The 288,358-nt window shown below is 41.2% G+C and overlaps 1 protein-coding gene and 1 long non-coding RNA gene across 7 annotated transcripts; one reads left to right on the forward strand and one right to left on the reverse strand.

Annotated features, from left to right (window-relative positions):
- Positions 1-58,339: 58,339 nt before the first annotated feature.
- KLF12 (KLF transcription factor 12) lies at positions 58,340-227,856 on the reverse strand. Of its 6 annotated transcripts, XM_072135338.1 has the most exons (8): positions 227,811-227,855; positions 226,266-226,334; positions 149,705-149,861; positions 120,678-120,760; positions 99,326-99,866; positions 92,263-92,398; positions 86,049-86,206; positions 58,340-69,483 (listed from the first exon to the last, which is right to left on the reverse strand). In XM_072135338.1, exons 4-8 carry the CDS (start codon positions 120,741-120,743, stop codon positions 69,302-69,304), a joined length of 1,083 nt encoding a protein of 360 aa, XP_071991439.1. In that variant the 5' UTR covers positions 120,744-120,760; positions 149,705-149,861; positions 226,266-226,334; positions 227,811-227,855; the 3' UTR covers positions 58,340-69,301. The 6 variants fall into 6 exon arrangements, with proteins under 6 accessions (XP_071991439.1, XP_071991441.1, XP_071991440.1 ...); XM_072135340.1 differs by lacking the exon at positions 149,705-149,861 and having other exon boundaries at positions 227,811-227,856; XM_072135339.1 differs by lacking the exons at positions 149,705-149,861; positions 226,266-226,334; positions 227,811-227,855 and adding an exon at positions 194,958-195,071.
- LOC140118014 (uncharacterized) lies at positions 114,226-137,530 on the forward strand. Its single transcript, XR_011853119.1, has 3 exons — positions 114,226-114,332; positions 115,385-115,521; positions 137,426-137,530. It is a non-coding gene; the product is annotated as an uncharacterized lncRNA (long non-coding RNA).
- Positions 227,857-288,358: the final 60,502 nt, after the last annotated feature.

The following is a 288,358-nucleotide window of genomic DNA, read 5'->3' on the forward strand; positions in this document are numbered from 1 at the left end:
TGTTGCAATCTGCTTTCATAGGGAAAAAACATACTAATGAAGCAAGAAGAAAAACACAAGATATGGTGTCAATACAAAAGAATGAAAAAAGAATGAATACAATTTACATTTCATTTACAAAAAATGTACAGAGAGATAATTTTGCCTATGATCTGTTTCAGTGCGACGTAATGTGGCCGTAATTTAACATCTATTTCTTCAACGACTTTATCTTGCTGTTTTGCTTCAACATAGTATTGCATTGTATTCTATTTTTTAGAAGTCAGTCAAGATTTAAGTTCGGTTCAGTAGCTTCATGGGAGGTTCAGAAGCGAGAGAGAAATGAATAGATTGATTTCCTTATGTAAGTTCTCTGGCAACATTCAATTCCTTGCAAAGCTTCATTATTTTGCCTGAACACAGAGGTCCATATATATTAGAATTGGTGCTCTGTACATATGCTTTCTTTGCACTAGCATTGTGCAAGTTGTGCCATGTTAATTTATAGTGTCACATGTTCTATATTAATCTGGACATTTTTCAGGATGTGCAAAGAGTTGCACCTGTTGTTTTTGGTGCACTTGCCTGAATGATGTTGCAACAGAATTGTGTGGCAAATCAGTTATAACTGTGATGCCAACTAAGAACGCACACTGCCACACTCCTTCAAGTTCACAGTATTAAAAAGTGACAAAATGCAACTGCAACACAACTGTGTCACAAGGACGAAAAATAATACATGTGAAAGAACCATAGACACTTAGGCCCCTTCCACAATTGCGTTGCAGATCATGTCAGAGTTTGATCAGGGTGCGATCAGGGTTTGGTCACTGAAAAACTGATATTTTGCTTCAGAGTTCAATCAGTTTTCATGCAGAGTTTGTTCAGTGTCTCAGTTTTTCATGCGCATTTTCAATGCAATTTCAATGCAATTTCCATGCGTTTTTCACGCGCGTGTAAGGACTCAGGACTGAGCTTGATCTTTTCTATGGCAATTGATGGGTGAAAAACGCATTGCACTTGCATTGCACTTGCGTGTTTCTCAGAGTGCAATGCGTTCTTGATGCATCTCCATAGACTCCATAGATGTGTGCAAGTCTGAAAAGTGCTGAAGAGTGCAATGCAAGTTCTGCGCGCCAAAAGCATGTGCAGAAAACGCGCGTGAAAAACGCAAATGTGAAAGGGGCCTTATATAAAGGCAAAAACGTTGTGCAAATGCAATATTTTATCTGCCCCAGAGTGTGAGAAATACAAAAGTTGCACACAAACTTGCTTTATCTTTGAAATATGATGCAAGGAGCCCCTGTCTGCCAGCAACTACAGCACTTCACGTAACAGTGAATTATTGTACAGAAGATTAATTTTAAGGTATTTAAAGATGTTTAAACCTATATAAATTTCGTATCTGCATAATCATACAATCCCAAAAAATGAATGGTATGTGTCATTTGGACTGTACAATGAAAATTGTTAAAACAGAGCCCCAAAAAATGCCATTTTTTTCAGCAATTTCACTGAATTAAGAAATCCAGCTTTGCAGTACATTGCATGGAATATTAAATCGTACTACTAGGAAGTCCTAATTGCTACACATTTCTGTATACAGAAAAATAAAAAAGTTCTGGCATTTGGAAGGAGGGAAGTAAAAATAATGAAAACAAGAAAAGAGAACCGTTGTGTTTGCAAGAGGTAAAATGATCTGATGTTTAGTAAATAAAACAGTATTAAAACACAAATTGTTGCATAGAAACAATAACAAAACTCGAGTATAAGCCGACCCGAGTATTAGCCTATAGCAGTGGTGGCAAACCTATGGCAGCGCAGAGTTTGCCAGACAGGACTCAAGGCCTTGCAGTCGCAGACAGCCCAGAACCCTAGAAGGAAGCAGCAATAATAATCCAAACTTCTTTTCCTTCTTTCTACTGTATGTGTGTCCTCAGGTGCATATACAATTTAAACATGTGACAGAGCTGGGAGTAATAAGTAAGTGCTTAAAATGTCGCATTGGCATTTTGCAAAAAATAAGTGGGTTTTGACTGTAGATTGGGCCCTCAGTGTCTAAAAGGTTAGCCATCACTGGCCTATACCCTAAATTTTAATACAAAAAAGTGAAAAAACCTATTGACTCGAGTATAAGCCGAGGGTGGAAAATGCATTGGACACAACTAGAGATGGGCGAATTTGATTCGATCCGAATCGAAGCAAACCGAATCACGTTAAAAAACAGGCATTTCCTGGATGCAGAGAGCCTGTAGGGTGTTGTAGAACGTTGTGCCATGCTTAAATATGCATAGGGAGCGTGGTTTGGTCTTCAAACAATGCTGTGTTTTAGTATGACACGCACATGACAGCCACGGCTCTAAGAATCGCTTTACTCTTCACTTCCATGTGCACTTATATAGGCCAACTTCCCCAAATAAGCGAAGCCGGAACGCAGCCTGACAAGACAACGTCTGTGCCAGCTCGAAAGGACCGAGCTGAGGGCCAAGATCCCACTATAACATCAAAGAGTGCACTCTTTTTACACTGACATCAGATGATTCCATAGATTACGACAGAACTTGTTCTGTTAAACGCGGAAAGCCCCTAAAGAGTGCAGAGGATGTCGGCATTAATTTTGCATTGACGTCACTGATCATTTTGCCCTTCTTTTCACGCGTCAGTGTTTCAATCGGTCAATAATCCATCAGTATTGCTAAAGCCAAAAAAAAAGGGGTGGATCCAGAATAGAGATGAGCATCAAATGGGATACTTGCATGTCCTCTGTGTTCTGTATCCACTCCTGCTTTTGGCTATCAATCCTGAAGCTTTTCATCCTTCTGACAGATGAAATGAAGGGGAAAACCAAACATAGTGGCAATGTCATAGAGTGATGGAGGGTGAATACAGCATTATGGAAATCACAGGATGTTCCAGGGAGACAGCGGTCAGTTGGCAGCAGCATGAGTAGGCTGCAGAGTGGCACAATGACAAATTATGGAGGTGGCGGAAACATGGTACGCCACAAAGGGGCACAATGATAAGAGTGTGGAGGTGGCGGCAGCAGAAGCAGCAGCAGGAGCCCACAGGTGGCAGCAACATGCTGGCAGCAACAGGGATAGCCACAGAGTGGCAAAATGATTTAGTGTGGAGGTGGCATCAGCAGCAGGATCCCACAGGTGGCAGCAACATGGTGGCAGTAACAGGGAAAGCCACAGAGTGGCACAATTATATAGTGTGGAGGTGGCATCAGCAGCAGCAACAGGAGTCCACAAAGTGGCACAATGATAAGAGTGTGGAGGTGGCGACTGAAGAAGCAGCAGCAGGAGTCCACAGGTGTCAGCAACATGATGGCAGCAACAGGGAAAGCCACAGAGTGGCACAATGATATAGTGTGAAGGTGGCATCAGAAGCAGCAGGAGCCCGCAGAGTGGCACAATGATATAGCGTGAAGGTGGCATCAGAAGCAGCAAGAGCGGCAGAGTAGCACAATGATATAGTGTGTTGGTGGCATCAGAAGCAGCAGCAGGAGCCCCGCAGAGTGGCTCAATGACATAGTGTGAAGGCGGCATCAGAAGCAGCAGCAGCAGGAGCCCGCAGAGTGGCACAATCATATAGTGTGAAGGCGACATCAAAAGCAGCAGCAGCAGGAGCCCACAGAGTGGCACAATGATATAGTGTGAAGGCGGCATCAGAAGCAGCAGGAGCCCGCAGAGTGGCACAATGAAATAGTGTGAAGGTGGCATCAGAAGCAGCAGCAGGAGCCCACAGAGTGGCACACTGATATAATGTGAAGGTGGCATCAGAAGCAGCAGGAGCCTGCAGAGTGGCACCATGATATGGTGTGGAGGTGGCGGACAATTCCAGTCCCTGGTAAAGATGTTAGGAGGCAGATGGTGCAACTAGCAGCAGATGTGTGGCATCAGGGGGGTGGCAGCATCAGAATAGTAGCTGAGGCAGGTAGTTAGAACGGACTCATTTCACTGTATAAACTACGTGGATTTGACACGTGAATCTGGCTGTAAACTAGAGCCCCCAAAAGGTATTGCAATGTGCGTTATACAGATACCCCACAACTCACAGTGTAATTTCAGCGAAAATAACTGTATATACTACGTGGATTTGACACGTAAATCTGGCTGTAAACTAGAGCCCCCAAAAGGTATTGCAATGTGTGTTATACAGATACCCCACAACTGACAGTGTAATTTCAGCAAAAATCACTGTATAAACTATGTGGATTTCACACGTAAATCTGGCTGTAAACTAAAGCCACTTTAAGGTATGGCAATGTGCGTTATACAGATACCCCACAACTGACAGTGTAATTTCAGCGAAAATCACTGTATAAACTATGTGGATTTCACACGTAAATATGGCTGTAAACTAGAGCCACAATAAGGTATGGCAATGTGCGTTATACAGAAACCCCACAAATGACAGTGCAATTTCAGCGAAACTCACTGTATAAACTATGTGGATTTCACACGTAAATCTGGCTGTAAACTAGAGCCCCCAAAAGGTATGGCAATGTGCGTTATACAGATAACCCACAACTGACAGCTCACAACTGCAGATGCATGAATGTCAAACAGGTTTCTTCCTATTCAATTTTGTCACTAAATAGAACTGCTATTTGGGGTATACGGCTCCCCCGTAAATAACAACCAGGGATTGGTCCACCAATCGCTACTGCAGATGCATGAAAGTCAAACAGATTTCTTCCTATTCGTTTTTGTCACTAAATAGAACTGCTATTTGGGGTATACAGTTCCCCCTTAAAGAACAACCAGGGATTTGTCCACCAATCGCTACTGCAGATGCATGAAAGTCAAACAGATTTCTTCCTATTCGATTTTGTCACTAAATAGAACTTATATTTGGGGTATATGGAACCCCCCTTAGAGAACAGCGAGGGATTGCAGCAAGAATCGCACAGTACAATAGCAGCAGCCGGAGGCTACAATATGAAGTGTGAAGTGCTGAGATAGAATATGGCTGGATTTTATAGGGCTGTGTGACATCACATAAGCCTGCCGGTCGCTGATTGGCTTACAGGTCTGCAGATGTCATCGGGGGTGTTCCTTTCTCCTTCCCAGAGTTCTCTCCCCCATGTAACACGTTGTTCTCACGCCCATTTAGCAGAAACATGAGGGGAAAAAAAACAACTTTGTTCCCGCGAATCAGCATAAACTTCGGCTTTGTGACGAATCAAATTTTTCCTGAAATTCTAACCGAAGTTAGAATCATTAGAATCGATTGGCCCATCTCTAGTCACAACCCCAGTATATAGCCTGCCCCTTGTACTATATTGCCTGCCAGCCTCCTGTAGTATACAGCCTGACAGTCCCCTGTAGTATTTAGTATGCCGGTCCCCTGTAGTATATAGCCTGCCATCCCTGTAGTATATATCTTGCCAGCCCCCCTGTAGTATATAGCCTTCCAGCCCCTGTAGTATAAAGCCTGCCAGCCCCCTGTAGTATATAGCCACCAGCCCCTTTATTATATAGCCTGTTAGCCCCCTGTAGTATATAGTAAGCCTGCCCCCTGTAATATATAGCCTGCCAGCCCCCTGTAGTATTAGCCTGCCAGCCCCCTGTAGTATATAGCCAGCCCGTAAAAAAAAAATTCAGAACTCACCATTCTGACGGCCCAGGCAGCTCCTCTTCTATCTTCATGTGCATTGCAGGGCCTGCGACAGCTCCGTGGGCAGTGCCTCTTCTTTCTTCACATGCGCCGGCACCAGGTCCGAGACAGCTCCGTGTGCAGGGCCCGGCCGGCCCACAACTGTGAAGTTGAATTTGTATGTAAGTCAGAACTGTATATTTTATCATTGTAACCCCAGCCAGCACTTTTTTGGTCTCTGTGACAATTGGATTTTAAAAATGTTGGGTTGTCATAAGAATCAATATTAACATTAAAGCTTCATTACAGACACATTTGATAACTGCTATAGCTGATCACTGTAGCCTAGGACTAAAGTAGAATAAATTACCAATATCCAGAGGTCCGTTTGTAACTAGGGGTCATATGTAAGTCGAGTGTTCTTAAGTAGGGGACCGCCTGTATATACCCGAGTATAACCTGAGTGGGGAATTTTCAGCACAAAAATTGTGCTGAAAAACTCGGCTTATACTTAACTATATACGGTAAGCATATTACATGTGGACAGTACCAATAGAATCTTATTCAATCAAGCTTACTACATAAAAACAGCCCTAGAATCCACCAGATTACATAGGAACAGAATTAAAAAAAAGATTACTACATATATACAGGACCACAACCAAGCTAAATACATAGATACATAGAACCAAGCTTAACCTCTTCCCTTATCATGAAATATCTGTAAGTGATGATTCAGTTAGAAAAGTGTGGAGTGAGCTCACTTGCTGAGCCCCCTCAATATACAGTGGGTTTCTGCTGCATTATGTAGCCGACACCCACTGCCAACACCTGGGATTAGTGCACATACATATAAGCACACACACATGCACACATAGATTTACACTTGAGATCAAAATTAGAGAACAACAAACAACTTCCTAAATGTTCAGGTCCTTGTGTGGTCCTACGTAAATATATGCTAACATGAGTAAAATATATGCTAATATGGGTAACCCTATTAGGGTCTTATACTTGAATTTAAAACTTTATGCTTGAATTTTAAAACTCATTGCAAACACATTGTGAAAAACTCAACTCAAAACATATGTGCATTTTGGGATTCCTTTTTCCTGATGCATTTGCAATGTGCTTTAAAATGCAATGCAAATGCATTATGTGAACAGGGCCTAAAATGTACATCTAATATTCCAATGAAGTAGTAGATTTTCCCCCAGAATTAATTTTACTGGTGGACCCTAGGCATCACTGCATTCCGATTAGTCAAACTCTTGCACTGTGTAAATTCTAGTGCAATGCCAGAAGATGTTGTACATAACACAAACGATGCAAGTTAAAAAAGGAAAGTGTACTGTACACTCAAGCTCTCTAGGAGCCGTACATTTTTCCAAAGTTCTACGTTCGAGGATTAACCTTAAGAGGAGAGATCTTTACTAGTTGGGTTTTACAGAGGAAACAATACTAAGTTTCAAAGGTCTTAAATGAGTACAGTAAAGCACTTGACCCTGTGAGTGAACTGAAGCAAATAATTTGTTATCACTTTTACATTCATACTATTCCATAAAATTTAGAAAGCCATTTGCTCTAGAACATACAATGGGGCTCATTTACTTACGGTATATTCGCGATCCAGCTGCACGTTCTCCGACGTTGATTCGGAGCTTGCCAGGATTTACTAAGCTCGTGCGCCCGATGTCCACTAGGTGTCGCTGCTGCACTGAAGTCCGCCGGAGTTCACCTTCTTCATCCCGGTGTATGTGATTGCTATTCCTGCGACACACATTTTTTGTAAAATTCCGCATTTTTTCTGAATCCGTCTGGTTTTCCGATGGCCACGCCCCTCGATTTATGTCGTGTGAAAGCCAGCTCCGATGCGCCACAATCCGATCGTGTGCGCCAAAATCCCGGGGCAATTCGCTGCAAATTGGAAATATTCGGGAAACCTTTTATAAGGGATAAAAATTATCTTGTTCATGTAAGTGTTTCTTTGCCAATACATGGAATCTAACACTTATTATCTGGTGCCAGACTTTAACACAAAGGGCATCTGTGTGTGGCAAACAGAAAGGATCCCGTCACTTACCAAACAATAACAAAGAAAAGGTAACAGAGACATAATAAAATACATCAAAGGAAGACTCAAGGACATTAGGTAACTAGCACAACCATCACTATTTATAGGGATTTACTTTGCAAAATTATGGATATGTTTACAAAGATTGAAGAATATGGAATAAATACATTTTATGATAAAGTAAAAACCATAAGCTATGCATCTACTAGTAAAGGTCTAAACAATGTTTAAAGGAAATCTTCCATCAAAATCCATCATGATAAACCAGGGACACTTACTTATAGATCCAGGCACAGAGACTGTGATCATTTTCCTATATTTGTTATTTTTGGCCTCCTTCCTTCTAAAAGCAACTTTTAATATAATGTTAATAACTCAGAAGGGCAGTGGACCTATTACAGAGGTCCTCTGTGCTCTGGCTTCACAGACTGTTGTTACACTTCAGCAGCACATCTGAGTCTCACCCTCCCCCTGCTCCTTTGGCACTTCCTATAATCTTGGCAACAATAAGCACGCAGTGGTAGAGGGGAAGTGCTCCTTCCAAATAAAACATCTTGTGCAGCTACAGCACGGAGGGGCTCTGCTAAAACAGCCATAGCCCTTCTGATTCATTAGCATATTTGTATAAGTTTATTTAAGAAGGAATAAGGCCATGGATAACAAATATAATAAGATCACCACAGTCACTGTGCCTGGGTCTATCAACCCATGGTTTATCACGATGGAATTTTTAAATGGAAAAACTTTTTTAACCCCTTCCCGCACCCTGACTTAACTGTACGTCATCAGGTGCGGGTAGTTACCACACCATGATGTACAGTAACATCATGGTGAACGCAACTATCCTCATCCCAGCTGTTTAACCCTATAGATGCCACGGTCATGGTGACCGCTGCAGTTATTGAGCATTACCAAGATGATCGACACCCTTTGATGAAGGACCCCAGGACTGCCAGCAGTAAGTGCCTGTTAGATTGTGCTTTCAGCATTATGCAGAACTCATAATATGCTGCAATAAAATAATATGTAATATGCTGTAATACAATAAAATTGTCTCCATCCCGAGGATGACATAAAAGATAAAAAGTAGGAGGATGTCATAAAAGATAAAAAGTGATCAGAAAGTAACATATACCCTGATATAATACCAATTAAAAGTACAGCTTGTCCCACAAAAAGCAAGCCCTAAAACTCTGTAAACAAAAAAATAAAAATGTTATGCCCATCAATACATGATGATTAAAATTTTTCACAAAATGAGTGCTAAATCCTTCAAAACAAGCCAACCATAAAAAAAGCTATATAAATGGGTATCACCATAATCATGGTGACCTGTGCAATAAAGATATTATTTTTAGGTTATGGTGAACGGACAAAAAAAGATAAAAACCCTAATCCAGAATTACAAATTTTTAACTACCACCAAGAAAGAGTTGATAAAATCTCTTCAATTACCAATTGAATCCCCCTAAATGAAGTGTCAGGATTCGGGATGTATGAATCCACTGGACCACTGCGGGAGGTGGTACTAGCCGACACCATTGACCGGAGCAGGGGCGTAACTAGGAGAGGCTGGGCCCCATAGCAGATTTCTGCATGGGGCCCCCCTTCCCCTTAAAATATATATATGGCAGGCACATGTCTGGCGCGCTGGAGAGGAGGTGAGGTGAGCGCAGCTCACCCCTCCCATCTCCATAGAGAATAGAGCCGCATGGTCGTTCTTACGGCCATAGATTGAGCACGCTCTCTCTCTTTTGCTCAAAACAGTGAGTACTCGTTGTGCTCACCGTACCGAGCCGAGGCGGTATAGAAGCCTATGGGGAAGTATATCCGGCAGCAAATCTGCGGCCAGATATACATCCCCAATATGTTCTTGGGAAGGTACCCCTATACAGTCATGTTTATACAATTACACACATTTATACACTGATATATACACACCTTTATATACACACATAAAGTTCTACACTCGTATACTCACACCCTTATACATACAAGCATTCACTTATACACACACATTTATGCACTTATATACATTTATACACTAATACACAGAGTATATACAAACTCATACAGTATACACATTATATACATATAATACATTTACAATACACATATATATATATATATATATATATATATATATATATATATATCAACTGTGCCGCCCTGCAGGCTGATGAGCGGGCAGGTCAGGGAGATGAGGGGGGCGGGTCAGAGAGGTGGCTGGGGGGCGGGTCAAGGATATGAGCTAGCAGGGATCCCGGAAAGAGGTGCGTGGGCGGGCTCAGAAGACGTGTAGATGCATAGAGAGGGAGGGGCCCGGGGGCACGATCCGGCACTGCAGCCCCGGACCACTTACCCCAGGCCGTGGCAAAGCACTGCAGGGAGCATGCATCCCCGGGCCCCTGAACCTCACGGGTAGTTACGCCACTGGACCGGAGTCTAAGTGGCACCTGGTCTTTAACAGAGCCCGCCGCAAAGCGGGTTGGACTTGCTGCAGCAGGGTACCACCAGGTCGTTCCACAGGTGCGACTCGTCCGCGGTGGCAATCGAGGTCGAGTTACCTTAACAGGAGATAGTCTCGTGGTCCGGTCCAGGCACAGGGTCGAGGCAGGTGGCAGAGATGCAGGGTTAAGTCCAATCCGGGGTCAGCACGGGTGGTCCGAGCAAATGGGAATGGGAACACAGCTACAATGGAGGAACACTGGTAACATTGCAACACAGGACTCAGGAGCAGGAACACACAGGAATGCAGGAATACACAGGAACGCAGGAATAATCGTTAGGAAGCTTTCTCTCAGACTATGTGGGACAAAGATCCGGCAGTGAGTGAAGGGAGGTGCCAGATTATAAGGGCTAGCCGGATTAGCCAGTGCCAATAAGGGGAAAGCTGGCCCTTTAAATACAGAAGAGACGGCCTCGCGCACGCCCTAGAGAACGGCGGGTGCGAGTGGCCGGAAGCACTGGGAAGCATGTTTGTAGACAGAGTCCGGGGACAGGATAGGCACATGGCTGAATACGGGTGCACCCGCGATCTGCGACATGGATCGCAGGGGCACCCTTGACATAGATCCAGGCACCGCATGGCACAGCACAGCATGTGACAGTAGCCCCTTTTTAGGGCCCCTCTTCTCTTTTCCTTTCACCTCCTCCAATTTCACCTCGGAGGCAGGGTTGGCCTTTGGGAGGCGGAGACTGGGTTGGCCCTTGGGAGGCCGCAGGCTGGAGCGACACTTGGGAGGCCACAGGCTGGAGCGACTCTTGGGAGGCCGCAGGCTCGAGCGACTCTTGGAAGGCCGCAGGCTGCAGCGACTCTTGGGAGGCTGCAGTCTGTAGCCACTCTTGGAGAGGCTCTTGGCACACCAAAGACTGGAGCGGCTCTTGACACATCGGAGCAGCCTCTGGGAAGGCCGGAGACTCTGGAATGGCCACTGGGATGGTCAGAGACTCTGGAGTGGCCTCTGGGAAGGCTGGAGACTCTGCAGTGGCCTCTGGGAAGGCCGGAGACTCTGGAGCAGCCTCTGGGAATGATAGAAACTCTGGAGCGGCCTCTGGAGTTACCTCTGGGAAGTCAGGAGATTCTGGAGCAGCCACTTGGAAGGCCAGAAACTCTGGAGCGGACTTTGGAGCTGCCGGAGACTCTGTAGTGGCCGGAGACTCTGGACTCTTGGTCCTAAAGCCCCATAATGGCTTAGTCTTGAAGAGGTTAAGAGACCATTAAAACCTATTAAACATTTTATCTATTGTAAAAGTCTAGGATCATTCCTCAGCATTGTTTAAAGAATTTTCAGTTTTTTTCCATTTAAAAAAAAATGGAAATTGATTAACAGGTTTTTATGCAAAAAAATCAAATATTGGTGTTCAGAAATTCATATATAGAAAGATGATCAGTTATTATGTAGTTAAAGGAAACCTACCATTTGATTTCATGCATTTTGAGGCAAACATACCTTGAGAATGTTGTACCTACAGGATCGTATCTTGGTGAATCCCTGTGGTGAGTGGTTTTACTGAACAAACAATTAAGCATTCAGGACCTTTGGTAAGCTAGGACAGGCTGGCTGACACATTACACAGAGCTTGGAATTACAAATGGCGTGACTAATCAACCTGAGCTGTATGACTGATACACAGCAGCTGGAGGATGGTGCAGCCATTGATTATTCTGTCTGGCAGGCAGAAAAGTGATTGCATAATCTCCAGCAGAGAAAAAACTCACACTTTAGTAAGCAGCTCCTTCTGCGGTTTTTATAGGTGACAGGTCCTCTTTAACAAATCTTTTCTCTAGACCAAACCAGTGCCTTGTTCTCTGTTTTTGAACAACATCGGTATTTCTCACGATGGAATCATATCATAATCCATACCACAGAATGTAGTGCCAAGCATTCATATTTTTATATCTGATTTTTATATCATATTTTATATTTTGCTATCTGTTAGTATAGTGTCTAATAGGTAGCAAGAATGTCACGTACTGTGTTCCAAACAACATCCTGCCCCCTACATATAATACACTGTTACCCCTTAATATATAAAATTATATAATATCTTCTATTATATACACTTGTACTCCTTGCATATATTTTATCCACTAAAAAATATTTATAGAGTAGCCCCTAATATATATACAACACCCACACAGTTTAAGGCCCCTTTCACATGGACATTGGAGGGACTTATATCCGCACATATATGTTCCTGGGGAAAAGATAGAGCATGCTCTATCTTTTCCCACACTTGTGGCCGGGCTTATGCAGTGCTATGGAAAGGGCAGCCAGCCTCTTCCCCCCGAACAGACCGCACTAGGTATGGTTATATGGCTTAACTATTTATGTACTGAATGTTACCCTATATCATGTTTGGTATTACCTGTGGGTCATCCAGATTGTCTGCACTTTGACTTAAGGGGGGACAGAGCATACCAGTTAGCCCACATTGGAGGCATCTGGTCGTTTCCATCTGAATGATGGGGATTTGTTGCATTTTAATTGTTTTTAATGTATACCAATAAAGACTAAATTTTATATCAAAAATTATTTCCAGGCTCTATAATACCAGGACCCAGTCGGGTTTATGTGTGCTATGGAAAGGGGAGGTGTGAGCAACGATCATCCCTCCGCCTCTACAGCAAGCGACTGTACAGCGACACGAGCATACATCCATGTGAAAAGGCCATACACTTCATGAGTGCCCTGTTCATTAATCTTTATGCTGTGCCAGCATCCCTAATTGAAAAGTACCACAGCATATAAGTATATTTAATTCCAACAACCCTCATTAGTGACCAGTAAAATTTAAAAATAAAATAAAATTATTACTTACCTCCAAGCTGTTGGTGATCCTGCGGCTTCATCCTCTTCCCAGACTTATAAAGAGATGTCATCCTCATGCATGGTTGGATCATAGGGAGGCCACAAGCCGAGATATCTCTGCCGCCTCTTTCATATTGATTATCTTTTGAGGCGGCCAACTCTGTTACAGTGCCTAAATCTTCTTAAGTGTTGGAGGGGGCCTGCACCTGCAGGTATATGCAGGTCCCTTCTACCTCCACACCCCTGAGAAATAAGCCCCCTCAGATGAATGTGTCCATGGAAATGGATCCATGTGCTATCACATCCTAGAGATAGAGCACGGTGCAGTGAAAAGGAGTCTGGGGATCATAGAGAAATTCGATGAAAGAAGTTCCAGTCTGCCAGGCCGAACAGCAACACTGACACTGTGAAAACAGGGGTGGGGTCTAAGGCTCTTCTTTGAAACAGACAAAGTAATGTCAAACTTGAGCACACACAAATCCATGGGTATGGATGGTAAATGGAAGGGTTTCTGCTTACCATTCATATTAGGTGTCCGTTGTTAACTACCATAGTGTAATAAACTAAACTTATTGTTTGTATGATAAAAAATATTACAATTTGCAATATACCGTACTTTCTATGTCAATTCCTCTTGGTTTTCTGGATCTCTGCTTGCTGTCATGCTATAGAAAGATGTTAACTTCTAGAGGACAGAAATGGTCATGGTCACACAGGTGCACAGCTCGTTACTATCACAGAGAATAATCAGAGCGGTGCGATATAACGAGACGTGCACCTGTGTGACCATGGTCAGATTTCTGTCCACTGGAAATTAACAATGAAGCTTCCTATAAATGGACAGCAAGCAGAGATTCAGAAAACCATGAGGAAGTGATACAGAAGGTATATTAGAAAATTGTATTATTTTTCATCATACAAATATTAACAATAATTTGCCAAAATAGGAAAACCCCTTAAATCTAGAGATAAAAATGTATCTCCCATTTCCATGTGCACTGCATGCACCTGTCTTCACCGAAAGCTGCCCTTAAAGGAAAAACAGAAACCTGAATATTGGTTATAGCAGCATGATTGTTAAAAAATTGATTTATACAGTATTTGAAAACTGTAGCTTCACCAAGAGCACTGGGGTACTGTCCTTACAGTATTTGACTCCCAGCTTTCTGCATTGAACTGATTCAATCTGAATCTGTAGGCGCTATATAAATAAAGAATTATTATTATTATTAATATTATTATAAGGGCAGAGATTTGAATTTTTTTTCCATTTTTATTATTTTTTTTACTATTTTTAGACCCTCTACGGTACTTTAACCTAAAATCTACTACATTCTAACTTTACGTTCCTACCACATACTGCAATACTACGGTCTTTTAAATGTCGTCAGTGGCATCAGAAGGGTTCCTTGTACCTGGTGGTAGATGTTCTTTAAATGCTTAGTAAAAAAAATGTATTTACCGTATTTTAAAAATAATTTACTCCACCTCTGTTTTTTCATCTATAGAATGTCACAGAGATACATAGCTGTCACAGCAGATGTCACTCTAGTGACACCTCAACAGTGTTTGGTTGTAGCTTTCAAGAGATGCAAAAAGCCTCTAATGTCATTGTTATGGGAATGACTTGTTGGCTGGCGTGGATCCAAAGATCTGCAGAAAATCACATTTCTTTAGCTTATTATGCTTCTTCAATGCGGCTCTTTGCTATACAGTTTTATTTCTTTTATTGTGAAGGTCCACATTATGTCAATTTTACTGTAATTCTGTCCTTTATGCTGCACTCGCATGATACAAAGAGCTCCATTAACAATAGTCAGCAATAGCCCGCTTGTTTACTTTGATCTAAAAGTAAATCCATTATAGATGGCCAGTAGTGATGTCATCCCACCAAACACGTAAAAGATTTCTCAGCATTGTTCCCACAGTAGAAACATTCACTCACAAGACTTACAAAGGATGGCAATTTATTTCATTACTAATCAGCTCAATAAAGAGCGAATTGTTTTCTCGTCTCCCCTAATAATAATGGAAATACAACCGTTACAGAGTGAAGTGGTTGATCTTCACCTGGTTTCAGGAATTCCTTCCTTGAAATTACTTCTTAATAAGTTTGTGAAGGTTAAGTGGTTTCCATTTTTTAAGTGATGTGGTTACAAATATTTACAACTCTGACGATAGCTGCTTCAACTACAAAGGTACCTGTCTTTCAAAGAATATTTATGCTGGAGCTAATACAAGTCTCCAGAGTTACACAGTGTAGAGACAGTGGTGGCGAGGATGCTTTTCGGAGCATTCGGATACCTGTGTCAGTACATCTTCTTAAGGATATTTCTTTCTGAAAGTGAATTGGTCTGAAAATTAATATCTTTTAACCAAGTTTTTACATTTTTACAACTTTTTTCATGTTGCTATATATGCATCAGTTTTCATTTGTATACAAGTATAATAATATACTTATACTACATCCACTACTGACAATGGATGATGTCAGAGATTATCTATCTTTATGCGCAAAGCATGGTTGGTCCCATTATATAAACCTCCTATAAACCTCAATGAGTCATCCATAGACTCTTGCTGCCTATGGCCACTAGGTTACAGTAAAGCATATCTCTAACTGTTGCTAATTGAGCACAGAAGTGAAATATGAAGCATGAAAGTGAAAAGTCTGGACAAGGAGATTGTGAATATATATACCTGGGTTGGGGGCCCAGTTGGGTGGGTTTTGCTATTAAATTGATACCCCAAATTTGTCTTATCTAGACAAAATTAAACATTTTTTACCTTTGACCATAATTTTCATATTTGGACTACACTTAAATTAGTTGGACAACCCCTCTACCATTCAGCAAAACGGTAATGTTCTTCAATGATTTTACACAATCAGTGGCACATGTGGCTGTAGGTGATAGTGTCATCAATAGTAATTAGTACAAATTCCCCCCACTCTTTAAAGGACATCTACGACCAGGATCAAGGATTGTAAACCAAACACACTTACAAGCTGGTGTGTGCCCCTTATGGCAGGATCTGCTGTTTTCTTAGCTTCTTATGCCCTGGTTTTTACAAAAAAGGCTTTTAAATTATGTAAATGAGTCTGAGGGGCAACGGGCTCCAAAAGTGTTAATGGAGCCTGGAGCCCCTCAGGCTCATTACCATAATGTTTAATGCCTTTTTTTCTTAAAAACAAGAGAATATGAAGCTAAGAGAAGAGTCAATCCTCCCAGAAGGGACACATACCAGTATGTCAGTGTGCTTGGCTTACAATCCTTCATCCTGGTGGTTGATGCCCTTTAATGATGAAATAAACTGCAGTTAAAAGTCAGTCTGTTATGTGTTCTTCAGTGTGAAAACTAGAACTCTTCATTTTTTATAATGGCTGGTCAGAACAAAAATAATTTAGACTAATTTTCCTAAATCCATTCCTGTTTCTCAATGTTTCAACTGTATGTTTCCTAACTCTTACAAATTATTATGTTTCTCCATAGTCAACAGTCGTCTAAATGTATAACGTTCTTCATGTAGAGACATGCAAATAAGAAATTGAACATGTTTTCTGTCTAGTCTCTTCCAGTTAATAAGGAACCCCTAGGCAAGCAAGAGCGCAGCTACCTCTATTACTCAATTCATTGGAATTCTAATGAAAGAGATTATTCTACATCCCACTATTTATCAGTGGGATGTAGAGATTCTGAGAAGAATTAGTGCAAACACACTAAACATACAGTCACATACAGTAAGTGACCGTCATTCAGTTGCAGTTTGCAACTCTGGTAACTCTGGGATTGCTTCAGTGTTTACTAATCTGACCATAGACAAAGATATTTGTCAATGAATCATTTCAATGGCAGCTATAAACCTCAGTTATTTCACCACCAACCTGCTCGATTGAGAACATCTGACAATATCGAATTTTTATTTCATGTTATGAGTTCATAGATATCCAAAAGCAAAGAACGTCACAGAAAAATAAATAGAGATCACTGATACTGTATCTAAAGACAGTATGGAAAAAACCTTCTATTTCCCATTTATCGGGAATACTGCATAACCTTGCCCATCCTTGTTCATTTCTCTAACCTAAATAGATCCACATTTGTGCTGCACGTTATGTGATTTATAAAACATAATAAGGTTCTCAAAAATATTTTTGAGACTTGTTAAAGAATATGTCATGTTATCACCAATTATACTACATTTTTTTCATTACCTTAAAAACCTATACAATTCCAAGGTTACAGTCTACAGATAAACCTAGTGTGTGGTCTAGTCCAGTAGTCGCTGGCCCTTCCGCTCTCTGTAAGAAGAAGCCAAGGAAGAGAAAAAATGCACAACACAGAATCAATAACCATGTAAAATGTGCATAGGAACTGGAGATACATGACAAAATGGCTTAATTATAATTTTTTACATTGAAGCAATACAAGTAGCTGTAAAAGTATTAACAAGTTCACGCTGTACATGTATGACGCAGGTGCTGCATGAAGAGGGCTCACAGGCTGAGCTCTCTTCTTAAAGAAATGGGGTTTGCTGCATATTGCAGCGAACCCCCACCGTTTATACAACGCTATCTGTGCTAGCCATAATCCCAGGTATTAACCCTTTTAATGCCATAGTAGTATTGCATTATATGGTAGGAATGATTAGACCATCTAGGGTAAAAGTACCATAGAGGATCTAAAAAATATTTTTTTTAAAAGTTCAAAAATAATAAAAGATAAAAAAACAAAAAAATTCAAATCACCCCCCTTTTCCTTGTATTGATACAAAATATAATGAACACTAAAATCACAAACATGTTAGTTATCGCCGTGTGTCAAAATAGCTGATCTATCAAAATATAAAAGCGTTATTGCTGGCAGTAAACCCCATAAAGGAAAATAGCGCCCAAATATCCAAAACGCTACTTTTACACCATTTTACTTCACATAAAAATCTATCCTCAAATTAGCTGCAATGAAAACGTCAGCTCATTTACTAAAAAATTACACCTCACACAGCTCACACCTCACACCATTAGTGTCATATTTGCTCAATTTTTGAAAATGTATTAAAACACAATATAAACCATAAACAAGCAGTCCCATGGTTACGTACAAGAGGTTTGGAGGTTTGTTCTTAAGTTTGTATGTGAGTCAAAACTGTATATAATATATTTATTATATAATTGTAGATCCAGACAAAAAATTTTTTGCCCCAGTGACAATTGGAGTTTAAACATTTTTTGCTGTAATGGGACCAAGGATTATCAATAAAACTTCATTACAGACACTTTATAGCTGATCATTGCAGTCTGGGACTATAGTAAAGCATCCAGAGAGCTTCACCAGAGGTCACAGTGGGCAGAGGGGCCCTTCTGTTACTAGGGATCGTCTGTAAGTCGGGTGTTCTTAAGAAGGGGACTGCCTGTACATGTGGTATCACTGTGATCATACCGAACCAAAGGATAAAGTAGATGTATCACTTGGCCCGCACAGTGAATGATGTAAAAACTAAACTTAAGAAAGTGATGCAAATGCATTTTTTTGCCAATTTCACCACATTTGGAATTTTTTTACAACTTCCTAGTACACTGCATGGAATAATAAATAATGTCACTGAAAATTAAAATTTGTTACACAGAAAATAAGCTTTCACACAGCTCTGTACATGGAAAACTGAAAAAGTTCTGGATCTTTGAAGGTGAAGAGCAAAAAATTAATGAAAAAATGCTGTGTCCTTAAGGGGTTAATATAACTTAATATATCATAGAAACCTTTCTAAAGCAAAGAACATTAATACAACATGCAGCTGCATTTGATCAAATAAAGTAAACTTCTTGAGATTGTGATACCTTTTAATGGCTAACTGTTACAAGCGAGATTCCAACAAAGGTCACAGAATGGGCCTGGGACTGAGAGGATGAAACTGAAACCTGGGACTGGAAAAAGCACCTCAGAGCTATACCCACAGTGGGTACTTAAAGGGAACCTGTCACCAGGAGACCCATTTTTAGCACTACCCCAGTCCCCACAGAGCATGGCACATACACTGCCAAAGTGTTTTGGTATAAAAAATTGGTTTTACAGAAAAAAAGGTATGTTATATTGTACCTTTCATTAGCATCTGCTGTGTGACTAGGCAGTTGCCTAATGGGAGGGGCTTGAAAGGAGCAGTTCCCCCCCACCCTTGGGAAACATGTGATCTTTTCAAATATATGAATAACTCCCCTTGCTCGGAATTGGCTGTAGAGGAGTAGGGGGCGTTGCTAAGGCGCATAGTATGCGCATGCTAGAAGAAAACATGGCAGCGTCCATGCCGGAAGAGAGAAGAGGAACCGTGGAGAAGAAAGAAGACTGGGCACGCTGACATTGGGGACATTGGTAAGCCGCGCTGACATCGGGGAGCCGCGCTGACATCGGAGGGTGAGTATTTAAGTTTATTTTTTTAAGGTCCGTGGGGGCAGGCTGCTGTATACTTCTAGGGGCTGCTGTATACTACTAGGGGCTTGTTGTATACTACTAGGGGCTGCTGTAAACTACTAGGGGCTTGCTGTATACTACTAGGGGCTTGCTGTATACTACTAGGGGCTTGCTGTATACTACTAGGGGCTGCTGTATACTACTAGGGGCTGCTGTATACTACTAGGGGCTTTCTGTATACTACTAGGGGCTGCTGTATACTACTAGGGGCTTGCTGCATACTACTAGGGGCTGCTGTATACTACTAGGGACTGCTGTATACTACTAGGGGCTTGCTGCATACTACTAGGGGCTTGCTGTATACTACTAGGGGCTGCTGTATATTACTAGGGGCTTGCTGTATACTATTAGGGGCTGCTGTATACTACTAGGGGCTTGCTGTATACTACTAGAAGCTTGCTGTATACTACTAGGGACTGCTGTATACTACAAGGGGCTTGCTGCATACTACTAGGGGCTTGCTATATACTACAAGGGGCTGCTGTATATTACTAGGGGCTTGCTGTATACTATTAGGGGCTGCTGTATACTACTAGGGGCTTGCTGTATACTACTGGGGGCAAGCTGTATACTACTGGGGGCAGGCTGTATACTACTGGGGGCAAGCTGTATACTACTGGGGGCAGGCTGTATACTACTAGGGGCTGCTATATACTACTTTGGGCAGGCTGTATACTACTAGGGGCTGCTGTATACTACTAGGGGCTTTCTGTATACTACTAGGGGCTTTCTGTATGCTACTAGGGGCTGCTGTATAGTACTAGGGGCTGCTGTATACTACTGGTGGCTGCTGTATAGTACTAGGGGCTTGCTGTATACTACTAAGGGCTTTTTGTATACTACTGGGGGCTTGCTGTATACTACTAGGGGCTGCTGTATACTACTAGGGGCTGCTAAATACTACATGGGGGCTGGCAGGCTGTATACTACTGGGGGCTGACAGGCTGTATACTACTGGGGGCTGGCAGCCTGTATACTATTGGGGGGGGGGGTTGACCAATGCATTTCCCACCCTCGACTTAAACCAGTTTTTGTTGGTAAAAATAGGGGTCTCGGCTTATACTCGGGTCGGCTTATACTCGAGTATATATTTAGAAATTGCATCCAATTTTGTTTTAACTCCTATAAAACAATTAAAGGGTTAACAAACTTTATAAAAGTTGTTTTACATACGTTGAGGGGTGTTGTTTCTATAATGGGGTAATTTATGGGGTTTTGCTTTTATTTAGGCCTCTCAAAGTGACTTGAAACCTGAGCAGGTCCCTCAATAGCAGGATTTTACTTTTTTTATGAAAATGTGAAAAATTGCACCTGACGTTTAAAGCCCCATAACATCCTACAAAAATGAAAGTATGTATAAAAAACCACAGAGGTATAAAGTAGACATTCGGTGAATGTTAGTTATTATGTTTTTTGCTGTTATGACAACAAAAAAAAACATTTTGAATATCGAAAATTGAGAATTTTTCCAAATTTTCACCAAATATCTGATTTTCTCATAAATAAATGCAAAACATACCACCAAAATTTTTTAACTAACATGAAGTACAATGTGTCATGAGAAAACAATTTAAAAATCACTTGGATATGTTAAAGCGTTCCAAAGTTATAATCATTTATGGTGACACAGGGCAGATTTGAAAAAATGGGCCATGTCAGGAAGGTGAAAAGTGGTTTCGGCGTTAAGGGGTTAAAATACATAAGGCAGAAGATACTGAAAAAGCTTTAAACTCCACCTGGGATCACAGAACTGACCACTGCAAGGTCATTCAACAACATACTGAGCAGATCACTTCTGTACTGTGACACATGGAGGACATAGGATAAACATAAGATTTGGATTCGGCAGCGCTTTTCATGTTTGTCACTATCCTGGTCTATTTGCCCCTATCTATCCAGATCATATTTATAGGGTTCTGGGCCTAAACTGTCTGACTAAGGAAGGCTGCAGGAAGTTACCTACACAATATATTATGTTTTGGTATTTATACTGTCCTATGAGCTATTTCATTAAAAAACAAGTGGAAATAGGAAAGGCATTTTAATTATGCTATGTTTTTCCTAAAAATCGGGCCATACAACTCTTACCACAAAAAATACTTTAAAGGAAGCATGTTGCTCCCCAAACTGAACACAAGTACATGACCTACTATTCTGCCTGCAATAGCCTACAGTTTTCCCTAAGGTGGTGCCTTATTTTGCTTAACATCAACAGTTGTCATGCCAAAATCCCACCCCTTCCATATTTATTTATGTACCTGAGGACAAAGAAATCCGTGGATTTCATTACTTCTGGACCCTAGTCATAATGGATGAGGCGGATGTTGAGCTTGAGCTCTTTACCTTCTTGACTTTAAACAGCTCATGTACATATGACATAACTTAGATTACATTTTATACTAAACAATATGGGGCATTTTCAGAAGCAAAAAAGGACAAGGCTGGATACTTGAAATTTTAAAGTACTGGTGTTAGTTTAGCCTTGTTGTCCCTGACATAGGTTCTCCGTGACATTTAGTTTGGACAAAAGATTTTGTGGGAATGTGGACCAAGTAGAAAGTAATCTCATTAGTCTTACTGACAGCTTTAGACAGTGTTGGCTTTTTGCCGGTTTTGGCTTATTGCCATATATAGTTGTAAAGGGGCTAAGAACTATACAGGCATATTTTTGGTTAAACATTTACTTTTGATTTATTATGAAATGAATTATAGCCAGGCAGAAAACTGCAGGAGCAGAGAAAATACTACTGGGCATAAGAAAGTTTCTCTTTTGAGAAGCATCACCTGGACTAAATTAAAATGCTGTTATTTTGATAGAAGAAACATAGATTCAGGATAAATAATCTGATCAAATTCCTGGATGACTGCCCAATAAACGCAAGAAGAATTCTGAGCCTACAAGACCCTTATCACATTTTTTTTCATCACAAGGAACTTCTCTGGAGGTCTGTTTATTGTTAAGGATGTAGCATGGAAAAAATCCCTGCAGGTGTAGACTACATGGAGGTGTGTTTCCAAGGAATATGTTTGTTGTGTTGAGACACATGCCAAATTAGGCTTAGTTTCTCTTTTAGTTTTAAGAAGAGAATAACAAGATCTAATACTTAAATTATACATCCAAATAAAAAAAATGTTCCAATTTCTTTCTAAGAAGGAAAGATCACATAAGGACAAATAACCAAACTTGTTGTGATCAACATCCAGGACTAGCCCTCTGGAGAATTATTAAATCAGAATAGTAGCCTCTAAATACCTCTACAAACTGAAATTACTTGCCACTATTGGTTTAATAACAGGGTGAACAAAATACACATTGTCAATGGCCAAATTAGCCCACAATCTACTGTATATTAGGGTGTCCCAACTTTCTGCTGACAAGTGAAGGTTTAGGCATAACTAGTTGCTCTGTGTATGGGGCAGTTGTTTTGAGACACCTTTAGAACTTATTTTCTTATGTGTTCTAGGTTTAAAATGTTAGCAACAAAGTTACATAAGCATTAAAAAGTGAACATGTACAGTATATTTTAAAAAAACATTGGGCGGACCCTAGGAGGATTTCCACTTATGAGCCCAAGAAACCCTTCTTCAATTTGGTCAACAAAAACTGTCAGGAATCTAGTTTAAAGGGGAAAATAGAGTAAAATATTATTGTTCTAAGAAACTAAAGGATGTGTCTACTTTAATGAGTAATCTGATTAAGCTCACAAATTTTAAAAAGCATCTACAACCTGGTCAAAAAACTCTGACAACTTTACTGACAATTGATAACACCCCCATACCCCTGAGCTAGATGAGTACATGTGTCCCTTCCCAACTCCCTGTTAATCACCTTAACCCCTTAACGACGTGTGATATATTACTACGTCACACATCGGCTGCGGGTGTTCGGAGAGGTCTCATAGGCTGAGCCCTTTCCATAGTTGGTGAAGCTGGAGTGAAGCATCCTGAGGAGGAGCTGGTGGTCCGCAGTATCGAACGCTGAGTAGATCCAGAAGAATGAGGAGTGAATAGTCACCTTTGGATTTAGCAGTGAGGAGATCATTAGAGACTTTAGAAAGAATAGTTTGAGTGGAGTGAATAGAGCGGAAACCAGATTTTAGGGGGTCAAGGAGAGAGGATAATGTAATGTAAAATGGTAAATGGTAATGTAAAAAGCTTGGCTACCCCGCACTACCATCTGTATGCTTCTATGAATCATTGAATTGACAGTGTGATGAGCTGCCCGGGGCATAACTTTCAAGCTTATTTCTGCCTCAACGTGTACCAGCACCATTGACCGGATGGAGAGGCGTCTGGTAATGTAAAATGCTTTGCTACCCGGTATTGCCATGTGTAAGCGTCTATGAAACATTGACTTGTTCGTGCTGGTCGGTGTGATGAACTGTCCAGGGCATAATCTTTATGTGTACACCTGTCTGTTCAGCTTTTCTCTCTACTTATAAAGAATTATATTCCTTTTTTTCCCTACCTGGGTCGGTGGTGGGGCTTCGTTCACACAAAAGAAGCTACAGCAACAAGTGTCTGGTCCCCTAGGATCCTTTTAGCCCTTATATTGTTGCATTTTGAGAGCTTTTTGGGAGGAGTCCTTTCTAGTGGACTACTTGGTTTCTTTTGCACATGTGGTCATATGTTCGAACTTGTTATAGCGTGCAGCCATTACCTTGGAATTGTAGCTAGAAGAACTTTGGGCCTTTGTATGAACTTCTTTGAATCTGTCAATTCCTATTAGGCTGGCCAAAGGAGTCCAGCCATACGAAAAGGGTTTATTGTCTGGACAATTTCTATGATTTTTATTTGGCCTGCTGAAAGCTTCTCTTCCCCTCTTTTTCTGTATAACAGTCATGCGCTGCTTATTTGTTTTACCGTAACGGTATGTAACATCAAAGCAATGTAATGTTATTATAAGGGGAATATAGATAATCGATCTGGAAGCTTGGTCTAGGAGAGGTAATGTTTGATTGGTGGGATTCCCCGAGGGAGTAGAGCAAATGGACACAGGGCAGTTTGTACAAAAGTGGTTTATAGAAGTACTGGGCAAGGAATGTACCTCCCCAACCTTTGCAGTTGAACTGGCCCATCAGGTCCCTGGCTGTAAACCCATCCCGGGTGCATACCCATGCCCAATTCTGGTAAAACTTTTATGCTCCAGACACAGAGATATGGTACTTAGAAATCTATGCAAAAGGGGGGGAAATCCTCTATAATGGCTCTAAAATTTCTGTTTACCCTGATTTTTCTAGGGATTCTTTGATGAAAAGAAAATAATTCAAAGAGCTTAAAAAAAAATACCTGAAAAGGATTTGTCCTATGCATTACTATACTCTGCTAAGTTGCGGGTGATATTTCAGGGGACCACACATTTTTTTTGCCTCCCCGGAGGAAGGTTTCAAATGGGCAGAATCAAGGAGTATATATATTTTGTGGGGCACTGATGGGGGCTTAGGTATGTTTCAGTGGGATTGCTAGGGGAGAAGAGTATTACAGACTATGCTGTACACATGAAGGGGTTTGGAGGGGGGGTGGGAGGATGGTTTTCTGCCTGGGGTTTTCCTTCCCTTTAGTCCCTTCAAGTATAAAACATGATACCTATAATAACATGGAACGTTAGAGGACTGAGGGAGAGGATTAAATGACGTATTGTTTTTGATATCATTCAAAGATACCTCCCGGCAATAATATGCTTATTGGAGACTCACCTTACCAAAGATACAGTGATGAGAGTTAGAAGAAACTGGGCAATTAAGGAATTTCACTCTGTGTTCTCCACTTATTTCTGGGGGGGGGGGGGTTAGAGTTTTCATACACAACTCAGTGAACTATCAAGTGGGGTATTGGAACCCCACTTGTCTAAGGACTATTTGGGGGTTCGGATCTCTGTTGATATAAAGCGATATGTAAAGCTTAATATTCTGCCAACGATTGCAAAAATCAGATTGAAAATTTCTACATGGGTGAAATTGCCCCTTAATACGGCAGACAGAATAGGCCTTTTAAAAATGGGGGTTTTGCCATAGTTATTATATGTGTTTTCTGCATCTCCGGTGTGGGCGAAAGAAAAACTCTTGAGTGAGGCTGTGCAATGAGCTCCTATTGGGGAAAAAGCATGCACTAATTAAAATCACCCATTTATACAAGGGACACAGAGAAGGAGGCCTAATTATCCCTAATTTTAGACTTTACTTGTTGGCCACCAAAGTGTGTTTTTGTCAAAATGGTGTAATTCAGAGGCATTTGCCCAGGTAGAATCTAAAACCAAAGGCAACGGGGCATATTTATTATATGCTGGCGCTCATGCACCAGCATATGATAGCCCCACCGCTGCATTTTCGCAGCGGCATACATCAAGAGGCTTCCGCCCATCACCCATCATCATATGTCAAAGTCATAATCTCCCTGTCTACCACCTGTCTCCATGTCTAGATCCACAGTGGTTTCTACGGGAGGGGGCTTCTTTTTAGTTGGAGGATCCCCTGTGTCCACCTCACACTCATTATCAATGTGCTGTAACTCACGGTCATAATCACCATCTGACAGAACATCATATCTGTAAGATAGGACCATGACCCCAGCATCACCACTGGCTTTTCTCCTGGTTTTTGCACTCTTCCTCAGGCTTACTTTCTTTTGTTTTTTTTTTTGGCCGCCGCATATTCACCAGGTGCTACAGAGGTGGCTGCCTGAGGCTGATCCTGGATTATTACCTCCATACTCCCCTGAGCACTGTCCGACGTCTGAGGTGTTGGTACTGTATCTCCTGACCCCTGTACCTTCCGCCGTGTGAGAATTTGCTCTGACACCATGGCCTCGTTCTCTAAGGCGTCTGCCTCCTGCACCATCTCATCATCTGTAAAGTCCCTGGCCATGTTGTACCAGGCCTCCAGGCAATCCTTGTGTGGGTGGCCCATTTCCCCGCAAAGGTTACATTTGACTGTCCCACAGTGCTGAGATGGCCGACCTCCCCACACAAGCTATACTTCTCCACTGTGCATATTTTGGCCATGTGATTGATCTTACCACAACTGAAGCTCTTACATGGTTGCCCAGGATAGAAACAGATGCTTTTCTCTCTCCCTATAAAGAAGCTGTTGGGGAGATGTAGGGTGATGTTGCTATACTGCCTCAGCTTCACCAGCACCTTCCACCCACCAGTCAAGATACAGTAAGTGTCCCTATTCTTGGTGAGGTCAGACACCAGATCACAATGGCCACCATTAACCACCACGGTATCTGGCTTGGATGTGGGGACAAACATGAATTTATTCCAGCCATCCTTGTCCCTGAACCGGGGAAATTTATCCCAGAACCTATCCAGACTAGACACATGCTTAAAGCTAACATCATAGCCCTGTCTGTCAGGTAGGTTGATGACTGCCAGGATGTCATCTGGTGTGAACCCCATTTGGTGGCAGAGGAGATCCTGCACCACAAACCTCCTATCTGGGAGATCTTCCTTGGCGCTTCGGTTTTTAAAGTGCACCACAATCCTCCTCTTAAAGGCCTGCCCGGAGTAGTGTGTGCCGGAGCTCCAGGCGTTTTTAGGAGGCTTCTGACGGGACTCACTCTGGGTATTGGGGGGAGGGTCTGATCTAGAGGGACTTGACACAATTAGGGGGCTTGATGTTAGATGGGGGAAGTCACAAACATCATTCTGCACAATTCCCTGCCCCCCATCCACCTCTATGTTATCCTCCGGTGGCTGAACATCCCAGACAGACTGGGGGACCCCTCCATCTCCCAACCCCTCAGGTACAGAAGAATGTCCAACAATGTCTCCAGTCTCAAGAACAACATTAGAGTTCTCCTGGGACCCTGACCCGTAGAAAAAAGTTCACAAACCTGCTACTGCACAGTCATTGCGGGGACTTGTGGTAGTACAGGTTCATGCACCTGCTTAGGGACTGCTGCAGAGGTCTGCGGCTGATCTTGTGTCTGTCCCTTCTGGATGAGAAGCTTGCAGGCTTGATAATCTGAGTTACACGTTGGGGGACATCTGGGGGGACAAATCCTGTTTTTGCTGTAGGGGCCCAGGGTCCAGAGTCACAGCTCTGCCTCTGCTGGGAGAAGCGCTCTTGGTTTTTGTAATACTCGGCCAGGGGTCCCATCCTCTCCAGGACACAGTCCATATCCCTGATGACCTGTGCCAGCTCTATGCTTAGTCCCTGCAGCTTGGTGTTATACAGTGCATTGCTTTCAGGGTGCGCAGTTTTAAGTGAATATATACAGTCTATTTGCATTTGCAGCATTTTCTTACGCTTACTCAGCTCCCCCATCCTCCTTACCAGTGGAGGTATCTCCTCCGCCAGCTGCAGCTAAGGTGCCCATGCGGTCTTCTTCCCCTGCTGTGCTGGTCGGGAAACAGCTCCAGATGGTTCTGGTGCACCTGTCACCCTTCAGTGTTGCCTTCCCAGGCTTGTACTGGCAGGTGCTGGAACACACTTAGCAGGGTTCGTAATGACAGTCTGTGGCTTTACTGCTGACCTGGTGCGTCCTGTACAGGCCATGCTGGACACCACGTCCCTCTGCTGCAGGTTTTCTTGCAGGGTTTGTCTTTCCAGAGATGTCTGGTTGCAGCAGTGGGGGGATGTGCACCTGCTGCTGGTCTCACAATCTGCTGCATCACCTGTGCTCCTCCACGCTGGCTGGACTTGGAACTTGCTTCTTTAAACTGTTGTATTCACTTTCATGCCTTGCTCCTTCTTCAATAAATCAGCATTCTGTACATAATCTTCACTGTTAGTCTCATTGGGATTTGCATCCCTAGTAGGAAGTTTTTGAGAGTTCACTCCCGGTGTAGGCCTGGAAGCCTGGGCCTTGCCTAGGGAATCTCCACCCTGGGCTAGCTCCAGACATGAGGAGGGTCAAGAGCTCACACCACACACAACCTCAATCTAGGAGGCAGTATTATAGTAGTTATGTTCTTGTACATAGGTGGCATTAATATAGTAGTTATATTCTTGTACATAGGGGCAGTATTATAGTAGTTATATTCTTGTACATAGGGAGCAGTATTATAGTGCTTATATTCTTGTACACAGGGGGCAGTATTATAATACTTCTAATCTTGTACATAGGGGGCAGTATTATAGTAGTTATATTCTTGTACATAGGGAGCAGTATTATAGTAGTTATATTCCTGTACATAGTGGGCAGTATTATAGTAGTTATATTCTTGTACATAGGTGGCAGTATTATAGTAGTTATATTCTTGTACATAGGGAGCAGTATTATAGTAGTTCTATTCTTGTACATAGGGGGCAGTATTATATTAGTTATATTCTTGTACATAGGGGGCAGTATTATAGTAGTTATATTCTTGTACATAGGGGGTAGAAATATAGTAGTTATATTCTTGTACATAGGGAGCAGTGTTATAGTAGTTATATTCTTGTACATAGGGAGCAGTATTATAGTGCTTATATTCTTGTACACAGGGGGCAGTATTATAATACTTCTAATCTTGTACATAGGGGGCAATTTTTATTAGTAAAAACAAACAAAATACATTATACATTCTTATCAGAATTTACAATAAATCATATATCAAAATTACATTTGTAATAACTTAAATGTCCATTACTGGTTTAAGGGAAAAAAAGTCAGAAATAAACAGAATTACATGATGCATCAGTATAGACTTATGTTCCTCCATAAATTCCTATTCCCATCTCTTTTCCTAATCTCTATGTATCTGATCCATCTGAGCTCAGACATGATTAGTGTGACTGCGGTCATGTGCTGGAAGGTCTCGCTGTGGATGGAGACTCGGGTCCTGTTATGCCAGTGGTAATACTTTATGATGGTGATAATGAGGTACATAGTCCCCCGGTCAATGTCCATTATATGTGGTGCTACCCCATAGATTATATCTGGGTATCTAAGAGACTGTAGACGTGGTATATTCAACATGCGCGACATCTCCTGCCATATCCGCCTCCCTCCCTGGCACTCGGTAGTAAAGTGCTGCATAGTCTCCTCCTGCTGACATCCTAGGGGGCACATACGGTCAGAGACGCTCAGGAATTTTAAATTTCCTCTGACGAAAAGCCTCCCATGCAGAGACAACCAGGCGATATCAAAGAATTTGGCTGGAAGCCTCGGTCCATTAAGGAACTTCAGACTCTCCTGCAGGGTGGCCGTTGTGCAGTCCCTCAGAGCTGGCTGTAACGAATAAAAGTTCCTACAGACACTGGTATAGAGGTCCTTCCTGGTCTTATTCTCCAGATAGGTCTTATCTATTCTCCACTTTTTCAAACACCTGAGACCAAACTCCAGATACTGGGGGAGGAAGCCAGGAGTCCATCGGCCCCTCTTGAGACTGCCGCCTCGCACCCAGGACTCTGCAAAAGGCAATATCCAGTCCCTGACACTACTTACCCACAGGAGACTGTTATTTGAGTCCAGGCAGCCAAAATTAACTTTCAGAAACATGGAGTCAAAAAAGACCCTTGGATTTAACATATCCAGCCCACCCTCTCTCCTCTGCAGGTAGGTGATCCCTCTTTTCACTGGGTTCAACCTGTTCCCCCATAAAAGCTGGAAGAACAGGCTAAAAAGCCTAGCGGAGAAAGATTCTGGCAAAGGAAAGACGACAGAGATGTAGAGGAAGACAGGGACCAGGTAAGTCTTCATCAGAGTAACCCTTTCTCTATAGGTCAGCCTCCAGTTCTTCCATCGCTGAACCTTTGCATTTCCGGTATCCAACTTCTCTTCCCAATTTAGCTTGGCATTATCTTCCCTCCCAAATTTAACCCCAAGGATCTTGATATGGGTGGAGGCCTTGGCGAACTGTGGCAGATCAAAGCCAGGAGCAGTGTCCAATGTCCAGAAAGCTTGACTCTTCTCAAGGTTGACCAGAGACCCGGAGGCCTCTGAGTAACTTCTGATGGCTGCAGACAACATCTCCACCTCACGAGGTTCAGATATCACCACAGTCACATCATCCGCGTAGGCGACTACCTTCAAAGGCAAGCAATGGGGGACCGGCACCCCCCGAAAATCACACCACTGCAGTGATCGCAGAAACAAGTCTATGGCAAACACATACAGCAGTGGACTCAGGGGGCAGCCCTGTCGCACCCCCGCCTCTACTTCAAAAGTGTCCCCCTGCCAACCATTGATCAGAGGAAAGCTCTTCGCCTCTCTGTACAAAGTTCTCAGCCAATCTATAAATTGTCCCGGAATACCGTACTTTGACAAAGTGGCCCATAGATAATCGTGATCAACCCTGTCAAAGGCTTTAGCCTGGTCCAGACCTACAACATATCTCCCACACCTCAGAGCTTTACATCTCTCAAACATCTCCCTTATCGAGATAACTGCTCCAGAGATGTTCCGCCCTTTTACTGTGCCGTACTGAGAGCCTGCCAACAGTGCCGGGGACAAACAGACTAATCTAGAGAATAGAATTTTTGCCAGAATTTTCCTATCAACATTCAAGAGGGCGATCGGCCTCCAGTTCTTGATGTCACTAGGCTCTTTACCTTTGGACAGCAGAATAAGGGAGGACACTCTCATGGATGGAGGCATCAGGTGATTTTCTAAACAATTAGTAAATACATCCACAAGGATTGGAGCCAAGAGGTCCCTGAACTTCTTATAGAATTCTGCTGTAATACCGTCAGGACCTGGTGCCTTCTTCAGATGTAACTTATCAATGGCCTCTTTAACCTCCTCCTCTGTTATTTCTGCTGTCAAAGGAGAAAAGTCCAAATCTTTAGTGTCAGGGCCTGGAGTTGCCTCCAAGAATTGAGCCATTTTCTCTTTATCCAAAACCTTCTTCTGAAATAACTCAGCATAGTAGGATCTCACCACCCCCAGGATACCCTCCCGAGATTCCTGTAAAACTCCCTGGGAGTCAGTGAGACCTGTGATCAATTTCTTGGCCACACGTTCCCGGCAATTTTCATACGGATCAGGAACGCCCAGTTTTCCGTAATCTCTTTCTATTACCAGGGACGTGTAGCGGCTGTACTGATACTGCTTTATTTCAGATTTCAGTCGGTCAATATTTTGTTTGTCATCCCCGCCCGCCGAATACAGTGACTCCAATTCTTTCCGCAGCTTGAGATACTGGCTGTACTTATTCTTACCCTTCTTCACTGACAGTCTCTTCAAGAGGGACCTGATCTCCTCCTTGACGTTCTCCCACCAGTCAGATATGTTGTCATAGAAGTCTACTCTCTGGAGCTGGTCCTGAAAAAGGGAGTGGATACAATTCTGGACATAGATATCATCCAGGATGCTGGAATTGAGCCTCCATAACCCCCGACCAATATCAGAGCGGTTAGTGGCTCCTAGGTGAAACAATAAGACAAGATGGTCAGAATATGGGACGACCTTCTCGCTCATCCCACTAACATTCTCTGAGGGACTCACAAATACCATATCGATCCTGCTGTGCCTGTCAGCACACGTATAGGTGTACCGAGGCTTCCTCCCGTCCAAGGTAAATACATCACATAGATGGGCCTGTGATATTATGCTCTGTAGGACCTTGGAGTCTCTAAGCACTGCTCTGCCCGAGGACCGGTCACCTGAAGTCATTACAACATTAAAGTCGCCCGCCATTACTACAGGGATAGAGGTAAATAAATGCTGCTTCACCTCATTGAACAGCTGGATTCTCTCTGTCACTGTCTGTGGGCCATAGATGTTGATCAGCCGGAGCCGCCTACCATGGATGGTCACTTCCAGCACCAGGCACCTCCCCATAGCGACCTCCGTCAGCCTGTGCACCGTCACGTCTGTGGTGTTAAACAGTATGGCGACCCCGGCGTACGGCTCCACAGCCAGTGACCAGTAAGAAGGACCAGACCGCCACTCACGCTCAGCCTCACGGAGATGCCCTAAGGTGGTCAGACGGGTCTCCTGCAGGAAGATGACATCAGCGTCCAAATATCTTAGGTGGTCATATACAGCGTGTCTGGTCCTTCTTACTTTAATGCTGTTGACGTTGCTAGAAGCAACTTTTAGAGAGAACCCAGCCATTATAACCAAAATAAGCAAAGCAGCGACCCCCATCATCATGAGTCAGAGTCATCCTCCCCCTGTACACCACCAGTCTCCATGTCTGACTCCTCAGCAGCCTCTACAGGAGGGGGCTTCTTTTTAGTTGGAGGATCCCCTGTGTCCACCTCACACTCATTTTGAATGCGCTGTAACTCTCTCTCATAATCCCCATCCGACTCTGACAGAGCATCATATCTGTTAGATAGGACCATGACCCCAGCATCACCACTGGCTTTTCTCCTGGTTTTTGGGCCTAAATTACAATCTTCCTCAGGTTTACGAGAGGATTTATCTTTTTTTTTCCTCTTGTTCTTCTTTGACTCCTCAAATTCAGATAGTGTTACAGAGGTGGCTGCCTGAGGCTGGCCCCGAGTGACCATCTCCATACTCCCCTGATTGCTGTCTGACTGCTGGGGTTCTAGTACTGTCTCACCTGACCCCTGCTGTACCTCCCGCCTGGTCAGAATTTGCCCTGACACCAAGGCCTCCTCCTCTAAGGCATCTGCCTCCAGCACCATCTCATCATCTGACAAGTCCCTGGCGATGTTGTGCCAGGCCTCCGGGCAATCCTTGTGTGGGTGGCCCATCTCTCCGCAGAGGTTACATCTGACTGTCTCACAGGTGGCACTGAGATGGCCGACCTCCCCACACAGGTTGCATTTTGCCACTGTGCATATTTTGGCCACGTGACCGATCTTACCACACCTAAAGCACTTTCGTGGTTGTCCGGGATAGAAGCAGACGCCCTTTTCTCTACCTATATAGAAGGAGTTGGGGAGGTGCAGGGTGATATTGTTATATTGGCGCAGTTTTACCAGCACCTTCCACCCTCCAGTCCAGATACCGTCAGTGTCCCTGTTCTTAGTGAGGTCAGACAGCAGATCACAATGGCGCCTAAGCCACACCAGAATATCCTGGGGAGGAACAGACTCGTTCCAGAATATTATATTAACTACCACGGTATCTAGCCTGGATATGGGGACAAAAATAAACTTATTCCAGCCGTCTGTGTCCCTAAGCCGGGGGAATTTATCCCAGAACCTATCCAGACTAGACATGAGCTTAAAGCTGACATCGTAGCCCTGTCTGTCTGGCAGGTTAATGACCGCCAGGATATCATCAGGCGTGAACCCCATCTGGCTGCACAGGAGATCCCGCACCACAAACCTCCTATCTGGTAGATCATCCTTGGTGCCTCGGGTCTTAAAGCGCACCACGTTCCTCCTCTTAAACGCCTGCCCGGAGTAGTGCGCGCCGGAGGTGAAGGAGGGAGCGCCGCGGCTCCAGGCGTTTTTAGGAGGTTCCTGACGGGGCTCACTACGGGAATTGGGGGGAGGGTCTGATCTAGAGGGACCTGACTCTACTAAGGGGCTTGATGTTAAAGGGGGGAAGTCACACACATTATCTTGTATAACCCTCTGCCCCCCATCCATGTTTTCCTGCGGAGGCTGCACATCCCAGATAGACTGAGGGTCCCCTCCATCCCCCGACCCCTCAGGTATAGCAACAGTGTCCCCAGTCCCAAGCACAACAGAGTTTTCCTGGGTCACCGCATCACCCTGACCCATAGATGCAAGTTCACCATTAACAGACACTGCTGGGACTTGTGGTACTTCGGGTCCATGCACCTGCTCTGGGACCGCTGCAGAGGTCTGCGGCTGATCTTGTCTCTGTCCTTTCTGGAACGAGAAGCTCGCAGGCCTGAGAACCTGTGTAACACGCGGAGAGACATCTGGGGGAACGGAACCAGCTTGTGCTGTAGGGGCCCGGGGCCCAGAGTCACAGCTTTGCCTCTGCTGGGAGAAGCGCTCCTGGTTCCTGTATGACTCGGCCAGGGGTCCCATCCTCTCCAGGACACAGTCCATATCCCTGACCACCTGTGCCAGTTCTATGCCTAGTCCCTGCAGCTTGGTGTTATACAGGGTGCTGCTTTCAGGGTGTGCAGTTCTAAGTGAATACATACAGTCTATTTGCATCTGCAGCATTTTCTTGTGATTAGTCAGCTCCCCCATCCTCCTTACCAGAGTCGGTATCTCCTCCGCCATCTGCAGCTCCGGTGCCCGTGCGGTCTCCTTCCCCTGCTGTGCTGGTCGGGGTGCAGCTCCATATGGTTTGGGTGCACCCGTCTCCTTCCCAGGCTTGTGGCTTGCACTTGCAGGGGCCTGTTCACACTTAGCAGCGCTCATAGTAACAGTCTGCGGCTTTACTGCTGACCTGGTGCGGCCTGTGCAGGCCATGCTGGACACCACATCCCTCTGCTGCAGGTTTTCTTGCAGGGTCTGTCTCTCCAGAGACGTTCTCCTCTGTCTGGGTGCAGGAGTGGGGGGCTGTGCACCTGCTGCTGGTCTCACACTCTGCTGCTTCACCTGTGCTCCTCCACGCTGGCTGCTCATAGAACTTGCTGCTTTCACTGCAGTATTCATGTTCAACTCTTTCTCTTTCTCCAATACAGCGACATCACGTCCACAATCTTCACTCTTCATGACTTTGGGATTTGCATCCCTAACAGAAAGTTTTTGGGAGTTCACTCCCGGTGTAGGCCTGGAAGCCTGGGCCTTGCTTGGGGAATCTCCCCACCCAGGGTGGCCCCGCCCTGGGCTAGCTCCAGACATGAGGAGGGTCAAGAGCTCACACCACACACAACCTCAATCTAGGAGGCAGTATTATAGTAGTTATGTTCTTGTACATAGGTGGCATTAATATAGTAGTTATATTCTTGTACATAGGGGCAGTATTATAGTAGTTATATTCTTGTACATAGGGAGCAGTATTATAGTGCTTATATTCTTGTACACAGGGGGCAGTATTATAATACTTCTAATCTTGTACATAGGGGGCAGTATTATAGTAGTTATATTCTTGTACATAGGGAGCAGTATTATAGTAGTTATATTCCTGTACATAGTGGGCAGTATTATAGTAGTTATATTCTTGTACATAGGTGGCAGTATTATAGTAGTTATATTCTTGTACATAGGGAGCAGTATTATAGTAGTTCTATTCTTGTACATAGGGGGCAGTATTATATTAGTTATATTCTTGTACATAGGGGGCAGTATTATAGTAGTTATATTCTTGTACATAGGGGGTAGAAATATAGTAGTTATATTCTTGTACATAGGGAGCAGTGTTATAGTAGTTATATTCTTGTACATAGGGAGCAGTATTATAGTGCTTATATTCTTGTACACAGGGGGCAGTATTATAATACTTCTAATCTTGTACATAGGGGGCAGTATTATAGTAGTTATATTCTTGTACATAGGGAGCAGTATTATAGTAGTTATATTCCTGTACATAGTGGGCAGTATTATAGTAGTTATATTCTTGTACATAGGTGGCAGTATTATAGTAGTTATATTCTTGTACATAGGGAGCAGTATTATAGTAGTTCTATTCTTGTACATAGGGGGCAGTATTATATTAGTTATATTCTTGTACATAGGGGGCAGTATTATATTAGTTATATTCTTGTACGTAGGGGGAGTATTATAGTGGTTATATTCTTTTACACAGGGGGCAGTATTATAGTAGTTATATTCCTGTACATAGGGGGGCAGTATTATAGTAGTTATATTCTTTTACATAGGGGGCAGTATTATAGTAGTTATATTCTTGTACATAGGTGGCAGTATTATAGTAGTTATATTCTTGTACATAGGGAGCAGTATTATAGTAGTTATATTCTTGTACATAGGGGGCAGTATTATAGTAGTTATATTCTTGTACATAGGTGGCAGTATTATAGTAGTTATATTCTTGTACATAGGGGGCAGTATTATAGTAGTTATAATCTTGTACATAGGGGGCAGTATTATAGTAGTTATATTCTTGTACATAGGGGGCAGTATTATAGTAGTTATATTCTTGTACATAGGGAGCAGTATTATAGTAGTTATATTCTTGTACATAGGAGGCAGTATTATAGTAGTTACATTCTTGTACATAGGAGGCAGTATTATAGTAGTTACATTCTTGTTTATCAGATAACGTATTGTAGTGCAAAAAAACAAAGAAAAAAAAATCCCTTGACAAAGACCTGCTGCGATTGAAACGCATGTCGGGGTGCACACCAGTTAATATCATGTCCTCTGTTTGGTCACATTAGCTTCCACTTAGTTTGTACTATTTATATGTGTTTATCACTGATTATGATTTAGCTTCTGTGACCCCTGATATTTCTACAGGTTACTTGTCAGTTACATAAGGGCTCTACACTAGAGATGAGCGAACATGCTCGTCCGAGCTTGATGCTCGGTCGAGCATTAGGGTACTCGAAACTGCTCGTTACTCGGACGAATACTTCGCCCGCTCGAGAAAATGGCAGCTCCCGCCGTTTTGCTTTTTGGCGGCCAGAAACAGAGCCAATCACAAGCCAGGAGACTCTGCACTCCACCCAGCATGACATGGTACCCTTACACGTCGATAGCAGTGGTTGGCTGGCCAGATCAGGTGACCCTGGGATAGACTAGCCGCTGGCCGCGCTGCTCGGATCATTCTGTCTCTGGATGCCGCTAGGGAGAGAGCTGCTGCTGCTCAGGGAAAGCGTTAGGGTGTTCTATTAGCTTACTGTTAGGCAGGAGTGATTCTCAAAGAACCCAACAGCCCTTCTTAGGGCTACAATAACGTTCTACTTTTTTTATTTTAATTTGCATCTTTTACCATTTTGTGAGGAATTAGCAGGGGGACTTGCTACCGTTGTGTTTAGCTCTTAGTGGCACACATATCCATAGCAAAGACCGAAGTGGGAAAATTCAGTAGGGGTTGGATTTCTATTAGGCAATAACTCAGTGTCATCTCATCTGGCATAGTACTGTGCTTCCTTTGATACTTGGCTAGAAAATAGCCATAGGAGAATACAAACAGCTTCTTGAAGCCTACAGTAGCGTTCTATATATTTGATTTCTGGTTGATCTGCTGGTGACTGTAGTTTCTGCAGTGCATGTACTTGCCAATTCTGAGCAATTTGTAGTGGGACTTGCGACCGCTGTGTTCTGCGCTTAGTGGCGCACATATCCATAGCAAAGGCTGAAGTGGCAAAATTCAGTAGGGGTTGGATTTCTATTAGGCAATAACTCAGTGTCATCTCATCTGGCATAGTACTGTGCTTCCTTTGATACTTGGCTAGAAAATAGCCATAGGAGAATACAAACAGCTTCTTGAAGCCTACAGTAGCGTTCTATATATTTGATTTCTGGTTGATCTGCTGGTGACTGTAGTTTCTGCAGTGCATGTACTTGCCAATTCTGAGCAATTTGTAGTGAGACTTGCGACCGCTGTGTTCTGCGCTTAGTGGCGCACATATCCATAGCAAAGGCTGAAGTGGCAAAATTCAGTAGGGGTTGGATTTCTATTAGGCAATAACTCAGTGTCATCTCATCTGGCATAGTACTGTGCTTCCTTTGATACTTGGCTAGAAAATAGCCATAGGAGAATACAAACAGCTTCTTGAAGCCTACAGTAGCGTTCTATATATTTGATTTCTGGTTGATCTGCTGGTGACTGTAGTTTCTGCAGTGCATGTACTTGCCAATTCTGAGCAATTTGTAGTGGGACTTGCGACCGCTGTGTTCTGCGCTTAGTGGCGCACATATCCATAGCAAAGGCTGAAGTGGCAAAATTCAGTAGGGGTTGGATTTCTATTAGGCAATAACTCAGTGTCATCTCATCTGGCATAGTACTGTGCTTCCTTTGATACTTGGCTAGAAAATAGCCATAGGAGAATACAAACAGCTTCTTGAAGCCTACAGTAGCGTTCTATATATTTGATTTCTGGTTGATCTGCTGGTGACTGTAGTTTCTGCAGTGCATGTACTTGCCAATTCTGAGCAATTTGTAGTGAGACTTGCGACCGCTGTGTTCTGCGCTTAGTGGCGCACATATCCATAGCAAAGGCTGAAGTGGCAAAATTCAGTAGGGGTTGGATTTCTATTAGGCAATAACTCAGTGTCATCTCATCTGGCATAGTACTGTGCTTCCTTTGATACTTGGCTAGAAAATAGCCATAGGAGAATACAAACAGCTTCTTGAAGCCTACAGTAGCGTTCTATATATTTGATTTCTGGTTGATCTGCTGGTGACTGTAGTTTCTGCAGTGCATGTACTTGCCAATTCTGAGCAATTTGTAGTGGGACTTGCGACCGCTGTGTTCTGCGCTTAGTGGCGCACATATCCATAGCAAAGGCTGAAGTGGCAAAATTCAGTAGGGGTTGGATTTCTATTAGGCAATAACTCAGTGTCATCTCATCTGGCATAGTACTGTGCTTCCTTTGATACTTGGCTAGAAAATAGCCATAGGAGAATACAAACAGCTTCTTGAAGCCTACAGTAGCGTTCTATATATTTGATTTCTGGTTGATCTGCTGGTGACTGTAGTTTCTGCAGTGCATGTACTTGCCAATTCTGAGCAATTTGTAGTGAGACTTGCGACCGCTGTGTTCTGCGCTTAGTGGCGCACATATCCATAGCAAAGGCTGAAGTGGCAAAATTCAGTAGGGGTTGGATTTCTATTAGGCAATAACTCAGTGTCATCTCATCTGGCATAGTACTGTGCTTCCTTTGATACTTGGCTAGAAAATAGCCATAGGAGAATACAAACAGCTTCTTGAAGCCTACAGTAGCGTTCTATATATTTGATTTCTGGTTGATCTGCTGGTGACTGTAGTTTCTGCAGTGCATGTACTTGCCAATTCTGAGCAATTTGTAGTGGGACTTGCGACCGCTGTGTTCTGCGCTTAGTGGCGCACATATCCATAGCAAAGGCTGAAGTGGCAAAATTCAGTAGGGGTTGGATTTCTATTAGGCAATAACTCAGTGTCATCTCATCTGGCATAGTACTGTGCTTCCTTTGATACTTGGCTAGAAAATAGCCATAGGAGAATACAAACAGCTTCTTGAAGCCTACAGTAGCGTTCTATATATTTGATTTCTGGTTGATCTGCTGGTGACTGTAGTTTCTGCAGTGCATGTACTTGCCAATTCTGAGCAATTTGTAGTGGGACTTGCGACCGCTGTGTTCTGCGCTTAGTGGCGCACATATCCATAGCAAAGGCTGAAGTGGCAAAATTCAGTAGGGGTTGGATTTCTATTAGGCAATAACTCAGTGTCATCTCATCTGGCATAGTACTGTGCTTCCTTTGATACTTGGCTAGAAAATAGCCATAGGAGAATACAAACAGCTTCTTGAAGCCTACAGTAGCGTTCTATATATTTGATTTCTGGTTGATCTGCTGGTGACTGTAGTTTCTGCAGTGCATGTACTTGCCAATTCTGAGCAATTTGTAGTGGGACTTGCGACCGCTGTGTTCTGCGCTTAGTGGCGCACATATCCATAGCAAAGGCCGAAGTGGCAAAATTCAGTAGGGGTTGGATTTCTATTAGGCAATAACTCAGTGTCATCTCATCTGGCATAGTACTGTGCTTCCTTTGATACTTGGCTAGAAAATAGCCATAGCAATAGGATAGCATTGTTTGGTTTTAAAAACTCAAAAAAAAACAAAAAACACAAAAAAAAAAAAAAAAACACAAAAAAAAACAAAAAAAAGTAAAAAAAAAAATAAAGTTATAACTCTCATTTTAAAAATGTTTAACCCGAGGGCTAGGGGTAGAGGACGAGGGCGGGGACGTGGGCGTCCAACTACTGCAGGGGTCAGAGGCCGTGGTCCTGGGCGGGGTGAGACACCACCTGCTGATGAGGGAGCAGGGGAACGCCGCAGAGCTACACTCCCTAGGTTCATGTCTGAAGTTACTGGGACTCGTGGTAGAGCACTGTTGAGGCCAGAACAGTGCGAACAGGTGATGTCGTGGATTGCTGACAATGCTTCGAGCAATTTGTCCACCACCAGTCAGTCTTCCACGCAGTCCACCCATGTCACCGAAATCGCCACTCCTCCAGCTCCTGCACCTCAGCCTCCTCCCCCCCAGTCTGCCCCCTCCCAGGAAAATTTGGCATTTGAACCGGCATACTCTGAGGAACTGTTTTCTGGACCCTTCCCACAGTCACAAACCACTTGTCCGGTTGCTGCTGAGCAATTTTCCGATGCCCAGGTTTTCCACCAGTCACAGTCTGTGGGTGATGATGACCTTCTTGACGTAGTGGAAGTGTGTAAAGAGGTGTCCGACGATGAGGAGACACGGTTGTCAGACAGTGGGGAAGTTGTTGTCAGGGCAGGAAGTCCGAGGGGGGAGCAGACTGAGGGATCGGAGGATGATGAGGTGACAGACCCAAGCTGGGTTGAGAGGCCGGGTGAACACAGTGCTTCTGAGACGGAGGAGAGTCCTCGACCTGAACAGGTTGGAAGAGGCAGTGGTGGGGCCAGACGGAGAGGCAGGGCCAGAGCTGGTGCATCAGCGCCACTGTCAACTAGTGAAGCTCCCGTGGTGAGGGCTCTTGCGGCGAGGGCTAGATCTTCAGAAGTGTGGAGGTTCTTTAAGGAAACACCGGATGACCGACGGACTGTGGTGTGCAACATTTGCCAAACCAGGCTCAGCAGGGGTTCCACCACTACTAGCTTAACTACCACCAGTATGCGCAGGCATATGAATGCTAAGCACCCCACTCAGTGGCAACAAGCCCGTTCACCTCCGGCCGTGCACACCACTGCTCCTTCCCCTGTGTCAGCTGCTAGTCAGCCCCCTGCCCAGGACCCTGCCACAAAAACCCCATCGTCGCCTCCACGATCCTCCACAGCATCCACCAGCGTTCAGCTCTCCATACCCCAGACGCTGGAGCGGAAACGCAAATATAGTGCAACCCACCCGCACGCCCAAGCCCTTAATGTGCACATCTCCAGATTGCTTAGCCTGGAGATGCTGCCCTATAGGCTAGTAGAGACCGAGGCCTTTCGCAACCTCATGGCGGCGGCCGCCCCTCGGTATTCGGTCCCCAGCCGCCACTACTTTTCCCGATGTGCCGTCCCAGCCCTGCACCAGCACGTGTCAGACAACATCATCCGTGCCCTGACCAACGCCGTTTCTGACAAGGTCCACCTGACCACGGACACGTGGACGAGTGCTGCCGGGCAGGGCCACTATATATCGCTGACGGCACATTGGGTTAACTTGGTGGAGGCTGGGACCGAGTCTGACCCTGGGGCTGCTCATATACTGCCGACGCCGAGGATTGCGGGGCCTACCTCGGTCCAGGTGTTTCAGGCCTACTATGCCTCCTCCTCCTCCCACCCCTCCTCCACCTCCTCCTCCGAACTACCATCCGTGGGCACGGCGCCATCAGTCGGTAGCTCTAGGCACAGCAGCAGTGCCGTCGCTAAGCGACAGCAGGCGGTGCTCAAACTGCTGAGCCTAGGCGACAAAAGGCACACCGCCCAAGAGCTATTACAGGGCATCACGGCGCAGACTGATCTGTGGCTGGCACCGCTGAACCTCAAGCCGGGAATGGTTGTGTGTGACAACGGCCGTAACCTGGTGGCGGCTCTGCAACTCGGCAGACTGACACATGTGCCATGCCTGGCCCATGTGTTAAATCTGATAGTGCAGCGTTTCCTCAAGACATACCCCAATCTGTCTGATTTGCTCACGAAGGTGCGCCGCATCTGTGCGCATTTCAGGAAGTCCAGCCCAGATGCTGCCACTCTCAGGGCAGCGCAGCGCCGCCTCCAACTGCCCGCTCACCGACTGTTGTGCGACGTGCCCACGAGGTGGAATTCAACACTGACCATGTTATCCAGAGTTTACCAGCAGCGCAGAGCGATTGTAGACTGCCAGATGTCAACTTCCACCAGAACTGGTAGTCAGGTCAGTCAGCTTCCTCAAGTCTACAATGAGGAGTGGACGTGGATGTCTGATATCTGTCAGGTGCTGAGTAACTTTGAGGAGTCAACACAGATGGTCAGTGGCGATGCCGCCATCATCAGCCTCACCATCCCGCTGCTTGGCCTGTTGAAAAACTCTCTGGTCAGCATGAAGTCGGAAGCTTTGCGCTTGTCACAAGAGACGGGGGAAGAATATTCCCTTGTTGATAGCCAAAGCACCCTGAGGTCTGTTTCTCAGCGCATATCGGAGGAGGTGGAGGTGGAGGAGGATGAGGAGGAGAATGTTGGCGAGACACAAGAGGGGACCATTGTTGAGTCCTTCACTGTTCAGCGTGTATGGGCAGAAGAAGAGGAGTTGGAGGAGTTGGAGGAGGAGGAAATGGACAGTCAGGCCAGTGAGGGGAGTGAATTCTTACGCGTTGGTACTCTGGCGCATATGGCAGATTTCATGCTAGGCTGCCTATCCCGTGACCCTCGCGTTCAAAGAATTTATTCCAGCACCGATTACTGGGTGTTCACTCTCCTGGACCCACGGTACAAGCAAAATCTTCCCACTCTCATCCCTGGAGAGGAAAGGAGTGTGAGAATGCATGAATACCAGCAGGCCCTGGTGCACAAGCTGAAACAGTATTTCCCTTCTGACAGCGCTAGCGGCAGAGTGCGTAGTTCTGCGGGACAAGTAGCGAGGGAGAGTAGGCGAGCAGGCAGCTTGTCCAGCACTGGCAAGGGTACGCTTTACAAGGCTTTTGCCAGCTTTATGTCACCCCAGCAAGACACTGTCACCTGTCCCCAGTCTCGGCAGAGTAGGGCTGATCTTTACAGAAAGATGGTGAGGGAGTACGTAGCTGACCATACCATCGTCCTAAATGATCACACAGCTCCCTACAACTACTGGGTTTCAAAGCTGGACATGTGGCACGAACTGGCGCTGTACGCCTTGGAGGTTCTTGCCTGCCCTGCCGCTAGCGTCTTGTCCGAGCGGGTTTTCAGTGCAGCTGGTGGCATCATCACCGATAAGCGTACACGCCTGTCGACTGACAGCGCTGACAGGCTGACGCTTATTAAAATGAATAAAGGCTGGATTTCTCAGAATTTCCAATCTCCACCAGGTGAAGGAAGCTCAACCTGAATAATTGATCCACTCCTCCTCCTCCTCCTCATTTTCCTCCTTCTCCTCCTCTTTGTACAGTAAAGCAGAGGAAAATGGCTATTTTTTGACAGGGCCCACTGGCTCTTGCTATAGTACTTCATGCATTTAATTTTTCTGGAGGGCCACCTACCCGGTCCTCTGTTTGAAACAATTTTTGTGAGTGCCACATACAGGCACTCAATCTATTCCATTTTTCTGGAGGGCCACCTACCCGGTCCTCTGTTTTAAAAAATTTTTGGGACTGCCACATACAGGCACTCAATCTATTCCATTTTACTGCAGGGCCACCTACCTGCTCCTCTGGTTTGAACAATTTTTGGGACTGCCACATACAGGCACTCAATCTATTCCATTTTACTGGAGGGCCACCTACCTGCTCCTCTGGTTTGAAACATTTTTGGGACTGCCACATACAGGCACTCAATCTATTCCATTTTACTGCAGGGCCACCTACCTGCTCCTCTGGTTTGAAACATTTTTGGGACTGCCACATACAGGCACTCAATCTATTCCATTTTACTGGAGGGCCACCTACCTGCTCCTCTGGTTTGAAACATTTTTGGGACTGCCACATACAGGCACTCAATCTATTCCATTTTACTGCAGGGCCACCTACCTGCTCCTCTGGTTTGAACAATTTTTGGGACTGCCACATACAGGCACTCAATCTATTCCATTTTACTGCAGGGCCACCTACCTGCTCCTCTGGTTTGAACAATTTTTGGGACTGCCACATACAGGCACTCAATCTATTCCATTTTACTGGAGGGCCACCTACCTGCTCCTCTGGTTTGAAACATTTTTGGGACTGCCACATACAGGCACTCAATCTATTCCATTTTACTGCAGGGCCACCTACCTGCTCCTCTGGTTTGAAACATTTTTGGGACTGCCACATACAGGCACTCAATCTATTCCATTTTACTGGAGGGCCACCTACCTGCTCCTCTGGTTTGAAACATTTTTGGGACTGCCACATACAGGCACTCAATCTATTCCATTTTACTGCAGGGCCACCTACCTGCTCCTCTGGTTTGAACAATTTTTGGGACTGCCACATACAGGCACTCAATCTATTCCATTTTACTGCAGGGCCACCTACCTGCTCCTCTGGTTTGAACAATTTTTGGGACTGCCACATACAGGCACTCAATCTATTCCATTTTACTGGAGGGCCACCTACCTGCTCCTCTGGTTTGAAACATTTTTGGGACTGCCACATACAGGCACTCAATCTATTCCATTTTACTGCAGGGCCACCTACCTGCTCCTCTGGTTTGAAACATTTTTGGGACTGCCACATACAGGCACTCAATCTATTCCATTTTACTGGAGGGCCACCTACCTGCTCCTCTGGTTTGAAACATTTTTGGGACTGCCACATACAGGCACTCAATCTATTCCATTTTACTGCAGGGCCACCTACCTGCTCCTCTGGTTTGAACAATTTTTGGGACTGCCACATACAGGCACTCAATCTATTCCATTTTACTGCAGGGCCACCTACCTGCTCCTCTGGTTTGAACAATTTTTGGGACTGCCACATACAGGCACTCAATCTATTCCATTTTACTGGAGGGCCACCTACCTGCTCCTCTGGTTTGAAACATTTTTGGGACTGCCACATACAGGCACTCAATCTATCCCATTTTACTGGAGGGCCACCTACCTGCTCCTCTGGTTTGAAAAATGTTTGGGACTGCCACATACAGGCACTATCCAAATTAAATTGTCTCCATAGCAGCCTCCACACGTTGTCTCCATTGCTACCTCCAAAAGTCGTCCATATAGCTGCCTCCATACATCGTCCCTTTATCAAACGAGGTGTCTCAGGCAGAAATTTGGGTTGTTTTCATGGATTCCACATCAAAGTTGTTAACTTTGTCGCCACCCTGCTGTGTAATCCCCAAAATATACTGGCAAACTTTTACCATTTAGGGATATTATTTCAGCGCTTCTTGCGCATCTGTTTACATTCCCCTCACCCGGCATATCCTAAACTTATAAGAACGCTACTACACTTGATCTTATACAAAAGGTTCTTAGAAGTGCTGTTTGGGGAGTAGCCTAGAGACAGGGGCTTGGATTGGCGAAAGCTCGCCTGGCAGCGGAACGCCAGCTCCATGCGCATCATGCGCTTCTTGCGCATCTGTTTACATTCCCCTCACCCGCCATATCCCAAACTTATAAGAACGCTACTACACTTAACTTGGTGCAGGCTGGGACCGAGTCTGACCCTGGGGCTGGTCATATACTGCCGACGCAGAGAATTGCGGGGCCTACCTCGGTCCAGGTCTCAAAGGCCTACTATACCTCCTCCCACCCCTCCTCCTCCTCCGAATTACCATCCGTGGGCATGGCGCCATCAGTCGGTAGCTCTAGGCACAGCAGCAGTGCCATCGCTAAGCGACAGCAGGCGGTGCTGAAACTGCTGAGCCTAGGCGATAAAAGGCACACCGCCCAAGAGCTATTACAGGGCATTCCACATCAAAGTTGTTAACTTTGTCGCCACCCTGCTGTGTAATCCCCAAAATATACTTGCAAACTTTTACCATTTAGGGATATTATTTCAGCGCTTCTTGCGCATCTGTTTACATTCCCCTCACCCGCCATATCCTAAACTTATAAGAACGCTACTACACTTGATCTTATACAAAAGGTTCTTAGAAGTGCTGTTTGGGGAGTAGCCTAGAGACAGGGGCTTGGATTGGCGAAAGCTCGCCTGGCAGCGGAACGCCAGCTCCATGCGCATCATGCGCTTCTTGCGCATCTGTTTACATTCCCCTCACCCGCCATATCCCAAACTTATAAGAACGCTACTACACTTAACTTGGTGCAGGCTGGGACCGAGTCTGACCCTGGGGCTGGTCATATACTGCCGACGCAGAGAATTGCGGGGCCTACCTCGGTCCAGGTCTCAAAGGCCTACTATACCTCCTCCCACCCCTCCTCCTCCTCCGAATTACCATCCGTGGGCATGGCGCCATCAGTCGGTAGCTCTAGGCACAGCAGCAGTGCCATCGCTAAGCGACAGCAGGCGGTGCTGAAACTGCTGAGCCTAGGCGATAAAAGGCACACCGCCCAAGAGCTATTACAGGGCATTCCACATCAAAGTTGTTAACTTTGTCGCCACCCTGCTGTGTAATCCCCAAAATATACTTGCAAACTTTTACCATTTAGGGATATTATTTCAGCGCTTCTTGCGCATCTGTTTACATTCCCCTCACCCGGCATATCCTAAACTTATAAGAACGCTACTACACTTGATCTTATACAAAAGGTTCTTAGAAGTGCTGTTTGGGGAGTAGCCTAGAGACAGGGGCTTGGATTGGCGAAAGCTCGCCTGGCAGCGGAGCGCCAGCTCCATGCCAAGATCCAACTAACATAGTTTTAACTGCAGCACCTTTAATCTACTACTAGTTCACTGCCTCCATACATGGTCCCCTTATCAAACGAGCTGTGTCAGGCAGAATTTTGGGTTGTTTTCATGGCTTCCATGTTAACTTTGTCGCCACCCTGCTGTGTAATCCACAAAATATACTGGCAAACTTTTATCATGTACCGATATTATTTGAGCGCTTCTTGCTCACCTCCTTTGGTTCCTCTCTGCTACCCATTGGTTTGAAGCCTGAGTCCATTTAGGGTATGTTGCCATGCCTGCCGCTGCTGCCGCTGCCTCTGCATGCCGTCCCCTATAGTGTCAGGGTCAATTATTGGATGTTTTAGATGCTATCTAGCTTCATTCTGTCACTCTGTCATGGCCATGCTGTTGCCCATAATTTTGGCATAATGGTGCGATTATGCAGCCTCAGAGGCATCCATGCATGCTGCCCCTGCTGTTTCCTGTCCATTTCCGTGGTGTTTCCATCCTTTTCTGAGGTTCCCAGGTGTTTGGCCAAGCTTCCCTGTGCAGAGCCTTGGTCCCCTTGAAAAATGCTCGAGTCTCCCATTGACTTCAATGGGGTTCGTTATTCGAGACGAGCACTCGAGCATCGGGAAAAGTTCGTCTCGAATAACGAGTACCCGAGCATTTTAGTGTTCGCTCATCTCTACTCTACACCATTATTATTTGATAGCTACTTCTGTCTAGTACTGTTTACTACATTTCTGGGTCTCTTATACTGTATATTGGATATTTCGTTCATGTATCTTAGGACGTATTACCTGGCGTGCTTTCTTGTATCCATTCTGAGATGTTTCACAGTCTATTTTATATATTTTTATTGTTGTTCACTAATACAGATTTTCACTTTTATGTTGTTGCATTGAAGCCTTGTCCTTTCCTCTTGTTTTCTCTTGTTTGGTATTTTAACGTACTGTAGTAGTTTTTTGTGTATATATAAGGCAGCGTTATGTTTTTTGTTTTTTTTTTTAAAGCAGCTTTATTCCTGTATAAGTGAGGCAGTGTTTCTCAGTGGTGTACATGTTAATTTAGACTATCTATAAACAGTTTGTGTGGAGTTTAGTAACTTCACCCACATCACATGGCCACGCTTACTTGTTTTGACCCCGCCCACAGAATGGGACCACTTTAAATTCCCAGTCTGCCCCTGTCCAGCGGTCCGGGCTGCACCTCCTTCTCCCAGCATGGAGGAGGTAATGGCATGCATAATTAGCAGCTTAGAGCGCTCTGGACTGCTACTTATACATTTCTTTTCTAGGTGATGCCCGCATGTCAATATTAGTGAAAGACAGCGCCGGGATCAATATCAAGAGGAGCCTAGGTGAGTATCTGTAGATGTTTCTTACTTTTATAAATGATAGATTTCCTTTAAAGTTTCCTTTGAAGTTTATAATTTTGTATCATATTTACTGAGTAATTTTGAAAAGTTAATAATCAAAACTATGAAGTTAAGAGAAAGAACAGGGCACTCATAAATAGTGGAGCATATATATTAGTGAATAGTCACATGTGTAATAGTATCCATAAAAGATCATTAAACCATAAGATTTTAAGACATGTGAACACCATTAAAATGAGACTGGATGGACATAGTGCAGTTTATAGAACACTATAAAACCACACACAATCATACTCCTTCAGGACTAAATTATGTGGGAATCCTTCCCAACAGTTAATCAAAGAGGTGGTGACAGCTTGGATGAAATACCGTATGTTATAACATAGAATTACAGACTCCTTATTGGACCTAAATTGGAGAATTGCTTTACGATTATAATATATCTCTCCACAACTTCTTCCTCTTTGTGTTCTCACACCAGGATATGGGCTCATTTACTTTACATTGCAGTTTATATAAATATAGATTACATAGATGAATTATACACACAGTAGAAGGTTTATATATCCATAGAACTGCCAATGCCTGGGATTTTCACATGAGTCTACCTAGAATCATGTCCAAAACTCTATAAATACAATGAAAATCAGTTTATCATTTGATTGGGCAAGATTTTTCAGATTCAGATTAAAAAGAAACAAGCCAGGCTGAAAGCTTATTTCAAGCTATTAGGACAGTGACACGTAGTAAACATTAATGTAATAAACTACTCATATTAGCTAGGAACATGAGAAATGTAGTACTGAAATCTCTTTGATTGCTGCCCAATGTGCTCCCTTTGGTGCTGGTCACCATTTGCACAACAGAAAAGAATAGTAAAGCCATAATAAAGATGTCAGCCCAAGCAACCTTGGGTGAACAAGCTCAAATAGCCCAAAAGAAAGAGATTGGTTAAATAATGTTATGTTATATGAAAACATGTAGGGGCACATTTACAAATCCGGCCACTGGAATTCACTGAAAGTGCATTGTCCGACGATAATACACTCACTAAGATCGTGCGCCCGATATCCTGCATGTGTTACATCCTTGCTCAGGTCCGATAGAGTTCACCATCTTTATAGTGGTGCATCTAAGTGCTAGGGCTTGTGACACAATTTGAAAGTTAAAACCTGCGCTCAGTTCGAATCAGTCGGACTGTCTGACAGCACGCCCCCTAAATTGTGTCGCATGGAAGCCAGCACAGCTGTGCCAAAATCCCAGCGCAGACGCTTTTTAAATACCTGTACAAACCGTGTAATCCCTGAAAAAGATGCAAAGTCCAACGAAAGTAAGGAGCGCAACAATTATTAAATGATGCGCGTCCACCTCATTTTGTCCCTCGAAGTATCAGCAGCATACTGGCACTGGCGCACAGTGTGTGACGTCACTGCGCTGCCATTGGCAGGGCACTGCCATCTTGGTACACCTCCGATCGTCTATGGCAGAACAGGGAACTTATTGTTCACTCGTTCTGCCATAGACTGAAGTCGGGTACTGCCCGGGGAGCCCAGAACCAAAAACACTTTGGGCAATTAAGGTGGGGGCCCTCTTAAGGGCAAAGTGGTGGAGGCTCCGGGATGAGCCCCCCTATGATCTGGCCCTGGGGTTTGAGGTCAGAAGGGGGCAACAAATATAAAAATTACTGTCATACTAAAGACTTACATTGTTCTATAATTTTGTTCTATTGATTTTTAGAAAGATATAGTGTATATTGCATGTAAAGTTCATTCAAGAAGGCTACTGGCACAAGGCGAAAAAAAGTCCTCAAATCTTAATCCTTTAGTGATCTTGACACAATAAAGATAACTTTTAACTACTTAATTTGCAATTTTACTCAGTTTTTGCTTCTATCCAAGCATCAGATAGCTCAGTGTAAGATTACGATCTCTCTCCAGTGCTTGGGAGCCTCCTGCCTTTGCTGCTTTGTGCTGATATTTCCTCGGTTATCAGGGTTTAGCCACATTTTCATTAAGTTTTCTACTCCTGCTTATAATATCTGACATATAGAAAAAGAGATATGACATGGATATAAGATCACGGAGGTATATGTTAGATAAATAAAAGAAATAGAGAGTAGAGATGAGCAGACTTGATTTCTGTGTTCGGGTTCAGCGTTCTGGTTCAGGCTAGTAGCTAGAGGTGTTCATTTGGTGGATAGGCTGTTCAACCGGCAATCTGGTAATCCGTGTAGTACATAGACAGCCCCCTTTAGTATATACACAGACCCATGTAGTATATAGCCAGCCCCCTTTAGTGTATAGCCAGCCCCGTGTAGTATATAGCAAGCCAGCCCCCAGTTTGGCCAGCACAAAAAAAGAATAAATGGAGTGCTCATCTTTCCGACCCCCCAGGCAGGTCCTCTTGTTGCTTCACCTCCCGGGCAGCGCACCCTATGATGTCAATGGAAGAAGAGAAAACCCTGGGGGGGGGGGGCACTGGAAAGGAGAAATTTTGACTTTATTTTTTTTCTTTACTGGAGTGTAAGCCAAGTTTCAGTTTTTCAGCACATTTTTTGGCTTACACTCATATATAAACGGCTGCATATTGCAGCAAACACCCACCGGTAAAACCCACAATCTGTGCTAGCACCGTTGGTGCCAACATCTTGGCTTAGATCGTCGCTCCCCATGATGTAATCAGGAGTGACAATCTGTCGCCTTGACAGAGGCAGTGTATTATAAGAACATCTATTACAATGTGCCAGTGGCAAATTGTAATACATGATCAGTAAAATCCCAATACACTGCTATAGTATAGTATGGTAGTATATGGTAGCATCGATCAGACAAACTAGGGTTAACCTATCCTAGGTTCTCAGAAAAATTGTAAAAAAAATAAAAATAAATGTAAAAAAACCTACAAATTCAAAACACCTCCCTTTCCCTAGAACGGATATAAAAAATAAATAAAGAGTAAAATTCATAAACATGTTAGGTATCACAGTGTCTCAAATTGTCTGATCTATTAAAATATAATAAGAGTTATCCCCAGCGTTTAACCCCGTAATGGAAAAAAGAACCCATATATCTGCACTTTTTTGCCATTTTGCAACATATAAAAAAAGTAATAAAAAGTGATCAAAGGGCTGCACAGTCCACAAAATGGTAATAATTAAAACATCAACTCATCTTGCAAAAAACACATTTCCTACAGCTCTGTACACCAACGTTTGAAACAATTAGCGGCAGAGGATGTTTTTTTTGTACAGAAGGTTTTAATTCTTTTAAATGTTATTAAACACATTTAAACCTATATAAAATTGTAATCCCTGTGACCGTACCAACCCAAAGAATAAAGGAGACATGTCATTTAGGGAGCACAATGAAAGGAGTAAAATCCGAGTCCACAAAAAAATGGCGCAAATTAATTTTTCTACCAATTTCGCTGCATTTGGAATTATTTCCCACTTCCCAGTACATGGCATGGAACTACCACTTCCCAGTACATGATATGGCACTGCAAAGTGCAATTTGTTTAGCAGAAAACAAGCCCACCCATATAAGCAGCACCCATATAAAAAAAATTATAGATTTTTGAATGTTCAAAGTGAAAAATGGAAACGCAAAATGTTCTTGAGTATAAGCCGAGTTTTTCAGCACAAAAAATGTGCTGAAAAACCCTCACTCAGCTTATACTCGAGATAAGAAAAAAAACAAAAAGTGTACTCACCCTCCGAGGCCCCCCCTGCAGGTCGTCTTCCATACATTGCGGCTCCGGTATGAGCTTCATTTCCCCGTGCGGTCTGTCACAGGCATCATGATGTCAGCCTCACGCTGACATTCTAATGTGTGCACCGCCATCGGCACAGACTATGAGGGCTGGCAGGCTATACACTAGAGGGGGCTAGCAGGCTATTCACTAGAGGGGAAAGGCAGGCTATAAACTACAGGGGCTGGCAAGCTATATACTACAGGGGCTGGCAAGCTATATACTACAGGGGCTGCAGGCTATATACTACAGGAGCTGGCAGGCTATATACTTCAGGAGATGGCAGGCTATATACTATAAAGGATGGCAGGCTATATACTACATGGCTGGCAGGCTATATGCTGCAGGGGCTGTGACCAATGCATTTCCCACCCGCGGCTTATACTTGAGTCAATAGATTTTTCCAGTTTTTGTGTTAAAATTAGGGGTCTCGACTTATACTTGGGTCAGATTATAATTATATATGGTACTTATAAAATAAGAGAAGAGAGGGGTCATTTTTTCTTTAGATTTTGTAAAATCTATTTTAATTGCAGAAATAACACCACTATAAAGGGAAAAATAAAAGTTTAATGATACATTTATAAATTATATATATATATATATATATATATATATATATAGTTAACTTAGGCAGATGTCTCTCTCTTTCTCTGTGTACATTTATATATATATATATATATATATATATATATATATATATATATATGATATACATCTATATTTATTAATGTTACAAACACTTTTGGCCATACCAGTTTTGGTTTTGGTAACTTGTAAAAGTGTGGGAAACATAGTTGTTGATAGTTAAAAATGAAAAAAAGCAAGAAAATGATATCACATGGAGTGGTGGGCGAGATTATTAAATCTGCACAAATCCCTACAGTGTAGGAGACCTTAGAACATTAGGAGAGTAACTAATCATTGGAGGGCTGTTTAACTCACATCAAATGTGCACATGAGGAAAGCATTAAATATTTCACTTGGTTGCTGTTTCAGCCATATCTTTGCATGTCAGATAAGTGCCTAGAGATGTTTTCCACGTTTTGTGTGTAGGTTGGGATCCCACCACTTGTGAAATAAAAAGTAGGTTCACACAGTAAAAGCATTTAGTAGCCAAGATGAAAACCATACGTACTGAGAAAGAAAAAAATCCAAAGAACAACGTCCAGGCAGAAAAAAAGTGAAAGATAAAGCACTTATTGATGCTCTCAGTATTCCATTATAATAATTAGGTTGCTCTCATTCATCTATCTGGTAATAAGGATGAAGTTAAAACATAAAGGGAAATAATTTACAAAATTTTTTTTTAACTCATTCCTATATTAGCATTTTTGCATGTTATATGTGGAATTAAAGATTTTTTTTTAAAAAAAGGAAACATTTTTATCCAGAACTTAAGTTTACATCTTATAGGATACAGTATCAAGTACATGAATATAGAGTAGTGGATAATAATGCATATGATAACAAGGAAACTCAAGGGGACCTGGCCCAAGGTAGAGGAGGGGTATGCGTATACAGCATTGTGCTGGTTGGTATGGAAAAGGGTCAGAGAGGCAGGGGGAAGGGCGGGGTGACAGGGTGTACATCAGTTCGATCAATGCTAGTTCCTTGCAGATATGTGGGCTTGAAGAGTATGTAGCAAAGTTTGGGGATTTTTGGAAAGTGATCCAGGGTTCCCAGGTACTATGGAATTTTTGTGGTCTATTGTCTGAGAACAGTGACAGTTCCTCCATCTGTTGGAGCAACTCATGGAACCAGTCGGACATGGAGGGTGTGTCTGGACTCTTCCACAATCTCAGTATGCCCATCAGGGAGCTCATGGCCTCATGAATAGGGAGCGGGATGGCTGAGAACAGCATGCTAGTAGGGGAGTTGTCAAGCTGGGTCTGTATAAGATGGGCGATCAGCGCAATGACTTTCTGCAAGAAGGGTCAGATCTTAGGACAGCTCCACCAAATGTGTGTCATGGTGCCCCGCAGGGCCCCACAATGCCAGCATATGTCAGGAGTGTTGGGGAAGATGGAGTTAAGCTTTGCGGGAACCATTAACTACCTGGTCAGAAATTTGTAGTCTCTTGGGCTTCGCTAGACAAAGATAGTTTGTGGCATAGATTGAATGCCTTGTCCCAGTCTTCCTCATTTAAAGCTAGTCCTCCCTTTCCCATCCCTTCCCAAAAAGTACTTGTTCTGGGTAAGTGTATAAAGGGGGAGCATCACTTAGGCAAAATTGTTCAAAAGAGGAAAGGTCCCTAAGCGGAGATAGCTTGGATTTTTGTTGCAAGAAAAAGTGAGTTATCTTGTTGTACTTCCACTCCAAAGTTGTATTGGTGGTGTAGCCCTCCAGCACCTGTGGAAGTGGTTTTAAGGACAAACTTTCCACAAGATCATGAAAGGTTTAGTCCATAAAGGGTGGAGAAACTGTCTAGAGCAGCCCACCGAAAGGTCTGAGTTATCAGTAACAGGTATCAGCAGGCATCAAAGGTGAAGAGCTCTAGGGGGCCCGTGAGGCATATGTCGATTTGTCGAACACATCTAGCTATCAAAGGTAGTTTATCGTATTTATGATCTAGCCTAATATAGGTCACAGACCAGGAAAAGGTTTGCAAAGGGCATGGGGCTAATTGCTGTCCCAGAACCACGTTGTCAGCACCTGTCCAGCAACCACGCAACCACAATCAGGCTTGAAGCTAGCTGTCAGACTAGGTAAGTGGTGGCAAACTCACCCTGCAAAATCCCTGTGGTCTAAGGCGCTACCTAAAGCAGATAAACCGCCCTGGCAAGGGTGAACCCACTATCAGGAACCTAACTGATGGTCCCTGAGTGACCCTACAAGATGATAGGGAAGACTTACTTTGTCTGGCACCTGCTGGTTGGTGGAGCGGACAGGTAGTCGGAATACAGATATAGGTCAATGTTCACACTGGTGCACCAAACCCAAAACAAGACTGAGACAGGAAAGTGGGGTCACACTAGGAGATAAATGATACTGAGCGACAAACAACAGATACAGACAGACAAGCGGAGTCGGACAAACCGGGTCAAAACCAAAATGGCGGCAAAGGTACAGATTTGTATAGCAAATAGAATGGTTGCTAGGAAAGCAGAAGTCAGTACACAGAATAGCAAGAACTGCAATGGCAAGAGCACCAGATACACATCTAGACTGCAATAACCAGCCCCCAATGAAGGGGCTGGGCAGAATATAAGGCAGTAATAGACACTATCTCCAGCACTGACTGGCTCAGCCGTCCATCACTCAAAGCGCAGCTGCAGACAAAATGAGTTTAAAGACACACCCAGCTTTCCTAAGATCAGAAATGGAGCTGTCAATCACAGGCAGCACTGTGTGTGTTTTTCCAGCAAGAAACCTGAAACCAGATCCCATCAGTTTGTGAGTTTGACACATGTATAATTTACCGGCGCCATTGTGAAACAAGTGAAGTACTCTGGCAAGAACTGAGTATCTGTTGCAATCAGGCAATCCTAACCCACATTGGGATTTTCTCCTAACCAGGGTAGTTCTGGCCACACGTCAAATAAGACCAAAGGAACAGACCAGTTAGTGTAGTTATTTGAGTAAAGAAGTCATTAGGAAGAAGAATCTGTATTGTTTGGAACAAGTATAGTAGTCGGAGCAGTATCGTCATTTCTATGGAGTTTGCGTGGCCAAGAGAGATGCTTTCTGGACCAGGAGGTACGTAAGGTCAGTCTTCAAGAAGCAAATGAAGGTGACAAAATTTAATGCATAAGTGTCTTCAAAACTCTTTGGTATTTGTATGCCTAGGTATTTAAGGGAATTTTCTTGCCAAGTGTAGGGGTAAAGGCGGGTTGAGCCCTATTCTTAAAGCTATACTCTTGCCAATGTTAACCTTATAATTACAAAAATATCCAAATGCCTGGAGTGTCTCCTTCCCTGCAGGCAAGGAAGAAATTGGATTGGAAAAGTACAGACGGACGTAATCGGCAAAAGCGGAGCATTTGTGTTGGCGGTCGCCCACTACTATTCCCTTAATAGCCCTTTAGGGGTGCCATTACATATAGAGGAAGGATGTGAAAGAGGCGTATCTCCAGAGCTGATGTCTTGTCAGGACTAAGCATGGGCAATAAATGCTGTGTCTGTTTTATTTTATATTCTTCTATGGTAATCACCGTTTCAAATAAATATTTAACTTTTTAATAATATGCTCATTTGATGTCGTTTGTAGCTCTCTAAATGTAGTTGATTTATATTTTTTTAAAAGGTGAAAGGGCAGATCATTTACATATTATTTTATTTAAAGGTCTTTAAAAAATTATTAATTTTAGGAAAAAAAACATTTTTGGCTCTTCATAGGGGATTTCAATATACCAATCACACTGAAAAACTCAGTGTACATAGAAAGGTATAACAATTTGCCCATTAAGCTTACCTATAACTAAATGTGACACAAAGAAAAATAACAAAAATGGAATGTACCTATACATGATTGTCGCTACAAAGACATAAAGCTGAATTTATCTATTGCCATAAAACACAATGACAAATTTACACATTCCCGTGGATACTGGAGTCTCTTCTGCAAGAAAACAGGCATATTTCAGTTCTACTGAGCCTTATTAAAGGACAAGGTTGATGGAAGGAAGAAAGGGAGGGCGATATTCAATATTATTCAAATGATAAGACCACAGGGAGGTTCAAAATACCAGAAGTAAATGAGGATGTGTGCTAGATGTAAAAAAAACAATTCTGCTAGCCCATGTCCTTAAACAATGTTCATGTGCAAGAGGCCTTAGGTTGTGTTCCCACTTATGTGATGTTTTAGTTTTATTGCCCACTTAATTGTCACTTGCATCTTATCCCATGTTAAATATATCTTTTTTAGTAACCTAGGTGAGAGTTTCCACAGAAACTTTGCTTTCACACCTCAGCTGCTGCAAAACCTTGTCAAATAAAGCTAATCTATTGCAGAACATCACAATACACAACTCAGCTGCAGAAGAACATCACAATACATAACGCTGCTGAACATCATAATATACACCTCAGTTGCTGCAGAACCTCATAACGCACAGCTCAGCTGCTGTAAAACCTCATAATACACACATCAGCTGTTGGAGAACATCACAATACACACCTCAGCTGTTGGAGAACATCACAATACACACCTCAGCTGTTGGAGAACATCACAATACACACCTCAGCTGTTGGAGAACATCACAATACACACCTCAGCTGTTGGAGAACATCACAATACACACCGCAGTGTGGACAATAGTGCATTAAAACCACCCACTAAATTTTAGACGGAGAAGAACCTTCACCAATGAAATTCTTCTACATCTGTTCCTGCTCTCATTACAAATGTACGCAAGAGCCATTTCAGGACCTTTTAAGGCCCTCCGAAGGTCCTGAAACTGCAGATTGAATTTAGGCAGAAGGGAGGGATCCTCTATTCCCCAAGAAGATTGATTCTAGTACCATATGAAGGAAGTGATTTCCAGACTATAATATCATACAGCCAAAAACCTATGGCAGTCATAATCAATAGAAGATAGACAGAGAGACATAGGAAGGACCTCTCGTGTTGGCTGGTCGGGTATGACATCCTAGCACTCAATATGAGTGCAATATAGACCCGGCTGAGACGGGGAGTAGGCTGAGCAGTGACTGTGTACCCTGCTTCCGCTGCTGCAATCGGCAACAATGCATTTACCACCCTCCGCTTATACTCAAGTCTATAGGCTTTCCCAGTTTTCTTGTGGTACAATTAGGTACCTTGGCTTAATTTTGGGACAGCTTATACTCAAGTATATACGGTACTTACCTTCTGCCGAATCTTCTCTATGGACCATGGGCTTTGGCAGAGAGAAATGCCTGAAGCACGTTGATGTTATTACAGGATCCGGCTGCATGTGTCAGTGAGAGAAAAATTGCAGAGACTAATCTACTGCACTTCTCTAAGAATGGCGGAAAGTGACGACCATAGCAGTTATCGGCAGGTGTCAGATATGTAATTACATCTGACACCTGCCATGTTTGGAGAGGGGTCAGTCCATGAGCCCTCTAGATACAACCCTTCATGACTGGCCGATGTATATGTATATGCATACAAAAATATGATGCAAGGACTCCCTGTCTGTCATAGGACTGCAACATTGACACTGTGACAGCTGTCCTGTCCGCTGTAGTCAGTCTGTGAAATCTATCCAGCACATAGGTCCGAAAACATGGACCCAACATGTTCACGTTCAGGGGTCTGAGCACGGTACATGGTTGACAAGCTAAAAAAGATTAATAACTCTATGCACTATTGTTTGCAACAGGGGCAAGAACCTTGCATGTAGTAAGTTTGTCATACAATGATGGTCACTTATGATACGCAGTTAAAACCATATTATGATGTGACATGCAGACAGAGTAGAAGGGAAGTAGATAGATACTGACAAGCCAGAACATATGTGTTTTAAGCCTTCAAGTACATACAAAATTGCAATGAAATGCTTCAGAGAAGTTCATTTTATTCAATACAAAATGATGTTTCACCTTCATGCCTCCATTCAAATAATTATACAAACGCATACATTTAAAGTGTTTAAACTAGATCTTATTTCACAGCTCAATCCATAGGAAAGTTGAATACAGAAAGCAAAGCACCAACAAAATAGGTCTATGACACTAAGTAAAACGATAACACTTGTTCATTAAAGTCTCAGAGTAGAGACTGAAATTTTCATCCTCTGACAGAATTTTAATAGGTGTCCCTTTTACAGTGACATAGGGTAAAAATCACCATAATACAGAAAAAGAAGTCTTATTATATTTACATTACATACACTTTACATAAATACAACGACACTTACATCATGTTAACTTAGAGCAAAGGTATTGCCTAGATTCTACTTCGCATATGATGAACAAAGAAAACACACCCAGGCAAAACTTACATGATATTTGTTTTGGTAGAAGTGGAATTTCTTGAAGGAAAATAGATTTCTACAAGAATTTCATTTTATCTAACATTAATGGGATTTCCCATCATGAAAAATCTAGCCTTGACAGGATTTTCTAGATGGATTTATCATTTTAAGGGTTCACTGTACTGTATATCCACTTATATAAATGGTAAACAAAGCCTTTCAGTAATCATTTATAATATATTGAAATCTGACAGATTTTGTCTTTTTTGTAGTTTGTCATCAAAAAGTTATCTACAAATATACTACAGGCGGTCCCCTACTTAAGAACACTCGACTTACAGACGACCCCTAGTTACAAACGGACCTCTGGATATTGGTAATTTATTGTACTTTAGTCCTAGACTACAATAATCAGCTATAACAGTTATCACAGGTGTCTGTAATGAAGCTTTATTGATAATCCTGATTCTTATGACAATCCAACATTTTTAAAATCCAATTGTCACAGAGACCAAAAAAGTTCTGGCTGGGATTACAATGATAAAGTATACAGTTCCGACTTACATACAAATTCAACTTAAGAACAAACCTACAGACCCTATCTTGTATGTAACCCGGGGACTGTCTGTATTACCATTTTCTCTGTCTTCTTGTAACTTCCAATGCCTGAACTGGCCTGAAAATAAAGTGCACTAAAATTTAGCACTTAATATTTAAGATGACTTATTTTAAAGCCAGTGGTTTAAGAAGATGTCACATGCCATAAATAAGTTTAGGAAAATATTCAGGTTTGCACATTGAAGGCCAAGAGATCCAGAGATTCATCTCATCTCCATATCAGTACAAGAATTAGTGGAAGAGCGAGGGTATCCACCAGTAGACAAAGAACTAACATTTAGAGACTTTACTGCCTTGACAGATTGTTTCTGGGTTTAGGAGCCTTGGAAATATTATTTTACTGGTTGCAATGGGACAGTATCAACTTCTTTACTGCACTACAATTGTTATCTAATAGTGATATGCACCTTTGTTCATTGTACAGTATTTATTACTTGGGGACAAAATTGTAAAATATGAGCCAGGCTTTAGAGAAGAGTTATTAGGATATAACACAAAGAATTATGTAATTATATAAAGGAAGGATGCCGATTAGAAGGTACTTGGACATGAGCGCATGAGAAGATATCATGAGAAGATCTCAGGATAGCAAAAAATATGAGAACACGTTCCTTAGGAGGGGCGCCATGCAGTACAATGTCAAATTAATAATTTTATAGGAAAAGATAGCTAAAAAATAAACACAATATGTGTCTATTTTCTAAAAAAAAACATGTTTGCAACCTTTATTCATGATCATTTTGTCAGACCAAGGTTTTTAGCCCTGTAAGTACTGAGAGGGTTATCGGGGTTCACAGTAACATTTATACTGTACATGTCACAGTTTTGAAGATGAGAATATAATGAAAGCCAGTAACCTACATATTCATATTCCTATTTAAATCATTTGAATGGATTAGTCTTAAAAATTGTGCATATTTTATAAGATGATACAGTTTAGTATATTATAGACCAATAAATAAAAAGAAGACTTACTGACTAAGTACTAGACTATGATTAACAAAATTGGTGAATGACTCTCTTCATAGTTAAAATGTAATGAGCTTGATTAAATTAGAAATCTAGTTTGTATGAAAATTGTTCTGTGCTTATTCTCATATTTAGAAACTATTTTGTACAAGAGAAGTTTGACTAGTAAAATTTAAAATGAGCATTTATCAATTCATCATTCAGTATAGGTGAGTACCATTATAGCTAAGGTTTTAAAGTCACTTATGAAAATGAATGCGGACACTGTTCATGATGGATCTTTCTCCTATTAACCGTATAAACCAAGTTTTTGTCGGTAACAGAAAAAATACAAATATTTTAAATTCTGTGCTATTGTAACAAGAATAGGTATTGAGATCAACACTGCTGTTGTTCCTTGTGAAGCAGCTCCTGACCACTGTATGGAAATGGTAAGTGTATGGAGAGGTGGTCATGCATGTGTATGGCTTAGTACATTGACTTTAAAGGTTATATGTTATAAACCAAATTTCTAATGAATAATAATTTGACTATTAACTAATATTCCAAACTTCTACTAATATTGAGACCTCATAACATCTTATAAAAGTTACCTCTACCCATCAAGTAAAATCTTCATGTATGTAGCTGTATTCTATCCATCTAAAACCTCAGAGCAGACTTTTAAGGAATCCTCTGGAACCTCCATACACCTCCAATTATTGTTGTCAGATTTTGTACAATGGTATGTTATGGGAATAGCTATCTCTATTGCTTGTACGAGAGGAAATCCCAAACATATGGCACCCTATGAGAACCATATGGACACATACAGAGATCCAGGTGACTTTGTTTATATAAGAACAATAATGCAGCAACTACTAGTAGGCTTCTAATTTTATTTTTTGTTTTAGGCTTCCCTAAGCAAAGGCCCAAGATTCAACATCACAAGATGCTGACAATACAATAGCTCATGTGCTATTCCTATAATAAGGTTCATTGTGTGAACAAGAAAACTATTAAAAGACATCTATCATCAGTTTAGTGCTGATAGATGTGTCCTAACAAGAACAATGTTCTTCTGGACTTATTTTATTGTAACTCTGAATCCCGCAATTGCAGAAATATAAAGTTATAGAAGTTACATTTATCCTCAGGAACTTCTTTTTAGGACATATCTACCAAGAGCAAACTGATGGGAGATGTCCTTTAACTGCCTTGAATGTCAGAATGGTATCCCCATGTATAGGTCCATATAGAGATAGTTCCTCTAACCTTTACCTCATAGTGCATCTACTTAATGTTATCATTGATAAAGAGTGGCATGGATTGTGGACACAATCTTTATATAGACCAAACTAAGGCTATAATCACACTGCCATTGCCCGCTGTACCGTAGCACGGTGGGCACACGGCAGTGCCAGGGAGAGGAGGAGGGGGAGAGCACTGCTCATCCCCGCCCCTCTCCATAGGAATATTTGTCGCGCAGCGCTGTATTCCAGAGAAAAATAGGACATGTCCTATCTTTCTATGGGGTAAGGAATGGTACGGTGCCGCACGTGTGCGCCCAATGCCTTCTATGGGGCACGTCTATCAGACATATATACATCCCCATACGGCAGTGTGAATGTAGCCTAATGCATTACAGTTTTCAACACATAAATGGTACAACCTTGGTAAAGGACCCTGGATGGCCATTAATGTCCACTTATTGGTGGATGCTAGAATAACATAGGTGCCTATATGAGTTCAGATGACAGTGTCAATTCTATTTTTAATATTGCTAGACAATGTAATAAGGTGTGAAGGCTCTAGTAACTGACAAGTCATTTTTCATAAAAGTACATGCTGGATAATGCAAATTTTCTTATCTAAAAACCACAGATAAGGACACAGTACATGGCTTAATATAGCATACTATTACAATCCTTGTAGGTCACTAGAAGTAATTATTTTTTTTCAGGGTGTGCCATGTACAACAATTTCAAGCAATATAGTGAGATTTGCGTCTTTTTTTGGAATGAGGTCCAGTGACACGTAGATCACCTGTTTTCATTCAACAGAAAGACCAGGACATTCCAGTATAACTAGTAGCTAATCATTGACAGAGAAATGCCTTACAACCATCTAAAATAGACCACTCAATGTTTGTTGACACTATACAATTACTTAAAGGAGCAACAAATGACATACACGTCATATTTGTCAAAATATTTCCGCTCTTAATGACAGATATTTAACCATACAATAGATGACACATATGTAGCCATACAATAACTTGCATTGAGAGGCTATATATGCTTATGGTAAGGTAAGAGAAGTCACCCATTTCTACAATTCAGCTACAATTATCAATGTATAAGAAGTTTTTATTAGGTATTTAACATCTTAAATATTTATGGCAAAACCACAAGAATAAATCCCATTGAAGTGAGTATAAAAAGAGTCAAATGTCTAAGATTAGAATATCCCTTTAAGGACCTTTTAAACTGGGGATGTAATGTTGGCCATACTATAATTTATAGAGAAATAAACATGATCACTGCCATTGACATTTACTGTGGGCCTAGCTTCCTACTTTATTATCCATCACTAGGCAACAAATGATGTTGATCATCCATAAGACCAAAGCCAACAACTGTTCAAACTATAGATCATTAACTACTGAAGTAAATTCATCAAAGGATGTTTGTCCTTTCAATGCAGAAAGGATGGTAAGCTATTGCCAGATAATATTCAGTATATCAATCTTTTATTCCCCTAACATCATCTATTGGAAAACCATCTTGTGCTGCCAATAGGATTGACCGATGTTTTAAAATTATGTGTATGGACACAGAACACCAGTTTTTTTCTGTTGCACTCAGTTTAATGGGCGTGCACCACAATTATGTCGGACACGTGTAAGTATAAGTATGTTGCATGCATAGTACAGCCGCAACACAATACTGGTTTGCTTGTATTTATGTGCAATCTACGCCAGAACACTGGAGCAGACTGCTTGATAAATGCGAGCCTACATGTAAGAGACCCCACCATAATTAATATTTATGTTATGATGAAAAATTAAGGTAAATTGTATTAACTTCAAGGCATGTCAATTAGAAGAATGACATGGTTAATACTTAAGGTAAAATAGTACTTAATGTTCTCTTGGAGTGTTCTGTTGGTTCCTATTAGCACTTATTGTTAAGTAAATACAAGCTGAAAAGTAGACAAATATTTGTTTTCAGAGTCACGTTAAAATGTATATATATATGAAAGATTTCTATACAGAAAAGATCATATATCAGGATCCTTTGAGTAGAATCATGGTTAATCTCCCAAGTTAAGCAGTTTGCCCTTTTGCCTTTTTATTAATAATGCACCGATAAGGATATATAAAAGAAGAGAAATAAACTAACAATGGAGGGGGTCTCCAACTTAAGTGCACGGCAAAGATAAGAGATGAGAGAATGCTACTATATTATGCATATTGATCCTGGAAAGTCTAAGCGATTCCTTTAACACATTAATCTACCCAAACCATGGGAATGGCACCTTAAATTAATAAAAATAGGCATATATGTGCCTTTGCGACAAATCCCCCAGTGTTATCGGACAAGGCCACCAAGAGGACACTTCCAATTCAACCCTCTGAGCACACCATGTTCTAATTTACAGCTACTAAAGATATGAATGTGAATGCTTTTTGATGCAGTTGTTAGCAAATTGTATATATTAGCTGTCCTCAGAGAAACAATCCACCCACACACTATATATCAATTTGCAGTTACAGCCTTCCTTCGTACTGGGTGTTGTCCTGTGTGGGCTAAAGTCTGTAGCCAGGCATTCTGGTCAATAGGCTTCTATCACAAACATATGTGGTGGGGATACACATGTGGTCGATTCCCAAATCTGGAATTGTTTTACTGTAGAAGGATATTAGAATTACTATATAAAAAGCATTATAATCACATTTTTATAACGTTTCATTCTGACAGTAAGGAGTAATTAATTTGTAATATAAAAAAAAAAAAAATCAGAGAATCACATAAGTTTATAGATGAAAAAAATTATCACTGCACTTAAAAGCTATGAAAAGTTTTGCACTTTTTTTTGCTGTTCATTTGCTTGGTAAGTGCAAACAAAAGCAACTTTCTATAATGTATTAACGGTTGTAGAGTCTGTGTAATTCCTTGAAATAGCTGACTGTCCTGAAGATTCAGATCGCACATTGTTACTGGCTCAGTTGGCTCTTTCTGCTTTCCCTCTTCCATCTCCAAGTAAAGCCAACAATTACAAGATCTATACAAGTATAGAAAGAAGGAATAACTCTCAAAGCAGACTCGTTAGGGGTAGTGGCAAATTAAGTCAAAGATGCTAAAATTCTGACAAACTGTGTATCAAGCCTTGTGCCACATTTATCAAGAGTTTTATAGATATTCCAGATCGTTTCATAACCCATAGAACAAGGGGACATGGCTTAGCTTTAAAGTCGCATCACTGCACATTGATAAAAAAAAAATGACTGAACTTTGCTGGGTAATATGCAAACAGGACAAGGAAAACAATGCCTCTTTTTGCTACCTTAAAAGGCAGCCACCTTAATACCATGCATGACTTTCAAGAAGCCTAATGACATGATGTGGGATTAAAGCCAAACCAGTAGATCTATTCCAGAAGGACCAGATTCCCTACTGTAGACAGCACGGTTTAAACTTGGTTGCATCTTTTCAATAGAGTGTAGGAAACTGGTTCCGCTGAGTGGGAGGATATAGACTAGGATCAGAAAGAAAAAGGTTCTCCATACGGAGCCTTTGCTAATTAAGGCTGCCTTGTAGGCATGTAGAGAATTATAACCATTGATGCTCAACTAAAGGAGTCTGGGAAATATGCAAATACAATTTCCAGGATGGACACAGAAAACAATGCCTCTTCTTCCTATCCTGATAATCCTCTAGTGGAGCATCAATGGCTATAAGTTTCCTACATGACAGTCTTTATTGGTGAAGTCTCTATAAGGAGTAAGTCCTGGTAAGAAGAACTTTTTATTCCTGACCTGAATTTTGCTGCATTTTTCTTGCATAAACTAAACCAATAGGGGTGTTAAGTTAAACTAGATAGTCGATAAATATGACAGATTTATCATCCAGCATCAGACACTAGTGAAGTTAAGGACCATCTAATCTAACTTTGTACCATATAACTTTACATAAGCATTAGTGTAATTGCACATGGTAGAAGAGATGCCTCCTGATCTTTAGAAGGAGAAATCCATGCAAAAATGAAGCTGTGCTGTTACAGGATTTAAACATCCAAATTTCACATTCTGCAAGTCTATTCGGAAAGGACATATCCCTCTGAAGTCTGAAACAAGGTGCAGATAGTACACCATTTATTGGGGGCTCAAAGCTGAATGAAGAAAAGGACATTGCAGTATCCAATCTTGTAACTCACTATAACCATGAAAATACATACAAGTTCTTATTCCAGTTGGCCGAGGAGATAAAGTTGTTTTTTTTTTTTAATAACTATGCTATCAGAAGTATAAGCTAACTGCTGGAATATGCCAGTACAACCTAATTGATGAGGTACTAATCTCATATAAAAAGGGGTCACACCATTAATTGTACTGTATTCCATGGTTCCTTCATTTGAAAGGGGTTGTACCGAATGTCTTTGTATAGTGGTGAGAATAAGGTGCAATGTTACAAGAGAAAAATGTAAGAGTTGAGAAATTATTTTAACCATTGGCAGGAATACCAGAGTTTGGACCTAGAATATGAAGGCATATCCTAACTATATTGTAGAAAATTAAAAATGAGCATACCGCTTTAATATTCTGTCTTAAATATTGCATGCTAAAGATTTAAAAGTCTTTAGTGCTTTATTTGTGACTGGAGATGTAAATTACAGAAGTTCTGGACACAGAGACGTTAGTACCATCACCATCAATGGTAAGAAAATGTCCAATCATGCGAGTTGTATTGTCACGTGCTAACGCCTCATTCACACAACCATATGGTGGATCACGGGGGGACATTTGTTAACATCTTATCTATTGTTCTACCAGTGTACAATGCAGTAGAGTAGATAAGTCTAGAACTTTTTATGGTTCCCATTTAGCACAAGTATCTTGTAGACTGCAAGACAACAATCTGAATATACCAGAGGATAGTCTGTACAGAGTTGTTCATTATAGTACAAAGGATGTTTTAGGAGTTATTTACTGTATATTGTTCACCGTCATTAAAATGCAATAAAGAAACTGTGAAATCTTTTTCCACAAACATTTATCAATACTAAACAATATTCCATAAAACATTTCCTATAGTTTCTAAAACCATCTGTTGTGCTTTATTTTCTTAAATATTAGGCAAATACATAAGAGAGATTTGATACTAAAGTTTTCCATACAAAGTCTTTGTGCCGTAATAGAAAGCAATTGGTAATCAGTTTAATTATTTTCTCTTGGCCAGTTCATATCTCTGATAATTTATCAGTTTATTGCATCAGTTATTGTGAGCCAAACCCTTGTGGTTGAATCCACAAAACTGGTGCATCTATGATCTTTCTATGATTTCCTTCAGATTTCTGTGTAGTCTACATACCTTCTTTTGGCTCACAATAACCAATACAAAAACTTGATAAAATAATTGTGATTTTGTACTGGTGCTGATGTAGAGCTGAATTTATTCATAACAGGGTAAAAATCTGTAATATATTTGATATAATTTTTCAGACTGAACAGATATTGGTGCACAGATGAAATTTGGTACAATTGCTATGCAGTATATGAAATCATTAATTAAAGTTTAGGACATAGGGCATTGTGTCACCCAGGGGTTTCTAACAATTGTACTCAAACTATAGCAGCTGTGGCTGAACATTTAGAAAAATATACCTATATAATGCATTTACCCAATAATACACTGTATCAGATTTTAATAAGACCCAGAGTTGCAATTGACAAACTCAGCTCTGCTATATCTGTATATCAGACATCTTTGAAGGAAGTTTTTTTCATTTGCCATAGTTAAAATTCATATCCTGTTAGTTATACACCGTGTGCAATTATTATTTTTGTAAAAAGATTTTTCTTTGTTTTTTTTTTTTTGCTATTCTGAATTACAGATAATATTAAGAGGCATAAAAACATAAAACACAAAACTTCATCTCAAGAACATCACTGAATACAATAAAAATAAAAGTCACACTAAAACTTTAAAACACATGTACCCCATCAGTTATAAAACAAGTTGTATATACCAACATATACTGTACATGTTTACAACTTTTTAATGTTTAACGTCAATTCATTTTTTCGGAGGATCATAACCTATTCCCTTCCTCTGTATAATGGGGCAGGCTAACTGGACGTGTGAATATAAAAACTCCAAGTAAAGCTTCCGGGATGACAGGGCCATCACTACTTGTAAGGGCTATTAAGTGGTGGTCAGTAATGTAAATTAAACAACTGCTGCCACTGTAACTATATTGCTCAACACTAAAACCATACTATAATAAGGAATGAGTGTGCTTATCATTGTAGAAGAATCCACTCTTCTGATTAGTCCTTAACTGAGCATTTATGATATGGCGTTTGCGATACTGATAGTTTATAGCTATATAATACTAAAAATAGAACTCAATGCATATAACAACCATGCATTTATTTGCCATTAATACTGGTATTGATCACATTATATGTATCAGTTTACTCAGATCCTATATTGCTTGCTTTGTCACTCAACATAAAGCCACTACAGATACAGAGCAAACTGCTGAATAATAATGATGCCATTGTGAAGCAACGGACACATTGCTTCTTAGGTAAAAGCTGGTGAATGTTCCCTTTTCTTACACAAAAAGATTCTGATATGCAGAACAACTACAAAATATATTTGATCTCAAGGCCAGACTCCAACTGCCTTAGAAGGGAAAATGTGTCATCTATACATTTTATTCACATTTGATATTGTCAAATTTTACCATGAGCAGCCTTTTAAACTTGTGGTAGGGTTTTAATATCTAATATAATCTATTTAGACAAAGGCCTCCTGTGATGTGGTAAAAAATGCAGTTTAAGTACTTGATCTATAGTAAATCCATTTAAGACAGTCATTATTGCTAATTAGCAGCAAGAAGTGCAACCGTTCCAGTTTGTGCTATCGGATTCCCCTCATATTCGGGACGGGGTCAAACTCCACCAAAATACCTCAAATTAATAATACTGAGAGCCTGTGCAATGGTTTTGGATATTGATAAATCAATGAGAAGGAAATATAAGAAGGCTTTAGGCAAGGCCAAGTCAATTCACAAACACAAACAGTATTTCACTTAAGATACCGGCCTATATACTTTCACAGACAACAAAGAAAGAGAAATATTCTAAATACTCAAAGAAGGAGTATGAAATTTTTATGCCCACTTTACTTGATGGAAGTTATGAGGGATATCTCATTACCATCAGGGTTATTGCAAAATCCCATGTTCAGATGAAGGAACTTGCCGTCAGTCCATTCTATACATGTACCTGTTGTCAATAGTCCATTATTTCATGGTTACTTTACAAAAACATTTCCCCAACAAAAAAAAAAAGTATCAATCAAGCAATTGAATGTTTCATGTTCTTGAAAACAGTCTATGATACATTATCTTCGAAAATTAGGAGAACATCTTTCAAAAAGATCTGTCCATATATAAGGGAAATGTACAATAGATGCTGTGTACAATGATGCAGGTCATGGCCTCAAAAAAGTGCCTGTGTCCTCAGAGTAAAAGTCTCTGTATCTGAGGTATGGACATGTACTGGAGATTCCATGCTTTGAGTTTTGTGAAACTTTAGAAGCATGACACTTCCTGTTTTACTCCTTCACTTTGGAACACTCGTGGGCATCCTGCTTTCGTAACACTGTAGGGGTGGATTCAGCCCTGCTGAACAGATTGATAAGAAAAGAACCCGCTTTTCCGCTTGTTTGGAAGGACTGTTGACTTAGACTAGCATGTGTCTCCGTCGATGCAATGCTAAGTGATCAGAACGAGAGAAACTGCGATCACAGTCTGCACATTTAAATGGCTTCACTCCTGTGTGCTTGCGGTAATGCCTTGTCAGTTCATCGGAGCGTGCAAACTTCCAGGTGCATCCTTCCCAGGTACACATATAAGGTTTCTCTCCTTTAAAAAAAAAAGAGAATAAAATAAGAATGTTATTTCCATTCACAAAACAAAGCAAGTTAAATAATGTGGTAACTTTAAAGGGCATCTACCACCAGGATGAAGGTTTCTACACCAAGCACACTGACATACTGGTGTGTGCTCCCCCTGGTAGGTTCTGCTCTTCTTTAAGCTTCTTTGGCCGTTGATTTTAAGAAAAAGCTTTTAAATATGATGCAAGGCTTCATTAACTCCTAACGAATCCGGAGTCCCTCAGTTAAATTTGCATAATTTTAAAAGCCTTTTTTTTTGTTAAAAGCAATGGCATAAGAAGCTAAAAGAAAAGCAGATTCTGCCAGGGGGGCACACACCAGTATCAGTGTGCTTAGTTTACAATCCTTGATCCTGGTGGTAGATGCCCTTTAACTTGTGAAAGAAGACCTCTAAGCTCCCATAATATTTCAACAGTAAAACTAAATACGCTGTGTTGTTTTATGTCCATGCGCTATCCATTAATTTAATGGATAGCACATGGTCAAACTAATTTCTATAGGCTCACACACAACACATTGCAACTTTATGGCACTGTATCCGTACCTAGCTGACTATTAACTGGCTGCCGGAATGCAAATCCCACTATATCAGAATTCTGCACGTACATACAGTGGTGCACAGCCGTATGCAGCACATATTTAGCCCATATTTTATACATTCCCATTGACTTCTATGGGCCGTACGGAATGGAATTACGTCAGAAAATAGGACATGCTCTATACGCCCAATTTAATACGCTCCCTACACGTTCATGTGAATGAGGCCTAAGGGAAATGAAAAAAAAACGATATACATATACATTATACATACATATACTTGATATATAAAAATGAGATACTTGGCAGTGTTTATTTGAATATACAGATAAACAAATAGACAAAGATATCCATCGAAAACAACAAATCCACTTTTGTACTCATGTTGGACGTGAAAAAACCTTAATGTAGAAAAAGGTTATAACAGATTACAAAGATTTATTAAAATATGGAATGTGAAAAGGAGATGAAATAAAGCAATGATAAATGCCTCTTAGGCACATAGAGTGCCATTACAGCGTAAAATAGGTTAGGGGAGGAGGGTTGGGATGAAAGAGGGGAAGGGAACTTCGTTGCAAATCTCAATAATTTTGAAATGCTATAAGAAACTAATGGCACGCAAAGAAATGAAATGGAAAGCAAGTTTGCAAATTCATAATAAAAAATTTAACACAAATCGCAGATCTGTTCACAAAACCAGGTTGTTTTCATTAAAGATTAGAATGAATCTTCATTTTTAGGTCTTTTAGAAGTCTGATACATTATGTGGTTGTTTTTTTAATTATACAAAACGCTATTGCACTTACAAGATATTACTACATATGTATTCCACATTCATACATTCTCCGAATACGTGTACAATCATGAGAAAAAGAAAGTACAGGCGGTCCCCTACTTAAGAACACTCGACTTACATACAACCCCTAGTTACAAACGGACCACTGGATATTGGTAATTTATTGTACTTTAGTCCTAGGCTACAATAATCAGCTATAACAGTTATCACAGGTGTCTGTAATGAAGCTTTAGTGTTAATCTTGATTCTTATGACAACCCAACATTTTTAAAATCCAATCATCACACAGACCAAAAAAGTTGTCTGGCTGGGTTACAATGATAAAATATACAGTTCCAACTTACATACAAATTCAACTTAAGAACAAACCTACAGACCCTATCTTGTATGTAACCTGGGGACTGCCTGTATATGGTCTTTGAATACTATTGTTTTCCAAGATAGGACTAAAAAACTCTGTTCCTTAGAAGATCTTAATATAAAGAAACATGGAGCACATTCCACCATATCAGGATTTATCTAACCAAAAATAGGTCAAAAGCAAATCTATCGATGTGTTTAGAATTTAGAATTGTGTCGTAATGTTTGTATCTTAAATGCCTTGCACCAAATTTATCAAGTGTTTTAGACACTTTAATAATTATCAAGACAAAAAGGGGAAATAATTCATGAGAGGGGGATGTAACCCCAAATTATGCAAATGAGACAACATTTTGCCATGTTTCTCTGGCCTAAACTAAGTCAACTAATACGAGGTGCAAAATTAGACTTAACTGGGGGGCACATGTATCATAGTTTGGTCTCTCTGAGGTGAATTTTAGAGACTTCTGGCAGCTAGTTTTTGCACCTTATGTATGATCCTGTCTTTTTACTTGTAATACATGTTCAGTTTTTCCTATCCTGGCAGGCGCAAATTTTGGCTTCTTTTTGAGACTTTTTGTTGCAAATGTCTCAAATCCATATGGACATAAGCCACGTAAGGGGGTTATATAGAGGAGTGCACACTACTTTTAATATGGGATTTAACATGTTTCATTTTTATTGCATTTTGAAACTAATTACAACAGCTGAGGAGAGGTGATTTGCCTCATTTCATTAGTTTTAACATTTGAATTTATAAAACGCATAGTAAACGCAATGTTAACACATGCATTAACGCGGCGTTTATATTGTGTTTTGTAAACACAAATGTTAACAGTAATGAAATAAGGCAAATTACAACAGTTGAGGATAGGTGATTAGTTTCAAAATGCATTAAAAATGCTATTAAACAGCTACGTGTGACCTCACCCTTAGAAATAGTTTTAAAAAAATGCAAAAATTTAAGAATTTTTACAAAAGAGGTTACTGTGCAAAATGTTAAACATTTAAAGCATGTGAAATAATTCCAATTTGCATGTTAAAATTGGCTCCATGAAAAGAAAAAAAACTTCCTTTGCACCTGCCCGGGACCAGGTGCAGATTTGCGCCTAAAAAGTTGTGAAAAAGTTGCAAAAAAGGTGAAAAGTCTCACGGAACATCTGGAAAGTTAAGATACACGAGGCACACTGCAAAAGGTGCAGACCGAGGTGCACTTGAAGAGCGCCAACAAAAGTCGCTAAAAAAGTCGCTAAAACAAGAAAAGTCGCAAAAGGACAATTTTCCTAGCTGAAACTATGATACATGTGCCCCTAACAGTTTTAGAAACTGTTTAGTGATCTACCCTAATGTATCAAAAGTCACATGATCATATGCAGCATGCTATAGAGCAGGAAGAGCTAAGCAGATTTAATATAACTTGCTATATATTCATTTATAGAGCTGCCGTTTCTGGGTCAATAAGGCGGTCCTACTAATAGAAAAGAACCTCCTCTCTATGACATAGAGAATATTCATGCTTGAGAGTATGAGGGCCGAACTACAATCTATCTATAGACTCTAGCCTTTCCTTGTTATGTCCCTGAACTTATGTATCAATCCACCCCAGTTCCTGCTGCTCTATGACATGCTCTCTGCAGACAGAACACTATGTACAATCTGCTCAGCGCCACCTGCTCTGTAACATGCTGCCTTTAAGCTTCCCTGTAAATTGACATACGTAGTTTACCTTCTGTTGGGTAAAAACCTGAGAACATAAGTACTTCTATACCCTGATTACATATATTACAGAGGTACAGTATATCTTTACAGAGATGACAGCACAGGTCATCCCCTATATTATTACAGAGTGAAAAAGTTACATGGGTAAAATTTTAACTAGTTAACTTGTAGGTTACACACTGGTGTCCAAAAATATTATCATATTATGACTCTTTTATACATTGCTGCTTATTAGACAGACAAAAGGATGCACTTTACCCAATGTTTGGTATTAGTTATTCAAGTTCTATGCTTCATTTTGCTTTCGCTTATTGCGTGGCAGTCTTTAGAGTACTTCATATTGTGAAGTATGAGATCCCTATAGTCATTTGTAAGATGCTTTTATAGCAGCTCATAAAAGAGGAAAGGGTTACCCAATACTCTGCACAAAGCCACTGTCTTGTTTTACAATAAAAGTTTGGTTTCGGTTGCATTAAACACATTAGCTTTGTTTAACATATGTGCGGTTACTGTGTAATAAAAGGAAGGCAAACATAGGCGGCTTTTTTTAAACCTGTCCCAGCATGGAGGCACACAACTCAAATAACTGTGGAAAAGGGTTCTAAAATGACTAACAAGCAACTCAAACATCATAGTTAACTTCATCCTGGCACCAGTTAGTGTACAGACTCATTAAAAACAGAACAAAATGCTGAGATTCTCATGCCTGACACAATAGAAAAAGATGATATTTCTAACATAAAGTAGCTGTGCAGATCTCCCACATCTTAGATGACTGACAATGTATAATGATGTTCTAAGTAGTAAAATCTAGTCACACACAAAGATTTGGCTCTTGGGCAGGGAGTCGCATAACTATAGAGCATAAAAACATTGTTAATTACCTTTTGGGCCTATGCCGAAAAAACATGCAATCCTAAAGTGTACAGAAATACCTGCAGGTCAAATAGACTATCATATAATTAAGAAGGAAGAATGAAGAAGAGAAATGAGAGTTCTCCAACAAGTAACAAAATGTTTGGGCTGTTTTATATAGCAGGAAGTAGACAACATATGACTAATAAAGATGGAAAAATAAAGGATTCTGAAGGATAAACAACAAAAAGTAAATGTAAAGGCAAGGTGCTGTATGTATGTAAATGAGACTGTTATAGTTTATTTGTGGGCTTGTAAAACACACAGCTATCCAAGCCTGACCGTTCACTTCAATCAGTAGTCACAGCCTATTACGGAGTAAAGAAAGGGTGTTTGTTGTCCCCCTACCAGACAGGAGCGAATCATCCCAGAATCCAGTCGTAGAAGCTTTGTTGATCATTTCAAAAGATCCGTTTTGGGTTTGAATCAAATTAGCCCAAGCCAATGCTGTTTCAGTTGTCCTGGAAATTGGCTTAAAAACCTCCCTGGTACTCCAATACACAGATTTTTTATAAAAAGGTCCAATCTTGTCTAATTCAGTTTCTACAATTTTTTCATTTTCCCACAATTAGATTTGATACCTAAAATTACAGATTTGTATTGAGTCAAAAAACCAACAAATAGTTTTACTCATCTGTAATCCCTACCTCTCTCAGCAGTTGATGCTCCTAACTACATATCCTCGCACATGGACACCAACAAACAGGTACTATTATTAGCTACAGTATATTACTAAGAATTCCATTTTTGTACTTTAGTAAATTAAGTTGCAGTTAGAGACACGATTGTAGTTCTTTTTAGGATTTCTAGGTGGGGGGGGGGGGTTGTCAAGAATATATGGGAATTTGTGAAAAATCTTCCACATACTGAAAAAAGATAATTTTTGGAAAAAAAAGTCACTTAAGGGTGAATTCTTATTTTTGCTATTGGACACATTACATATGTGTTTATCCCTACTGACACATATAAGATATGAGTAGTGCCAGACATCGTTCTATGTAAAAAACCTACAAGAATGTCTTCTCCGTGTCCTATTGCCTTAGTAAGATAGCATAGTAGTGCTCAAGAAAAGACGTGCTGTTATTTCCACACTTTGGCTTGACCTACCAATTCATATCTATTTTTAGTAAAATACATTATTGCTGCGTGTACAATATAAAAAGATACAGTTAATGATTAATTTGCTGCGCTGTAGTACGTGACCTTAGTAATCTCTGTGTATAGAGTCAGGTACATGCAATGGATTGTCATTGTCAAAGCCTGTGAAAATATAATCACTCTTGGGAGTATTTCTCAATACCAGGCTTTAAGGAACCCCAGCAGGTCTTGTTTAAAGGATTTCCTGAATACAAGTGTTGTGTCTAATATTGCAACATCAATGACTACAGCAGGTATTATGTACATCATTAAGATATCACCAATACACATGTTGCTACCTTTTTTGGGGGTTGTCTACACCAACCATTACAGGTTATCCCTACACACTGGATGGTCAGGAGCTCTATTCAGGCACAAAAGACAGTTATGGAGTGCAGAGCACAGTTTTATCTTGCTGCATGGATGGACATCCCTCCTTCCCTACCTGTTCTGCAGCAGAGAGTGGTCTCTTATCTTGGCGACCCAAGCTCAGTGGAGAAGCCACATAGTCCCATAGCTTAAAAAGGACAGTGTTAGGTAGCAAAACAGAACAAGTGCAGGAGGCATAGTTAATGGGTTAACAATAGATAACTCCTCTTCACTTAAATGATACACGAGTCATGTACTACAATTGGCATTACATCACTAATAAAAACATCACTAATGGGTTTGAAATAAAAGGTTTTCAGTGGCAAACCTTTCTATTTGCTCAGAGCATTATGAATGCCCTTCGTAATTGTGTCTTTGTGGATGAAGACAAGGAATGGCACACCCAATTTCTAATATTTTAGTTAATGCACTAATGACACTTTTGCCAAGTACGCAGGCCGAACCTTTCACTTTAATCTATGTATTGAGAACTGTCTCTACAATGTGATTTTAGTCATTTGGGCCTGGTTCTATATCAATGCACTTGATGTTGACTGATAAACCTCTAGAATAACCCTTTTTGTCAATTCTATGAGCTCAAGACTGTCACATTGTAACTATGTTTTACAATGTAATCATGGCTAAGATCTATAAGAAAAAAATGCTGGGAGTCATACTATGGTTTCAGCTTTTTACATTTTCAGACATGTCAAGGGTGGACAGAATATTAGATGTACAAAAGTCTTGTCCGCTGGTTTTCAGGCAGACAAAGGATCGGAAAAGTGGCAATTCCTGGCTCACAGCAGGGATTTCTACTTTTTGGTGGTTTCCCGAAACACACCCACTTTCTGTGAAAGTGGCAGGGCCTGTTCGTGTATACCCCAGTCCTCCATATTTATTATAGTCTCCACCAGAAAACTGATGCCGATTTCATCCCAGTGGCAAGACACACCTCCAGATTTAGTAAATATGCTGTGTAGTATGCCAGTGCAGGGGAAATGAAAACTGGTGTTCAATACGCTGGTCATAATAAATTCCACACATAGGGGAAGATTTATCAAGCTGTCTGAAAGCCAGAATATTTGTAGTTGCCCATGGCAACCAATCACAGATCCCCTTTAAAATATTCATGAGCACTTGTAAAATATTAGCTGAGCAGTGATTGGTAAATCTGCCCCACGGTGTTTAAAGGGAACCTACCACCACAAATTTACCTATAAAGTAGATCGGTGGTAGGTGGATCAATAGGACGTGAAGATAGCCCTTTTAAGGGCTAATCCTCACATCCCCGCACTTTTTTGGTAACTTTTATTACCGCTCCGGTAGCCTCTTTTCTCCTCCTACTCACTATCTTCGGCATGCAGCTCGTAGCTGCGCACCCTGGTCCACCGATCCTGCCATCTGCGCATGCGCAGAACAGTAGGCCCCCGCCTGCGCGGTCACTGCTCTGAAGCCGGGCTGCACAGGAGCGTGCCTCCTGTTCTGCGCATGCGCAGACTGCAGGATCGTTGGACGAGGGCTGTGCGCCTAAGATAGTGAGTAGGAGGAGATAAGAGGCTAACGGGGCGTGGAGTAGCCGCCTCGGGTAACCTCAGACGTGGCTACTCCACGCCCCAGTAGCCGCATAACAAAATTTGCATACTAGTTTTATTAAAGTTACCAAAAAGTGCGGGGACGTGAGGATTAGTCCTTAAAAGGGCTATCCTCACATCCTATTGATCCACCTACCACTCGATCTACCTTCATAGGTAGATTTGTGGTGGTAGGTTCCCATTAAGGGCCCCGCAGCTAAATGTGTGAACCATTATCTTCATATTTTAACATGCATGGAGAATGAAGAAGTATTGGGTCTTCTTCTATAGTTCCCATTTTCTTTCCTTAAAAGAATAGATCCTGTCCCACCAATTTATTTTGCCAAACCAATTGGTTTAGACAGATCTATGAATTATCCAGAAAATGATTGATAATATCCATAAACAGGTTCCGATTCAAGAACAAGACAACAGAAGTAGAGATGTACTAGAGGCAATCATTTAATGGTAAGTTGCAAAGAAGATCATGGCAAAGAACAGCTGCAGCTTTATACCAGGAATTACTATAGCATTACTATGGCAAATACAATTTAAGTTTCTGGGTTTGATAAAACAAAACATATTAGGGGGTGCCAAAAACAGTCTAAAATGCCTTGTACCACAGTTATCAAGGCTTTTAGACCTTTTTTGGCACTTTCTCTGACTTTAAGGGGGTGTGGCTTGTGGGAAATTGTCAGTGCCAGGGCCGCATCTGCCATGAGGCGAGATGAAAATCTCGCCTCAGGCGGCAGATTGCGGGTCCCTGTACAGGGCGGCGAAATTCGCCGCTCTAAAGTGGGCGATTCGGGCGTCCATTAACGCCCGAATCGCCCACTAGCTAAATAAATCGCGCCTGTCTCTTTAAGACACAGGCGCGATTTATATGCGGAGCGACGCAGCGCCTTTCCGGCTGCTGCGTCGCTCCGTTCTAATCAGTGACACAGGCGTCATGACGTCACGACGCCTGTGTCACTGTGCGGAGCAGCGTGAAGAACGGAGCCGCGCCGAGGGAGCAGCTGCCTGCAGGTGAGTATGATTTTTTTATTATTTTTCATGCACTTTCATTAGTTCTAATCTGACTGATAAGGGGGAGTGGGGGCCATAATTGTCATATACTGTGTGTGGGGGGGTGTATACGTCATACGTGGCCATACTTGTTTTATACTGTGGGGGGGGGGTGCTTTTTACATTATATGTGGCCATACTTGTTTTATACTGGGGGGGGGGGGGAGTTTGATTTATTATATGTGGCCATAATTGTTTTAAACTGTGTGTGTGTGTGTTTGTGTGTGTGTGTGTGTGTGGGGGGGGGGGGTTGATATATTATATGGGGCCAGAAATGTTTTATACTAGGGGGGATGCAGTATATACTATATGGGGTCAGAGTCATTTATACTGGGGTGGGGGTGCTATATATATTATATGGGCCAGAATAATTTTATACTGGGGGGCTGTATATATTGTATGAGGCCAGATTCTTCTTTTCCTGGGGGTGTTATATATTTATATGGGGCCAGATTTCAGCTGGGGGGTAAACAGTATATTACTAAGCTGGGGGCTGTATATAGGATACAGTATATTACTAAGCTGGGGGCTGTATATGGGGTACAGTATATTACTAAGCTGGGAGGGCTGTATATGGGATACAGTATATTACTAAGCTGGGGGCTGTATATAGGATACAGTATATTACTAAGCTGGGGGGATGTATATGGGATACAGTATATTACTAAGCTGGGGCTGTATATGGGATACAGTATATTACTAAGCTGGGGGATGTATATGGGATACAGTATATTACTAAGCTGGGGGGATGTATATGGGATACAGTATATTACTAAGCTGGGGGGATGTATATGGGATACAGTATATTACTAAGCTGGGAGGGCTGTATATAGGATACAGTATATTACTAAGCTGGGGGGCTGTATATGGGATACAGTATATTACTAAGCTGGGGGGCTGTATATGGGATACAGTATATTACTAAGCTGGGGGATGTATATGGGATACAGTATATTACTAAGCTGGGGGGCTGTATATGGGGTACAGTATATTACTAAGCTGGGGGGATGTATATGGGATACAGTATATTACTAAGCTGGGGGGCTGTATATGGGATACAGTATATTACTAAGCTGGGAGGGCTGTATATAGGGTACAGTATATTACTGAGCGGGGGAACTGTATATGCGATACAGTATATTACTAAGCTGGGGGGCAGTATATGGGATACAGTATATTACTAAGCTGGGGGGATGTATATGGGATACAGTATATTACTAAGCTGGGGGATGTATATGGGATACAGTATATTACTAAGTTGGGGGGGCTGTATATGGGGTACAGTATATTACTAAGCTGGGGCTGTATATGGGATACAGTATATTACTAAGCTGGGGGGATGTATATGGGATACAGTATATTACTAAGCTGGGGGGATGTATATGGGATACAGTATATTACTAAGCTGGGGGGATGTATATGGGATACAGTATATTACTAAGCTGGGGGGATGTATATGGGATACAGTATATTACTAAGCTGGGGGATGTATATGGGATACAGTATATTACTAAGCAGGGGGGGCTGTATATGGGATACAGTATATTACTAAGCTGGGAGGGCTGTATATAGGGTACAGTATATTACTGAGCGGGGGAACTGTATATGCGATACAGTATATTACTAAGCTGGAGGGCTGTATATTAGGGGATGCTATATATTTACATTAATCAGGGTAGCACTGAATATAAAATCACATGTAACATAATAACAGGGTGGGATATATTAGTGATAGGATACAATAGATTACTTTGCATCATTTAAACCAAATGTTAGGGGTCTGTATTAATAAATTGGGGGTGTTGTATATTGATTGGTGCTGTGTATGCTATAATTCCAGTAGAATATATATAATGAAGGGATGTTTTATATGTGTGGAGAGTGCGGTCAGTTGTGTTGTGAGGGGTATATACTTCATACTGTAAGTGACTGTGGTATTTTTAGGGACGCCGGGTGGAGATGCTGCACGGAGCTGAAGATATCCGGCCGTGAATTCACCTGTGATACGTCATGGATTGGAGAACCCAGAATAAAGTCCTCCTGATGGAAGAGATTGTCATCTATAAGGTACTAGATGCCACTAATGCCTCTCAGATCCTGTAGTCAGTCACACAGTGTCAGGGAGCTGTCTGTAGGGTTGTTAATTGTTAGTAAAGTTTAAGGAGCGCGGGGGGGGGGGGGGGGGCAGCATTTTAATATTCGCCTCAGGCAGCAAATATGCTAGAATCGGCCCTGGTCAGTGCAACCAAAATTCTGGCGCACAGTTTAGACCAACTAAAAGTAGGTCTAAAGCAGGAACCGACAGTCTTATACTGCACCAGAATTCATCATTACAGTGATAAATCTGGTGCAGCAAAAGACAAGTGTTTTCCAGCTAGAAATTGGTGGAACCTGAGACACATTGTTAAATCCCCCCTATTATATTGTTAAAGTTCTTAACTTTCCTAGTTACCCATTAGATCAAATATGCAATGATATTTGCATCAAGTTAATTCTACAACATCGATAACAAATACGCTCCATTTTATTTCCACTTAAAACTGTCCCCGATTCCACAGCCCTAACAAAAATATGGAACAAAAACTCACAAAAATCTCCATGCGGTTATCTTGCATCACTTGGTCATTGAGAATTATCCGGTAGTGCCAGATTGTATACACTATATACAACCGCCTGTTACATAAGAATTATAGACAATTTCCTGAGATCAGAACAGGCTGATATTACAAAATGTAGACACCAGGGACAAGAAACCTCAAAATAATAAAAAACAGGGACAAACCACCGGTCATTAATGAGCGGGTCACAAAGCTAATAGCGTCAAAACCTAGGGCATAAATCAATGCAACTTATATTCAATGAATGGGCATGTTGGTGATTGTTTTGTCAGGAGACTTGTTGTTTAAGATCCGATTTCTTAAGAATGACTTTTACATGACATGGTACAAAAATGGTTTCATACAATTCTTTTTCGGCCATGTTAGAATTACTGTATACAAGCCTATGACATGAGCTAGCTGATGGTAATTTATGTTCCTCTCTATAATTATTAATCTTTTTATATTCAGGACAAACATGATCCCAGATGTTATAAAAGCACTTTTGTACTACTCTGCTATCCATAAAAACATAAATCGCCATGTACAAAGAAGATGCAAAATGCGATGACAGTCTAGCTTGACGGTGTCTTTTCTTGTGGAGGATTTTATTGGTGCATGAGCCGTTGTGTGAACAGGACAAAACAACAAGAATAACCTTAAAGGGTAAAAAGGATAAGACTATAAAGGTAACCGGTCACCATAAAACTCTATAATATACCACGAACATGCTTATGTTCGTGATTCCAATGGTGGTGTGATAGTGCCTGTGTGGGTCCTCTGCATTTGGTGCTTCAGCCAAAGAAAAAACTTTTGTTTCCCATCATTCTCATCTCAGATCCAGTCAAGGGGACGGGAGAGCTCTTGAATCCACACACTGTGGCTGGTAAAATCAGTACCTCCACATGCCCCTTGTCTCAGCCCCCAGCTCCACCTCAGTACAGGCTGTTCGAAAAACCTAGCACATGGATGGTGCGCCTGACATGTTGGTTTGGGGTGACTCGTGTAACGTGCACATGCACTTTGGAGCAAGGCCGGAGAGCTCATTCTTGTCAGAGCCAATCACATTTGCAGCTGGATGGGGGTGAGATGGCCTGCACCGGCATGTCAGGCGCACTGCACATACGCTACAAAGGGCATGTGATGGGGCAGATTTTACCATACACAGGTTGGAGGCGGAGAAGGCTGACTGGATTTAATTGCTCTCCCGCCTCTTGACTGGATCTGAGATGATAATGATGGGGAATAATACGGTAGTCTTTTTTGTGCCAAAGCACCAACACAGTGTACCCACACAGGCACAACTCAATTATAATCACTGATAAAAGGTACTGTTCATGGTTTATTGTACAGTTTTGTGGTGAAAGGTTTCCTTTAAAAGGAAAATTCAGCTGAAGGTTGTCATTATACTGGCTATACTTATAGCTTCCAACCGCTGCAGGAACTCAGAGAAATTCCTGGAAAACCACTTACGTTCAGTGTACAAAAACTATGTAGCAAGTTTTTTTCTCCCTCTTGAGGTGGCTGCAGGTAGCCAGGAAGGTTTTATTTAAAGGGATCTTCAGACTAAAACAAGATTTTCCCTATGCACTGGATAGAAGAAAACGACTAGATCAGTATGGGGGGACCTTTACTGATCATCACATATACAGTGCCCCCCATTTCAGTAATGTATGTGTCCTGCATATCCATGCAATTAGACGTGATTCACACAGTCAAGCACTGAGATCTGCTTCTATTTTGCAATCCTTAAAAGATTTAATGAACGGCAGTGTTCAGCTGCAGCCAGGATTCAAACCGAGAGACTTGGGGCCACTGTTTTGGGGGGGGGGGGGGTTCTCAGGTGCTACTCCTTCAAGTCTAGTATATCCAGTGTATGGAGTAAACTTCTATTCAGGATATTGCGAGCTTTTTTTTAATCTAAAAAAGAGAGATACGACCAAAATAATTTATAGTGTTAAGTGGAGTCCTAAAAAATTAGGGAACATTCACATTAAGATTTATGCATAAATAATGCATAATAAAAGAATCTATTGATGAAAATCTATAAATCAGGTTGGTAGTATGAATGTACATATACAAAGTCATAAATCATGTTATTGAGTAGACCTAATTTGTTATTGTCATTTTGTGGATCCAGAAAACTCACTTCTAATTAAATGTAAAGGCATTGAGACTAATCTGTATAGAATAGTATAATAATACTAATACAATATAGAATAATGACAAAAACGCTTTCGGCATTCACCAACAGTAGTTTTCTTCTGCTTTCTTAGATACATCTCTATTAACAGGTTATTGATTTACTTTTATTTTTCCTTACAGACTTGAAGACGAGGCAAGGATGAGACTTGTGAGTTGAAGAGATCATTCTCATGGACTGGTAAGGAATTTGTAACCTCAAAATGACTATATAACCCCAGGCATTCACAGCATTATGTATTTGCCTAATCGCGTTTGATGTTTTCAGTAAAAATAGCGATGATGTAAGAAAATTAGATCAAACAAAATAATTAAAATAAAAAACCCTATTGTTTCAGTATCAAAATAAACCTCTTGTAACCGACATTACACAGTCATATGTAATTCTAGTTCACCATCTAGTGGCAGAGGGGATCATTGCAATGTTTCTGTAAATCGCTGATCTTTCTTTCGTTGCGTACATTTTAATAATATTACAATAAAACCCTTAACTATAGCTTTAAATGTCATATTTGCTTCAAAATATCCTTCAACATTTTCTACAAAATTTTCCTACCTGGCACTCTAAAAACAATCCATAAGTATACAAAATTTAATAAGTAAATGTATCCAGCAATTGTGCAATAGTGGTCTAACTGTAAACTTAATTAAAGTTATTTCAAACCTCATCATCAGAACAATTAAATATATGAGGTGCGTTCCCAAAGCTGCACAAGGTCGGGAAGTAGCAAGAGTTAGTGAGTGACAGATGGATGGCCCATACAACAGCCAGGGCCAGTTTACCAATTCTGCATTCCTGAATACACAGTACAGTAATTGTACAATAGCTTCGTTTTTTTTTACCCACATGGTCACATGATCACCGGGTGCTATTTACAAAGCATTTGGAATGTCTTTACCTTTTTTACATTTTGTTACGCTATACCCTTGTTCTATAATAGCAAAAATTTATTGAAAGAATAATAAATTTATAGCCTTTACTCACATTTCTTCAACTGCACGTTATTATAAAAATATATACCTGTGTGCAGATAGTGTCCTATAAATGTAGCCATGTTGTCCCTTAGAAACAAGATTGTTGTCCTTGGATATGACCACCAGTGCTGGAGTAATTGTACAAAGACTTATTATGGTTTTTGCATATGAAATGGCGTTACTGCAGGTGCCACAGCCGTCCTGTGGTAATGAACATTGAATCCAGGTGGTCGGGCAGGGTTCAATAGCGTACGCATCGCCAGCTCTACCAGAGTGTGGTGTAGTCGTGTCCAAGGACAGCTGTCTCGTTTCTAAGGGATGATATACAACTATATTTATGGGAAATTATCTTCATACAGGTACATTTCTCATCCAATTGGAGAAATGTTTGAATATGCCAGATGAATTAGTATAAATGTGAATTTCCAGATGAGAATACCCCTTTAAGCAACTCAAGATTAGTGATTCTTGCTTCTAGTCTCGGTGGGTGGGATGTCACCAAGATCCTCTCAAGCTCTGTTAGGAGCTAAAATAGTCTCTGTTGTGATATTTTTACTATTTTGTATAATTAATATCATTCTATATAGGAATTCAGGGTTTTGCCTATTTATTTATGTGGTTTCTATGCATTTAACACAATGAAATTGTCATGTATTTATTTATATTAGATTTGTATTCTGCACTTTATTGGATATACAGCAGACATATTTGTAGTATTTTTTGATTGATCAATGTTCCGTTTTAAATATAATGTTAGTGAAATGTTTTCTGTGTGCTGACACACACCAGGAGGCTTGTTAGTACAGGCGGTACCCTACTTAAGGACACCTGACTTACAGATGACCCATAGTTAAAGACGGACCCCTCTGCCCACTGTGACCTCTGGTGAAGCTCTCTGGATGCTTTTCTTTAGTCCCAGACTGCAATATTGAGCTGTAAAGTGTCTGCAATGAAGCTTTATTGACAATCCTTGGTCCCATTACAGCAAAAAAAATTTAAACTCTGATTGTCACTGGGGCAAAAATTTTTTTGTCTTGATCTACAATTATAAATTATACAGTTTCGACTTAAATACAAATTCAACTTAAGAACAAACCTATGGACCCTATCTTGGGACTGCCTGTATTATGCGCTTACGGTCAGAACACCAAAACTTGTGCTCCCCATTCAATTTAATTAATCTGCCATATATAAACATTTCTTCAAAGTAGAGGTTATAAAAAAAAAATTACCTGGGAGAAGATAATTTCTCATACATGTAGTCATTTGGTCCCTTAGAAAGGATGGTTCTTCTGCACATCTATATACATTCGTTTACATATAACATAATCAATGGTGGTACTCTGTTACTTACAATCACTATTATATACTGGGGGATAATCTTTAATGTTCTGCATGTATTCTGACCTAAGCTTTTGTGAGTGAGGTGTTTATTCTTCCCTCATATGGGTTATTTTTAAATGTTTTAGAATGTGGGTTTGAATAAAGTATATATTCTATATTCTCCATATCCACATTGTTTTGTATGTTAAAGCTCTGTCAGGTAGCTACTCTGTCAGATTGTACAGCATTGGGTTAATGGTCACCTCTTACTAAGGCTCTTCTGCTCTCCAAAATGCTGCCAATTTATTATAATTAGTGGGTATTGAGTATAGAATGATGGGTTGAAGGGGAGTTCAGTATTTAGAAAAAGACTACAAACAAAAAAAATTAAAGGGGCCAGAAGACTTTCTGAATTCAAGAAAGAAAATTGCTTGGTCGTAAAATGGCTCAAACCTGCCTTCTGCCCACAGGGGCTGTATTCCCAGTGATAAGGCTTTGCCCCAGTTACAATCAGCAATAAAAAAAATTATTTAATTACCATATATACTCGAGTATAAGCCAAGTTTTTCAGCACAAAAAATGTGCTGAAAACCCAAACTCGAGTACTTATACTCGAGTACTCTAGGTTTTTGTGGTAAAATTAGGGGCCTCGGCTTATACTTGGGTCGATTTATACTCGAGTTTATACGGTAAATAGCACCAAAAGAGAATGAAAGAAAAATCTAAAGTATAAATACTTCCCAATTCATTCAGTTTTTTTTTTTACAGAATACTTGAGATAACTTGGTAAACCTCAATATGCTCGACAAGTTCAAAATGTGTCACATGACATCCTGTCCTTCTCATATATGTAAATTTCAATTCATTTGGCACTTTATATAGTCTATGATTTTTAATATTCACTCTAAAAGCAACAGGTTATCTTTGTTAGCAAGTAAGAAACTGAATGTGAAGATTGGTACTCTACCTGTATGAGTTCTTCTATGTGCCTTCAAGTGAGAACTTTTTGTATAGACCTTGTTACATCCTTCAAAATCACACCTGTGTATTCTCCTCCGCCTGGAGTCTGGTGATTCGGACCTTCGCTGGCGTCTTGTGCTTTCAATGCTAAATGGAGAGACTGAGCTGCAAAAACCACAAACACAAAAACTCATGAATATATTCACAAAAGGAAGTAACTCACAGCATAGTATACAACATAAAATTAACAACACTGCAAGTATCAGAAACATTTTGCTCCAGTCGTTGCAATCCAATATAAATTACATTGGTGATGTAGGATGTCATATGTAGTTCATTTGAATACATGAAGTAAAAGCTATGGTCTAGTTTTTGGACTAGACCTCTAAGCTATGGTATATTGCTGTTTTCCCTCTATATTTCTATTAACTTATGCTACAGTCTCTGTTGTGATATTTTTACTATTTTGTATAATTAGTATCATTCTATATAGGAATTCAGGGTTTTGCCTATTTATTTATGTGGTTTCTATGCATTTAACACAATGAAATTGTCATGTATTTATTTATATTAGATTTGTATTCTGCACTTTATTGGATATATAGCAGACATGTTTGTAGTATTTTTTGATTGATCAATGTTCTGTTTTAAATATAATGTTAGTATAATTCAATTTTCTATATGGTTAAGAAATATAGTAAATAAATAAGAAGTAACATTTATCACTCATAGAGATCTGGAGATGCGTCACACGTAGGATTTAAACTCAGGACCCATGGCGTCAGAGGCAGCAATCTAGTCTGGTGAGCCAGAAGATCACCTCTCATTTGAATGAGGGATTTTGGTAACAACTGCCACAATTTAAAGGTGGAATCCAGTGCAGGGCTCAGCTTCCACTCCTGTACCATTTTCATAGAGGGAAAAATACTGGGGCTTGGAGGCCTAGGCCACCTTTTCTGACCAGACTGTGACTGGAGCCCCCTATGGATTCCCTGCACATGTACATAGATGCACATGCTTAAACTTAACACTAGTGGTGGCCCAAAACCCTCATAGGGCCCCGGGGTGCACACTTGGCATTGTAGCTCAGTAACCTTTACGTTTAACGTATCACTTCCCACCTTAAAAATTATTATGAGAGATCAACCACAGATATCATTACAAGAAATAAGATTATGTGTTCTCCTCCTCCTCTTGGCCCAAAACTTTGTTATCAAATTCTCCTGAAGTGATGCCAGCAGAACCTTCTGTTCTCAGCATAGCATGCCAAGGAATCATGGCGTTATAAATTCTGCAGCTGAGATCGGTTTCTCCAATAGTGCACTTGAAGCTAATTTATTATGTCCATTTATTTCACTTTATTCCTTTCTTTTTGTTTAGCTCTAGCGAAGAATCAGTTATACATACAAAAACAGTGTGGGAAAAAGTATTTGCCCCCTCCCTAATTTCTTATTCGTTTAGAAATTTATCACACATGCATGTTTCAGATTACCAAACAAATTCAAATATGTAACAAACAAACAAACATAACACAAGTAAAGCCAAGGTGCTGTTTATAAACAAAGGTCTCTATTACTAAAGGGAAAAAGTCATCACATTTTCCTGTGTGAAGAAGCAATTCCCCCGTCCCTTAAAACATAAATTAACTGTGTTTTCTTCCTTCTTTGTAAGCTGTGTTGAATTCCCCTTGCCTAACGCAGGCCTGATAACTGCCACAATTGATCTAAAGCAAGAAGGCTCCTGCAAGACCTACAAGATCTGCCTGACCAAGTGAAGGAAACCAAAAGATCCTCAGAAGCTAGACATAAATGGAAAAATCCAAAGAAATTCAGGAACAAATATAAACAAAGTAATTGAGAGCTGTGAAAGGTTATAAACCCATCTCCCCAATTATGGGACTCAAGAGAGCCACACTGAGATCCATGTATTCATCATTTGGGCATAATGGAACGGTGGTGAACCTAGAGAACAGGAACTACTCAACCTAGAGGTAACAAAAACACCCCACAACATCCAAACATCTACAGGCCTCACTTGCCTTAGACCACCATAAAAAGAGACTTGGCTAAAATGGCAATGGTATATGGCAAAAAAAACAAAGGCTTGTCTCAGTTATGCCAGAAAACATCTTGATGATTCCCAAGACATTTGATGGAGAGAACTGTTCACTGATTTAGACAAAAGTTGACTTCTTGGGAAGGTCCAATTGTGCTTTTCAGACAATGAACTGCACACAACTGTGCAAGAGGCCTTGACAAAAAAACGTAGATCCCTGAGATTTCTGTCTGAATAAGCCTTCATGCACACAAAAACATTTTTTTTCGCTGTGTGGAAGCCATTGTTTCAATGGCTAACACAGGTATCTATGTATTTATATGGGCTTAAGCACATTGCCCCGTGTGTGAGCTGACTGCCCAAGAAGCAAAACTCAGCACAGGTCATATACCGGCTTGTTTTTGGGGCCTCAGCCGTCCAAGATTTACTGGGACCCAAAAACATAGGTGTCAGCCGTAAGCAGTCTGTATTTGCTGAGCATTTACTAGGTAACACAATCATAGGACAAAAAGCTATTGACGTTTTCCTGCTTTATGTTTTTTGCAGATCTGCAAAGAGAAGACATATGGATGACATTTGGACTATTATTTTTACGGACCTATGGCTCCAAACTGTTAAAAGAAGACGCACTGACTGCAAAAACATACTAGAGATCTGTGGTTTGTGGGCAAAGAAAAAAACATTGCGTGCAGGTAGCCTAAAGGGTGTATGTTTCCTGTCCTTTTAGGTTGATTTATTTATATTTATTGTATTTCTGCATTTTGAATTTTTACTAATGTATTGATTTTTTATACAATTGACATTCAGTTTGCACTGTCTATTGTCTGGATATTGTATACTTGCAGTGCTCCTTTGTTTGTAAGTGATTTTATATGATATGTATTTTAGATAATTTATTACAGAATTAAAATATTAGTATTTTTATAAAATTGTAGTTTTCTTTGCTCTTAGCAAGAAGATGTGCTTGTTGGATTAGGCCAGACAAAGTGTATAACTGTGATTTATACGTTTATCTTTGTTGGTTGAAGATGTTTCATTACATATAATGAAAGACTATTTTCCACTAAAGTCTTTATTCGATATACTTCCTCATAGCTTTCCCAGAAGCCTGGATAAAAAAATATGTGAAAAATGTAGTGGCTGCCACTTTCCTTCACCACCCACTTTTCCAAGAAAAAAAAATTATATTAAAAAAAAAAATCTTGAAAAATACTGATTGTATTTTCTGAATGAATGACTCCAAATGTGCAGCTGTGTTTCAAACTGAAGCCACTAAGGGGAGCTCTTGCTGTACAGAAGAGAGTAACAGCATATGCTTCTTGTATCTGTTCATGGGATTATTACAGACTATTCATTTCTTGTCACACTAATTTAATAAAAGCAGTCATCCATTTGTCTGGGATGCAATGTTGCTATTTTGCATTCATCATCTAGCTGGAAGGTAATGCAGCCATAAAGTGGGAATCCTCTGAAATCCCATTTGATACAATTTAGGAATAAGTAATGTACAATAAATGGATACAATAAATTCTACATGGATTAGCCATGAATTAGCCTATGCCAATAGTACATTGTAACAAATGGCCAGAAAACATACAATCCCTGTGACGTTGTCGGGAAGTGACAATCTGTCTTCATGACAGCCTTGGGTCTTTGCTGTATGATTTCTGGCCATTTGTTACAGTGTGCGATTGGCACAGTTATTCCCAGTGTTTAACCCTGTAACGGAAAATAGTGCCAAAATGCTCGAAATGCCCCTTTTTCACCATTTTGCAACTTCTAAAAATGTAATAAAAAACGATCAAAAGGCCATACAGTCCTTATAATGATAACAATGAAAATGTCAGGTCATCTTGCAAAAGTATGAAAAAGTTAATGGTACCAGAAGATCAAAAAAATAAGATTTTTGTTTTAGTACAGAAGGTTATTAAAGCACATGAAAAAACTATATAAATTTAGTATCCCAGTGATCATACTGATCTAAATAATAAAGAAAAGATGGCATTTGGGGGGTACAGTGAAAACCGTAAAAACCAAGCCCACAAGAAAATCGCTCAAATGTTTTTTCCACCAATTTCACCGAATTTGGAATTTTTTTCATGCTTTCTGGTACAAGGCATGGAAAATTAAATACTGTCCCTCGGAAGTGCAATTTGTTATGCAGAAATCGGGCCCTCATAAGGCTCTTTACATGGTAAAATACAAAAAGTTAGATTTTTAAATGTGAGGAGTAAAAATGAAAACTCAAAAACCAAAAAGGGCCTAGTCATTAAGTGGTTAAAAGGTGATTTTAGAAAAAAGGAGGCCATGGATAACAAATATAAGAAGATTACTAAGTCCACAGTACCTGAATTCAGTAAGTGTCCCTGGTTTATCATAATTAAAATTGATGGTATATTTTCTTTAACCCCAGCCTATTACGGTGCAGCGTTGGGCTGGGTGTATGGAGAGGCTCATGGGCAAATCTATCCATAGAGGGTAGGTATTTGCTGCAAATTGGAGCAAACACCACTTCGTAACATCACTGTACCAGCACCGACCACTGGTGTTAACCACTTAAGTACCTTCAACAGAAATGCTGGAGGCATTTCCTGGCACGGGCACCGCCATCTTTGATCATCACAAACTTCCTCCTTTCCCCAATAGGTCATCGGGAGGCGGTTATTGGTTGGTATACTAGACTCCTAGGCCTGTCATTCAGCCTTCTCTGATCTGCAGTACTGCAGTATATGTTAACCCCTTAACGACCAAGCCACTTTAGGGCTTTCAGTGAAACCCAATTTTTAATATGTGCCCTGTGTCACAATAACCTTTAAATGCATACCCAGGTAATTCTGAAACTGTTTTCTCATCATACGTTGAACTTCAAATTAGTGGAAAAATTTGGATAATATATTTTGTGTTTAATTATCAAAAAAAAAAGAAATTCTCAATTTTCTAAATTATTTGCTTTTCAGGCAGATAGTCATAGCACCCAAAATAACACACAACTAACATTTCCCTAATGTCAGCATCATACATGGTTTTTTATGCATCCTCTCATTTTTCTAGGATGTTGTGAGGCTTAAAAATGTGAAATTGCACCAAGAATTCTATGGAAATCTAAATGTATATTTACAGGTACCTGCTCAGTTTTTAAGTGACATTGAGAGGATAAAACCCCATTAATTATCCCAATATAGAAACTATACCCCTCAATGTAGGAGAAACCATCTTTAAGAAGTTTGTTAACCTTTTAGGTTTTTTTTTACAGGAGGTGGAATTTACAATTTGTAATTCTTTTGGGCAATACATTAATTTTGGCCCAAAGATGTTAATTTTCACTATGGATAAAATGGATTTACCCAAGTATGTGGTGTATGGGTACACAACAAGGCATAGAAGGAAAGGAGAGCCATTCAGAGCATATTTACATATTTTACAGGCTATGAAATGTTTATATTTTTTATAATGTGGACAAATGAGGGCTTATTTTTTCCGATATGAGAGACACTTTTTAGGACACATTTCTTGTCACACTAATTTAATAAAAGCAGTCATCCATTTGTCTCTGATGCAATGTTGCTATTTTGTATTCATTATCTAGCTGGAAGGTAATGGAGCCATAAAGTGGGAATCCACTGAAATCTCATTTGATACAATTTAGGAATAAGTAATGTACAATAAATGGATACAATAAATTCCACATGGATTAGCCATGAATTAGCCCTTGCCAATGGTACATTGTAACAAATGGCCAGAAAACATACACACCTGCAAACTCCCTGTGACGTTGTCGAGAAGTGACAACCTGTCTCCATGACAGCTTTGGGTCTTTGCTGTATGATTTCTGGCCATTTGTTACAGTGTGCAATTAAACACAGTTATTCTCAGTGTTTAACCCTGTAGCGGAAAATAATGCCAAAATGCCCATAACGCCCCTTTTTCACCATTTTGCATAGGTCCTTCTATGTGGCTTTTTCTTGTATAGACACGAAGCTGGAAGAGACGCGTGTCCATCATCTGCTTATTGCACTGCCTAGAAAATATTTTATTTTCACTTGAAATATCTTATCTAGTGACAGTATCTATTCCTGTTACGGTTACTCTCTGGTCAGTAGAGTCTCCATTTCCTAGAGCCACAGAAAGCATGGTCATCACTGTCAGTCGGAGAATATGATACTCACTCTTGTACTGCCCGGGCTATGGAAAGAGCTGTAGATCCAGTTTCATTGACACTATCTAAGGTCACATTTGGCAGGTCGTCATCATCACTATCACTTTTTATCTGTCTAGGCGACAATCCCCGGGGATCCACATGTGCTGAAGAAAAAAAAAAAGAAAGAAATCGAAATTTGTTTAAAATTTGCAAAATCTCTCATAGTAGTATAAATACATGCTATTAGAATTCGTCAAAATCTTCAAATGTAAGTAAACTTTTGGGAAAATTGAACAAATCCATATTGCAGATGATAATAGCAAACTTGGTATTAGATTTTTATTAAGTAAATATGATCCTGTGCGTTTGCTTTCCTTCCTTATTAAGCATTTTTTGTAAATCAGTTTCTGTCCTGTATTCACTGACATAAAGGAGTCTGATACAATGTCTAACTTTTTACATAGAACTAAATCAAAATATGTTTTAAATATGGAAAGATTTAATCATATCCTCCTGAAAGCTGCTTAACTTAATGTAGTATATAACAAAAGTTTACTATTAGCTGCTCTATTCATTTCTAGAATTTACCAGTACCTAAAAGACCAGTTCTGTAGCTGTATCACTGTAACAAAGAGATACAATGGTCTGATATACTAGATTCCAATTAATTCAATTTAAAACAGAATGTTGTACAAGGCTTGATATAAACACAGACCACCCAAAAAACTTTTTTTATAGGTAGAAAGTGGAAGATGATTCATGGACAGTTTTTCAGTCCAAGAGGTAAAAGCTCAGTTGTTCCTGCAAAAGGTGAGTTGAATCAGTCAAAAATGGAGGATGTTCTATTTTGGTGCAAGGAAGTTTTGGAGTAAGCAAGGATTACTAAATATAGATGGAAATATGCCATGAAAACATCATAGTGTGCCAAATGAAGTAAAACAGCCGCTAGAGGACATGTGTTGGCCACCCCAGCATCTTTGGGAGTAGGTTGCAAAGCAAACTGAAAATTTAGACTAGTTGATCAATAGAATGAAGTTTCAAACTCCCAGAAAATCAACTTGTATAGCAGAGAGCGCATTCTGAGGCAGGGAGAGCTTGACTTCAGTGCTAATCTCTCAGCCTCCTTAAATTTATACAAATAACATACATCACACTTCAAAGTTGACTGTTGCTGATAACACCACACTGGACCACAAAAGAAAGATTAACTGAAAGATGTTAAGTTGCTCGACAACATACTGGAAGCGGTTTATTAGGCTTCTGCTGACAAGATGCCTTTAAATACATCTAGCATAGTGGTTAGGGTTGGAAACATCCAATGGGTTTGTGAAATAATTTAGAAAGCAGTAGTAACACGGACAGTTAATGCTGAAAAGCTACATAAGGTAATGTGATAGGCCTGCTTGCCTGTTTTCATTACACTTTTGAAACTGGAAATGTTGGATAGTTGATTATGATTTGATTATGCAAGATATCAATCATAGAACTTTGTGATAAAAGATAGGTGTAAATGTATTAAAGATGCAATGTACAGCATGTGACTGGAAAAAGCTCTGGCATTAATCCATGTAACAGGCAGAATGATGAGCCTGACTGCTGCATTTAGAAAAACAAATAGTGAAGAGCAATTAGTAAGGAATTACAGTGATCAAAATGAAGGCGATAAATGATCTGCAATAGCATTAGAATGGTCTTACTAATGTTGTGTAGGCTCCATTGGGCTGAACAGTACCTGCAGATAACAGCTCTGCCAATAACTGAAACATTGGTAGCTATCAGGTTTTTCAAAATGTATCTAGTTATCTGTCACGTAAGTGCTATAATATTATAATCTCATTTTCTTGTTACTTATTTAATGGCAATCTAACAGAGCTGCAGAGAATAACACATAAATTACTACTGACTGGTTCTAATGTGCAAACTTTGCAGATATGAATAAGAGATAGCGGTAACAAGAAAAGAAGAGGCCGAGTTTTCCCTTGTGGCGGTGTTTAATGTCTTGTGCAGTTTAAACATAAATACATACTTGCCATACATAATCCATAGAAGCGTGGTAAATGAATACTGCGTGACCCATAGCAATTTAATGGAGTGTTTCTGCATTATGATAAAGAGCTGAAGCTGTTGTAAAAGCTTTTGATGTCATGGCACTTAGAGTAATGCATGAATTAGCATTAAATGTTTTGTTTTGAATAAAAATGAGTGTACTGGCACAACATACCAATGCTATAAGTGGGCTCAATTTTATAGCTTCCATACATTCCTATACATCCAGAAGCGCTTCTCCGGGAGCTATAAACCTGCTGGGTGACCACGACTCAGGGTGACTATTACAGCGCTATAGGGAATGTCACCCAACTTTTAACATACATTTAGTAGTATACACATCTGCATTTTTACTGTGCAGTGACATAATGATTAAAACACACAGGGGGATTCCTTATATGAAGCTGGATGAGGTTCATATTCTTTATCCCTGAACAGCTTTTTGGATTCATGCTAAATACACACAGGGGGATTCCTTATATAAATTCCCCACAAGAAAACGGCACAAATTCCTTTTTTCACCAATTTCAATACATATGGAATTTTTTTGCCGCTTCCCAGTAGATGGCATGGAATATTAAATACCGTCACTATGAAATACAATTTGTCACACAGAAAACAAGCTCTCGTACAGCTCCTTACATGGAAAAATAAAAAAAGTTATGGATTTTTGAAAGTGTTAATGGAAACCTAGCTGATAGATCAAATCCTGTCATTTTTCTAAAAAGTACTGTAACAGAGAATACATTATAAGATGGCGATGGCATCCTCGACTGCACCTAAAACTTCTAGGCAGAGGAATTTTAGGAATTCCCTATGATGACGTGAGCGTGAGACAACAGGAAAACTCTCCAATCAAGAAGATGCCTGATATGTTATGCTTTGTATGTTCCTCCTCTTCAACTTTTTTTCTACTTTCCTACATAGACTTGTGAAACCAAATAAACTGCACAGTGCTGATTTGCCCAGGGCAGTAGCATGAGTGAGACCTGAATCAGCAGAGTCATTCCTTACAATGTGCATACATACTTTTAACTAATTTGAAATACACGACTAATGCACACTAAAAGAGGATATCATAAATCCTACCCTAACAAAGGTATGGAGTGAAAAATGAAAATGCAAAAAGTGGCATTTCCGAAAAATTACTTTCTGTATCAATTCTTCATAGCAATTTAGATCTTTGCGTTCATTCTAAGTAAGCTTCATTGTTCATACTCACAGGGCACCTCACATCAACGTCACAGGGGAGAAATTATTATGACTGGGTGCTCTGTGCACCAGGAATAATTTTCACCCTGTTGAAGCACAATGTGCACAACATACTAAGAGGCACCCCTCAAATATACTCTATAGCCTGCGCCAACTGCAACAGATGTGCCAGGCTGGAGCCTGCCTTATTACACTAGAAAATTGGTGTAAAATCAATGATAAATGCACCCTACAGAGAGTAATCAGAATTTATAACAAGTTGTATACCTATTGGGGCAGATTTATCAAACTGTCTGAAAGTCAGAATATTTCTAGTTGCCCATGGCAACCAATCACAGCTCCCCTATAAACTATTCATGAACACTGCTAAAATGAAAACTGAGCTGTGATTGGTTGCCATGGGCAACTAGAAATATTCTGACATTTAGACAGCTTGATAAATCTGCCCCATTGTATATATATCTGACCACTGATTGATTTTCATCCACTGGAATTAAACAAAGGCCGCAAGCAGAGATGTAGAAAACGGTCATACTTCAATTTAGTGATGACTTGGGCGGAAAGTTCTACCCATTATCCGAAGACCATTTGTGATAAGAAAAACCATATTCTAATTTGTGAAAGCTATATGCAAAGAGTTATAAATGTTCTAATGTGCAAGTCCGTGTCCTAAATAAAAATAAATCAAGAAAGTCTAGAGTGTATGTGCTGCTAGAATCTCTCTGCTAATGTAGTGTAGAAGCTCTGTAATAGTGTTCTTGCTTACACTGCTTGATGTGTGTAGTTATTGTCAGATTGCACTGAGAGCTCAGCGGTTGTGCCATGTCTTCTAGTCCATCAAGGGAAGCCTACAAATAGTATAAGGAGAACAAGTGCCTCAAGGCTGCTATTTTCTTTCTATGAACATATTGATGTCCAGTAGGTATAGAAAGCCAGGCATCAACCCCCTCCCTCCCCCCACCTTAGATCTTGTGCAATCAGCAGCTCAGTAAATGGAACCAATGTAGCATTTTCTTCTCAATGGATTGTTCAGTGTAGAAAGCACATTCTCCTGCAAGGCTTCATACCACGAGAGCCTCTTATGTCACATCCTGTATTGCCTTTTAATATACTATCAATATGAAATGCCAGCTAATAAGACTTGAGCCCTTAGACCATTTTATTTATGCAAGATATAATATTAATATATATACACACATGTATATGCTGCTAGTTGACCAATACCTTTGAAAAATCAACCTAAAGAAGTGCATTTGAAGCAATTTATGAAAGACATCAAAACCAGTGGTGTGCAATGTACTACTGGAGGTACACAAACATAAAAGCTATTCTAGAAGACTAATAGCCTAGAGGGTTGATTTCAATCATGTTTTTAGTAACCACTAAATGCAAACCGAAGTAGACAACATATATAGGTTGTTTTACACATCGTGTATATATATCGTAACATGTAAAAAAAAATGGAATCTGCAAAAAATGTCTTGGATTTTAACAAAGTTATAATACTGTTCCATAAGGGTAAAATAAATTTACATTGCTGCTGGGATTTCACAATAGGCTCTTTACAGCAGCCATGTACTGTACATTACATTGAATAGTATGAAAGACAGAAGACCTTGCATGATGGATTTAAATTATTATATACAGTTTGGTCTAACTTTGACATCTAATAAAGATGACAACATATGCATAATATAGAAATTAAATGGAGGCTGCAGGATTTGGAGAAAACAGATATAAGATGGGAGATCTAAATAACAGGTTATTTTAGCTGACAGATAACAATATTGAAATATTTAAAATATACTACATAGTGAGGAAAAGAAGACCCTGAAAAACACCGGATTCTGAAAAATTGGCATAAGCCTCAAAATGTCAATGCCATCGAGCTTTGTAGTTCACAGGTCATTATGAGATCTAGAGAGAACTTAATAACTCAGAGTACATGTGAAAAAATATACATACTGGGCTTATTCCCATGACCGTGAATACAGTCTGCACACTGACTAGCTTCAGACAGAAATGGATCCCAAGACCCATCAATGTCCAGTCTAGAATTTATAGAAATGGCTTGAAAGCAAAGAGAGTGAGAATGGGACAATTTCCGTTTGCATACCTTCCAACTGTCCCGGATCTGGCAGGACCGTTTTGGATTTCAGGCTCTGTCCTGCTGTCCAGGATGAGGGAGGTATGTCCCTGGAAATCAACTCTCTCTCTACAATGGTCAAATAGGGGGCTAAATGATGACCATTTCTCTATAGTGCTGCTGAATAGGATGATGTTGTGTAAAACAATAAACTAAATAATAACAAAAAATAAATGCTGTAACATAATAAAACTGCTGAAACCTATGCCCTCTTATATTAGTGTTGGGGATGCAATGGTTCCTAGGTCTTATGCTTGAGAAAGATTCATCTGGAATCGAAACGTTGCTATTTTATGCCTGATGATGTTATAATAAAGACGATTTGGAATTGAACCGTACCGAGTGCTGTGGCTCTCTCCACTCTTATCCTAGGTCTTATGTAATATAAGAAATAAAACATGAACATTATAATAATTCTAAAGATTTTCCTAACCATAATGCAATTCTCATGCATAATTCCTTCAGGAAAAATCCTCAACAAACATCACAAGTCAGTGCCCTAGTGTGTATATTGTTTTATGATGATTAATTCCTCACTGTTTTGTCAGCTCTGCACAAAACATCCACTGCACCTACTCTAAATATAGGCACAAAATTCACAAATTAGTCACAGCTTTCTGCTACCTCAGAACATGATACAATCTTACACTGTGAATTACGGATTTCATAACACGTTCAATAAGGGTTTTAGGATTTGGACAATAATACTGGTTTATTTAAGAAATATTTGTATCAATTTGTACACCCTTGAAATCATCTTGCATTATGTCAGTTTCACACTATTGAAACTCTTAACTGCCATTGCATGTATATACGTAACATTTGTAGAGCGTAGGAATGAAGTCTGAAGATACATTTGCCGGCTCCGGGTCTAATGAAGTGGTAAGCATTACATAGCAACTAGTTAAGGGTAAGTAGAATTGAAATATTAAAAAGAATTTGTCAGAAATAGAACCATACAAAGCTGTAACACCATACAAAAGGTAACAGCTCCGGAGATCTGTGTTACCATACATTTATGTGTGTTATAAGCAACCGAAGAAGCATTTATTTTTTAGGATTGTAGGGTCTGAGATCACTTTACGGTACTGCTGCACAGTTCCTTCACTCTGCTGTTAGTTACTCCTGTTGCTGGCTTCTGTTTGAATACTGCAGCAGTTAGGTCCAGGTCTTCTGTTTGCCTTGGATTCCCCATAGACTTCCAGGTTTCTTCCATTTCCTTATATATAGCAAAAATAAAAAAAAATGGACTGCTTTGCTATTTTATTTGGTCTTCGTAATGGAAAGTAGAATGGAACCTGCCGAACGCAAGTGTGAACTCAGCATTACTTACATGGAGGAACTGTGCTGTGCTTCAGTGAGCTCTCATACCAGTGTACTGGAGTCCTGCTGCAAAAAGCACTCAAAGGTATAATTCCACACCTCTCCATACCTCTTACTGTCAGCCGTTTTATATGGTCCAATCTGATGACAGATTCCCTATGCTACAATTTGGTTGTGCAAGGAGAAGGGGATGAGGATGTGAAGAACAGTAGCCCTTTAGAGTCCTTGGAGTAGTGGTATTCACTGCTTTATTAACTTGTTGTGGGACTGACAAATGGGCAGTTTCTGGGGTCCTGTAGAAGTGAATGAAATACATACTATGCAAAATAAAGGTGAAAAAAAAAAACACATCTATAGCACTTACCTTTAAGGTGGTTTCTTCCATCTTCCAATAGAGGTACCACAATGGTAGAATTCATATTTCCCGGTGACCGTACAGCTGTATAAACAACAGGAACAGACTGTACGACAACTGGTATTCTGTGAACATGACTCAGTTTGTTAGACTGCAAGTTCATGGGACTAGAAGGTTGGACAGGGTGAATGATATGCAAAAACTGCTGTCCACCAACTCCAGATGCTGAGGCCACAAGAGGTCCTGGAGTCAATACTGTTGGCACAGATGCTGTGGACGGTACGGATGTTATCACTGTTGGTGAAGAAGCTGGACGGCTGGATGAAGATGAAGAATTAGAAGATGGTGAGGCTACGGAAGTGGTAATGGAAAGTGGAGAAGAAGATACTCCTCTTGGTGAGGATCTAGCTTTGTTTATTGACAAGTCCACTGGTTCTGTTTGTGTTTGATAGTGGTCTGTGGCTAACAAGTCCTCTGGAGGTTCTGCCTTCACATTGTTGAGGAGGAGGGGGACAGCTTCCATATCCTGGTAACCGTGCACTTTTGGAGACTGTAGTAAAGAAAAATAGGCTGTTAGTATTGTCCAAATATAACACTGTGAAATCATAACTTCTAACGCAATCTTTTGCATGTTAGTAACATGTTATGGCTAGGATTTTTGGTCTTTAGAGATAAAAATAGCTATCCCAATAAAAAGCTTATTAATCTTATGAGTGGTGATTTACGCTGCATGTAATTAAAGTTGTAAAACTGTTCCCTAGATGGCCTTTTAGAAAACATTAGAAAGATTGTATGCACTTCAATCTGAAAGTAATATGGAAAATCAACTAATTAATTAGAATCTTCATAATCATTAGTATTTTATTATGTAACCCCTTCAGGACGTAGCCAGTTTGTACGTTAACGCTCAGTCCTTTTTTTGAAAATTTGACCAGTGTCTCTTCCTGTGGTAATAAATTTTCAACACTTTAAGATATCTCTGTGATTTTGAAATAGTTTTCTCTGGAGACATTGTAGTTTATGTTAGTAGTATCAATTTGCTGATCAGTTACTTTTTGGCGGGTTTATTCCAAAACACCCATAAAATCATGATCCAGGTACAGCAATACCCCATATGGGGCAACAATCTACAGGCTGGGCACATGGCAGGGCTTAGAAGGGAAGGTACGGCATGTTGTATAAGTTGTGGATAGTAAATTAGGGTAAAATCTACGTCTACATGTCCAGGGATGTGTGATAAATCCAGAATCACTCTTTCATACATAGTCCTGGTTTTTCTGGGCATGTTTCACAATGGTAAATAGTGTCCTTCCGAATGCCTTTTTTGGAGCGCACCGTGCTCCTTTTGTGTGTCCTTCCCTTCTTTGTGGTTTGGCAAACTTCTCCTGGAAAGTACTGCTCTGGTACAATACATGTTAAGACCTCACTTCGAGTACTAGCACTCCCCCCTTCCTGGTCTCCAAAGAAAATACTTAAAGGAAACCTACCACTTCTGAAGGTAGGTATGAGATGTAAACACCGGGCACCAGCTCAGGGTGAGCTGGTGCCGGAGCTTACCTTAGCTAGTGTTTTAAACCGCTACATCGCGGTTTAAACACATTTTGATTTACAGCCCCGAGGTAGCTTCGGCGCTGCGCGCGGCCGTGCGCGCGTGACGCCTCTGGCACTTCCTATGGAGGGCAGCGCCGAAGCTACCTCGGGGCTGTAAATCAAAATGTGTTTAAACCGCGATATAGCGGTTTAAAACATTAGCTAAGGTAAGCTCCGGCACCAGCTCACCCTGAGCTGGTGCCGGTGTTTACATCTCATACCTACTATCAGAAGTGGTAGGTTTCCTTTAATAACCACATCCTGAAATTCCAGGAAAGTTCCCCTCTGGTCTGCACATCAATATGACACGGAAGAATTATACAGTGCTATCTGAATTATGTGCACGGCCAGCTTCTTGTACCACACTGAAGCACCTGGTCTGACAAGTCAACCTCTCCCATGTACAGCAGCGGCTGAAATCACCTATGCACCGGCACATATGAAGAAAGAAGGATCTCTGCCCATGGAGCTGTCCTGGACCTGGAGCCTGCGCCCACGCACAGCAAGTTAGAAGAGGAGCTGCCCGGGGCATCGGAATGGTGAGTAATCAGTCTATTTTTTTTATATACTCAAGTATAAGCTGGCTTACTCGGCTTATACTTGAGTATATACGGTAAGTATACCTGGTTTATCATGATAGATTTGCTTTAATGTATAATAAATCCAGCGCCACGCTTCCGCAAAATGTAGAGCTAAATCTCAGTGCCAGAAGTGCAGGAGAGTTAGGATACCTCCATTTGTCGATCGATAGCAGGTGCATCCTCACGTTATTTGAATACAGGTTATTTGAATACAGAATTAAAAGCTATTTCAGTTTAACACTGTGATCCTGTAACTGTCCTTAATAATAGGTTGGTGACAGATTGTGGGCTTAATTCATCTCAATAGGTTCCCTTTAAAAAAACACCACAGCAAACACACATTTTCAATTCCAGCCACCCCTATTTCACACTCAGCACAGCTTCATCGCTAAAACAAATCTTTCTAACAGACTTTTATCTCCTAACATGCAAGATATTTTCTACTTTTCCTGAATAGGAACACTGATCTACATTTAGAGACACCAAACAAGTTCCGGCTTATAAACCGACGGTATATATGCTCCATTGTCTGAATTGTACAGCAAAACAATCTGCTAATATGGTGCAGTGCCTCTATATCACCACATGATGGAGCTGCAACATATTAAATTCAGGTGCCACTGTAGTTACCTAGCACAAGCCATTTAAAAAACACCTGAAAAAGTCACCATAAAAATAACATTTTAAATGTAAAATAAATGTATTGTATATACACAATGTATTGTATATTTTATAAATATGTATCAAATTGGCATTGGAGCTGCTGTAACTAGTGAAATATTTCCTTTTAATCCAGTCAAAAGATTTGTGTATGCTTTCAGGGTGGGGGTAGACTACTGTGACATTTCCAGATTTTGTGTTCCAGATTTTGAGGAAAATTTTGTTACATAAACTGATTATTACCTGTTTTTACCAGATGTCTCCATATTGGAGGAATTATATAAAGAGACAATTTCATATTGGAGCAAACATATGAAATATAACACAATGGATAACATTTTATATAATGGATGCATGGTAATAAACTGGAGGGAACATATGGATTTCTTTAAGTGATGATCCTTTTAATCTATGTCTATTGTAGTGTGAAACAGGAGGTAATAATTACCATAGAAAACCACATGTGCCCAGTGAGACAACTACTGTTAATCATCTATAGCACCTCTCTGGAAATTGTTATTTTATTTTCTTCTATAGTGTATGATTTTTCTCTTTCTACTTTTACATATTGATAAGCTTACATTTTTTTTGGTAGTCATACAGTACAATAGCAGGTTATAAATTATATGTATATCTCCTATTTTATAGAAGAGTATAAGGGAAGCGGGTAAGGGTTCACTATATTTATAGCTTAAACCTCAAAAAAAAATTTAACGAAAGCCAGCCCCATAACACTTGAAACTCCAATTTCATGCACTACAGGGTCACGGCCTTAGGTTCAGATAGAGACTGCTGGGTCACGACGGACTTTCCTCTGACAGCCTCTGCCACCACTCAGCACATATAAGGCCTGCATAACTATGACCATATACAATATTATTCTCGCTAGTTAAGCAATCAAATTAGGTACATTTTACAATTAGGTACATCGTTTTACAATTTTATTGTCGTTTTAGCTCCTATAACTCAGTGATGGTCAGTGTAAAACTACATAGTTTGGGCGGGGACTCTCTAAGCAGACACTTCATGATCCATCTAGTTCTGTGAGATGCTGTGTGCTCACAATGTACTTAGGAGTATCAGGGTACAGGTTTATCTTATACTATTTTGCTTCTGAACATTCTACTAGTATCTGACACAGAGAAAAAGAGAGATGGGCAGATCAGAGATGAGAGATGATAAGATCCACAAGATTCATTTTACACACAATGACACTCATCAGCCCTGCTACATCTGAGCTATAACAAACACAGAGTGCCCCCCCTCCCCCCAGATAAAGACCTTATCTTATCTGTAGATTGTAGAGTAAATCTCTGCAAGCTTCTGCTTGCCGGCAGGAAATGACTGTATGTGAGCTTGTCTTGTAATGGAAGGGGAAGGGGCTGTAGGCAGAGGAGACAAGCAGACAGGAGAAGACATTCATGAGAACAATCTGCCATGCCCAACCATAAAACATATACGGTTGGATCAACCAAAATTGTAAACACCAGGACTGATAGATACAGGTTGAAATGATATCTATGAAATGCTGTACTTTTGTAAATGACATTGAATCAGAGAATGTGTTATTTTGTTATCCTGAGTACATTTAATCTTGTCTTCAAGCTAATACCCCTTTAAGTGAAGTTATAAGTCTGGTGCCTAGGGAAGCAGAAACACACAATCTGTCAAAGAATAACCATTTCTTTATGAAAACTTCCATCTAGATAGAATTCCAAGTCCACCCCAAATCCCCCTTTCTGGCATGACATAAGGAAGGCTTGGTTATGCTAATGTACTTTGAGGCACAAGGGTAACGTAAAAGTCATAAAAGTGTTAATAAGATGATATCCTACAAACTTGGATATACTTCTATCTTTCCCCTCATTATGTCCTGCACACATACATACTAATCATGATGATAACAGTTTTAATATTTTGGGAATTATTTAATTGCTCTCCGTTTGGGGGGTGCCATTCAGTGGCTTTTGAAACAGCAACAGCAGAGACCTGGATAAAGTTATTAGGGAAAATAAATAAAATAAAATTGTGGGGCTCAACACAATTGTATATGAATTTCCATTGAAACACATCTACAACCTATCCATCCCACCCTCTCTCTCAGGAGCATTATGGAATGCATGCTCTATATGCAGCAAAGTCACAGATATTCATGACCTCTCAATTTCTTGGATACTGCTTCCACAGCTGTGCTTTATTATGGTGGCCTCCTCTTTACTCACACTCCCTGACCCTGCAGTAAACCTGGTGGAGAAGTCGACCTCTACCTGTCTGACAAATGCTCCTTCAGCCCAATTGCACCTTTCCCTCTTTTGAAGTCCCCTCCGTTCGCATTATACTCCCTCTGACCTACAAGTGACTGTCATTTACCAACCCCTGGCCATGCCACTGCTTTTATCGATCACTTTAATACCTGGCTTCTTTCCTTTCTCTCATCTGACATCCCCCCTATCATCATGGATAAATTTAACATTCAATTTAAGGTAGCTTATTCTGCTTCCTCTATACTCCTCTTATACTCCTTTTAAGGGCTAATCCTCACGTCCCACAATCTTTTAATAACTTTTATTTCCCTACTATGCAGATTTTCTATAGAGGCTACTGGGGCGTATAGAGTAGCCGGAGCTGAGGCTAAATGGCGCGGCTACTCCAAGCCCCAGTAGCCTCTTTGACCCTCCTACCAGATGTCTTCAGATGACATGAGCAGATGACAGGCTTCGGGGCAAGGGTGCGCAGCTACGAGGAGTTGCGCACCCTCGTCCCCGAAGCCTGTCATCTGCTCATGCGCAGAACAGCAGGCTCGTGTCTGCGCGGTAACTCCTCTGAAGCCGTTCTGCACATGCGAAGACATCTGGTAGGAGGGTCAAAGAGGCCAATGGGGCGTGGAGTAGGCGCCGTGTAGCCGCAGCTTCAGCTACTCCATGCCCTACTAGCCCCTTTAGAAAATCTGCACACTAGGGAAATTTATCTGCATATTAGGGAAAGTTATTAAAAGATTGCGGGGACGTGAGGATAGCCCTTAAAAGGGCTATCCTCAGGTCCAATAGACGCACCTACCACCCAATCTACCTTTATAGGTAGATCCATGGTGGTAGGTTTCCTTTAAGCCAAGAGGAGAATAGATTTGTCCTTGAAGCATACCACCTTCTCCAAGCATTATAATCTTATAAAGGCAAGTAAAAGAACAGTGATGGCTAACATTTGACATTTTGATTCACTAAAAGTATACTTTCATCAAACCAATTTTTGTGAAATTCTGTGTCTTGCTTTAGTAACATTTGACATGCATGGCAGAGGAGACACGCCAAAAAGTTTTTTTCTGACAGACAGAAAGCCGATAGCATTTGGGGACGGGACAACTATCCTCTGCATTAACAGCGGTCATATTAACTCCGTTAGTGAAGGCAGCTAGTTAGCCTGAGTTCCCACCCACAACTAAATTTATTGCAGACCTACATCCAGACAGGACACACTACAACTGTGTCCCATGGTTACCCTGTCAGTTAATAAGTATATTACAATCACACTCCTAAATTTGTTGTGGGTGCACAGAATTGGAATCCTACTCCAGTATGTAATGAGAATAAATTCTGGCACACCAATGGATGCAAAGTGAATTAATTTATTTGCTTTGCATCCAGAAATTTGCTGGACCAAGGTTTATTCCAGGGACTACATGAAGGATAGTCATCCTAAACATGTGTGGTCCTAACACCGCAGCCATTATCCTTCAACTACAACAGAATCTCACCTTTCTACCAGTGTACCCACGACAGTTACTGCTCAGCAATACTGGGGGAAAAGAACTTTTGGTTATTAGAGCTACAAATATCACAAAATCATTGATATTTTTTAGATGTAACACACCACCCAAATTATGCTAGTATTCAATACACCGAGTTTTAAAAAAAGGTTGACTATTACTGTTATAGAGAAATGCACTGTGTTCTTCAATAAATGTATTTCTGTGCATTATGCCATTTCTGAGGAATCCCATTTTAATCCATATGCTAATTAGGCAGCAGTGCAACCAGGATATGTCTTCAGCACCACTTTGTCAGCTTGCTCCAGTATTCCCTTTGACAGATAAGGAGATCAGTCTTCTTTCATTGTCGCCCCATGCATCTCCAGGAGCTAAGGACACTCCCTGGATACACCAATTGCCTAATTAGCATATACACTCACCGGCCACTTTATTAGGTACACAATGCTAGTAACGGGTTGGACCCCCTTTTGCCTTCAGAACTGCCTCAATTCTTCGTGGCATAGATTCAACAAGGTGCTGGAAGCATTCCTCAGAGATTTTGGTCCATATTGACATGATGGCATCACACAGTTGCCGCAGATTTGTCGGCTGCACATCCATGATGCAAATCTCCCGTTCCACTACATCCCAAAGATGCTCTATTGGATTGAGATCTGGTGACTGTGGAGGCCATTTGAGTACAGTGAACTCATTGTCATGTTCAAGAAACCAGTCTGAGATGATTCCAGCTTTATGACATGGCACATTATCCTGCTGAAAGTAGCCATCAGATGTTGGGTACATTGTGGTCATAAAGGGATGGACATGGTCAGCAACAATACTCAGGTAGGCCGTGGTGTTGCAACGATGCTCAATTGGTACCAAGGGGCCCAAAGAGTGCCAATAAAATATTCCCCACACCATGACACCACCACCACCAGCCTGAACCGTTGATACAAGGCAGGATGGATCCATGCTTTCATGTTGTTGACGCCAAATTCTGACCCTACCATCCGAATGTCGCAGCAGAAATCGAGACTCATCAGACCAGGCAACGTTTTTCCAATCTTCTACTGTCCAATTTCGATGAGCTTGTGCAAATTGTAGCCTCCGTATCCTGTTCTTAGCTGAAAGGAGTGGCACCCGGTGTGGTCTTCTGCTGCTGTAGCCCATCTGTCTCAAAGTTCGACGTACTGTGCCCTCAGAGATGCTCTTCTGCCTACCTTGCTTGTAACGGGTGGCGATTTGAGTCACTGTTGCCTTTCTATCAGCTCGAATCAGTCTGCCCATTCTCCTCTGACCTCTGGCATCAACAAGGCATTTCTGCCCACAGAACTGCCGCTCACTGGATGTTTTTTCTTTTTCGGACCATTCTCTGTAAACCCTAGAGATGTTTGTGCGTGAAAATCCCAGTAGATCAGCAGTTTCTGAAATACTCAGACTAGCCCTTCTGGCACCAACAACCATGCCACGTTCAAAGGCACTCAAATCACCATTCTTCCCCATACTGATGCTCGGTTTGAACTGCAGGAGATTGTTTTGACCATGTCTACATGCCTAAATGCACTGAGTTCCCGCCATGTGATTGGCTGATTAGAAATTAAGTGTTAACGATCAGTGGGACGGGTGTACCTAATAAAGTGGCCGGTGAGTGTAGATTAAAGTGGGAATGTTCGGGAAATGACACTGTGGGCAGAAATAGTAAAAGTTTGCTGGGAATCACACTAGTTTCACTAAAACATGCTGTCAACAGATTAAAAAGTTTGGTGGAGGTAGTTGAATCCATTTGGGCTTTAGCATAGGTTATTGTTTTTCTTAAATTTATTTAGCATTCCCTGCTGCATACGTTTGATGGCAAGTTGAAACCTATAACACTGTATAGGCAAAAAGTTATAAATGGTAGGTGAACGGAGTATTAAACAAATGTGCTAGTTATTTAAAAAGAATATTAGAAATGTGCTTTACACCACATATATAGTGATTTACTTTATACACTAGATATTACCGTTTGTGAAAGTAGCAAAACATATCATAAGCAAAATTTACAGAAATAAATATCCCCTGGCTTCTACTGTGAAGGAGTTGCTTAACCATGATTTCCAACTATTTCTAGAGCCCATGAAATCCTAAATGGAAATGAAATGGGTTGATATTTAACAGTGAAGAAACATTCCGCAATATAGAAAAATCCCCAAAATAGCAAGCATGACTTTTCTGTGTTCATAATTACAGTTTGGTTATAACTAGAGATGAGCGAGTATACTCGTCCGAGCTTGATACTCGGTCGAGTATTAAGGTACTCGAAACGGCTCGTTGCTCGGACGAGTATTTCCCCTGCTCGAGATCGAGCATTTGATTAAAAAAACACAGTGAAGAACAGTGAAGAATAGAATAAAAACAGTGAACACAGTGAACACAGGATCATTTAAGTGAAAAACACAGTGAAGAATAGATTACAGATGTTCGGCACATCTGCTTACTTGTCGGGAGATACGCGCGGAACGGAGCGAACAAAATAGTATGTGAAGAACAATATATATGTGTGAAGAACACATTGAAGAACACGGGGAGTAGCACAGAGACACCGCAGAGCAGCACGGAGACACCGCGGAGCAGCACGGAGACACCGCGGAGCAGCACAGAGACAGCGGGGAGCAGCACAGAGACACCGGGGAGCAGCACGGAGACACCGGGGAGCAGCACGGAGACACCGGGGAGCAGCAGCACGGAGACACCGGGGAGCAGCAGCACGGAGACACCGGGGAGCAGCACAGAGACACCGGGGAGCAGCACGGAGACACCGGGGAGCAGCACGGAGACACCGGGGAGCAGCACGGAGACACCGGGGAGCAGCACGGAGACACCGGGGAGCAGCAGCACGGAGACACCGGGGAGCAGCAGGACGGAGACACCGGGGAGCAGCAGGACGGAGACACCGGGGAGCAGCAGCACGGAGATACCGGGGAGCAGCAGCACGGAGATACCGGGGAGCAGCAGCACGGAGATACCGGGGAGCAGCAGCACGGAGATACTGGGGAGCAGCACAGAGACACCGGGGAGCAGCACAGAGACACCGGGGAGCAGCACAGAGACACCGGGGAGCAGCACAGAGACACTGGGGAGCAGCAGCACGGAGATACCGGGGAGCAGCACCACGGAGACACCGGGGAGCAGCAGCATTGGGACACCGGGGGGCGGCAGCACGGAGAGACACCGGGGCAGCACAGAGACACCGGGGAGCAGCAGCACGGAGATACCGGGGAGCAGCAGCACGGAGATACTGGGGAGCAGCACAGAGACACCGGGGAGCAGCACAGAGACACCGGGGAGCAGCACAGAGACACCAGGGAGCAGCAGCACGGAGATACCGGGGAGCAGCAGCACGGAGACACCGGGGAGCGGCAGCATTGGGACATCGGGGGCGGCAGCACGGAGAGACACCGGGGCAGCACGGAGGACACCGGGGCGGCAGTACGGAGAGACACCGGAGCGGCAGCACGGAGAGACACCGGGGCGGCAGCACGGAGAGACACCGGGGCGGCAGCACGGAGAGACACCGGGGCGGCAGCACGGAGAGACACCGGGGCGGCAGCACGGAGAGACACCGGGGCGGCAGCACGGAGAGACACCGGGGCGGCAGCACGGAGAGACATCGGGGTGGCAGCACGGAGAGACATCGGGGCGGCAGCACGGAGAGACACCGGGGAGCAGCACAGAGACACCAGGGAGCAGCAGCACGGAGATACCGGGGAGCAGCGCAGAGAGATCGGGGACACTTCAGTGGAAGAATGTGTGAAGAACACATTGAAGAACACGGGGAGTAGCACAGAGACACCGCAGAGCAGCACGGAGACAGCGGGGAGCAGCACAGAGACACCGGGGAGCAGCAGCACGGAGATACCGGGGAGCAGCAGCACGGAGATACCGGGGAGCAGCAGCACGGAGATACCGGGGAGCAGCAGCACGGAGATACCGGGGAGCAGCAGCACGGAGATACCGGGGAGCAGCAGCACGGAGATACCGGGGAGCAGCAGCACGGAGATACCGGGGAGCAGCAGCACGGAGACACCGGGGAGCAGCAGCACGGAGATACCGGGGAGCAGCACAGAGACACCGGGGAGCAGCACAGAGACACCGGGGAGCAGCACAAAGACACCGGGGAGCAGCACAGAGACACCGGGGAGCAGCACAGAGACACCGGGGAGCAGCACAGAGACACCGGGGAGCAGCACAGAGACACTGGGGAGCAGCAGCACGGAGATACCGGGGAGCAGCAGCACGGAGACACCGGGGAGCAGCACAGAGACACTGGGGAGCAGCACGGAGAGACACCGGGGCAGCACGGAGGACACCGGGGCGGCAGTACAGAGACACCGGGGAGCAGCACAGAGACACCGGGGAGCAGCACAGAGACAGACAGAGACACTGGGGAGCAGCACGGAGAGACACCGGGGCAGCACAGAGACACCGGGGAGCAGCACAGAGACACCGGGGAGCAGCACAGAGACACCGGGGAGCAGCACAGAGACACCGGGGAGCAGCACAGAGACACTGGGGAGCAGCAGCACGGAGATACCGTGGAGCAGCAGCACGGAGACACCGGGGAGCAGCAGCATTGGGACACCGGGGGGCGGCAGCACGGAGAGACACCGGGGCAGCACAGAGACACCGGGGAGCAGCAGCACGGAGATACCGGGGAGCAGCAGCACGGAGATACTGGGGAGCAGCACAGAGACACCGGGGAGCAGCACAGAGACACCGGGGAGCAGCACAGAGACACCGGGGAGCAGCACAGAGACACCGGGGAGCAGCACAGAGACACCGGGGAGCAGCACAGAGACACCAGGGAGCAGCAGCACGGAGATACCGGGGAGCAGCAGCACGGAGACACCGGGGAGCGGCAGCATTGGGACACCGGGGGCGGCAGCACGGAGAGACACCGGGGCAGCACGGAGGACACCGGGGCGGCAGTACGGAGAGACACCGGAGCGGCAGCACGGAGAGACACCGGGGCGGCAGCACGGAGAGACACCGGGGCGGCAGCACGGAGAGACACCGGGGCGGCAGCACGGAGAGACACCGGGGCGGCAGCACGGAGAGACATCGGGGTGGCAGCACGGAGAGACATCGGGGCGGCAGCACGGAGAGACACCGGGGAGCAGCACAGAGACACCAGGGAGCAGCAGCACGGAGATACCGGGGAGCAGCGCAGAGAGATCGGGGACACTTCAGTGGAAGAAGAGGAGCGGATCCCCGACAAGTAAGCAGATGTGCCGAACATCTGCAATCTATTCTTCACTGTGTTTTTCACTGCGTTTTTCACTTAAATGATCCTGTGTTCACTGTGTTCACTGTTTTTATTCTATTCTTCACTGTTCTTCACATCTGCTAACTTGTCGGGAGACATTCTTTTTCAATTAAATAACACATTTTATTCCCGAACCATGGTCCCTTTGAAAAATGCTCGAGTCTCCCATTCAGGAAAAGTTCGTTTCGAATAACGAGCACTCGAGCATTTTAGTGCTCACTCATCTCTAGTTATAACCTATACACATCAGAAATGGGAACAGCTATGTTTCAAGTTCAAGATGAAATCCAACACGTTGCCTAGGTTCACATGTCAAACTGCATTTTAAAGTTAAAATATAAAGGAGGGGGGTGAATGCTACTTATTTAATACTACATTATAAAATATATATTCAATGAAAATGTTCAATACCAAAATAAATGCTCCCACAAAAATGTAATTTTGAAAATACCCTTATAATATTGACAATAAAAATACAGCTCATCCTCCAAAAATAAGCATCAACCAGTAAAATAAAATTAAGATGTCCATAATTTGACTAAATGTGTTTTTGTTCTTAAAAAGGAAATCTACAATCAAAATCAAGCATGATAAACCTTGACTGTGGTAATTTTATTTTTGTTTTGCATTGCCTCCTTCGTTCCAAAATCAACTTTTTCAATTATGCTAATAAGGTCAAAGGGCTCTAGGGGTGTTATCAGAGCCCATCTGTGCTACAGCTTTACTGCTTCCCCCAGCACACTGCTCTTCCTCCTCCCTCTGCCTGATATATTCTCGCTGAAGTTTCAACTCACAGTGGGAGGGGGAGGTGCTCCTTTCACATTGTAGCAGCCTGTGAAACTGCAACACAGTGGACTCTGGTAGGCTCCCATGAGCAGTGCAAAATGAAAGATGTTCTTCAAAATATTCCAGAATCGGTTGGTGTGCTTTTAAATCCTATAAAAAAGTCAAACTCCCCAGACAACCCCCCAGCCCAAAAAAATATATCAAAATATATCATATATTATGTCCCGCTGCAGCTCCCCTTCTTAGTGTTCTCGCCAAGCAGCTCCTCCCCAAATTATAGCCCTGATACTGTGCCACCCAGCTTCCCCTCATATTAAAAGCTCATCACGTTGTGCTCCACCTGTTACGGTGCCTCCCAACAGCTTTCTCTCTTTTGTGCCACCCCTAGCAGTTTCCTCTCATATTTTTTACCCCAGTAGCTCCCCTTCTTATTTTGCCCCCACTGGCTACCCTTGTTATTGTGCATTCAGCAACTCCCCCTGTTACTGCACCCCCTGCAGCAGCTTCCAGTCTTACTGCACCCCCCAGCAGTTATTCCTCTTATTGCGCTCCCGCACCACCTAGCAGCTAATCACATTCTCCTTTCCTTCTTGTTGCTTTATAAAAAAAAAGTAATAAAACACAGTTATTACCCTTTTGCCATTCGCCGCAGCACCTTCCCCTCCTCCGGCAGGCAGGATGAAGTCATATTACTGTGGCAGGCTACCTGCCCACGGCAGCAGAAGGGGCTCAGTAATAGTGCAGAGTGCTGATGGATTTCTACATTATCACTGCAATCAAGGCTCCAGACGCCGATAGACTTGATGTCCCAGGACCTACCTCCCATCACACAACACAGAGTACAAAATCCAGGACCATCCAGATCTGGGACTGTTAGGAGGTATAGTTTTATCTGGGTTTGTGAGACAGAAGAAGGGGGAAACAGATCCAAACGGAATCCAAAAGTTGCAGAGATTTGCACTCCAGTTAATGTCATCCTTCCTGGCAGGATAGATAGTCTTTTATTAAGTTTTATTCAGTACAGGAATGGTTAACCAGCTTTAACAGAGACGCAACTAATATTATTCACTAGAATTAGCATTTGAAAAGATGGCTAAACGAATCAGTCAAAAAATCCCAGCCAAATAGTCCACCCACGTTCACCACCTTTTTTTTTACCTGATGATAATTACAGATTGGAGAACAAGCAACCTATAATAACCTGCTTAAAGTTTAGGAATAGAGGCATCGGTAAACACCTTCTTGTTGCTATGGAAATATCTGCAGACCACATTGTCTAAAAATTCTCCAAATTTGTGAACTTGTTTATCTCTACTAATGTCAAGAGTATCCAAATGTGAGTGTATTATTATTTAAAGCATGCTTGTAACAATTTGGTTATTTATAGCACATTATACATTCTGATTGCAGCTTGTTTTCGGATCTCAGCCATGGAAATGTTATTACTATGGCTCCATTTAAAGGGGAATTCATTCAATATTAACTGCTATGTACACTGGATTAGTTTTTTATTCAATACCTAAACTATAAGATCTGTCACTTTGACTGATAATCCTGAGGGTTGATTAACAAAGACTTTTTGTGAAACAGCTCCAATTGAAATATCATCCACAATTTATAGAAAAAAGAAAGACGTGGGCTTCAAGAGATGTGGGTTACAATTTGAATGACACACGAAATTGGAGCAGTTGCACTATAAAATGTCTGTTTAAAATTTTGCAGATTACTTCCAACCACAGAAAATAATTTAGTGTGTAGCCTTTGCCCTCACTCTAGACACCCTGGTCAAGGTACTGTGATTTACTGGCTTCCACCCTTAGTGTTACATATTCCCCAAAAGGCTTCCTAGAGAGTCTCCTGATCAGTGGTAATGCGACAGCTAGATTTTGGTAACATTTAAAGGGGTATTTCGGGAATATGAACGTCTGATACATTCATTTATTTATAGCATCATGGGTTTTTGCAACAAAACTCAATGTCATTAGTCACAAAATGGAGCTTAAATAGTTAGATTTTATGATTCACAAAATGTTATGGGCTTTCTAAAGTAGGCAGAGTTATTACCAAGATGGCGGCCACTGGAAACTACAAGTCCCAAGATCCTCTAGTTCTCAGTAACTCCTCCTCCCTCTTATGCTCTGCTTCCAGTGATGATAGAACAGGTTTTCTTGCTCTGTTACCATAGTAATGATGTGTAACTGCCATCACCACAACACTGGTCATACTGGATGCACTACAACCAACCAACTACAGCCAAACAGGACATGGGACGTGGACATGTGACAAATGACCATCTTCTGTCGTGCGTCTTTTCCGTGCAGAGGAAATTAACAGATTGATTAAAGGGTCAGTAGCATTTTATTTCTTCATTACAGTCTACTGTATGTCAGCAGCATTTTTCTGCTAAGGGGAGCAAAATTTTAAATAACAACTAATTACATATTAGCTTATATCTTAAAGACCCAGTTGTATTTGAATTATGCTGATTCCTGGAATACCCCTTTAAGCTTGAATTTTACCTGTAGGATTCTAAGTAAACTGAAGTAATTCAGTAGGAGTTCAAAAACATGCTGTGCATAAACACAAGCACCAAACAAAAATGATTCACGCCATCCAAATAGCACCCACAAATTCTAAAAATGTTTAAAATATAACACAAGGAAAGGGGGTCATAGTGGGGACCTCATAATAGGAGAACTGATCTGGAAAACCCCTTATGTTTAGGTATTACATATTTTTCTAAATACCTGTGATGTAATAATACTTTTTTAAAAATTGTGTGGCCACCTTAGTCATTTCCTATTAACAGCTGCCCAGTTGCAACAATATAAAAAGCTTCTGTGGCAATTTTAGTGGATATGGACATATATATATTACAAACTCTACAAGACAGGTAGAAAACTTCTCTTTTTCAAGCCGGGACCTCCAAATGTATGCATGATGATGAAACGCTACTCATAGTAAATACTACTTTATCTTCATGTACTGAAGGGCGCACATATTCCGTTTATCCTGCTGACATATGCCAGACAACATTGCTAGTCTGTTTGTTGCTTTGTCTTGTAAGGCGAAGTATAAAAACAGATGTAAGAGTAAACACCAGGCATATGTGTTCCCCAGATTTGCCAGCCTTCTCACTTCATTCCAAACCACTCTCGCAAATAAATTATTAAAAGGACATAAACACTTTCCAATGTTCCTTTCATAATTTTTTTCCTCAAATGCTTTTTAATTTTTGATGAACTGTGTTAAAGTACAGAGATTTTCATACATGAGATTTATGAGGAAACTCTGCTTTAAATCACAAAGGAAATGCAGATTATTAAAACCTTGTGCTTCCCTTTCCCTTACAAGATATGATTTTATTTAATTGCTTCCCACCCTTTTCGTCATTGCAGATTTTCTCTAGCCTATGAACTACTTTGTTTCCATGGCAACGCAATCCCACCCTAGAACTGTTCATGAACATTACGTGTCTGTCTCCTCGAAAACCAACTCCGAAGCTGTTGGCGCTTCAACTTTAGTTATATCCAAGGTAAAATAGGGACAGGGAGTTATACAGCAAACTGCTTCAAAGGTGTTAAGCAGAATGTCACCGTGCAGGGACAGAAAAGCTCCTCCATTGATGAATTTACATATTTATCTATACAGTTTGCACAAATGGAAATTTCGCAGATAAGGTGCTCAGGTAAGCCAAATTTGACTTACAATATGAATATGAAGAGCAAAAAGAAGCTCCCGTAGGATGCAAACATCGTCTTCTGTGTAATGACTGCAGGATATTAAGAAAAGCAGCTTGTAATCTGAAAAGGATGCAATCTGATAAAGCTGAACATTATAAAGGTGTACAAGTAATTTAAGATTTATGTAAATTATCAACATTTTAAAATTGTTCAAATTTACAGATGGGAAAATAGGACCTCATTAGGGCCTTCAACTCAATGAGATAAATGATGGATCAAAATGTTTCTAGGTACACCAAAACATACCATTAAAGAAAAGAATTATATTTTTCAGCCATTAGGGTTGTGCTTCTGTGATCCACAGAACCGGAGATACGGACAGTTAAAGACTTAGATGGAAGATTAAATTCTTACCTTGATATGTTTCAAGGCACTACAGAAACCAAATCAAAGACATTTCCACTGCAGCTTCTAAACTTGACTAATCTAAGGCGAATATGACTTTTCTCTGCTCATTTTCACATAACTTTGGAAGAGATTTTTTTAGCTTTAAATAGGTGAGATTTCAAATAAGAAGGGGAATTCTAGAATGGACATGCCATAACCTACCCAAGTAATTTAATGGGGTAAAATCTGGTGACAGTTTCCCTTTAAGGAGACGCTAAAAAAGGGACATGGCAGAAATTTCCATGCATGCACCCACCCTCCCACAGTTTCACAGTGGGGTCAGCTCACCACCAATCAATTGTAGCCATGCCCATAGCCATTCTATAGAAGGAATAAAACACATGAATGAAGAATTAAAAGCACTGTCACCTCATGTGTCACCCCTTCCTCCTCTCAGATTGTAAGATCACGTGAGCAGGTTCCTCATCTCTATTAATTCATCTGACCATTTTATTTCTCCATAATGTTTTAATTTAGATATGAATAAATATGTCAATGTATCTGCAATAACCCAGAGAGTTCTCTACTAAGGCATGTTTATGATGCAGAACCCTAGACCTACATATGTTCAGTCTATGTGTAACATAGAAGATGATAGACAACCTTCAGCCAAAGAACTGTATGTGTGGAATAGTATGCTTTAAATGGTGTTCACAGCTGTACCACAGGAGAGCCCAACTTGCTAATCAGTGGTGGGTCTCAGTGATGGGACCCCCACAGATCAAGAGAATGGGGGTCTGTGGTACCCTCGTCGCACCTCTTGTCACATCCAAACATGATTGGAGCACCAGTCACGCATGCGCAGGCTGCCCTGTTAATTTCTATGGAGCTGACAGAGATCGCAGAGCACCTTACTTGGAAATCTCTGTCATCTCAACTGCTTGGCAATCAACTGCTCCTGTCATCTTGGAGTGCGACAGGGGTACATTGGATCCCAACTGACCTCCCTTCTCGTGATCTGTGGGCCCCATCACTGAGACCCCCACCAATCAGCAAGTTAGGCCCTATCCTGTGGATAGAGCCTAACTTGCGACGTGGGAAAACAACTTAAAGTAAGCTGCTTTTAGGATATTGAAGAAAAGAAGATAAAAAAAAAGAACAAGAGAATATTACTTAAGTATCTGCTGTGTTTTGTACAATCTACTGGAATTCAAGGAAATGAATGTCATAAGAATTACAAATGTAGTAAATCTATAGCTGTGCAATAATTGTATTTATGTATGTAGTTATGGGATGTATGACACAATGCAGTTTGAGTCTAATACTTCATGATTTATAAACCAGTTCCAATTGCTAATAATGAAGGATGATCTCTTGCTATCAAAGGGCTGCTGAAAGATTTGCATTTGCTTAAAAGCAATGCACACCTTTGCCGACTTTTTATAATTCTGCTGATTGTATTTATAAAGAGACAAAACCATGTTACCAGTAATGTATTACAAATGTCTAACCCTTTGTTTCATGTAGTTTGAATGGATGACTATACTCAGCAGAGCTCTTGCACTTCTCTGTAACTAAAAAGTAAGATTCAGAAAGTCAACAACTTCTCTGCCATCTTGCAGAAACCTCAGCTACAATCTTTAAGTCCTACAGCTCAGACCTGCCTCCCTTCCCATTTCACAGCAGACAGCTCAGTCTTATGCAACTCAATCATGCTTTTTTCCCATTCTCAGTCACAACCCTATCATCTCACAGCAGACAGCTCAGTCTGATACAGCTCAATCCTGCTTCTTCCCTCAGCCAAGACCCCCTACCTCTGTGTGTAACACTGAATCACTGACCAGTCTTTCTTCTCACACATGTAGCAAGATCTTGTGATAAATCTCTCTCACTCTCTGTATATCAGTATGACAGAGGGTAGAGGGCAGAATCTCTTGGTCTAATCTATTGATACAGTACCTATGCAGTGTGAATAGAGAGGGGAGGCGCTTCAGAGTTCTCATACATGGGAGATACAAACAGATAATATACAGCAGATAATATATGACCAAAGCTAGGGAATTCCCCAAAGCCAGAAGTCTGAATGTAGAAAAAGCTGCATTTTGGAAAAGTTATTTCATGAATGCATGAAAAGTAAAGCTCTGTGTAAAAACAGCAAAGCGTGCCTTTTTAATTAGAGGAACATATGTATTTATTGATTTCTCTTGTACAAAGGTGTACATAGCTTTTAAAACACCTGCACGGCAACAATGATATGTTATAATTTTAATCATTGTAGATATGCAGGGGATTTTAAGTGCTCTTTCAATAAAAAGGGGAGAGCATTATGATCTATTAAGAACAGTTATTAATAATACTTACACCTATAGTTAAACAATGCAAAAAAATATGATCATAAAAGTCAACAGAATGTTACTATTATGTTATTTTATAGCAGATGGTTGCATCTGATCAAAAATGATTTCCGTTTAAAAGCATCACCTCTATGAAATTCTGTTTAACAATCTAAATGCGGATATGCACTGGTTCATATTATAACATATTATTTACTATTTTTAGTAAAATAATGTAACTCCCTACATCAAAATAAAATTCAATAGATTTTACAACTTAATGAGTTTACTCAGTGATACGACTAGGATTCCATCTACTGTGCATCCTTAAATATATATTTACTGCAAAGAAAATTGAAATAGATGGGCCTTTTTATTGAGGAAATTATTTTGAATTCTCTAATATGTCTATAGTGTTACAGGGCGAGAGTAAAACCCATCAAGGCAGTCAGCTTTAAATAATGGCTTATTAAAACACTTATTTCTGCTTGTAATAAATAGCAATTCAGGCACAGTTAAGTTGCCTCTCTATAGCACCACAATGAAACACTTTACACCACAAACCGTAATGAAAATAAACTGATTAAGAATGCACGATCCACATTTCTATCCTTTCTAGCTGTACATAAAAGTTCTATTTACTGAAGGCATTGCTATAGAAACCTGCAATATATCTCTTGTTTTGATTATTTGCATATCTGAGAAGAAATTAAAGTTTACCTTCATAAGTTGCAATGTTTGCCCATTAAAATGGGTTAATTTAAAAACTATTTCCATGAGAATAGAGGAAATATGTTCATCCTGTATTGGCTGTTATGCACACTTGATATGTGCAAAAAAATGTTTTGTCTATGAAAGGGGTTGTTCGGGACCCTATGAAAAATAGACATATGGCCGGGAGGGGAGTGCTTTTAAAAAAAAAAAAAGAGACTTGTACTTACCTCCGCGGCTCCTCAAAGCATCCTGCGCCGCTATCTCTCTGGGCTGTGCCCCTTTTTGTGTACAAGCACACGGAAGCTAAGCTGAGAACAACTTCCGACCAGCCACCTTGCATATGAAAGTACCTTAAATCAATACTGACTTGGGAATTCACCCCAACCTGTGTGTATTATTAAGAACGGCATACAAATCACCAGCCTTTATACCTTTGCCCCACCATGTGCAACGGTTCTCACCACATCACATTTTTATGTAACCCAAGTGCTACATGAAATGTACATTTCAGAATAATTATCAAAATAATTACAGTTTATGTTTAGCATAACAATTGTTATTAGGAAATATGCATATAAGTTTTCAAGAATGAGATAAAAAACATTGCTTCTTTGGGCTACATTGTAAGGCAGCCCCCTTAACATCAAGCATGGCTTTCAAGAAGTCTTATTCATGGTACAGGATTAGAACCAGTATATCTATTCAAAAAGGAACAGATTCCCAACTCTAAACAGTGCCGTTTCAATGTCTTTGCATCTCATCAGTAGAGTGTAGGAAACTGGTTTAGTTGAGTGAGAGGCTTTGCCAATTAAGGATACCTTGCAGGCGTACGGTAACTTACAGCCATTTATGCTCCACTGGGAACATCTGGGAAATATACAAATGCGTTAAGAACATTCATTTTCCAACACAGCCCTACTCATCGAAATGAAGCAGCCCAAGAAAAGGGAAATATATACCCCTCTTTCTAATTTAAAAATAAACCTTTCAAGAAATCCTAAACCCAATAACGTTGATGAAATTTTGTATGATAATACAATAGTGGTTACACTACAATATTTTAACTTCAGAATACAAATTCCTAGAATGCTTTCCTCATGCTTTAAGCATAATATGGAAACAAAGATTGAATTATGCTATGTTATACCACTGCTGAAATACTAAGTGTTAATCCAGTCATGTAATACTATACCACCCTAATAGTTTCTTAAGCACATGATGAGGTGAAAACTGGAACAGTGGTTTTAAGATGCGCATAACCTCACAAAAGCACCTATGACAAAAATCGTGGAGATGACATCTCTCCGTGCCTGCTCCCCCATTAAAGAGCGTGGCACTGACTAATCAAGTAAGGTATTTATTTAAACACTGGATCTTTACATTGGCCAGAAAAAAAAATGGCTTGCTGGGCCAATTATATCAAGACAACCAGATTTTAGTAGGTCATAATTAAACAGATAAAGGTATCTGATTGGTTTCTTCAAGAAATGCAACAATTTAAATAAGTATGGAACGCACCGAAACAAAAACAGCCTGTGTTAAATAGACTGCAACATCCAACATAAACTGCTTACCACTTGCTCAGTTTCCAGTAGCTCGGTTTTGACTCTTGCTGCCGGCATCCCGTCCAGCATTAACATTCTGTTTTCAAAGATTTCTGCAAGGTGGAAAAAAAAAATTAGTGAAGCAAAAGTGCTTTATTATGTGTCCAAGATTTTATTTTAATTTCATCAAAACTTTAATAAAAATGTTTTAATTAAAAAGATAAAAGGAAATATAACAACCCCATTAAATACATAAGCCATTTTCACATACACATATGTAATATGATGGAGTGAATGTAGGTCTAAATGCCCTGAAATTAATTAATCTGTTGTGGGGATTTGGCCCAGTAGAGACCGTGGTAGCGGGGTGCTGGGATGCAGTTCAAGACAGGGACACCAGGGTACAGTCCAAACAGGTCTCGCCTGCGTTTATTGCAGCAAAATAAAACCAGCCTTTACATTCAGGTATTTGAATAAACAAAAGAAAACCTACCCGTCAGGGTGCTAACTATACACAATAGTCCACTAGCTCACACTAAACAAAAGATCGCGTGGCTGCTCCAGACCCACAGGTCAGAGCTGTGTCCTCTCAGCCTCCTTCCACAGAGAGACAACCCACTCAACTCTGCTGAGTCATTTTATCCAGGCTAATTAGGCTGTTCCCATCACCTGTGTCCAAGGTGCTGGACAAACCCACCTCAGCACTAAGGCCTTGCATAGAAGCAAAACCTAGGGGAAACATACCGCCCATCCACAGTTAACCCCTTCAGTGTCTCACATACCCTCCCCCTCTGTTTGACCCTGTGGGGACGAACACTTTTGGCCATCAGACAGTGGGTACGGGATAGGGCATCGGCATTCCCATGCAGCTTTCCTGCTCGATGTTCCACCGTGAATTTAAAATTCTGGAGCATTAGGAACCACCTTGTGACCCTGGCGTTCCTCTCCTTGGCCTGACTCATCCAGGTTAGGGGAGAGTGATCGGTCACCAGTGTAAACTGCCGCCCTACCAAATAATACCTCAGGGATTCCAGAGCCCATTTGATCGCCAAGCACTCCCTCTCAACTATACTATAGTTCTTTTCAGGAGGTGTGAGCTTGCGGCTCAGGAATGTTACAGGATGTTCCTCACCCTCCACTACTTGGGACAGGACAGCCCCCAAGCCCACGTCAGAAGCGTCAGTCTGCACAATAAAGGTCTTGGTGAAGTTAGGGGTGATCAGTATCGGTCCCTCACACAAAACCGTCTTAAGTCGCTGAAACGCCCCCTCAGCCTCTTCACTCCACTTTACCATCACCGCCCTGCTACCCTTAGTCAGGTCAGTCAGAGGTGCCGCTATTGTCGCAAAATCGGGGATAAATCGGCGATAATAGCCCACTATGCCTAGAAAAGCCCTCACTTGCTTCTTGCTCAAAGGTCGTGGCCACTGCTGGATCGCCTCTACTTTATTTACTTGGGGTTTGATGACCCCTCGCCCAATACGGTACCCCAGGTAACGGGCCTCTTCCAGACCCAGTGCACACTTTTGGGGGTTCGCTGTCAGCCCTGCTGCCCTCAGGGAGTCTACCACTGCTTGTACTTTGGCTAGATGACTCTCCCAGTCGTTACTATAGACTATAATGTCATCTAAGTAGGCCGAGGCATAACTCCGGTGAGGTTTTAGCACGAGATCCATTAACCTCTGGAATGTGGCGGGAGCCCCATGTAGCCCAAAGGGGAGTACCACGTACTGAAAAAGCCCATCAGGGGTAACAAAAGCGGTCTTCTCTTTAGCCCTGTCAGTCAGGGGTACCTGCCAATACCCTTTCGTCAGGTCAAGGGTGGAGAAGAACCTAGCCTGTCCAAGTCGTTCTATCAACTCGTCAACCCTGGGCATGGGATAGGAATCAAATTTGGACACCTCGTTCAACTTCCTAAAATCATTGCAGAACCGTAGGGAACCATCAGGTTTGGGAATCAACACAATAGGACTCGACCAGTCACTTTTAGACTCCTCGATAACCCCCAGGTTTAACATCTGCCTGACTTCTTCGGATATGGCAAGCCGGCGCGCTTCAGGGACCCGGTAAGGTTTTTGGTGTACCAGGATGTGGGGTTCGGTTATGATGTCATGCTTGATGACTGAAGTACGTCCCGGTAACTTAGAGAACACATCCATATTTCGGAGCACAAACTCCTTCGCTTCCTGAATCTGGGCCCTGGAGAGGGACTCCGAGATCCGTACTTCAGGCACCTTGGCATCGGGTACACCTACCTCCGGTGTCCCCTTCTTGGAGACAGATGCCTTCTCTACTCCCATGGCCATCAGGGACTCTCTTTCCCTCCATGGCTTTAGGAGGTTCACGTGGTATATCTGTTCGGGTTTCCTCCTCCCCGGCTGAGATACCCTGTAGGTTACCTTCCCCACTCTCTCCATGACCTCATATGGTCCTTGCCATTTGGCCAAGAACTTGCTTTCCACGGTGGGCACCAGAACTAGCACTCTGTCGCCTGGGTTAAAGGTCCTGAGTCTGGCTGACCTATTGTAGACCCTAGACTGGGCCTCTTGTGCCCTTGTCATGTGCTCCTTTACAAGGGGCATTACCGCCGCTATGCGGTCCTGCATAAGGGAGACATGTTCTATCACACTACGGTGGGGGGTCCTCTCCTGTTCCCAGGTCTCCTTGGCTACATCCAAAAGCCCACGTGGGGAACGGCCATATAACAGCTCAAAGGGTGAGAAACCCGTGGAGGACTGGGGAACTTCCCGTATGGCAAACATCAAATAGGGCAACAAACAATCCCAGTCCTTCCCATCTTTGCTGACCACCCTCTTAAGCATCCCCTTCAAGGTCTTATTAAACCTCTCGACCAGGCCATCTGTCTGAGGATGATACACAGAGGTGCGGAGCTGTTTTACCTGTAGTAACTTGCACATCTCCTTCATTACCCTAGACATGAATGGGGTACCCTGGTCAGTCAAGATTTCCTTGGGGAGGCCTGTGCGTGAGAACACCTGGAACAGCTCCCTAGCAATATTTTTGGAGGAGGTGTTCCTTAATGGAATCGCCTCGGGATACCGCGTAGCGTAGTCCAGGATAACTAGGATGTATTGGTGCCCCCTGGAGGATTTGACTATGGGGCCAACCAGATCCATTGCAATCCGTTCAAAGGGCACTTCTATGATCGGTAGCGGGACCAAAGGACTCCTGAAGTGGGAGACCGGGGCAGTAAGTTGACACTCAGGGCAGGAGCTACAATACCGGTTTACCTCCTCCCATACCCCGGGCCAGAAAAATCGCTGCAGGATCCTCTCTCGGGTCTTCTCAGCACCTAAGTGCCCTCCCAGCACATGTTTGTGTGCCAACTCTAGCACCAGCCTACGGTGAGATTGGGGTACTACAAGTTGCTCAACCTCCTCACCCCGTATCTGGTCGACCCTGTACAACAGTTCCCCAATAATCACCATTCGGGGGTATATTTTATCAGCCCCTGGTATTTGGAGTACCCCATTTATCACCTTGACATTCTCCCGTGCTTTAACCAAGGTAGGGTCCTGTAGCTGTGCAGCCCCAAAATTGTCACGGGAAATCTCAAGGTCCAGCATGTCGGCCACCTCCTCGTGGCCCTCGACCTCACCAGCTAGGACCTCTAGGGGAGAGAATTCATCACATGGGGTCACCCCTACTGCTGGTGTGTGTACATCGGCCTCAAAGGGTTCAGGGGCCAAGGCCGGACATACCTGATGTCCATTATCTGCAACAGCACCTGAGGTGGGTCTTCGTCTCCAGAGGTCCCAAAACACCGGTAAGTCTCTGCCGATAATAGCCTCATGAAAAAGGGTCCCCACCACCCCCACTTCATGGGTAACAGTACCACAAGGGGTATGTAGGTTGATGACAGCAGTGGGATATTCGCGAGTGTCCCCATGTATACACAACACTCCCACTCTCCGCCCACTGTATAGTCCAGGATCAACCAAAGTTCCCCGCACCAGGGTGACCAGACTCCCTGAGTCTAGCAAGGCTTCCACTGTGTGACCACCGATTGTGACCATGCATACTTGGGGTTCTGCATCCGTGACTGACTCTGCCGCCAGAACTGGCCGGGCAAACAGTGACACTCGCCGGGTCTGGTTGCAGTCCATTGGCTCCACTGACAGTGGACAGTTGGCAGCAATATGGCCCATTTCATGGCACCGCCAGCACTGGATACGGCCATGACCTCTGTCACGAGCCTCACTGGGTTTCGGGGTATCCACGCCCCCCAATGAACCCCCTCCCAACCTGACATGTCTCCCCTTTTCCGCAGTAGCAGTCTTACCAGCTGGTTTGGTGACCCTGTCACTGGCACTGCTTCGTGTAGGAGAGGTAAGTAGAAGGTCCTCCGTAGCCCGATACCTCTCTACAAGGGACACAAGCTCCTCAGCTTTTGTGGGACCGGCCTGTCCAACCCACCGCTGGAGCCGAGAGGGCAGAGAACGGGTGAACTTGTCGAGGACCACTCTCTCTACCATCTGTGCTGGGGTGCAGTCCTCTGGTTGTAGCCACTTCCGGACAAGATGGATCAGGTCATGCATTTGGGAGCGTGGGGGTAATTTTTCTGAGTAAGCCCACTGGTGGACCCGGCTGGAGCGAACTTGAACGGTGACCCCAAGACGAGCCAGAATCTCCGCCTTTAGCTGGGGGTACTTACGGGCCTCCGTTTCACTCAGGTCGTAGTAAGCCTTCTGCGACTCGCCGGTCAGGAACGGTGCCAGGACATCTGCCCACTGCTCAGCCGGTAACTCCTCTCGCTCAGCTACTCGCTCGAACACAGTGAGATACGCCTCCACGGCGTCGGTCGTCGCCATTTTTTGTAAGGCCTTTTGTACTGCAGCCCGTGCGGAATGCTGGACAACCGGGTACCCTTGCAGACCAGTATGGGACCCCTCAGTAGTCGTCGCTTGCGGTGCTGCCATCATGCCAGAAATCTTCTCCATCATCAGCTGGAACATGGCTCGGGATTCTTCCTGCTGCTGGCGGGACCTCTCCTCCTGCAGCTGGAACATGGCTTGCTGCTGACGGGACCTCTCCTCCTGCTGCTGGAGCATGGCTTGTTGCAGCTGCCGATTAGCCTGGGACTCTTCCTGCTGCTGCTGCCGATTAGCTCTGGCCTCCTCTTGCAGGTATTTAATAAAGTCCTCCATCTTGGCTGTATCCTGCAATTTGCCTGATGCTTTCAGCCAGGCCATGCACTGTTGCAGGATGTATCAAGCCTTCCAGGTGTATGTCTTTTTGAACTGCCCGCAATCCGAAGCACCATATGTGGGGATTTGGCCCAGTAGAGACCGTGGTAGCGGGGTGCTGGGATGCAGTTCAAGACAGGGACACCAGGGTACAGTCCAAACAGGTCTCGCCTGCGTTTATTGCAGCAAAATAAAACCAGCCTTTACATTCAGGTATTTGAATAAACAAAAGAAAACCTACCCGTCAGGGTGCTAACTATACACAATAGTCCACTAGCTCACACTAAACAAAAGATCGCGTGGCTGCTCCAGACCCACAGGTCAGAGCTGTGTCCTCTCAGCCTCCTTCCACAGAGAGACAACCCACTCAACTCTGCTGAGTCATTTTATCCAGGCTAATTAGGCTGTTCCCATCACCTGTGTCCAAGGTGCTGGACAAACCCACCTCAGCACTAAGGCCTTGCATAGAAGCAAAACCTAGGGGAAACATACCGCCCATCCACAGTTAACCCCTTCAGTGTCTCACACTGTATAAACATGTCATGAGATTCATGGTCAAGTCAGTAGACTTGACTGTGATTTGAGCAGAAAATGCAGTAATCTGTCAAGATGGCTATAGCCAGAGAAATTAATGATGTTGATGGGAATTTTGTAAACAACTTGTAACACAATTACAACATATAAAACACATTACATACAATGCCATCAAGGAATTCGGTTTTTCTAAAAACAAAGACATTTTGGAAAATGAATTGTTTTATATATTATTATAGATCTAACTCCAGAGGTCCTTGTGTGAATTAAGGACGCCTTTCTAGCTTTCCTTGGACTATCAAGAGCATCAGAGATAGATTTGGAATGTCTGCCAGAAGACTTTGGAAACTTCCACCGCAAGTCAAAACTGCATCTGTAACCCCATGGGGATTTTTTCCATATTGCATATTAAACTTGTACAGTGTTTACTTGAAAGAACTCTGAATAGATCTTGTTACATCAATACCCAAGTTAAAATGCAATTCTCTAAATGACTGTTAAGTAGATATGAGCGAGTATACTCGTCCGAGCTTGATGCTCGTTCGAGTATTAAGGTACTCGAAACGGCTCGTTGCTCAGAGATCGAGCATTTAATTAAAAAAACACAGTGAAGAATAGAATAAAAACAGTGAACACAATGAACACAGGATTATTTAAGTGAAAAACACAATGAAGAACACAGTGAAGAATAGATTACAGATGTTCGGCACATCTGCCTTCTTGTCGGGAGATACGCACGGAACGGTGCAAACAAAATAGCATGTGAAGAACACTATATATGTGTGAAGAACACATTGAAGAACACGGTGAGCAGGACGGAGAAACCGGGGAGCAGCACAGAGACACCGGGGAGCAGCAGCACGGAGACACCAGGGAGCAGCAGCACGGAGACACCGGGGAGCAGCAGCACGGAGACACCGGGGAGCAGCAGCACGGAGACACCGGGGAGCAGCAGCACGGAGACACCGGGGAGCAGCAGCACGGAGACACCGGGGAGCAGCAGCACGGAGACACCGGGGAGCAGCAGCACGGAGACACCGGGGAGCAGCAGCACGGAGACATCGGGGAGCAGCAACACGGAGACATCGGGGAGCAGCAGCACGGAGACATCGGGGAGCAGCAGCACGGAGACATCGGTGGAACAGCAGAACGAAGACATCGGTGGAACAGCAGCACGGAGACATCGGTGGAACAGCAGCACGGAGACATCGGTGGAACAGCAGCACGGAGACATCGGTGGAACAGCAGAACGAAGACATCGGTGGAACAGCAGCACGGAGACATCGATGGAACAGCAGCACAAAGACATCGGTGGAACAGCAGCACGGAGACATCGGTGGAACAGCAGCATGGAGACACCGGGGAGCAGCAGCATGGAGACACCGGGGCAGGGGCAGAACGATGACACTGGGGCAGCAGGGAGACATCGGGCAGCACGGAGACATCGGGGCAGGGGCAGAACGATGACACTGGGGCAGCATGGAGACACTGGGGCAGCACGGAGACACTGGGGCAGCACGGAGACACTGGGGCAGCACAGAGACACTGGGGCAGCACAGAGACACTGGGGCAGCACAGAGACACTGGGGCAGCACAGAGACACTGGGGCAGCACAGAGACACTGGGGCAGCACAGAGACACTGGGGCAGCACAGAGACACTGGGGCAGCACGGAGACACTGGGGCAGCACGGAGACACTGGGGCAGCACGGACACATCAGGCACCACAGACACATCAGGCAGCACGGACACATCAGGCAGCATGGACACATCGGCGCAGGGGCAGAATGGAGACACTGGGGCAGCACGGAGACACTGGGGCAGCACGGAGACATTGGGGCAGGGGCAGAACGATGACACTGGGGCAGCACAGAGACATCGGGCAGCAGGGAGACATCGGGCAGGGGCAGAACGATTACACTGGGGCAGCACGGAGACATCGGGCAGCACGGAGACACCGGGGAGCAGCAGCACGGATCCCAGGACAGCGTATCTCCCGACAAGTAAGCAGATGTGCCGAACATCTGCAATCTATTCTTCAGTGTGTTTTTCACTGCGTTTTTCACTTAAATGATCCTGTGTTCACTGTTTTTATTCTATTCTTCACTGTTCTTCACATCTGCTAACTTGTCGGGAGATAAAATACGCGCGGAACAGTGAAGAATAGATTGCAGATGTTTCCATACATCTGCTAACTTATCAGAAGACATTCTTTTTCAATTAAATAACACATTTTATTCCCAAACCATGGTCCCTTTGAAAAATGCTCGAGTCTACCATTGACTTCAATGGCGCTCGTTATTCGAGACGAGCACTCGAGCATCTGGAAAAGTTTGTCTCGAATAACGAGCACTTGAGCATTTTAGTGCTCGCTCATCTCTACTGTTGAGCTCAGTAGAATAAATCATGTCTACAGCTCCATCCGAAAGCAGAAGAAACAAGCATCTACTTGGCATTGACCTCTACAGAACTGAACAATCTTCTAATGTATCTGCTCTGCTATGGAGTGGTCTATTTCTATGTGATATAATTTCTATATGATATAATTGTCTGTTAATAAAAGGTATCACTGTTATTTGACCAACAAATATTCAAGATTTATCTGAGAAGAAAATATTTTACCCTACTTCAAGATTCCTGATAGCAATATTTTATTTTTTTACAGAACCCTTTTTAATGCACACAATAAAAGTGTATGCCCATAACTGTAATGGGTCAATATGGCTCATTCAACAGTTGTTCAGCCATTACCCCTCGAAAGTCCTAATACATGGAAAATTCCACAAGTCTGTGTCCCCTTAGTATGTAAAGGAGTGCTCATAGGAATGTATGCACCCCTACACTACCGCAAATGTCTTCAATTTCAAGATGTCAAAAGTGAAGGTATTATTTTTAAAAATTTAATTTTCCTTAGGATGCACTGAAGGTGGAATACTGTATATACAATAAGAGAGCACACATTGGGCCAGTGGGTTAGTTATATATGGTTATGTACATTGTGGACTTTGGGCTATAACAAACCGAAAAATGACAAAAAAAGACAGCTTTTGCAAAAATATAATGATTAGATAATAGGAGAGTACTGTATTAGATGAGATGCAGTAATACTGATGAAGCTTTCCTTCTCAAATGCATGTACATGTACAATAAGAGTCTATTAGAGTTTATTTAAGGTCATCTACATCTAGAATTTAAAATGAGGATAATACCAGCCACGGGGAATGCTTGTGAGAGCAGCCCTCTATTCTTGTGTCTTACTGTACATTTCCTACTGGATGACCTCAGGTTATAGGATGTTCCTTATTTTATCAAGCAAATTTTCTAGCATCACTCTCTTCCCAGATGCTATACTGCAGCACGCTGATGCGCAATACCAGTGAACACCCTTAAATGTCACAGTGCGGATGCTTTAAGCTGGCAATATAAAGTGATAGTACTGTATTATCTGCTACTTGTACTTAATGGGAGGCTGCAGTAATTTGTACCAGTGCATTGAAGTGTACAGCACCCATAATTCACATGGCAGGGTGCTACAGAACGCCAATTATATATCTACTCGAGGAGCTAAATATCCCTGACAATGTGACAAGTCAGCACTGCAAGTTTGGCTGCATTTCAGGGACTTGACCTGCTTCAGACACTATCTCACCTCAATATTCTGGCATCACACCCAGTTCTCTGCTTCTTCAATTAAGCCTTAAATGGGACAGTTTATATTGCACAAACTTCATCAAGTCATCTCAGTTTCTTCATGATTTTTATATGCTTTAACTGTTGACCTTTCTAAATTTATCAAAGCAGTTTACAGATTGTAGAGTGAAGTAGGTCATTGGTTATTTTAGGTCTGCTGCGCAAAAATGACATCTGAATTAGTGCTTTTAGAAAGATGGATACTAAAAGAACTAAAATGTTATTTGAGTATATATGGAATAGTAATGATTTTATTCAATTACCTTATATACTCGAGTATAAGCCTAGTTTTTCAGCACAAAAAATGGGGCAGGGGCTGGCTGGCTATTTACTGGGGAGGCTGTGACCAATGCATTTCCCACCCTCGGCTTATACTCGAGTCAATAGGTTTTCCCAGTATTTTGTGGTAAAATTAGGGGCCTCGGCTTATACTCGGGTCGGCTTATACTCGAGTATATACGGTATTAGCCATAAAGGGACTTGCAGTTTGCTAGTTTTGCACTACATAAACAGTATATTAGGGGTAAAACTTATATTTATTCAGATATATTGTCAATCATGTCTCATTACAAACATTTTGCACTGGAGTTCAAAGTTGCAGATTTATCTGACTTATTTTCTTTACATAACAGTATTCTCAATGCTTGCAGCAAAAATCTAGCAAAGGATATATCTTCATACCTACAAGACGCAATTTATACTTGATAATGCTCTTTATATGGCCACAATGTATACCAAAATAAAAATCAATAATAAGAATCTTATTATTTATATAGCGCCATCATATTCAGTAAAGCTTTACAAATCGTAGGGGGCATATACCACATTACAGAGTACAAACAGTCATATGGAACAATAGGAGTGAGGGCCCTGCTCACAAGAACTTACAGTCTATGAATATTTCAGTGCATTTTGCTCATTTAGATAACCAGGCCGAACCATATTTTCAGAATTTACAGATTCTAGAGGACCAACATTTTTAGTGTACTGTGAAAGAATTATGCAAACAGACTAAGCAATGACTAGTGTAACACCTTCATATAAACTACATTCAACATTTACCCTTAGCTGTGTGTGCCATTTTATTTCATTACTGGAATTACAGACTTTCTGTAATCATCAATTACTTACTAAAAGCTCACTTTTCCAAACATAAGCAATATAATAGTTCCAAATATGCAGTAATACAATATCGTGTAAAAAAGGCTTTTTATTAGGAAATTTAGTAAGTGCATATTAGTAAGAGTCAATAATACACTTACAAGCAAACATATCCTTTCCCTTTTAGTGTGGGGGTCACTAGAATGAATGGAAGAATGGTTCACATGCTGCATGGCACAAAGAGTAACATAATCTTTGTCATTTTACTTGGTGTTGCCTGTTACTAGGTGTTTCAATTTACAGGACCCTTTTCACTTTGGCAGGTAATTGTAATACAGCCATTTGCTCTGAGCGGAAAGAATAGACTTTTTATCCAGCAGAGTATTGTTTTCATGTCGCTTGTAATCTAGTTATCTGAAAACAAGTGGCGAAATACAAACATTTCTGTTACAAGCTTAAAAAAAATATTGGTCTTTGTAAATATATTCACTTTATACCATGCCTGAATAATTCAGAAGCAGAACAAGAGCTTATTATCTATAGGTTTAGCCTAGCAGTCAATAAACAGATTTCGGCCATGGATCTATGAGTAAGTGCTTGTGGTTTATCATGCTTGATTTCGGTGGTAGATTAGGGATGTGTCGCATGATTGTGTTTCCATACATTTCTTAGCGAAGGCAGAAAACATGATCAGCAGTAGGACCTACTTTGAGTATTTTTTTCTCAGGGCCCCATGAACAGGACCGTAATTGTGGCTGTGATTTGGCTGCACCGGATCATGGCCCCAATAAAGGTCTATGGCAGCCGGTCATGGTGCGGTGAGCACAGTGTGTCCCACCGCATCGTGACCTGGACAGTGGGCGTGCCGCAAAAGATAAGACATTTTCGATCTATCACCGGATTTGCTGTCGGGGCAGCCCGACTCCTCTGGAGAATGGAGGGGTGAGCAGTGCCCCTACCTTTTTTGCGCACAGTCATGTAAATGAGGCCTTAATCTGGTAAAGATAATTTTTACTGTGTAGCTGACTTTTGCAGGATTGGTGTCACCTAGCATATAAAACCAGCTTATGGGAATACTTGACACAAAAGGTGATCCTGTATTGAGCATTTTCTGTGCTCATTACCCAGCTTTCTATCAATTCATTAGTCTTTTTATAGTATGTTTATGGGAACTAGAAACAAGTCTATCAAACTTTGGTTGTTCCTAAGCACCAAACAGCACAGTGTATGGGAACAGTGCCGTTTTTTTACATGTGATTTAAGAAGTGCGGTGAAGTTTTACTGCATGATCACCGGCACAGTGCAATAAAACATCCCTACGGCTGACTAGTTTGCAGACAAAGAAGGATGAGCAAAGGCTGCTATACGTCCCAGAGGAGGCCAGGGCTAGATAGCACACAGATTATCCTACCTTGTGCTGAAAGAATGAAGAGATAGAGTAGACACAAAGAACACTTCAGAAAAGGCAGGTTTAATGAACTGTTGGAATATGATTAGAGCTTAATGTGCCTTTCAGTAGTTTGTGGCTATTTACTAATCATAGTGTTTAACTGTTCACCTACTGCCATTTCCTATAACACCAAGAGAAATAGAAAGAAATATTTTTTCACAATTTTAATACATTTAACTATATGATTTACTGTATTTTACAGCTTATTTATATATTCTACTTTCCAGTGAGATTTGTATACTCAATAATTCACCATACTTGTCTAGAATAGTAAAGTTGTATTTGGCACAATTCTTACCACCAAATCAACTACAGAGCTAGTCCTTTATTGTGGTTCAAAGAAAAACTGAGACACAACGGAGACAAAATGCAATGGATTCTTTCCATTTGTTACTAGGTTCTGCTCTATTGATACTATATAGAGAACAATGAGAAAAGAATCTAAGTATATCAGTGCATTTAGTTTTGGCACTCATATGCTAGTTATGTTCTCTACTGTCATCTGCTCCAGCCCAACTATACCATTTGCTACCTGTGTAAATGTGCAAACAAAAAAAGTTTCCTGGATGATTACATTTTCCCTGCAACAAATTATTAGGCTGAGTTCACATTACATTTTCTATATACGCTCACCATATACGTCATATACAGCATAAAGCTCCCAATATAGCGTACTCATTGACATATACTTGCAGACGGAGGTATAGTTGTTGCCTCCATTTGACCAGTATAAGTCGCATCTGCTGAAAAAGGCACAATGGGAAGTTGCAGCAAGCTACGTCTAAACATAGAGGCAAAAGAAGCATATGGGGATTGCATGCAGGATATTGCATCCCTCCCCCAGGGTCACCAAGTGGATTTGTCACTCAGCAGGATTGGGGGGAACCGGCGATGTCACAGTCCATGTTAAGACAGTGACAGGGGGAATGCCCCGTTCATTGGCAGCAGCCAATCACCAGCTGGGGAGATGGGGGCCCCAGCAAGATATCTCACTGTATAAGCATACAGTGGGATGCATCTGTGCCATATATTAAAGAACATGTCAGAATGCGCCCGAGGTGTCCTTACAATGTATGGCACAAAATGTGATGTGAACCAAGCCTTAGACTGTCAGTGGCACTTCACCCTGTACATTGCATAATTTGATTTTTACAAATGCAAACTGTAGGCAGATTAACAATTTGTTTATATGAATAAAGAACCAATGCTTGTTGGTGCTTCTAGAGGATCTGTCTCTATTCCTAATATTTATTTTTTAGAAACATGCAGGCCTGTACTGCATGACGTTGGACTATACTTCATGCTTCCAACTAGAAAAACTACTCAAATATTTCTAGATCCAATACAAAAGAAAGAGTTTTAAAAAAAAAATTAAAAAAATGTTCCAGAATCATCATTTTATGTGCCAAGTGAGAGGAGGTGACAGATCCTTTTAAAGTACAGCAATGGAATTGGTAAAGATATGAAATGAAGAAAAGATCGGTTCCGAGAATGTCAACTGCAAATTATTTACTGCTAGGTTCTCTAAAGGGTTTTAGTAAATTAAAGATGCAAATCAAGTTGTTGCAGACATGTTATGTATAATCTGTGCCTAAGAATCGACTAAAGTTGTATAGAAAGCTTTCATCTTTAATCCATTCTGTTAATCAATGCAATGTATTATTTAATTAGATTGTCCTGATGACACTATACAGAACTCTGCTGCAGTGTAACTCTGTCTTTCTATTGTATAAATTACGGGATTTAAACCCCAACCACAATCTGGTACATCATCATAGCTATGACAATTATAAGAAATCCTAGTTTCAAAATAGATCATATAGAAAACTAATACAGAAGAGTTATGTGAGGAGCATTCACATATATTGTATGAAAATTATGTATACTCATCATTCCTCTAACCACCTTTAGACCCATGTAATGCAAATCAACCTTGGTGACACCAAAGAAACATTTCCTCCAAATATTTACATACATTTGCCATTCTGGGCATAGATATGGCCACAACCCTTAAGGGCCTTGTCATAGTTGACTTGCATCAGAACTAATGGCCGTCTCTGATAATACAACTAATAAATACAGGTGTTCCCTGGGTATGTTAAAGGCCGTATGGTACCACTGTCTAAATAATCATAGTGGCACATCACAGGTTTATATTGTAATGGACCCAACTTCAGATATTAGATAACCATGCAGTTCCTCTTCAGGTTCCCCATGCCAAGTGATTAAGAGGAAGATACATGCAGGAAGGACATAAGGACCTTTTACAGGGTGATCGATGTAGTGAAATGGGCACTGCAATTCTGCTGCAGTAGACTGCCAACCTAAAGCTTATGTCAAACAATTATATTTAGGAACAACCACTAAATCAGTAGTCACCATCAGGGAAGTAACTATTGTGGTAGCAGCCATAGCAGCTGCTATGGGACCCGGAGTGTCAGGGGGCCCTGAGCTGACATACTAGAGAATAGAAGATGTGCATCTTGCATAGCATAATATGTACATAACAGTGCACATCTTCCACAGTACACAGCATGAAATGTCGGGTAGAGGGAGGGGACAGCAGACGACAGGACTAGGGATCTCTCACCTCTAATTCTGTACTTCGCCCAGCAACTGCAACTGTGTTCAGCAGCTACTAGGACAAAACTGTGTACAAATGTATATAGCAGTTCATAAATTTGGGCTCACGAGTGTATAAATGTGAGATTATAGCAATATGTATACTGTCTGTGGGGGTAAGGGGCCCCATTCAGAAGTCTGCCATGGGCCCCCGTCTCTCCTAGTTACGCCCCTGATCACCATGTACAGCAATAAAGCATGCTTTTATGATACAAGTCTGTACGTTATGGATTAATTTCCTCTATATAAGGTTAGCAAGAGCCTATGATTCATCCCATTGATTTATTACATATGTACTCTCTATAGTTTAATTTATATACCTCAAGAACCCTGTCAGCAGGAGCCACATATACAGAGGTCATATGAATATCCTATATCTTTCTTATTACCGCTTCAACAATTCCCCATTGTGCACATACCGTAAATGGAGGTGACATTTTGAGTATTGTTTCTCAGTATAATTAAATGTTATTTTCTTTGGAGAAATAGCCAAACACTCACAAGTAGCTAGAAGGCCAAACTAGTAACCCTGCACTACAGGAGAGCAATGTCGCAGCAGGCTTAATATATACTTGCAGGTGCAGAGCTTGACAGATGAACCTATTATTGCTCTTTGTTTTCTAGTTCCAGAGGTGACTCACTAGAGGCCAAACAATCATTTAGACTGTTCAGCATGTTTTAAGCATATATGCAATTACCGAAAAAAAGAATAAAAAATGATTTATGACGTATATTAGCAGCTGGGGAATGTTAGCGGTTATGAGGCATTATAATTAAGAACAAAGTTTTGTCTCGTTTTATACTATTAATAAGCCCTCAAATATCTCCAATTTTCATTGTAGATTCAGGAGAACCCATGCAATACAGCAACATATACATCATTGCTTTGCTAATGATCATTCATCTAACCACCTTTAGACCCATGTAATGCAAATCAACCTTGGTGACACCAAAGAAACATTTCCTCCAAATATTTACATACATTTGCCATTCTGGGCATAGATATGGCCACAACCCTTATGGCCTTGTCATAGTTGACTTGCATCAGAACTAATGTCCGTCTCTGATAATACAACTAAGAAATACAGGTGTTCCCTGGGTATGTTAAAGGCCGTATGGTACCACAGCCTCAGATCATAGATAACCATGCAGTTCCTCTTCAGGTCCCACCCATTTATTCCATCAACAAACCCTGTAAATAAGAAATGAGAACAAAAGAGACACAGCGCTCAACCAAACGCATCTGCCCTTTAGTGATTGTGATAAGAAGGGTCCCAGTAAGTAGACTGGGACAACTATTTATAGAGTGTTTTCATTGTATATTCATTTAATGCACTGGCTAGTGAGAATGCCTCACACAGAAAATAATGCTGAAGCCAATAGACCTGGATGAGGTTCAGGCAGACATGCCCATGTCAATACATCTTTGCAGGAATTCAATACCTGCCTGAGCGCATTGTTATCAGACTCAAACCAGACATCCATCTCTCAGCACACTATTATGCTGTGGCTAACCACATATTTCCCATGGCAAATAAATTATGTAAGCAATCATTATACAGATTTACCTTTACCAGTTTCATATGTGGCTGATGCATGCTAAGCAAAACAACAAATGGACTATGCACTTAAGTGTTTACTAGTCTTATTTCCTGCACATTAGCCATCCCTCTTGTACCATAAAACAGGCGTAAAGCATTATCTTTGAGGACATACGGTTATTCAATTATAAGTGAAGCAATTAAATTAAAACTAAACTTCACAGTCTCTTGATCCTCATCACATTGCCGTTTATCCCCTGCATGACTAACCCTATAGGTCACAGAGGTCCTCAATTATGCTGCTTTCTTAGCCATTTAGGGTATGGTAACTTTTCGTAGAGCGATTACAAATTGTTTCTACAAAAAGACTATAAATAGGCAATACGTATGTGTTGTTAAATATGAGTGTTAATGCTGCCTTGATTTAGAAATTAAATGACAATATAAAAAAATGTGTGAAGGATTCCACTGCCTTTTCCTAGCCTTTTTTGTAGGAGTCCTAGGTTAAAAATAATGACGTGGTAATGTTGACTGCATATTTGTTCTTCAGAATGGAATAGTAGAATTGCTTAAAACTCCAATGTACAATTTCACTTGACTTTGGCACATGTCACATAACACTCCTTTATTTTAGATGCCAGCTTCCCAGGCTCCTCTTCAGGCTTTGTGTGATCTACTGCAGATCAAAAAACTATTGGACATTTGACCGTCAGAGGGTCAGAGAGACAGAATAACAAGAAAGCCAAGAAATGTAAAACTCCAACACAGAAGTGTTTCATTTGTAGGCACTCCATATAAAATCACATTGTTTCTAATCCGTTTATTAAGGTATTTATGAACTCAGATAGTTTTCCATACACTAGTAGATTTTATTGTTAATTGAAGTTCCCTTTTCCAGACATAACTTTCTGTATACGGTAAATTGAATAGAGAATTGACTATAGCTCTAATAGCTTATTTCTTCGTCAAATCACCTTTCGATCAATTCATTAACTCTTTCATGACTGCCTCGTATACTGTACGCCTAATTTGCACATGCACCGTGCAGATATATATATATAAAATCTAACATGACAGTGTAAAATTTTAAATGGTCAAATTGCCTGAACCATAGCATATTTGGTGTCATATTAAAAGGGGAGAATCCCTAGGTGACCGTTTCTAATGTACTAATGCCCAAGGGCTACATAATATTCCAAACATAATATTGTATTACACTTCCATTAAGCCCAGTTATATGAATTGAACAACTTTATTAAACTTTAGAAACCTCCCCTCCAGCTAAAGATTAATGTCTCCCAGTTTAAACTGGCACAGTTGACACTACTGTTTATAATGGAAGCCACAATGCTCTGGCAGATCCATGGTACAATGGATACCACTGGCACCATTTGAGTTAGGCCTCTTTCACATAACCAAATTCATTCCATGCCAAAAGCAATCCCTGGATTACAGTGCCATACTGTAATCATGTTTTAAGAATGGCTCTGTATTCCATGGTGATGTTAGAACTCCAAGCATCATACATAACTATGAAACATGGAGCCTTGTTCTCAAGTCCATGAAGTCCTGCAACAACATGGTCCATGTTTCACAAACTGATCGTAGTCATATGAAACAAGTCTTGCACTGGTTTATCTGGTTCAATCATGGTATTCATGTTTTCAACTGGGATTAACACTTCATACAGCACCGTTCTTCTTTTTTATTGTGTACATGAAGACAGCTAAGGGTGGGTCTAATACCTTCTATGGTTACATCATTAAAGATGTAACTATTTTATTTTTAATGAAAAGGGGATTAACTAAAATTTGTCTCCATTGAACATGTTTGCCACATCTTTACTAAAGGTTGAACTTCTAATATTATACTTTTCTATCTTTATTAATCTACAAATCTCAGTAGCATCTGCAAATATTGAATCTACATTCTATAAGCCATCTTCAAGATGATTAAAACTTAAGGTTTGGTTTGGAGTCACTTGTATATTATGTTAGGAATTTGCAGTATGAGCAGTTTCCATTACAATCCAAGTACTTGAAATTGCTCCTTCCATAAGCAAGAGCAATTTCAAGAGCTGTGGGATTTAAAATTGCCCATAATTCTTTCATAGGTTTAGAAGGATTCAGTCACATATCCAGGTAAATATCTGAATGGAGCGGTCACAGAGGTACTCATCAATATCCTTTATAACCAATTTACTATCCTGATCCCCACATTGGCCAATTGCAAATCCCCAGTTCCCTCTAACTTGGAGTGATGTATGGTGTGGTGGACTATTATGCATACATGCCACACAAGTCCATTTTATGTACGGTTTGGTACTTCTTTGGTTGAATTTTCAGGCAGCAGCCGACATTTACAAATACAAGGAAAATAAGACCTTGCTTCTGGCTTGTGGTGAAGAAGTTTCTGTAATTACTTTGCATAACTAAGTAGATTTTTCATTCAAGAGTGTGGAAAATTTGTGTGACAACCCTGAGGGATAACCAAGATTCTATCAGTCATCTGTCACAGGAAGAGATACAACTATTAAAAGAAGAAGGAATGTTGGAGGTATATGGGGTCTATATTGAGTGTACATGCTTATAATGTGGCATTTGGTTAAACACAACAAAGATTCAGTTTAATGGTCTCTTCAAAACTCAGAAAAAATATTTGATAGGTTTGCAAGACAAATGCTCCCTCCCCATTCCGTGTTTGGAAGTGGGACAGTCACATCTGTGAACTCAGAGACCGCCTGAGACGCCGGTAACTATTTCAAGCAGTTATTTTAACATGACTCAGATACAACAGTACTTTGTGCCAATAAAGAACAGCGGACCCCCAATGTTCAGCTGCAGCATCTGAGGGCTTTACTATAAAATACCGCCTAAGCCTGAGAGAAGGCGGCATGGTAGACACACATCTGCCTACGTACTAACCCCATATTTGAATTAACAAAATAATTTCACTAACAGCAATATCTTAAAGGACATGTGTTACAGGATATAATCCATTTCACAGCTAATCAATCCAGCGTTCTCATCTTTCATAGATGCCACAGAGACTGTTCTGTAAAGTGTGTAGACGACTCAGAGGATCAGGAGCAAATAGTTTCCATTGTTGAGTCTGAATCACGAAGAACACTTTTATTATAAGCACGGTTATTCTCTAACGAAAACAACATTAGTTTCATATAGAAGAAAGAGGTTTAAAAGTGTAAACCTTCAACCTAACCTATATCTTTACATGGGGCACAGGAGAGAGGATAATAAAACATGTACTTAAATAATAAATATATATAACAATGTTAAACTATTTAGGTCTTTGCTTTCTAAAGTATTGCATGTGGAAAAAATATCTAAACATTGATATGACAGCATCAATAGAAAGGTAAATAGAAGGTATCGTATAAATATGAACTATTATAGTATGCTACAAATCTTGTTATCATGCTACTACAGAAGCTCAAATTCAACCAAAAAAAATAAATAAATGGGAAATTCCATACAAGTCCCATAGTTCCATACTAATATATATATACAGGCAGTCCCCGGGTTACATACAAGATAGGTTCTGTAGGTTTGTTCTTAAGTTGAGTTTGTATGCAACCCCAGTCAAAAATTTTTTGGTCTCTATGACAAATGGGTTTTAAAACTAAATTATCATAAGAACAAGGATAAACAATAACGCTTAATTACAGGCACCATTGATAACTGTTAAAGCTGTTTATTGTAGCCTAGGACTAAAGTACAGTAAATTACCAAAATCCAGAGGTCCGTTTGTAACTAGGGGTCGTATGTAAGTCAGGTGTTCTTAAGTAGGGGACCGCCTGTATATCTCAGCTGCAACGTCCGTAATACAGTAATGAAAACAGGTAATCCGGTACCACTTCTAATGAAAAGATACATCATATAGATATTTTTCATAGTCTAAGGCTAAAAGGAGTCACCTCCATGTAAAGTAAACATTCGCCATCTTTACTTTTATAAGCAGGGCTGGCATCTACATGGACTCCAAAGCAATGTAAATGTAAAATGTAAAAAATGCATTTTATTTCAGCACATTAAAAGTTGTGGTGTACATCCACAAACAGCAAAAAGACAGATCTGACTTTTTCCTGTTACTGAATGTACATCACAACTTTTAATGTGCTTTGGCAAATCTGAATTATTAACCCCTTACGACACATGACATATTACTACATCAAGCGTTGGATGCAGGTGTTTAGAGAGGGCTCACGGGTAGAGCCCTCTCCATAGCCGATGAGTGTTTTCTGCATATTATGTTATTAATATGTCGATTATGTTGGATTAGATCGTCGCTCCCCATGACATCATCTGGGAGCGCCGATCAAGAGGCTGTACAGTCCTCAAAATGGTAGCATTGAAAAAGTCATCATGTATGAAAACATTATAAAACCTATATAAATTTGATATCCCCATGATCGAACCAACCCAAAGAATAAAATAGGCATGATGCTTTACGTGGAAATTTTTTAAAAGTTATGGATTTTTGAAGGGGGGCGGGGGGAGTGAAAAATGAAAAATAAAAACAAAAAATGAAAAAGGGCCTGGTCGTTAAGGGGTTAATGTACATTGCTTAGAGTGCTGGAGAAAACTATATTTTTGTTGTATCTACCTCACTGTTGTTGATGTTGGTTCCCTTGCTTCCCCTCTATGCATTGTTAAATATCCTGTACATGCCAACATGGGGAGCTAACAAATACACCTTGTTTTTTCGTATCAAAAACTGCACGTCACAAGTTTTCTTAATGATGACCCCACTAAGATATAGTGCCCATAAAGTGTTGCAATAATACAGTATAAACACAACTAGAGCAATAAATGTGGCTTTAGAAAATGTGATTCTTGAGTATAGGCCTCGCAATAGTCTCGAGTTTATTTCTTTACTATAAGTGTACATGCAGCTTGTTTTCCAACATAAGCCTATATACAAACCAATACTCTCACTTTTCCCAAATGGAACGGAATACTTTTACTGCCAAGGTTTGGAGTTTTGCTACCGACCCCATTCCCCATTTAACAATCAGTGCTGTGAGCGCATGTCTACATTTTGATGAAGATTGCTGCTCCCCTGGACGTTAGTGGGGAGTGATGGTCCTTAGCAAAATGACGGCACATGCACCTCCTGCCATTTAAATGCCACTGGTGGCTTTGCCGGTGGTATTGTTGGCGAAGGTGGAACCTGAACTTCCATGGATCTCCTATTGAACCTTGTAGTTTTTATTTGGTGTTCTGTGTCTTAGGCTCTGTCTGGGCCAGTCCTTTAGCCAAAAACATAATTTTGATGTATTTATTACAAAATGTGATGCTTAGATGCAAAGTTGCATGAAGGTGTGTTCTGACATTAAAAGAGTTAAAGTACTTTGTGCAAGAGGATTGGGCAATTTGACAATCTCAGACTTTGAATAACTTTCTCAAGCATTCTATGAAGTAAACATGTGCCAGACAGCTAGCACACTATACCTTAGAATAAACATTTTGCACTTGGCAATATAAACACTAAAGGAACAATTTTGGCAGATATCAACAATTGCTCTCTCCTAAAAGAAAAAAAAAATTCAAAACAATGTGAACATCATGTGTTTACAATAAGAACTTTCCCTGCGAATACTGGCGTGATCACACAGTATGAAGGGTATCACAGAGACATGATGTAGTTAAAGGCATTCTCCTGCCCTCTCCGTTTCTGGAGGAACAAAATGTGTATGTCTTGGTTGTGAAGTTAACACTGTGCTGTAGGCAAGGTTTCACCTTTTAAAATAAACATATCTGAAAAAGGAATATATTTTATTATTATTTATTATACTTTAAAGGTATACATTTTCATGGTTTCCTACATTCACTCCTAACTTTGGATTATTAAGTTGGGTTGTTTTCATTTATTTTTTACTGAAATATTATTGATACTTCAATTTTTTTGGTTCAATTAAAGCAGCACTGCAGTGATGAGACATTTGTCTTGCAAACTCTACACTTACTTTATGTACTTTTCTCATGTCAAATTAAACACTTCAGGGTTTTTGATTGCTCTTCTATTGTTCTATGTTATCAACCACATGATGCTTCAGAAAAGCATCACATGAGCAGCTAGACAGTACCATCATTCCCTGCTATGGGAACAGTGTGAATATTCTTCTCACTATTTTTCTCAACAAGAAAGCATCAAAGTGCAAAGTGCTGTAAAAGTAAGACCTTTGTGTAGGTTTTACAGTTGTAAGTCATCTGTGCTCCACGACAGTTTATAAAAACAACAGAAAGCTATTGTCATGAATATTAGCTCCATTAGTGCTAATATTTTGGTTAGTATTCATTTCTGGCTTCTCCTCCTCTCCATGCTGTTAGCTTTCCAAGTCAAACAGTGTGAGCCATCTTGTCAACACAGTGTTACTTGTTTAGCCAACAATACAAAGGTACACCCCCCCCATTTTGCTTTCTCTGTGTTAAAGGGAACCTACCACCACAAATCTACCTATAAAGGTAGATTGGGTGGTAGGTGGATCAATGGGACGTGAGGATAGCCCTTTTAAGGGCTAATCCTCACGTCCCCACACTTTTTTGATAACTTTTATTAGACATATATTCAAATTTACTTATGCGGCCACTGGGGCGTGGAGTAGCCGCATCTGAGGTTACACGAGGCGGCTACTCCACGCCCCGGTAGCCTCTTTTCCCCTCCTACTCACCCATCTTCGGCGCGCAGCTCCGTGTAGCTGCGCGCCCTCGTCCGGCGATCCTGCCGTCTGCGCATGCGCAGAAGAGCAGGCCCGCGCCTGTTTTGGAGCAGTGACCGCGCAGGCTACGCGGAGCTGCGCGCCGAAGATGGGTGAGTAGGAGGGGAAAAGAGGCTACCGGGCCGTGGAGTAGCCACCTCGTGTAACCTCATATGCGGCTACTCCACGCCCCAGTAGCCGCATAAGTAAATTTGAATATATGTTTAATAAAAGTTATCAAATAAGTGTGGGGACGTGAGGATTAGCCCTTAAAAGGGCTATCCTCACGTCCCATTGATCCACCTACCACCCAATCTACCTTTATAGGTAGATTTGTGGTGGTAGGTTCCCTTTAAGAACAGGTTATTAAAAGATATCCTGAATAAAAATGCACTGGACTTTTACGGTTTCAAAAAACAGATCTAAATATATAAGTAAACTAAAACAAGAATTAAAACGCCTGGGACAAATATTGATAAAGGATTCCTAGTAGCTCCAATCTCAATAAATCCAAGCACTCCTTGGGTATAATGCCAGAAAAAGTGATATTTATTTATATACAGTGATCCGTCTGTGACGTTTCGGCCCGTCTCAGGCCTTTGTCAAACACTACAAGACATAATGAATTTTACATATAAACATGGGAGTAGAACAAGATAGTGACCATAGGTATAGGTATACAGGTAAAGACAAACTATGGCAAAGTTACCGATCAAGTAGGAGATAAGGAGTCAGGCTGGCTGGTATGGCGGGCATATGGTGAAGGACACTGTGTCAGCTGGAAGGCGCGCTGCTGTGTGCTGTGGTATCGGTGGTTTAAATGTCCTAGGGCCCACCTCCGAGTCGTCCCTGCGTGTGACATGCCGGTGGCGTGTCAGCTCGTATGAGGGGATGGTTGATCGGGGGGAGGGTCCGCCCCTAAGTAGTACGAAGCCAGCGTTTTTCCTGCTGTCTAAAAAGAAGTGTGCGCATGCGCGGGAGTCAGCTACACTTGCTTTCGGAGTCTACAGTTTTTACTTATAAGTCAAGGTAGTTTAAAGCTTACATGCAATATGTTGTATGAAAAATGTTTAGTATACAATAACAATGGTTTATATAAAAAGTGAAAAAAGGGAAAAAAAAGTAAAAAAGAAAACTAAAAATACACAGAGCCCCAGCACACAACAAATAAAATATCACAGTACTAGCTATCCTAGAAGTCTGCGTGAAGTCATTATGAACACAACATTACCGAGGCCTAGTCTATGTGAAGTTCATAAGGGGTCCAAAGGTGACCTGTAGCATAGCACCCACAGGTCAGTAGTTTTGATTATGTGAATAGAAGTTCTTATTTCCTGGCTACTATGAAAAATGTATTTGATCCCTGGGGTCGTCTAACTGGCTCCTCAAGTCTATAGTAACTTGTTTAGGGCTATATATTATATTGTTATATAATTGCTGGTCAGAACACTTCTGCTTTTAATTCAGCACTAATACAGATGGCAAATTATATAGCACTTATTTCTATATACTAAAGAGCCGACAACACATTGTCCCATCTGCAGCAATCCTGCTTATAAGGAAATAATGTCGGAATGAGCTGAAACAAATAACAGGCAGATCAATAAGATGTGACAGGCTCTCAACTGAATGCTTGCCCTATGGTGACCTGTCACTGCCCTGTGCACAAAGAAGATTTAATGAATGGTCACAGGCACATCAGATAACTGGCGATTCATTCTGGATACCTGAATGTGAGAGGAATTTAAAGCAGATCTTCCAACAGAGTCTGAGTGGAGCAATTTTCAAATTATTTCAGATTTCATTTGTAAATCATGTTGGCCAAAGTTCATACTCAAAGATTATCTAAGAGGGCAATCCTGATTTATATGATGTTACTTTTATCACCAAAAGGTCCCCAAGCGCTTACATTTTTATAGGACACACTTATTCTTCCCGTACATACCTAGTACACGGAATTTCATTCCTGCATTGATGGATTAATGACTTAAAAGTAAGCAGTGCTTTAGAGTCATATTAAACATTATGTTATGGCAGTAACTTCTCAGCAGTTCCCTGATATGATAGAATCACAATGACACAATGACTATATAAACCATTTTTGTCGTATATAATAACCCTGCAGGGGCTGTCTACACAACACAGGTAGAAATTGGACTTATAACACATTGGAGCAGATTTACTTACCCGGTCCGTTCGCGATCCAGCGGCGCGTTCTCTGCGCTGGATTCGGGTCCGGCCGGGATTCATCAAGGTAGTTCCTCCGCCGTCCACCAGGTGGCGCTGCTGTGCTGAAAAGCATCTGAACGCACTGGAGTTCACCGGGCCGGACCAAGTGAAGGAGAGCGCGTCCCAAGCGACACATTTCTTTTTTTAAATGCGCCGGTTTTTCCGAATACGCCGGGTTTTCGCTCGGCCACGCTCCCCGATTTCCGTCGCGTGCATGCCAGCGCCGATGCGCCACAATCCTATCGCGTGCGCCAAAATCCCGGGGCAATACAGGGGAAATCGGCGCAAATCGGAAATATTCGGGTAACACGTGGGGAAAACGCGAATCGGGCTCTTAGTAAATGACCCCCATTCCCTCTTATGCTTCTTAATAAAGGGAAGCATTTACATAGTCCCATCCCCTGCAGTCTTTCTCATTCACAGCACTGCTGATGACGTCATAGGGTGCACCCGCCGACAGTTTGTGTGGACGCGTCCAGTGGTGTAACTAGGAGAGGTTGTGCCCCATAGCAGATTTCTGCATGGGGCCCCCCTTTCCTCCTTAAAATATATCACACTAAAATATACACACCTATATAGCCATACATACAGTGTATACATATCATACACACATACATATAGTATATACACACCATACATAATATATACACACCATACATAATAAATACACACACGCTGGCTGGCACGCTGTATTATTAAGGGGGCTGGCACGCTATATTATTAAGGGGGCTGGCACGCTGTATTATTAAGGGGGCTGGCACGCTGTATAATTAAGGGGGCTGGCACGCTGTATAATTAAGGGGGATGGCACGCTGTATAATTAAGGGGGATGGCACGCTGTATAATTAAGGGGGCTGGCACGCTGTATAATTAAGTGGGCTGGCACGCTGTATAATTTCGGGGTCTCGGCTTATACTCGGGTCAGCTTATACTCGAGTATATACGTTATTATTTTATTGTTGGAGGGTTCATTAAAGTTTTTCAAAATGTATACAACATAACATCAAAATGGGGTTTTTTTGTCCACTGAAGTCATGGGGGAATACATGATAGTTACATTGCACACAGAAAGTGTAGTCAGCCGTTTGTATATAGATTAATCATGCAAATACAGAACACACCACAGCACATTTTATACAGATGTCAGACAGCACGTCACCTGATCTAAAAATAAATGAAATTATTCATAAGAGAAATGGGCGATGTGAAAAATAAGAAATCGAAATACCTTCCACAACCGATTGTATGTATTTAAAAAAATTAAATAAAACATTGTTTACTAAAATTCAGCTATTTTATTTACATTTCTGAAATTCCCTGGTAACTTGAAGAGGCATTTGAATTTAGCATTGTCTATTCTACCATCTAAATTACCTGTGTTATTTATGTGACCATATTGTAAGTGTGTAAAGGTTCCTTTAGATATGCGGATACTTATTTGAAAAAGATTGATTTGCTGAGCTGGTGGTGATTGTAGACACTATGGTGAGTATAGAATAGTATAGGGTATAGAGCAGTGGTGGCGAACCTATGGCACGGGTGCCAGAGGTGGCACTCGGAGCCCTTTTTGTGGGCACTCAGGCCATCACCAGAGAGGTCTCCAGGTATCCTCCTGCAGTCCCAGACAGCTCAGGACTTGCTGTGCACATTGCTATTTTAAAGTGACAGTGCTACCTGGGACTACTGGAGGAGTGGAAAGGTGTGGACAGATCTGGATTATCATTGTAGCTCATGCTCCGGCCCTAACAATTCTTCCTGTTTTTGGGACCTTGCAGGGAAACTACAATGATCATCCAAATTTCTTCTATTTTCTGCTTTATTGGTGTCCTCAGATGGCTGATATGAATGAAAGTTGTGACAGAGCAGGGAGTATAAATCACAAATTAAATTTCTGTGCTGGCACTTTGCGATAAACAAGTGGGTCTTGATTGTAGTTTGGGCACTCGGTCTCTAAAAGGTTCGCCATCACTGGTATAGAGTGTAGTATAGAGGCAAGTATACCCTTTAGAAAATGGTATGAAATAATGACATGGACACTAATCTGTAGGAAATGTTCATAGCAACTAAGTGGCCTCTACTGAAACCTAGAAAGGTTACTAAAGGTTCCTAAAGAAATTAGTGCAGCACATGGCGGCTCAGTGGTTAGCACTACAGCCTTGCAGCGCTGGGGTCCTGGGTTCAAGTACCATCCAGGTCAACATCTGCAAAGAGTTTCTCTCCGTGTTTGCGTGGGTTTCCCCCTGGGTCCTTCGGTTTCCTTCCACACATACTGGTAGGAATATTAGATTGTCAGCCCCATGGGGACAGGGACTGATTTGACAAACTCTGTGCAGTGTTGCAGAATCAGTGTGCGCTATATAAATTATTATTAGTGGCAGTGAAGTATTTTACAATGTTTCATTCTTGTAAGTATTCTGTCGCTAGATGTCACTGTTCAGCTGATACCACATCCCAAGTATGAAGTATTTCATAAAATATTCATAGATGGATGGGCAGAAAAAAAAGTATTATTATTATTGAAAATAATGCACAGTTTAAGGGAAACTAAGTAAGTATTAAAAAAAAAATGTTTACTTGACTGTAGATCACTGCAAAGTTAAATCAAAGTAAGAGATGGGAAAATGTTTGGAGCATGACTGAGTTTTCATCATAAAACCCTTGTAATGCTTTTATATTACATATCTTCATGCTTCATAAATTTTCGTGGAATACTGTAGATGCCAGAACAACAACCACACTGCAATGAGACAATCAAGATGAAGTTCTAGACAGTGCCTTTATATATGTGTACATCACCTCTACATACTACTATAGAGCTCACCCCATTATAAATGGAATATTCAACTATATATCACTTTAAGACATAATATACAGTATGTGTATATTTATTTTCATAGGAACTGCATATACAATATTTTATTGTCACTAGAAGAATGTACAAATAATTACAATGGCTCAGAAATAAATGTGAACTCTATAAATCTTACAGCAGTATCTAAAATTACAGAGTTATAGACTGACACTTATCTTTGTAAGGTGAAAGTGGCCTAGAGAAGTCTAATTATTAGTAAATACTTATACAAATCCCTTCAAAATATGACATTCTAAAGCATTTTTACAACCTCTATACTATGCACTTTCTTAGACATTTATGAAGCCACTGACATCTTGGTGTTACCAGTTGGATATGTCCTGAGAGAGATCTTCATTTATTGATTTGTTGTACGGCACAAAGGTGCGGGTGCTGTATGAAGAGGGCTCACAGGCTGAGCTCTCTATATACAGAAATGGCATTTTATGCATATTGCAAAAAACACCCACTGCCAATACCCGCTATCGGTGCTAGCACCCATCAAGGCTATTAACCCTTCCAATACCACTAGCATTTAAAAGACAGTGGCACATGGGTGCCGCCATCTGTGTCCTGATCGTTGCTCCCCCGAACTTCATTGAAGAGCGGCGATCAGTTGCCATGACAGCCTCGGATCTTTGTCAGACTTGTCAGTGCTGCTCACTCCACAGCACTCAGCCCCCACCTTTGTGCTCCTATACAGCTCCTCCCTCCTGCTCCTCCCTCTCCCACTGATGTCAGCTCACCAGGCTGTAAGCTCTGTGAAGGAGAAGGAGGGAAGAGCTGTACAGGAGCAAAAAGGTGGGAGCCAAGAGCTGAGGAGCATGCAGCAAAGACATGTCACATGTTGTTTTTTGAAATGCAACCAAAACAAAGTCCAACCCCTAGGACTACACATAGGATTCTGTCAGGGTACAAGGCAAGTTATAACACACAATCATACTGTAATGCAAATGCTTAGAGAAAGCAGAAGGGCAACTGTAAAGTTTTTTCTATAGCTGCCTCTCTTCTGTCAGCCTGGCATTCTGGTTGCTAGGAGGTTGCTAAGAATGATACATAATGTAAAAGAAGAGGGAACAGGAGATGCAGTGTATGGACTTGGGGGTTATACATACACTAAGCTAGTTCTGGTCTATTCTCAGCATCAACAGGAAGCAGCAGCAGCTCTGTCATTCTGTGTTCTATGTCTTCTCCATTCTCGGTACAATTTCTTCCACTGCCCTGGTATGAGGTTAGAGTGATAGCATCTGCTGGACAGCCTGGCTGACACATCTATCAAAGCAAGAAGTGTGTACAGTAGTCATAAGGCTGTATATTTGTGTAATACTATGTGTGCTACAATTGCTAGTGGTAGAGAGGACGGCTCAACCTGATGGGAAATGAGCGAAGGCACTTTGGCCTCAATGCAGCTCAACCTTATTGGAATTGAGGGAAGCTGCTTTGGCCTTGGTGTCCTTAGCTGATGTCACAACTGGAAGTACTGATTTTGATTTGATAAGTCTGATAGATATAGAAGGCTGGATATCATGCTAGGAAGAAGCCAACAGCATGGTATAGGTATTGTTGGAGTTGTTGTGAAAGGCTGCCTTCAGCTGTGCTAAAACTATTTTTGGTTTTCAGGTAACTTCAAAGTTATACTATAATTCTTTTGATTTTTTTAACCACATAACACTGGTTTGTACTTCTATGACTTAAAATGCATTGTACAATTCCCTACAATTTCATTTTAAACTATTGAATTATTAAATCCTCCACAGTCCAATATTGTTTCAGAATAAAACTGATTTTGCTTTTACAGTACTGTACTGCAGGAAACATTTGAAAGATAGAAGAAACTCTGAAGTGCCTCAGCTTCATCTATTTCCTGACTAGGGGAGACTCTCCTGCTAATCCCTGTCAGATGAAGTTTCCGGATGCAGAGGCATAGTCTAATGCTGGCACATCTAGGTCACTTTAAAGGTCCTTGCAGTTGGTACACTAGTATTTTATTTGACCTTTCCTAAATAGAATTATACTCCATTGGCTCGAACATCTCTGTAAAGTAGATTAGATGTTAAATTGTACTTGAGATGCCTGTACACATCTCACACCATACAAAGGAAACCCACAACCACTTAGAAAAGTCCTTTGTACGCAGTTATGTCTTCAATCTAATAATCTAGATTTTTGTAACAGTAATGGTAAGCATACATATAACACACACACACACACATATATATATATGTTTTGTTAGGAAGGATTGAATAAATGGACCCTAGATTCTCTTTTTACAGCTGCAGATGTTGCTACATAGAAAGTGAGATGTTCCTCTTACTGCGGCAACAACTATAGCAGATAAAACCAATCATTTAGGAACCTGTCTATACAAGTGATTTCTGGCCCCTGCACCAAATCTCAAGCTTTGCCACTGGTTTCATTCAGAGAGCAGTGTAATATAAAGACTAGCAAGGTCTGTTCCTCAGCTGTCTCACCTTTACTCGCTTGTAAGACACATAACTAGAGATGAGCGAGCACTAAAATGCTCGGGTACTCGTTATTCGAGACGAACTTTTCCCGATGCTCGAGTGCTCGTCTCGAATAACGAGCCCCATTGAAGTCAATGGGAGACTCGAGCATTTTTCAAGGGGACCAAGGCTCTGCACAGGGAAGCTTGGCCAAACACCTGGGAACCTCAGAAAAGGATGGAAACACCACAGAAATGGACAGGAAACAGCAGGGGCAGCATGCATGGATGCCTCTGAGGCTGCTTAATCGCACCATTATGCCAAAATTATGGGCAACAGCATGGCCATGACAGAGTGACAGAATGAAGCTAGATAGCATCTAAAACATCCAATAATTGACCCTGACACTATAGGGGACTTCATGCAGAGGCAGCGGCAGCAGCGGCAGGCTAGAGAGTGGCATGGCGACATACCCTAAATGGACTCAGGCTTCAAACCAATGGGTGGCAGAGAGGAACCAAAGGAGGTGAGCAAGAAGCGCTCAAATAATATCGGTACATGATAAAAGTTTGCCAGTATATTTTGTGGATTACACAGCAGGGTGGCGACAAAGTTAACATGGAAGCCATGAAAACAACCCAAAATTCTGCCTGACACAGCTCGTTTGATAAGGGGACCATGTATGGAGGCAGTGAACTAGTAGTAGATTAAAGGTGCTGCAGTTAAAACTATGTTAGTTGGATCTTGGCATGGAGCTGGCGCTCCGCTGCCAGGCGAGCTTTCGCCAATCCAAGCCCCTGTCTCTAGGCAACTCCCCAAACAGCACTTCTAAGAACCTTTTGTATAAGATCAAGTGTAATAGCGTTCTTATAAGTTTAGGATATGGCGGGTGAGGGGAATGGAAACAGATGCGCAAGAAGCGCTGAAATAATATTGGTAAATGATAAAAGTTTGCCAGTATATTTTGTGGATTACACAGCAGGGTGGCGACAAAGTTAACAAGTTTGTTGTGGAAGCCATGAAAACAACCCAAAATTATGCCTGACACAGCTCGTTTGATAAGGGGACCATGTATGCCTACAGTTCATGCCAGTCGCTGCTCTGGCTGCCAGTCTCCTTTCGAATACAGTTTAAAATAATAACCCTCATCCATAAAGCTCTGTATAATGCTGCACCCCCCTACCTCTCCTCTCTTATCTCAGTCTATCGCCCAACCCGTGCTCTTAGATCCGCCAGTGATCTTAGATCAACCTCTACCCTAGTGCGGACCTCCCACTCGCGTCTCCAAGACTTCTCTAGAGCTGCACCAATTCTATGGAATGCTCTGCCCCGGACTATCAGACTAATACTTAACCTCCAAAGTTTCAAACGTGCTCTTAAAACCCATTTCTTTAGGCAAGCCTATAACACTCATTAACTGCATGAAGTTTTAACTCTTCTACTAACCCGTCCTGTGTCTTCCTCCCATCTGTTATCCAGCAACCAACAGGCACCAGACTTCTATGCAGTCCCATTCACCCTGGACCTGGTGACGGCTGAGTGGTTCAAGCGACAGCAATTCCATTTATTATATTTTGTTCTATTCCCTAAGAAGAATGGCTTGACCATTAAAAATTATTTTACCTCGTGTTACCCCATCATCTTCATAAACCGTAAGCTCTGGCGAGCAGGGACCTCACTCCTGTTGTTCCATACAAATGTTGTGCTCTGTTACATTACATTTGTATTTGTTTCCTATGATTTGTAAAGCGCTACGGAATATGATGGCGCTATATAAATAAAGATTATTATTATTATTATTATGGAGGCAGTGAACTAGTAGTAGATTAAAGGTGCTGCACTTAAAACTATGTTAGTTGTATCTTGGGATGGAGCTGGCGCTCCGCTTCCAGGCGAGCTTTCGCCAATCCAAGCCCCTGTCTCTAGGCTACTCCCCAAACAGCACTTCTAAGAACCTTTTGTATAAGATCAAGTGTAGTAGCATTCTTATAAGTTTGGGATATGGCGAGAGAGGGGAATGTAAACAGATGAGCAAGAAGCGCTGAAATAATATCGGTAAATGATAAAAGTTTGCCAGTATCTTTTGTGGATTACACAGCAGGGTGGCGAGAAAGTTAACAAGTTTGATGTGGAATGCCCTGTAATAGCTCTTGGGCGGTGTGCCTTTTATCGGCTAGGCTCAGCAGTTTGAGCACCGCCTGCTGTCGCTTAGCGACGGCACTGCTGCTGTGCCTAGAGCTACCGACTGATGGCGCCATGCCCACGGTTGGTAGTTCGGAGGAGGAGGTGGAGGAGGGGTGGGAGGAGGAGGAGGCATAGTAGGCCTGAAACACCTGGACCGAGGTAGGCCCCGCAATCCTTGGTGTCGGCAGTATATGACCAGCCGCAGGGTCAGACTCGGTCCCAGCCTCCACCAAGTTAACCCAATGTGCCGTCAGCGATATATAGTGGCCCTGCCCGGCAGCACTCGTCCACGTGTCCGTGGTCAGGTGGACCTTGTCAGAAACGGCGTTGGTCAGGGCACGGATGATGTTGTCTGACACGTGCTGGTGCAGGGCTGGGACGGCACATCGGGAAAAGTAGTGGCGGCTGGGGACCGAATACCGAGGGGCGGCCGCCGCCATGAGGTTGCGAAAGGCCTCGGTCTCTACTAGCCTATAGGTCAGCAACTCCAGGCTGAGCAATCTGGAGATGTGGACATTAAGGGCTTGGGCGTGCGGGTGGGTTGCACTATATTTGCGTTTCCGCTCCAGCGTCTGGGGTATGGAGAGCTGAACGCTGGTGGATGCTGTGGAGGATCGTGGAGGCGACGATGGGGTTTTTGTGGCAGGGTCCTGGGCAGGGGGCTGACTATCAGCTGACACAGGGGAAGGAGCAGTGGTGTGCACGGCCGGAGGTGAACGGGCTTGTTGCCACTGAGTGGGGTGTTTAGCATTCATATGCCTGCGCATACTGGTGGTAGTTAAGCTATTAGTGGTGGAACCCCTGCTGATCCTGGTTTGGCAAATGTTGCACACCACAGTCCGTCGGTCATCCGGTGTTTCCTTAAAGAACCTCCAGACTTCTGAAAATATAGCCCTCGCCACAGGAGCCCTCGCCACGGGAGCTTCACTAGTTGACACATTTGGCGCTGATGCACCAGGTCTGGCCCTGCCTCTCCGTCTGGCCCCACCACTGCCTCTTCCAACCTGTTCTGGTCGAGGACTCTCCTCCGTCTCAGAAGCACTGTGTTCACCCGGCCTATCAACCCAGCTTGGGTCTGTCACCTCATCATCCTCTGATCCCTCAGTCTGCTCCCCCCTCGGACTTCCTGCCCTGACAACAACTTCCCCACTGTCTGACAACCGTGTCTCCTCATCGTCGGACACCTCTTTACACACTTCTTCCACTACGTCAAGAAGGTCATCATCACCCACAGACTGCGACTGGTGGAAAACCTGGGCATCGGAAAATTGCTCAGCAGCAACCGGACAAGTGGTTTGTGACTGTGGGAAGGGTCCAGAAAACAGTTCCTCAGAGTATGCCGGTTCAAATGCCAAATTTTCCTGGGAGGGGGCAGACTGGGGGGGTGGAGGCTGAGGTGCAGGAGCTGGAGGAGTGCCGATTTCGGTGACATGGGTGGACTGCATGGAAGACTGACTGGTGGACAAATTGCTCGAAGCATTGTCGGCAATCCACGACATCACCTGTTCGCACTGTTCTGGCCTCAACAGTGCTCTACCACGAGTCCCAGTAACTTCAGACATGAACCTAGGGAGTGTAGCTCTGCGGCGTTCCCCTGCTCCCTCATCAGCAGGTGGTGTCTCACCCCGCCCAGGACCACGGCCTCTGATTCCTGCAGTAGTTGGACGCCCACGTCCCCGCCCTCGTCCTCTACCCCTAGCCCTCGGGTTAAACATTTTGAAAATGAAAGTTATAACTTTAATTTTTTTTTTACTTTTTTTTGTGTTTTTTTGTGTTTTTTAGTTTTTAAAACCAAACAATGCTATCCTATTGCTATGGCTATTTTCTAGCCAAGTATGAAAGCACACTGCTATGCCAGATGAGATGACGCTGAGTTATGAAAAAATAAACGTAAAATAAAAAGGAAATGGCAGACTGTGCCTAATTGAAATCCAACCCCTAATAAATTTTCCCACTTCGGTCTTTGCGATGGATATGTGCGTCACTAAGCGCTAAACACAGCGGTCGCAAGTCTCACTCCAAATTCCTGACAATTGGCTAGTATATGCACTGCAGCAAGGACAGCCACCAGCAGATCAACCAGAAATAAAATATATATAACGCTATTGTAGGCGTAAGTAAGCCGTTTGGATTCTCCTTTGGCTATTTTCTAGCCAAGTATGAAAGCACACTGATGAGATGACGCTGAGTTATGAAAAAATAAACGTAAAATAAAAAGAAACTGCCAGACTGTGCCTAATTGAAATCCAACCCCTAATAAATTTTCCCACTTCGGTCTTTGCGATGGATATGTGCGTCACTAAGCGCAAAACACAGCGGTCGCAAGTCTCACTACAAATTGCTCACAATTTGCTAGTAGATGCACTGCAGCAAGGACAGCCACCAGCAGATCAACCAGAAATCAAATATATATAATGCTACTGTAGGCGTAAGTAAGCCGTTTGGATTCTCCTATGGCTATTTTCTAGCCAAGTATGAAAGCACACTGATGAGATGACGCTGAGTTATGAAAAAATAAACGTAAAATAAAAAGAAACTGCCAGACTGTGCCTAATTGAAATCCAACCCCTAATAAATTTTCCCACTTCGGTCTTTGCGATGGATATATGCGTCACTAAGCGCAAAACACAGCGGTCGCAAGTCTCACTACAAATTGCTCACAATTTGCTAGTAGATGCACTGCAGCAAGGACAGCCACCAGCAGATCAACCAGAAATCAAATATATATAACGCTACTGTAGGCGTAAGTAAGCCGTTTGGATTCTCCTATGGCTATTTTCTAGCCAAGTATGAAAGCACACTGATGAGATGACGCTGAGTTATGAAAAAATAAACGTAAAATAAAAAGTAAATGGCAGACTGTGCCTAATTGAAATCAAACCCCTAATAAATTTTCCCACTTTGGTGTTTGAGGTGGATATGTGTGTCACTAAGAGCTAAACACAACGGTAGCAAGTCCCCCTGCAAATTCCTCACAATATGGTACTAGCTGCACTACTAGTGCCAGCAAGCCCAGCCACAAGCAAACAAAAAAAAAAAAGTATAACGTTATTGTAGCCCTAAGAAGGGCTGTTGGGTTCTTGTTGAATCACTCCTGCCTAACACTATTCTCAGGGCCGGATTAAGGTTGGTGGGGGCCCCTGGGCGCAAAATCTGATGGAGGCCCCCACTGTGTGCAGCGTGCATACACGTCTTCCTGCACACTATCCACGCAGTAACACCGCTACATACAGCCGCCTGATCCCCAGTAATACATCTATATACAGCTGCCTCATCCCCAGTAACACAGCTATATACAGCCGCCTCACCCCCAGTAACACAGCTATATACAGCCGCCTCACCCCCAGTAGCACAGCTACATACAGCCGCCTCGCCCCCAGTAACACAGCTACATACAGCCGCCTCACCCCCAGTCACTCAGCTACATACAGCCGCCTCACCCCCAGTAACACAGCTACATACATCCGCCTCGCCAGTAACACAGCTACATACAGCTGCCTCACCCCCAGTAACACAGCTACATACAGCCGTCTCATCCATATTAACACAGCTACATACAGCCGCCTCATCCGTAGTAACACAGCTACATACAGCCACTTCATCCGTAGTAACACATCTACATACAGCCGCCTCACCCCCAGTAACACAGCTACATACAGCCGCCTCACCCCCAGTAACACAGCTACATACAGCGGCATCACCCCCAGTAACACAGCTACATACAGCCGCCTCACCCCGAGTAACACAGCTACATACAGCCGCATCACCCCCAGTAACACAGCTACATACAGCCGCATCACCCCCAGTAACACAGCTACATACAGCCGCATCACCCCCAGTAACACAGCTACATACAGCCGCATCACCCCCAGTAACACAGCTACATACAGCCGCATCACCCCCAGTAACACAGCTACATACAGCCGCATCACCCCCAGTAACACAGCTACATACAGCCGCATCACCCCCAGTAACACAGCTACATACAGCCGCATCACCCCCAGTAACACAGCTACATACAGCCGTCTCATCCCCAGTAACACAGCTATATACAGCCGCCTCATCCCCAGTAACACAGCTACATACAGCCGCATCACCCCCAGTAACACAGCTACATACAGCCGCATCACCCCCAGTAACACAGCTACATACAGCCGCCTCGCCCCCAGTAACACAGCTACATACAGCCACCTCGCCCCCAGTAACACACCTACATACAGCCACCTCGCCCCCAGTAACACACCTACATACAGCCGCCTCACCCCTAGTAACACAGCTTCATACAGCCGCCTCGCCCCCAGTAACACAGCTACATACAGCCGCCTCGCCCCCAGTAACACAGCTACATACAGCCGCATCACCAGTAACACAGCTACATACAGCCGCCTCATCCCCAGTAACACATCTACATACAGCCGCCTCGCCCCCAGTAACACAGCTACATTACAGCCGCCTCACCAGTAACACAGCTACATACAGCCGCCTCGCTCACAGTAACACAGCTACATACAGCCGCCTCGCCCCCCAGTAACACAGCTACATACGGCCCCCTCACCCCCAGTAACACAGCTACATACAGCCGCCTCACCCCAAGTATTACAGCTACATACAGCCGCCTCATCCCCAGTAACACAGCTACATACAGCCACCTCACCCCCAGTAACACAGCTACATACAGCCGCCTCATCCCCAGTAACACAGCTACATACAGCCACCTCATCCCCAGTAACACCGCTACATACACATGCCTCTCCAGTAACACAGCTACATACAGCCGCCTCACCCCCCAGTAACACAGCTACATACACATGCCTCTCCAGTAACACAGCTACATACAGCCGCCTCATCCCCAGTAACACAGCTACATACAGCCGCCTCACCCCCAGTAACACAGCTACATACAGCCGCCTCATCCCCAGTAACACAGCTACATACAGCCGCCTCATCCCCAGTAACACAGCTACATACAGCCGTCTCATCCCCAGTAACACAGCTACATACACATGCCTCTCCAGTAACACACCTACATACAGCCGCCTTATCCCCAGTAACACAGCTACATACACATGCCTCTCCAGTAACACACCTACATACAGCTGCCTCGCCCCCAATATACACACATACAGCAAATACACACACATTCAGTATATACAGCATTTTCACAGACATACGGGAAATACACACACATTCAGTATACGGAGCATATACATACATACCACATACACAGCATGTAAACATACATCATATATATATATATTTTTAAATCTGCACATATATATGCTTATACAAATATATGCGTGTATAAAAACAGTATATACATATATAGACAGTAGATGCATATATACACAGTATATACATATATAGACAGTAGATGCATGTATACACATATACACAGTATATACACATATACACAGTAGATGCATATATACACATATACACAGTATATACAAACATAGACAGTAGATGCATATACACATATACACAGTATATACATATATACACATATACACAGTAGATGCATATATACACATATACATAGTATATACATATATAGACAGTAGATGCATATATACACATATACACAGTATATACATCATATATAAACACAGATAAATACATATGTAGTGTATACTTACCCTTTTAGGATGACTGGCTGTCGGGTCAGGCGGGTCTTCGGCGTGGGGGGGTCGGTCGGTTGCTGGTTTGGACGGGAGAGGGGGGGGTCGCATGTTCGGCCGGGTAGTAGGAGCGGAGGTCAGCCGCTTGTTCCGCGCGGGGGGGGGGGGGAGCGGAGGACGGCAGCTGCTTGTTCTGCCGGGGGAAGGGGGGGGGGAGAGCGGAGGACGGTCGCTGCTGCTTGTTCCGCCGGGGGGAGGATGGACGGCAGCTGCTTGTTCTGCCGGGGGGGGGGGGGGTTGTAGGGAGAGTGGAGGGCGACCGCTGCTTCTTGTTCCGCCGGGGGGGAGGAGGAGCGGAGGATGAACGCTTCTTACAGCGGGGGGGGGGCGATGTGGTGGATGCGAGCGGAGGAAGGCCGCTTGATCCGCCGCTGGAGGGGGGGGGTGCGAGGAGCGGAGGACGGGCGCTTGTTCGGGCGCGGGTGGGGGGTTTGGAGTGGAGGAAGGGCGCTTGTTCCGCTGGTGGGGGGGGGGAGCGGAGGACAGCCGCATTTCTGGGGGGTTGGGGAGCGGAGGACGGCCACATTTCTGGGGGGGTTGGGGAGCGGAGGGCGACCGCTTGTTCAGGCGGGGGAGGGGGGGTTGCGGAGGGCGGCCGCTTGTTCGGGCTGGGGAGGACGAGCGCGAGCGGGGTTACGAGCGGGCGGGGAGGCGTAACCATGCAGCGAGTTGGGCGGGCAGGGAGGTGGGAACCTGTGCGGGGGGCAGACGCCTCGGCCATGCGGGGAGGCGGTCACCTGTGTCGTGGTCGGGCGGACAGCTCTGGGAGGTGGCGGCAGAGGAGCCATGGCCCAGGGGGGATGATCTGGTGGGGGGGCAAGATGGTGGGGGCCCCGGGGCTCTAGCCCCGGGAGCCCCGCCTATAATCCGGCCCTGACTATTCTAATAGAACACCCTAACGCTTTCCCTGACCAGCAGCAGCTCTCTCCCTAGCGGCATCCAGACACAGAATGATCCGAGCAGCGCGGGCAGCGGCTAGTCTATCCCAGGGTCACCTGATCTGGCCAGCCAACCACTGCTATCGACGTGTAAGGGTACCACGTCATGCTGGGTGGAGTGCAGAGTCTCCTGGCTTGTGATTGGCTCTGTTTCTGGCCGCCAAAAAGCAAAACGGCGGGAGCTGCCATTTTCTCGAGCGGGCGAAGTATTCGTCCGAGCAACGAGCAGTTTCGAGTACGCTAATGCTCGAACGAGCATCAAGCTCGGACGAGTATGTTCGCTCATCTCTACACATAACGTATTAAAAAGAGTTCAGACTATGAAATAAAATGTTATGTTTATATCCAAGAATCCCAGCAATAATTATATATATAATAGGAGAATGATGGTTTTTATTATTTCCCATGTTGAAGTATTTACGCTGTAACTTTTAAGACCTTGTAGTCAGTAAAGATTTACTGCAGCAATAGATGTCAGCAGTGATTCTTCCATTTAATTCTATTTGGAAAGGAATCTTTCCCCCTTCCAGCACCACTATGAAACGGATGTTATATTAGGTTTTTGGGGTTATTTTACAGTTTACTATTTTAACAAATTATGATTATAAATGGTTCTGTAGTTCCTGAAACCTTTATTCATATAACAGTGCCTCTTGGAATAAGCTTTTTCTAAGAGCTCTCAGTAGCGGAAGCATTCAGTTAAGTTTTACTTACTGGGGGAAACTATTTTTTCTGCTTTTTTTGGGTAACTGTGCCACTCTTGTCTGTAGGCTATGTTTGGCAATGCAGATACCAGGAGGTCATTCTTTTTTCTTAGCTGCCAGCAAAGTGGATGATATTTTACCAAATCTTATCACTTCAAATCACTTGTTTGTATTTGTTCTAAGGTCTCCTCTGTCCCTAGATCATGTTTACCTGGAGATGCCAAAGAGCAAAAGGGGACCGCAAAATCTATATTACCCAGAATGCAGACCATTCTTAGGAATCAGGAAACGTTAATAGAATTTTACAGTATGAGGTAAAAGAACAAGAAGAAGAAACACAATCTGGAACATGTGATAAGAGGAATAAGTTACAGTATTTGGAGAGGAAACCCTGATGAGAAGACTATGAGCTGGCATTATTCGGTGCGTGAAGCAGCTTTCTGCGACTCAAAACGAAAGCAGCCATGGAATTTTAACTTGAGACTGCGGTTATTTGACTTCTTGTAAACAAAGTAACTTCCTGTCCCTATATTCTCATTGCTCAGGCAGTTCTAATCATGACACGCTGTCATGACCCCTGAATGCACCCACATGCTCTTGGCCTGAAACACTGTCTAGAAGTGATAACTCTTCCACTGTTATGAAGCAGCATAACCCCCTCCTTCATATGTATGCGATTCTCACCAGGCTCGCACCACTTTAGAGTTCCACTTTGTAAAAGAACTGAATGTTGAACTGAATATGCATAAAATAAATAAGATCTATTAGGAAAGCAGAATTGGGAATATTATGCGTGTGCCTTGGAACAACAAGACAATACTGTAGTAGTCAAATAACTCAGCAGCCAGACTCAACTATTAAACCAGACACTACAGGGATAATAATAATTATGCGCCATCATATTCCATAGCGTTTTACAAATCAATGTTTCCACTCTGTGGCAGGTAATCCTTCAGCCATTGATACCATTAAATAGGTCACTCTGCATCGATATTGGTTGGTATTGGTTGGTGACTGGTTCATGCCACTTTATTTTATATTAAGACTTGCTGGATCATTGTAACGGGACTTATGACTTGTGTCACCCCCTCAACCTCATAGATTGTAAGCTTGTTGTGAGCAGGGCACTCATTCCTATTGTGTCATCTGACAATGACTCTGTAATGTCTTATTTTATGTGTACTGGAAATAAAAAGATGTGGAGCGGCACCGTGTAAGCTGATAGGGTGCAGGTCTTCGTCAGGGGTCCGACAAACCCCGTTAGTCGTAGCAAAGAGCAGCAAGTGAAGCAGCACTCCGTATGGGTAAAGTGAAAAAACTTTGGTGGAATAAAAGTTTTTTCACTTTACCCATACAGAGTGCTGGTTCACTTGCTGCTCTTTGTTATTTTATGTGCATATGTACCCCATGTGGAATATGTGGAATATGATAGCAATATGATAGTAATTTGTTATGACTTCAAATTACATCATTCACTGCAGATAGCCTAAGCAGGACTTTCATTCTCCTAGAACAGTGATGGCAAACCTTTTAGAGACTGAGTGCCCAAACTACAACAAAGACCCGCTTATTTCTCGCAAAGTGCCAACACAGAAATGTAATTTGTGATTTATACTCCCTTCTCTGTCTCAGTTTTCATTGACACCAGCACCTGAGGACACAAATAAAGCAGAAAATAGTCCCAGGTACAGCTGTCACTTTAATATAGCTCTGTGCACAGCAAGTCCTGGGCTGTCTGGGACTGCAGGAAGATACCTGGAGTCATCTCTGGTGATGGCCTGAGTGCCCACAGAAAGGGCTCCGAGTGCCACCTCTGGCACCAGTGCCATAGGTTAGCCATCACTGTCCTAGAATGTCTGTATGTTTTAATACAGATGCAAACTGAGCTATCCTGCAAGAAAATAAACACAATAGGCTATTTGCTACTGCACAATATTATGAGAACGGAATTACATAATTATGTGAAGTACATGGTTTTATTGATCTTCATTGGATCGTGACCATGCTGTCTTTTGACACCAGGTGGTGCATGTCCTGAGTCTACAGCAACATCTCTTGACATTGCTGTAGTTACTCCTTTTGCACTGGGTCTCAGGCTGTCAGAGGAAGCCAGAGACTCTAAGGAGAAGCCAAAAGTGGTTTATTAGTGCTTCTGTCATCTTCTTTTTTAAAGGGAACCTGTCACCAGGGACCTAATTTTTCACTAAAGACAGATTGTAAAAGCCCATGGCACCAGCAGTGCAAATCTGCCTTTCTGCTTTCTCTAAGCATTTGCATTACAGTATAATTGTGTGTTATAACTTACTCTTGCATCCTGACAAAATCCTGGTGGTAGTCACAGGGGCTGGACTTTGGTTTGGATGCATTTCAAAAAACAACATGTGGCTTGTCTGTGTTACCCACTCCTCAGAGCTTGGCCCCCACCTTTGTGCTCCTGTACAGCTCCACCTCCTGCTTCTTCTCAGAGGTCACAGCCTGGTCAGCCTGACATCAGTGGGGGAGGGACAAGCTGTACAGGAGCACAAACATGGAGACAGCCTGCAGCTCAAACAGGTCACATGTTGTTTTTTGAAATGCATGCAAACCAAAGTCCAGCCCCTGTGACTACCCCAGGATTTTGTCAGGATGCAAGAGTAAGTTATAACATACAATTATACCGTAATGCAAATGCTTAGAAAAGGCAAAGAGGCAGATTTGCACTCCTGGTGTCATGGGCTTTTACAATCTGTCTTTAGTGAAAAATGAGGTCCCTGGTGACAGGTTCCCTTTAACTGCATAGCGCTGAGTAATTCCTTTTTTAACCCCCTCCCCCTTTAATATTTGTTAATTTTTTAATTAACCATATATGTCCCAAAAGAATGCAGCAAAAATAGGTAGCATGCAAAAAAAAAGTTACTTAAAGGAAGCCTACCATGAGGAATCTTGTATCAGTAGATCTGATGGTAGATTCCTCCTGCCTGCTTCTGCCCAAAGCTGTAATTTAATAATTATGTAATGGAATGGAATAAAAACTTTATTTTATAAATATGTAAATTAAGGGGCATCTACCACCAGGATGGAGGCCCTCAGGCTCATTTGCATACAGTAGATGTCCTTTAACTGCACTGGGAGCTAAGACTACAGGAAGTAGATGCTTTCTGCCTGCGTCTTCCCTAAAATGTAATTTAAAGGACATCTACCAGATTACCTGATGGTAGATGACTATTGTGTACCTCCCTGTCCCGTCCCCATGTGTCCTTAGCTTCATTTCTTACATCTTTGCATAGCCACATTTCTGTAAGAAATGAGTTTATAACATATGCAAATTAGCCTGTGGTGCTCTGCAGAGCACCATCAGGCTCCACCGTAATATAGTGCCAGTCATGTTCTGAGAGCCGGTGAGGTCATCAACTCTCTTTTCAAATCTCACTGGCTTTCGGAATGCGGCTGATACGGCAACGGGGCGAGCATATATATTACGGTGGAGCTTGATGGTGATCTTCCTTACATTTCTCATTTCTTATAAAAATGTGGGTATGCAAAGACATAAGAAATAAAGTAAAGGACACATGGGGAAGGGACAGGGAGATACACAATTGTCATCTAACATCAGGTAATCAGATGGTAGAGGTCCTTTAAATTCCATATTAGGGCTGAAGCAGACAGGAGGCATCTACCATCAGATCTACTCCTCATTGTAGGTTTCTTTAACCCCATAGCGCAATAAGACGTACCCTTACGTCTTGCTGCGCATGGGGGAGTATGAAGAGGGCTCACGGGCTGAGCCCTCTTCATACTCACCGGGCATTTGCTTCATAATGAAGCAAACGCCCGTCGCTTCATTAACGCCCGTCGCTTCATTAACCTTTTGATTGCCGGCGGCAAAGCTGCCGGCGGCATTAAAGAGCCGGCGGCGCGTGGGCGCCGCCATCTTGGCTCCGATCGTCACTCCCCATGACGTCACCGGGGAGTGGTGATCCGTTGTCATGACAGCCTCGGATCACATAAAGATCCGAGGCTATCATGATCTCGGCTATCTATTACAATGTGCGATCTGCACATTGTAATAGATGGTATGCAAAATCCCCATATACTGCCATACTGCAGTATGGCAGTATATGATAAGATCAATCAGACAACCTAGGGTTAAAGTACCCTAGGGAGTCTCGAAAATAGTAAAAAAAAAAAATTAAAAAAAGTTAAAAAAAAATTATATTAAAAAAACATAAAAATTCAAATCACCCCCCTTTCCCTAGAACTGATATAAATATGAATAAACAGTAAAAATCCTAAACACATTAGGTATCGCCGCGTCCGAAAATGCCCGATCTATCAAAATATAATAACCGTTTTTCACTGCGTTTTACCCCGTAGCAGAAAATAGCGCCCGAAGTCGCAAATTGCATTTTTTTGCCATTTTGAAAAATAGAAAAAATTCTATAAAAAGTGATCAAAAGGTCGCACAGACCTATAAATAAAAGCGTTGAAAATGTCATCAGAAGTCGCAAAAAATGACACCATCCACAGCTCTGTACACTAAAGTATGAAAAAGTTATTAGCGCCAGAACCCTGGATAATGAAGAATTTTTTTTCTGTACAGGAGGTTTTAATTTTTGTAAATGTATGAAAACATTATAAAACCTATACAAATTTGGTATCCCCGTGATCGTATTGACCCAATGAATTAAGTAGACATGTCATTTGGGGCGCACAGTGAAAGCTGTACAAACCAAGCCTACAAGAAATGGCGCAAATGTGTTTTTTCATCATTTTCACTGCATTTAGAATTTTTTTTCCGCTTCCCAGTACATGGCATGGAATATTTAATACCATCATAGGACATCACACAGCTCTGTACATGGAAAAATAAAAAAGTTATAGATTTTTGAAGGTGGGGAGTGAAAAATAAAAACGCAAAAACGAAAAAGGGCCTGGTCCTTAAGGGGTTAAACTAATTCGTACGGAAATTTGCAAAAATAAGATCTCTTTGATTGCTGCATTTTACATTGGTGCTTTATGACCCTTATATGGAGCAGCAGTGCATTGCAATGGAAGGCAGTTACTGGCTGGAAGACAGTGTTACTAGTGCACTATGTTGTAGTACTATTTGGACACAGTACCATGTGTGCACAATATATTAGTTTTTTTGTATACAGTAATATATATTATATCTGAAGCGTACATCATTTTTATATATGTGCCTAATATTTAGCACACAGTGTCAGCTGCAATTCTGATTAAATGCACAATACTATATAGTCCATCTGCAGTTTCTCTAGCTCCGTTCAGCCATGTGTAAAGTGTTCTGCCTCAGTGCTTTAGATTATCTATTAAAACTGCTCAGTTTCAACCTTTGTTCCAATGTACTGTCAGACTATCCTGGACATGTCACCACATCAGCAGATTGCTGGAAGTGATAAAAGGTAAATATGCTGGCACTTTAAAACAGCACATAACCTCTCACTGTGAATTCTCATTTTATTTTTGTATATAGGGTAGGCTTGTCAGGTAGCCATCAAAACTGCACCAGTCATCACCTGTTACAGTAAAAGGTTGTTTTCATTGTGTTTACTAAACTTGATGGAAATGTGATGTTACCTCAGCATGTTATCACTGGTAGAGCTTTTGGATTGGGTTTCAAAACACCAAATGTGAACATGGCATTAGTGTGCACTATGGTTCTAAGTACGGTACTATAAAGCCTAATATCAGGGCATCTGAAGTGACACCACCACTGGAGTCAGGCAAAGAAGTCAGGCTAAGAAGCTGGAGCGGGCGTGTCATGGTTCCTGTATTAAATTATACTCATATAAAGACAGTCCCCGGGTTACATAAGTTTATTCTCAAGTTGAATTTGTATGTAAGAAACTGTATTTTTTAATTGTAGAAAAAAAAAATTTGCCTCAGTGACAATTTTTTGCTGTAATGGGATTAAGGATTATCAATTAAGCTTCATTACAGACATTTTACAGCTGATTATTGCAATCTGGGACTATAGTAAAGCATCCAGAGAGCTTTAACTAGGGGTCGTCTAAGTTGGGGGTTCTTAAGTAGGGCACTGCCTGTATCTCATATTTCCAATCTCATCAGGCCTGTGGTTTTTTGAGCTGTAGAACAGGAGATGCAGCGAGTATCACATAACCAAAGACCCAAGGGGTTTGAAATATTAAATTAAGCCCTCATCTTTTCCTCAGGTGATGCAGACATTTTTTTTTGGCAAAGCTGAGGATTCCTCAGCTCCGTGTCTGAGCAAAGGGATCATGTGAAAAGATTCTGAGTGTGTCCCGTTCTTGGCCGTGTTTGCTCTCCCACAGAAGTTTATGGGTCTATGTAAAAACCAAGTGACATACAGTGTTTGCAGATCAGTTCCTAGATAATAAAATCATATGACTCTCCAAGGGCCTGGGACGAGCTACTGATATAATCAGAAACTGACGACACACAGTCTACACGGGTCTACTTTATAGCAAATTGGTGGAGACATGGGGGAAACCTGTTGACACATGGCCTGCAAAAACAGAGACCCATATTTTAACTTTGTTAGGACCCTTTCTCACTGCTGGGTATTTACTGTATTGCAGTATATAGTAATTTAACTGCAGATCTATAATAACCTGCCATTAGAAGGCTATTTGAGATCAGTATCCATGGAAGGCTTACGAGTCTCTATGAAACTTTATGCTGCCACGGCAATCGATTGACGCCATCCAATGACGTTACGGAGGGCACCAACCGGCCATTCAAGAAGGCAGCTCCCACCGGCAGAGTGCTTAGAGTGCCGTAGACGGGTTCAACTGCAGCACTTAAGTTAACTGACGCAATTGGTGGAAGAATCATACAACTGCTGTGTATGGAGAGAGCTCAGGCCAACCATGAGCTCAACCATGGTTTTAGCTGTTACATAACCAAAGATATAAGATACGTGAAGAAAATAGAAAATCCTGATGTATGCTATACAGTGTTATAAAGGTTATAAATAAATAAAGCAAAACATTTTAAAAAAGTATGAATGAGAATGAATGTATTTTTTTAATTAACATGAAAATATTATTATTTTCATTAACCATAGAGATCTCCTTTCCTTCCTGCATACATATCATGAGCAAAAAATAAAAGGCCCAAAAATATAGCACATTTTTTGAATAACCACCGTGTTTTTGCACCTCGACCTGGAAGAAGTTTCAAGAAAAAAAATTATGAGAAATAGTTATATGGCCTCACAAAAACAAGAAGAATATGGTTGATTGTGGAAGGCTTGGACTAGTAAAATAAATGGCCTCCATGTACACAACACAAGAGTTATGGGAGGCATATACCAGGTCTATGCGTCATCCATACATAAAGGCAAAGTTGTATACAGTGATGTAAGGTGATCTATTCTTACAGTAAAGGTATTATAGTGTTATTCTCCCATTGCAGCAATGAGAACCATGTGATTGCGAATGGATTGTCAACAGGTCTGTACTATGCTTTAGTAGAACCAACAAAAAGGAAAAGTCTGGAATACATTTAACAGTGGATCTCAAATGTATGTTACGTTTTCTTTTTGTAAATCTTTAAAAAAAAAAAAGTGGGAAACAGATGTATTAAAACTATTTGCATCCCTGTTTGTTGCTGGTTATTCAGTAATGCTTTTGGTCCTCCATGCTGGAAATACCTTGTACCGTCATTTGATGAAATAATTTTTGAGCACAGCAACTGCAGCACAAACAGTCCCCGGGTTACGTACAAGATAGGTTCTGTATGTTTGTTCTTTAGTTGAATTTGTATGTAAGTCGAAACTGTATATTTTATCATTGTAGCCCCCCAAAATTTTTTTGGGTCTTTGGGACAACTGGATTTCAAAAATGTTGGATTGTCATAAGAACCAGGACTAACAATAACGCTTAATTGCTGACATCTTTGATAACTGTTATAGATGTTACCAACATCCAGAGGTCCATTTGTAACTAGGGGTCGTCTGTAAGTCGGGTGCTCTTAAGTACGGGACCGCCTGTATGTGTGTGTGTATATATATATATATATTTTATATAATATAATTTATGGAAAAAAAACACAAATAGAAATAAAAAGCACCTGTGTTTTTTTACACACAGGACCACAATGCAGTTTACCACAACATTCTTTAGAACTGAGATATAAAGTCTTTATCACTTCATTGTATGAGCACAGATTCTATTATATGATGTAAAAAAAAAACTATTACAGGAATTTGTTTTCACTATAAAAGCAACAGACAACATTGTGTAGAATGATGAATCTAAAGGGAACTGTACAAAGTCAGCACCTGTAGACCGTGGAATAATTTCTAGATCTGTATATGTTTTAAGGGATTAGAAATTAAAACTGCAGGCAAAAATATGCATATGGATAATAATATAAATATCTCAGATTTTAAATATTAAATAGATGCTAGGTATAATATGTGAACAAAACCCTGTTCACTTTACATATTGATTCACACAAGCAGTCAAACTGTTGATTTATACTGGCAATGGTTTTCATTTTATTGAGAAGCACAAAAATGCACATTTGCACAGGCATGGACAAAGCATTATATCCTACATGAAAATACTTCATTATACTTGTGGCAGTGCTATGGGGAAATTGATACTTTCTGCCATATTTGACCATGAAATTCCACATATCCCCTATCCATAGATTTGCAGATTGTTAGGAAACCAACCACTGGAGCCATTAAAATATCAAGAATGGGGTTCCCTTCGCACTCTATGGGGGTCATTTACTATAGCTGTTATTGCTTCCTTCTCTTTTGTTGCAGCTTTTTTAATCTTTGGAACCTTTCTATTGGTCTCTATCCCATAGGTTGCAAAATTGAAGTTGTTTGCTGCCTCAAGTTTGCCCTACTCATCTAATAAGGGCAGATTTGGGCCATTTTTTTGTTCAAATCAACTGTATTCTGGCAAAACTATGACAGCAAAAGCTTGGGGTTAAAAAGTTTATTTCAAGGAAGGAGGAATATTGGGCAAAAATGTGCAAAAAAAAAAAGAGTGAAATTGTTCCACAAGAAATATAGGATCACACAAGTTATACAGGAAAAAAAGAAACAAGAACAATAGAGGATGGACTATGATAAATTACCCCCTATGTGCTTCAATATGGAAAGTGCCATACTTTCAAAGGAGAATATCTTCATGATATAGCTTCCAATAAGGAATAAATGAATAGTACATGAATAGTAGATACTCGAGTATAAGCCAACCCGAGTATAAGCGAACGTCCCTAATTTTACCACCAAAAACTGGGAAAATATATTGACTCCAGAATAAGCCAAGGGTGGGAAATGCATTGGTCACAGCACCCCCAAGTATATACCCTTCAAGCCCCCAGTAGTATATAGCCAGCCAGCTCCCAGTAGTATACAACCTGCAAGCCCCTTTAGTATATAGCCTGCCAGCCCGTGTAGTATATAGCCTGCTTGCCCCCTGTAGTATACAGCCAGCCTGCCCCCTGAAGTATACAGCCAGCCTGCCCCCTGTAGTATACAGCCAGCCTGCCCCCTGTAGTATACAGCCAGCCTGCCCCCTGTAGTATACAGCCAGCCTGCCCCGTGTAGTATACAGCCAGCCTGCCCCCTGTAGTATACAGCCAGCCTGCCCCCTGTAGTATACAGCCAGCCTGCCCCCTGTAGTATACAGCCAGCCCGCCCCCTGTAATATACAGCCAGCCCACCCTCTGTAATATACAGCCAGCCCACTGTAGTATACAGCCAGCCAGCAGTATACAGCCAGCCCAGCCAGCACTTCGGGTGGTTCCGATGTTGGCGCAGCTCCTCTTCTGTCTTCTCCGCGATGCTCCAGTCCATGCGCTCCACCGGCCGGCAGAAAACATGGCCGCGTCTCTGCTGTTACAGAAGAAAGATGCGGAGCCACGGGGAAGACAGAAGGAGCCGAGCATGGGGGTGCCAGAGGATGAGTATGTAAGTTTATTTTTTTATTGACTCGTGTATAAGCTGATACTCAGCTTACTCGTCATTTCTATATATATACTCGTCTGTCACTTCTATTAAAAAGAAATTACATTTCTTTACACCTCTGCATGAAAGCAAAGATGCTATTGGCATTCATAACCATAATACAAATGTGCACCTACAGATGCTGAGGAGGCAAACCAAACATAAATGAAAAGGGAACTCTTTCCCCTTCCATTCTTCTTATATAGATCTGTGCTGATATTATAAAATACACATTTCCATTTGTATACCAAATAAATTAACAACACAAATAGCTACTTACACTGACTACATGAAAATATTATATGAATATTCTTTCCTAACTAGAAAGAACCCTACCAGAGTTAATGGGTAGGAAGTTATTGTTTAGAATCTAAACAAAGAATAAGACTGCAATTATTCATCTACACCAAACTTCAATACACATGGATAAGCACCTGAGCGACCTGTTCCGATTATGTACCATATTTCCTTGCTACGCAATTCTTCTCTATGGAACTGATTTTTACAGTTACTGTAATCGATGTAATGCAAGGGAGATTATATTGTTTCGATAAGATGGACTGTGAAGAAGTGAAGTCATTATTATGTTGGGTTTTTTTACCCTCATTACCTCCCTGTCTTGATGTTTTTCCATTTTTTTTTCTTGCAGCATGAAGCACAAGCTGTCTCTGTGCACTGAGCTAGTGCCCTAAAATAGAGCTGAGCGATGACCTCACTCACACATGCTGCCATGTAGCAGAATGCGAATATTGTTTCCAATAAAGGAAGATAAACTTTACCTCTATATGAGATGGGAAATTCACCAATGCCTTATTTTTTGGACAGGTTTCACAAAAATGTATGTAAACATTAGAAGAACAAAGCAAACACTTTTGGGTGTTAAATTAGATGCTGAGCCCTCAACATACAGACCTGGTGTTTGCTTATAGTGAAGCAAACACCCACCGCTAACATGTGTGATCAGTGCTGGCACTAATCTTGGGTGTCAACCCCTTCATTGTCGCCGACGGCATTCAAAACTCAGAGGAGCATAGACATGGTTATAACTGATCATTTTGACGTCATTGGGGAACAACCTTCAGTTGCCCTGACATTGCCAGGACCTGTCATTGCTGAAGATACGCAACGGTGTGCCAGTGGCACACTTTTACATATGTATAGCAAATTCTCCATATACTGCACTCTACTCTCTAGGGTTCAAGTTACCTAGAGGGAGGCATTTGTTATGGCCTTTGAAATGAAAAATTAATGGCGCTTTTTTTTCTGCACCTAAATTTAGGAAGTGCCGACGCCATAACATTGGATTTTTTCGACACTCTCAATATTATTATTTTCTATTTTTTGGCACAAATTTTTGGTGCAGCTTGTGAATCCACCAGTTTTTTGTTGCTTATATTATATTTGGTGCTAAAAGCTGGTCTATTGAGTGCATAACATTTTGGTCCATGCGCCAATTCATTAACCCCTTCCCAACGCACGCAATAACAGTACAACATGCATTGGGTGCGTGCACATGGAGAGGGCTCACTGTACAGTAGCCCCGATCCCCTGATGACGCCGATGCTCTGGCGAAACATGTTGGGGGGCACATGTGTGTGTTTTAAGGTTCTTGTTTGAGGTTGCCTACTAGTGTAAATCACTAATAAAATATATTATTGAGGAGAGAATTACTCTCCCAAAAGTACATGTTATATGGAATAATAGCAGCCCCAGCAAGCAATTCTTAAAAAATGTTTTCGAGTGAAACTGGAGATTTTATTAGTTGAATAAGGTTAAGGTTAAGTTTTAGGCCTGACCAACAAGGTTTTTTCTGTTTTAAGACTAAGAGGGCTAGGGAGTATGAAAATGTAGTACTTTTACATTGGTGCAGCCATTCTTTATAATATGTACATGGGCCTGCAACATTACCTGCAGGGATATCCCGCAGTTAAAGGGCATCTACCAGCAGGATGAAGGACTATATGCAAATGAGGGGCTCCAGGCTCTATAGGTGTTAATGGAGTCCCTCGGGCTCATTTGCATAAGTCTTTCATCCTGGTGGTAAATGTACTTTAATGGGACAGAATTGTCAATCTGTTTTAGAATATGCACCAAAAACCATCTTAAATGCCCTGTGCCACATTTACCAAGGGTTTAAGATAGTTTTTAGAAACTGGCTTTCACACTGCCATTGTATTGTAGTTTTGTCAGTTTTTCATTAAAATTATTGTAAAATTATTGATTACTGTGAAATATATGTAAAGTGCATGGTTTTGCTTGAATTCCAAGGTAAATACAAAAAAAAAATGGACGTACTTTGGCCCTGGTACAAATACCCTGTAAAATCTCAGCCTGATATATTGCATTATTTCTAAATAATTTCAGGAAGATTTTTATCAAAGTTCAACATAGCCACTTAGTTCTGTGGCCTGTAAATGAACATTGCTACATGTATTTTGATGCAATACTTAAAATTCTTGTCATATAACTTCTGCTTTCCCACACAATGATGTAAGAGTCAAAAGCTTTTATAAAAAAATACACAAATATTTTCAGCATATAGTATACCAACCCAAGAGTACTATTCAAATCACTAGTCTGACTACATATGTAATATTGTGTACAATTTTGGGCACCAGTGTGAAAGAACAATAAAGTTGAACTAGAGAGGGTGTAGAAGAGAACAAGGAAATAAGCGGATAACAATTTTACGGAAAGTTATCAAACTTATCCAGGTAAAGAAAGATGTGTACAGACAGGAGTGTACATAGAAATCATGAGACCCCCATCACAAGAATCAGGTTCACCCTCTACAAACATACATATACAGAACACCCTGATGAATTTCGATATAAGGTCCCTTCATAATTTAAATGCAGCATCGTCAATGAATTTAAATAGGAAAACCCCTTATTAATTAAATACAGCATCCCATTGATGAAATTAGATAGTGACCATTTTATAACTTGAGATAAGTTGCCCCCGTTAATTTAGAAACCGTATCCCATGATTAATTTACAGTGATCTGTCATTTATTTATAGATTTGCCCCTACTTAATTTATGTACAACGTCCCCTTCTGCTATTATTCCATGTACAGTGTCCTTTCTGTACATTACCCTCTTTATATATACAGCCCATCCTACTGTATAGTGCAGTGAACCTCTTTATTATTTATTCAGCTCTAACCTCTGCCTCTTCCGCCTGGCTCATCTGTGCCAGGTTTTCTAACCGGGACATAGCTGGTGCATTGACATCATAGCACAGCTTGTGTCATAGATGGAATGATTGTAGCGGCTTTGCCCCTCTCCCAATAAATGGTATCTGCATTTTTTGACAATTGGGCTAAACATGTGTGCTAGGGCCTGTGGATGTGAAGTTATCTTTTTGAACAGACAACTAGGAAACCCCTTTTATATTGGAAGCAGAAATTAATTTATATATGGTTTAGTTATATCATCTTGCCCTAATTCCAACATTCTAATGCATTTATTAATAGAGCACTTTCATGACTAATAAAAATTTTACAAGATCATAAATGTCATGTTTATTTCATTTAATTAGTAGGGTCTCACCAGTACAGTATAGTTTATTATTACAATAGGCAACATGAGTTAACTAATTTTAATTGCTTAATATGTTGGGAGATAAATGTTCATAGGGGTCAACACTTCCACTTGAAAAAGAAAGTTCATCATAATGTAGAGAGCATTTACCCTCTAGATATTTAGGCACGTCAGAATTAGAAGAGAGACTGAAGCATCCCTCATAATAATTCCTTATAATTTATATAGCGGAAACAAATTACACAGCACTTCACAGAGCTTGCCAATTCGTTCCCTGTCCTCAATGGGGCTCACAATCTAATCAACCTACCTGGATGTTTTAGAGTGTGGGAGCAAACCAGAGGACCCGGAGGAAACCCACGCCAACACAGAGAGAACATACAAACCCTTTGCAGATGTTGACCCTGGGACTTGAACCCAGGTCCTGAACCCAGTGCTGTAAGGCTGTATTGCTCACACTGGCACACTTGGTCTGTCTATGTAGAATATGTAATACTAAACATAAATCTGTGGGGATTTTTTTTTTCTGTCGTCTAAAGAGTCAAATCAGCTGATTTGATATGCCATGACAGTTTTCATAATGTAGAGGATAAAATTGGTAGCAGGGATCTCTATCCATACTCGTATAAAACTACCTGGTTAAAAATATTATTATTTATTGAGTCAAATCTAGCTTTTAAAAGAATATTAATTAATAATGTAAATGTAATTTTTTGATAAATACCTTTTAAATCACAGCTGGCATTTTAAAGGAATTCTTTGTTTGTAGTGTTTGTAGAGAAAATATCCTTGAGGGGACTGTTTTTCTAAGCATTCCTGGCTTGTTTTTAGCTGCACCAGCTGTAAAGCAAATTACTCTACAACTAGAATATGTTGTTTCAACTGTGGCCACACAGAAGCTCTCTTTACCGAGTTTAAAAGGCAAAATATGTGTTGGTAATTCCAGGAGACATAACCACACCAGCCACTCATACACATGCATTCACGGTTTACCGTACCATAAAAAAATAAAAAATAAAAAGAGAAAAATAGTTTTTTCACTAAGCTAAACTTGGGAGGGATTTTTGGGGCTTTTAAAAATGCAGTACTGGCTACAGAAAATATTAAGTCAAATTAAAAGCATGGCTAGACAAACATTCACTTTAAGAACATTTTTTATAGATAGGAAAATATCAAATCCATGATACAGGATGTGACATCACAGGAAGTGACACAATCAGAATGATTATGCAGTCCATTCTCCAGGCAAAGCAGAAAGCAGGAAGAGCTGAGACTGATCAGTGGTTGACAATGACAGACATGGTTGACTGCCTGTGCATAAAGAGTAAGAAGAAACAGGAGAAACATCAAGTAGATCAACCCTTGTTAGTTAGAGCAAGCATATATAAGGATGCTGTATAAGGTGCTGTACAAGAATGAATGAACGATGATCAATATGAATCAAGCTATTGTAATTTTCAACATCCCATTCCAAATTTTCTTGAAAATATATGCAAATATTACCAAGAAAATGTTTATAATTCATACAATAAATGGAATTAGCCAACAAAAAAACTGTATACATACGAGGGCGGTTCAATAAGTACCCGCGTTAGAAATGAAGACACCATTTTTTCAGCACAAGACTGTTAGACTTTGTACTTGTGCAAAGCCCGGCTACGAGTTCAAGACATTTTTCCCCAATTTATCGTTGCATTCTGCAGCACAATTTAAAAAAAAAAAAAAAAAAACTACCAAAAGTCCAATTGTGGTTTTTCAGTGACAATGTAGAGCCAGGAGAGTAGATCCATCACTTCTCTATTTAGAATGAACTTCACCTAAATAGATCATATAATGTGCTATACAATAATTTACTAATAAAAGAGGAGGTCCCCTTTCACAGCTCTGATTACACGTTATATGATAATAATGAGCCAACACCTGTGTGTCCGTCACATGACCATGGACAGATTTCTATCCAGTGGAAGTAAACATAGGAGCTTTCTATAGGATGACAACAAGCAGAGTGGAATTGATACAGAAATTAATGTATATACTCAATTATAAACCAACAACAACTAACAACATTGATGTGATGGAGAGAAAAAAGATCCGGTACTCCGGAGTAAAATCATAAAAATTCAGAAGCAACTTTATTCCATTCAAAGCAGAGGTACATCAGATCAGTCATGAGGTAGACAGCACCGATCAATTCCTTAATCATGTAATAGATGTAACATAATAATATGAGTATGAACATTCAGTAATCATTTATGTGTACCTGTATGCTATGTAATTGTTCCAGAATTGTACAATGAGCTACATATGCAATACCATTACTTAGAAGGGGACATAGTTCAAATGGTAAAAGTTATAGGAACCATACAGCAAGATCAGGAGGTACTCATTTCTGAAAGCACCTGGCCACAAACAAAAAACCCTAGTCTTACACACTTCACTGGTATTGTTAACACAATACCGGATATTACTCATGATAATACAAGTCACTATTACAGTGCCCTCATACCACATCCAGACACACTGTTATATATTCTCCTAAACTGACATGAAGTAACTTCATTTGTTGTTTTCTTTATCAAAAGCTAAGGTTCTAATTTTGAGCTCAATTGAGTGATCCATTACAAATTATACACCAGCAGTGCCCGACAGACTTGTTTTAGTGGTCAGTGGTGTCTCTTAAGAACCCATTAGGCTCTATTCTCCATACGGCTAGCCACAATGCTGTGACCAAGTCATCTTTTTCCAGAATTAGCCACCATGACCACCATGACCACCCAAAGACGGCCAGGCTAGAGAATTGTGAAATAATGTCCATTTTCTTGGTCAGCTTGACCTTTCAAAATATGGTAGTATATTTGTGTGCATTTTTAAGTTTCTTGTTTTTAGACAGGAAGGGACTAAACCAAAGAACAGGGTATGTGAATCCATCTACACAATTCTCAATAAATGTGGTGCACAGCAATTCAGGGGAAAAATAACTCCAGAATTCTGGCGTAGGCAGGTTGATGAATCTCTTATTGCTCCTGCCAACACACTCACATCAATTAACTAAGAAATTGAACATAAAGGAAAGGTTATATGGGTTTTGTAAATGTATAAAATACCCTAAAATACCCTTGTAAATAAAGTGTTAAAACGAATATTTAAAGAATACTTAAAGGAAACCTACCACCTGAAGTGGCAGGTTTCTGATGGAAATACCGGGCACCAGCTCAGGGTGAGCTGGTGCCGGAGCTTATTTTCGTTAATGTTTTAAACCGCGGTATCGCGGTTTAAAACACTTTTTAAACTTTATAGCCGGCGCAGGCAGGTACGCGCTCGGTGCATAACATGCGCGCGGCTACATAGGAAGTGAAGGAGAGCCGCGCGCATGGTAAGCGCCGAGCACGTACCTGCCTGCCCCGGCTATAAAGTTTAAAAAGTGTTTTAAACCGCGATACCGCGGTTTAAAACACTAACGAAAATAAGCTCCGGCACCAGCTCACCCTGAGCTGGTGCCCGGTATTTCCATCAGAAACCTGCCACTTCAAGTGGTAGGTTTCCTTTAAATTAATTTTGAAACCTAATTGAAGCTTTTCCAACACATGACAAAATATTTAATAAACAACTACCTGAAAAAGTAACTAAGAAACAACGACATGAAAATCTAATAATCTGGCACATGCTGTTTATGGAGTCAGCGTGATGCAGAGGCCCCTGGGTTCTTGCCTCTTCGCCTTTTCTGATGTAGTAGTAAGTACCAATCCATTAAAGTCAATAAAATGCCATTTTAAACTAATGAAATAAGACATTATCCTAGATGAAACATAATTAAAGAATTAGCATACTCCTACTCTCACTTAAAATGTGTAAGCTTATTGTCTACTTGTCACCAGTATAAATGCCCTAATTTTACATGTTTACAAGGTAACTGGTCATTTACAGTAAAAGTCACACAGCATTTTTCACTGGATTCAACAAAAGATCTCAGAGTGAATGTGAAAGAACAAAACTGACAAAAAACCTTTAATGATTAAATATTTATGTACAGTGAAGTTCAGTAGATTAAAGATATGCATGTTTTTTTCTGAAATATTTATGAACAACAATTAGATAGTAATAACAAGACATACATGGTACCAGCTCCAATGCAGCTTTTACCTGGGGATTATGACATTTTAAACCCCTGGAAGTAGCCAGTTCAGGACAAAATGTATTCCAAAATATCTAAATATACATCAATCGATATATGGATACAAAAGTAAATAATATATCTAATAAATATCTATCACTTTTGTACAACAACTTTAGAATGCGAAGATGGTTTTATTTTTAGGACACATGTAAATTAACCTTAGTGGAAACTTTTGGAAAGTGTTTTGCATTTATTTATGAAAATATTGGAAATTTAGAGCTATTTGGAAAAATCGCAGTTTTCATAATTTGATTTAGTTCCTCATCAGTGATAATCTTGGACTATAACCTGGTGTGTTATTGCACAGTTAATACATTTTTATCAGATTTTGCCAATATTAAAAGTGCTTGTTTTTTGCAGGGACAGATTCACTTTTCAGAGACACCATTTTGAGGCCATTATACACTATGGATATAATGTATTATCTCTTGGGGTAATGCAATTCCGGGTATAAATCATTATATTAAACTGTATTTTTTTATCATCTAAGCATCATAAATGTATAGTACAGAGTGTTAGCTTCCTGCTCCGTTGTACCTGTATACTGCAGAGCAAGATAGGGTTAACAATAACTATAGGTACAAGAAGAAAAAAAAAGAATTATGATTAAAATGGCAGGTTCTCATTAAAATTTCACTAAAAAAATAAATAGTTAATTAAACTGATTAAAAAGCATTATTTAATGTCTGCAATGTTTAAAAAAAATCTGTTTGCAAACTTATACAGTGGTGGCCAAAAGTATTGGCACCCCTGCAATTCTGACAGATAATTTTCATTTTCTCAATTGCAATCACAAATTCTTTGGTATTAATATGTTCATTTATTTTGCTTGCAATGAAAAAACACAAAAGAGAATGAAAAAAAAAAAAAGTCAAAGCATTGATCATCTTACACAAAACTCCAAAAAATGGGCCAGACAAAAGTATGGCACCCTCAGCCAAATACTTGGTAGCACAGCCTTTAGATAAAATAACTGAACAACCGCTTCCGGTAACCATCAATAAGTTTCTTACAATGCTCTGCTGGAATTTTAGACCATTCTTCTTTGGCAAACTGCTCCATGTCCCTGATATTTGAAGGTGCCTTCTCCAAACTGCTAGGGATTCAGGTCTATGGGATTCAGGTCTGGACTCATTGCTGCCACTTCACAAGTCTCCAGTGCTTTCTCTCAAACCATTTTCTAGTGCTTTTTGAAGTGTGTTTTTGGTCATTGTCCTGCTGGAAGACCCATGACCTCTGAGGGAGAACCAGCTTTCTCACACTGGGCCCTACATTATGCTGCAAAATTTGTTGGTAGTCTTCAGACTTCATAACGCCATACACACGGTCAAGCAGTCCAGTGCCAGAAGCAACCCCAAAACATCAGGGGACTTTTTTTTCCTGTAAACTCTATGTTGATGTCTTTTTCCAAAAAGCTCTACATTTGTCTGATCTGACCAGAGAACAGTCTCCAAAAATGTTCTAGGTTTTCTCAGGTAAGTTATGGCAAACTCCAGCCTGGCCTTTTTTATGTTTCCATGTAAGAAGTGGGGTCTTCCATTCAGACGCCAATGGATAGTACGGGTTGACACTGTTGTACCCTCGGACTGCAGGGCAGCTTGAACTTGTTTGGATGTTAGTCGAGGCTCTTTATCCGCCATCCACACAATCTTGCGTTGAAATCTCTTGTGAATTTTTTTTTTTTCCGTCCACATCTAGGGAGGTTAGCCACAGTGCCGTGGGCTTTAAAGTTCTTGACGACACTGTGCAAAGTAGACACAGGAACATTCAGGTCTTTGGAGATGGACTTGTAGCTGTGAGGTTGCTCATGCTTCCTCACAATTTTGATTCTCAAGCCCTCAGACAGTTCTTCGGTCTTCTTTCTTTTCTCCATGGACACAGGTTGAGAGAACTTTAATCCATTTCAACTGGCTACAAGTGTGATTTAGTTATTGCCACCACCTGGGGCCACAGGTAAGTTACAGGTGCTGTTAATTACACAAATTAGAGAAGCATCACATGATTGCTTCACAGTGCCAATACTTTTGTCCACCCCCTTTTTACGTTTGGTGTGGAATTATATCCCATTTGGCTTTTTGACAATTCTTTTTATGGTTTTCCATTGACAAATTAAATGAGCATAATAATACCAAATAATTTCTGATTGCAATCATTTTTAAAAAAAAAACAAAAACTGAGTATTATCTGACAGAATTGCAGGGCTGCCAATACTTTTGGCCACCACTGTATATAAATCACCTGATGTGAGTCCAATGATAGTAATCGACATTTTATAGGTAAATAGGTGAGATTTCACATAAAACGTGAAATGATATAAAGTATAGATAATATTCTGCCGCCAGCTGAATGGGGTAAAAGCAGATAGCAGGTTTGCTTTAACCCCTTAAGGATCAGGCCATTTTCATTTTTGCATTCTCATTTATAAACTAAAAAGTAAAAAAGTTATGGGGAGTGACAGAGGTGTATGGGAGCTTGTTTTCTGCCCAATAATTTGTATTTCCTAGTAACAGCATTTCATATTCCTTGAATTGCAGAAAAAGTGCATTTGCTCCATGTTCTTGTGATCACAGTCCTTACGGCTTTCACTGTGCGTTTAAAAATGACACATCTACTTTATTCCTTGGGTCGGTACAATCACGAGAATATGACATTTATATAGGTTTTATTATGTTTTTTAAAAAAAACTGTAAAATTCTAATTTTAATCTAGTAACAGAATTTTAATGGGCCCAACAATTAATGATGATGTAAAAAGTATGCTGGAAAATGGACTGACCCACTCTTGGTGGTGTAATAGCACGGCAGCAGATAACTTGTAATTTTATACAAACATGAAATCGTAGCCGGACGCACTGGACATAAAGTATTAGATCAGTCTGCACGGGAAGTAAACAGAAGAGTGAGAATCTTAAACCAGACAAAAATAGATTGTTACTTAAGCATATGCGTTGCTACCTTATTGAGGGTTTATTTCAGTTTGTTTTTGTTTTTTTAAAGCCTACCTGCCATAGACAGCTTATTTTCTGTATAATACTGTGCACACAAATGTCTTTAATCCTAATCCAAGTAAACAGAGTGAAGGTGCAGTTTCTGAACAGTGCTAGAGTGGATAGGAAATATGTTAACAACAAATTAGAAAGGGCCACTGTGCTATGATAGTCGCTTATGGCACACATATGAGGCATAAGCGAATGATAAGCAGAGCCCAACTTCTAAAACTCCTACCAATTATCAAGATCATGGACATTGTACTATACTAGTGTAGCATATCATATTCAAGAGGTTTGTCATTCAATCCTGTGTTCTATAAAATGGTTTGGCGATAAGCAGGGTGTCCCACAGCTTGGTGCAACATTCTAGATTCTGTTCTCCTGTAGCACTTGCTGCAGAATTGCAGACAACTCATTCAATTACCTGTTTGAAAGGTTTCCGAATTTTAAAGGAGTTTTCCCACCAATCTCTCAGCTACACAGAGATGAATGGAGCAGAACGGACATTCACGGCCGTCTGCTCCATTCATCTCTGGGAATGATGAGGGGTCCCACTGAGATACCTCAGACACCCCCATTCTCATAATCTGTGGGGCTCTCATCACGGAGATTCCTACCAATCAGCAACTTAATTGGTGGGGAGACCCCTCTAAAAGGTTTTGAGTCACCACACACTGTCTGCCCGTGATTGTTTACATGTAGACACCACACGGCCCGTGAAGACTTGCACATTGGGCTATGTACAGTGAGATCCTTCACCCCTGCTCTCAGCATTCACAGTGCAACACAATCAATAAAGAAACTCCAGTACAGCTGGAAAACCTTAAAAGGGAACCTCTTACCAGTGCTATTTTTTATCAGGGGACATGTTTCTATATACAAAGTACTGTGTGTGTTATACACTCACCGGCCACTTTATTAGGTACACCTGTCCAACTACAATTTCTAATCAGCCAAGCACAGTACGTCGAACTTTGAGGCAGATGGGCTACAGTAGCAGAAGACCACACCGGGTGCCACTCCTGTCAGCTACAGGAAACTGAGGCTACAATTTGCACAAGCTCATCGAAATTGGACAGTAGAAGATTGGAAAAACCTGGTCTGATGAGTCTCGATTTCTGCTGCGACATTCGGATGGTAGAGTCAGAATTTGGCATCAACAACATGAAAGCATGGATCCATTCTGCCGTGTATCAATGGTTCAGGCTGGTGGTGGTGGTGTCATGGTGTGGGGAATATTTTCTTGGCACTCTTTGGGCCCCTTGGTACCAATTGAGCATCGTTGCAACGCCACAGCCTACCTGAGTATTGTTGCTGACCATGTCCATCCCTTTATGACCACAATGTACCCAACATCTGATGGCTACTTTCAGCAGGCTAATGCGCCATGTCATAAAGCTGGAATCATCTCAGACTGGTTTCTTGAACATGACAATGAGTTCACTGTACTCAAACGGCCTCCACAGTCACCAGATCCAATAGAGCATCTTTGGGATGTGGTGGAACGGGAGATATGCATCATGGATGTGCAGCCGACAAATCTGTGGCAACTGTGTGATGCCATCATGTCAATATGGACCAAAATCTCTGAGGAATGCTTCCAGCACCTTGTTGAATCTATGCCACGAAGAATTGAGGCAGTTCTGAAGGCAAAAGGGGGTCCAACCCGTTACTAGCATGGTGTACCTAATAAAGTGGCCGGTGAGTGTATGGTGCTTAAAATACAGTAAGTTAAACTCCCAGAGAGTAAAATTTCATATGACAACTTCCGCCTGCTCTATAATATATTCCCTGCTCTCCTTGGTTCCAGTCCTTGCCCTCCCCGATCAACTCACAGAAGACTATCGCTCCCTCAGTGCAAGGAGAGGGTGTGGACAGGGGTGAACCAAGCCTTTCTGCTGACTGAGGCGAGCCATAGAGAGCCATAGAGAGATGCCCCCCCCCCATATATGTAATAGTGTCAGGACCAGATCCATCATATTGGTTTGGTGTGAAAATAAAGCAATGCAAAATGCATACAGCATACCATGTAGTATAAAATGCTTACAGCATACCGCCATGTAGTATGAAATGCATACAGAGTGCCGCCATGTAGTATAAAATGCATACAGCGTACCGCCATGTAGTAGAAAATGCATACGGCATATAGTATAAAATGTAGACAGTGTACCATCATGTAGTACAAAATGCATACAGCGTGCCACCATGTAGTACAAACTGCATACAGCGTGCCACCATGTAGTACAAACTGCATACAGCGTACCGCCATCTAGTACAAAATGCATACAGTATACCACCATGTAGTACAAAATGCATACAGCGTGCCGCCATGTAGTATAAAATACATAGAGAATACCACCATGTAGTATAAAATGCATATAGTGCACAGTAAAGTAGTATAAAATACATAGAGAATACCGCCATGTAGTACAAAGTGCAAACAGCTTAGTGAGAGGAGGCAGATGTAGCTGTGTTGAAGTAATCACCTAAACCAGTGATGGCGAACCTTTTAGAGGCCGAGTGCCCAAACTGCAAACCAAAGCCCCGCTTATTTATCACGAGGTGCCAACCAAAAATTAAAGCAGTATCTAATTGCTCCCTGTTCAACAACTTTCAATCATATTGGCCTCCTGAGGACAGCATCACAGTAGAAAGATGGAAATTTTCATAATTTTAGCTTCTTTCCAGTTCCCCTCTGGGGCCAGCAGGAGGTCCTCCAAAAATAATTCGACCCTGTCTAATTCCCCCTCTTCCTACAGTCCCAAGTAACAAAGCAAGTATCAAAATATGACTGAAAGCAGCATCTTTTAAGTTTCTTGGAACTGCAGGAAGATTCTTTGAGTCTTGTCTGGTGTGCTGGGTTGATGGCACGGGTGCCCACAGAAAGGGCTCTGAGTGCCACCTTTGGCACCCGTGCCATAGGTTCGCCACCACTGACCTAAACTCTGCTGTCTCCACTATATATATATTTATATTAAAAAAAAATATATATATATATATATAATTATATATATATATATATACACACACACATACATATATATATATATATATATATATATATATATATATATATATATATATATATAAGGTTCTGCCTTGTCCTCCACTTGGGGGGGAGCGGAGGGGAGGGGTGGAACGGAGTGGAGGGGAACGGGACGGATGGAGGAGGGAGCGGAGGGGAGAGGAAGCCACCCGGAATGCAGCGGGATGTGCCCCCACCCCCTCGTCCAGCAGGTGAATATAATTCAGCACTTTTTCCCCACATCACAGTCATGTTTGCTTTTCCTTCCTTTCTGACAGCACAGTATCAATACAGCACTTCGCTTTATTGTCTGTAAATTGAGAACACAATGCCACTGCTACCTCTTTGACAACTGATACCATACAGCATGAGAAGCATGGTCCACTCCTCCATTTCTTACCCCCATGGTACAGTTCTAGTTCATTGTGTAAGAAGCCACTGGACAAAGCTTGCATGCTCAAGACCAGCTCTGCCCTCTGCATCCATGTAATAGAGTGCAATAAGGAGCTGACTGATTTCTATTTTACTATCCACCCTCATACCATCATACGTGTCCTTCTGTTCACAGCCATGCTCCCTATGGTTGTGATGTCACAGAAATTGGAGAAATTGGAACAAGAAAAAGTCAGTGACCTGCTAAAAAAGAAAACTCAATTTCGATTTATGGAAAACCGCTTTAAATCACAAATACATGTGATGATTATCAGGCTAATTATAAGAAATAAACATCCTTACTATACTATACGTTTACAGCACACCTGTCTGCATCGTAGCCATTTGTCGCGGCCTGAGTTTGAAACTTTCTTACAAGTGCCTTAAATATTTTGCACCAACGCATTGAGCAATGCTTCGTGTCAGGGTACAAGATTTAGTACAGATTTCAGTAATAACCTTTGACATACTTCTATACAAAAATATTGCCAAGCCTAAGCTGGGTTTCTTAGTTGCTCAGATACATAGATTTATTTTTATACAGATAACATATAACGGTGATCTTATGGTAACTACCCATTGGATCACTTATTAGTGATCTGCATACAGACATGCAGAGAATACACACTGAATCTTCCCCGCATGCCTCTCACCCACCCCCAGCGCTCAGTATGAGTGCTGTATTCAGGGGTGCTGTGATTATATCAGCCCCCTGTCACAGTACAGGAAAGAGGTGTCAGTGTGACAGGCTGATAATGCAGATGGCACTGTGTGCAGGTGATCATAGTGTCATGTGAACACGCAGCTTTCCTCTGCTGAAGCTCGCAGCCATAGCACTCATGTGACTAGAAATTCAGTGGCCTGTAGCAAGTAACTATGCTCACCTGACCTATCGGGACCATGCGCTACAGCAGTAAAGGAACATGAGCCAGATACAGCTCAACAGGACAAAGAGAGAGGGTAAAAAAATGCTTGTACATGTGTCTATGACGCCTGTACAAGTGTTAATGCGACCTCTGCTCTGTAAAACAGCTTTTATGAAGTTTATGAAATGTAAAAACTAAATCAGGGGCAATTTGACATTTACAGTTTTTTGGCTAAATGAAGGTATTTTTTTTTTTTTTTAAATGTACACACTCTCAGTGGATAAAATACCAAAACACTCAACAATGTTTGATCCAATCCTCCCGAAAAAGGGAAGGTGCGCCAATCAGAGTAGATCTCTATTGTGACTTTATAAAGACTACACAATTTTTGGGGGGCAATTTGAACATAGAAGGGGTTTTCTTTCTACAACATTAGTTTGTTCTTTGAAAAATTCTTCAATTTAGTGGATCTTATTGATGAGATTTTATTAACTCTTGCATGTATGGAGGAAAAGAAAATCATCAATTCTGTTTTTGGATTTTTTGCATTTGTTTGGGCTGTTCACCATATTGGTTTAAATAATCAAGTCGTTAGATAGCATAGTCATCAAAAAACCTACCCAATATGCATATATTGTAAACATAAACAGTAGAATTGGATAGGTGAAGTCCTATATCTGTAGTACCAACACACAATAGCCAATATATTGCCATATACCGTATATACTCGAGTATAAGCCGACCCGAGTATAAGACCCCTAATTTTACCATCAAAAACTGGGGAAACCTATTGACTTGAGTATAAGCCGAGGGTGGGAAATGCATTGGTCACAGACCCCCCCAGTATGTAGCCAGCATGCCCCCAGTAGTATACAGCCAGTCCCCAGTAGTATACAGCGCTGCCCCCAGTAGTATACAGCGCTGCCCCCAGTAGTATACAGCGCTGCCCCCAGTAGTATACAGCACTGCCCCCAGTAGTATACAGCCTGCCCAGAATTTTAAAAAAATAATAAACTTATATACTCACCCTCCGGTGGCCCCGACGTGCAGAGCTGCTCCCCCGATGTCCGCGCGGGTCCTCTTCTGGCTTCCGCGCCTGTGTTCTATCTTCTCTAACTTCGTGCTGGGCGCCGCCATTGTTCTCCCCTGGACGGCGCTTCTTATGATGCGCTGCTGCTGACGTCATACTAGGCGTCGTCCGAGGGAGAACAATGGCAGAAGTCGGGGGAGCAGCGCTGCACGTCGAGGCCACCGGACTGACTGTATGACTCGTGTATAAGCCGAGGGGACGTTTTTCAGCACATTTTTTGTGCTGAAAAACTCGGCTTATACACAAGTATATACGGTAAACTATTTTAGTCTCTTAGGTGCCAGAGAGATCAGAAAATTCTGTAAATCTAAATAAGGTTTTAGCTCGGGTCTCTGCAATTCATTTTACAAACACCATTCTAGGGAAGAAAAAAAAAAAGGTTCCATGTATGAACTTACCCTGAAGCCAACCATACACATGAGAAAGGTGACAGAAGGCATCTATTTTTACCAACTTCCCTGTAAACATACATGCTTGACTAGCTATTCTCGAGTGTGCACGGCCGGCTTCAGAATCAGTGCTGTGTATATTCTTAAATAGTGATGAATACTTGCCAGCTAAGCAACCTGGCCCAAAAAGGGGGCTCGGCTTCTGGTAGCTGTGCCTGAAAGTGAAAGTTGGTAATTATGCTGGACACAATAAACCATGCTGCATGCTAATGTGTGTATACCGTATTTTTTGGACTACAAGGCGCACAAAAAATCCTTTGATCTTCTAAGAAATCAAAGGTGCGTCTTATAGTCCAGTGCGCTTTATATATGAACCGTACTTACAGACAACAATTGCCTTGAACTGTACACAGGTCTGCCACCTGCTGGTCATTTATCCTTATAATCAGGTGCGCCTTATAATCCAGTGCGCCTTATATATGAACCTAGATGTTTTAGAAGACATTTATTGATATTGCGCCTTATAATCCGGTGCGCCTTATAGTCTGAAAAATACGGTAGATATAATTGAATAAACCAGAATATGACGTATGAATGAATGTAATTTTTGTAGTACAGAATCATGATTAGGAATCTAAAGTACAACACCATGTATCATGTTTTCTATTCTCTCAACTAATTCAGGCAAAATATTGTTCTCTTTTAGTCAGTGCATGGTAAATTAGTATTAAATATGCAGAGTGCATCTCTGTTTCCCATGTGAAACATACAATATTCTATCACAGTTTTCTTATGGAGATGTATATTACCTGAGGAAGTGTGTGTGTGTGTGTGTGTGTGTGTGTATGTGTATATATATATATATATATATATATATATATATATATATATATATATATATATATATATATATTTATATATATTTATATTACAACAGAAGAATGAAACCTGTGATACTATGTATTACTATGTAAAAGAAAGTCCAAAGTATTTCAAAACAAGGACAAAGAACAAGCGAAACTCCAGAGTACATAGGTCAAATGGCCTAAAAATAGATATCTTTCCAGCAGCCGGGTAAAGAGAAGAAAGTGAAATGTATAACCTGGGAAGAATAGCATTGGTAATATAATACAAGAGATCTCCTCTCGCTTTCTCTACTTACCTTCTTACAAGTCATTATTCCTACCATCTATGAAAAGAGCAATGTGTAGCGTGGACACAGGAACTCAGCACATGATATTACAATAACAATGGACACTGATCCATACAAAGATACATTATAATTTTACAAAAAAGCAATTAAGATATGGAAGCTTTCATATCCGGCTATGATAAAAGCATAATGTTTCCATGTTGCCTGGTAAAAGACTCTTTAGCACTACATAATACTGACCCTGAAGCCCTAAGTAATAGAGCATAGATGATGAGAGTTAGGTAATAGATCAGGGAACTTATCGCAACTGAGCTAAATAACCAATAACTGTTTACTTCTTCAAAATTATGTTATTGTGTCTTATGAAGATACTGTATGAGGAACCATTGTGCACACAAGACAAAGAGAATCCAAAACAAGAAATAGTCCTGACTACAAATCTACCTGTCCCTCAGACAACTTTTAGGTTTCAAACAAAACAATCTTTTTGTGAATACTAACCATGGAAACACAAAGGTTCATAAACATAAAACAGCAGGAATTTTTTAATCTAGAGTTCTTACAGACTTAATTCACTTTAGATGCATTAAATTTGTTGTTAAGGTACATCTAGTCTTAAAATAGGGTCAACATATTCAGCAGTGATGTACTCAAAAATCACCAAATCTGTTGTCGAGTTGAAAGTCTTGTCACAAGGTCCCCTGCTGCGTATACCATGTCACAAGGCCCCCTGCTGCATATACCATGTTATCTACAAGAGAACATTCAGTACTCCAACAGACAAATGAAGCAGTGGCATTGCCAATATCTCGCACCAGTAATGGTGCCTTTGATATCTTGGCAATAGGGCTGAGCATGTTACAGGTCCCTTTTGGAATGACGGACCGCTAAACCATTCTACTTCTGGGTCAGTTTCCAGGCACCCCATTTTAACTCACTGGTGGAATTAATTCAGTGCTTGTTAGACAAGACTTTTATGTTTTTGCTACCTGTGCACTCTCTCTGCTTTTGTTTTTTATCTTACCCTTTGCTTGTACCTTTGACTATTCTTGGACTTATGATTTTGTACCTTGCACCATGTTGGTTTTGGCCCGGGTTGCCGAACCTCACCATTTGTCTCTCCATCTTTCATTCACTGTCTTTCTGCTTTGTGCAGGAACCACCACCCAGTTTTCACCTGTCATTTTAAAGTTTGATGTAAGCACGGGGCTTGCACTTCTTCCCTGTCTTGAATTGTTTTCAATTTAATTGAGTATAAGGGGTCCCAACTATTTTATACTATCTGTTATTGGAAATAAAGAGTTACAAAAAAGTTACAACTTGTCAATATTACATTTGGCTTTTAGTTTTAAAGCCACATTTATAGAATTGGATAACAATGAATATGATCTAGTGTCTGTACTTTAAGGTAATAATGCTTTTTGGCCACAATTTGGCATTTCAAATCATCTATTTACTTTGTGGAAGCGCAAAGAACGCTACAGAATTCTATGTGGAGGCTTACAATACGTTTACATTTTTGACATAGGCCTCGACTGGTAATTGATTGCACACATTTTATAAGTCAGGTAAATGTGTGCACCAAGACGTTTCAAGGTGCTTACAAAATAGTACGATTTACCAAAATATGCCACAATTCTTGTGCAATGACGTTTACGACTTGCATTCAAAGGTAGTGTAGTTTCACAGAGAAATGGCCCTTCCCTAAGCTGGGGTATAGTTTGCATGTGCACCTAAATCTTGACATATTATTTTACCATGAGCAGAGCCTACAAAAAGATGGTGTTAAGAAAGACCAGACATTCTTAGGCTATCACAGCCGTAGCCGGTAGAGCATACGGTAGTGCACTGGAGAGGAGGAGGGGTGAGCGCTGCTCTCTCCTCTCCATAGGATACAGCACCACACGGCCTGCCTTTTCCCCGTGTATGGTACGGTACCACACGTGTGACAGATAGCGGGGGGCTATGAGGACATGCATCCGGCCGCACGTATACATCATCAAACAGCGTGTGTGAAATGGGCCTAAAGCTCTCTGTACGTAAACATGCTTTATCCATTATGCTGGCCAGATCCCACTGAAGTTCCGTCAGCAGACTATGACGCAAGGACTTGCACTTCGTGGAATCTGACCACTGCACAGGTTTGTTTTTACAGGAGCTGTATTCTCAGCTGGACCATACCTGGATGTAGAATACGCCCAGACGCAGGTGGGAGGTGAGTGCTCCTCACCCTTCCCCTCTCCATAAGAAGGTTGGTGTGGGCAATAACATTGTGTGGTGGGCACAAAGGGAGAAAGGCAGCAATCCAAACCGTAGAGGAGAGAGTTCAGATGTAAGATGCACGCAGGGTCCTGGCACTCAAAAAAACCCCTATGTGGACATAGTAGTTGGAGAAGACCACAGCACCTGAGGAGTTAAATTCCAACGAGTCTTTATTTACAATTCATCAGGCATAAAACAGCAACGTTTCGATTCCCATCCAAATGCTTAATAAAGATTCAATGGGAATCGAAACGTCGCTGTTTTATGCCTGATGAATTGTAAATAAAGACTCGTTGGAACTTTACTCCTCCAGTGTTGTGGTCTTCTCCAACTATTGTGTGGTGGGCAATACGGCCATTCAAATGGATGACCATATTGGCCACTGAAGTGAATGTGGTTGCATGCTACCCATATAAAAACTGTTAGAGTATGGGTAGCACATGGCCAGAAAAAAAATGCAAGTGTGCAAGGGGCCCTAAACTGAGACAGATTTACTATCCAGCATGAGAGTCTTTCAAAAATCTGGTTGAGTATATATGTCTAGTCTAAGTTTCAATTACTTCTAGGGAGCATTACTAAACCTGCTTCAAAGAACGTAATGAGAAAACAGCCTTAGCCTCTTACACATCGGCACTGTTTATTTCCATTGGGTCCTGTTGGCACTTATCCTGCAGTGAATCAAGCAGTGCATGATAAACACCAACAGCATCTGATGAACCCCATTAATTATAATGGGGTCCATCTGGTTTCCATCATAATCTCTGTAATTTTGATGGAATCTGGGACAGAGACAACACAGATGTGGGCTCAGCCTAAAGAAAACCCTTAGTAGAATATGTAATTTTAAATGACCTTTTTAACGATCCTTCAATGAAAAGCTGTACATTATGCTGCGCTTACACCCCTGTCTGCAACTGTCTCCTATGCTCATGAAAGTGCCAAAGATTTGCAATATACACAGAAATGTAAAAGCTAACTGAATATATACCGTATATTCCGGCGTATAAGATGACTTTTGAAGACAGAAAAATCTTCTGTCTGGTCTGGGGTCGTCTTATACACAGGTAATTGACCGCCCGCCGTGTATTCACGGCAGCGGTTGGGTCGCGCTGCATGGAGAGGGCTCACGGGCTGAGCCCTCTCCATAGCCGGTAAGTATTTGCTGCATATTGCAGCAAAGGCTTACCGGTAACACCTAGAACCGATCGCGGGTGTTTTCACAGCGATGGCTGCCCCGTGACATCATCGGGGGCGGCGATCCGTCTCCATGGTAGCCTATTTCGTTTTAACCCCTTCATTACAATGTGCTGATAGCACATTGTAATGAATGAGGAGGAAAATCCCCATATACTGCCATACTGTAGTATGGCAGTATATGATAGGATCGATCAGACAACCTAGGGTTAAAGTACCCTAGGGAGTCTGGAAAAATAGTAAAAAAAAAAAAATTATAATAAAAAAAAACCTAAAATCACCCCCCTTTCCCTAGAACTGACATAAATATAAATAAACAGTAAAAATCATAAACACATCAAGTATCGACGCATCCAAAAATGCCCGATCTATCAAAATATGATAACGTTTTTTCAATGCGTTTAACCCCGTAACGGAAAATAGCGCCCAAAGTCGAAAATGGCACTTTTTTCCATTTTGAAAAATATAAAAAAATCTATAAAAAGTGATCAAAAGGTCATACAGTCCTAAAAACCCACAGCTCCGTACACCAAAGTATAAAAAAGTTATTAGCACCAGAAGTTGGCAAAATCAAAAAAATAATTTTTGTACAGGAGGTTTTCATTTTTGTAAATGTATGAAAACATTATAAAACCTAATTTGGTATCCCCTTAATCGTACCTACCCAAAGAATAAAGTAGACATGTCATTTGGGGCGCTCAGTGAAAGACATAATATCCAAGCCCACAAGAAAATGGCGCAAATGCATGTTTTCACCATTTTCATTGCATTTGGATTTTTTTTCCCGCTTCTGAGTACATGGCATGGAATATTTAATAAAATAAAAATTTAAGGTACAGTATGGTAACATTTACAGTAAAATGGACGATGGTAATGTTGTTGTATGCCTTATGTTTATGAGCGACAGTTTTCCTGCTATATACCTGCATGTCATAAGAATGTAAATTAAAAAAAGGACCATGTTAAATTCAAATCTGTTTTTTTTTTTACATTTTTACCGGTGTTTTGTATGCGTTGGAAAAGGGGTAGTCTTATACGGCGAATATATCTTAAACTCTATATTTAAACAGGAAAGTAGGGGGGTCGTCTTATACACCAGGTCGTCTTATACGCCGGAATATACGGTAGTAATTTTTTTGCATTGAAAATGTTACTATAAAAGCATGTAAAGTTAAGGTAAACCTAAAACGTCATGCAATTATCTTGCAGATCTACCAGCACACTATAGGCTGTCATTTATGGCAACCTGTATTATGTTGACAGAATAAAGATAACACAGCCTGTAAATAAAGGTTTAGTACAAGGAATTTAAAATGGTCTCCAAATTCCATTGAGGTTTCTATGGGAATGTTCCTAGGGATAAAATCTAAAGTACATGCCCAACAGTAAATGCATAAATTATCTACTAACATAGAATATCTATGTTATTCATTTCATGTGCATGCAAAAAAAATTTAAAAAGCCATTATGCAGTTTTTTTTACAAGCCATTATTAGATGAATAGTTTCAGCAGATCTGCAGTAAAGCAATGCACATCTATAGAGTTCAGAAAAAAGCAATATGCTTAAGACTGTAATTATTCAGCCAGTGAACAAATTCCCGTAAAGATCGCTCCTATTAATGGCAGCCATATTTTGTAAACAAACACACGTTGTTGAAGAAATTCCAAGCCATCCCAGTACAAGGTTGGATTTTTATTTTCATTTCAGCGGCATATGCAATGGAATGAGTACGCCGTCACATGGCTCTGCACCACATACAGATATAGTAACAGATCCATGACGACATGGACTTGGAGAAAGAGGAATGCAGAAGTCACAATGGATTAGCCCGGTGACGTCTCCCTGACTGACAGATGTCTGTGTTGGGACTAGCATTGCACATGCCTGTATTGTAAATGGCTCTTTTCTTTCTCCATGACAGGAGCAAATGATGAAGAGGAAACTATCTTATAACCAATAGCTATTCGTGCTAAACAGATCATTAGTCAAGACTACTAAATACCCATCCAGCACACAGACAGCCTTTAAATATCTCCAAGCAAGCAGCGATGTTAAATGTCCTTTTATCCAGATTACAGATTTCTGTCTGTGTTAATGCTTCATACTGAACGCAGCTTTTAGCAGCTGACTATAAGCAGCTAACACTAAGGTGATCAGCCAGAGCTATGTAGCAAGGGTTTGCTTTCTATCTGGATACTGTCCATTGCCTTGTAATGGCTCTTTGTACAGTCTATACAAAAGATGGGGGCTCAGTCAATCCCCAAAATGTACAATATTTCCATTGCTCTCACCTTTTATTTTCCCCCCTAGTTTGACATTACGTCAAAGCAAAGCCAACCCAACAACTTCTGGCTGGCTGAAAAACATATCCTTGGATGAATATTAGAAATGATTTTCATGATGTCACCACAGAGCTGAAGCAAGTCATGCAGATAATGCTGTGGTCATAACCAATAGTGATCATTAATAAGCCACAACAAGGCTAAGCAGTGCAGGATATAGAAATGATAGAGAGAATATTTCCTATATTGTATACAAATGTAATGACACAGAGCTAGGAACAGGATTGTTGATACATTTGTAGCATATTCATTCAATATAGATAAACATATTTAGTAAATAGATGCAATATAATTGGAAAGCCAGAACAGTGAAGAACCTTTCTTTGCACACAAAAGGAGATCACAGATCATGATGCACCCTGCAAATCCACAAGCCACCAACTCATGTCACAGGGTCAGTCCTCAGTGGTCTCATTACAGAGCCAGGACAGGCGGCAGCTGCTCTTTGTATAGTGCTGCCTTCCCATCATATATCAACATGCAAACTTAGAAGCTGCCAAGTCAGACTAGCTCCAGTGTAATTGAGAATTACAGCCATAGGCCAGCCCTCCGACTACTTTTATGAGGCAAGTGACAGTTGTGCATCATTACTATGCACACAATGATGAGTAGGGGGAGGGGTTGCTTATGACAAGCAGGTCATCAGCACTTTCTTCCAAAACACAACAAGAAAGTCCTGAGCCCCCAGTGACCACCACCTAGGGGTAAAGGCAGTGACAGATATAGTGATGTGATCGGGGAGGACCGCAGTGATGACACAGGTATGGAGCACATAGACGATGACCATGTCTGGGGCACAGATGGAAATGGTAAGAAATGGAAGAGTCACAGACCTGAGTAGAAGCTGCAGAGCAGTAGGAAGGGTTTCGTGTGCCTTATAGAGAATCCCCTGTCTGTGCCTTTCTCACACATACACATACAGAGACTCCCTCAGCTGCTCAATGCAGTTCTCAGGAAATGAATGGGGGCACACAGAGAACTGTTGTACTTGCAAATGACTTACCGGGATCACGTGATCTGCTAAATCTAGGGTGGGCCAGTGGGTGGAGGCTTCATAAACAAGAGAGGACAATATACTGGGAGCATTAGCAGCGTGCATCGAGTTACACGGGGAGCCCCAGCCTAGGGGGATGCGGAGGGCCCACGGCGCCGGGCCCTGCTTTTCTGCGCTGTTCTGTGCGGGCTTGTGGGCTCTATAACACTGTATATATGTGTAATACTGTATAAGAAGCGGCGGGAACCTTCTCTCATCACTAAATGCCACATATCCACTGACAATTACCTCAGCTGAGCACTCGCTGCTGCGGCTGTCTGAAACCCCCTTTTTTCCTAGTGAACCCCTCCCTGCTCCCACCCTGAGGAGTAGGAGGCTACACCCACAGAATGCCCGTGTAGATGTATCTGCGGGAGATGTCAAGGCTATCCTGCTGCTACTGCTGCCCAGGCACACTGTTATATACCTTATAATTCTCACACTGTTATATACCATGTAATTCTCCTTTCAATATTATAAGGGGAAAGTGTGATAAAATGACATGAAGTAAATATAGGGAGGGATGCACAGTTTACCTGTATGATGAGACTCATAACCGGGTGTATGCGTATAGCACAAGTAATAAATGGCGCGGACCCTCCCTATATGTGTAAATGTAAGGTTTCACACAACAATACTGTATTGGTCTTTAGACCAGTGCAGAGTACAACTAGACAGTTATCTGCTGCGCCAGAGTATCATGGGGGAGATGTATCCATCTGTCTATGCCAGAACACTGGAGTCATTTGCACCTGAAATGCAGTACGTAGAGACGTAACTAGAGTCCTTTGGACCCCAACATTCCTAACAGGGCCCGCTGTAACCGTGTTCTCCATTACTGCAACAAAAAAACAAAAACTACCATCATGCAAGAAACAAAAATCATTTCTACCCTGCGCCAGTGTTAGTGATATATTCCTCTACAGCAGATATCTTGGACCAAGAGAACCAAACAGCGGCCATTTTGGTTTTAGCCAGGGGTCACGCCGGGGGTCAAGCACCGTCCAGCTAATGTCATGATTCAAACTTCATTTTTATGTAGCCTGTTTGCTCGCCTGCCATCTTCTCCTTGACATTTAATGAGAGGCAAGTCTGTCCTTCACTCTTATCCTATATTTTTGCTCTTGCACCTGCTTATCTTATGTCTTGATTCTTCTTCTCATGGCAATTAGTATAAACAAGGCCTCTGAGAAGAAATAGTTTATGATTTATTAACCTTTTCGGAGAATGTCCTGGTAAAATTCATTATTGCCAATAGCATTGCAGTATTCTATCTCCTTGTCACACCCCCTTTTCCTGATGACTCTGTATTTGATATATGCGGCTGAGCGCTAATAAAGTGGGGAGATTCTATATTTACTAAGAGACTTGTGGACTAGAATCATAATGGAGTCCTCCTTCCAGGCTTCCTTCAGTCACAACCCATCTCTGTGGACTGTGCATCAAAATTGATAAATGCCCCACATTGTGTCTGATGCTCGGTGCAGTATAAGACTGATTGAGGTGTTATTTGCACCTCCTATTAGTTGGTCTAGTTTGATGCACCACACTATTAAATTTTCTGGCACATGGACAAATCTTCTGGTGCACAGGCTATATTCTGTCTGGTCACACCTCCCAGTTCCTGAGGACATGCACCTTTAGCAGAGAAGTCATAAAACTGTTTATAAATGGTCTAAAACCTTCAGTAAATGTGTCAAATAGCAATTCAAGTGCAAGTGCACTGTAGTTTACTGGCATAGACATATTGATACATTTCCCCCATTAACTGAAAAGGTACTGCACCTAAAACCACCTCAAAACTGATTGCAATACATTAATAAAGAAGTCTGTATATAATTCCGAAGAGCTTCTTTATATAAATTATAGGCATTTTATTACCAGGATTGTATCCCATTAAACTACTAGTAGTAGTTAGGTAGGGTATGAAAAAAACTTTCTAGAATTCTCATATTTTGGTTGAGATTAGTCAAGTTTAGAGGCTGCAGGGGGAGTGTCACTTCAGATCCCCATATCTATGGCACTGTAATACCTGGAAACATGGTGTTTGGTTTCATATGAAAGATAGAAATCGCATCAGACTTGTGGCTCCCAGCTACAGAACTGGAGATACAGGCAGTTAAAGAAATAGGTGACTATTGGATCTCCATCTGTAGTTCTCCTTCCCAACTGTCTTTCACTTTCTGCATCTCTGGTTCTGTAGCTCACTGAACCACAATCCTGATATGTGATATGAAAGGTAAGATTCATGGTTCTAGGTGCTATACAACTGAAGATAAAGGTGTCTGAAGTGACGTTCTCACTCCAGCCTCTAAAAGTGACTCATCTCAGATAATGTGACCGTTCTGTGCTTATTTTCACATGAATTTTATAGGTAAATGCGTGACATTTCACATAAGGATTCTAGAGAGGACATTTCATAATCTACTTAAGGGTTCTAGTAGATTAAGGGCGTAAATTCTGATGCCAGTGTCCCCTGGTGACAGGGTGTGGCATTGGATATACAGGCGGTCCCCTACTTAAGGACACCCGACTTACAGACAACCCATAGTTACAGACGGACCCCTCTGCCCACTGTGACCTCTTGTGAAGCTCTCTGGATGCTTTACTATAGTCCCAGGCTGCAATGATCAGCTGTAAGGTGTCTGTAATGAAGCTTTATTGATAATCCTTGGTCCAATTAAAGCAAAAATTTTGAAACTCCAATTGTCACTGGGACAAAAGAAAAAAAAATTGTCTAGAACTTCAATTATAAAATATACAGTTTCGACTTACATACAAATTCAACTTAAGAACAAACCTCCAGACCCTATCTTGTATGTAACCCGGGGACTGCCTGTAATGTTATAAGTTTAAGGAAAAGGATTGCTTTATATAATGCAGCTAATATAGTGGACGGTGGCATATTTAATACATTTTGGGGAATGTTAGTAATGATATAGTTGCTGGAGTTGCTTTATGTTTTTAATTAAGGGTGTCAGTGTGTATATTCTTATTTACAGACAGTCCCCTACTTAAGAACACTCGACTTACAGACGACCCCTAGTTACAAACGGACCTCTGGATGTTGGTAATTTACTGTACTTTAGTCCCAGTCTACAATAAACACCTATAACAGTTATCACATGTGTCTGCAATTAAGATTTTTTGTTAATCCCAACATTTTTAAAATTCAATTGTCACAGAGACCAAAAAGAATTAGGCTGGGGTTACAATTATAAAGTATACACTTCAGACTTACATACAAATTCAACTTAAGAACAAACCTACGGAACCTATCTTGTACATAACCCGGGGACTGCCTGTATTCAGTTGGTAGTGTACATATTCATACTATATAATAATTCATGTAGGGGGTATTGTATATATTTTATGTAGGGGTCACTGTGATAGGGAGCACAGTGTAGTGTTTACATTTATATATTATTAACTAGCACAGTGTGGGACACTATACTGTAAGTGATGGCGCTATTTACTGGCTCATGCAGTGTGGAGATGTGCCGCAAGGAGTTGAAGACATCTGGTAGTGATTTCAGGAGAAATAACTCACAGCCCAAAGAAGTTATTACATCGTTCTGCACAAAGTTCTAACAAAGAAGAAATGTAACCTGTGATGGGTCCCCCAAAAAGAAGACCAGGGCAGCCAGACTACCACAGAAGAGGAGGTAGTAATGGTGACTGATATACACAGTCAGGCAGTTGTATGAAGCACTTGCGCTTGATGTTGGCCCTGACCCTTTGCTACGGCCTCTTGATATATCTCAAAGGTACATGTTGAACTGTTTTTGCTCTTCAACCTGCCACAGGCTATAGTGCGCAGGCGCAGGAACCCATCATCCCACTTGGAGGCCCTACACTGCCCCCTTCCCACCTAATGAGCACAGAGGGAATAGTTGATATTCCCGAGTCTATGCTTGGAATTGCAACAAAATCATGGCTTGTATGACGATATGCAGATAAATCCCCCCCATTAAGTGACGTTTATGTCTGTGTCTGTTTCATGGGACTATTGTAGTCCATGACACAAAGGGAGGCAATTATCAATGTTGGGGCATGCCCGTGTTTTTTGTGCATAAATTTTGTGGTAAATTACACTTTGATGTTTTTTTGGGAAACTAGAAGCGCAAGAAAAGGACCAATGTAGTACCGCCGATACTTCATAAATAAGGCGCTACAGACGCAGCTAGAAAAGAAAACAAAAAAAAACCTGTCTGAAAGTCAATAATAAATGCCCCCCAAAGTCTTCTGCAGGTTGTACATCACCGGCATTCTATGGTGGAACCAGCTGAGAGTTTCTCATGGTGTGGATTTCAGCCTTGCACAAAACCCTTTGGGCTGCAGTTTTTCTTTTGGGGTGTTAGATTTGCTATAGTCTCATCCACTACACTGCCACTGTAAAATCTAACATGTTAACCTCAGGTAATTACACAAAGGCTAACCCCTTGTGTTTTGAGTGTGGCCCTGACCTTAGGATATGTTATTATCTGAATTGGGGGCTTTATTTAAGATCTCTTTAGAAAATCTGCCCAATGATGATGATGAAAACCTTAACCCATGCTGTGCTATTTTATCTGGAAGTGTATAATAACTCAGGTATGGAAACCCATTAAAGTCTTTGAAATCAGACAAAATATTTTGGGCCAGCAGTTGTTTATATAGGATGGGGCAGCCCTGGCTACCAAATGTAAAAAAGCAGTAATCCATTTAGTATAAGACATTGTTCAGATTATACAGAATGGCCGCCACTGTGTTAGATCCATATGGCACCTAATGGATGTTTATGAACTTACACTTGAGCTGTTGAGGTTGACAAAGTTCTGACAAATGAAATGGTGCTTTACGCTCCTGTTTCTACACTGACAAAGGTACGGACTTGTCAGCTACTCTAATATTTGTTTGTAAAGAGAGTCTGTCAGCAGATTTCACTATACAATGGTCCAGGAGCATAGCTGCCTTTACACTCTGCTGTACATTGGGCAGAGCCTTTTGTTTCCAGCACCGTCCAGCATATAGGTTTCAGTGTCTGGAGGCAGGTCATCAACCTGCCAATTGTATATTGATGTCTAAGGGACCAGACAACCACTGTGATCACCATACCATAGTACTATGTGTCTAGTTTATTTGTTCCTTTGCTGGAACCCAAGATCTGGAATGTCCATCATCTTTGTCTCTGAAACTAGTAACAATATTAAAGACCAAAGTAAAAATGTTCTAGTGAGAAGTAGGGTTAGTGACTTTCAAACATTCAGGATTTCCTTTTTTTCAAATGTATCCCAGTCATATTGTGAAAGGTATATATAGTTTTACATTACATAATGATTACTTATAATATTTATACTCACAATGATGTTTCCACTCCAAATATAATAATTGTTAATATTGTAAAAAAAAACTAAACGGATGAGACCAAATAGTAGAGTAAATGTAGGCCCCACGTAGGAAAGTTCGTCCAATGTTTGTTGACAGTTGATCTAGATCTGCATTCCACATATTTGCACTTTGGCCATGGTACCCAGATCTATTTCCTGCAAGTCTTTTGGGGGCTTCGCTCATTACCATTCAAATGGCTTTTTCACTCTTTGGTGTCCTAACTTGGGAGCCTGCATATGTCTGACCCAGTTGGGGCCCTGACATTCCTAACACAACATTGGCTTTCCGCCCAGAACTACCAAGGAAACGGGGCAGGCAGAAATATCCCGAGCTACTGCAGAGACACACACAGGGTTATATACTGCGTTTATGGATGTTAATAGCTATATATTACATAACCTTCAGCAGTAGGACATAACAAATTAATAAAATGCCACAGTGACTACACTGCTTATGGTACAGCCTGTTCTGCTGCCAAGAAGATTCCTATACTAATCATAGGTATTTAGATGTTAAGGGATTTCTTCAACAAATCTCTTAAGATGGAACATTAACGCAGCTAAGATTTTAACTACGTACTTAGAATGTAATATTCTGGTTTGTGATATATATATATTTTTTTTAGAACCTGGGCATAGCATACATCCCTATACGTTCTGTGAACTGACAGTGCAGCATCTTTGTAACTGCAAGGTGATGTGTCTAATGAATTCCAAAATTAGAAGAGCCATAATACTGCTCAGCCTTTCCCTGGAGGCAATTTCCATTCCATGGAAGACTAATGGTTGCTTCAAGAAAGGCCAGTGCTGCATTTGGAACTGAGAAAGCCCAGTGTGCTGCACTTCAGATATTCTGCAGCTGCAGAGGAGGATGACAGAAAGACTGTGGTTTCTATGGGAACGCAGGATGCTGAGCACAGTAGCACACACTCAGGATGTTCCTTCCCAGCTCTGCAATTATTTAACCCTGTGTGTAGATGGCATCCATTAAAATATGTGAAATTCATTCAGATAGTATACACATACAGTATATGTTCTTTAAAGTGATTGGACCTCTCTCTCTCAACTCATAAAGGAATTCAGGATGTCTTATAGTGCATTTGCCATCCTTCAATATAAATACTGTAAAAATTAGGTTGTAGCAAGAATAATAGTTCAAGAAAACCTGTCTCCTCTACTGTCAAGACTGTATAAGTAAGAAGTAGCATGGCAGAAACATTATGTCAGCTCAGTGGTCCAGTAAATCAGCGATTCCAATCAAGTATTGTAGCATAAACTTTAAATAACAAGGAGTTAATCCAGGAAACCGAGTGTCCATCTGCAGAAGTCTGAGATCCGGTTCACTGTTGTCAATTTGTTTTTCTCGATATGGTAGAATAAGAGTTGAAGTTTTAAGAACCCTTTGTTTGCTGGATTAACTCCTTATTTTAAGAAGCAGTATTCCCCTTGAAAGTAAAATATTATGAGATATCTGTATAGTGATGTCCCTCTGTTATTTCTTACCCCAAGCTCTTAACATCCTGTTGTCAAGTTATTTCTATATCTCTAGCAGACATTAGGACCAATTTTATCAATTTAGGTGCAGCATCTGTGTTTTCGGTGCACAAATTGTGCTGTAATTTTCACTGGGATATTAGATTGTGGCACAAGGGGCTAATGAATTGGCACAGGAGAGAAAAGGGTTAAAAATCTCTCCACATTTATGAAGGTGAAATAGAACTCGGAAGACTGAGTGTGCACCACAAATTGTGCCATAAACAGTATGTCGAGAAACTAGAACTGCAGAAAAAGTGTCAGGATTTCAAAGTTGTGCCCTTAAAAGGGTGTGAGTGTTGGAAAAGGACAAGGACAAATATTGTCGCAGACACCTCATAAATAAATACCCTCCAGTGTCTTCAAAATAATTAATGTCCACCTAAACTGGCCAAAATCAACCACCTGTTCAATGCAGAATTTTAACATGTGATGTTGGGGCTCTGTCCCACTGTCAGAGACATCAACTCTGTTGGCTTCCTCCAAACGTCAACAGAGTTGATTACAGTGATAATGCAGAGAGCTGTGTGTAGCAGAGCTAGTCGGTGCAATGTTCCTGCCGGCTTCAGTATCATACAGCAGAAGGAGAGAATTGCGGAGCTGCTGCGGGGGAAAGGGGAGAGATGAGTATCTGTGTTTATATTTTTTTCTTGTTAAGCAGCAACAAGGCAAGAAGGAGGGCACAATATAAGGGAAAGCTACAGGGGTCGGGGGGTTCACAATAAGAGAATGAGCTGATGAAAGGTACAAAAAGACGCAAAATTTATTGCATCTTATCAGCACCTGCCATGAGGCAAGTTGAGAATATCACCTCGGGTGGTGCCCCCTGCTGGTCGGTGTGGGTGCGGCATTGCCAGGTCTGCTACTAAAAGTTAGGCAGCTAGGATGTGTCACTGTAAAATGTACCTGATACGGCAAATCCTGGCTGCCTGGGACTGCAGATTGAGAGGTCTAAAAGAGGAGGCTTTTATAACCATGCCTCCGTCCCCCTATACCCCCCACCTAGCAGGCTCATCTCTGCCACAGGAGGGAGATACTGCTGAAGAGAGGGAGGAGAATCACTGTGACTTGGGGCTATTCCAGTTATGCTTGTAAGCAGAGATTCAGAAGGAGAATGACATGAAAGGAAAGTAGCATGAAAGCTCATGCGTTCTGACGAAAGCATTTAAAACGCATGCATCACAACACCACATGTGAACGCACCCTCAGTGTCTGCATTAACCCCTTAGTGTTCTCTGTGTAGGGGCTCTCATGTAAAGGTCGCCTGTTATTCTTGTACCTGGCAGCTCTCCTTGTCACCATTAAAGTCCCTAACACACCTGACAACTGTAGTCAAATGTGGTAGAGCTTAGATGGACACATCGGGGCACATTTACTTACCCGGCCCATTCGCGATCCAGCGGCGCGTTCTCTGCACAGGATTCGGGTCCGGCTGGGATTTAAGATGGTAGTTCCTCCGCCGTCCACCAGGTGGCGCTGCAGCGCCGAAAATAATCTTAACGCCCCGGAATGCACCATCCCATAGAAGGTGAAGGTGAGCGCTCCCCAAGCGACACATTTTCGGTTTTTAAATGCGGCGGTTTTTCCGAATACGTCGGGTTTTCGTTCGGCCACGCCCCCTGATTTCTGTCGCGCGCATGCCGGCCCCGATGCGCCACAATCCGATCGCGTGCGCCAAAAACCCGGGGCAATTCATGTACAAGCGGCGCAAATCGGAAATATTCGGGTAACACGTCGGGAAAACGCGAATCGGGCCCTTAGTAAATGACCCCCATCATCTCTGCTGCGCCCGATTAACCAGCGCACCCAAAAAACTCAGCCCTGCTGCACCCTACTGGCCCAGCCAGCCGCACCTGAACAACTCAGCTGTGTTGCACTCGACCAACTCAGCTTTGCTGCACCCTACCAATCCAGCCCTGCTGCACCTGACCAATTCAACTCTTATGCATCCTAGCAACCCAGCTCTGTTGCACATGACCAACTCAGCTCAGCTGCTCCCATCCAACTTAGCTCTACTTACTCTTTTTTAAAACTCCATAGGGTACTTTAATAATAGGTTGTCTGAATTATCCTACCATATACTGTCTAACTATAATATAGCAGTATATGGCACATTATAACAGATCTTTAGAAAAGTCCTGGGGTTTTATAAAGACCCCAGGTTGTCATGGCTATGGATCATCGCTCCCTGATGACTTCATGTGGAGAGACAACCACAGGCAATACAGTGGTATCCACCGTGTTATGTAAAGATTAACACCCCCGGTTTTAGCAGTAGGTGTTTGCTGCAATATAATCCAACATCCGGTGTAGATGGATAGGGCTCAGCCTGTATGTATATATACTGAAATTGTGCATTTTTCTCCTCTATGGTAAGGATACGGTAAGGATTCAGATTCAAAATGTTAACTCTTTCAATATACAAGTAAAAAAAATCTAGTGTTTTCTTGAGTTAAAATGGAAGTTAAAAAATCCAGTGTTTTCTTGAGAAACTTCTGTTGAAGACAAATAACTCTACCCTTAAATTGTCCACGGCCATAATTAAAAATGCTAAACTTTAATGAGCTTTATCTGACTCATCTCTAGTGCTTCCAGGTTCCGGTCAGATGTTGACTGAAACCAGGGAAGTGCACCTTGGCTTTATTGGACATGTGTCTGGATCCCAGGGTATTCACACTTACCTGTGCAGACAATGGAAGTTAGTGATGGGCTTCTTAGTGAGTTGGATCATTACATAGAAATTACATTAAAAGAGTATTTACATAGGGAGAGGTTTTCAGATGATAAGCCCCTGTCATTCACTCAATAGAGCTGCCTTGTTTGTGAACGATCCATTATTAATGGAGTAGAGGGAGAGGGTACCGAGAGTAGAAGGCAGTGGAAGAAGTAGGGGTTGGTAGATTATAGACTTTTTTTCTATAAAGGTGGCCTTAGCAGAGATAGGATAGTGCTGTTTGGGAAACTGAGCCAGTACCCGTGGCTGTGGGTGCTTTGTAACTTTGTGGGTACCAATGCAACTTCAGGACAAAATATTGATTTATAAAGCCCAGAGGAATGACTGAATAAACTCATTCCAAATTGAGCTAGTCATTTACAATAAGTATTGCTCAGCAATGTGTGGGAGGTTGCCATTAGTGATAACTCATAAGACACACGGGCAGATTTTACTGTATTCAAGTGTAGATGTTTTGAGGTAGAACCAAGATTAATATTTATATAGCACCGGAGGCATAGCTATGGGTGCTATATAAATACAGCACATGGGGAGGGGCAATTACATTTGAGTAGGACAATGACCATATTGTCTTGTTTGCACTATTTATTTGGAGACGTGTGATGCATCTGAAAATGTAAAAAAGAAGTATGATGAAAGATACAAAAAGGAAGACTTCTCTCAGTATCCATTAAAAACATAGTCAAATTAAAAAAACATAATTCAAATAACCTCAATTTCTCTTAAATCCACATATGATTAAATAAACAAAATCATAAACATGATAGGTTTCCCCACATCCCCAAATTATTGTACTATTAAAAATTAAAATATTTATTTTATATTTTAAAATAATATTTAAAAACTAGCTGTAGCCCTCGGCATTGCCTGGGATAGTAAATAACAAAATATAATGGGTTAACAAAAAATCACAAAGACAGACATTTTATAATGAAAAATCATTCAACACAGATTCAACACAGATTAACAAAATAATAATCCAGTTATTGTGAAGTCATTTATCTGCACCTCCTTATAATGGCATGGATTAGACTGCAACTCTAGATGTGATTGGTGGGGCCATCACATATGACATAAGCGGTGCAATTTAACACATATCACCTCACACATAAGCTGCCTTATACTAAGAATGATAATGGCAGATTGATAATCCAGTCACAGCCAAAGCTATAGGCATCTGAGATGATCTAATGGTAAATAGATGATTGCAACGTTGGATGTGACTGAAGTATTACAGATGATATAAGCATGGTAATTGAGAACATATTACCTCATGTTACTTATTACCTCATATAACCTTACATATTACCTTGCATATTACCTCATACAACCTTACATATTACTTCACATATAGCCTCACATATTACCTCATATCACTTCACAGCTCACCTCACATATATCCTCATATCACCTTACATAGCACCACAAATAAAACCTCACATATTACCTCATATCACCTTACATATTTTCTCACATATAACCTCACCTATTACTTTATATCACATCATATATTACCTTACATATTACCTCACCTATAACCTCACACATTCATATCATCTCACATATGACCTTGCATATCACCTCACATATTACCTCATACATAACTCTCTGAGCACCCAGGCCATCACTCCAGGAAAGAGTCCTCAAGACAGTACTCAAAGCATTCCGAAGTAGCCCAGAACATGCCACACTCAATCCTATGAACAGGGGGCATTGTTTCACACCAAAAAGTCCATGCATTAAAATAATGATAACCCGGTGTAACCTGGCATAAAATAAGCCAACATATAGGACAGTGATGGCAAACCTTTTAGAGGCCGAGTGCCCAAACTACAACATAGACCCACTTATTTATCGCAAAGTGCCAACACAGAAATTTAATTTGTGATTTATACTCCCTTCTCTGTCACAGTTTTCATTGATACCATCACCCCGAGGACACCAATAAAGCAGAAAATAGTCCCAGGTAGCGCTGTCACTTTAAAATACCTGTGTGCACAGCAAGTCCTGGCTGTCTGGGACTGCAGGAAGATACCTGGAGTCATCTCTGGTGAAAGCCTGAGTGCCCACACAAAGGGCTCTGAGTGCCACCTCTGGCACCAGTGCCATAGGTTAGCCATCACTGATATAGGAGGTACAAAGTATGACTACACAGGTAAACTGCAACATATTTACCATCAGACTCTTATATGAATCTTGTGCAGCAGAAGACTGTCTAGTCTTACCTTACCACACTTTTGATAAATCTGGCCCATAGCGTTGTGGCACAAAATCAGTGTCCATAATGTAATATTCATTTTTTTAAGATGGAATATCTTTTGCAGGTCAGGACAATAATAACTGTGCCTCAGAGGATGACTCAGCTTTTTAATGTCCTACATGTAAATTTGGCAGAGGGCTTTTCTGTAATCCACTACTATAGAAGTTAGTTAAGTTGGTAGACCTAACTATAGTAAATGTATACATAAGCAAAGGCAAGACATGCTTTGAGACAATTCTCATAGTTCAGCTTCGGGCTTTAGTTTCAGTTCATGGTTGAGAATTGGTAAAATGCAGGTACTGTATTAACAAGGCGCCTATGAACTTTGTCATTAGCAGGACATTCCCTATTTCAGCATTTGCTCTGTTGACCAGCTGATCACTGCCCATAAAACAAGTGTCCAAAAGCTATAAACATATATTACTTATATCTATAATTTATTTATATTTATAATTTTTAAATGTATATAGTTGTAATTCAAAATTGATGATTTTTACTTTGTCCTCTAAAAAACCCTCTAAGAATAATATTAGTCCAAAAATGTGACTAAGAAGTAAAACACTGAGTAGTTCATTGTGGCAATTACAGTCTGTATTTTGACATATGGTTTAAATGATCTTCATCTAATTGTTTTATATTAGTAAATAATCAAATTATTATTTTTTGTTTTATTATGTTGCTTCCCTTCTAAAATGCATGTGACTTTCCCTAATATAAACAGTGTCCTTGATAAATATTCAACTCAGATTAAATCAGTGAGCATAATGATTTGATTAGCTACTTGCTTAGCTTACTTAGAGGAGATGTTTAACTGCATTGATATTATTCATCATAATGCATGTCATTTTAAATAGTGCTTGCATTTTAAAGATGTCCTCAAGAGTAAATTTGGAACATGAAATTAAATTGCTTGGAATGAATGTGAAAGCATTTCAGAGATGTATGATAAAGTAATTAATATATACAAATCTTAACGATTCAAAATCCCAGTGTTTATACAATTAATAATCTCTTCTGCCCTCTTCATCCTACCCTCTTGGTCTTCTGAGATAAGAATAGAAAACACATTTTTGCAGTAAATTATACTTTTACTTTGAAGGCTACTGTTCTTGCCAGATTAATATCCCAAAATGTATTTATACAAAAGTTGCTTATTTCATTGTACACAATTGTATTTTGATGAAACAAACTAGAATGAAGCATGTCTAATAAAGAATTAGGTTCAAAGCTTAATGGAATTACCTCCAAGGCAGAATTCTCTGGAATACTACCTGTGCCATGTGCTTCACAGAGAAGACGGTGGGAGCACAGGGAGTTAAATGCATGGCTCAGATCTTGGTGTAGAGTACAGGGATTTAAGCACCGGGCTGATGTTTCATTGGGGTACAAGCTGTTTTTCACAGATAACTTACACCTATGTGGAAGGGTGAAGATCCTAGCAATAAATTAATAACTGTGGAAAATTAAAGTGTATAATAAAAAATGCCAGAAGTATCACAAGCAAAATAGGTGAGCTTGAGACTCTAGTATTAGAGGAACAGTTAGATGTTGTTGGTGTAGCAGAGACATGGCTCGAGGCATCACATGATTGGGTCGTTAATATTTAAGGTTTTACACTCTTTTGGAAAGACAGGGAAAATAGGAGGGTAGGTGGTGTATGTCTGTATGTCAGAAGAGACTTAAAAGCGATTGTAACTGAGACAGTGGTCTCAGAAGAGTGTGAGGAGGCTGAAACTTTGTGGGTTGAAATTCAAAGCCAGGAGAGCTTTGAGAAAAAATATTTTTGGTAATTTATAGACCCTCAAATATCACGGAAGAAATAGAGGGTCACCTGTATAAAAAGATGAAGAGGGCTGCACAGGAGTACTAAATTTTCCATATATAAATTAGGGACAGGGTTCTTCATTTGTGAAGGGGAGACATTGTATCAACTATTAGCAGGATAATTCTATGGTACAGCTTCTAGAAGATCCCACAAGATGTGATGCTTTGTTGGACCTTGTGAAACCCTTGGGAACGGCGATCACAACATAATTATTTTCCTCTTAAACTGTAAAAAGCAAACACTGGATTTTAAGAAGGCTAATTTACCAAAATTCAGAGCTGCACTACAGGATATAGCCTGGGAACAAATACTGTAACATGATGATACTAATGTTAAATGGGAGACATTCAAATCTATACTGAGTCATTATACTTCTAAATTTAATCCAATAGGCAACAAGTACGATTACACCCGCATGGCTTAGAGTTACAGTTAAAATTAATATAAATTGATATAAAATGAATTATATCAATGCAAAAATGGGTCAGAGCAGGTTGGACACCTGTATTCTGAAAATGGGGCTTTGGTAACTGGAGGCCAAGAGGAGGCGGAGATACTAAATGGGTTTTTAGCCCCGTTTATACAATAGAAGAAGGAACTTCTGCCGTGGGTGGTACCTGTGTGGGTCATGCATCCTGTAATATACTGTACTTGCTGAATGTAGACATGATCCAATCTAAGCTCAAAAAAATAAAGGTGTACAAGGCTCCTGGACCAGATGGGTTACACCCCAGAAATCTTAAAGAACTCAATAGTGGTATTGCTGTGCCACTATATAAAATCTTCAGGGATTCCCTAATGAGTGATGTGGTGCCAAGTGAGTGACGCAAGGTGATTGTATGCCAATATTTAAAAAAGGCTCTAGAACTTCGCCAGGCAATAACAGGCCTGTAAGCTTAACTTCAATTATGGGATAATTATTGGAAGGATTACTAAAAGACCACATACAGTAGTATGTGACATCAAATATTACAATGAATGACAGCCAGCATGGGTTTACAAATAAAAAAAGTTGTCAAACTAACCTGATCTGCTTCTATGGGGAGGTGAGCAGGTGCCTTGACAGACGAGCTGCTGTGGATATTGTGTTCTTGGATTTTGCAAAGGCATTTGACACTGTCCCTCATAGACTGCTGATGGGTAAAATAAGGTCTATTGATTTGGAAGGAATCATTTGCAATTGGATTGAAAACTGGCTGAAGGATCATATCCAGAGAGTTGTGGTCAATGATTCCTACTCAGAATGGTCACAAGTTTTAAGTGGTGTACCCCAGAGTTCTGTGCTTGGCCCACTACTAATCAATTTATTTATTAATGATATAGAGGTAGGAATTAATAGCACTGTGTCTATTTTTGCAGATGACACCAAGCTGTATAGTGTAATACAGTTTGGTCATCCACTTGGAAAAAGAGGCTTAATGTGCTAAATGTAAGGTTATGCACCTGGGGGCTAATATTCCACATGCAACATAAGTCCTGGGTGGAGTAAACCTGGGAGTGTCTCTAGTTGAGAAGGACCTGGATGTACTAGTAGATCATAAATTAAATGACAGCATGCAATGTCGATCAGCTGCCTCTACAGTAAAGCCAGCAAGATCTTGTAATGTATCAAAAGTGGTATGAACTCTTGGGATTGAATGTAATATTACCACTGTACAAGGCATTGGTTTGGCCTCACTTGGAATAAGCTATCTAGTTCTGGGCACTGGTTTATAAAAAGGTTGCCCTGGAGCTGGAGAATGTACAACGAAGAGCCACAAAAATTATAAGGGCTCTGGAGAATCTCAGTTATGAGGAAAGATTAAAACAACTAGGTTTATTTAGTATGGAAATAGTTGACTAAGAGGGTAAAATGATTAATTTATATAAATATATCAATGTTCCAAAAAAAATATATATGGTGGAAAGTTGTTCCAGGTTAAATCAAAAGACAAGGGGGCACTGTCTCCGTCTGGAGAAAACAAGGTTTAATCAGCAGAGGCAACAGGGCTTTTGTTACTATGATAACTGTCAATCTGTAGAAAAGCCTCAGGCGCTGGTCAAAGTAGGAACAGCAGAGAGCTTCAAGATGGGTCTAGATTAGAGATGAGCGAGCACTAAAATGCTCGGGTACTCGTTATTCGAGACGAACTTTTCCCGATGCTCGAGTGCTCGTCTCGAATAACGAGCCCCATTGAAGGCAATGGGAGACTCGAGCATTTTTCAAGGGGACCAAGGCTCTGCACAGGGAAGCTTGGCCAAACACCTGGGAACCTCAGAAAAGGATGGAAACACCACGGAAATGGACAGGAAACAGCAGGGGCAGCATGCATGGATGCCTCTGAGGCTGCTTAATCGCACCATTATGCCAAAATTATGGGCAACAGCATGGCCATGACAGAGTGACCGAATGAGGCTAGATAGCATCTAAAACATGCAATAATTGACCCTGACACTATAGGGGACGGCATGCAGAGGCAGCGGCAGCAGTGGCAGGCTAGAGAGTCTCATGGCGACATACCCTAAATGGACTCAGGTTTCACCAAAGGAGGTGAAATGATTTCCTATGTGAACAAAAGGTTGAAGGTATATTTAGTCGATAACACAGCATGGTGGCGACATAGTGACCAAGTTCCATAACGCATCTGGTGAAACACCCGAAAAATGAGCCTGACACAGCTCTTTTGATAAGGGGACGACATGTGGAGGCAGCCATGGAGACAACTTCCATGATTAAGAGCGACAGTATGGGGCATTCATATTGCGCTGCTATGATTGCAACTTCAGGTCTCCAGCATGGCGGCGACAGATGGGCCGAGTTCCACTATGTATCTGGTGAAACACCTGAAAATTCTGCCTGACACAGCTCGTTTGATAAGGGGATGATGTGCTGCATATCCTCTTGTGCTCCAGCGTCTGGGGTATAGAGAGTTGAAATGAGACATTGGTGGACGCTGTGGAGGATCGTGGAGGCAAAATGGACAGGAAACAGCAGGGGCAGCATGCATGGATGCCTCTGAGGCTGCCTAATCTTGGGATGGAGCTGGCGGTCCACCGCCAGGCGAGCTTTCGCCTGTCCAAGCCCCTGTCTCTCGGCTCCTCCCCACCCAAAATGGGCCTGGGGGCCAGAAGCGTTTACTTTGAAAAAATTATAATTTTCAAAGCAGGCCGGGTCGTTTGAATATTTCACCTAGGAATAATGGAATAGCATAGTGGTTCTATTTTTAATTGTTTTTACGGAAATGGTTCCATGATTAAGAGCGACAGTATGGGGCATCCATATTGCGCTGCTATGATTGCAACTTTAGGTCTCCAGCATGGCGGCGACAGATGGGCCGCGTTCCACTATGTATCTGGTGAAACACCTGAAAATTCTGCCAGACACAGCTCGTTTGATAAGGGGACGATGTATGGAGGCAGTGAACTAGTAGTAGATTAAAGGTGCTGCAGAACTATGTTAGTTGGATCTTGAGATGGAGCTGGCGCTCCGCTGCCAGGCGAGCTTTCGCCAATCCAAGCCCCTGTCTCTAGGCTACTCCCCAAACAGCACTTCTAAGAACCATTTGTATAAGATCAAGTGTAGTAGCGTTCTTATAAGTTTAGGATATGGCGGGTGAGGGGAATGTAAACAGATGCGCAAGAAGCGCTGAAATAATATTAGTAAATGATAAAAGTTTGCCAGTATATTTTGTGGATTACACAGCAGGGTGGCGACAAAGTTAACAAGTTTGATGTGGAAGCCATGAAAACAACCCAAAATTCTGCCCGACACAGCTCGTTTGATAAGGGGACGATGTATGGAGGCAGTGAACTAGTAGTAGATTAAAGGTGCTGCAGTTAAAACTATGTTAGTTGGATCTTGAGATGGAGCTGGTGCTCCGCAGCCGGGCGAGCTTTCGCCAATTCAAGCCCCTGTCTCTAGGCTACTCCCCAAACAGCACTTCTAAGAACCTTTTGTATAAGATCAAGTGTAGTAGCGTTCTTATAAGTTTAGGATATGGCGGGTGAGGGGAATGTAAACAGATGCGCAAGAAGCGCTGAAATAATATTGGTAAATGATAAAAGTTTGCCAGTATATTTTGTGGATTACACAGCAGAGTGGCGACAAAGTTAACAAGTTTGATGTGGAATGCCCTGTAATAGCTATTGGGCACTGTGCCTTTTATCGCCTAGGCTCAGCAGTTTGAGCACCGCCTGCTGTCGCCTAGCGATGGCACTGCTGCTGTGCCTAGAGCTACCGACTGATGGCGCCATGCCCACGGATGGTAATTCGGAGGAGGTGGAGGAGGGGTGGGAGGAGGAGGAGGTATAGTAGGCCTTTGAGACCTTGACCGAGGTAGGCCCCGCAATCCTCGGCGTCGGCAGTATATGACCAGCCCCAGGGTCAGACTCGGTCCCAGCCTCCACCAAGTTAAGTGTAGTAGCGTTCTTATAAGTTTGGGATATGGCGGGTGAGGGGAATGTAAACAGATGCGCAAGAAGCGCTGAAATAATATCTGTAAATGGTAAAAGTTTGCCACTATATATTGTGGATTACACAGCAGTGTAATCAACAGATGCGCAAGAAGCGCTGAAATAATATCGGTAAATGATAAAAGTTTGCCAGTATATTTTGTGGATAACACAGCAGGGTGGCGACAAAGTTAACAACTTTGATGTGGAATCCATGAAAACAACCCAAATTTCTGCCTGACACACCTCGTTTGATAAGGGGACGATGTATAGAGGCAGCTATATGGACGACTTTTGGAGGTAGCAATGGAGACAACGTGTGGAGGCTGCTATGGAGACAATTTAATTTGGATAGTGCCTGTATGTGGCAGTCCAAAAAAGTTTTCAAACCAGAGGAGCAGGTAGGTGGCCCTCCAGAAAAATGAAATAGATTGAGTGCCTGTATGTGGCAGTCCAAAAAAGTTTTCAAACCAGAGGAGCAGGTAGGTGGCCCTCCAGAAAAATGAAATAGATTGAGTGCCTGTATGTGGCAGTCCAAAAAAGTTTTCAAACCAGAGGAGCAGGTAGGTGGCCCTCCAGAAAAATGAAATAGATTGAGTGCCTGTATGTGGCAGTCCAAAAAAGTTTTCAAACCAGAGGAGCAGGTAGGTGGCCCTCCAGAAAATTTGAATAGATTGAGTGCCTGTATGTGGCAGTCCCAAAAATTGTTTAAAACAGAGGACCGGGTAGGTGGCCCTCCAGAAAAATTAAATGCATAAAGTACTATAGCTAGAGCCAGTGGGCCCTGTCAAAAAATAGCCAGTTTCCTCTGCTTTAGTGTACAAAGAGGAGGAGAAGGAGGAAAATGAGGAGGAGGAGTGCATAAATTATTCAGGTTGAGCTTCCTTCACCTGGTGGAGATTGGAAATTATGAGAAATCCAGGCTTTATTCATCTTAACCCCTAGGCGCACCAGGACGTTATAGTACGTCCCGGTGGCTAGATACTTAGCGCACCAGGACGCACTATAACGTCCTGCTTCTGGTACCGGCTCACGAACGGAGCCGGTACCAGAAGCAGCGGCTGTCAGCTGTCTAGTACAGCTGACAGCCTGCGCTAACACCCGCGATCGGAGCCGACTCCGATCGCGGGTGTTAACCCCTTACACGCCGCGGTCAAGCATGACCGCGGCGTGTAAGGGTCTTCCCCCTATGGATCGGATCCCCCGTGCCGCTTACCGGGGGATCCGATCCTCTCCTGGGCAGCTCCGAGGACTGGCATGTGCCCCGGAGCTGCCCGGTTTCCATGGCAGCCAGAACCCTTCCGGGTCTGACTGCAAACTGTCTGAGCATGCGCAAGCATGCTTAGACAGTTTACACTGCTCTACAATAAAATAGTATTGTAGAGCAGTGTATTGAACTTAAACCAGTGATCAGAGTATCACTGGTTTAAGTTCAAGTATGTAGAAGTAAAATTATGCAAAAACACTTAACACTACACATTATAATAAATAAAAAATAAATACATAAAAATATAAGCCCCTAAAATGTCACTTTCCCATAAAAACACTTAATAAAGTATAAAAAACATAAAAACACAAAAAACCCCCGCATGTTTGGTATTGCCGCGTCCGTAACAATCTGCATAATAAAACAGAATCATTACTGGACCCGCACGGTAAACGCCGGAGGAAAAAAACGCAAAAAACGTTCCGAAAAAAAGATAATTTTTAATTAATACCCTATAAAAAATGCTCTAAAAAGTGATTTAAAAAATTTTATGCACTCTAAAATAAGCCCACTAAAAAGAACAACTGTTTTCGCAAAAAATAAGCCCCTAACCAGATTTGTCAGCCAAAAAATAAAAAAGTTATGCATATGAATAGATGGTGATGCTAAAATGAATAAGATTTTCTCCAAATTAGTTTTTATTCAGTACAATTGAATAAAATACACAAAACCCCCACATATTTGGTATCCCTGCGTCCGTAACAATCTGCATAATAAAACAGAATCGTTATTAGATCCGCAAAGTGAACCCCGTAAAAAACAACCTCAAAAAACTCTCTCTGAAAAAAAGATGATTTTTTATTAATGCCCTTTAAAAATGCTCTAAAAAGTGATTTAAAAAAGTTACGCAATCTAAAATAAGACCACTAAAAAGAACAATCCTTCTCGCAAAAAATAAGCCCTTAAACAGATTTGTGAGGTGAAAAATAAAAAAGTTATGCATATGAAAGACGGTGATGCTAAAATTAACAACAATTTTGCCAAATTACTTTTTATTCAGTAAAAATGGGAAAAAATAAAAAATATATATAAATGAAGTATTTTTGTAATCGTGGCGACCCATAGAATAAAAATAATATACTATTTTTATGGTATGGTTAACGGCCAAAAAAAAAACACATAAAAATGTTCCTAAAAATTGACGATTTTCATTTCCTCCACCAACAAAGCTTTAATTAAATCTCACCAATTAGCTATAGATGCCCCAAAATTATGTACCAGAAAAGTGCATCTCATGTGGCAAAAGAAATAAGCCCCTATAGGTCCTCAATAAAAAAAGAAAAAAATTATAGCCTGTACAATGTGACATAGCAAATCGGATCTGGATGGCGCCTCCTTCCCTCCTATGCCCAGCCGTGCGCCCATACAGCAGGTTACCACCACATATAGGGTATCGGTGTACTCGGGAGAAATTGGGTATCAAACTTTGTGGAGCCTTTTTTAATTTAATCCATTGTAAATGTTTAATTTTCCACCCAAAATGAGTGTATTGTGAAAAAATATTACAATTTTCAGACTGCACCTCCGTTTTGTTTTAACCCCTATAAAACACCTAAAGGGTTAACAAACTTCTTAAAAGTGGTTTTTCATACGTTGAGGGGTGTAGTTTCCACAATGGGGTAATTTATGAGTCTAGCTATTATTTAGGCCTCTCAGTGTCAATTAGAAGTTGAGCAGGTCCATCTAAATACAGGTTTTGGTGATTTTACAAAAAATGTGAAAAATGATACCTAAATTCTGAGCCTCAGAACATTCTAGTAAAATATGTGGAATCTTAAAAAACCATGCCAACATAAAGCAGACATTTGGGAAATGTAAGTTATGAATTTATTTGGGTGCTATGACTATCTGCATCAAAAGTAGAGAATTTAGAACGTTGAAAATATAGAATTTTTCCAATTTTTTGCCAAATTTTGTTTTTTTTCATAACTAAACGCAAAAGATTTCATCCAAATTTTTAAACTAATTTGAAGTACAATGTGTCACGAGAAAACAATCTCAAAATCCCCTGGATTTCTCATAGCGTTCCCACGCTATAACCACTTATAGTGACACAGGGCAGATTTGAAAAATGGGTCCGCGTCCTTTAGGCCAAAAGATGCTGTGTCCCGTAGGGGTTAATAAGCGTCAGCCTGTCAGCGCTGTCAGTCAACAGGCGTGTACGCTTATCGGTGATGATGCCACCAGCTGCACTGAAAACCCGCTCGGACAACACGCTAGCGGCAGGGCAGGCAAGAACCTCCAAGGCGTACAGCGCCAGTTCGTGCCACATGTCCAGCTTTGAAACCCAGTAGTTGTAGGGAGCTGTGTGATCATTTAGGACGATGGTATGGTAAGCTACGTACTCCCTCACCATCTTTCTGTAAAGATCAGCCCTACTGTGCCGAGACTGGGGACAGGTGACAGTGTCTTGCTGGGGTGACATAAAGCTGGCAAAAGCCTTGTAAAGCGTACCCTTGCCAGTGCTGGACAAGCTGCCTGCTCGCCTACTCTCCCTCGCTACTTGTCCCGCAGAACTACGCACTCTGCCACTAGCGCTGTCAGAAGGGAAATACTGTTTCAGCTTGTGCACCAGGGCCTGCTGGTATTCATGCATTCTCACACTCCTTTCCTCTCCAGGGATGAGAGTGGAAAGATTTTGCTTGTACCGTGGGTCCAGGAGAGTGAATACCCAGTAATCGGTGCTGGAATAAATTCTTTGAACGCGAGGGTCACGGGATAGGCAGCCTAGCATGAAATCTGCCATATGCGCCAGAGTCCCAACTCGCAAGAATTCACTCCCCTCACTGGCCTGACTGTCCATCTCCTCCTCCTCCAACTCCTCCAACTCCTCTTCTTCTGCCCATACACGCTGAACAGTGAAGGTCTGAGCAATGCTCCCCTCTTGTGTCTCGCCAACATTCTCCTCCTCTTCCTCCTCATCCTCCTCCACCTCCTCCGATATGCGCTGAGAAACAGACCTGAGGGTGCTTTGGCTATCAACAAGGGAATCTTCTTCCCCCGTCTCTTGTGATGAGCGCAAAGCTTCCGACTTCATGCTGATCAGAGAGTTTTTCAACAGGCCAAGCAGCGGGATGGTGAGGCTGATGATGGCGGCATCGCCACTGACCATCTGTGTTGACTCCTCAAAGTTACTCAGCACCTGACAGATATCAGACATCCACGTCCACTCCTCATTGTAGACTTGAGGAAGCTGACTGACCTGACTACCAGTTCTGGTGGAAGTTGACATCTGGCAGTCTACAATCACTCTGCGCTGCTGGTAAACTCTGGATAACATGGTTAATGTTGAATTCCACCTCGTGGGCACGTCGCACAACAGTCGGTGAGCGGGCAGTTGGAGGCGGCGCTGCGCTGCCCTGAGAGTGGCAGCATCTGTGCTGGACTTCCTGAAATGCGCACAGATGCGGCGCACCTTCGTGAACAAATCAGACAGATTGGGGTATGTCTTGAGGAAACGCTGAACTATCAGATTTAACACATGGGCCAGGCATGGCACATGTGTCAGTCTGCCGAGTTGCAGAGCCGCCACCAGGTTACGGCCGTTGTCACACACAACCATGCCTGGCTTCAGGTTCAGCGGTGCCAGCCACAGATCAGTCTGCGCCGTGATGCCCTGTAATAGTTCTTGGGCGGTGTACCTTTTATCGCCTAGGCTCAGCAGTTTGAGCACCGCCTGCTGTCGCTTAGCGACGGCACTGCTGCTGTGCCTAGAGCTAGCGACTGATGGCGCCATGCCTACGGATGGTAGTTCGGAGGAGGAGGTGGAGGAGGGGTGGGAGGAGGAGGAGGCATAGTAGGCCTGAAAGACCTGGACCGAGGTAGGCCCCGCAATCCTCAGCGTGGGCAGTATATGACCAGCCGCAGGGTCAGACTCGGTCCCAGCCTCCACCAAGTTAACCCAATGTGCCGTCAGCGATATACAGTGGCCCTGCCCGGCAGCACTCGTCCACGTGTCCGTGGTCAGGTGGACCTTGTCAGAAACGGCGTTGGTCAGGGCACGGATGATGTTGTCTGACACGTGCTGGTGCAGGGCTGGGACGGCACATCGGGAAAAGTAGTGGCGGCTGGGGACCGAATACCGAGGGGCGGCCGCCGCCATGAGGTTGCGAAAGGCCTCGGTCTCTACTAGCCTATAGGGCAGCATCTCCAGGCTAAGCAATCTGGAGATGTGGACATTAAGGGCTTGGGCGTGCGGGTGGGTTGCACTATATTTGCGTTTCCGCTCCAGCGTCTGGGGTATGGAGAGCTGAACGCTGGTGGATGCTGTGGAGGATCGTGGAGGCGACGATGGGGTTTTTGTGCCAGGGTCCTGGGCAGGGGGCTGACTATCAGCTGACACAGGGGAAGGAGCAGTGGTGTGCACGGCCGGAGGTGAACGGGCTTGGTGCCACTGAGTGGGGTGTTTAGCATTCATATGCCTGCGCATACTGGTGGTAGTTAAGCTAGTAGTGGTGGAACCCCTGCTGATCCTGGTTTGGCAAAGGTTGCACACCACAGTCCGTCGGTCACCCGGTGTTTCCTTAAAGAACCTCCAGACTTCTGAGAATCTAGCCCTCGCCGCGGGAGCCCTCGCCACGGGAGCTTCACTACGTGACACATTTGGCGCTGATGCACCTGCTCTGGCCCTGCCTCTCCATCTGGCCCCACCACTGCCTCTTCCAACCTGTTCTGGTCGAGGACTCTCCTCCGTCTCAGAAGCACTGTGTTCACCCGGCCTCTCAACCCAGCTTGGGTCTGTCACCTCATCTTCCTCCGATCCCTCAGTCTGCTCCCCCCTCGGACTTCCTGCCCTGACAACAACTTCACCACTGTCTGACAACCGTGTCTCCTCATCGTCGGACACCTCTTTACACACTTCTTCCACTACGTCAAGAAGGTCATCATCACCCACAGACTGCGACTGGTGGAAAACCTGGGCATCGGAAAATTGCTCAGCAGCAACCGGACAAGTGGTTTGTGACTGTGGGAAGGGTCCAGAAAACAGTTCCTCAGAGTATGCCGGTTCAAATGCCAAATTTTCCTGGGAGGGGGCAGACTGGGGGGGAGGAGGCTGAGGTGCAGGAGCTGGAGGAGTGCCGATTTCGGTGACATGGGTGGACTGCGTGGAAGACTGACTGGTGGACAAATTGCTCGAAGCATTGTCGGCAATCCACGACATCACCTGTTCGCACTGTTCTGGCCTCAACAGTGCTCTACCACGAGTCCCAGTAACTTCAGACATGAACCTAGGGAGTGTAGCTCTGCGGCGTTCCCCTGCTCCCTCATCAGCAGGTGGTGTCTCACCCGCCCAGGACCACGGCCTCTGACCCCTGCAGTAGTTGGACGCCCACGTCCCCGCCCTCGTCCTCTACCTCTAGCCCTCGGGTTAAACATTTTGAAAATGAAAGTTATAACTTTAATTTTTTTTTAACTTTTTTTGTGTTTTTTTGTGTTTTTTAGTTTTTAAAACCAAACGATGCTATCCTATTGCTATGGTTATTTTCTAGCCAAGTATGAAAGCACACTGCTATGCCAGATGAGATGACGCTGAGTTATGAAAAAATAAACGTAAAATAAAAAGTAAATGGCAGACTGTGCCTAATTGAAATCAAACCCCTAATAAATTTTCCCACTTCGGTCTTTGCGATGGATATGTGCGTCACTAAGCGCTAAACACAACGGTCGCAAATCTCACTACAAATTCCTCACAATATGGTAGTAGATGCACTACAGCAAGGACAGCCACCAGCAGATCAACCAGAAATAAAATATATATAACGCTATTGTAGGCCTAAGTAAGCCGTTTGGATTCTCCTATGGCTATTTTCTAGCCAAGTATGAAAGCACACTGCTATGCCAGATGAGATGACGCTGAGTTATGAAAAAATAAACGTAAAATAAAAAGTAAATGGCAGACTGTGCCTAATTGAAATCAAACCCCTAATAAATTTTCCCACTTCGGTCTTTGCGATGGATATGTGCGTCACTAAGCGCTAAACACAACGGTCGCAAGTCTCACTACAAATTCCTCACAATATGGTAGTAGATGCACTGCAGCAAGGACAGCCACCAGCAGATCAACCAGAAATAAAATATATAACGCTATTGTAGGCCTAAGTAAGCCGTTTTGGATTCTCCTATGGCTATTTTCTAGCCAAGTATGAAAGCACACTGCTATGCCAGATGAGATGACGCTGAGTTATGAAAAAATAAACGTAAAATAAAAAGTAAATGGCAGACTGTGCCTAATTGAAATCAAACCCCTAATAAATTTTCCCACTTCGGTCTTTGCGATGGATATGTGCGTCACTAAGCGCTAAACACAACGGTCGCAAGTCTCACTACAAATTCCTCACAATATGGTAGTAGATGCACTGCAGCAAGGACAGCCACCAGCAGATCAACCAGAAATAAAATATATAACGCTATTGTAGGCCTAAGTAAGCCGTTTGGATTCTCCTATGGCTATTTTCTAGCCAAGTATGAAAGCACACTGCTATGCCAGATGAGATGACGCTGAGTTATGAAAAAATAAACGTAAAATAAAAAGTAAATGGCAGACTGTGCCTAATTGAAATCAAACCCCTAATAAATTTTCCCACTTCGGTCTTTGCGATGGATATGTGCGTCACTAAGCGCTAAACACAACGGTCGCAAGTCTCACTACAAATTCCTCACAATATGGTAGTAGATGCACTGCAGCAAGGACAGCCACCAGCAGATCAACCAGAAATAAAATATATAATGCTATTGTAGGCCTAAGTAAGCCGTTTGGATTCTCCTATGGCTATTTTCTAGCCAAGTATGAAAGCACACTGCTATGGCAGATGAGATGACGCTGAGTTATGAAAAAATAAACGTAATATAAAAAGTAAATGGCAGACTGTGCCTAATTGAAATCAAACCCCTAATAAATTTTCCCACTTTGGTGTTTGAGGTGGATATGTGTGTCACTAAGAGCTAAACACAACGGTAGCAAGTCCCCCTGCAAATTCCTCACAATATGGTACTAGCTGCAAATAAAAAAAAAAAAAAGTATAACGTTATTGTAGCCCTAAGAAGGGCTGTTGGGTTCTTGTAGAATCACTCCTGCCTAACACTATTCTAATAGAAGAGCCTAACGCTTTCCCTGACCAGCAGCAGCTCTCTCCCTAGCGGCATCCAGACACAGAATGATCCGAGCAGCGCAGGCAGGGGCTAGTCTATTCCAGGGTCACCTGATCTGGCCAGCCAACCACTGCTATCGACGTGTAAGGGTACCACGTCATGCTGGGTGGAGTGCAGAGTCTCCTGGCTAGTGATTGGCTCTGTTTCTGGCCGCCAAAAAGCAAAACGGCGGGAGCTGCCATTTTCTCGAGCGGGCGAAGTATTCGTCCGAGCAACGAGCAGTTTCGAGTACGCTAATGCTCGAACGAGCATCAAGCTCGGACGAGTATGTTCGCTCATCTCTAGTCTAGATGCTTTTTTTACATCTAAATAACATTGACGGTTTTGTTATATAGAATTGTTTCCCCTAAATCCCTTCCTGTAAGCCAGCCTTCAACTATATGAAAACGGCATCCACTGTGTCCAGAGCTATGGCCTCTAAACTGTGGTTCTCCAGCTATTGTAAAACTACAATTTCAAGTCTCTGCTAAAAGTTGTTTTCCAACTACTGAAGATTCAGAATTTGGAGACTAGTAGTATAAAGAATTGTTCTCAACCTATGCCAGTATATGCCATACAAAATCCTCTTACATTGCTGGCAGTAGCTCAGGCTCATCCATAGCGTCAGACATTTTTGACCAAATAAAATGCCTCCATCAGGCATAATGTCATACACTTAATACAATACAATAAAATATCTTACATTATTACAATGGTATTCTGCTGATTTACGCACTACAATGTTCCAGGGTTCTTTATGGTGTAATATGTATAATACAGTCACACAACAACACCATATCAACAATAAGAAAATAGCAGTTCAATGCTAAATAGGGGGCTCATTATCAGATTAAGAATTTAGAAATCTTATAATGGTTTAATATTGTTTTCCCCTCAATTGATACCACTGGGAAACCAACAATTGCTGCCATGCTTCAGCTGATTTCAATGGATATGTTAATTCTTTTGCTATGGGGTCTATCTAATCATCCTCACATTCCTCACCATACATACATCTTTTTACACTTTGCTCAATAAAATTTACAACCTACTGTATAGGAACAAAAATATAATACGTTAGGCAGTAAATCAAGTGAATTCTTATTTCACAGGTGTATGACTTATTATAGTCTTTACTTCTAGATTGCACTCGCTGCCAGATTTTATTAGATTTCCTTACATTATGTCCTATTTATGCTTCATGTAAATCAATATAAGCACTTTTTCTACTTTATTAAAAAGAATAAAACCCCACAAATGCAAAATCGATAGAGCAAAACAATGGAACAAACCCATGAACATCATCATAAAATGTAAATAAATATGATCAAGTTGAATTGAAAAGAAGCAAGATGCAATAGACAGGGTAATCACAGTGCACATTTATCTCTTTTATTTCAGCAAGTACCTAATAAATGGTAACATGGCTGATCTGTGTTAGATATGCCATAAATTTGAATGCAATCATTTAAAACCTTGAGAAATATACTGAAGGAAATCGAGGAAAAAGTACCAGTCATAAATACAAATGCTAGTCATTCTATCTCACGTCTAAACTGAAGTCTTATTAGCATTTGGGCTGTCAGTTTATATTGAATTAAATAAGAATACACTTCAAAGGTAATGAATATTTCTATTCATAGGCACTCCCAGAGCAAAATATCGTTCTGCTTTTGTGCAGGAAGACAAATGGGAGTTGTTATTATTTGTTGTTCGGAATAAAGAAAACTACTTCTCACATACTCAGTTGAGTATACTACGTGATTAAAATATAATAATAGTGTACAGTGTATATTTGGTGGATATTTCATTATTGCATGGCCTGCATTTTGTAATTTTCTGTAAAACTCTTAATGTTTAGAAATTAATTATTAGGGAAAAGAATGCGTGATAGAGTGTATTTCTATCCTATAAAAAGTATTTGGCCCATATAGTTTATCCCCAGGACCCTCATTAGTCTTCTTATTGAAAAAGCTGATATAGAACACTTCAATAGGAATGGTTAAGAATTTTATATAACTAAAGTAAAACAAAACTATTCACTTTGTCAATCTATGTCCTTAATATCAAATTGGTGGATGTAGAGCTGCCATCAGAAATTTTGGGTCCTGCACATTCCTCATTACCATAGTAAATCATATACATAATAGACAAAACTTTAATGGCCATTAGGTTTTCATTACAGCCCTAAAAATTATAGCAATGAAAATGTCATCTAAAGTCACCATAAATGACACCACCCGCAGCTCTGTACAATAAAGTTATTGATGCCAGAAGATGACAAAATCCCCCAAAAAAATTTGTACAGGAAGTTTTAATTTTTGTAAATGTATGAAAACATTATAAAACTTATACAAATTTGGTATCCCCGTAATCCCACCGACCCAAAGAATAAAGTAGACATGTCAATTGCAGCGCACAGTGAAAGCTGTAAAATCCAAGCCCACAAGAAAACGTTGCAAATGTCACTATGAAGTGCAATTTGTTACGCAGAAAATAAGCCATCACAGATCTCTTTATGTGGAAAAATAAAAAAGTTATAGATTTTTGAAGTGAAATTGAAGTGAAATAACTAAAAAAGGCCAAGTCTTTAAGGGGTTAAATATACACTCACCGGCCACTTTATTAGGTACACCTGTCCAACTGCTCGTTAACACTTAATTTCTAATCAGCCAATCACATGGCGGCAACTCAGTGCATTTAGGCATGTAGACATGGTCAAGACAATCTCCTGCAGTTCAAACTGAGCATCAGTATGGGAAAGAAAGGTGATTTGAGTGCCTTTGAACGTGGCATGGTTGTTGGTGCCAGAAGGGCTGGTCTGAGTATTTCAGAAACTGCTGATCTACTGGGATTTTCACGCACAACCATCTCTAGGGTTTACAGAGAATGGTCCGAAAAAGAAAAAACATCCAGTGAGCGGCAGTTCTGTGGGCGGACATGCCTTGTTGATGCTAGAGGTCAGAGGAGAATGGGCAGACTGGTTCCAGCTGATAGAAAGGCAACAGTGACTCAAATCGCCACCCGTTACAACCAAGGTAGGCAGAAGAGCATCTCTGAACGCACATTACGTCGAACTTTGAGGCAGATGGGCTACAGCAGCAGAAGACCACACCGGGTACCACTCCTTTCAGCTAAGAACAGGAAACTGAGGCTACAATTTGCACAAGCTCATCGAAATTGGACAGTAGAAGATTGGAAAAACGTTGCCTGGTCTGATGAGTCTCGATTTCTGCTGCGACATTCGGATGGTAGGTTCAGAATTTGGCGTCAACAACATGAAAGCATGGATCCATCCCGCCCTGTATCAACGGTTCAGGCTGGTGGTGGTGGTGTCATGGTGTGGGGAATATTTTCTTGACACTCTTTGGGCCCCTTGGTACCAATTGAGCATCGTTGCAACGCCACAGCCTACCTGAGTATTGTTGCTGACCATGTCCATCCCTTTATGACCACAATGTACCCAACATCTGATGGCTCAGCAGGATAATGCGCCATGTCATAAAGCTGGAATCATCTAGACTGGTTTCTTGAACATGACAATGAGTTCACTGTACTCAAATGGCCTCCACAGTCACCAGATCTCAATCCAATAGAGCATCTTTGGGATGTGGTGGAACGGGAGATTCGCATCATGGATGTGCAGCCGACAAATCTGCGGCAACTGTGTGATGCCATCATGTCAATATGGACCAAAATCTCTGAGGAATGCTTCCAGCACCTTGTTGAATCTATGCCACGAAGAATTGAGGCAGTTCTGAAGGCAAAAGGGGGTCCAACTCGTTACTAGCCTGGTGTACCTAATAAAGTGGCCGGTGAGTGTAGTGCATCTAGAAAACCATAAGGAATTAATACAGAAAGAATATTGGAAAATAACATTTTTACGCTGAAACTGTAATATTTGTAATATTCAGATGTAAAATTTAAACTCTGACTATAAGAAAGAAAGGATAATCTAGGTAAATGTGTGCACGTTGAATCTGAACAGTGCATTAGCCCATAGTTATAAGCCATTAGATATACTGTCATGTTCTGATTAACTTTGAAGGTACTGTTCATATAGCGTGCAAAATAAAAATCTGTTTCTCACCTGAGGAATTATTCTACTATAGTGTGCATGAAAGCTTACATGAACTAAGTCCTGTACAAGGCAGAATCATGTAATGATAAGAAACATTCTTTACTACAAAATAGATTTCTTCTACATTCATTGATTACTGAATGAACATCGCTTCACTGAACAATGAGAAGAAGTGCGTAAAGCTTTATTTTTTCTGGGATAAAAATTTTGTAGAGGTAGTGCAAGGTCAAGTTAGGTCACCTGATGGGTCCACAACCCTCTCCTTGTAACACTTTCCAAGAATTTTGCACCTTGAAGTAAGATTATTCTTTGAAATGTGCCTCAAAATCTGAGATATCTCAGGATCTCCAAATACATGCACAAATTGTCCAAATATGCATGTTAATAATCATTTTCTCCCCAACCACTACAGATTCCTAGATGAAAGATAGTTGTCTGATTGCTGGAGGTCTAACCACTGGGACCCCCATAGAACTCAAAAACAGGGACCCGCTAGTCCTCTGAGGTGTGCCATATGGAACAAAATGAAGTTAAACATACTTAAACTGTGCTGTATTGACTTCTATGGGAATCTGGGTCTGCTATGTTGTAAGGCAAATTAATGTTTAATTGTATTTGAACAAATAAAGACAAGAGATAGCGGCACTCACCCAGGAATCTTCTTTATTCAACTTGATGCATAAGACAGGGAGGTGCAGCACAAGAAAGAATTGTATTTTCTGTAAAAAAAAACCACAATATAACACATTGGGGCTCATTTACTAAGGCTCCGCAGACCACACTATCGTCAGAATATCCAACGATTTCCGATATGCGCCTCATTTAAAAGGGCTTTTTGTCGCACGGGATCAGATTTTGGTGCATCGATGCCGGCTTTCACACGACCCAAATCGGTGGGCGGGCCGTCGGAAGATCCGACAGATTCGGACAACGTGCAGGATTCAACATCTTAAATTGTGTCACAAGATATGCACTCACATACACCGAGAAGAAGAAAGAACTACGGCGGACGTCAGCGGGGAAGCGAGACATGCATGATCTCAGACGCATGATCTTGGTGAATCACGTCGGACTTCATCCTCGTCAGACAGTAAATGTGCCCCATTAGGTCATGCATTTGAGACCACACAGGTCTGTTTTATGTTATTTATTATATTTTTTAATCTTACTAGTTGTAGCTCCTGGCATTGCCTGGAATAGTAAATAACTGCTCTTAGCTATACAATGGGTTAACAAATGTATCTCTTTAGGATGGGCTAACAAATTTTATGTCTGTGTATCTGTCTCTCTCCCTGTCTGTCTCTGTCCCTCTCTCTCTGTGTCTGTCTCTTTGTCTTTCTGTCTGTCTCTCTGTCTGTCTTTGTCTGTTTCTCTAGAATGGGTTAACAAATGTTATATCTATCTATCTCTAGATCCATCTGTCTCTCTCTCCCTCTCTCTTTCTCTGTCTGCCTCTTTGTCTCTCTGTCTGTCTCTGTCTGTCTCTGTCTATCAGTCTCTGTCCATCTTTCTTTGTCTGTATGCCTGTCTCTCATTGTCTGTATCTCTATCCATATTAACTCACACATAAGCTGTCTTATACTCTTTGCCTATACTAACCAATCAAAGCTCAGAGCTCATACTAATGACCTGTGGCAAAATAGAAGCTGGTTGCCAACTTCCACAGCAGCCAGCAGACAATGGCTCCAGTATGTGGTGGTTAATTAGTGTATTTTGGAAAGCACAGATTCCTTTTGTGGACATACATACACACATACATACACTTAGCTTTATATATTAAATGGGTGGGATTTGGATACAGATATGTTAATACTTTGAACTCTTTTAAAAACATTCTAAATCTTATATTTTGAGGGTTGCTGAAGTTTTCACACAATGTGCATGATAGATTTACTATAAAATATAAAATGTCAAGTGCTAAAGCTATGTAAAAGATGTTATGATACATAGTGGTATATTACAGCAAAAGCATCCTTAGATTATATAGGCTGAGAAAATGAGTTTGTCTGGGAATGGATTGTAAATGAGACGTTGTGTATTACTGTGACTTTGTTGAAGAAATAATTGTGTCACCCCATACAGGAAGTGCCCTTTGGCTTGTCTTGCTTGGTTATGTGTAAGCTTCCTCAATACTTAGGCAGCAGCGCTGTAAGTGGTTTTGCATATTAACTAAGTGCAAAGTAACCTTCCTTTACCTCCTCCCCAACCCCACGTCCTCCACCCAGCCTCAGGAATCAACACTAGGGCTCAGAATGAAATGCATCGAGGAGGTTGCCAGCGGGTTGTCATGGTAACTGTTCTGCTTTCAGCAGCAACTTTTCTGTCTTGAGAAAAAGACAAGGATATGACTAGGAAACCTTAATATTATAATCGTATTGGGTAAAAAGTCCTAAAATGACTTTTGATTATTAAACTGTGTACATATTTTATAGTATATTGTTTGTATATTCTGTTGTTTACAATAACAAAGCAATCCACCAGTCCTCACATATAACAAATAGTATAACAAATAGTAAAAGGATCGTCGAATTTTTGTAAAGTGAATTTATCCTCAGATCAAATATTATTAAACTATGTTTTGTATGTTTACTATAATGCTTTGTCCAGCTAACATATTTATTATGGGATCCGTGTAAAAAGTTCTTCCAGTTTCTTACAAAGGAAGCACACACAGAGGATCTTTTTACCAGGAAGAAAATATTAGTGCTGAATGACATCCTTCATTTCATTGCTGCTGTGTTTCTGCTCAATTTGGTGGGTTTTTTATATCAAGCTATACACCTTTCTTCATAGCAAACCCTAGATGTAACCCTAGATGAAATAATAATAATAATTCTTTATTTATATAGCGCACACAGTTTACGCAGTGCTGCACAAAGCATGTTAAATTGGTCCCTGTCCCCATGTGGCTCACAATCTAAACAACCTATCAGTATGTTTTAGAGTGTGGGAGGAAACCGGAGAACCTGGAGGAAACCCACGCAAACACAGAGAGAACATACAAACTCTTTGCAGATGTTGACCTGGGTGGATTTCGAACACAGGACCCCAGCGCTGCAAGGCAGAAGTGCTACTCACTCAGCAACCGTGCCACCCTAAATAAAAAAATAAAATAATAATGAAATAAAATCTTACAACCATCTTGGCTTTTATAGGCAACTTTGCTAATAGATTTTTGAATAGGTAGATGGATTAAAACTGATCAGCGGTGCAGCAACAATTAAATGTACACTCACCGGCCACTTTATTAGGTACAACATGCTAGTAACGGGTTGGACCCCCTTTTGCCTTCAGAACTACCTCAATTCTTCATGGCATAGATTCAACAAGGTGCTGGAAGCATTCCTCAGAGATTTTGGTCCATATTGACATGATGGCATCACACAGTTGCCGCAGATTTGTCGGCTGCACATCCATGATGCGAATCTCCCGTTCCACCACATCCCAAAGATACTCTATTGGATTGAGATCTGGTGACTGTGGAGGCCATTTGACTACAGTGAACTCATTGTCATGTTCAAGAAACCAGTCTGAGATGATTCCAGCTTTATGACATGGCGCATTATCCCACTGAAAGTAGCCATCAGATGTTGGGTACATTGTGGTCATAAAGGGATGGACATGGTCAGCAACAATACTCAGGTAGGCTGTGGCGTTCCAACGATGCTCAATTGGTACCAAGGGGCCCAAAGAGTGCCAAGAAAATATTTCCCACACCATGACACCACCACCACCAGCCTGAACCGTTGATACAAGGCAGGATGGATCCATGCTTTCATGTTGTTGACGCCAAATTCTGACCCTACCATCCAAATGTCGCAGCAGAAATCGAGACTCATCAGACAAGGCAACATTTTTCCAATCTTCTACTGTCCAATTTCGATGAGCTTGTGCAAATTGTAGCCTCAGTTTCCTGTTCTTAGCTGAAAGGAGTGGCACCTGGTGTGGTCTTCTGCTGCTGTAGCCCATCTGCCTCAAAGTTCGACGTAATGTGCGTTCAGAGATGCTCTTCTGCCTACCTTGGTTGTAACCGGTGGCGATTTGAGTCACTGTTGCCTTTCTATCAGCTCGAACCAGTCTGCCCATTCTCCTCTGACCTCTGGCATCAACAAGGCATTTCCATCCACAGAACTGCCGCTCACTGGATGTTTTTTCTTTTTCGGACCATTCTCTGTAAACCCTAGAGATGGTTGTGCGTGAAAATCCCAGTAGATCAGCAGTTTCTGAAATACTCAGACCAGCCCTTCTGGCACCAACAACCATACCACGTTCAAAGGCACTCAAATCACCTTTCTTCCCCATACTGATGCTCGGTTTGAACTGCAGGAGATTGTCTTGACCATGTCTACATGCCTAAATGCACTGAGTTGCCGTCATGTGATTGGCTGATTAAAAATTAAGTGTTAACGAGCAGTTGGACAGGTGTACCTAATAAAGTGGCCGGTGAGTGTATGTCATTTAGTATTTTGTACTTGGTGACAAGACTTTTGTAAACATAAGTTTTATATAGGGCAGGGTAGCCCTATCTACAGAGATAAGGCTGTGTATAGTGTACATATCCAGGAATACACTGTCCCCCATGTTTTGCTGCATTATTATTTGGATACGTTTTTGATTATTAACTGGCTTTTCACAACAATTGTCCCCTATACACAAGATAGATAATAAATAACTAATCGCTGGAGGGTGATCACAAGAATTAGTGATACTCATGTCCCTTGTTTTTGTTGTATTTATTCTTATTGACATTTAAACAATAAATTATTAAAAATATTATAAATGAAAAAAAAAAAAGGATCTAAAATTCTAAAAATCTTTTAACACCTACCAACATTGAAATCTCTTTTAACACCTACCGCCATTTAAGCCTGCCAATTACGGGTGGGACACAAGAAAACACAACCTTTAAAATTTTATTTAAGCTTTACCAATTTTGATAAGAGATCAAGTACCCCTGAGTGATTAATTTACATGGTGGGAAAACTATTTATCTCATTTCATCTTTTCAACCATGAATAAGGAACCTTTTCCGAAACGTGTAGGCTGATACTTATGTTCTCAGTAGTAGATTGATGTACCCATGCAGTATATTGTCTTTTTAGATTGTTGAATAAAAGTTATTTGTTTTAACAACATCCAAACATCCTGGAGCCGGATGCTACTTTCTCTTATTCTATACCTTGCTTCTGAACTAAAGACGCCTCATGCTCAGATTTCCTTGGATCATTCATGCTACAAAGGTTGGGTGAGCTGATCTTCACAATTTATATTTTTTAAAGACAGGCCAAGGGATAATAGTGTTTCACATAAGTCCTGACAACTCCTAAGGTTTCTCCAGCCCAAGCCCTGGAAAGACTACTCATTTTCATCTCTTCTATCAGACTTCTAGATAGTTATTTGTAATTTATTGCTTTAGAGAACACATTTATACAGCTCTAGCGGTGGTATGATACACCATTTCAACCAACTATCGGTGCATAGATCTTGTGTAGATTCTACAGGCACTATCCATGACTTTCCTGGACATGTTGGGATATTATAAAATCTACTTCAATGAGTGCATATTTGCACATTTGCACATTTTAATTGGCTGTGGAAATAAATTATTCCATAGAAATGAATAATAATGGATGAAAATGTATAAAAAAAAAGTCTTTTCATATAGAAAATAAAAATTATCCAACTAATTTTCAGTGAAGGCCCATGGCTAAGACTGTCTGAAAGTGAATAGGCTATTTACTTGGCCGGGCTGACACCAGTGATGTCCTGTTCAAGACTATTTACCAGGACTAATTGCAGTAAATCACAGGCCTCCATGTAAGTTACTTAATTCATGTGCCATATGTACTGGGGGTCACTGCTATGGCCTTTTTGTGCAGCGGTCATCAGGACTGAATGGGACATAACCGCTGGTGTCTGTCGGGACAAGGAAACAATGGGATGAGCTGTCGCTGATGGAAACATTGAAACAGTAAGGGTTGAGTATATTGACTCCCTCTGCTAACCATTCAAAAGAAGAAATATAAACTCTATACGCACTATAGCTGTCATCATAATAGAATTGGAAAATACAGTATTATTTCTTGTCTTATTATTACTCCTCATCAATATATTCTGTGGTATAAGAGTCATGAGAAAGATTAAAATAATGTTTTCACTTTGATTTATAACTAACATTTTCTACTGTAGATATTCTTTCAAAACACATCATATATAATCACTGTACCAAAAAAAAAAAATTTGAAATGACTAGACACCAGAAAAATTGCCATTTTATTGTTAAGTGAATTTGAGCAAATTTTTTTATTTTTTTTTTACCATTCCTGTAGGTTATGTTATTGGTTTGTAATGCATGATATTGAAGGCCAACAGTTAAATTGTATAATTTGTACAAAAATACAGCTACTGACAGTTTCCCATAGAGCCCTATTAACTCACTGACATCCTTCTTTTAGCTAAAAATTGTTTATCTCAGATCCCCCTAAATCATCGTTATAAACTTCCCTTGTATACAGCCAAATCTAGACGGTGTTGAGGGGGTGTGGTATTATTGGGTTGAATCCAGAAATAATGTCATGTGACCAGGCTGACATCATCTCAGGTCCTTTAGCCTGCTAGCCTTATCAGCAAACTGTACACCATGCATGTATCTGATCTGATATACCTCCATGCAGACATGCAAGCATGCTGTGATTTCATGTGATCAGAAATATGAATGGTGTACAGTTTGCTATATGTTAAGAGGCTAAAGGACCTCTAGATTTGGCTGTATGCAAGGCAAGTTTATAAAGATAATTTATGGGGATCTGAGATAAACAATTTTTAGCTACAAAAGGGTGTCAGTCAATTAAAAGGACTATATGGGAACCTGTCACTAGCTGTATTTGTGCAAATGTAGTGACAGATTCGCTTTAAAGCTTATGTTGAAAATAGAAGAAAATAGAAGGATAAGTTCACAATCTGTAGTGTTTGCTGTAATCTCAAAGGGGTATTCTCGTCTGGACATTCACATCCAGATCAATCTGCCATATATGAACATTTGTTCAATTAGATGTCATTAAAATAAATGTTCCTGTGAGAAGATAATCTCTCATAAATGTAGTCACATGGTCCCTTAGAAACAAGACTGTGTCCCTAGATACGGCCACCACTGCTGGAGAGATTGCACAAAGAAGCAAAAAGATTTTGTATATGAAATGTCCGGGAGTTACTGCATGTCCTACAGGCGTCCTATGGTAATGCTAAATCCAGGTGGCCAGGCAGGACTCAATACCACATATCTGGCCACCGCTGCCAAAATGTGAGGTGGTCGTATCCGGGAAATCTATCTCGTTTCTAAGGGACAACATGGCTACATTTAGGAGAAATTATCTTCACACAGGAACATTTTTTTAACATCCAATTGAAGAAATGTTTACAGATGGCAAATGAATTTAATTAAATTTAAATGCCCAGATGGGAATACCCCTTTAAGTTTACTTCTCGTGTTTTGTTGCAAATAGTTATCCAGATCCACACCAGAGTTTAATTAATCCCTAGCCCTTTTTCATCTTTTTGTTTCCATTTTTTTTATTTCCAACCTTCAAAAATCCATAACGTTTTCATTTGCTGTCTGTGGGACACATTGTACTTTCTAGTATTTTATATTCCATGCCCAGTACTGGGTAGTGAGACAAAATTTCCCAAATGTATTACTATTGGCGAAAATACACAATTGCTGTTACATCTGTGCCTGCATTATCATTTGTCTGTATAGTACGGCTGACAATGTGCTGCTAGAGTCAGTTTGTTTCATTCTACCTCTTTCTATTTTGAAAATTAGTCTATTCATTCTTCTGCCAACCTTGATTGATTAGCGCCACATCCATATGTCTCCTGCAGACTCTGCTGTGATTCACCAATAGTTAACCTGCTGTAATTTATAAAGGCTCTCTCAACTCCCATTGCCATCCAGTCACATGTAAGAAAACTGACATCTAATGTAATAAAATAAGAATATTCACTATTTTCCTATATTATTCCAGTCTCCTTCTGGACTGTGGCTATAGATTCTTATCTGTAGGTCTTGTGGACCATTACTTTTTGCTTGGTATAGTCTTGTACTTAGTAGGCTAGCTCAGTTATTCTGTCAGTCTGTATTCTTGACTATCCATTTTGCCTAGTGATTTTGTACTGCATTGCCCTTTTGTTTGTATTGTCTTGTCTCTGTCTGTCTCTGTGTTTAGCAACAGTAGGGAATATTGATTAGTTGTCTATCTACAACCCAGGGTATCAAGCAAGTAGGCAGGGAGAGCTGGGAAGGAGCCACTGTCTCTGTCCAATACAGGATTCCATTATACGTTGGTGCATTTAGCACCAGTGTGTGATAAATGTGCCCCAACGGATCCTCAAAAAAAACCCCCAAACTGATGACATATATGTGAAGCTTTTATAGTTTATAGGTTTTTCTTTCACTGATGATGTTTGGTGGAACCAGGTGTTTAACCTTCAAATTAATGTTAAACACTAGGGTTTATGAGAAGAAAAAGCTTCACAATCTAAACAACCTACCTGTATGTTTTGGAGTGTGGTAGGAAACCCACACAGACACGGAGAGAACATACAAACTCTTTGCAGATGTTGACCTTGGTGGGACTTGAACCCAGTTCTGCAAGGCAGAAGTGCTACCCACTCAGCCACTGTGGTGCCCTAAATAAAAAAATAATCTTACAACCTTCTTGGCTTTTATAGGCAACTTTGCTAATAGATTTTTGAATAGGTAGATGGATTAAAACTGATCAGCGGTGCAGCAACAATTAAATGTGCACTCACCGGCCACTTTATTAGGTACACCATGTAACGGGTTGGACCCCCTTGGATGGATCCAATTTTAATAGACACGCAACAGACATGACTGTGTGAATAAGCCTTTACCCAAGGAATAAAAGGTAGATGTCTTTTTGCCTGCATAGTAAAAGCTATAAAAACAAGAACTGTAAGGAAATGGTGTGACTGCATTTTATTGTCATTTACGGTACATTCTGGCTGCACTTTGTCCCACAAAAAAAAGTACTTAAACAACTGAAAAATAAAATAAATTATTAATTTTGCAAGGTGAGGAGTAAAATATGGAAATGCTAAACCGGAGAAGGCCTACATGCAAAAAAAGTTTATATCTGTTTTACTGAAGTGGACTACTGGTACATAACAGCTGCAGAATATTTACTTGTGCAATAGCTACTAATAAGGAAGCCATCCAAGAGCACAGCTAGAAATCCTTTCTTACATGACACAGTATGTCAGATTAGTCAGTTGTTTAGTGTTTGACATTTTTTTTAAGATCACTATGAAATGTCACTACCCTACTCTCTCATGTGTTGTCTTTGATAATGTTTACAAGTGAATGTGAAATATTGATTTTGAAAGTAAAGACCTAGATCATTGTATATACACATAACATAAATGTTTTGGACATTTTAACAAATACATTTTCATTTTTCTTCCTTGAGAAGCAATTGACTTCCCATCTTTTTTCATTGTAGCTGTCAATCTCAGTTGGTCCCCTGAGATAAATTATAGCGTCTATGTTAAACCACACAATATCCTCAGTTGACCAAATAGTTCAAAGAAACATGTTCCATTCCACAGAGGACATCCATAAAGCAATTGATACATTTCAAAATGCAGGGCAAAATATTGACCTATTAGATTTTCCTATTGAAACATGTACTTAAGAATTTTAGAATTCTATTTTTAATAATACATTTTAGCAATATTTAGTTGAAATTACTTTGATTAGATCAGAACAAGAAAAGTCAGGCTACATTCAACAGACCGTCATGGGAACGTATATATGGCTGCAAGCTTGCGGCCGCATATATGTCCCCATAGATGGCAATAGGTTCTGAGCGGCGGTATGGTGCCACACGTACCTCACCATACACAGGGAAAAAGATAGACCTGTTCTATCTATTTCTGTGTGCACGGCCGTGCGCTGTGCATCCCATTGTAGAGGGGAGGGGTGGGGGGCTATGGCCGGGGGGGCATACGTTCATGTGCTTGCAGCATAAGGAGGCTGCATTCACATGTTGCATTTGCATTCCATTTAGAAGCACAATGCAATACAAGTGATATTGAAACACATGCAATAGGTAAGTAGCACCCAGTGTTTAGCATTGTGTACATGAAAAACACCAGGTGCTTGCTACAGATCACATGCGTTTCAATGGAAATGCACATGCAATCCGACCAAGTCTCGTCCTCTTGCAGTTGCATTGCGTTTTTTAACTCCTTACGACATCTGGCATAGTACTACGTCACCTGTCAGCTCTCCGGCTCTCTATAGCCAGTAAGTCTTTGCCGCATATTACAGCAAACACTTACGAGTAACACCCATTCTTGCACCTATCGCAGGTGTTAACCCGTCCACTGCGGCCTGCATAGCTGCAGGCAGCTTCAAAAAGATGGCGGTGCATGGGACCCAAAGACCCATGGGACCTGAAGACCCGAGGCTGTCTCGTTTTAACCTGTTCATTACTCTTGGCCCTCCTTGGACAAAGGCAGAGGTAGTTGACCTACTGCTGGGTTGTTGCCTCCCTACGCCCACTTCCATGTCTCCTGGTGTACTGGTCTGTCTCCTGGTAGCACCTCCAGGCTCTGAACAGTACACTGACACAGCAAACCTTCTTGTCACAGCTCGCATTGATGTGCCATCCTGGATGAGCTGCACTACCTGGGCCACTTGTGTGGGTAGCCAAGGCATTGTAGGGAGGTCATACAGACACGTGGAGGACACATACAATACTGAGCCTCATTTTGTCTTGTTTAAAGGGAATTACATCAAAGTTGGAACAGCCTGTAGTGTGTTTTTCCACTTTAATTTAGTAGGTGACTCCAAATCCAGGCCTCTAATTGGATAATAAATTTGAATTCCATTGATGATTTTTGGTGATTTTGTTGTTGGCACATTCAAATTTGTAAAGAACAAAGTATTCAATGAGAATATTTCATTCATTCAGATCTCGGATGTGTTATTTGTGTGTTCTCTTTATTTTTTGAGCAGTGCATATATACCCACACCCTTTATATTATATCAACATACTGTATCTTTAAAATATATCATGCTAAATACTGCCAGCAATGAGTATACCACTCACATAAATATACTGCACACATAAATGTATACCAGCAGTGAATATACTGCACATTATATACAATAAAAATGAACTTTCCATTAGCAGGGCTGCATTTGACACGAGGTGAGATGAAAATCTCTCCTTAGGAGGTTGATGGCAGAACCCTAAATATGAGGTTATAATGAAGGGGATTCTGTTGCCAATAGCCTCCCAAATTGCCCACCAAGAAAATCAATTGCATCTGTGTCTTTACAACACATTTGTGATTAATATGCAGAGCGGTGCAGGCCACTCAATCCTGCGTCTCTTCACAGAGCTGCAGTCCTAAAGAAGAGCCAGCAGAACAGGAAGGGGAAAAAAGTGTGGTGGTGAGGAAGAGTGACTAGAGGTAAGTACCTGCCTTATTAGTTTTCATTTTGGCCACAAGCGTAATGTAGTATAGAATAACTAGGCGAGGCTACATAGTATATAACTTGGCATGTTGAATACCAATATAAAAGGGGAGCATAATATAATAAAACTACTGGGGGAGACTGTATTTCATTTAAAGGGTACATGTCAACAGAAATTGGCCTAATAAACCACTACCAGTATGTTGTTAAGCAGCTAAACACCCTCCAGATCTCATTTCATTATGAGGTGGCAGCATCCAGAAAATCCACTTTGAAGTGAAATGTATAAACTCAGGTGAGAGGAGAGGAGGTGGAGAGTTTAAAGAGAACCTGTCATGCAAAATAACCCTCCTAAACTAAATATATTTTCATAAACTGCCATTAGAAAGCATTGCCTCTATCCCTTCATTGTCCCTCTACATGCCTGTAAACCTAAGCAATGAGGTCCTTAAGCTGTATGCAAATGACCTGTGAAATGTCCAATGAGTCATTAGCATATTCAAGCTGTCCAGCTTATTCATGAGTGGGAGTTACAGCCACACCCCCAGTGCTTGACTGATAGCTGCTCCATGTAATGGCTGCTCCATGTGCTTGCTGGTGGCCACGCCCCCTGCAGCCTGTGTGTGTATGTGAAAGATACAACAGCTCCAGGCAGCCATGTTATAGCAGAACATGCCAGGTACTTGTGTAGCTGATGTGTGTGTGATACACACAGACATGAGCAGGGGGAGGAGAGGAGAGGGGAGGGGTAACAGCCGTGACATCACTGCCTGTGACCATGAGACCAGCCTAATTTACATAATAAAGAAAATATGATTTTATCATGATTAATGTATGAAATAACTAGATAAAGGCTGGGATGGGATCCTTGTGAGCTGCTCCAACTGGTAGTGGTATCAGGACTAGTGACAGAGACCTGATGACAGGTGTCCTTTAACGCAAAAGTCAAGCTCTCCCTGCCTCTGAACACCTCCTCTCATGTGACATCATGCGTTATACTTCAGGAGACCTGATAAATGATGTCCCTAGACAATTACAGTGAAGGGGGTGTTCCAAGACAGAGAAAGCTTGACTTCAGTATTAAACTCTCCTCCTTCTTGACTTCATAACAGCTATTTACACCTCACTTCAAAGTTAAGTTTCTGGATGATACCACAATGAATGGCCATAAAAGAAACACGACTTAGAAACTGCTCAGCTGCTTGATAACATTTTTTAAGTGGTTTATTTGGCCAATTTCTGATGGCAGGTTCCCTTTAAGCAATTTTTGAAAATTGCTTTAAAAATTGAGCACCACTGATAATAACTTTATTTGATTAGATATCAGGTCATGGGAAAAAAGACTGAGTACATCCATACTTGTTCTTATGGCTCCTTAGAGCTCTAGAGGGGATGCCATTGGTTACTGTTTTGGTGTTTATGCCCCCCTCTCCATTTTTTGGATTTTTTGAATTTTTATGTTTGTAATACAAAAGTATAATAACTTTATTTGATCAGATATCAGGTCATGGGAAGAAAGACTGAGTATATCCATACTTGTTCTTATGGCTCCTTAGAGCTCTAGAGGGGATGCCATTGGATACTGTTTTGGTGTTTATGCCCCCCTCTCCATTTCTTGGATTTTTTTTATTTTTATGTTTGTAATACAAAGTAGATTGGAGTACTCTCTGGCTGGTCTAATTCTGAATCCTATGTGAGTCCCTATGAAGAATCCTGGTCAGAAGACATGAAGTTCACTTTTGATGTTATGTGTGTGTTTCTCTGTATAGCAGTACACAGAGTGTTCCTTGTGTGTGTATAGCAGAGCTGTGTATGTGTTTCTGTGTACAGCAGTGCCTAGTCGGGGTGTGTGTGTTTGTGTGTGCATAGCAGACCCCAGTGTATGTAGCAATGCTCACTGTGTATAGCAGTGCACAGTGTATGTATGCCCAGTGTGTTACTTGTGTGTGGGTATAGGAGAGCTGTGTGTGTGTTTCTGTGTATAGTAGTGCCCAGTCAGTGTGTGTGTGTGTTTATATATACATACAATTAATCAGATTAATGTGAAAGGCAGATTACAGTTACTGTAATAAAGTAGAATTAAAACAGGTGAAAGGATAGAATACAAGGTGCGGTCAATGGCAGTAAGCAATGCGTCACTAGGCCTAGCTCTATACTTTATTGAATCTGTATACATTGTTACACATTGTATGCTGTTTGGTTATTCATATGAAATGTAGTGTCCTATTATTACAAATACATATATTTTAGCATATGGGATTATTCTTATATATCACTACTAATGGGGAGCTCTGCTCCATTAGGCCAAAGCTATGATTAGGATGGTGTTTTTTTGGCACAAATACTGAGCAGGGCCCTGACTCCTATTCCATATGACTTTGTTTTTACTTTGTATTGTCTTATTTTATTTATCTCCCCAGAGATTTGTAAAGTTCATGGTGGTATGAAATATGACGGTACCATACTTTTTTTGTCATATGATTTCATGTGGTTTACCCCCTTTTTTCCTGGTTTACAGAAATGTAATCTACTATATACTGGTTTGTGCCATTTAACCCTTTCATGACGTGGTGTTCTGGGATTATGGGACCAGAGTAAGATTTCACCATATAGAATGCTCCTTTTTAACCCCTTTGTGACCAAGGGTCACTGGTGCCTGATTCCTCAAGTCAATATTAGCAGCTCTGTTCTACTCTTCTTTAAATGACAATATCTTTGGTACCACTTTACAAATCATAACATTTTAATGACATGTGAAAATGTTGACTTTAAAAAAAAAAAATAAAAATAAGTATAAAACTGGCAGGCTTATGAATTTTTATTATTTTGCAAGATGGCAAAAAAGTAGCATTTTCAACTTTGGGCACTATTCTGCGCTACGGAGTTAAACACTGAGAATAACCGTTATTATATTTTGGGATGTGGCAATACCTGATGAATGATTTATACTGTTTATTTATATTCATATCAGTTCTAGGGAAAGGGGGGGGGGGATTTGAATTTTTATAATTTTTTTTATTTAATTTTTTTAAACTTTTTTTAAATTAATTTTTTACTTTTTTTCAGAACCCCTGGGAGTACTTTAACCCTACATTGTCTGTTTGATCCTACCATAAATGGGGATTTTCCACATCATTTATTACAATGTGCAAATCACACATTGTAATAGAAGGGTTAAGAGAGACAGCCTTTGGTTATTGTATGACTGAGGCTTTCATAGTAACCAATCTAAGTCCCCCACTGACTTCACAGGGGCGGTGATTGTATCCAATTGGGCGCCAATGGGATTTAAATTCCACCTGCAGCCCATTAGCCCTCTCTGTTCTCCCCCTCCTAACGCACTTTGTGCTATTATGGTCAGGAAGTTGTTAATGTAACACTGAGTTCTGTATTTAAAAATGACATTTTTTATTGCAACTTTAAAGGAAATCCACCAGTATGTAGCTGTGAAAAAACACTGAAAATTCTCACTTATGCTCCTCTTCATCCTGATCCCAGCACTTGTGTTCTCTCCTGACATGCTGGGATCACCTAGAAAAGAGACTTTTAAAAAGTAGGCCAGAGTGCAAGGACTATATGTCAGGCGCTCCACACTGCTAATTATGCATGCCCCCGCACCTCCCTCTTCCAGTAAGGGAGGTAACATCACTCAAGATGCATTAATTCATTCCTCCTGCGTGATAGATGCCTCCCTCTCCCATGTTGGAGTGGGGGGTGCCATCACGCTGCATAATTAGCAACCCAGTGCACCGGACATCTTCTCCCTGTGCTCCAGCATGCTTTTTATAAGTCTTCAATAATAGGTACTCCAATCCTCTAATTCTCAGTGCATAGATGTCAATAATGTGTATATTGTATATTGTAGCTTTAACTATATATTTTTTTTTCACTAAAGGACAAATATTTAGGGCACTGTGATGAACCAGGTAAAATAATGTGTGCAGAGATAAATATTAGTTTTTTTGGTGTATCGTAATGTCTGCTTGTCAAAAATGTCAAATGAGCATTCTATAGGATTGCCAAAATTGTTTCATGCGAGTGTGTGTGAGGTATGTGTGCAATATTTTGCTTTTTTTCAGGGGGGCAGGTGAGACTTGTGTATGTTGGTAGCAGTTGCATACAAAATAGTTTTCAATCATATTTTGAATCTGCTGTCTACAATGAGCTACTTTAAAGCCCTCATTTTGTTCTGAGTGACAGATGACACATGCTCCTGTTTGGATACTACATCACTTTCTCAGAGCAGATGGGAGGGGCAAAGGAGCCGCAGAGTGCAGAAAACAGATAGCACTTAAAGGACACCTGTCATCAGGTCTGTGTCACTTGTCCTGTCACTACTACCTGTTGGAGCAGCTCACAAGGATCCATCCCAGCCTTTATCTAGTTATTTCATACATTATTCATTGTAAAATCATCTATTTTTTATCATGAACATGAGGCTGGTCACATGGTCAGAGGCAGTGATGTCACCCCTGTTACCCCTCCCCTCTCCTCCCCCTGCTCATGTCTGTGTGTAATGTATAGTAAAGCATGGCTAGTGTGTGCTGCATCCTCCTAATACACAGAGACACAGACATCAGCTACACATGAATCTGACATGTTCTGCTGTAACATGGCTGCAGTCTGGAGCTGCTGTATCTCTCCTAAACACACACACATGCACACACAGGCTGCAGGGGGCGTGGCCACCAGCACCAGGAAGCACATCATTATACAGCCTCACATCATTATACAGGCTGTCAGTCAAGCACTGGGGGTGTGGCTGTACCTCCCACTCATGAATAGAGTGGACAGCTTGAATATGCTAATGCTTCATTGGACATTTCACAGGTCATTTGCATACAGCTTTAGGACCTCATTGCTTAGGTTTACAGGCATGTAGAGGGACACTGAAGGGATAGAGGCAATGCTCTCTAATGGCAGTTTATGAAAATATATTTAGTCTAGGGGGGTTATTTTGCATGACGGGTTCTCTTTAAGGATCTTCAGATGCAGATGTGATACATTAATAGCTGCCATTGAAATAGATACTTGTGTGTTGTAGAATACTTTCTGTGTGATAAGTATCCTTGAAAGATCCAAGATTTGTTAATTATTTTGGCAAACAACAGGTTTTACAGTTAAGTATTTATACCAATATAAACCTGCATAAAGACATCAAAAATGAATTAGGTATTAAAAACTACTTGTTTCTCAGTAATCTCACATTTATTTAGTCATCAATCCTGATGAAGCATATAGAGAGTTGCTTATATAAATTGTGAAAAATTATTAATTTTGCTATAATTATTAAGACATAAGATGAAAATATTCCTATCATTTAGGAAATAGACTAGCAAACCTGTTCTGAATATAAAGTTGTCCAGTCACAAGAGCAAAGAAATAGCCTACGGTTATAACCACCCCAAGGAACATTAATGACATTGTTAAATTAGGTCAGTGAGGAGGGTAGAATATTCCACAGAGAGTAAATGTTAGAAGAGGGTTATAGATTAAAATGTAAAATGTTTCAGTTTACTCATTTAAATCATTTGTTTTTCAGTTGTGCTCAAAAATGTACAGATAATAATTTGATATTTGCTGTCAATCATATTGTCAAGTAATTAAATTGACAATTAGATAGACAGATAGAGTATTCTTTTAATGTTGATGTGAATTGTTTAAATTGACACAGCTTAACAATTGGTGAATTCGTGAATTTGTATCGACTTATCCCACACTGATTTCTTCTTGTGTGGCTCCGTCCTGATAGTGAACTGGTATGGAGTCCCATTGAAAACATTCCCTTTAGTGTACTCTTCGGCATTGTTATGCAGTCAGCACATGCTATCAGTAATACACTGTGTATTATTTCAGTTGCTTCTTTCTGCAGCCAGGAAGCAGGAGCCAGTGCCTGAAACTGAGTTCTCAGTGTTAGGACCCCTGCACATGAATGTGCTGTGTCTGTGGAAATGGACATGTGTGCTTGTTAGATCCCACAGACGGAGAACAGTACAGTGGACGAGAGTCCATGTGTTATAGAGAAATATGATGCAAGGACTCCCTGGGGATCATTCATCACTACGTTTACTGGTTTCTTTTAACTATTCTTGGAGGTCTGGAGTCTGCAACATCTTTAAACGTTTCTGCAGTTTTCTGCTGCTCCCGCCCTAGCCTGACCGGTAAGGGAGAAGTAAGCAGTATATCAGCGCTTCTCCCTTCTCAGCCCCTCACAGCATCGCGCTGAAGTAGCGTGATGCACGGAGGAGAAGAACTGCGGGCTCTGCAGACTTGGAGGTCACATGACCGTCGGGTTTAAAGAGTTAGTCATAGCTGCTGGGTCTAATAAGATTAATTAGAATTTTTTTTTAAAAAAAAGGGGAAATGTCTTTCATGACCTCATGGGGGACATATAAAGTAAAAACACACATACACAAAAAGTATTTAAAAATATTCATATTTGGGCACCCAATTATCCTCCACATATAAAACCTTGTACCGATTTAACTTCCCCCCCTATATGTGAACATACGCTCACTGCTTTCTAAATGGTCCGCGCTCCCTCTGTCACTACTGGGTCGCATTTCGGCCATTAAAATGACCATCTTACCTAAACTACTCTATATTTTTGAGACCCTCCCTATCCCGGTGCCGCTCAAGGACCTTCCCTCCCTTCAGACTTCCATCTTAAAATTTATTTGGGCCAACAAACGGCATCGCATTGCTAAAAGTATCCTTCTAGCTCCTAAAGCCAGGGGAAGCCTTTCCCTTCCTAATCTTATACATTAATACTGGGCTACCCATCTCCGTAGGATTCCGGCATGGTCCACGCTACCAGCTTTCTCAAGATGGATGGAGGTGGAGAAGCTGTGGCTTGCACCAGCACGACCCACACTCCCCTCCCTCTTCATCCCTATTGGGTCCAATTGCACTAACTAGAGATATTTGGCAACGTTGTAGCAAGCGCTTTTCGCTGACTTCCACCAACTCGGCGATGACTTCCTTTTTATTCCATCCCAAGCTACCGGTTGGCTTGACTGCGGCAGGTTCCGCTGCCAGGCACCGTGCTGGCCTCTTCCACATTGCCGATTAAGGTGGATCCCACAACGCGGACTTTAATATCCTTCTCAGACCTCCAATCCAAACACAGCCTTCCCTCTTCTTCCCTTTTCCAGTACCTACAGATTAAGCACTACATAAACTCCCTATTCCAGTTAGGCCAGGCCTCCATGCCAACCTCTTGAGCAATTATGCAAGCTTAATTCATCAACCATCGGGACTTATCTCCTCGATATATGCTATCTTATCTGACCCTATACCTGACCAGCTACCAAGACACCACTATATGACTAAATGGGACACTTATATAGGGGAAACAATAACTGATGAACTTTGGCGCCTGGTTTGGAGACATGCGGCAAAGTCAGCCACATGTGTGATAAAGAAAACCAATACAAAGTACTGATGCACTGGTACCATACGCCGCAACTACTACACACTCTCAACCCTGTCCTTCCTCATGCCTGTTGGAGGTGCGGTGGACCACAAGCCAATGTCTACTATATCTTTTGGGAGTGTCCCCTGATCGCACCTTTTTGGAATCAAGTACAACTGATTCTTTCCCAATGTTCTCTCGTTGGATTTCCCACTATGCCCAAAAACCTACATACTAAATATCTTTCCACAACCTCTTAGGAGGCACACCCTTATTTTGGTCTTAAACATACTAACGGGTGCAAAATGCCTCATTGCCAAGTATTGGAAAAAGGCTACTCCCCCTTCCCGGTAGGAGTTATATGCTCGCATAAAGGAAGTCAGGTCTATGGAACATTTATCAGCTACCCTCCAAATTTCAGCAAGTATGGGATCCCTGGGACTCATACTGGATTACCCAGGATACCCCATAAGGTTGACTTGTACTCCCCCTTCCCTTTTTTGTTTCCCCTATGTCTTCAATCTTGTCTTTGTTGGTTATGTGATAATCGTTTTCTTTTTATGATCAGTAGGATCTCATTTACTTTTAGTACTTTTCTAGTTTCTGTTATGGTATTTTGTAAACTACCTTCTTGCAGAGGGTCTTGTTTATGTCCACAAAATTAGTCCGTACTTTGCTTATGATACATGTATACTAGCTTCTTCTCTTCTCTTGTTTGCCACGCTGTTTCATAATTCTGATGTTATCCCCTGGAACTGTTCCCTTCTTGATTCATGTGTGGTATCAGCTCTGTAAACATGCTGTGTGGATGGTTTGTATTGTATTATTTTATTGAAAAATTAATAAAAATACAATTAAAAAAAAAATATTCATAAAAGTATATTCACATTTTCCCATATAATTAAAAAAAAAACGTTACACTACACAAAACACCACCATAGTTGCCCCGTTTGCCCGAGACTATACATATTATATATCAAAACGACCAAAACAAAATAAGGAATTCATTTTTAATGTTCATTTTGAGTTCATTTGAAAATGAAAAAAAATAATTATGTACTATAAATTACACAAAAAAAAAATTGTCCGCAAATAAAACTGAAGGCTTAACATTGCTTTGAAAATATCACACTTGGTTTTTCAGCCTCATCAGTGAAAAAAAAATGGATGTTGCATATGTTTTTTTTTTGCGGACCCATAGACTTCTATTACCTTCTGTGATCCGCATCAGTGAAAAAATAGGACGTGTTTCATAATTTTTTCAAATCAGACAACGGATCAGCGAAAATACAAGCCAATGTGAAAACATCCATAGGAATCAATGTGAGGCATCCGTGGAAATCACTGAAGCACGGATGTGAAAAACAAAGCCAATGTGAAAGTGCCCTAAGAATGAAGTTATGTCATAGATCAGAAGAACATTTTTAGGGCAAGTTCTTCTGTACAGGTCAGTAACATGCAGTTTTAAGTATGTACTGCTCCTTGTAGTGTTAAAGGGCTTTTCTAGATAAGTCAGTGGTATAAGATCGCTTGAGGTAGGACATCAATGATCTTTATTGCAAAGCTGTACATTCTATTTCATCAAAATGAGACTAAGCAGCATGGTTCTGTGACAAATTAAAGTGACCACGGTCTCTCTTCTCTGCAAGCAGTCAGACACCAAATGGTCTAACATGAATATAATGGGACTGGAAATAAAATATTTTGTGAAAAACCTTTGCATTTTGTAAGAACAACAAAACACTCATTTTGCTCTTTTTACTACTTGAATAGATTTGACAATATACCCTGAGAAGTACATGGAGGAACACAAGTCCCATATATGTGCAAAAAGATCACACCTAGTCATGTCATGTACTGGGTTGTGCAAATAAAGGGGTATTCCCTCGAAGACAAGATTCTTAAATGTATTCAGGGTAACAAAAAAATACATTCTCTACTCTACACTGTTATTACCAAAAATACAGAATTTCACAAATATAATTCCAACCTAAGTGTATAGAATTTATTCCCCCCCGGCCCCGCCCCAATCCGACTGTAAATTTTCTGGCTTAGGGTTGGGCAGGACAGATTCTTCTCATGAAAATCTTCGTTCTGCTAGCTGCAGACTCTCTGCACCCCAGCCCCTCCCCCTGCATTACAAGACAAACTCACACACAGACACTTCCTTCCAGCAAGCAGAAGTGTGAGGAGACTAAATCCACAACATCTTTATAGCAGGGGAAGGAGTTTTAGCAGAGCTGACTGTGTGTTTTATAGCTCAGATTTAGATATAGATGAGCTGAAGTGTGTCATTGTATGTTATATGCATCTCATGATCTCTCATCTCTGATCTGTCTCATCTCTCTTTTTCTATGTGTCAGATACTAGTAGAATGTTCGGAAGCTAAATGAAAGTGTAGATAAACCTGTACCCTGATGATATAACCGATACAACCACTTTGTCAGCACATGGCATCTCACAGCAATAGAAGGATTGTAATGTGTCTGCTTAGAGAGTCCCTGCCCACACTCTGGAATTTTACACAGACCACCGCTGAGTGATAGGAGTAAAACTGAGTAAAATTGTAAAGTAGGGGGTAAAATCTCATCTTTATTGTGTAAACATCACTAGGGGATTAAAATTTGAGAACTTCTTTCTTGGGAAAACCCCTTTAATAGCTTTCTAGTCAAATACTATATGTGAGTACAAATGAAGGCTTATAGAGCTGAGTTGAGGAATATTGAAATAGATTGATTTTCAGTCAGGTATTGCAGATCAGTCATATTTTCAGCTGCTCACCTTTGGCCAAATGAGCTCCTCAGAACGTTTCCAGAGCAAAGCAAGCAGCCTGTGAGACAATGTGGAATGCAAACTGTAGTAATCACAACATCATCAACTCAATTCTCCAAGGTGGCTGGACAATAATGCTGCTCTAATTGAATAACTTAGCCACAGCTATTTCCCCTGGGAAGGGCTCACAGCGCAGACTCGCAGCTGAAACAGATGGTCTAGAATTGACAATGAAAGTAGCACATTTTTACCATTGGAATTTTATAAATGTGATTTATTGGGCCTGGCTTGTTGCAACCATTCCTTATTTATCACTCTACAAGAACTAAGTTGATAGATTGATAATTTAGCAAGTTTATTTGTGATCAGAAATGTGCTTGACTGCAACAACTAAAACACTTAATAACTTTTGTTATATTTATGTACAAATATGTATAAATATATATGTATAACTATATGACGGGATGTACACATTTGCAACATAATCTGTTATAATATTCACCTTTCCAGTTTCTTTGAACCTTACCGTGGTGCCCAAACTAGTGATCTGAAGAATGCTTGCTTTCAATCATGAATCCTGGTGTTGCATCTGTTTAGCGGACATCTGCTATTTGGCCGAGAAGGAGCTGAATTCTAATTGGTGCTTTTCGTTTGGCAATCTGGACTACTGGAAATCTGCAATCTTTGCTCTGGACCAGTAAGGGTTAAGGCTTGCAAAGCTTCAGATTTCTGCCTTTCCCTAACCTGGAGAACTCTAATTAAAGCCCTGTGTGCACCATCTTTTCTTGCTGGTCAAACAGTTAGTCTGCCCAGCTCTCTGCACTCAATTCTGCTATTCTTGCTACTCCAGAGTTTTTTACATTGGCTGTTTTTTTCTGACTATTTTTTTAGTTTGTTTGTCGGCCCAGCGATTGACCATCGCTCCCTGACGTACTAGTATGACGCAGAGTCCTGCTATTAGTGCTCAGCGATGTACTAGTAAGGCGCTGCGCCGCTGCCCGTTCAGTTCTGAATCAGAGCTGAGCCAGCATTGGGATTCTCGTAGATTACATCTGACATCACTGTGTAACACCCAGGGTCAGAGGGGGCCAAGATTTCGGGTGGTAACCCTTTAAATGCTGCAGTCAGCACAACCGCGACTTTTAAACGGCTGCAAGGAGATTCCCTGCCCGATTAGCGCCTCGCATTGTTTTTGGGGGGTGCCGATCATTGCTTTTGCAACCCTGGGGTCTGAGCTAAGACTCTAGGGTTGTCCATAGTAAATGCCTGTAAGCTCCTGTTACATAAGGGGACGTTACAGGCAGTGTATCAGCATAGGCTGACAGTGCTAATACCCTGGAATACATCAGTATTGCGGGGTATTATAATGAACAAGAATCAAACGATTCACCTTTAAAAAGGTGAAAAAAAATGTAAATAAAAATAAACTAATAAATGAATCAAAAATCCCTTAAAGCCACATTACACTTACATATACAAATAAAAAAGCGACAGGTAGTATTGCCATGTCAGTAATGACCCGTACAATAAAACACAATCATTGTTATACCTGCACAATGAATGCTGTAAAAAAAAATTTTAAAGACCAACCAAACTTATTACATTCAACAATTTTTTCCCACATAAAATGCAATAAAAAGTGATCAGAAAATTGTATCAATATAAAAATGGTACTGATGTAAAGCACAAGATGTCCCTCAAAAAACAAGCATCCAGCTATAAATACAAAAAAATGAAAAGAGTTATGCTACTTGAAAAATGGTGATGCAAAAATGTAAGATTTTTTCCCCACATGACGTTTTATTAGTAAAATTTAAGTACAATTATTAAAACATAAGCAAAAATATAGAAATTTGATATTGAGGTAATCAGGGCCATATCTGCCATGAGGCAAGATGAAAATCTTGCCTCAGACGGCAGATGCCTGAGCCCTGAGGGAGGCAGCCAAATTTGGGCAATTTGGGTGGCTATTGCCTCCCAAATCGGCCACATGAAAAATCAATTGCGAATGATGTACAGAGCGGCACAGATCCTTCTGTCTGTGCCGTTCTGTTGCTCTGGAGGTAGTGTGCGATGACGTCACGCTGTCTGTGTCCTAGCACAGAGCACAAGGCAGGCGAGGAGTCGGAAACAGGATGCGAGCGGCGGTGGGGCAGCGTGAGAGGAGTCAAGGTGAGTAATTGCTTTATTATATTTCTAAAAAGGAGGCTGTATATAACAGAAAAGGGGATTTTATATAATAGAAAATGGGGCGCTGTATAGCTTAGGAAAGGGGTCTGTATATATTAGAAAAGGGTGGCTATATGTTAGAAAAGGGTGGCTATATGTTAGAAAAGGGGGGCTGTATATAATAGAAAAATAGGGTTGTACATAATAGAAAAAGGGGAGCTGTATATAACAGAAAAAGGGGGCTGTATGTAATAGAAAAGGCGGGCTATATCTAATAGAAAAGGGTGGCGGTATATAATAGAAAAGGGGGCTGTACATAAAAGAAAAAGGGGGGATGTATATAACAGAAAAGAGGGACTGTATACAATAGAAAAGGGGGGCTGTGCATAATAGAAAAGGTGGTTGTATATAATAGAAAAGGGGGCTGTACATAATAAAAAGGGGCTGTATATAACAGAAAAGGGGGGCTGTATATAATTGAAAAGAAGGCTGGACATAACAGAAAAGGGGGCTGTATGTAACAGAAAAGGGGGGCTGTAAATAATAGAAAAAGGGAGGATGTATACAACAGAAAAGTGGAACTGTATACATTAGAAAAGTGGGGTTGTGCATAATAGAAAAGGCGGCTGTATATAATAGAAAAGGGGGCTGGACATAACAGAAAAGGGGGCTATGTATAAAAAAATAAGAGGCTGTAAATAATAGAAGGGGCTACATATTATATAATAAGGGGGGCTTTATATCATTATATGGGGGTTGTACATTGTAGAATAAGGGGGACTGCATATTATAGAATAAGGAGGCTGTATATAATATAATAATGGGGACTACGTATAATATAATAATGGGTACTATGTATAATATAATAATGGGGGCTGTATATAATATAAAGTGGGCTGTATATCATATAATGAGGCAGCTACATATTATGTAACGTGTTATATATTATAGAATACGAGAACTGCATATTATATAATAAGGGGGGGTGAGTTATATAACCTGGGGGTGGCTTTTATCCATAATTTAACTACATATTATATAATCAGGGTGGGCTGTATATAATATAACTTGAGGGTAAAGCATTATATCAATATGGGAGGGGGCTGTTTATAATATAATTATAGGAAGGGGCTGTATTTAAAAGGAAGGGGGTTATATTGGGTACTGTATGTAATTTAAGTGATGGGGCATGATTTAAATAACATTTTGGGGTGGTAAATCTGTATATAGTTAAATGTCGGAGAATCTGGATACAGGGGTCAGATTTTAATTAAACTATAGGAGCTGTATATAATTTAATTGGGAGAGAGGAGCTGTGTCCTGAGAGGTTTATATGATTTAGGAACACTGCTATTTCGGTGACTTTATACTGTAAGTGACTGTGGTATATTATTGATGCAGTGAGATGTGGTGCAAATTCAAACATTCATGGGCGGGAGAAGACGTAATGGAGTCATCTTCCTGATGGAGCAGATGGTCACCTGTGAGGTACTAGATGCCACTAATGTCTGTGTCATTGACTCCTAGCCCTTAACATGTGTGGTGTCAGAGAAGGCCAGTTACTAAGTCATCATCAATTTTTTTTTAGGTTGTAAATGATTTTTAAAAATTTAGAAATTCAGTGGGCCAAACATATCCTGGAAGCAGTGGAGGTCTTGTGTTGGGGAAGTTGGGGGGCAGTATTTCAATTTTCGCCTCAGGCAGTAATACCCGAGAATCGGCCCTGGTGGTAATCATACTCACCTGTTGAATAAATTTAACACATTAGTTAGGGTATATGGTGAACATCAAAAATCAGATTTTTTTCTACAACCCCCACCCGCGAAAAATGTCATAAATTTTAAGTAATAGGACATATCCAATCCAAAATAGTGTCACTGAAAAATGCATCTCACCCTGCAAATAATAAGCCCTCGCATAGCAACATTAATGGAAAAACAAATATTTTATAGCTCCAAAATTGCACTAAGAACCAACTTAAAACCACTAAATTATATGGCTAATGCATGGCCCTCCTTCCCTTCTGCGCCTCGGTGTGCATCGCTACAACAAGTAACTCACATGTGGGGGTGTCTGTACTCGGGAGAAATTGCATAACAAATTTTAAGATGGGTTTTCTGTTTCTAGATTTTGTGAATGTGTAAATTTTAGGGCTAAATTTTAGGGAAAAGTCCAGGTATGGAGCGGGTGGTGGCAAGATCGGGCCGACCGGGAACTGGAACCTCGTCGGGATCCATGGCCGGATGGCAGAACGGTCTTGCTGCGGCAGGGTACCACCAAGTCGTTCCACAGGTGCAACTATCCCGCGGTGGCAGCCGAGGTTGAGGTACCTTAGCAGGAGACCGGCACAGGGTCAGGGCAGGCGACAGAGATGCAAGGGAAAGTCCAATCCGAGGTCAGCAACGGGACGTCCAGGCAGATGGGAATGGGGAACACAGGCACACGGGACATAGGAACGCAGGAACAAAGGACATGGGAATTCAGGAGCAGGAACACACTGGTACGCAGGAACATGGAACACAAGAGCAGAAACACAGGAATATCGTTGGGGAGTTTTCTCTATGGTGTAGGCACAAAGATTCGGTGAGGCAGGAATGGAGGTGCTGGATTATAAGGAGAAGGTGTTCAGCCAGTTGCACTGGCCCTTTAAATTTCCATCAACCGGCGTGCGCGCGCCCTAGGAGGTGGGGACGTTCTCGCACGGCAGTCCACTGGGCAGCAGGAGTCGGATCCGGAGCTGTGGAGGGACATGGGTGCACCCGCGATCCGAGACAGAGATCGCGGGAGCACCCGTGACAGGTTACAACCTTAGATGCTGCTGCTGGTTTCTTCCCAGGTTCGGTTTGGAGATCTGACCTCCGGTCTTGAACAATTCTGTGGTATCCGGATGTTGAAAGAATGATTATCCACTAAAAGGCGCTATCCAGTTAAGGGGGGAGATTTATCACTGCTTCTATGACAGTTTTCTGGAGTAGCAGCAGTAAAACAATCACAAATTCATGCGCAGTGCAAGCATTTGTGATTACAGTAGCAACCATGCCACCTCCACACCATGTGGGCGTGGAGGGGGCGTAGAGGGGCATGGCGGCATGCTTTTGAAAAACCAATTAACTTTTAGTTTGCTGTTTTTTACACAAAACTACGCCCGGTCGGACCTGGCGTAGTTTTCCCCGGTGGGATGGGGCCTTAGCCTCTTGATGTATCCGTCACACATTTGTGCCATAGTACTGAGATAATGAACATAATGGGGTAGATATATCCCGGTTTCTATGCCCGTTTTCTAAACTGGTGTAGTTTTGCCCTGCGACCGCACCGTCTGCCAGATACAATAAAGAAGCCTAAGGCTCTTGATATATAGGGACACTAATCAGTGGTATATGCTAGACATGCTACAGCCACATGACTTGCCTCTCATGACAGGGCTTGCAACTGGCACTTTGCTTACCTGGCAAGGCCTCCTACATAGGACATGCTATATAATAAACATAGGGCTGTGGCAACCTAGGGCATTTATATGAGCGCAGAGGAAAAATAGGGATGCAAGCTAGGATTTGAAACAACAGTTAGTACGTGTCCAAATACAATGGACGTGTGCATAGGCCCTAAGGCTGCATTCCCACTTTAAGGCTCGGCTGAAGGTCATGCTTGATGTCAAGGGAGCTGCCTTACAAGGAAGCCAAAAGAGGCGTGGTTTTCTTTATCCCATCCTGGAAAACTTATTTGCATATTTTACCAGAATCCCCTAGTGGAGCATCAATGGCTATAAGTCTCCACACGCCTACAAGGCAGCCTTAATTGGCAGTCTCCATAAAGAGGACTCTTACTTCCCAACCCTAGTCAAAAGCCTCTACTCAAACAAACTGGTTCCCTATGCTGTAATGAAGAAACCCAACCAGGTCAAAGCAGTGCTGTCTACAGCTGGAAATATATTTATTCTGGAAGAGGCTGATTTGGTTTTAATCCCGCGTCATGTCATAAGGCTTCTTGGAGGTCATGCTTGATGTCAAGGCAGCTGCCTTACAAGGTAGCTAAAAGAGGTTTGATTTTCCTTAACCCATCCTGGAAAACTTATCTGCATATTTTCCCAAAGTGGGTACTGGGAACATAGTAGCTACTGTGTGAGTACAGTGACTAAATGAGCTACTGTGGAGTCACTGTTACCATATTGGCTACTGTGGAGCCCCAGTGACTATAATGAATACTGTGTAGGCACTGTTACTATATGGCTAATGTGGGCGCGCAGTAATAAGTTTGTGTTAAGACATTGCTAAAATGTTAGTGTTGCTAAATCTACAGAAATTAGTTGAGGCTGGAAGAAGCTGACATGGGGGGCAAGGTAAAAGAATATTATAAAAGAGACTCATCTTTTAAATACTTATTGTGACTCTCTGATATTTTATCTTATGATGATGACCTATTGGCTACTACAGGGGCACTTTTACTATAATGGCTACAGTGAGGGCACAGTTACCATAATTGCTATGGAGGTGCACCATTACTTTAGTGGATTTTGTGAGGACACTGATACTATATTGGCAGTTGAACAGTATTAAGTTTGTGTTAAGAAGGTGCTAACATTTTTTTATTTCTAAATCTGAATAGACAAATTGGAAGAAGCTGACAAGGGGGCCAGGTGGAAGAACATTAAAGAGACTTCTCCTATCGAAGATGTCATGTGTGAGTCACCAGATTTACAATCAGTGCTGGTATTACCCACAAGTTCACAAGGGGGCAGCATCTCCTACATGGAGTCTTACACTATGTCAAATTTATCATCCATCATTAGACACTGGGATAAATTTGGTGTAGTATGAGGCTATACTAGGGTATAATAATACTATATTAAGGGTATAATAATACAGGTCCATGACATTCTTAAATTCATACGACTACACTACATCTTAAACACTAGATAGAAAACTAATGTGTGTGGGGAGGGGAGACACAAAAACTTCTAAAATTGTGGCAGCCCTGCCGAGATGAACTCATAATCTGCAAAGAGTTTGTATGTTCTCTCCGTGTTTGTGTGGGTTTTCTCTCGGTCCTCCGGTTTCCTCCCACACTCCAAAACATACTGGTAGGTTGATTAGATTGTGAGCCCCTTTGGGGACAGGGAACAATTTGACAAGATCTGTGCAGCGTTGCGTAATCTGTGTGTGCTATATAAATAAAGGAATTGTTATTATTATAATCATGAGGTGAAAATTTTGAATGAACAAAGTAGACACAAAGTAGTACATCATTCTGAATGTTCAAATACGTTCTTTCAGTGTCTACCATTCCTTAAATCGATTTATGATGTTGCTGTAATAACTCTGGCAGTGTGTGAACTTGACCTGTATAATGCAGTAGGGCCTTTTATGCATTCTTTCCCCTAGGCAACATGTCTAAATAGTGCTCATAACAGTTAGCTAGTCCCTCCTACAACCATAGATACTGTAGTAATTTCATCAAGACGCGGTTGAGACTGTTTTTTAAAAAAGCAACCACAATCATTTATGAAGTCAAACAAAAGTATTAAATATTATTATGTTTTTCTGACTGTGTTGTTTACTCACAAATAACCTAGAAATAGAATAGATGGTATTGAAAGGCATATAGTATAGAATTATAACCGTATGCAGAATGATAGGCTTTATCTGTAGATCAGCATTAGTAATACTCTGTTTATATTATAAAAAGCAAATTAAATTTGAAAGCAGGTTTCTAGAACAATGTGTGTGTATGTGATAAGTATAATGGCTTAACCTTCTGAGATTGTGAAATCAGACATTAGATGGGCATCTTTTAAATCCAGAGCCATATAAGGGAAACTAATTGCTTCATAATAAAAAATACTGCATTCATTCTCATGAAATCTTAAGGTGTATGATGAAGAGAGGTGGACAAAGGAGTGGAACATAAGACCGAGGTGGATAGGAAAGCTGAGACAGCTGTCAGCGACCTACTAATCTGACAGATGACAGGCCCAGAGGCATATACAGATCTGCCAGTGTAACAGCCTGCAGTGTCTGCCAAAAAGCCAAATGCAGTAAGTGGAAAAAAATGTCTTTAGAAGCTTAGCATCTGGGTCCTGCAGTGGATAGCCTCGCGTTACCTAAAATCTGTCCTTAGAGTGAACTGTAACCTTAAACATGACATTGTTTGCATATAAATGATTCTGACCAGAACAAAGCTGCAAAAAACCAAGACTGTCAGGAAAACACATGAAATATATGAAAAGCAAAAGAAAATACTGCATGATATTACTATAGCGATATATATATACGTAGAATATAGCTGATCATACAATGGCGTGACTCTAGGAAGCTGTGGTTACTCAGTGTGGCTTCTAAAAATGATGTGTCAGTGATAGAGGCAGGATCATACAGTAGATAACTATTGCTGCAACCAAATTAATACAATAGGGTAATAAGCACAAATAACATAGGATGGAAAATACTGGAACCGGGGGCTTACTGAGTTGGAGCTGATTTGTTTTCTTCCTATTGCTCCTGCTAGACTGCAACCGCAGAGACAATATATATGTCACATTTGCAAACACCCACACAGATACTCCAGCTGTCCTCTCTGCAGCTTCTTATCGCTGTTACAATTCAGGCTGCAAAAGGAAAAACATAGACACTGCAGCAGCATTTCCTTTGTTTTGCAATATTTTTGCTTCTCATTTAAGACATAGTTGTTCAGACTACAGATGACAACTACAATGCGATGCACAGAATTCTACACTATTAAACCAGTCTAGCAATGATTAGCTATCTAACGTTGGATATATACCATACATCAAACTATTTGTGCTTAAGAATTATGAGGATTCCCATATGAATATTTTTATTTGAATAAAGAAATAACTATTTTAAATGGTTGATGCCCTGTTTTTACTCTGGGCCTGCAGATGTCACTGTTGCTATTGCTGTTTGTATGTTTGCTTTACTTTCCATGACTTCCTAGCACACAAATAATTGTACAAACTTCTGCAATGTACCAAAATAATTCCTACTAGATTGCAGACCACTTTAACCTTGTGTGAATCTACACTATATTCAGAGAAGAAATATGATCAAAACTTCCTTCTCTTCCGACCCATTCCCCTGTAAAGAGACGTGCATAATTATGTAATGAGGAGCTCCGGAGAAGAGCTGTGATTAGCCTTTGCTTAAAACAGTGTCTGGTTTTATTGTTGAACTGTTTTTGAATGTTTTTGACTGTTGCAAACAGGTACTCACATTCTACTACACATAAATTCTCTCAGTAATATCCTCTACAAATTAAAGAAACTGTATGTATTACCCTCGTGTGTTGTTAGAATACTATAAGAGGAAATTGCATCATAGTGTGCTCCGGCAGATCACGTGGCAGTGACTTTGCCTGCTAATTACAGCACAAAGAAGAAAGAAGGGGGGCCGGCAGGAGCCACAACGAGCATCAGGAGCCGCAACAAGCATCGGGGACGCCGGAGGGTGAGTATGTAAGTTTTTTTTTTATCGTGTATAAGCCGAGGTGAGGTTTTTCAGCACATTTTTTGTGCTGAAAAACTCCACTTATACACGAGTATATAGTGTAACTTCTTTTCTTACAAACAATAACATTAAATTTCTGTAATGGGAATACCCCTTTAAGAAAAAAAAAGTTCTGTGTCTCACGTTTTCCTGCTTTTTTTCCTATTGTAGTAAGTAGTGTTTCCAAAAGCCTATACACAACAGATAGGTAAGAACAGAAGGCTAAAGAAGAACTCCTTGTCGATATAGGAGGGTAAGAGAGGATGCTGCAGCCATTACCTCAGCCCTGCCTGCCATCCTGCTGCAACACATAGCTGAGGATTTACCAATTCTCCTACATAAAACATAGTAATTGTTTATAAGATCTTCATACTGTCGGTTATGTACATTGTATGCATGTGTAACTTTATGTATATATGTGGTTTAGTGTTCAGATGTTTCTGTGTATTTATGGGGGATATACATGTATACTCATGCACAAGACTGTGTTATGGTGTTGTGAGCTAGATGCTATTTTTCCAGCTACTGCACTTTCTATTGGCTAACATTCATGGCTTTTGTGTGCACCAGTGGCATAAATAGGAAGGAGCGAGCCCCATAGAAAACTTTTGTCTGGGCACCCCCAGAATCCATGAATGCTGTATACTTCACCTGATTTGTTGGACTGCATCAGTGACCTGGCTAGTTTGTTTTTATAAAATGGTTGACAAGGGGGGGAGTTTTTATTTTAAAAAAAAGGAATTTCCTCACAAAGGGCTTGTTTTTTTTTTAACTTGCCTTTGTAATGGCACTGTCTAATAGACGGCTAACATTACTAAGGCCAGCAGTGGCCTCCCTTCACTAATAACATGTTCCAACCGTCACTTCCATTCACTAATAACATGTCCGGCAGCGGCCTCCCCTCACTAATCACTGTTTAGCAGTGGCCTCCCCTCACTAATCACTGTTTAGCAGCGGCCTCCCCTCACTAATCACTGTTTAGCAGTGGCCTCCCCTCACTAATACCATGTCCAGCAGCGGCCTCCCCTCACTAATAACATGTTCAGCAGTGGCCTCCATTCACTTATAACATGTTCAGCAGTGGCCTCCATTCACTAATAACATGTCCCATCAGTGGCCTCCCTTCACTAATTACATGTCCAACAGCAGCCTCCCCCCAAATAATGACATGTCAAACATCCGCCTCCCCTCACTAATAAAATGTTCAGCAGCAGCCTTCCTTCACTAATAACATGGCCCAGCAGCAGCCTCCCTTCACTTATAACATGTTCAGCAGCGGCCTCCCCTCACTAATAACATGTCCCAGCAGCGGCCTCCCTTCACTTATAACATGTCCAGCAGTGTCCTCCCTTCACTAATAACATATCCAGCAGCGCCCTCCCATCACTAATAACATGTTCAGCAGTGGCCTCCCCTCGCTAATAACATGTCCACCACTGGCCTCCCTTCTCTAATAACATGTCCAACAGCAGCCTCCCCCCAAATAATGACATGTCAAGTATCAGCCTCCCCTCACTAATAAAATGTTCAGCAGCGGCCTTCCTTCACTAATAACATGGCCCAGCAGCAGCCTCCCTTCACTAATAACAAGGGTGGCTGTCAGGCTATATACTACAGGGGGCTTGCTGGCTATTTCCTGGAAGGCTTGACCAATGCATTCCCCACCCTCGGCTTATACTCTAGTCAATAGGTTTTACCAGTTGTTTTGTGTTAAAATTAGGTGTCTCAGCTTATACTCGGGTCAGCTTATACTCGAGTATATACGGTACTATACAGGCGGTCCCCTACTTAAGAAAACTCGACTTACAGACGACCCCGAGTTACAAACGGACCTCTGGATGTTGATAATTTACTGTGCTTTAGCCTTAGGCTACAACGAACAGCTACAACAGTTTTTAAAGGCGTCTACAATTAAGATTTATTGTTAATCCTGGTTCTTATGACAATCCAACATTTTTAAATCCAATTGTCACAGAGACCAAAAACATTCTGGCTGGGGTTACAATTATAAAATATACAATTCCGACTTACATACAAATTCAACTTAAGAACAAACCTACAGAACATATCTTGTATGTAACCCGGGGACTGCCTGTATATACACACATAATCACACTTATACAGGCATTTATACATATGTATTATATTCTCCTCCAAGTGATTCCAGCGCTGGTCTCTTATAGAAACAAGCATCAGAGTTTACACAGAATGCATGCTATCTATATATAGTGTGTAAACTTGCCTGTAGAAGTGGAAATCTCCGGACTGCCGCCCATTTCTTATGCCCTACAAACAAGTCAGGTGTTTGCTGCATATTTTAAAACTCCCGATCAGTTTTGCCATGACAAACTAGAGTCTTTTTAAGACTCCAGTCTTGCTGAAGGTCTGTAACAGTGTGCCAGTGGCATTCTCCATGTACTGCAATACAGTAGCATTTAAAATCCATAGAGTTAAAAATAGTAATAATTAAAGACAATAAATAAAATAATACAATTTCAATTCACGCTCCTTTCCCCATAACTGATATAGAAATAAACAATTAAAATCACACACATCTTAGGTATCACCGTGTCCTAAAAATCTCATCACACCGAAGTATGAAAAAGTGTCAGAAGATGGCAAAATTAAGAAATTTGTTTTGTACAGAAGAAGGTACATAGAGAAAACCTTGGTAAGTTTATATGTACCTTTTTTTCTGTGTTTTACTTTCTATTTCATATGACCTTCTAACCCCACCCAGGGAGTGTGTGCTTTTTGTACATTGGAAACTTACACATGTCCACGGAGAATACTAACTATTTAAACCATGTACGGACTACAGATGCCAGGTATGAGTAAGGACCTTTTTCTTTTTTTTGTCCAACATGTCTTCATGTCCATTTTGCTATGTTTGTAATGAGGATTTATTAAATATGGATATTTTTTAACAGTTTTTGCATCTTGTGTCCTGAGTCTCCCTCTCCCTGCTCATTGTAATAAGCTGCAAAAACACAATACTGATGGGTTCTGGAAACACCCCCTAGAGCCTCTGAAACTCATTAGCCTAATTTTAAAAGTTGATTTTAGGAGGCCATGGATATATAAGAAGATTACCACAGTCACAATGCCCTGGATCTATGAGTATTGCCCCTGGTTTATCATGCTTGATTTTGATGGTAGATTTTCTTTAACATGGGCTTTTTATAACCAATGTTTAATATGCGAAACAACTTAATTTGTTTGTTTACTTTGACCTGCATACAGTGGCACCAAGATACATAAGCCCTAGGTCAAACATTCCACCTGAGACCCTCCATGCAACTTTTCTTCTTGCCTACCAATTCCTTTTCAGCAACTTATATGACCCATTGATGCAGAATCAGAAGTCAGGACCATTGCTAGGCACTTACAAAATGAGGTCACAAACGCTAAGATATGTATATCCACCTCACCCCCTAAAGGATCTATAAGTAGTGTACATACTAGTTGTAGATACCACAGACAGTTATGACACTACAGTTATATCCAATGAAATCTACTTTGAATTTAGTGTGCATGGAGTAAAATTACAATACAGGCGGTCCCCTACTTAAGGACACCCGACTTACAGACAACCCATAGTTACAGACAGACCCCTATGAGCTCTGGTGAAGCTTTCTGAATGCTTTACTATAGTCCCAGACTGCAATGATGAGATGTAATGTGTCTGTAATGAAGCTTTATTGATAATCCTTGGTCCCACTACAGCAAAAAATGTTTAAACTCCAATTTTCACTGGGGACAATTTTTTTTTTGTCTGGATCTACAATTATAAAATATACAGTTTTGACTTACATAAAATTCAACTTAAGAACAAACCTCCGGACCCTATCTTGTACGTAACCCGGGGACTGCCTGTACAGGCGGTCCCCTACTTAAGAAAACCCGACTTACAAACAACCAAGGGCGGACTGGGAATTTAAAGTGGCCCTGGAAAAAACTGTAAAAGTGGCCCCATTCTGTGGGTGGGGTCAAAACAAGTAGGTGTGACTTTGTGATGTGGGTGGAGTTACTAAACTCCATGCAAACTGTTAATAGATGGTCTAATCAACATGTACACCACAGAGAAAGACGCTCATACTGCCTCCTTGTAAAGGAATAACACTTTTATTTTAAGAGCACACAACTTAATACTGCCATATATGTACACTAAAAATATACTACAATACTTTCTCCAATAAACAAGAATGTAACTAGTATAATACTACTGCCCCTAAGTAAAATATATTGTAATACTGCCCCCTATGTACAAGAATATATCTACTATAATACTGCCCCATATGTACAAGAATATAACTACTATAATACTGCCCCCTATGTACAAGAATATAACTACTATAATACTGCCCCTATGTACAAGAATATACATACTATAATACTGCCTCCTATGTACAGGAATATAACTACTATAATACTGCCCCTATGTACAAGAATATACCTACTATAATACTGCCCCCTATGTACAGGAATATAACTACTATAATACTGCTCCTATGTACAGGAATATAACCGCTATTATACTGCCCCCTATGTACAGGAATATAACTGCTATAATACTGCCCCCTATGTACAGGAATTTAACTACTATAATACTGCCCCCTATGTACAAGAATATAACTACTATAATACTGCCCCCTATGTACAAGAATATAACTACTATAATACTGCCCCCTATGTATAGGAATATAACTACTATAATACTGCCCCCGTTGTACAAGAATAAAACTGCTATAATACTGCCCCCTATGTACAAGAATATAACTACTATAATACTGCCCCCTATGTACAATAATATAACTGCTATAATACTGCCCCCTATGTACAGGAATATAACTACTATAATACTGCCCCTATGTACAAGAATATAACTACTATAATACTGCCCCCTATGTACAATAATATAACTACTATTACTAGTAGCCATTACCCCCCCCCAGTATATAGCCAGCCATCCCCCCCAGTATACATCCAGCCCACTGTAGTATATATATATATATATATATATATATATATATATATATATATATATATATATATATAGCCAGCCCCCCAGTATACAGCCAGCCCTCCTAGTATATTCAGTCCGCCCAGTATACGGCCAGACTGCCCGTGGCCCAGTATACGGCCAGACTGCCCCAGTATACGGCCAGACTGCCCTAGTATACAGCCCATAGCCCCAGTATACAGCCAGACAGCCCCAGTATACAGCCCCTGAGCCCCTGCCCCAGTATACAGCCCATAGCCCCAGTATACAGCCAGACAGCCCATAGCCCCAGTATACAGCTAGACAGCCCATAGCCCCACCATACAGCCAGACAGCCCATAGCCCCAGTATACAGCCAGACAGCCCATAGCCCCAGTATTACAGCCAGACAGCCCATAGCCCCAGTATTACAGCCAGACAGCCCATAGCCCCAGTATACAGCCTGCCAGCCCATAGCCTCAGTATACAGCCAGACAGCCCATAGCCCCAGTATACAGCCAGACAGCCCATAGCCCCAGTATACAGCCAGAAAGCCCATAGCCCCAGTATGCAGTCCATAGCCCCAGTATGACAGCCCATAGCCCCAGTATGACAGCCCATAGCCCCAGTATGACAGCCCCTGCCCCCGGTATACAGCCCCTGCCCCCGGTATACAGCCCCTGCACCCGCTATACAGCACCTGCTCCTGGTATACAGCCCCTGCCCCTGGTATACAGCCCCTGCCCCTGGTATACAGCCACCCCCACGCCAGTACATAAAAATAAAAACATATGAAACTCACCTCTCCGACGCCCCGACGCTGCTCCCCTGCTTGATCCCAGTCCGGCCGCGGTGACAGCTCCTTATGGGCCGGTGTCGCACAGACCATGACAGCAGCCGCTTGCCGACGTCATGGTCTGTGCGACGCCGGCGCGTACGTTGTTGTCACCGCGGCCAGACTGGGATCAAGCAGGGGAACAGCGTCGGGGCGTCGGAGAGCTGAGTTTCATGTGTTTTTATTTTTACACCGACCCCCACCAGTGCAGGACCGCCCCCGGACTGGCCCCGGACCGGTCTTATGGCCAGTCCGCCCCTGCAGACAACCCCTAGTTACAAACGGACCTCTAGATGTTGGTAATTTACTGTACTTTAGCCTTAGGTAACAAACAGCTATAACAGTTAGTAACTGTGTCTGTAATGAAGCTTTCTTGTTAATCCTGGTTCTTATGACAATCCAACATTTTTAAAATCCAATGTCACAGAGACCAAAAGAATTTGTCCGAAGTTACAAATATAAAATATTCGGTTCCGACTTACATACAAATTCAACTTAAGAACAAACCTACAGAACCTTTCTTGTACGTAACCCGGGGACTGCCTGTACTGTAAAGTTTGCAAGTGCACATTTGTTTACAGCCTCGGCTGCTCATACAACAGTTTTTGCGTCCCTCTAGCTTATGTAACTGTCACCACTGCTACTCATCCTCTATGTTTACATAATATCACATGTGGCCAGAAAAGCCGCAAAGGACTCTACCAGACAAACCTGTGAACCCAGCAAATCCCCCAGCCGCACATAAGCCCCTTTTTCCTGTTTGATCAGTTTTAGGTTAAGGTTAGTGTCATATTCTGCTCCGTTGTTCTGCTAGGGGGAACCAATACTGAAATTCTAAAAGCCCCAAAGAATGCAAGCAAAAAAGCCAACTAAAACAATTTCCCTCAAAGTCCAACCTAAAGACCCGCGCTAACACATCCCCTAGACTATTTAACAATTCCAACGTAGCCGGTCTGACCCATCATTTGACCTGCGAAGCTTGATGACAAAGGACTTAGTAAAGTCCCGCAACCCCCGGAGCTTACACCAAAAGCCATAGTTGCCATTTTCTTAGCAATCACTGAAGCCGACCAACCCTCATTATAAACAACTCCAATCCAAAACATCAAACAAGACTTATTTTTCACCCACTCCCCAATACCCAAAGAACCAAATTAAAGCTTCCCAGTCTTGCCATACTGCACTACACATAGCCTCACTTACTGACTGCCTTATCAAAGACTACCCCACTCTCATACCAGGTTTCACAAATGCTTTGGACACTCCAGCTCAGGCACCAACTCTTGAAACTGCTGCCACTGGAATCAAGACAGCCAACTTGTTCCTAACCCCAGGCAAATGTTAAGCCACAAAATGTGCATTTAAACACAGGCCTCTCAACACCAAGTGTCGCAGCAACCGCGCAAAAGGAGGTGAATTAGTTGTCCATCCCTAGATTATCACAATTAATTAAGCCGCACCTTCATGTCCTGAAACCTGTCCCCCCAAGTCTCTGTGGCTGCAGCAATCCTGAACAATTCCAGTAACGCCAAATTGGACAACAGCCCTCTCTCCCTCCAAGACTCCTGCCAAACCCTGCACTTCACTGTCCCTGAAAGAAAATCCTAAAGCCCGCCCCTCCGGCTGCATTCGTCAACAATTCCAAATCACAGTTCAACACTGGACCCCCTTAAATAATGGACTGTCCATTATACTGATATAGAAAACCTTCCCAAACCCTCAAATCTTCACGCAACTCAGCCCTTAAAATTACAAAGTTGTCCGGATCCTGAACTCCAGCCATCACAAATTCCAGACGACTGCAAAAGATCTGTCCCATGGGCATCACTCTACAGGCAAAGTTCAACCTGCCCAACACCAACTGTAACTCCTGCAAACAGATTTTGCGCAACCTGCAAGCACTTCAAACAGCCAATTGCATTTCGTCAGAGCAAACCCACGTACCCAGAGGGCCCGTCGTCTAAATAATGCAACACTGACTCCACCAAGGCCTCTGATAACCCACTCTACAAAACTCCTGAACATCTCAAATGAAACACAAGAAGTGGAGCACCCCATTGGCAAGCATGAATCAACAAAATACTGCCCCTCTTGCTTGCACCCTAACAATTGAAAACTTTCTGGATGAAAGGCAACAAACAAAACGCAACCTCCACATCAGTTTTTGCCATCAGGGAGACCCTACCAAAATGCCGAAGTCAGCGCAACACCATGTCAAAAGAAGTATATGACACTGATCATAGCTCCTCAGGAATCCCATAGTTCATTGATGAAGCTGCCAGATGAGACAGATGATGTCAAAACTTGGTTCTTTTTTGATGACCACCTCCAATGGCGCAACCCGTGAATTTCCCAGTGGCAGCTTCACAAACGGACCCACCATCCGGTATAACTCCACTTCCTTAAACAACTTGTCCCTAACAAGCTCCTGATGTTCCTTGGCAGAAACTAACTGTACATAACTGTAAATAAAGGAATACGAAAACCCACACTAAAACCCTCAATTTGTCGGGATGTGCCTTGAAGAACGTTTCCACCCCTGCTGCTCCCTGCTGCTTCTCTCCTGGAAAGTGGTCCCAACCCCCCAGCGGATGCTGGGGGCGCCACCATATTCCCAACCAGGGGGGTTCCCGAGACTTCCACCTGATGATCCACCACCACTGAAGGACAACAGATTTTCTCATCACCAGGTACCTCGGCAGACAGGGAGGCTGCTACTCCAGGGGATCCATGCTGCTCACGGAGAGAAGGGGGAGTGGTGCTCTGCTGACTCCACACCCCCAGCCCTAGCTGCAAACTCAGATTCTTCCCACGCCACTCCTCAGCCCTCGGAAGGCGTTTGGTAAAGGGGGCTGGAGGGTCCCTGGTCAACTCTGGTCTTAGTCAGGTAGAAGGGTGGGCACTGGTGCTCATCTTGGTCGTGTGTGTCCCAATGCAGGAGACCGTAACCTGCACGCCCATCCAAGAGCTGCTGCTGCAATCACAGGGATACTACATTTATATAGGTTTTTATGTGTTTTAATACATTTAAAAAAATTAAAATTTTCTGAACAAAGCCTTCATTCACCATCTTCTGGCGGAATCACTATTTCATACTTGGGTGTAACGAGCTACAGTATGTGACATGTCATTTTTTGCAAGATGAGATAACATTTTCATTGCTAAAATTTTGAGGACTGTACAACTTTACAATTACTTTTTATTACATTTTTTATATGTTGAAAAATGGCAAAAAAAATGACATTTTGGACATTTGGGCGCCATTTTCTACTGGCTAAACTCCAGAAATAACTGTTTTTGTATTTTGATAGATAAGACATTTTGGGATACTGCCATACCTAACATGTTTATGATTTTTACAATTTATTTATATATCAGTTATAGGGAAAGGGGGTGATTTACATTTTTAGGTTCTTTTTTTTTTGCTTTTACTATTTTTCAGACCCCTTAGGGTACTTTAACCCTAGGTTACGACAATATGGCAGTATAAGGGGATTTTACTGATCATTTATTATAATGTGCCACTGGTACATTGTAACCAATGGGCAGAAAACATACAGCCTCAGTCTTACAAAGACCCGAAGGTTACCAAGGAGATATATCGTTGTCCCACTATGAGCAACGATCCAAGCCAATACAGCAGCAAAGCTGCTAGCACGGATCCCGGGGGGTGTTAACGGTGGGTGCTAACATGTGACGTACTAATACGTCACCCGTTGGTAAGGGGTTAATATGATCATCCTTCACTAATTATTATCCATCATATTTTCTGAAGCAAATCTCCTGTTTATATCGGAAAATATGTTGACAACAACAATTTCTGGGCTTGTAAAACATTAGAACAGACCACAAACAAAAGTTGGCTCATCTTTGACGTGTTTATAAAGCAGTTAGTGGGGTAAAAGGTTTTTGAAAATGTTCATTTGACCGATTATCGGTCCATGTAAAAGATCTAAGACTTTCTAGAGGAATAAAAACGCATAATTGTGAATAGTCTATTTCTCTATGGGTATGTACAAGGCATGCCTATCCTTTTTTCTGAATAGATACATGTTAACACAAAAAAACCTCTAGGCCGTCTTGAATGGATCAAGTTAATTCCTCATTAATATGCATGCAGACAGGCTCTGAAATTAAACAGGATAATTTTATGTAAATGAGCTACCACAGAAATTCCAAGCTTCATGCTCTGTTGCAAGAAAAACATGAAAATAATCCACTCATAATAAAAAGATAAGTGACACAGCATCACCGCATTGCATTATTGTGCTTATGACAAAAAATATGTCACTGAAGATACCATACACACAGATTAAGCATCATAATGGGTGAAATATTACTATATTCAATTTACAAAAGAAAATAATTATTTTTATAAAATAAAAAGGTTTGAGACAGTAAAAATAGCCTTGTTCTGCAGATGTATGAAATCCTTGCATCAAATCTGCTTTATTTGTTTTCTGTCAATTTTCTAGTGTTTGTTATTGGCACCAGTACTTATCGGTTTATTCACTTATTCATTCATTTGTTTTGACCATTTTCTTTCTACGTTTACAACATTTCTTTCCAGTTTTGGAGTATAAAATAACTTCAGAGCTCTCCCTTTCCCTTCTGAGATCATGCTTAGGGGCATAGTGCCCAGGTGTCATACTGGTTGGACATTTATTGTCTGACTACAGCATATAAACAAAACAGTCAATATCAACTGTGAATGAGCAAAGTTATTAGACTAGACTTGTGAATTTGATATGCTGATTATGAAGACTGTCCACAATGCCTTCTAAGGCAAAAATACAGCCACCAATAGGAGCAGAAACCTGCGTATGTGGCCAAAACAGTAGAGAAATGCATAGATAATCATCTTTATTATATTTCAGTTCCAATTTTACCAGATTTGGTTACAACCAGCCACAAGTCTTATATCTTTCCTCTGGATTTGCTTCCATGTTCAGTCTCTGCAGCAGGCCTACAGGTAAAACTGGGCTACACTTTAAACTTGCAGGTTGATCCGTATATGCATAAAATATTATCTTTGCATTGCTTCATAGTTATTTTGCCACAAAGACATGTTTTAGCTCCTATCAAAAGCCCCTCACGTTGCACTTTGGTATTGGTTTTGGCATTTTGGACCTGATAGATCCTTAAACACCTTATAGGTAGCCCTTTTTCTGGTTGCTCCATGTCCCCATAGAGAATAGTGTGCACATCCCCAAAGTGCTTTTTCCAAAGTTCAGAGCAGTGTTCCATGTCCCATGGGAGTGGCCAGTGGTTCCATACTCCTGCCGCCCTTGGGAACCCACTCCGTTTTTAAAAAATTTCCCTCCTGTTTGAAATAGACGCCCGGAGAGCGGTTTTCTCGAGGGTGGAGGTGGAAGGGAAACCACGCCTCACTGGTCACTCCCATAAGACATGGAACACAGAGAGAAACTTTCATCTAACTTTTTTTTTATCGGAAAAAGCACGTTGGGGATGTCCACACTATTCTCTATGGGAACATGGGGGAACCAGAACAAGGGCCCCTGATGACAAGTTCCCCGTAAGGTGTTTAGGGATCTATCAGGTCCAAAATGCATCCAAATTTAAATAAAAAGTGATCAAAAGATTGCACAGTCTTGCAAATTGTATCAATATAACCAACATCATATCCTGCAAAAAATGTCTCCTTACACAGCTCCATATGCCAAAGTATGAAAAAGTTATTAGCGTCAGAATATGGCAAAAGGAAGAATTTTTTTTTTCGTCCAAAAAACGTTTTTTTTTTTAACCAATTGGAACCTATTGAAACCTAAACAAAACAATTTTCTACAAATTTTAACACGAAAAGTTATGGAGATTTAAAGAAGGTGAACAAAAAATGGAAACGCAAAAACAAAAAAAGATGGGGTTTTCAAAAACACTAAGGGTGATGCCACACGTCCAATTTTTGGACCATTTTAAAGCATGCATTTTCAAAACCGCATCCGTTTTTAACCGTTTATCATGTGTTCGGCTGCCTAGAACCTGTTTATCTTGAAACAGTAAAAAACTCATGCACTTTAAAAACAGACTGAAAATGCATGCTTTAAAACGGACCAAAAATGGGACGTGTGGCATCACCCATATAGCCAAATTTTATATTGAACAATGAAAACACATGGAAGAAAGGCAAGGCAGATTGGTCTGAAAGTTTATGTATAAACAACATATTACAGCAGTTAGTTACTAATCCATTTTTCAGACATATTTTGCGGTCTTTTACATATATTTTGTGGGAGTAATCCTCCGTTGTGCAAGGCAGCAGTGATAAACACAGTGGCGCAACAACCGCCGTAGCAGCCGTAGCCGCTGCTACGTTTTTACAGTACTTTAGCCTTAAGCTACAATTAACAGCTATGACAGTTATTGAAGGTGTCTGTAATGAAGCTTTATTGTTAATTCTGGTTCTTATGACAATACAACATTTTTAAAATCCAATTGTCACAGAGACCAAAAAAAATTTTTGGGTGGTTACAATTATAAATATACAGTCCCGCCTTACATACAAATTCAACTTAAGCACAAACAGAACTACAGAACCTATCTAGTTGTACGTATCCCGGGGACTGCCTGTAAAAATATGGATGGAAAAAAATCAAGGTGTCACAGGTGGTCCCACGATCCCCGTCGCGGGTCGCGGGCTCACCCGTGGCTTCGGTCCCCCGCCAGCGCGCCGTAAGCACCACTCACGGGTCCCGGCTCCTGTCCCGCCGGCATCGGCTCCATCCGCGGCTGCTCCGTCCCCTTCGGCTGTGCGCGCGTGTCCCCGACAGCTAGGGTGCGCGCGCGGCAAGTTCTGCAAATTTAAAGGGCCAGCGCGCCACTAATTGGCGCTGGTCTTTCCCCCTTAAACTATTTAACGCTGCCTCTTCCTGTTACCCTTGCCGGATCTTTGTGCCTTGCGCCCTAGAGAAAGCTGTATTTGATGCCTTGTGCTGTTCTTGAGATTTCCTGTTGTGACCCCGGTTCCGTTTCTGACTACACTCCTTTGCCACCTGTCCTGACCTGTTGCTACGACTCTGACTACGAACCTGTGCTGCCCGTCCTGACCTCCTGCCTGACCCCGACTACGAGATTGCCTGCCGATTCTGTACCTCGACCTTGGCTGCCACTGCGGCAAGTCACGCCTGTGGAACGACCTGGTGGTACCACGCCGCAGCAAGTCCAACCCGCTTTGCGGCGGGCTCTGGTGAAAACCGGGTGCCGCTTAGACTCCGGTCCCAGGTAGTGGCTTGTGCCATCGTCCGCAGTGGTTCAGAGGATCCACAACCTCTAAGCCTGACACAAGGCTTCTAGAAAGTAGCATTGACTTCAATAGAGGGAAACATATTTGCATGTTCCCATCTTTGTGACCTTATATTTATTGATAAGATCTCTTGACATTCTTAGTATGTTTTATCCCTTTTAATCTTCTTGATGTTTTATACGGTTGCTGTACATGATGTTCCCTGTGAGGCTGCACAAATATTGAATATGTTATGTCCATCTCTACATTACAAGGGTGCCATACCTTCGGATTGGGACAAATGTTCAAGCTCAGCCTTTTGTAGATTGTATCTTGATCAAGAGTGGCTAAAAATTATTGTTGGTTATTCCATCTGAGGATAGTGAACATCACAGTAACCATCTGTGTTTTACAGTCAGTTCATTCCATTGAATGAGCTGTAAAACATTAGAATTTGTATGTTACTACAGTTTAACTTAACATAAGTGTATATAGAGCTGAGCTAAAGCAATGGCTCCACACACACGCTGATGACAATAGAACCGCCCTGGCAGCAAACTCGAGCAGGACTCAAACTCAAGTCAGCTCACACACAGATAGAAACTATAGCCCAGTGTCTGAGTCCATAGAAAGATATGTTCTATCTATTGAAATAACGGCTAGCACACCTCCAAAAAGAACGGCCATGTGCATGTAGCTTTGTAGCTAATCCTTAAACATTATTAAAAGACATCTATCACCACATAAATGATGGTAGACTGCCCTAACAAGCATGCTTGTTACTTCTAGGTGGATACTGGCAGTGTTTTTTTTATTCGTTATAGGACTTCTGAATTCCAAAGAAAATAACTTTATAAAAATATTTAAAGGACGTCTACCACCAGAATTAAGGATTGTAAGCCAAGCACACTGACATACTGATGTGTACCCCCTCTGGAAGGATGCACTCTACTTTTAGCTTCCTACGTCTTTATTTTTAAGGAAAAAAAGGCTTTAAAATGATGCAAATGAGCTTGAGGGGCTACAGGCTCGGTTAACATCTAAGGGTATAAGAAGCTAAAAGAACAGCAGATCCTGCGAGAGGGGGTACACACCGGTATGTCAGTGTGCTTTCTTTACAATCCTTTATCCTGGTGGTAGATGTCCTTTGAATGAGCCTGAGGCTACGCACCTGAGAACCTCATCGACTAATTATGTATGTCCCCCCGCCACTTAGTATGCACCACTCTGTCGCAACCACTGTTGTAGGCAGCTGTGACATCAACCTACTGTCTGCAAATGTCACGTGTTCTTGCACAGCTGGCGGTTTACAGTGCGGCAAGGAATGCTGTTTTCCCGCATGTGTGAGATTTGCAGACAGCCAGCTGACATCACCGGCTGTCGGCTAAGGGCGGAACAGAGGGGGCAAACTAAATGTCGGGGAGCATGCATAATTAGTCAATGGCAACTAATAAAAAATACTGCCAACCTCCCCTACAGGTAACAAGCATGATTGTTAGAACAATCTACCATCACTAATCTGGTGGTAGATGTCCTTTAAGCATTAGTTAACTTAGACTTTTTAAAGTAAGGTATATTACTATAAAAAAACATAGTGTATGTTTAACAATTGTTATACAGTATTTTAATAATGTGTTAATTGCAGGTCTCTCTTTAATAATGCGATATCACTAAGATATTATACGTGTTGTTGGTTTGTGCTGTGTAACTCTACTGAAGTTTATTGAAAAGCCTCTTGGCAATAGACATCAAAAGCCCTGTTTTCTTTTGTTGGGTCCCCCCTGAGGAGTGCAATGTAAATATTTTAATTAGACCTACAATTTCAAATAGCCTAATCAGTATTCTGATCTCCCTAATTCACACACAAAATTGCGAAATATTTCACTACTGATGTTTGTGCTTTTTTCTAACAAAAAGTGTTGAATGTTAATTTATGTAATCTAACATTAATTGCTGAAAGTCATATGTATATTAGAAATTTTCTATAATATCCCATCAGCAGCGGTGGCTATGTATAACACTGCTCAGACGATGTGTGATATTTAAAGTAATGCCTGTTCAGAGGCAGGAATACATAGAATCCAATTTATATGTTTAGGCATGCTTGCATATAAAATGATTATCAGAATTGTCAATATCAGATGTGTCATTTTTAGTGGCACATTGTGAGCATTTAAAGGAACCGATCACCCAGTCTGAGGACAAATTTATCAAGTCCCCACCCCACAATTCAGGCTTAAAAAAGTAATTGGGGATGTACAATGCATGCCCAGTGGTGCAAGGAACAAATCTGCCAGTACAACCACCTACTCGAATCCTAATCCCGCTGTGGGTGTGACCATGGCTGGGCCCGTGGCTGTCCCTGCTCTGCCTTGGCTTTCAACTGTATCAAAAGACAATACCAATACAGTTGAAAGCTCACAAAGGGCTATTTCAGCTGACTGTGCTGATACTGTCTTCTTCACTTTTGTTGCAGCACATGGCCAGGGGCGTTGTCTAAAAATATCTTTGAAAATTGATATTATAGAGCAGTACAACTAGCATTATTTTGTTCTCCATTATTCATAAAACGTTCCACAGTCCGTTTGTAAAGTTGACTCAGCATCTATGCATATTGAAGTTCTTCTAGTTCAGCCGCGCCTCCAGCTTTCTGATTGACAAGGGTCTGCTTTCTCTTCAGACGAATGAACTCAACTCTGCTCCATTTTTCTCCCCTCCCTCAGAAATGAGAAAGTTGTCTAAAAAGTTATACAATTTTCCAATATATTTTCTGTATCAATTAGTCGAGGTTTTCAAGATCTCTGTCCATGGTCTGTGATGGACATGCTTGATGTCCATGAAAAGTCCAGGGAGATCCTGCAAACCATAAGGAATTGATACAGTAAGTATACTGGAAAAGTGTATAACTTTTCATTACACAAACAATATCAATTATTTGCTTTAAGTTGTATATTACGTATAGTTTAATTGGGAATAGGATCTGAATAGAACCGATTATTATAGATCACTATAGAACTCTATATATGTGCATAAATTTATCTCATGCTTTTAGGATTTTGTGTGTTATAATGTGTAAGTTTTCATCATATATAAAAAGCTATAACAATTTTCTAATTCTATCGAACCTGTGTCAGCTTTTTTCTACAATTCATATTCATTTCCATTTTTAGCTTGGGTATGAGCTTATGCCACTTATTTATTACATATATATATATATATATATATATTAGTATTTCAGAGAAAACTACCATTGAAGTGCTTTCCCTAAGTTTATGGCCTAGGTCCCTGAATTCATTTTTGAAGATCTTTTACTTACCTCTTACTTTGCCATTAGTGCAAATGTGAACCATGGCTGCTGGATTCTCCCCAGCCCCTTCCAGTAATCAGTTAATCCAATCTGCAACATGCCAAACCTGAGCACCCGGCAAAAAACACACTGTTTGGTATGCGGGGTCTTTGTGACAGATTGACCTGTCTGTTCCCCTAATAATGGAGTCTCCCACTGCCAGCAGCTGTCCCACCTTGCCTGTGCTCCCATTACCCTTCTTATTGTTCCCTGGTTGCTAGAGGCCATGTCTTGCTTCAGCATTGCTACCCCTGAACTAATATCCCCCTCATCCGCCAGCTTGGCAGACTTATTGGGGTGCACCAGATCAGGACTAGACTCCCTACAACGCTTCTCCCTATCGCTATATATGTATACAAGGGCATATAAATAAATACACATATATATGTATATCCAAAGTGTATGGGACTGACAAACATTGCTGAGCACTAACCATGGCTATCCTTGTGACCCAAATGCAGCAAGTAGTCAATCTACATCACCCATCAGAATTGTCCTGATATCACCTTTCCAATGAGGAGTGGTGAACTTTGATTATAGAAAAACACAAAAAGGTTGTGTTTATATGCTGCATTTCTAGGGACCTTAAAATTTATTTAGCAAAAAATCCATAATCCAGCTCTGAAATGGGAAAAAATATCATCTTTATGAAGTGTAAGAAAAAAAACGGAGACAGTAAACGAAAAAAAGTTTGTCTACTTAAAAGGTAAAAGGAAATCTCCTACAAAAACAATTATTTTTTTATGAAGTAGCCTTTTTATGCAGTTTGAATAATTTCTTGTTATATGATTTTATTAAATAAAAACATAAATTTCCAGGATTTTAAAAGGAATCGTAATTCTCCTGTTTTATTTGATTTGCTGTTAATTTATCACAGATGAAAAAATTTCTACTACCCTAGGTTTCCACTGTTACCAGTCTTATAAGATATGTGAACAAATTGTTTAATTATAGAAATTTTATTTTTCTGTGTCATCAACTGGTGTCATAAATTTCTCTTTATTAGGATATTAATGAGTGAACTTTTACCTTGCTCGTGGTGTTAATAGAGCTATGGCTATTAAACCAGTAATAAATATGGGAGCTGTAAAAGCAAAGCCCTGTGCTTGACATATAAAGATGATGATCTGTCAGATATTCTGCTCTAGGGTCTTACAGTCCCATAGTAAGATCATAAATAGCTGCAATAGTGAACTTTCTCTAGTGATGTTCACCTAATTTATGCCTCATATAATAAACATTCTTATTAACAATCGGGAGAGTTATAGAACCCACTTGTTTAATGGTCACAACATGAAAAACATTCATGTGAAAGGAGCCTTAGTCCTAGGAACATTCCTCTGAACAGTTTCTTGAAAAGCTATTTATCATATTATGAGATTTAACCAACCATAAGGCTCAGTTCATGACTGCATTTCAAATTTTGTTATTCGATGGAAACCATCATTCAATGTCAAATCCTTACTAAAATGAACGCAAGCAATACCCAAGATTTTTTTTTACATGTTGCACAAAGAAACAGGTGGTTATCAAACAGCACAAAGCTTATATCAAGTTCTGCAACTGGCCCAACAACTCTGCATCAGAGGAGGGACCTTCTCTGAGATCCATGGGTGTTCCCTTCAAGGGCACGGAATTGACAGCTATGAGGTGCTCCTGCCCCTCCCGAGGTCCCCTGGTAGAGCTGTAATATTATATATATAGCTCTGCAGTGAATGAATATATGTTTGTATATACTGTATGTGTGTATGTATGTGTGTGTGTGTGTGTAGTATGCATCATGTGTATATAATGCACGTGTGTGTAGTATATGTGTGTGACGTTCATATACTCTATATGTGTGTATATATATATATATATATGGTTTGTGTGTGTATATACTGTATGAGTTTGTATATAAACTGTATATGTGTGATGTTTATTTATCTGTCATGTATGAATGTGTGGGTTACAGCTGTTACCCTTTCCCTGATTACTTAGGGAACACATGTGTTTTGATTTATTTAGCCAATTCTCCCAAGTATGGAAATACACTGTAATGGGCATGCTGTTGGGCACAAAAGGGAAAGAGGGCTATTCTTATCATTCACACGGCATTTGCAGGAAATGAAACAGGTTCTTTGTGAGAATACAAAAATTCACCCATTTTAGAAACTACGACCTCTACAAGGATTATAGTGGTCATTTTGACTTCAGGGTTGCTTTCAAAAAATGATTGCACAATGGATAATGCAAAGTGCAAATTGCTGTTTTTTATATAGATATAGATGTCTATATATATTTTTATAGAAAAATTCCATTTTAGTGCCTAGATTGTGTTAACAGAGACACACGCTCCAAAAACTATTTGGTGGCTTATCTTTGTTAACCACTTTGGAGTTTGTAGTTTCCAAAATGGGGACATATCTTGTTTGTGAGTACTGTGTCCTAGCACTGTGTTTTGTAGGAAGTTACTTCCTACTGTGTAGCACTATTGAGGCGTGCCTAGTAAGTGTTGAAGAGTTAAAGTGCTGAGAAATAAAAATTATTTTAGTTTTAAATTTGCTAATTTTTTAAAAGGATATCTACCATAAAAGTCAAGCATGATAAACCATCAATACTTATTTATAGATCAGGTACAGTGACTGTGGTAATCTCCTTACGTTTGTTATCCATGGCCTCCTTCCTTCTAAAATCAACTTTTAAAATCATGCTAATGTGCCTGAGGGGCTATCCAATCCCCTGTGATTTGGCTTTACATACTGTCACCCACCTAAAATAATTGATATTACTATTACCAGTATTATTATCTGCCCTTTTCATTTCCTCAATGATAAAGAATTAGCTTCTAAGGTTTAGCTGTGCGTTATCAGTGTTAAGAAAACATAACTCAGTATAAATTCATAATGTCTTAAATGCATACATACCATAATTTCCAGATGTGTCATTAAATAGGTTTTCTAGCTCATACGTGTTGTGATGTGGATTTGGATTTTCCCTGGCTAGGGACAGAAGGGGTGGAAATGCAGCTGAATATCTACAGGGGATTTTATGCCACAAAAGTGGCAAAAACCAGTGGTTTAAGCAGTATTTTTTTTGTGATGGAGAGGCAGAGTTTAACATTTGTATTGAAAAAGTTCCATTACACTCCCTGAATCCATTACTGAAATGCTGTGGATACAAAACTTACAGCCTTAGGCCCCTAGTGTGTGTATGATGTGTCCAACTCTCATCAAACTCATAGCCTGTGCTGGCTGAAACATCCGGCACGTAAACTGAGAAACCAGAAGTGAGCTAAACTGTGAGTGGATGGGCTTGGTATAAACTCATTCCATTCTGCTGCCAGTTTAAAATTGTTTAAAATATAAAACATGCATTGAATTGGATTCATGTGAGGTCCTTGGCCAAATTTCAACAGTGAAGATAGCAAGTGCAATTTGCAAGACTCTCATTTCATCAACACCAGTATTCTTTTCCTCATAGTGGGGTAAATAAGTATTTAGTGAGGTCTGTAATATTAATCATAAGCAAGAGAATAAGCGATAAAAAGAACATATTGGGGCACATTTACTTACCCGGTCCCAACGCGATCCGCAATCCGGAATGTCCACTGGGATGCACATCTGCCGCGATTCAAGAAGCTTGTGCGCCCAATTTCCTGCTTGTGTCGCTTACCCGATCAGGTCCATGGGAGTTCACTATCTTCCTCCCGGTGTATGCAAGTGCATTGGATGCGACACATATTTAAATGTTAAATTCTGCGCTTAGTCCAAACCCGTCAGATAGTCGGATGCCCCCCCCCCCATTTCTGTTGCATGAAAGCTGGTGCAGATGCGCCAAAATCCGATCATGTGCAACTCAATCCCCTAAGTATTCGATGCAATAGAAAAGGAGAACCTACTATTTGGTACAGAAACCTTTGTTTGCAATTACAGAGGTTAGACGTTCTCTGTGTTTGTTGACCAAGTTTGCACATACTACAGCAGTGAGTTTGACCCACACCTCCATACAGACCTTCTCCAGATCTTACTTGTTGCTGAGCATTGAGTTTCAGCTCCCTCCAAAGATTGAAAATTTTTCATGTACAGGTTTTTTTGTGTACAAGTCTGAACACTAACTAGTCCAATCCAGTACCTTGAAATGCTTCTTATGAAGCCACTCTTTAGTTTCCCTGGCCGTATATTTTGGGTTATTTTCATGCTGGAAGACCGAGCCACAACCCATTTTCAATTCTGAGGGAAGGAAATTATTGGTCAACATCTTGCGAAACACTTGCCCCAACCATCCTTCCTTCAATGTGGTCCAGTTATCCTTTACCCTTTGCAGAATAGATCTGATAAAGTATGTTTCTACCCTCATGCTGCACGATTGTACTCATCCGTCTTCTTCCTCCAAACACGGCAATTGGAGTTGATAGCATAAAGTTCTATTTTGTTCTTTTCTCACTATATGACCTTCTCCTGTGCCTCATCTGCATCATCCAATGTAATTTCAAATTTCAAACAGGCCCATACATGTGCTGTCGTGAGCAGCAGGACCTTGTTTGCTTGGATTCTTCTTAATCTATGATGGTGTAGTTAGCTACAGTGTGACAGTATGGTCTACATAAACATGGCCGACCTGAGCTTTAGTGCTGTGTGCATGACAGGATTTATTGGATCTCGTAGTGCCTGCATGTATCACGAGCACCATAGCGCTGGCGGCCAGATAGTGGGATAATCAACTTCTGCACCTGCGCCAAGTTCAAGCACTAAACACGGTAATTTGTTCCACCTGTATATGATATTTAAATAGTCTGTTCAGCACACTGTCCCCACACACCCTGACAAAGCAGGGTGCGAAACATACATTGGGGTGTTGGTGTGGAACTGGTTGGTGGAGCATTCGGTCTGGTGGGTAACATGTGTATCCGGTAGCAGCTTTTCACTTGTATGCTGTTCACTTAAGGAATGTGCTAATGATATGGTATTAAACAGGTATTGCGTCTCCGGTTATACACACAATCCGTTTTTTTTCTTGTAACATGTATTATGTGTCTCTTTTGACCCCTTAACACGAAGTCACTTGTCACCTTCCGGACACGGCCCATTTTTTAAAATCTGCCCTATGTCACTATGAGTGAACTCTTTAACATATCAAAGTGATTTTTAAATTGTTTTCTCATGGTACTTAGTACTTCATGTTAGTTGAAAAATTTTGTTTGTATGTGTTGCGTTTATGCAAAAATACAATACTTGGTGAAAATTTGGAAAAAAGTCTCGATTTATGAAATTGAAAATGTTCTACTTTTTCCATACATACTGTAGCTATAACAGCAAAAAAACCTTGATAGTTAACATGAACCGAATGTCTGCTTTATGTCTCCATTGTTTTTTATGCATCCTCTCATTTTTGTAAGATGTTATGGGGCTTTGAACTTTAGGTGCGATTTCTCACATTTTCACGCTTTTGAGGGTTCTGATCAGATATCAAGTCACCTTAAGAGGCCTACATAAAAGTAAAACCCCATAAATTACCCTATTGTAGAAACTACACCCCTTAACGTATGTAAAACAACTTTTTTGAAGTTTGTTAACCCTTTAATTGTTTTACAGGGGATAAAACAAAATCGGATGCAATTTCAAAATATACATTTTTTTGCCTAAATTATTATTTTTTTTCAAAAAATTTAAAAATTCTCATTGGATAATATACCAAAATGCTCCAAAAAGTTTGAAACCCAATTTCTCCTCAGTGTGCCAATACCCCATATGAGGTTGTAACCTGCTGTATTGGCACACGCCAGGGCATTGAAGGGAAGGTGCGCCATTCAGTGCAAATTAGGCCTTGTCCCTTTTTATTGGCTATACAATCTTTATTTTTTGGGAAATTTGGACAATTGGCCTTATTTTCTGCGACTTTAGATGCATTTTACAAATACTTCATTTAAGTGGGTCATTAGTTCATTGATGAGATTTTATTAACTCTTAAATGTATGTGGAAATAAAAAGCGCAAATTTTGGTTTCCTTTCTTCTTGTATTCTTTTGGGGCTGTACACCGTACCATAAAAATAACATATTATCTTTGTTCTATAGATCACTATGATTACGGTGATACATTAAAAATAATATAAATTAGGTATTTTTACAATTTTACTGAAGAAAAACTAATACATTTATTTTCATATTTCCATCTTTTCGGAGACAAAACTTTAATATTTTTTGGTTGACAGGGCTGTTTTAGGGCTTATTTTATATGCGTTGAGTTGTCCTTTTCAGTGGTAACATTTTGTCGCACATAACTTTTTTGATTACTTTTTAGAACATTTTTGTGAAGGAGTTTTATGAAAAATGTACATTTTTGGCAAGTTTTTCGGGTTTTGTATTTACGGCGCTCACCAACTGGGTCCAATAATGTTTTTTAATTATTGTACAGATTGTTACGGTTATTTTGGTAATTTTGTGTTTATTTTTACTTTATTAGCTGTGTATAGGAAATGTTTGTGTTTAGGGGAATTAAACTTTATTTAATTCTTTTTATTAAAAAGTTTTTTTAATAAGTGTTTTTAACTTTTTTTCTTTAATTTTACAGGTTGGCTTGAACAAGTGAGGCTCTGATTGCTTGTTCAAGCTCTTCTTCACCTAATACAGTGTAATACAGATGTATTACACTGTATAATGTAACACACTGAGCAAGGCAGGACCCGGCTCCCGGAAGAAGCCACGCAGTCCGGGGGCACTGGCAGACCCTGTGCGGAAAGCTCTTTGGTCTTGGCCATTGAGGATAGATTGAGTGATTGAGTCCGTTAGTCTGTCTTTTATATAGGTAACACATTCAAACCAATTAACCAATAAGTACTGAGTAGGAGGAGCTTCTTAATGAAAAATGAACATATCTGAGATATAATTTAGGATGGTAAGTAGATGATCATTTATTTATTTTATGCAATAAAATGCATATTATTTCAAAATCGTGTAGTGTCATTTTCTGGATTTTTGTAGATTCTGTTTCTCACAGTTGAAGTGTACAAGGATAAATATGACAAATCTCTGTTTGCCAAAACTTGAAAAATGTATGTGCTTTAAAAGATCTCAGTTAACAGTCTGTGGCACATTGAGAGTTAAGATCTGACACCCACAAGCAGGTCTAGGAGAACTCTTTGGGACCTTCAGGGCCTCTGATCATATAATGTGCATTTAAAAAAGACATTGTACGGTATAATAGACATTATCATTCTAAAAAAGGCTTGATATTGATGCGGTGCATGCGTGTAGATCACTGCCGCAACATTCACAGTAGGCAAGAATGTGGAAGGAGGCGTCTTGTAATAGCTTTAGCCCCAGAGCTCACAGAGGCTATTACACGCCCCACATAGCCTCTGCAGGTGATTTGCATATTAATAAAATAAAGTAAGTTTTTTAAGACAAATGATGCATACTAGGGAATATAAAAAAACTGTTTAGGAATGATGCAGCTAAGAGGAATCTACCTTGGGATCTGCTTCAGTAAGTAGATTGTAGATGGTAGATTTCCTTTAATAAATACGTTATTCATCTGCTAGTGGGTTTTATAGAAGCAGAGACATGCAGAGTAGCTAGATGTTGAGACTTTTGTTAAATGTTTTTATAATGAGACTTGATGCTGTTGTTCCATAAAGGGCAAATATATCGTCAGCATTTATGTATCACCAGAGGCTTGTCAATGTGGGCAAGAAACGTGTAATTTCTCCACAAATCCATAACACAGCATTTGTTTGTGAACGTAGTTTGCAAGACAGACATTTTATATTCTTCAAATTTACCAATGTATAAATGTATATATTATTTAAAGGTAGTTTATTTATAACATTATGTTTTATTGTTGAGGACAGCACATGTCCCTAGTGTTATGAGCTAATTCAAATTATGGATACTTAATTTGCGAATGTCATGTACTGTACACATTATAATTGAATTAACTGAACAAGCGGCTGCCACAAGTGTATTTTCCAAGTAATAATAACAAGCCATAAACTTAACAGACATTTTTAGATATGGAATTATAGCAACAAGTGAATCTTTAATAGGATTAATGAAGAATATAAAAATGAAATTACATCAGGAAAATAGTGAGAGCATCATGCCATATTTATGTTCTAATTAAAAGATAAAGGTTTATAGTAATTATTTCAAGTATTACAGCTGTAATACATAAATATATGGTAACCATTATTTATGAGAAGTGATTTTTTTAAACAAAAAGCAAAATAGAAGATCAGTAATTGATTAAATGATTAAAGAAATTTTAAATTCTTCCAACAAGAGGGAAAAATTCTGAACATAGAAATAAGCAACAGAACATAAGGAAGCTAATGGGGTTTTAAGAGAGAAACCTGTCCAGTAATCAGTACTGGCCATGAGGAATTTCAAGGTAAATTGTGCCCATTCTCCCCACACACATTATTGTTTAAAAATAATTCTTTATTTATATAGTGCACACAGATTACGCAGCGTGCACAGAGCTTGTCCCCAATGGGGCTCACAATCTTATCAACCTACTAGTATGTTTTGGAGTGTGGGAGGAAACCGGAGGTCCCAGAGGAAACCCATGCAAACATGGAGAGAACATGCAAACTCTTTGCAGATGTTGACCCTGGGACTGGAACCCAGACCCCCAGCGCTGCAAGGCTGTAATGCTAACCACTAAGCCACAGAGCTGCCCTCATTGTTTATATTGCCCTCATTGTTTATATTGCACCAATAACTATTTCTGTGTCCCCCATGTATAATAAATTTCCTACACATTACATAAGATTAACCCTTGAATATATTGGATACCAATATGTAGATGCAGTGCCCTTTTAAATATAAACTGTAAATTTAAGGGGATTTGCCTGAATCATTTAAAACCCCACAGGGGCAGGTGTAAGCAAAAAATAAAAAAGGATCACTTTCCCTTTTCAGATTCACAGCTCTGGTCTTTGCTTCCCATGAACTTGGAAATCCCAACATTTTTACAATTCACCCTTAATTGATATTATTGCCAGTATATAAAATATATATTATTGGTGGAAATAATTTACTAAGAGGGCACTATATATACATTATAATTTATTATCAAGACATTATGTATATATTATAATATATTTACCCCATAATAAATATTACATATAATAATTGATGAGGGCAATATATTATATTTTATTATGGAGACACTCTATAGATATAATCATATTGATTTGTTTTTAAGTAATCTAATTATGTATAAATAGGACCCCTTTAGAGCCCTTAGTAAATAATTTCCAGAACGATATGGCTAAGAAAAACTATCCTACCTGCACCCCCACTTCTCCACAGCTGTGTCCTGAATGAATGCCAGTCATGTACCACTGGTTCAGTGTTAATGGCAGCCCTGCTAGTAATCCCTCTTTTCACTGTCAGAAATATTCTCTTCACTTTGGTTAGGCGAGTCCTAGGGAACCCTCATCTTCTTTCTCCCTTACCCAACACCAAGAAGGTTGGTCTTGGCTGCACAAGTATCTCTGGTTGCATTTGTATAGTTACCAGTGACCAAAGGAGCAAACTGGCAATCTTAGTGAGAATGTGTGCCAAGCAATGTCGAGACCCACAGACAAAAATGTAAAGAAAAAAAATCAACAAATGAGAGGTCTACAATTCGCACAGTGTGAAGTGCGAAGACCCGGAATCGGCATGGAATCCTGAGAAAGTGAGTTCTGTATATAGCCTCAATTGCCTAGCCTCAAGAGCAACTGCTGATTCCGGATCTAATCATTTTCACCTGATATTGGTGTCATTAAACTGCATTTAAATTGGCAATAATTTGAGGGGCTGTAGTTTTGTGCAGAATTTGACAAAGTGGTCTTGCATCCATTGTTTCAAACTTTGACATTCACAGCTACTTCTAAATGCAGATATTCTGCGGTTTTATGCATACTAAAATGTGCTCAAAACAGTAGAATGCTCAAGTAAGAAAGTTATCAACAGCAATATAGGCTACCTATAAGTGTCCTGGTCAAGTCTGTCAGGATACCATGGCATTTGCCTCAAAAATGAGTTTCCCCATACCGCATTGGAGCAAATCCATTAGATTAGCGAAACGGCAAAGTCGTTTTGTAACTCCCACAGAATTACCCAGGAATTATGGAAACAGCGCAACAACGGTGAGCTTAACTGTTTCTGTAACTTGTGGAATACAGTAATATCAAGCCATCAACAAGCTCTGTCAATGGTAAAATAAACTATGTATTAGATTTTATTATATTTACCCACAAAATGAAAACAAGATTAACAAAACAGTATTATTAACACTATGGGGCAGATTTATCAAGCTGTCTGAAAGTCAGACTATTTCTAGTTGCCCATGGCAACCAATCACAACTCCCCTTTAAGATATTCATGAGCACTGGTAAAATGAAAGCTGAGCTGTGATTGGTTGCCATGGGCAAATAGAAATATTCTCACTTTCAGACAGCTTGATAAATCTGCCCCTATAAGTTAAAGATATCTCTAAATGTCACAGACCAAAGATACAACACATCCTATAAAAACAAGCCTTCAATAAGCTACATTCATGAAACCATCAAGTAGCTGCTTTGAGAAGGTGCCTATGAAAGTTAAAAAAAACTATGATATCTAAAATGATCTATCCATAATGGTGCAATCATATAAACCATATTCATAATTATTTTCCTAAGTAATTGCGGTCATATCTCACTACCATTTTTATTGATTATTTGCAGTGACTTCTTGGTTTTAACACCATAAAAATCCAAACTTTGACTATTGTCCACTATTTCACTTGTCAAACTATGGGTAGTAAAGTCAAATGCTACTTTGATACAGGCGCCAAATGAAATTTTATTGAGCCATCATTACCCTCAGAAATCGCCAGTGGGATAATGATGAATATAAAATTCAAACATATGTTTTCAGTGTGTCCATGTACCTCCGAGACATTTAGATACATTCATGAACCTGTTTCTGGATCTCACGACACATTTACTGGTAGACTAGGGCCTGATTATCTTTAAAATACTCTTTGGTGTGTTATTCTCATGTCTTGAGGTTCACCAAGTCCTGGACAAATAGTAAACTGTGAAACTTGAGGTTCTATAAAATAACAACAAAAAACCTAAATTGTAGGAAAGAACAGAGCATGAAAAGACCTAATTAATTGAAAAAATAATTACCTTAAATAAGATATATTACAACATAATTAAATATATTACAACGTGGTACTAGCAGCGTCATACCGGGTTAATTATTTATCCTAGTGTGTTGCTCTCTTCTCTTTTCCACCACACCCACACCTACTGTGATTAATAAAGGATTATCAGTTTCACAGATGGATGGCAGTGCGGACGATTTTATTGCTTCTAACACACCAATTTTACACCTGATGCCATAGATCTCTGCTTGAATCTTGGTGATTTGCAATGTTGTATCTTGATCTGCCCAGGTCTGCCACATAAATTTTGACTATTCTGAAAGGCAGCAGCCTGGTGACCCTACAAGTGAAGTCCTAATCCCTTTACAAGAATTAAAGGGTGGCACAGTGGGTCCACAAGCTTTCTCACATGTTTGCATACATCAATAGCTTATTGATGTAAGCTTCTTAGTAACTTTAAAGGGGTAGGCCACCTTTAGAAAAGTTGAAAGTTTAATAGAGTCACCCATACTTTCATTGTTAATCCTTCCTCACCCCACTCAAAGGGGAGACGGACCTAACAGGGAGTCATGGCTCTGCTGACGCCCACCACTCTCGGAAACTCCCGTTAGCGTCCAGTAAGGTTCAACAGGGTAAGTTAAACTTTCCTAAAGGTGGCCAATCCCTTTAAAGTAGTTTACATTTTGTTCATGAGAACACTCCTTACTTTAATGTTGATTTATGGATTTTGGACTAGAGATAAATAGCACTAAGTGGATATCAATACATCAAGAATTAGAATGTTAGGGCGCCCACACACATTGCCACTCAAAATTTCCGTGAGGAAAATCTGCAGTGTAAAACAGTATCACTGCAAGGTATAGGATTTATCCCAATCTCATACACACACAGATTCACTAAAATTGTGGCATAAAAATGTATTCAAAACTATCTGCTTCGTCCTGAATACTGATGTTTGTGGAGTATCTGGCAGATCACTGAAGGTATAAAATAGTTGTACCTGGACCCATCTGCCACGGCATTATAAATGGTGCATGGGTCTCACTACAAAATCACTATTTTTCATTTGTTTCTTCTAATTAAAGACATTTTCAAAAAACCTTGTAAAACTTGAGTTTATGTTCTCAAAAATAAAGAAGAGAAACCAAGTTGTTTCTCAGTGCACTGTTTCTATAATTTCCTTTTCCCATTATCTTCGTAATTTCTCCATGTAGATCTATACGAAAACAAGTGACAAAATATTGAGACATTTCCTTGCACTTTGCTTTGATCCAGCGGCCTCAATCATGCTGAATATTTCTACTTTGTTAGTAGATTATAAAGTGTAGATATTTATTTTTGCTATTTTGTCAAGGTGCTTGCCTTTTTGACAGGATGGTTGCTGAATTTTTATGTCTGCTTTTCTAGCTGTAACAGGCCTCTGGAGACCTATGAGAAGGAAAAGCACACATTCTTTATGCCTTTATAGTGCACATGGCTACAGCTGTTAAAAGTACTACTATTTATGTTGGCTATACAGTTTATGTTGGCTCAACTACTTCTTTATGGTTCAGAGTGAGTTATTCACATTTTATTAAACAGCCAGAGCCCAACTATTAAATATATGAGGCTTGCTTGAAGATTCTGGGAGGATTGCAGCACTATTGTGGAACTATATAAAGGTGAAGAAGAGTCTAGGGAAAAAAATTGCATTATGTACTTTCTAGAAAATCTCTACTCACTGTACTATATGATGAAAAAGATTATATACAGTAGTAATAGAAATGGAATTAAACAAATAATAACCAGTGGCGTAACTAGAAGATGATGGGCCCCAGTGCAAAGACTGTGCCAGGCCCCCGACTATAATGTATGGTTTATAGTAATAGTCTTCTCATATGGGAAAGTGACACCATAAGGGCCCCCTAAACATCTTGGGCCCTGGTGCAACCCGCAACCTCTGCACCCCCTCAAGTTACGCCCCTGATAATAACCAATAAACAGTGTATGAAAACTGGAAAATTTACAAGCAATAAAATCATTATTTATAGTTTGAAGTGTACTTTTTACTCATTATTATTCTATCATGATATTGTCTATGATGAGTGCAGTGTTTTTCCTCTTCAAAAAGCTTTTAAATGCAATTACATAAACTAACTATATCTAAATGTCAGTAGATAACTAAAAAAAAAAAATCTATCAACAATATATTTTGTAAATGAAATATGTAAAATGTAGAAAAGTATATTGTTAAAGAGGTTTTTCAGTTTATGTATGTTAACCCCTTAAGGACGCAGGTTTTTTTCCCTCATTTCTTGCTCTCCACCCTCAAAAATCTGTAACTTTTTAATTTTTCCATGTACAGAGCTGTGTACGGGGCGTATTTTGTGTGTAACAAATTTTACTTCTCTGTGGCATTATTTATTATTCCATGCCGAGTACTGGGAAGCTGCAAAAAAATTCCAAATGTGAAAAAATTGGAAAAAAAAACGTGTTCGCATCACGTTCTTGTGGTCTCAGTTTGTCAGGACTTGCACTGTGTGCTCCAAATAACACCTCTACTTTATTCTTTGGTTTGGTATGATCACGGTAATAAAAAAATTAATACATTTTCAAAAGTTAAACAAATGTGTATGAAAAAGAAAAAAAAAATTCGCCATCTTCTGATGCTAATAACTTTTTCATACTTTGTGTACGGAACTGTGCAAGGTGTAATTTTTAGCGAAATGAGCCCCCCCCCCCTCCCTCGATGACATTCGGGTGAGCGACGATCAGAAGCAAGATATTGGCGTCCACCACCAACATCTTTTAAATGCTCCCAGCATAGAATAATAGAGAAGTTGTGTATAATGGAGGAGGCTGTGTGTACTGGGGAGGCTGTGTCTACAATGGAGGAGGTTGGCTGTGTATAATGAAGGAAGCTGTGTATACTGGGGAAGGTTGTGTATATTACTGTGGGAGGCTGTCTTCCCTGGGGGAGGCTTTGTATACCAGGGGAGGCTGGGTACTACTGAGGGAGGCTGTGTACACTGAGGGAGAAGCTGTGTGCCGCTGGGAGTGGCTGTGTATACTGTGTGCGCCATGGCACTACATACTGTCTACGAGGGATCTGTATATAGGGGCTGTCATTTAATTAATCTGGGTGGCCTTGTATGGAGTACTGTATATCATTTAATTTAGGAGAAATTAAATAAAAAATTAGGGGAACTGAATAGAAATAAAACTGGAGTGTATATAAATTGGCTGGGTGCTGTAGTTCTGGGGGTGTGGTATATATAATAAATTGTAGGTGCTGTAGATACTATAATTTATTAGGGAGACTATATAAAGGATGTTTTACTTGGGGAATAGTGTGATTAGTCGTGTTGTGAATATGATATATATTTATGAACACAATCCATTATAATATAAGTGACTGTGGTTTTTTATAGACTGTGTGGAGTTGTGCTGCAAGGAGCTGAAGACATTTGACTATGAATTCAGCAAAGATAAACCATTGCCAGGACAAATCGTAAAGAAGTCCTCATCCTGATGGAGTAGATCATCACCCTTAAGGTAATAGATGTCACTAATGTCTATGTCATTGACTGACTACTAGTGTGTAAGGTAGCATTATCGGGCACGGGCGGCATTTTCAATTTTCATCCAGCAAACAGGCTAGAATCGCCCCTACTCCGACCAATAGGTTGATTCTCAATATGTCCATTGCCTGAATCAACATAAAGAATTGAACAACAGCTCTGTTTTCTGTTTAGTGGCCAGGCAACTACATCCCTACTTGACTACAGTCCAGGGCTGTATATATAAGATCATAATGCATAATGCCAAATTACTGTTATAATGGTGTAACACCACTGTCCTCTGTCATATTTCACTA

The sequence above is a fragment of the Engystomops pustulosus genome, chromosome 2 (assembly GCF_040894005.1).
Source record: "Engystomops pustulosus chromosome 2, aEngPut4.maternal, whole genome shotgun sequence".
Taxonomy (NCBI): domain Eukaryota; kingdom Metazoa; phylum Chordata; class Amphibia; order Anura; family Leptodactylidae; genus Engystomops; species Engystomops pustulosus.

Bases quoted from the DNA above. Each gene is read 5' to 3' on its own strand.
- KLF12 (XM_072135335.1), bottom strand. From the start codon at position 194,872: ATGTGTATGTGTGAGAAAGGCACAGACAGGGGATTCTCTATAAGGCAC. The intron at 92,399-99,325 runs GTAAGTGCTATA...TTTTTTCTTCAG, and splicing joins TGGAAGAAACCACCTTAAAG to CACATGTGGATCCCCGGGGA. The intron at 69,484-86,048 runs GTAGAGTACCAA...TTTTTTTTAAAG, and splicing joins ACATAGAAGAACTCATACAG to GAGAGAAACCTTATATGTGT.